The 222,378-nt window shown below is 43.6% G+C and overlaps 1 protein-coding gene, 1 long non-coding RNA gene and 1 pseudogene across 3 annotated transcripts; 1 reads left to right on the top strand and 2 right to left on the bottom strand.

The window, feature by feature from the left end:
• Positions 1-9,884: 9,884 nt before the first annotated feature.
• On the bottom strand, positions 9,885-199,709 carry SV2C (synaptic vesicle glycoprotein 2C). Of its 2 annotated transcripts, XR_005064491.1 has the most exons (14): positions 199,416-199,709; positions 150,197-150,874; positions 111,865-112,045; positions 96,624-96,775; positions 37,916-38,049; positions 37,336-37,425; positions 33,904-34,014; positions 33,395-33,483; positions 30,757-30,921; positions 27,649-27,782; positions 26,094-26,297; positions 25,460-25,619; positions 11,068-14,603; positions 9,885-11,033 (listed from the first exon to the last, which is right to left on the bottom strand). XR_005064491.1 is itself a non-coding variant. In XM_037032193.1 (13 exons), exons 2-13 carry the CDS (start codon positions 150,771-150,773, stop codon positions 14,420-14,422), a joined length of 2,181 nt encoding a protein of 726 aa, XP_036888088.1. In that variant the 5' UTR covers positions 150,774-150,874; positions 199,416-199,709; the 3' UTR covers positions 9,885-14,419. The 2 variants fall into 2 exon arrangements, 1 of the variants encoding a protein (XP_036888088.1); XM_037032193.1 differs by having other exon boundaries at positions 9,885-14,603.
• On the top strand, positions 173,989-174,620 carry LOC118977285 (60S ribosomal protein L32-like; annotated as a pseudogene).
• Positions 199,710-205,760: 6,051 nt separating the features above from the next.
• On the bottom strand, positions 205,761-211,111 carry LOC118977403 (uncharacterized). Its single transcript, XR_005064520.1, has 3 exons — positions 207,983-211,111; positions 207,803-207,883; positions 205,761-206,285 (listed from the first exon to the last, which is right to left on the bottom strand). It is a non-coding gene; the product is annotated as an uncharacterized LOC118977403 (long non-coding RNA).
• Between the last annotated feature and the right edge of the window lie 11,267 nt (positions 211,112-222,378).

Genomic DNA, 222,378 nt, shown 5'->3' with positions numbered 1-222,378 from the left:
GTTTGATTCCCAGTCAGGGCACATGCCTGGGGTACAGGCTAGGTCCCTAGTCGGGGGCGGGTAAAAGGCAACCAATTAATGTTTCTCTCACTCATTGATGTTTCTCTCCCTCTCTTTCTCCCTTCCTTCCCCTTTCTCTAAATAAATAAAATATTTTTTAAAGAAAGAAACCAATTTCTTTGTAACCAATTCAGGGCAAGTTGCTTTTTTTTTTTCTGAATTGTCTTTAGTAACCTTGGTATTAACATCATAGTTATTTAGAAAACTTGAGTGAAATTTACCATAGAAGGAATCATAAAAATGCTGGTAAATAGGGGGAGGTCCGGATGTACGTAGGGAGTTCAGAAGGATGCGAGAATGCCAGAAAGCAGTCTGCGAGAGAGCATGATCTGGGCGTGATGACCAATGGGTGGGTATAGGGGGATCTGGGGAACGCAGCATTTCCCTAGCATGTGCCATATTGGGCACTGGCTGCTACAAAACACTCCCACACATGTCATTGGTGCACATATGCAAACATTTCCATCGGGCATTTACCAAGGAGAGGAACTCTGTACCGTAACATAAGTTCACCTTCAGCTTTAGCAGATATTTCCAGTCACTTTCCTAAAGTGTCATACCAATGCAGCTTCCGCCAGCGGTGGGGTTCCTTGATCAGAGCTCCTTGCCAATACTTGGTGATACCAGAACATGGTTTTATTTGCCTTTCCCTGATGACTCACAAAGGTTGTTTTCCTACATTTACTGGCCATGTTCTTCTGGGCATCTTTTGTGAACGTTGCCATGTAAAGTTTTGCTCTTTTTCTACTGGGTTATCTGCCTTTTTTGTATTGATTTGTGGGAGTCCTCTATCTGCTCTGGACAAAAGCCCTTTGTTGGTTCCCCAAACTGCCGATGCCCTCTCCAGCGCTGGCTTGCCCTTGCACTCCTCCAGTGGTGTTTCCTGATAGATACGGAAGACACACAAAAGAGAACTCCAGCTGAGTGTGGATCTAAATGTGAAATGAAAAACAGCAGCGCAGCTAGGTGAGGAGAATGTCATCATGACCTTGAGGTAGACAAAGATTTCTTTTATACAATCCTCAAAATTTAACCTAAAATGGAAGGGTTGATAATTAGACTATAATTAGACTACTTTAAAATTGGGAACTTCTGTGCATCAAAAGACACCATCAAGAGAGTGCGCTGAGCACTTGTATCTCATTCGGTCCTTCAAAGTGGGCCACAGGGATCCTTGCACCACAGATGGGGGCTTGGGGCTCAGAGAAGTTAATCGACTTGCCTTGGACCACACAGCTTACTCGAGCAGAGCTCGGGTTTGAAATAAGGTCTGACTGAATCTAGAGACCACGCTCCTAAGTCCTGATGGTTCTGCCTGTCCTTCGTTATCTCCCAAGTGTCCCCCATGGGACCCAGCACCACGCTGGGCTCCAGACGTGTGTTGCTATTGGCTTCCCACAGTGCCTTCCTGTGTCCAGGGATCACTGAACATGGCCCTTGTTTCTCCCTATAAGTTATTCATTTCCTCCACCATGCTTTTGAAAGCTTGGCCTCCTGAGAAGAGTTCCCCTTTAGTCTTTTTTCTTGGTCCCACAGAAGCAAGACTCCTCTGGGTGTATGTGCTACAGCTGCATGTGGCAAAGACTTGGACTGCCAGTCTGTGGGTTAGCTCTGATCCAGCAGGATGAGTGGCACAGCCCCAAGTAACAGAGGAAGAGGCACTCTTGATGGGCAGCTCCAGGTCTGCAAGCCCTGCATCCATGGACGTGTACTCACGGGTGGCTGGAGTCAGCAAGGCCCCGGTATCCTGAGTGTGTGCCACCCCTTCTCGCTACTCTTCCTGGCTGCCAGAGGCCCTCCTGTGGAGCTGGGCATCTGGGCACTCAGACAGGGCACTGTGAGGCTGCCCTGTGAAAAGTGAAACTGCATCTGGGTTTGGGGGTTGTGGGTGAGTCATTCGGCGTTGCTGCTAGGGTCACCACAGGCCAAGATCCCTGCTAGGCATGTGATGACAATAGAAGCTAAAGTTGCACGGTACTGTCAGAAGTCTTGTGAGAGTTAGAGAGCGCCAGGGTTCCAGCCCATGTGAGGCCTCCGAGGGGATCTGGCTGGGTCTCAACATCCTCATGGGAAGGAGCAGCTTCGAGCCAGGCACGCCAATCACAGTGGCTGCTGTTTGCTTAGAACTTACGGCACTTGCCTAAGACTTTCCTTTACATTGTCTCCCAAACCTCAGAGAAATGCAAACTGTCATCACTTCTCATGTATAGTAGTGAAAATGGACACTCAGGAAGACCAGTTTTAGCTTCCTCTGTGCCCTCACAGCTGCTGAGTGGCAGAGTCAAGATTCAAACTCACATGTCAGTGACTCCAAACTCAGGGGAGTGTTTATCACAAAATCAATGAAGCTTAAGAATCAGGGCCCCCCATTTGCATGGGTTCCTCCCAAGGCATGGGGAGGGCCCTAGCAATGTGTTCCCTTGATCTTATGTTCTTTAAAAACTTGCACCCCCCAAAAGAATTTGCAAAATGAATAGATTATTTCCCTAGTCAGGTAAAACTTTCCATTCTTTCTACTCCACCTTTTTTTTTCTTCCACGTTACCCTGGTGTTGGTTGGAGTTCTCCTAAGAGGAATGTGAGCCATGGATATGTGCAGTTTGGGGTTGGTGGGATACAGTGATGTGGTTTACAACAACTGCTGTGATGGTGAACTTACTGGCTGCCCCGCTGAAGGCTTGGCTTCCGGGAGCACTGTGCTGCCCATGGGCCCACTCACCTGGCCTGGTGTCTCCCATGTACAGAGTCAGAGACCAGATGCAGATATGAATGTGGTCTGTGACTTCAGCACAGGAAGTCTGTGGGAAGTAGAGAAGAAACGGGAGACTTAAAAAAACTACTGGTAATCGAAACGAACTTTAAATTTATATTCTCTCTGTGGCAATGACATCACCAAATTGCTGTCACAGGAAGAGGCAATCAAAGGCTACGAAGCCAAAAAATATATATAGGAAAAAAATATAGAGGCGTGTCAGATAGTTCATTAATAGAAAATAATGTATTATTTTCTGGATTTTATTATGGTCTGTGACATTTGTCAGTTTTTTTAAATTTATAAATTGTGGTGGTTCCTTTTCTCATTCCAAATAGACACATTTGTATCATTTTTCTTAAAAAGTGCTCTTCCCCCTGCCCAGACATGGAACTCACTCTGCCCAAAGTCACGTTTAGCAACAGCGGCATTCTGCCCCCTGCACTGGAAGGTTGGCCAGCCCTCAGTGCGGGCAGAGTTCTGGAAAAGCCCGTGCCTCCTCTGCTTCATAAAGCACTTCAGGTGTCTGCTAATGCCAAGGGGAGGCCACAGGCGTCCTCTAAAGGAGTCAGGGGGCTGAATAAGGTGCCGCATCACAGCAAAGCTCTGGGCCTGTGGTGGGGTATGTCTGATGTTTTCAAAGCTCAAAGAGGGAGGGGGACAACTTACAAGTTGCTTAGCCTTTCGTGATGTGCAGTGGCTTTCCTTATAAAGTCCCATCCAAAACGGAATTTGCTGAGATTTCCTTGGACACCTCAGTCCAAAGGGCATTTGGTGCATTCATGGTCTGTTCTGTCTCCTGTTGGCTTTTGGCCAGCGGACCCAGAAACAGGATCGAGGGCAGGCAGCCATGGTGCACTTAAGTCTGGGTTGGAGCTTTCTGTCTCCTCCATGGTCCCAGACCACACCGCCTGGTTCATTCCGCCCTGGGCAGTTAAGGCAGCTGCCAGACTGGAACCTGCTTGAGCTTCAGGAACTCATCTCCTTCGTGGCTTTCACTTCTCCCCCTGGTGTCTGGACTGCAAATTGCAAGAGATGACGACACTTCTGTTCTCCCCACTCAACAAAGGGACAGCAGCAGTAACAGGCTGACTGTCTACTCCAGCTCCCTGAACGGGCCTCCTCTTGGCTCTGCTTGCAGCCAACCAGGGAACAAGCTGGCCACGGTCCTGAAGGAAGCTTCACCAGGGACAGGTCCACAGAAGGGCTATTTTGCTCAGAAGCTCTGGGGTAGGAAACAATGTAGCCTCAACTCCAGGATTAAAATGGTTGTATAGAGGGAGCAAAGTCTCACTTGGAATTCTAATAAGCAGGGAGACCGAAGGACGCATAGAGTCACTGGTCTAAGAAAAGCCCTGTGGAGACCGCATAGCCCGGCTGGGCTGCCCTGGCGTGTCCTCCAGTTTTCTGTTTCTGGCTTATGAATGCAAGGCCCTGGAGTTATTCCTCAACTCCTTTCTTTATGTCCCTCTCTAACTGAACAGCATGCACAAGAAGGAACAAATATTGTGGACAAAAAGGGGCTCGCCATACCTCTTTAGAGGTATGTAACTGCACGGGATGACCTGCCCACAGACTTCTGCCTGGTGGTCATGCTTCAGGCCTGTGACTTCCCTAGCAGAAGGTCACCTCTGCCTCAGCAGGTCTGTCCATTGCTTTTGTGCACCCATGTTAATACACCTTTGAAATGCCCTTTTTTCAGATCCTCTGGAAGTGTGACCACCCCAAGAGAGCATGTAATGTTGTTAACTATCCTGTAGTTCAGTCATAGAGGTTTCCCTGCCTTGCTTTCTCCTGCCTTCCTGTAATCCTTCTTACATTCCCTCCTTGATTCCAAATGTAAAAGAAGACGATGAACTGTCCTTTCCAGAAGCATTCTTCTCAGTCAGGTGGCATCTTGCTCCCAGGTGTGTCCTCCGTTTGGCTCCAGTAAACCCTGATGAGCCCTTATAAAAAAGCACCATCTGTCAGGGTGGATGTCCCCGCACTGACAACACGCGCAGCTGTGCTGCCCGTCCACGTGGCCGCAGGCGTGTGCGATCACACTCTGTGCACAGTATCTACACACATGACACACTTGGCACAGTACACACACACGAGTAAGCAGGGACAATATTATGGGCTGCATGGTGCCCCTTCCCAACTTCGTATGTTGGACTCCTCAGTCCCAGTACCTCAGAATGTAGCTGTTTTGGTGATATGGTCTTTAAAAAGACAATTAATTTAAAGGAGATTTTTAGAGTGGGTCTTAATCCAGTGTAACCGGTGCCCTCATAAGAAGAGAGGATTAGGATGCAGGGAGGCACTGAGACTGTACCGTGTGACCACACACAGAGAAGATGGCCATGTAAAGCCAAGGGGAGAAGGTGCCAGCCCTGCCGGTACCTTGATCTTGGACTTCTAGCCTCCGGAATCATGAGAAAATTAATTTCTGCTGGGTAAGCCTGTAGCAGTCTGTGTGCAGTGCTTTGTTGGAGCAGCCCTAGCAAAGTAATAGAGATAATGTTAGTGACTTCATGGCAACAGACCTCAACAAGGAGAAAAAGATATTCCTCCAGGACCTGTGTTGCTTTGTGTTACATACTGATCCCTAGGAATTTCACATTTGGGATTTTGCAGCCACTTGTCCGGGCCAGGCCTGTGGACGCCGCCTTCAGACCTGACAGTGATCCCCGCCGAGCACACGCAGCATCTGGTGAGTTCCCGTCCTTGCCCTCCTCTCTGACGCTGCTGGGATGTTCTGCCTGCGGACACATCTTTTCTTTTCCCTTCATGTCGGAGCCTTCTCATACAACAGGAAAGGCAGAGAAGGGAGGCAGATGGTGATTGCTCTGGAATACTAAACAGGTCTTAGACCTGGTGGGCTGGGCCTGGGAAAGCAGGGAGGCCTGTGTAGGGTGACGAGCGGGGCATTTCCAGTCTGCTGCAGGAAGAAGAGGGGAACGATGTTGCTGTAGCAAAAGGAAGGGCTCTGGCCCGGGGGAGAGAACCCGGAAGGAGGGAGAGCAGCCCTGGAGAAGCAGCAGCCTGCAGAGCGCTGTGTGAACGCGCAAATCCCAGGGCTGTGTTTTCCGACTGCCTTTGGTGATGATAAAGTGTTCTATGGTAGCCCCAAATCACGTGGAAATTGAGCAAATGAAATGTGGCAAAGTGTGACTGAGGAACTGAATTTCATTTTAGTTATTTTGAGTTTAAGCATAAATAGCTACATGTGGCTGCAGCGTGAGATAGCTCAGTTCTGGAGCTCAGGGCCTACTCAGTGGCTACCACCCTTCTTCCTCGCTCACTTGCTACCCCGTTCAACCCAGTTTTGTTCGGGCCGTCAGGGGAGAGTGAGCTCCTTCCAAGGTGTCTGGGGGGAGGGAAGTCTTGATCAGCTTGTGCTCTAGGACTAGGCAAGATCCAGCCAGTGAGACAATGTAATGGGCTGGGTGGTGGGGAGAGGCGGCATCCACCGGAGGATTCTGAGAATGTCCCCCTTGGTCTTAAAAACGGCTCGTGAAGAGGCTATGGTCCCTCTCTGGCCCTTAAGATGTTGTGCGACAGTACGATGCCTACAGCTGCTGGAACCATCTCCTGCCCATGAGGGGACAAAACCATGGTGCAGAGGACAGCCGCCCTAGGACAGAAAGCACCTGGGTCCTTGATGATGTTGCTAAGCGACATCACAGCCAACCCTGGAATTGTCCTACCTTCTTTATTATGTGAAATAACAGTTCCTTTCGTTAGTAAAGATATTTGAAGCTGGGTATGTATGTATGTATTTATTTATTTAATCAAACCTCATCAGAGGACATTTTTTATGGCATTTAGAGAGACAGGAAGGGAGCGAGATACAGAGAGAGATATTGCTGTGAGAGAGAAACATCAACTGGTTGCCTCTGATAGGCTCCCGGACCAGGGACCAAACCTGCAACCTAGGCCTGTACTCTGACCGGGAATTGAACCCATGACCTTTAGGTATACTGGATGATGCTCAGACCAACTGAATTATACCAGCTGGCTCTTCTGTCAAATGCAGTGAAAGGTATTCATTTAGGAGTGCAAATCCACGGCAGGCAGTCCGTGTTTCTGCCTCCAATGCCAATGCTATAAAACGTAGCACTTTTCCTCACCAATCTTCTCAAACTCCTGTTCCAAGCAGCCACCACCAAGCCATGGGAGTCCATATGCTAGTTACAAATCTGCCTGCTCTTCCCGCTCTCGGCAAGAGAACACAAGCATCTGCTTTGCCACAGATGCCCCCGCAACATTTTCTTCCCAGTGATCCTGGCTAACAATCAGAGAGTGTTCCTATAAAATCAGCAATGGATCCATACCCATGACACCAGCCCACAGAAACAATTCAAATACGCCCAAATCAAGGGAAACAGGTTTTCATGATGTCCAAGGGCATTTTAAAAAGCACTTACTTTTTAAGGGTCAATTCATGTTTGGAAGGGAAGTCAGCCACACAGCAATCTTTATTTGAATATAATGGAGCAAAAAAATGCTCTTTTATTAATCTGATGTACATTAAATATCTTTGCAGCTGCTACATGACTATTGACTATCTGACATATACATGTATACACGCTTCCACACTCGGTAGATTTATGCTGTACACGAGTCACCCCCCATGGAGCACGCCCTTTCACAAGGATATGCATGGCTGTCTCGGGACATTTGTCAAAACACACTTAGTCCAGCATTTTGGCAATCAGGAATCAGACACGGAGGAGTACACCAGAGAGATGAGTTCACAACAGGACCAGCTGTACTTAAGATGAAGATTCCAGAAACCTGGACCAGAATTTATTGGGGTTCACACATGCAGCACATATATACAATACAATTGGGGTCATTGGAACATTCGCAGCAGGAGGTCTTACAGAGCCGTAAAAACTGGAAAGAAACAAGACGAGACGAAACAAGATGCCCAGACGCCAAAACCAAGGACAGGGCCACTGCCGAGCTCTCACTGCAAAGAGAGTGGTCTGCGGGTCAGCCTGCGGGAGTGGAGGCCGCCCCAGAGGCAGAGTGCTCCCAGGAATTTATCGGCAGTATCTGGACATTAGCGAGGGGCGTGTGATCCACCCAATGTGTTCCTGGGTCAGGGTGGGGATACACAGCCACATTTTTGGATGCCGTGAAAGCACATATCAAGGAAGAGCAATTTCCCCCACGGTTTGATTTAGGGCACAGATTTGGAGCAATAAACATGTGGCAACAGAGGCGGAAGTGAGATGAAGCCACTCGTCTGCCCTGCTCTGTCACAGGCAGGCCTGGAGGACGTCACAGGCAGGGAAGGAGTGTCCTTCTTGGACGCCTGCTTGGGTGTGAGACGGGAGATACTCTGCACTTCAAACGAGTTTATTTTTGTTTGCACATAACAAAACAGCCAATTTTCTGTATGTTCTTCCTGAAGGAACAATGTCCATGGAAAGCAGTGATTCCCTGCACTGGGGGTCCTATTCTGAGTCAATACAAATGCGGGAAGAAATCCTTTGTGTCCTGATAGGAGGCTGAGCTTGCTGAGCCTTTCCTTCCCTCTGGCTTATGGGCAGTGCTGACCTGCACACCCATGGGGCTCCATTGGGTGTGGACTGGGTCTGCGCAGTGGGAGGCCCCCCACAACTCAGGCCTTTGTGGGCAGGCTCAGCCAGTCACTCTCCAGGCACCCCTGCTCTCAGGGTAAGCTGCCAGCTGGTGTTAGACTCTATCTAAGTCTGAACAGAGGGCTGAGGGCTGCTTTCTCCTCTTCCTAGTTCTGGGCACCGTTGGCTATGAGGGAAGCACGGATGTGGCAGGGTAGGCAGAGCAGAGGCAACCTCTGTACTTCCAGCATTTAAATCTGAATGAAACTCACCTAGCCTTTGGCACCAAGTAAGATCTGCTTTAGGCATGGAGAGGTGAGTCCACCTTCCACGGGTCAGTGGATTCTGAGAGGTGGGTCTCTCTGAGAGATCGTGCCAGTGGTGCTCATCCATCTATCACCCACAGGAGCTGAGAAATGATTGGAACTCTAGCCCAGTACAGGGAGCTGGGCCAAGCTCCACAATCTAGAGCTCCGGCCCACCCCGCACCCATGTTCTTCATGTGCCCTATCCTTTGGCCTCCACCTCACACATGACTTGATTGGCACCTTCTTTAGTCCCAACGCCCCCGTAGCCTGGCCTTGCTTTGTATCAGCTAGAGTCAAGAGGTGGCAAGAGGAGAAAAGGAGAAAGAAGACTAGAAGGGAAAGAAAGGAAGTGAGTATATACTGCCTGGGGCAGATAGAGAAGAGATCTACTGGGTAAAAAGGAAATTGGAGCTCTCAGAGGGGCGGGGGGAGGGGCACTGACCACCACCCTCTGTCTGTTCTGCCCCTGGGAACCCCACCAGACCTTCGAAGCTTCAAGACACTTCGCCACAACCATGCACTGGTTTTTAAACTGAAATCTAAAAACCTCCTGCCACTGACTGTCAGAACTCATTTGCTGGGTGGGTTATCTGCTGAGGCTGCTCTAGGATATCTGCAAAGACACTTGACTCAGTCACAAGTCTTCAAAATCAGAAAGGAAACACCCTGGGAAGCTGAGGGCAGCAGCTGAGGGACTTGCTGACTCCACTCCACTCAGGAGGGAAAACTCCGGCACCGCCCACCCTGGGAACAGCTTCCCCACCCCCACCTCTAGTTTCAGGCCATGAAAAGACTATCTTGGAGGACATGGCAACTTTAAAAATGAACATCGTTCTACCCATGGGGCTATCTTTGCTGCTGATTCTTTTCCTTGGAAAATACCTTAGTGAGACTTCCTGCCGAGACATTTTAAGAAACAGCGTAGCACGTGTGGCTCCATTTTTGGAAGTACTAGTTAGTAGTCCCTTCAACAAAGTCTAGGCAATTGAAGGGCTTTCTCCTTTCAGAGATATCCCCAAATTTCAAAGGGTTCCTGCATTGTCAACCATAGGCAATTATTTCTTCTAAAGTTGGGGGAAATGCCCAACACTTTGTGTTTGATTGGGAGGGGCTTTGGGGAGGGTGTGTCAGTACGAGACCCTCCCCCATTACAGATGTTTTCTCTCTACTTCCCCTTTTTCCTCTGGCCTCATTGAAGTCCTACACACAGCACAGTGCCTCAGCCTAGCTCACGGGAGGAACACACTAAATATTCTTATTGAACAACCACATAAGGAGACAGGTCGGTGAATGTTCTACGCAGCTCTTTTCCCACCTAGCCTGGCTAGCCTTAGACAAGGGCCTGAACAGGCCCATGAACTGTATGAACGAGATGTAGATATTGTTTGAGAAAGACCAAAGGCAGCCCTGGCAATGGCTCGTCTGGCGGGTGAGACACTGTCAACACTTAGAGCACAAGGACATCACGTGGAGAACCGTCGCTCCACACCTGAAACAACGAAGGCACACACAAAATACCCGGGAGATACCGGCAGTTTTGTTTTGCCTGCACAGCACAGATTACGAGAGAAGCTTTACTCAAAACGTACTCTCCTCGGCAGAAACAGACACTGTAAGAAACACACAGTCCATTCCAGAGGGCCCTACTGCGCAGATGGCTTCCTGCTGTTCCACCGTGACCGGCGCTTCTGTGGGTTTGGTAACTGGACTAAGTTCAGCATGATATGGGGGTTAAAGGAAACCCACGCATGTAGCCAACATGCACCTAAACAACCAACCAGTTGTCTTTCTGCGCTACCAGGTAAAGGCCGAATGCAGACATTCCTGGCTTCAGAGCCTTTAATGCATGAACAGGTGAGGTGTTTCACTGAAGAACTAGATAAAGGCCATTTTGATATTGAACAGAAAAAAAGGAAGTATATCACATTCCACTTTGGTTGGCAGAGCGAACCAGAAGGCATTCCCACAGAATGCTTTTTAAATGACCCCAAGGTCTAGAAAGTCTGGGCTGTGCCCCAGCCCCTTCCCTGGAACCTTCACGCTGCTCTCTGGTCTCTCTCCATCGTCAGTACATGTCTGTTCCTTCCTCTCCCTTGATCTCTCAAGACACCCAGAAAAGCAGCTCAGTCATTTTTGGGGGTGAACCTGCACTCTGATTTGGTAAGATTTGTAAATGAAGGTTTGTTTGCCAACTTTGGTGAAATCACTTAAAACCTGTTTCTGAAGGCTTAGATCTACGTAAGACCACGTCTGAAGAATAAAGTGGAGTACAGTGTCAAGAGAGCCGGCTATACGACGCAGCCCTGGTGATTAGTACAGCGATCGGAGAGCCTTGCGTCTGACCCCCCCACCAAGCTCTGGGGTTAAGACACCTGACCAGGTGGGTCCCTGTTCTGGGCAGGCGATGGACACTGTCCAACCAGCACTGAATCTAGACAATGCTGCACGTCCTACAAAGCTGGGAGCACAAACAGCACGAGAACTTTGCTCTCTGGTGTACCCCTTTGGGACTTCCCAGACATCTTCCTGAGCTCTTGCATGGGTGCCTGGAGCCTAATTTTTCAGTTTCAAAATTATTTGGAGCTTGTGAAGATGAGTTCAGTCTCAAAAGGTAATCAGAGAAAGCTACTTTCATGAAGATCCTCTAGAATCCTGACCTCTTCCCAATTCTTTACTCTATAGACAGGGAAACTGAGGACTAGGGATGTTCCATGACTCTCATTCTCACCAGCAACATCTGGGTCTCACTGTTGGTTAGTGGTGGAGCCAGGGCCCATCTGTCTTACCTCCCAGGCCCAGCCTCTGGGTCTGAGATGACCCTGGCTGCTGGGTTTGGCTTCCGAGGTGCAGGATGGCACCGAGCTGGGGCTGTGAGACCCATGATTTGGGGTGTAACGTGGCACAGGGTTTACAGTTTGGAGTGGCTGGGTTGTCTTTCCCACTGAGAGGACCCAGCGATAATAATAGGATTCAGTCGCATGCTGGATTGATTCCAAACAGCTATGAGGAAATTTTAGATAGAAAAGGAGTTAGAAATAGAGGAGCAAGTGGGGCTGTTTCTTAGGCTTTTGCACACACTCTCCCTTTCCTTCAACGGCAGCTGAAATGAGATGCCGGGTGCAGGTGCCTGTGCCAGCAGCCTCCTACGTTGGTAGAACTGAGAGTTTCTGTTCAATGGCACAGAGATGTCTTAATCCAGCTAACCCTGGAACAAGCCAGACAGGCCATACCACATACTTGGGGAAGAACCTGAGCTCTTGTAGAAAATCCAGGTGACAGGAACAACAGGAGGGTGGCAGAGAACGCTGCATGGAAGGTAGGAAGGTGGTGACCAAGGAGGTTTGTGACCATAGACTGTCCAGGAGATTAGGATAGATCCTCCTTGGGCCACCTGGGAGGCTTGGATTAGGTGACAAGAAGGCCAAGAAAGGCCCTTTGGAAGGGAAGGCATGGTGGCCAGTCTCATGACCTGGGGCTCTGCTGGTTTATCCTATTCTGACTCAGGCCAGTATCCAAAGCAGTCTGCCTACACCAAGCTCGGCAGCTTGGGAGATGGTGAATGCATGCAGAGCCATGGCAGACATCGCAGACCTTTCTGAAGTAGAGATAGTCCACTTAGCCCAGCTGGCTCTCACGGATGATGAGAGCAACACCCGTGTACACTTCTGTTTTTCTTTTGAACGTGTCCACAGGGATAAACACTTTACATTTGCAGTCATCACTGTACATGACACATTCAGTTAAACAAATGCCTGCTTAGGTCCCCCAATGTGTTTTTTTTAAGAAGAAAAATCAAGGAGTAGAGAGGTGGAGAAATAAGTCTGTAGGAAGAAGAATAACAACATGCAGGTCCCTTCTTGCTTTTGAGGCTGTCTTTCTTCTCCAACAGCATTACAGTAGGCAGAAGCGGGAGTGCGTTCTGTTGCTTTCCTTGCTGTGTTGATATCGGTCTAATAGCTCTTGTCTAGTCTCTATTGATTTTCCTTCTGCCTGCCCCCTTAGTTTTGGGTTGGATTTTCCCGATGCTCTGGCCCTGAGCCGGCTCCCCAGGGAACCACTTTCTTCCTGCCAGCCCCCAACCCCAGGCTGCCCCCGCTCTACAGACCTGAATTACTTCGAGGGGGAGTCGATTAATGGCTTATGTTAATGAAAGAAGCTTTTCAGAGTCTGAACTCTGCAGTCTGGAGCTCCAGGAGGATCATTAGGAAGGGGAGAGGGAGGCAGAGGGGCCTCTGGGGTTAAGACATCTTTGCATGTAATGACTGCGGGGAACAAAGGCTGTCCTTAGTGAGGCCCCAGGCTGGGGGCTGCTGGAAATGCCTATAATAAGTACGGGGTAAGCCCCTCACAAGACATGGAGAGTTAAAAAAGGAATATTGTTTTAATATGGGATTTATTCCCGGCTACTGGTCAATGCTGCAAGTCTTCAAGAAGGCTTCAGATTTCAAACATGAGTAAAAGGGTTGAGCTTGGAGGAGGGGCAGCCCCGAGGGGTGAGAAGGTCACGTCCCTGACAGCCCGTGGGAACGCCCTGCTGACCCTCTCTTCCAGGCGCAGGCAGATTCCACAGATCAAATGAGCAGCCAAAAACCACCAGGAGAGGCCGCCGTGCCTGCCAGACGGCCCCTGGAGGATGGCAGGCTGTGGTTTCACACAGAACACCCCAGTCCAGGGGACCTGCCTCAGGGATGCTAGTGACAAAGTCCAACGTCAACACTGGGGTCACTGCCCCTCAAGGTGTTCTTTTGCATTTCCAAATGGCTTTAGGTGTGAACGGCTGCCTAATTTGCGATTTGCAACGACTTGGATGACTGATCATGCCCACATTAGAGACAGTTTGGATGAATGGCAGTCAAGTAGGAAGACCCCATTTTGAGAGAGGGGCTTTCTTTCCCTGAATCTGCTTTCTGGCAAAAAAAAAAAAGTGGCAGCTGGGGGTAGGGAGCAGGGGTGGTGAAAGATCTCCCTCTGATCTGATTTTCTAACGTTCTGAGCCACACGTCATAGTCATGGACCTTATTTCCTCATATTTTTCAGACGTTTCATGGAGCTTTCTGGCAGACATATTGCTTGTTCAGCTCACGCAGACCTCCGCTGCTAACGTAGAGCCTTTATTTTTCTTGTCAGTGGAGTCACCTTAATTGTCATTCCTGAAAGAGCTCCACCCAGCTCTGTTTGGTACCACATGGTTTTCTTTGCAAGGCCCTGCTGTTACGGCTAGAATTGCGGGGTGTCCTTTTCTAAGTAAACAGGAAATGTCACTCTGTTTGAAAAAAAGAGAGAGAGAGAAAGAATCCCTCTCCTCAGCACAAATGCAATACTATGCCAACTTACATTTCATGTGAACGTGGAACTAGGAGCAAGATCTATTTCTTACAGCAGCACAGTCCTCTCAGCCTCCCACCCTCCAGCCAGCTGAATCTCAGGGAGGCCCCATGACTGGGCCATTTTAAAAAATGCTTCCATGGATTCGGGGGAGGCAGTAGCAACACAGGAAAGATAACAATGCATAACAAAGATAACAATGAGAGAGGAGGGGTGGAACCTCTGCAAAATCACATTTAAGGGGCAAGATGTTATGCATCCAAATTTTAGTCACAGCGAGAGTTAGTGTTCTGATATTTGACCACCTTTCTAAATCTGAAAAATCCAAAGTCCTGACTCAGTCAGGAGAGTTGACACAGGGCAGGAGAAAGAAACACAGGGCGGTCGGCTCGTCTCCCATTACATCAGGACCTGGGTCTGTGTGTCGGGCAGGCGCAACCCCACCAGTCCCCCACACACGAGCACAGTGGAGGCCAGCAGGATGGGGATGGCTTTGGTGATGCTGACCAGGGAGCCGAATATTAAGTTCCCAAGGACGGCGGCAGCTTTGCAGAGTGCGTTCAAGAAGCCAAAACCCGTTGCCCTGCGAAGGAAGGAGACATGGAGAAGGTTGAGATAGTGACTTCCAAGAATCCGATTTTAGGCACGAATATCCCATATGGTACTTCCCAATGACCTCCAAGTTTTTTGTATCATTACAGCAAGTAACCAAATGCTTGTCAGCACACCTGGAGATGGAAACTCCAGCTGCTGGTACTGTTCCTTCAACCCTCTGTTGAGTTTCTCCTCACCCTCAGAGATTCTTGCCCTGCCCATGAGTTCCAATTTACCAAGAGAGCAAATTTCACAGCCTAAGATTCGTTTCTCTTCCAGAATTAAATGAAAATATGACAATGTAGTTTTTAGGGTTTTTTTACTTCCTATTTTTTCTAGCTTAATTAATATGTGAAGTTTTAAGTAATTAAATCTTATTTTCAAATATAATCAGGGATGAGTGAATTACATTCCTCATCTCCCCGGTACCCTGGAGGTGAACTACATGCTCTCTTCCCAAATGTTTTTGGCCGCAGGCAGAAACTGAATACTGAGCTGGGCTAGTGAGTGACCCAGTTCTTACATCCTCTTCAGAGCTCCAGGTGGGCAATCAAGGCCAAGAAGATATTACGGAGGAGAATTATGGTAGGCCTGGCGATCCTGCTGACTCTGCTGGCATTTGAGATGTACAGGTGGCCCGTCAATATGACACATCCCATTCCTTAGGGCATTCTTTGGGAAAGAAAACCTTTACTACTTTATGTGTGTTGAGTGTGATTTTACTGTAATCTTCTAGGGAGGAAATGAAATTTTGTTCATGAGATAACAGGAATTTCTGCTGCCGTTACACCAGCCCAGCTTTTGTCTCTCACTGGGCACCCGTGTATTAAAGGCTATTGAATGTAGGTAACTGTCAGATACATCGCTTTCCCTTCCAGAGGGAAATGCATTTTATGTGCTGCAAAATGAAGAATTCAGTACACAGCTTTTTAAAAATTGATTTGTTAATCTGTAAGGACGAGTTTTCCTTCGGCCGGCCATAACAACTACGCATCACTACTTGAGCTGTTCCCGATGATATTTTCTCCAACGTGTAGGTATTTACTGAGGTCATTAGCCAACCATTCCCCTTCCCACACTGTGGGAGAAGAATCAGCCCCCCTCTTGTGCCTGCAGTTAGTGCAGGGCCAGCAGCTTCACTGATTAGAACAGATTTAGAACAGACAGACCCGAGATGGGGCAGCGAGCACAGCTTTCTACTTGGCCATGACACCTAGAACGTAGAAGAAGGAAGGGGTGTGGCAGAGAGGCACTTCCTGAGAAGAGGGTAAGCTAATTTCGTCTTCTTCTTTTGGGCTTGTTTTTAAAGAAAGAGACTAGTCATAGCCACAACCACCAGAAAGAAAAGGAGATCTAATATGCTGATAACTTTTTTCAAATGCAATTGCTTGAGGCTGGCTACACATCGGGCACCGAAGAAGAACGCCATCACTCCCTGCCCCCTCCATTTCCAAGGAGGTGATGCCATGAGGCTGAAGTTTGAAAAAATTACTAGACTTCTCTGCTCCCTTCTCTGCTCTTCTCTGAGGTCTGGGACTTCAGACTGCCCATCAGGAAAACTGTGTGCACGTGTTTAACAAATAGTCAGTCGTGCTCTGTGCCAGGCACTATCCTAAAAAAATAATTAATAGACATTTTTAGCCATTTTAAGTTTACCAAAAAAGGAACAAATCCCCCCCAAAAAACTGAGTGAAAAGAAAAGAGGGTTCCCATATACCACTTTCCCAGTTTCCCAAATGTGGTACATTTGTTACGATTGATGAGCCAATATTAATGCTTTATCATTAACTAAAGTCCACAGTGTATACCTTAAGGTCACTCTTGATGTATGTATGCAGGGGCTTTGCCCAGTGTGTCACGGCATGTACCCCTCACATAGCATCACACAGAATGACAGCTTCACTGCCCTAAGCCCCCCTGGACTCCCCCTAGTCTTCCCTCCGACTCCCTTGCCCCCACCATTTCTGGCAACCACTGATCTTTTTACAGCCTACACGGTTTTGCCTTTTATAAAATGTCTTATAATTGGAATCATACAGTATATAAACTTTTCAGATAGGCTTCTTACACTTATTTTTAACTACATTTTTATTTCACAAATGACCAAATACATCTTACGGTCATAAGTCGTATTGTTCTAGAAAGAAAATGGGTAGTAAGCACGTTGCTGATAAGAAACAAATACATTCTTCTGTAGGAAGATGTCTCTCAACACTGAGACTGCGGATTGACCCATGAAACATTTACATCTGTGTTAAAATAACCCTAACCCCCCCCAACCCCCCCACCCCCCCCCGCTGTAAGCCTCACATATAACTCGGAACAGGGTGTAACACACAGGCGGCTATCTCTGTGTATCACTGCAGCTGTGACAGGGGAAAGGATGACTTCCTGAGGTTTCTGTGTGGGCCTGAGAGAGGGGCCCGTGGAGCATCTGCTCTCTAGAGTTTCTAAACAAAGGTGATCAAGTCCTCACTTCCTAAGAATCTCCTTTTTCCTTTACCAAGCAGAGGCGGCCCTTCAGACAAAAATCTGGTGTGGGTGCAAAGCCTCCTTAAATTAATGTTGGTGTTCAAGAACACGTGACTGTCCTTCCCTTGGATGAGTAAATTATTTCTTCAAACACTGGCAACCAAAAGGGTTTGATTTTTCTATGCATTGAAGGCACAGCTGTCTTAGAAAAGTCGTTCTCAAAATGGCTCTCCCTTGGGAGTTATGTGTTTATATTAAAGTAAAGAAGCTTTTGGTTGATTTATTCCCTGTACTCATGTAAAGAAAGAGCACCAACTTCTGCTGACACGCATAGCACAAATCACCTTGTGCTCCTGAAGACCTTTGAGGGTGGGGAGCGCAGAGATCGCAGGGCCCCCACTTGCCACCTTAGCAGCCAGGCAAGCTACTGCATCCCTGACCACCCTGAGGATGTCTCGTGATCTCTCTTAGCCAACAAGCACTGAAGAACGCCATGATCTAATACCTTTCCGTAAGCTCAATCCCTCATTCCCCCATCTCTCCAGCCAGAGTTTTGTTTTCCATTATTGCTCAACCTATTTATTTAAATCTCGTAAATGGAAATTTCCCCCACTGTGATGGCAGCAGCTCTGTTTGTTCCTCGTTCCACAAAGATGGCCCTTCTCCCTGTACCATTAGTTCCCTCCTCTGCCTGAGACCCTGGTGCTGATGCAAGCAGCTGGCAGGAGATGTGGCCACCAGAGCATCCTCTCGCTTTGGCTGGACTGTGGCTCCTTCTTTGGGGCCTTCACAATTCAGCAAGTTCTAGTTCAGTTATATCCTTTTATGCCCTAACTGGTGACTGAGAAAAGGAAACTGCTGGCTCAGTTCTGCACAGAATGGGGGTAGTTTTGCCTTCCCGCTCAGCCTCTTTCTTTTTGGGTTTTCTGACTCCAGGGCAGGGTTCGCTGAGGGTTTTGGAGGCTCCTGGGAGGAAGAAAGGGACCCTGACTCCTGGAGGCTCTGAGGTCACGCCCCGTGCGAGCATTAGCCATCGTTTTCAGACTGGTGAAATATCTGCCCCATCAACTGGTGAAATTGTCAGGGAAAAAAAAACCATTTTAATGCTACGTTTGGAAAAGGACTGAAATGGCGAAGACCCAGACTGAGCTCATGGACTACCTGTTAAATGCTACAAGGTGAACATTCTCTTTTCTAGTCTAAACTTTTGGGAGGGAACTTCCCCTGGACGACTCTCCAATCACTGGAAGAAGTTTCTCAACATGGGGCATTTGGGAGAGTGTGAGTGATCCTCAAATCGGAAATGCATTGTGATCTGAAGACTCATATGGAAGTTGGCCATTTGAAACATGGAATAAATTTCATTTCTCTCACAGTAACAATACTACAAATGATGACTAGGCCCCTGGGTTAACCTAAAAAAGGTATTTTAACACTGACTCCATCTAGGCTGTTGAAATACAATACTGAGAACACCAGAAGCCTCTTGAATATTTATCTAAAAAGCAAATTTGCCCTTAATAGACTCCTAATTTACATAGTCTTCTCTGCACTTACTCCTTCACCCATCACTCATGAAGCATCTATTATGTGCTGAGAACTATACTAGGCACCAGGAACCCCCAAAAGAACAAGATGAAGTGCCCTGTGCACCAGACAGGTGCAACGAGGTCATGATAACAACCTACGAAGTACAGTGACACAGGTACCCGGGGGTATTACAGGAGACAGAGAGTGGGGAGTGATCTCAGGCTGGGGGGTGTGCAGGTGAGGGGGGTTCTTCTCAGAGGGGATGGGTGAGAAGAGAACTGGTTTGGGGGGGTAGGTGGAGCTCACCAGGTGCAGGATGGACTGTGGGTAGAGGTGGTATTTTCTGCCTCTCAAAATATCCTCACATCATTCTAACTTATCTCTGTGGTACCCCACTCAGGTTGGCCTTAGACAACCCCTCCGGGGGCTTCTCAAGTGGGGCAGATGGCCTGCACCCCTTCAGTCCCCAAACAAGTCTCCCACTTCCTCATGAAGCTATTCTCAACTTAGGGGGACGGCAGCAATCTGGTGGAAGTAGGCGGCATGGACATGTATAAGCATGGCCTCACCTGGGGTGCTAACCTGGGTGCACAGTGTCACCCGTGGAACTTCTGAAACACGGTGATATGGCAATACCAATGCTCAAGGCCATGTCCACAGAGATTCTCATGGTACTGCTCCAGCGGGGCCCCAAGCACTGTAAGTTTGGAGGCCACTGTGATTTTAAGGTGTATCCAGAGCTGAGAACCCTGCAGTCTCTCAGAGACACCTGTGTTTTGATTTGGATTTACTGCTACATACCACAGGAAATTATGTAAGCAAAACATCCACTCCACTGCTTCAACAAATGGTTTGTATTCCTGAATCCCCTTATGTCTGCTTCCAATCATATCCATATTTTTATATATCACAGAATTCATAGAAATGTGCTTTCTGCCTTTCCCCACCAGTAACATAACTGTTTGTCCCATGTCGTTGATGTTTTCTGTGATTTGCATATAATCATATTTCTGTAACCACGCTGTTGGATAGTTAGCTCTCCAGATCTGGGGGAACACAAACGAAGGCCCAGTGAACGCCTTCACACCTAAGACCTCCTTTGTTTGGCTGTGCTTGTTTGGGCGGCTCCCGCGCCGGGGCGCAGCTGGGGAGAATGTCTGTGAGGCGGCCACAGCAGAGGAACCCCGTGCACAGGCCTTACCAGCCTCTCTCCAGCTCCCTCTCTGCTCCTGCGCTTGAACCTCCTCTCTTGGGTACTCAGCTTTCACAGCTCTTCGGCATCAGAGGCAATGTTGCCTGGCATCAGAGGCAATGTTGCCTACCGGAATCTTCCCTTGCCTTCCAATTCTGACTCAGCCGCTGTAGGTTGGACGGGCAGCCATGGAGGCGGGCCCTGCTGGGCGAGGCCCCGCCCCTGCTCCCCTTAGGTGCCAGTGGCAGGCCTGCTGGTCTGGAGCCAGTCTTAGTGAGGTCCCGGCCACATCTCTGGGATGGGACTGTGTAGTCTTCACATCCACTCAGCACCCCCCTTTCGGGACTGGCACAGGGGTGTGAAATGAATGAAGGGACTTCTTGATAACTTTAAAATAGGTTGGAAGTAGACTTTTGTAATGGACATTTCACTGGGCATTAGTTGGGCCATATTTGTTCATTGTTGCCAGACTAACATCTTGCTTTTTCAGAGGGGAAAAAAGTATCTAATTTTACATTCTTAAGTCAGGAAAGGCTGCATTGCTTTCTGGTCTTCAAAGAAAGGGAAAGTTTGTCTCATCCAAGTAAGCAGTGGCTGTGTGGCATGTGTGAGGTCTGTGTGCATCTCCTTAGCCTGGGAAGATGGCACCCCACACCCCTGCAAGCGGCGCTCTCCTCACTCACCCCACAGCCGGGAGGAGCCCCTGGGCCCAAAGCTGCCCTCCATCTCCTCCCATGCCCACTGCCATCCCTGGGCCTTCCTGGTGCTTATTCCTGTTGAAATGCAAATATCCATGGACAGGTGATAAGGAAAGCCTTTGTGCCTTATCATTTATCTGGTAAACTTAGCTAGGAAGTGAGGGCCTGGGCCAAGGTAAGTAATGATGGAATGAAAGGGAGCTTTGGGAGACAACTTGAAGTTCACCTAAGGCCAAGAGGTTCACCAACGTGGCTGCATGTCCCAAATGCCAGGTATGCTTCCTAGAAACAGGTTCCTGGGCTTTTACCCCAGACCCCCTGGGAGGGGTTAGACTTGTCTGTTTTGGAAGTGGCACCACAGAGTCCCACATCTGTGCTCCAGGCGACACGATCCAGGCAAGTTCCTGGCTTCGTTTCCCTCACCTGAAAATGGAGTAAAACGACCTACTCTTGTAGGGTCAGAGCAAGGATTACATGAGGTTAAATGAGGTCATCTAAACAGGCAGCTCAGTGCCTGACTTGCCCTCAGTTTCTCAGGTGAGAAGACCAAGCCCCAGAGAGGTGCCATGTGACTGCAGAGTCTGAGATGAGTGGGGGGATGGTGGCGGCGTTCACAGGGAAAGGTCCTGCCGCTCGGAACAATGTGTGTTTGGTCTCATCCCCAGTTCTTGTCCCAGAGCTCCTAAAAACCATCAGAAGTGACAGAGTCTTTTGTTATTCATCAGGAGCCCCCTCTGACCACACCCATGTTCAGTTTGCCCTAATGAGGTGACTTAGGGTGTCGCCCCAGAGGTTCATGATGGGGCAGATCACCAGAGAGACAGAGACTGGAACTTTCAGTGGCCTCTGTGGCTTTCGCCCACTGATCTCTGGGGGCTGGGAGCGGGGGCAGGGCGCAGGGTGGAAGCTATACAAAACTCTTGAACAGCGAGAGCTGATGAACTTCCAGGGCGATGGCTCCAAGAAGGTGCTAGGGGAGCGGCACAGCGGGGACAGGGTGGGGGGGGGTGGTCCGTGCCCCTCCTTTCATACCTTCTCCATGCATCTCCCCCCATCTGTCTGGCCCTGAGCAACAGACTTTTAAAATAAACCAGTAAACATAAAGAAATATTTTCCTGTGTTCTGTGAGCCATTCTAGCAAAGTATTGAACCTGAGGAGGGGGTCATGGGAACTCTGATTTATAGCCAGTCAGTCAGAAGTACAGGCGATAGTCTGACATTTATTGGGGTCTCAAGGTGGGGGGCAGTTTTGCAGGACTGGGTCCTTAACCTGTGGGGTCTGACACTGTCTCTAGGTAGCAGGGTCAGAACTGAGTTAAATTTGTAAGACACCCAGTGGGTCTAGAAGTGAAGTATGGAGGGTAAAGGAGGAAAAGGAGAGCTGACTGGGTTTGCAGTCCTTGTTTTAGTTCATTGTTTTAGGCACAGAAAAGTAATGCTCAATAAGTACATACAACTTTAATTTCAAATTTACTGCCTTTTTTGAAGTGATTTAGGGCAGTTTACAAAAGACACAAAATTAATAACTGGAATCAGAAGGGGAAAGCAGGGATGAGGAGGAGCAAAGCGAGTATCTGGACCGCGCAGACTCAGTGGAGACATGGGCTCTCCACCCGCTGACTGCACAACAGGGAAGGAAACACGAAGAACTGCCCGGTCTTTATCACAGTGCAGAATAAGCAGACATACGGAGCCACTTTAGAATGGAGTGGATGCCGCCATCCAGACGACCTGCCATACAGCTCTTACTCCTCCACCCCTGAATTGCCAACACAGGGAAGAGTCACCTTTGGACCGGGCCTAGAGCAACACCGTCCCAAAGACACGTTGGCAAAGGCAAGGAGGACGAGGACCTCCTGACGACCAGAGTAAGGGCCATCGGATTGAATTAGAAAACATTGCTTAGAATTAGCTGCACTCCATTAGCTTATCAGTATCGATAGAGATACTTTTTCCTGTTGAGATGCCTAACAGCTGCCTTCCCGCTGTCCCCTGATGGAGCACTACTTGGGTTCCTGCCTGAATCAGTGCTCACAGGTAGCTGTTCCTTTTGACCTCAAATAAACGCTGTTTCCTCTCACTTTGGCCATTTATGTTTAGGTTAACAATACAAAGCGAAGAGGCAGAGCAGCTTCTCTGAGGGGGTTCTAGAAGCCCCTGTATAACAGGGAGTGGGGAGGGGTGGACTCTGCGAAAAGGACAAGTGGGTTGTCATGGGCAATGTCCTGTCCTCATTGGTGTTTTCACAGAAAATGCAAATGTGACCCCTAGTGAAATTCAAAGGTGTAACATTAAAGGCAAAATCTGTAGCATGGTTGACAAATGTGGCTTTCAAATGTTACAACTGTTGTAGCACCTAGACTGGACCTTAAAACTGTGTTTCCCAAATGTAATCGTTCAGACCTGGCCCTTGTGAGGAGTTGGCTGTTAAATGGCTCAGGGGGCTGCTTTTTAGCTTGGGCCCCAGATTCAGAGTGTCCTCTTCTGGTCACTAGGGGCCAACTCTAGAAACTGGGCAAGGAGCTAGCAGTTCTGTTAGGAAAAACTACAGCCTCTACCAGAATTTTTGTCAAGACATCTATCTCCACACAGAGACTAGAAGGGATTCACACACAAAGGCACTGGGGTTTTTCTCAACGGCAGAGCCAGAGGTCAGCACAGGGCTCCTGATGTGACCCGGAGCAACATGGCAGGGACAGAAGAGAAGGTTTTAGCCTGAAACAGAGTAGGTGGTACTAGCCAATTCACCAGGGCCTTTTAGCAAGGCTGCTCTGGGCCACAAGTTATCTCTAAATCATTGAGGGAAGTGAGGGCCAGCATGCTGTCTGGTGACAACCACTGAAGTACTGGAGAGTGACAGCCTGCAGCAGTGCAGCTGGTGAGAATGCTCCCCGCAGACCCCCCAGTCACTGCCGAGTCTCATGACAGGAATACCGTGACAGGCAGGTTTCCGGAACAAGCAGGCTCCTCTGAAGCTGACATTGTCACGCGTCTTCCCCTGCAGCAGCCTTGTCAGACCTTCCTCAGATGGCTGGTCTGGGGCATCTCCACCCAACCACCCAGCCTCGCTCCTCGCTGGGGCTCGGCAGACTCTCATTGCGGCCGGCCCAGGCTTCACCTCCCCCCCACTTTCTCTCGCACAGGCACTTCCCCTAATCAAATCTGCGCACGTTTAATCCCATCCTGACCTCTGTTTCTTGGAAGAACTGAACTCACAGAAATAGCAATTTCTGTTTTTATCTTAGTTGATGGTTAACCTTTCCGACAACAGCTGAAAATTGATATCCCAAGTGTGTCTGCACAGCCCGAGAAAACCCTCCCCCGCTTTCAAAGGCTGGACAATACTGACTCTATTCTCCATCGGTCAGGGGTTCCATGGAGACAAAGCACACAGAAAAATAGAAAAAGGCAAGGCCCTTTGTCTTCACTCATGTCAAATGGCAAAACAGGACTTCTCTTAACCATCCAGCTGCTGAAGCTCTATCCCCAAATCCCTTCTGGCCCTTTCTTTGATACGAGGTGCAAAGTCTTTGTGTCTCCATTTTGGGGCAAGATGCACTATTTTCTTCTACTAGCAACCTCTTTTAATAACTGGAAACATGATGGGCTTGTCATCCAATAGATCAGGAAGGTCAGGAAGATAGATCTCTGTGCTTGCTTAATGCAGAGTGGATGCAGACACTTGCAAACGTAAGGAAGGAGCCTCTCAGGACTGGTTAGTGGCTCAGAGTGTGGGCCAGGACAGGCTGTTAGATTCTACTCCTCACTGCCTTGTACGGCTTCTCACACCATTAGTCAGCAAACTAAGGCATGGACACAATTACATTCCTTCGCTGGTTTCATTGTGAGACAGGATAGTAAGAAGCCAGGAGAATTCCTTGGCAAATAGAATGGGGAACTGAGACAGACGGCTGATTCAAACTGGCCTCATCCAGCACCCTGACTCACCCGCCTGCTTCTCCCTTGCGCGTCCGCTCCCCTACAGCATTAAGCCCTCAGGACAATGAGGTTCTGACCTGCATCAGATCACCTTAGAAACAAAGCCTGGGGTCTGCTGACCACAGAGACAGAGGTTTGGTCAAACTAGAGATAACATGTAGGCCTCGGTTGTGTTGCAGCTCCTGGCCCAGAAAACAGCAAGACCAGATGAAGCAATGCCAGGGCTGACGTTAGGGCCCGCTGCACTGACTAACGACCCCCTGTCCCCGTGCCAGACCGTCAGTGGAGGCCAGGACCCTGATGGAAGCACCTGGGAAGCATATGAATATTGTCCTAAGATCCTTCCCCGAGGCCTCCTCTACGATTCCTGCCTTTAGAAAACAGATGAAAAACCTGAAGACAAGGACTCAGCGTGACACAGGCTCTCTCCCTCCCTCTGGAGCACACCTGTGTCTCCCCTCTTCTTTCCCGAGGCAGGTATCTTCGCCTCCTTCCTCCTATGGTCCTTCTTTTGCCTCAGTAACCTGCTTCCTGAGTCCACACAGCCCGGCTGGCTCACTTTTTCTGCCTCCGTGACTTTCTTTCCGAAGGACCAATGTACTTAGGTCCAGGCTCAACCCTCCCCCACATTTCCAAGGTAGTTCCACCTGGGCCCACTCCCGTTGCTAGGGTCTTGCCTCTTCTATGTTGAGCTCTTCCTTTGTTTCACCGTGTCCAGCATTAATAAATGTACTCTCAAAATCGCTTGGACTTGTGTTGTAGAATCCTTCCTGCACGAAGTCAAGCACGGAGAGCCCACATCCCCGGTAATAACTGTCCTATTAAACCCTGCCAACAGCTACATTCCCCGACAATTCCCCTTTCAACTGTACAAGTGCAGCCTACAACTTCACATGCCAGATATTTTTGGATTTTTACTTTCTTGGAAACACGGCGATTTGGTTTATTTTCCGCGACTTTTCTGTGGTCCTGTGGGGCTCAGAGCGCCTCTTCCTAGAGGCCCATTTGACATACCTGCGGTCCGTGGGGTACAGCTCCACAGTGACCACGTCGAGAGAGTTCCAGGCCGAGATGGTCAAGCCATTGTACAGACACAGCATTCCAATCATCATGGACTCGCTGGTGCCGAACCAAAGGAAGAAACAGCTGATCCCCGAAAGCACCATAGAGCCACCTGCCGACAAAGCAGACGAAGGGCTGGATTATTTCCTGTCATCTTGGCTGAGCAAAGACCCCGGGGTCTGCAGGGTGTCCCAGCAACACAGACCCCAAGGGGAGGCTGCAGTCTGGGCTTGACAAAGCTCAGGTACGGGTATGCGCACCTGTATCAAGGGTTTGCCTCCCTAACTGCCTTCAGAACACAGCAAGCATGAAGTGTACATCATTAATTACTCAGCCACTTAAGTGGGAAAATATACATTAGTTGCACATAATTAGTTTTCCAGTCTGTAAACTCATGGAGGCTGCTCAAATGAAATGTAATTAGACGTAATTTTCACTAAAATATGTAGTCTTAATGAAAGGTCTTAAGGGATCTCTCTCATCTTGGTGGGATGCAAATCCCTAAGGAGGCAGGAGCTACAGTGGGAGATGGGCCCCCCTGAGTGGAGGGGTAGTGCTTTCATTTCACAGGGAACCCAGCACGTACCCAGCATCGTTAAGCGCCCAATTCTGTCCATCAGGAGAGCGGACACGATGTTCCCTGGTAACACCGCCAGTGTTCCCAGGAAGTTGACAAAATAAATCCAGTAGGCACTATAGTCATCATCAAAGGTGATCTGGCATCCCGTTTTATTGTGAAAAAATGAGCAGTTCTGAAATTCACTGTCAATGAATTTGTATTGCTCAAAATCTGTGAACATAAAGAAAGATAATTCATCAAGCTCTTAATGGTTGTACACCAGTATTAGAAAGCCTATGAACTTCAGAAAAGAATCATGATACTGGGAATTTCTGGAGGGCCAAGGCCTGGATGGTTTGACTTTTGGTGTCTTTGCTGCACCCAAGCACAAGGTTTAGGATGTTACATTACGAAGTATGGTTGGCCCTCTGTCTGCATGGAGCCCACATCTGTGGATTGAAAAACTAGATATATTACGTCGTTGCGGACGTGTACTACATAGTCAGGCCCAGGATGGATGAATCTGCACTAGACATGTACAGATATTTTTTCTTATTTTCCTTAACAATTTAGTATGACAACTATTTACATAGTACTTACATCATGTTAGATATTATAAGTGATCTAGAGATGATTAAAGTGTATGGGAGGATGTGTGTAGGTTATGCAAATACTACACTATTTTGCATAAGGGGCTTGAGCATTCATGGAGATTGGTATCTGTGGGCATCCGGAAACCAGTGCCCCTGACACTGAGGCATGACCACCGCTGAATGAACAACTATGTTGAAAAGAGGAATAAATCAAGCTAAAGAATCCAGTTATCTTTGGATTTCTTTTGATTGACCATTGCTAATTTTAGTGTTTGTTTGCTGGTTTGTCCTAATTATGTTACATAAGGACTATCATTACAGTACTAATGGCTTCCATACAACAATTACAGAAACAATTTGTTTCAAAATATGCATACATCAGCCATATGTTCACCATCTCTGCTGACTGTAGTTCAGGCATGCTGACTTAAGCAAACACCAGGTTTAGAAATAAAGATCATCAAAACAAATAAACTACAGGTTAATTCTTTGCTTTAAAAATTACTTACCAGAGGTGAGGGGATTAAGAAGTACAAAGAGGTAGTTACAGAATAGCCATGGGGATGTAAAGTACAGAATAGGAAATGGAGTAGCTAAAGAACTTACACACATGACCCATGGACATGAACAATGGTGTGGGGATTGCCTGAGGGAGAGGGGGGTGCTGGGTAGAGGGGGGCAAAGGGGGAAAAACTCAAGACAACTATAATAGCATAATCAATAAAATATCATTAAAAAAATTATTCACCAAACCATTTATTTTTCAACTTTGAACTTCAGCAAGCCCCATTTGCATTGAACCTGACAAAAACAAACAATATGCATCCAACTTTGCATATTGATCCAACCTGATTTAGGGAATTCATTAATTTATACTTCAATCTTCATTTCCCCATAAGCCCCTGCTCACACTGTCACATGGGTGTCACATCTGTGCAAAGCACCAGGCCCTCTGAAAAGGCCTCCACAGGGCTAAGCAGCACACATACCTGTGTGGTCGAAAACAGTATCAATAAATGTGCAGTTCTTGAAGTAGGTGTTGACTGAAGTCACATCCTCAAAGGTGCAGGCCTTAAAAACCGAATCCTTAAAAGTTACAGATTTGAACTTGACCCCCAGGAATCTGCTCAACACACAAAAGATTCACATCAATGATTGTCCATCAGGGTTCGGAGCAAAATCAAACAGGCTTAGACATGGGGTGCTCCTCTATGGCCTCTGGATTATAAAGGACGTTAGTTTCTGGGTTTTCTAAGCTCTTGGCTTTCCCTCCTTTTCTTCAGGTAGACTGTCCTTTGGCTATCCATTGCTCGCCAAGCTTATTTTCCATCAAAAAATGAGGTGGCATTCAAATAAACTTCACTTAGCTTTTTGCACTGTTGGGAAAAGGTTTTGGGGGTTTGCGACTGCAGGTAGAAAATTTGGAGATTACTTGTGGCTATTAATTCTTGATTTTTTATTTTTAAAGATTTTATTTATTTAGTTTTAGAGAGGGGAAGAGAGAGCGAAAGAGAGGGAGAGAAACATCAATGTGTGGTTGCCTCCTACACACTCCCCACTGCAGACCTGGCCTGCAACCCAGGCATGTGCCCCGACAGGGAATCAAGCCGGTGACCCTTTGGTTTGCAGGCCGGCATTCAGTCCACTGAGCAGTACTAGCCAGGGCTATTAATTCTTTATTTTTTAATCTTATCTTCTTGCTCCTTCCCATAAGTCTGCATTTGAAAATTCTCTGTGTGGAGTTAATGGCTCCAACTCTAGGATGTGCTCCCATACACACTTTCAATGGAAATCTGTTCCCTAAACTGAAAACCCGAGGTTTCTTCACTCTAGTGTAGGATTGCCCAGAAGGGAAAACATGAGGATTCTTCATTTACATAAGGAATGATTGTCTCAGGGGTCAGGAAACTCATAGGTCATACTCATTCCAAGAATACTCCCCAGAGCCCACAGGCGCTCCTTGCACCAAGTGGGATGACGAGAGCTCTGCTCACTTTTGGAAACATGAGGAATGATGAAACCTGCTCACCCACAGTTTTGGGTGCTGCAAGAGGGAACTCGAGGTAGTAAAAATGGTAAGTCATAATGATCCTAACAGCTTAGAAGAGTCTATGAGTCAGATCTGTCTGTGTTGATGAGGACCCCAGGAGACCTGGATAACTGCTCAACAACAGGTCTCGGTAATTTATTAGGAGACTCTGAGTGTACACTTAGTCACTGGGAGGAAAACACTGGTTCAGTGGAGAAAGAAGTTTTGATACCAAGTGTCATTCTTATCAGGGGCAGAAAGGGACTAACCCTCCTTGGCAAGTGAGATGGCTGACTTAAAAGCAGTTCACTAATTTCTGAGTAGTACTTTCGAAATCGTTCTCATGTTACGGATTGACTGTGCACTGTGGCCTAACAGACCAGCCCGCTTAAAAAGCGATCCTGTGTCAACCCTTTGCTCTAGTGGTCCAAAGAAAAACCATCTAAACTGTAAATTTATCTTATGAAGGAGGGCCTGCTTCTAAAGATTACTTATTTTTCTGAAATGGAACTGAATTTAGAAAAGGAAAACTGTTTTTTGAATGGATAATACATGCACAGAGTACACAAGGTACAAAATCAGAATATTGAAAAAGGAAAGAGTAAGTGTTTTTCCGACTTATCCTCAAGCCACCTGATTCTGTGCCCGCAGAGAACCACTGTTGTCGGCTTTCCGTGCACTCTTCCACGAGCCTTCTGCACAGAGAGAGCTGGCAGACGAGACACATGACTCTATGAATCGCTTTGTCTCTGGCAGTCTACCTGGGGCCTTAGTCCATATCAGAATATGCAGAGTTGCCATTATATGTCTTGAAACAGAAAGCTACTTTTAAAAAAAAGTTCTACCACCTTCTAAAATAAATGTATGTTTTATAAGGATATAAATGTATGTTTTAATACTATGAAAATTATTAATCACTATACTGCTAATATAAAATATTTCTTAGTCATAATTGAATATCCATCTTAAAATTTTAACAAGTATTAATAAAATGTTACTGTCAGACATGCAAACATATGTTACAAATTTCTAATGAAGTAACAGTATTTTAAAAAAATAAATGAAGTAAGTTTTCAACCTAGAATTACAGAGCACTTGACTCTAAGGACCTCGTGGAAACCAAGTGCTGATCTGAGGGAGGATTTTTGGTGGGAGGTGCAGGCGATTCTTCGATTCTTCACGCTGGGATGAGGATCAGGCCCCTCCCTGAACTGTCCATTCAAACAATTATGTCCTAGCTGATAATTCTCCTTTTCACTGTAAACCATAAACATCCCACAGAATTCTTTTTCATCTTTCCAAACTGGTTTTTGCTCCAGGGAACTGATTATTTTAGATTTTTACTTTTATCGCTTTTGAAATCGGGACAATTTCCTAAGAATGATGTAAATCTTCAGGAACTCACACCAGAGGTTATTTGCGCAGACAACAAATAAGGGACGTACACAGTGACCTTGTCACCCCTTGGCTGTGTTAAAGAATGAATCGGAATCCCCTTCCTGAGCCACTCTGTCTGTCTTCACCAAGAGGCATTCCAGATTCCATACTCAGAAATATCCTTTGCAAACTTATTCCTTAGTTTCAAAGCCCTTAACTGTGGAAATCATTTCTGTTCTCTAACTGAATCTCTTCCTGATAAAATTTAACCTCAATTTTTGAATCAGCACCACAGAGAAAAAGGAATTCTGAAAAGTAGTCCCCCCCTTTTTAGGAATAGAAGACAGGCAAAAAATTACACTTCAGTTTCTTCACTGAACCAAATAACCTTACACCCCATGTCACTTTCTCATATCTTTCATTCTTTTGTTCTGTAACTTATTTTCATTTCTCACCGGGGTTTCTCTAAATTTTTGTTTCATATCAGTTTCAGAAGTAGTTTTAAGTGAAATAACTGATCTCTTGTCTTAATGCCCATTTGGAAATATTCACATTCTGCCAGAAAATGACTAAACGTACAAAGTAAAAAAACAAAACCCCAAACTATGCACGTTTCAGTGCAGTGAAGGCTGGTTAAGAAGTAAGTTTCTGTGAGCAGGTAGCATGTTAAATTATTTCAAAATTTCTCGACCTGCCATTGTAGTATTCCATTCCAGCATGAATTTGATTTTCCATTGTAAAGTTGATACTGAAATTTGCATATTTCTCTCTTGGCACGTTTCTAATTAGTAATGCATATTCATCCGACTGCAGATGTTTGATGACATCGGGGAACCATACAGATAATCCATAGTACCTGCGGAGACAGAGGAACGTGAGTTGGTAAAGACGCCTGCACACCAGAGGCAGTGAACGCCGCCCTGACGCGCTCAGAGACCTGATGGTTCCCGAGAAGTGTTCCCTCTGATGACTGGCCCGCTAAAGCACTACAATTCATCACGCAGTGATCTGCATGGCTCTCTCCCCATGATTAAGACCGCAAAAAAAAACAAGCTAGACATATGGCCTGGGGTTTCCTGGAGAACCCCAGGAATATCATTCCTGAAGCCTTACTTTGGGGGGGGGGCATGCATAGAATCCCACTCTGTACCCATATGTGGCACTCGGGTCCTGATGTTTCCTCATTGCCCCGGGCTGCACCAAAGAGCCCCATTTCCCAGTCTGGTAATACAGACTCTTGGTATCCAACAACCATGAGGGCCCTTAAGTGATGATCCCTTTTATGAATGGAGAATCTTTCTTTGTTTCTACCCTACTCTTCTACTTCTGGCCAAGGGGTAGGGCCCCATTTCTCAAAGCAGTTCAAGGCTCACAAAAGGGCCATTTGGGCGATCATCTGAAAATCCAGGTTATTTCTGCTTTCTGTCTCTTGGACTCTAACATGTCATTCTAGCAGGGAACAGCTGAGTCACGCTGCTGTGCTGGTCAGCACGGCAGCCACTCCCCACACGTGGCTACTGAGCAGCTGATATGCGGCTAGTCCAAACTGAAGGGTGCTGTAAAAATAAAATATCACCAAGGCTAACAAAAAAGAATGTAAAATAAGTCATCAATCATTGTTATATGGACTATATGTTGAAATGGTAATATTTTAGATAAAATAAGTCAAGTAAAATATATTATTAAAATCAATTTCACCTGTTTCCTTTGACTTTTCTTCATGTGGCTGACAGAAAATTTAAAATGATGCATATGCCTCACATTATGTTTCTACCAGACAACAATGCTCTAAAATAGTGGTTCCCAGATTGGGGTTTCTGGACCAGCAGCATCAGCATTACCTGGGAACTTGTTAGAAACACAAACTCTCAGGCTCCATCCAGACCTGCTGAATCAGCAACGATGAGGGTGGAGTCCTCCAGGTGCTTATGCACTCCAGGTGATGTGCACTCAGTTTGAGAACAATTGTTCTAGTTTATCCTGTTGCAAGTCTACTGCTAGGTTAGAATCCTGGCCTCGCCTCCTACCAGCTGTGTGATCTCCAGCCAGTTATCTCAGCCTCACATACCACATCTCCAATACCAGACTGATGATAGCATCCACCCTCCGGGTGGTTGCTCAGATTAAATGGGATGCAAAGTAGCTAGCAGATAGAGAGTGCTCAAAAGACAGCATGTGTCATTTTATCATCACTGTCATCAAGATTCTAGAAATACCTCGGGCTCAGCAGTCCACATACTCCAACCCCTTCTCTTCACAGATCACAAATTAAAGTACTGTGAAGGCGTGGGTGGTGGCCACTGAATAAGAAATGACTCAGATATGCAACATCTATAGCATTAGTCTCTAGCCATATACATAGGACAAAAAACTTTAGCAACAGAAGCCACGAGGAAGCCCTGTAGTGTTCCATCCATGCTATTCCAGAATGTCCAAAATCAATGACGTGGAAGAGTTTCAGCCTAGTTTTCATTTACTCAGCAAACATTTACTGAATATCCACTAAATGCTACACACTGTCTGAGGTTTCAGGGATATCAGTAAGAAAATCATAAGTTGAAATGTGGGCAATAATATGATTAAGTAAAATAAACAAAAAATTTTTATCATATAACTTTTCACATCTTGAGAGTAGAGTGTTCATCTTACCACTCAGCCTAGTGTTTAGCACATAGTAGGCACTTCATTTCATCCTTCTCTTCCTTCATAGATTAATAGGTTTTCTAAAACTTGGGTGGGAGTTTATATATTCTAAATCAACCCTCTCCACTTAGAAATGAGGAACTAACACTCAGCAATGCCCCCAAGTCCCATGCAGAACAAGAGGCTAGGTCTCCTGACTACCACTTTCCTTGTTTGTCCCTTTATCTCGACTTGCAGCACTAGGAAAGATGGGTCCTATCTGATGACTTGCCTCTTGTCATTTGGGGATGTTAAGACATGGAACTTGCAGTATAGATGTGGGGCTTCACCAGCCACAAAGATCCTATTGACCTGAAAGTTGAATATATTATTCTTGCCTGTGGAAGAGCAAAGACCCGTGTGGCTGAGGCCAACCACAAGAGGAGAGGAGGGCAGAGAAGTCATAGGGGACAAATCATTCAGGGTTTTATCAGACTTTCCAAATACTATTGGTTTTGCTACTTCAGCTTTATGACAAGATAAGTAAAATTATTTGGTGATAACACCATAATTGTTAGCAAATCTAAGCTGAAAAAATTCTTTTCTAAAAGTTAGCTACGTCAAATAGTGTACAAAAGCAGCATGACTGGGAGTTACAGTGTGGAAATTTAAAGATTTCACTCACCAAAAATTCAAATATCACTTACCCAAAGGACAGGGTGAACCAAACAATTGTAAGCTTTATTGTATTTTCCTTGACAGGGTAGTTGAAACATCTCATAAAAGTCAACCAAATCTGTGAAATATTAGAGAGTTAGTTTACTTATGCAGTTATCCAGTCAACCTCACTCCCTCCAACAAATTATTTGAAAGTTGAGTTTTCTTTGCACTGGATTCATTTGAACCTAAAATGTCAAAGCTAAAGGCTACAGAAAACCAAATACTGGAATGTTCATTTATCAGCTTCCTGGAAGCCAAAGGGCAAAGTAACTCAAGGCTTCAGTGCATGCGTCACTGCCAAGAATCCTTGCCAAATACTTTCCCTTCCCAAAGACAAAAGTCTTAGTGACCCCGATGATCCCAAAGGATCCAATTACCTGGTCCTACTCTAGGAGTCAGGTGTCCTGGGCAGAAGGAATTGGTCCAGCCAACCCTGCTCTGGCCAACCTCAAATACAGCAAGTTGGCCAACAATTCAGGGCAGGCTTGTTACTTACTCCATAGAGTTCTGTGTGGATCCGAACGAAACACCTCCTGTACCACGTTCCTGTGTCACTCTCAATTTCGATCAGCTCATCTATTTGTTTTGGGATTTTGATCCTGTTTACCTGTAAAGAGCAATACAGCACAAAGTGCTGAGTTCTCTCCTCTGAGGCTGCTCAGTGTCGGCTTACTAACTGTTTTTAGGGGAGTGAACGCCAACTGCAACAAAAAAGCAGGTATTTGATAATCACTCTATACATACACGAGACTGCTGGAGCAAGTGTACAGACTCAAATGGCACCTAAAGAATGGAATGAAGAAGGAATGGGAGGGAGGACCATGGAGAAATGGGGGAAGAGCAAGTGGTAATGGGACAGCGTGAAACCAAAATTCCCCTCTGTGAATCATTACAACAAAGGCACACATCAGCAGATAGAACATCAGATAGGTTCGCTTCTAAATAAAGAATTATTTTGCTTAGACTAAAGTGATTATACATACTTTTCTTTGGGACCTACTTATTTGATCAATTTGGCCCCTAACCATAATTCTTCGTTTACCTATCAAACTTTTATTTTTGGAGCGTTACTATGATCCTCTCTTCCTTTTCCCACAGCCTAACTAACCCACGATGACTGGTCAGCAAATACCTACAGGTGGCTATGGTGCAAGGTCAAGTGGATGAGCTTTGACAGCAAGCATCAACACTGATTCTTCAGCCATACAAGCAGAATGAATGATGGAGTTTGGCATGAAAAGCTGTATCCATTACTTAAGTTAGCTGCCTTTTGCTAAGGAAAAGAACCAAGAGGCAGGAGAAGCAATGCTTTCAAAGTCGAGAATGAATCTTGGGTGGAGGGAGAGAAGGAGAGAGGGCGAGAGAGAGAAGAAAGAATGGTTCCTTTGTTGGGTCTGTCCCTTTTTATCCTGTTAGTCCACGGTTACCTGCTTTTGATAAATCCGAGAGAGGCACAGAAATGTGCACACGTCACCCCTGCCAGGGATAACCTTGGAACAATTTTTTTCAGGAGATTTTGCCAGCATCCAAAGCAGCACTTCTATTGTGAGAATCTAGGTACCGAGTTTGGCTCTTAATGGGGGTGATCTGGGGACCCTGCCTACCTCTCAAATTATACCAGGTAGGCAATAACCTTTTCCTGACTGTGTAAAAAGGATGTCTGTATTTAATGAAAATAGTGTCCAAGTTAAACACAAGATTCTAAATACTGTCAGCTCAAAATAATCCATGTGTTTATAGATATTATTTTGTGACACTCTAGATTTGTTAAAAATTTAGTTGCTTTTTTTTTTTTACGGGGGGGAAGGGAGTGAGAAAGAGAGGGAGAGAAACATGCAAGAGATATATCAATTGGTTGCCTCTCACATGCTCTCATCTGGGGAACTGGACCATAACCTAGGCTTGTGACCTGACTGGGAATCAGACTGGTAACCTTTTGATTCATAGGCCAGCACTGAGCTGAGCCACACCAGCCAAGGCTAGATTTATTTTTAATTATGGGGTTCTTATCACTCAATATATTACTTTTGGGAGACTTCTCCCCTCATCAGTGTTTGCTTATTCATTAATTTATTGGCACCCATGGGGGTGCCAGGCCTGACAGTGGCCCTGGGAGATGCAAACATCAAACAAACATCATACCCTGTGAGCGATTACTGTACAAGTAAAAAGTACTCTGATGGAAGTCCATATCAGACGGGAGAGACATATTGTACAGAACACCCAAGTCGATCTGGGAGTGAAAGAGAAGACAGAAACCTTCATGAGCCGCAGAGTTTGAGCTGGAGTTCATGGAGAAAACATCATTTACCATTTGTGCACACTATTTGGAGGCTATTCCAAGTGGGAGGAATATCACATGCAGAGGTATGAGAAAAATAGTGTATGAAGCAACCACAAAGAGAGTGGCATTCCTGAGAAACAGTCCAAGAGCAAAGGGCAGTGAGTAATGAGGGATGAACCAGATCAGTGACAGTAATGGTGGAAAGTAAGAAACAACAATCTTTAGGATGGAGAATAATAGGACAGAGGGATAATTTTTATGTAATGAAGATAAAGGAAAGAAGGCAATAGGATAGTTTTCAGGGCTCTAGTTTGGGTGGTATGAGTGGTACTTGCTGGTAAATTTAGGACAAGGAAGAAGCTCAGAAACTCTTCAGGTGGTAAGTTTAGATTTCAAAATTCAGAATTTAAAGGGCCTGTAACACATAGAATAATGGCCCCAGAGCTCGTCAACATGCATGTCTGGTGCCCAGGGGCTCATTAGCCTATAGAGATGCAGGAGATGAGATCAGCTAAGGAGAGTGAGTAGAGTTAAAAAAGAAACTAACTGAAAATAAAGCCCTGGAGAACAGTAGGGGCACAGGGAAAAGGGCTTAGAAAGGAGACCTTGAAGGAATTAATGCAAATGCTCTGTATTGTAGATATAATGAGTAAAAAGGCAAATTTGTCATGGTAGAATCACATGATGACTCTGGAAGTCACATATAAATGATTTTGAGATTATCCATTTCTTTGGATTGTTCCTACCTTATTCCCACCTTATAAAAAATATGAACAGGGATGAGCACGAGGGGTCTGGGTAACTGTGACCTGCTGAAAGAAAAGCAGGTAAACAGGGCCATGAGGCCCAACAGAGACACCTTCTCAGAAGTCGTTGGTGGAGGATTCACCCTCAGCTGGCTGACAAGGAGTAAGTGGTATTCAGCCTCTAGATGATGTCTCAAGACTCCTCCAGCCCCATGATCCTTTAATTTAAAGACAGTCTTTCCCTAATATGCATCTATTCAAAAGAATGGCCTAGTCAGAGGCTTCCAGGTCCTCCACTACTGATCTTGATTTTTCTCCATTGCACAAATGTTTTTGCTGGTGAAGACCAGTGATAATTTGGATAGAGGCCAGACTGAAGTCTATCTTCACCTTATGAAAAATGTATTTCCTAGATAAAAATAAAATAAATAAATCAGATACCAGGGGGCTGTTTAACTAGGAACTATTTCATATTTTAAGAACTGTCATTGGTGTTATTTATAAGACACCGAAGATCTTACTCCTGTCACACTTGTGTGTTACTGTACATCCCCCGAAACCTGTTTTAGACAAAACATTTTTCATCTAACTATACACTGTATATATCAAGAGATTTTAAAAACACATTCCTTCTAAAAATTCCATGCACCCAATTTTCATGAATTTAGACTGGTTTTCCCATTGAAAGTAAACTCTGTAACAAGAGAATTGAAGAACATCCGTGCAGAGGGAATGGCACATCCAACAGCAGTGTGGCCAGCTCAGGTCTAACAAAATGGCAAGTCTGAGGAATGGAAGGACAAGCGGAGCTGGTACAGGGACAGGAGTTTACAATCTGGCCTCTTCAGAAGAAGTTTCCGCCACTGGCATAGACGATGCGCTGAGGGGCAGAACTCACCGTGAAGACCTTCTCCGGCTGACCCCGGGCTCTCATGTTGGTGTCATGAATTAACTTCAGAATCATCCAGGCTTCATCATGTTTTCCAGCCTAACAAAGGTAAGTAGACAGTGAAGTGCAAGGAGGTGAAACACTCATCCTCCCTGGTTTTCCAATAGCCATCTTGAACTGCCAGACCCAATTAGGTATAACTGGGCAAATGCATTTAGGTATGTCCCAGTGGGACATACAGACCACTTGGGTATCCTTGAGTACCTTAGCAGTTCAATGGACATGCCTATGACTAGAAATAGCACCTACAGATGGTAAAATTTCACCTATGAACAATGAGCCACGTTTTTTTCATCGAGCAAAAGGTTGCTTGCTTGAGGAGAAACGTGAGTGCTTTCTGGCCTCAAGGCAGCTCGTCGTCCACATGCTGGTGGTTGAAAGTGTGTCTCCACGACACCAAACCCTCCATAGTGCCACAGCTGGAAGGAGAATGTTCCTCCCAAAGAGGCCAATAGACGTCCCTAGAATTAACAAGCAACTCCTTCCAACGAGCATGGCTTCCTTGAGTATAGGTAATAGTAAGTGTTACCTCCAATAAGAACCGGGGGCTTTCCGGCATGAATGTGAGGGCCACCACCGAGCAGACACAGGGGAGGGCGCAGACAATCACGAACACACGCCAACTGTGAAACTGGTAGGCCGACCCCATGCTGAAGCTCCACCCTGGAAAAGGAGGACAGGAGGACTGAGGAAGAGTGCCTCTCAAGACTGCTTACTGGGAACGTGGCGACTCTGCAGTCACTGGAGTGTCTACACATCGAACCTATTAGTCAACTCTTCCCACCCACAGAAGGATGTGCTGATCTGGGCTGACCAGCTCAGTATCACCAACGGCACCACCAGCGACAAACAAGACCACCAACGGCAGTGCTGAGAAGAAAGATGCTTGGAACGTAAGGGGTCAGGGCCTAAGTATGGGGGTGCATGTATATTTACATACAACCAAATTTTGAAGGCTAAGATAAATTAATCTGGGATACTAATTTTCCCAATAGACCACCCTGCTGGGTATATTCTGTTTGCTCCTGCAGATCACCCTCCAGTCTCCACCATGCTGTGTGCCAGGCGGGAGACCTTTGTGGACCGCATCCACTGGCTCCTGTGCCCACCGACTTCCACGTGGGTGTGAACAAAGGAAGCACTGGCAGGAGCCAGGGAGTGGGAGTGGGGTTTAGCATGTCTATTTCTCTCGCTTTCCTTCTCTCTTCCCCCTGCCTGGGTGGGGGTTTGACCCTGGGTGTGCTCATCCACTAGAATCTTCTATAGCTGAGCCTCTTGCTAGGTTCTGGCAGCCCTTTCTTCCCCTTTGAGGTGCAGGTGGATACAGGATGCCCTTCTGCTACCAGCTCTCAGGTGCTTTATTATTCTTTTTTGGTTTCTCCCAACCCTTCCCACATAATCTTTTTAAGGCTCTTTATGAGAGTATCGTCACTTTGCCTGTTAGCACCTTGGCCAGTACAACTAGTAAGAATTGGCAGTGTGTTATCTCTCCAATAGAGCAAGAAAATTTTAAATGTCTAAATAGTATTTTTTTATGATAATCAGAATGAGCATGGGATACAAACAGAAATCTCTTCATGAACTAAAAGTAAAACAGTCTTATATTTAAATGAATATAAAATGATTGGAAACAAAATTCAAACATGATTCTAAATGAGAAATAATGCGGCACATCAAATCTAATTAAAAGAGAGGAAATTTATAGAGGCATAGATGAATTATGTGAGGCAAAATATTGATTTTTGGCATTGCTTGGTATTTATTATAAGGCTTTTGTGAATAAAAGTCAGGTAGTTCACACCCAGCCAGCAGAGAGGCAGTGTAATTGCTCGCTGTTTACACAGGAGCCGAGTCAGATTCGGGAGGTGATGTAACTTCTGCAAGGCCACACACTGAAGTTACACACCAGAATCTTCCGCCTGGGATTTGAGGCAGAATCTTATGGCACACACAGCCTCATGGCTGTGCACACTCACTCTTTTTTTAAAAAAGATTTTATTTACTTGTTTTTAAAGATAAGAAAGATAGGAAGAAAGAGAGGAGAGGAACTTCAATGTGTGGTGGCCTCTTACACACCCCCTACTGGGGACCTGGACTGCAACCCAGGCATGTGCCCTGACTGGGAATCAAACCAGTGACCCTTTGGTTCACAGGCTGACACTCAATCCACTGAGCCACACCAGCCAGTGGCACACTTACTCTTAAACACAGAATTTGTTGACAAGGGATGTAAACATACTCTACCAGTCATGGATGAATCAACATTTTCTGGGAATGTAATAATACACAAGGACGACGTGAACTGCTAAATGAACTGCGTTGTGAACGTCAGGAAGGGGTGTGTACCCTCAGTGTTTTGTGCAGCAGAAGGTCAAGTCTCAAGTGTCTAAAACACAGAAGAAAGCCTGTGATGAAACAGAGAAAACATACCTTGTTCACATTTGACCTGAGAGCTTCGTATAAAGAATTTCTTTCTAAAAAGCTCTAGATCTTATTATTGTATGTGTTAGGTGAAAAATAAAAGCCATAGATGGCTGATTTAGGCAGATGCATGGTTTTAATTTCAGGCTACCACCTAGTACATGGGGAAAGAGCAAAGATGAGAAGGAGAGGTCTCTGGTCCCTCTGTGAAAGCAAATTAGTTCTGAAGATGCAGTTTTATAAACGGAAACAGGAGGGGTTGGCTTTTAAAAATGAAGTTATTTAACTAAGGAGAAAGTCCCACCAGTGGACAGAGCAGGAGACTCCTTGTGGTGACAGAATAACGCTCCCTCCCCGGCCAAAAGGGTCCTCATCCAGATGCTCTAGACCTGTGACTATGTCCCCTTCCATGGCAAAGGGACTTTGGAGGTGTGATTAAGTTTAGGATCTTGAGAGAAAGTGACTGTGCCATGTTTTATGCCTGAGTCCTACATAAGTACAAGGGTCCGCAGCAGAGAAAGAGAAAAGCAGGAAGGAAGCCAAGGCAGACTGGGGAGAAATCCAAGGATGCTGCAGCACTGGCTTTGAAGATGGGGGAGGGGCCCCAAGCCAAGTGATGCATGTGCCTTGTAGATGCTAGAAAAGCCAGGGACACATCGTCTCCCCTTGAAGTCTCCAGAAGCCCTGTCAACACATTTAGACTTCTGAGCTCCAGAACTGTAAGGCAGTAAAATCATGCTGTTCAAAACCAGTCAGTTTGTGGTCATTTGACACAGCAGCAATAAGAAAGCAGCACACTTCCCTTTGTAGATAAAGATCTATTGCTAGCCTGGCTGGTGTATTGGGTTGACCGAAAAGTTCATTTGTTTTTTTCTGTAAGAAGGCTGTAGTATCTCTCAGTTGTCTTTAACTTTATTTGAAACAATTTTGTTAAATTGTATTGTGACACCTGTCATATCAGCGTGCATTTAAAAAAAATCACAATTGGTAAATTTTTGTGTAGCAACTTTATTATAAGAAAATATCCAACATTCTTAGCTTATTATGCTTTATTATTTCAGGGAAGATAAAAATGCAACTGAAACGCAATATATATATAATATAATATATATATATAATATAAATATAATATAAATATATATATATTGCGTTTCAGTTGCATTTTTATATATATATATTTGTGCAGTTTATGGAGAAAGGGCTGTGATTGACCAAATGTGTCAAAAAGTGGTTTGAGCAGTTTTGTGCTGGAGATTTCTCACTGGATGGTGCTCCAAGATTGGATAGACCAGTGGAAATTGATAGGGATCAAAACGGGACATTAACTGAAAATGATCTATGTTATACTATGCAGAAGACAGCCGACACACTCAAAATATTTGAGTCAATAAAGTTATTGATGAAAACAAGAAACATATCTTTTATTTTATGAAAAAAAAAACCCTAAACAGACTTTTGGCTGACCCAATAAATTAAGCTGGAGAATTTTATTTTCTCTGTAAAACTTCAGGCCCTTTGCTTTTGATTTGATTTCTCCAGATGCCTCACCAAGGACTTCAGGCTCTTTGTTGACAGTCTTAGAAACATTGTCCTTTGCTCTTACGTCTCCCAAATATCACATCCGTGGGTGAAGAGACAGGTGGCAGTATCACACCAGTTTTCAGTCTACAGAGGAAACTGACTACAAATAGAATCTAAACCTGGAAGAGAACTAGGAGAGTCCAACTCTCCTCAGGTTAGAATGGAGTTTGTACAGGCGGAGAGTTTTCTGTCCACCAGCTGAAGTTTAGCCTGTTTTCTGCTGTTCAGGTCCTTCTCTACTTCATTACCTGTGAAGTCTGTCTTCTGGTTCCCTGCTTGGGGGCTGTGAGTGGGCATGAGCATGTGTGCACACAGACATGCAGTGTGGTGCCCCACTCTGTATCAAGGGTGTATCATCGACCCACTTTCCTTGCCATTTATTTGCAACATGCTTTCCCCTGAGTCTCTAAAACTATTGTACCCTTTTTTAGCCTCTCTTCAAATCTCTAGCAGCCCACTCCACTCCTTGTACTTAACCTCACCAGTAGCTTTGGGGAGATAAACACAGAGGGTACATACGTCTCAGCTTCACACTCCTGAATCTCCCTACCTAACTGGACCTGTCCATCTCGCTCTGCCTTCCCTTTGGTTACAATGGATAAACTGTCCATGCTCCTATCTACAGCCAACCTGTCCACATGGCGCCTGGTGCCCAGCCAATTCATTCTCTCAAAGACAGAAGGTTATCCCTCCTGTCCAGCTCCCATCATCATGGTCTCTCATCTTATAGGAGTGGCCACTCCATCAGCGCAGCTCCTCGAGAGAATGGTCTACAGCAACTGTCTCCACTTTCTCTCCCAAAGTTCTCACCCCAAACAGGCTTCTGCCCCGTAATTCCACAGGAACTGTGCTCATCAAGGTCGCCTGGCCAAATTTCATGGTCATTGGTCCTCATCTTACTTGAACTCTCTAAACCATTCTATAGAGTTTGACCATCCCCTTGTGCTCGAACAGCTTTTCCCCCTTGACATCTCATCACTGCATGTGCTAGTTTGTTTCCCACCTCACCGACTTTCTTCAGTTTTCTTGTTGGCTCTTCTTCTGACTGGCCCCAGAAAGTTGGTACACCCCAAATCTTGGTTATCAGTCCTCTTCTCTACCTGCAGGTCCTCTCTAGGTGGGTTCACGTATTTCCAAGACTTTAGGTGGCATCTGCATGCCACTGTCTCTGAAATACAGTGTGTTTTCTTCCCAGAGCACCAGCATCCTACTTACGTCTTCACAAAAGTGCCTAACAGGCATCTCAGTTACTGGGTCCAAAATGGAGTTTCTGATTTCCTGCCCTGCTACCAAAGCAAATTCTTGTTTCTCCCTCAATTTTTGCTATTTCAGCAAATGATATGCTGCCAGCCACCCAGACATTCATGCCCCAAACCAAGACTCCATTCTTGATTCCTCTTATCCACCGGCCTCAATATCCATTCCGTCAGCAGGTTCCATATCGAGATAGATCTTAAAGTCACCCGCTTCTCCTGGTTCTCACAGCACAGCAGAGCTTTGGGCTGGCAGCTCTCTCTCTGACCTTCTGCAGGAGCCTAACTCTCCTTTTCCTGCCTCTCCCGGTCCCCTACAGTCCACTCTCCTGACAGCAGCTGACTCAAATCCTTTTAAAATGTCAATAAGAACACTTTACTCTGCTCTCTGGGAGCCTCCAACAGCTCCTAATAGCTTTGGAATCAATCCAAGTGTCTTACTGCGGCCTCTAGGGCTGATAGAAACTGACCCCTACCTATGCATCTGGGCTTGCCTCCTCCTGGTCCCCTCAGTTTGGGCCAGTTCCATTGACCCACTATCAGCTCTTCCAACATACGAAGCTTATGTCCAGCTTAAGGGCTTTTCCATAGCTCCTTGGAAGCCTAGCCATGCATTTGAAAGGACGTTTGCTGCATTTTATCCTGCTTTTCTGATTTTTGGAGTGGGCGGGTTTTTCAGTGTATCTCCTTTATGCAGTCCCCTCAGGGTGTCTGTGGTTGGTATTTTCCATGCCTGGACTGCTCTGCCTGAATATTCACATACATGGATGTCTTCTTCACACCTCCTGGGTCTCAGTTTATCTCCTCAGAGAGGCCCCTACACTCAACGCCACTCTCTATCCCTAAGGCCTGCTTTGTGGTCTCCTAAGCACTTACCACTCTCTAAAGGTATCATAGTCATTGAGTTATTCACATGTTTACTATCTTCCCCCCCACCACAAGAGCAGGAATTCAGACTTCTTTACTCACCAACATATGCCCACCATGTGTGTGTGTGTACACGAACGTGCAAACTCACTGCAGACTCCTAAAACAATAGGTACTCAAGTTTCCTTTTGACTTTTTTTTTTACTGAATTCACACAAAATAGAAAAACACCCTTGGTCTACTTCCACATTACATTAGTAACTTATATACAGTAAAATTTATTACTTTCTTATTACACAGTACGTTAGGAGTTTGACAAATGCACAGATTATGTAACCACCGTCCTAATCGGGGCACAGACCAGTTCTGTCACCACAAAACAGTCCTTCCAGCTGCCCTTTTGGAGTCAACCATCTTCCATTCCTAAGCCCTGGCACCCAGTGCCCCGTTCTCTGTCCCTGTAGCTTTGCCTCTTCCAGAATGTCATAGAAATGGAATTGTAATGTCTGGCTTACTAGCATAATGTATTCATGAAGACTGTGGCACCTGTCAATAACTTTCCCCTTTTCACTGCTGAGTCGTGTTCCATTGTGTGGATATACCACAGTTTGCTCACCTAGTCACCAATTGAAGGACATTTGGGTTGTTTTCAGTTTTAGGTGAGTATAAATAAAGCTGTTAAACACATTTCAGGCATGTGTTTGTAGGTCCCAAATCTTTCCCGTTCCCTTGGGTAAACACCTATGAATGGGTCAGGTGAGTCATTTGATGAGTGTATGTAAAGCCTTATAAGAAACTGCCAAACACCATCCCCACCAGTAGTGTATGAGCGTTCTAACTGCCTCACTTCCTTCCCACCACTTTTTGGGTCATTTTTATTTTAAAAAATTTTGGCCATTCTAGTAGATGTTTTTTTTTCTTTTTCTTAATATATTTTATTGATTATACCATTACAGTTGTTCTATTCCCCCCCTTCAATCCCCTCCACCCATACCCTCCCTCCCCCATCATTCTCCCCCCCTTAGTTTATAACCACGTGTCTCAAGTTCTTTGGATTCTATATTTCCCCCACTATTCTCGCCCTCCCCCCATCTATTTTCTACCTACCATCTATGCTATTTTCTGTGCCTTCTCCCCCCTTCTCCTCCTCCCACTCCCCTGTTGCTAACCCTCCATGTGTTCTTCATTTCTATGGTTCCACTCCTGATCTAGCTGTCCTCTTGGTTTCCTTTTGTTTTAGGTGTGGTTGTTAATAACTGTGTGTTTGCTGTCCTTTCACTGTTCATATTTTTCATCTTCTTTTTCTTAGATAAGTCCCTTTAGCATTTCATATAATAAGGGCTTGGTGATGATGAACTCCTTGAACTTGACCTTATCTGAGAAGCACTTTATCTGCCCTTCCATTCTAAATGAAAGTTTTGCTGGATAAAGCAATCTTGGCTGTAGGTCTTTGGATTTCATGACTTGGAATACTTCTTTCCAGCCCCTTCTTGCCTGTAAGGTCTCTTTTGAGAAATCCGCTGACAGTCTGATGGGTACTCCTTTGTAGGTGACTGTCCCCTTATCCCTTGCTGCTTCTAGGATTCTCTCCTTCATTTTGGTCTTGGCTAATGTAATTATGATGTGCCTTGGTGTGTTCCTTCTTGGGTCCAACTTCTTTGGCACTCTCTGAGCTTCCTGGATTTCCTGGAAGTCTATTTCCTTTGCCAGACTGGGGAAGTTCTCCTTTATTATTTGTTCAAATACGTTTTCCACTCGTGGCTGTTTCTTTCCCCCTTCTGGTACCCCTATAATTCGGATGTTGGAACGTTTAAAGATGTCCTGGAGGTTCCTAAGCCTCTCCTCATTTTTTTGAATTCTCATTTCTTCATTCCTTTCTGGTGGGATGTTTCTTTCTTCCTTCTGGTCCATTCCATTGATTTGAGTCCCAGTTTCCTTTCCATCACTATTGGTTTCCTGTGCATCTCCCTTCATTTCAATCAGTCCAGCCCTCACACGTTCCTCTAATTTGTAACTTTGTTCCTCTAATTTGTGACTATAATCAACCAGTTCTGTGAGCATCCTGATAGTGTCCTGAATTGTGCTTCTGAGAGGCTGGCAATTTCTCGGTCGCTTAAAGTTATTGGCTCTGAGACTTTGAGTTCTTCTTGTGCCATCTTTCGGGTTGTTCGTGCCTGTTCCATAGCAGGATCAGAGCCCTAAAGTGTTCACTAGTACAGGGCAACTCAGTCGCTGGGTTGTGACGCTGTATGTGGGGGCGGGGTCAAAGAGGGACTATGGCGTCCTGTCCGCCGCCTGCCGCCACGGCCCTCACCGGTGCCACAGTTGCCGCCGTCAGTCACTGGGCCCACGCGTTTCGTCCCACTGCACGCGAGTGTGCCACCGCCGTCAGCCCTCGCCCCCTGGGGCCTGCGTGGTCTGTCTCACTGCGCGCGAATAGGCGCCCGCGGTCTGCCCCGCACCCCAACTGGTTCCCGTCTGCCTGCGCGCCTGGGTCGGGGGCCCTGTCCTGCCCGACCCTGCTCGCTGCTGGCTCCGCCCCTCTTACCGTCCCGATGAACGGTTAGATGTAGTCGGACTTCCGTATAATTCAATTTTCTGTCGTTTGGTTGTGTCTTTGTTTCTCCAAACCTTTGTTGTATTGGTTGTGGGAGAAGGCACAGTGTTTCCACCTATGCCTCCATCTTGGCGGAAGTCTGGGTAGTAGATGTTTAGTGGTATTACATCACAGTTTTAATTTGCACTTCCCTATTTGCACTTGCCTCGTAATATCCTGATTTGCTTTTTGTTCATTCATTCAAACGTTTATTGAGTGCCTGCATGTGCCAGTCATAATGCTGTGATGTGGAGGCTAATAAGACTTACCTCTGCCCTCTCGGAGTTAGAGTCCAACAGAAGAGACATATTTGTTTACAAGCCGTAATAAATAGTACTACCCTGCTGGAACAGGTTATGAAGAAAGTGTGCCGGGACTGCAGACGCAGTGGAGGTACCTCTCTCAAGAGCCCTAGCCCAATTTCTTTTCTGATTCGGGTCTATGAATAAAGAGAGTAATTCCTAAATTTCCTTTTAACATTTTTTATTGAATTTTTTGGGGTGACATTGGTTCATAAAACTATATAGGCTTCAAGTGCAAAATTCTAAAATACACCATCTGCATGTTGTAGTGTGCATTCTCCACCCAAAGTCAAGTCTCCATCATCATTTACCCCCGATCCCTTCTCTCCCTCTCCGCCCTCTTTCCCTCTGGTAATCACCATACTGTTGTCTGTGTCTATGAGTTGTTTCTTTTTTTGTTTGTTTGTTTTTGCTTTTGCTTAATCCCTTTTAAATGTCTAGCATCCAAATTAGAGATACAATTCAAATCAGTGCTTAAGAAGTAGATGAGTCCATCCAGGGACTGTGCCACGCCAGACCCCCAGCTCTTTCCAATTGTTCTATAACCAGTTAATTTGGGGAGAGGGAAGGGGGCCCCAGGGAGGTCAGATGGAGTCCAACTCCCCTCCACATTGAGGACACGCCCCAGGGTGTGTGTCTGTGTGTCAGAAACTGATGGCTATCCTGTGGCCTGAACGAAGGATAGACAGAGGGAGGGTCTTGAGAAATGACCTAGCATACGCTTTGTAAGATGAAAATGCCATTATCTGAATTAAAAATGAATAAAAGAATGAAGGGGTGAAACACTGACTACTGCAGCTGTGAATTCTTGGGACCCCTTCCCAGCTCCATTTCAAGATGGCTTAAGTCTGGATTGGCGAGTGACACAAAATCTAAACCACAAACATGGAGCGAAGAACTGGGACGTGAAACCAAGCCGCTTGCAACTGGGAAAGCGGGCTGTGGCTTTAGGACACTCATCTGCACTTAGTAACATGGATTCTCTTAAATGAGCCTTTTATGTTAGCACCATGCCTGTTTGTCTCTAAAAAAAAGATTCTTATGTGAATGGTGGTCCTTGGACTTTTTCACAAATACCCATTAAAATGTCATATGAGGGATTTATCTAAACATAATGTAAACTCCATGCAAAGAAGGACTTCAATTAGGGTGTTCTGGAAGGCAGTCACTGCAGAGCGCTAATCAGTGTGGTGCTAATAAGTGTTACGTGTCTTGCATAATGATTAAGGCCATTTGCAACCTCAAGCTGACACGTGCGGTGGCTGCAGAAGCCAGCTGCCTCCCCATCGCCTGTCTGCACTCTTTCAGGGTGACAGGGCAGAAGTGCGTGACGCACGGAGGAGAGTGCTGGCTTTCAGGGCTCCGTCCCTGATGCGCTGGTGAATTTGCCCACTTTATGGATCTGTGTATGTTTGGTTGCCAGTGATGTGATAGCATCCGTGAGAGTCTCTGACAAGACACACTTTCGATGCAGGACACAGATCCAATGTTCTAAAGCATGAATATAATGTTAGGTAATATTAATAAAAATTGATATAAGTGAGATTAGTTTTCTATAGTTAGGAAATAAACAACCTATTTATTTGTTGGTGGTCTTTACTCACCAGGCATATAGCTAATTAAAATTCTCTTTGGAAAAGTAGCTCAAAATCTATTTTCCCAAGTGACCAACAAGCTTAGGAAGGGAATCATCATCAGATACATTTCTGATTTTATTCTCGCAGAAGTAAAATTGTATCACCTTAACATGTCACTGATTGAAAATGTGAATCCTTCCCTTAGTCCTTGACAGGCAACTCAGGTTGCCACGCATCGAGCATCACCTGTGCCTCTGGAAGGCTTAACCAGAAGCCCCTGGACAGTCCCCACAGCTGATACCAGGAGAAATTTTTACCCTCTTCCCATTTGTTTAAAAAAGAGAAAAAAGTGTGGATGAATGAAATATTACAGTTACATAAACTATGGTCCAGCCATGCACTAGAACACCATATAACTACTGGCAGTGAATGAGGTAGATATTTCTGAACTGATATGGAAACTCTCCAAGTTATGGTGCTCAGTCAAAAAAGTTCCTTTCAAAACAGTGTAAATAGTAGTGATTGCATTTCACATACACACCAAACATATCATTATACCTAGAAAACAAGTGGGAGGAAAACAGGCCCAACTATCTGAAATGGTTACTCAAAGTAGGGAGTGGGAACCAACAGGGCTTTCACTTCTGCATTATTTCTTTAATTTCTGAGTTTTATATCACCTTGTATTACTTTTTGCCCAAAAATGGGAAAAGGTTTTTGAAGTTTTTGATTTTTCTGAAATACAAGGTCCGATGGGAAAAGGGAGACGATAAGGAACCTGGAATGATAATCGCGACACTTCACATCCATGCAATTCTCAGAACTAAACCAAAGTCGGTAGCTCCGACTGTGCCGAATCTAACCATGGCCACTGCAGCACACACTTAGGGTTGGCGGTGAGAACACAGCGGAGCCTACCCTGGTGCCTTTCTGGGTGGGAAAGACGACTTTCACAGACCTTTCATTTTTAAACCTGTCACTCTAGTCACATTCTAATTGTGGATTCTGGGGGCAGAGGCCAGTTGTATCTCAAGCCTAAATTGTGTAAGCACTATTGCCAACATCGATACACAAAGCAATCACGATAAAAAAAATTGGCAGAGGCCTGCCTGCAGCACATAATCAGGCCTTCAATAAGTGAGAGCCAATTCAACTGGAATTATACATCCTGGGGAGAAGGCCCAAGGGTCAAATTCCAACCAACTGCAGTAGTCATCCGTCTCTGAGAGCAGGCCCCAGAAACAAGCTGATCTTTCCTGCTAGTTTCTCTACTTCTTTTTCCAGGCTCAGACCCTGCCATTTGGAAAGCACAGAAACAGTGGCCAACAGCAGAAGGAAGTCACGGTTTATGTCTGGTTCCTGAATTTGGCTTGTGACCTTCACCATGCTTTCAAAGAAACAAATTTCCTAGTGGCTCCTGAAACTCATAAATGCATAGGCTTCTTTTTTCAGGGTTATATTTTTCTGGAACCTGGTCTGTGAGTGCTGTAAAAATAGAAAGAACAAATGAGAGGACCTTTCCAGAAAGAATTCCTTGTGCGAGAATGCAAAACTCCTTCAAGGGTGGCATTTCCCAAACTCTGCTGAGAAAAATGATGGGTCTGAACATTTAAAAAAAAACGGTGGCATCAAATGTATGTGTGTGTGTGTGTGTGTGCGTATGTGCTTTAAACAAAGGCCTTTTGGGATATTCTTTGTACATAGACCATAATATAGTATTAACATTATGATAATGTAGGTCAATCAAAATTTTATCAAAGTTTTTTACACAAATATATCCTATAATAGTGTACAGGATAGTCAAATTTTGACCATATATACACAAAGCTTATTTCATAAATACAAAAGCAGTTCTTACTCTATAAAGACACATTGTGTATATTCATATTTATTATCTTATAGCATATAGGGGTATGCATAACTTTGCTATTTTACTAACATAAATAATTTAAGATGAACTATACATGTTTGCAGATTTATATTAATATTTACACTCATATAAGCTGATGTCCACAGATGAAAACAATAAACTAGTTGAGTTCATTTTGTGACAGGTATTGTCTTAGGAAACCAAAAAACAAACAAAAGGGAATATTAAGACTTCTTACATTAGGTAGAAAGTCCCCAGACCTCACTCCAGGGTTAAGGCCCTCTCTGATTCTAAGTCTGTCTGCCTGGAGCAGATGAGGCCGCATGGAACTCTCTCTTGAGTACAGAACCACGGTAAGAAATGAAACACTTTGAAAATTTAACAAGCAAACTTGTAAACTGCAGTTGGTTCTGACACAAGTGCGTAAAGGTTGGTAGAGGATGTGCAGCAAAACAATGATACCTACTCTTTTCATTAACATCTCAGCCAATCTGCTGTCAAAGAAGCTGTCCTGAAGACACTTTCTCCCTTTAAACAGTGCCCCACACCACTCCGTGCCTTCTTCTACTCCAGACCGAGACTTCATTTTGTTCTTTGCACATGGCCTCAGCAAGATTTTGCTCATGACCAACAAAAGCTCTGTCCATTCCCAAAAGATTTTTAAAGCTAGGACACAAAAATGCCAATGGAATTCATTCTTAGGTGAGAGAGTTTTTCCCGGGGTGAGCGGGCCATAGTGTCTCCAGTGTTATCACAACAGAGGTCAGCCCAAGCGCTCTTTGTTGAGGACACCAAAGGTCACACTCATGTGTCTCTGCTAACTGTTGACCTCTTTACCTGCTCCTTTTTTCTAGCTTTTTTTTTGCCCTGTAGCCTCTGATTTAGAACAAATCATTTAACACATGACAAGTGAAGCAGCTGCTTACTCAGGCCCCAAATGACCCTTAGAGTTTTGTCATTTATGTCAAAGAAATGCCATTCTAATGGGCTGGGAAATGCAGGCAACCACAATGCCTTGAGAGCTCTGATTTCCAGGCCTTGTGCCTCAAGGAAGGGACATCACACCCCCATTCCAAGCTCAGTGGATGGAAATACAGCCCTGGAGAGGTCCACTATACTAGCTCCATAGCTAGATATTGCTCCCTTGTACGCAACTCAACTCACCAAGAGAACGGCCTTCAGATCATCTCAAGTTCCTGAGGTTTACTGTCATCAGCTGCTCCCCCAAAGACCCCCAACCTCCCTCACAGCCTTCCAGACCAGAAAGGTGGGAGTCAGCTTCTACTCTCCTTCCCTATGGCCAGTGGATCACTGAGAAAGCACTGAGATACGGAGGTGCGCACGTCGTGGTTACTCCCCTGAGCCCTCAAGCCTTGGATCTCTCCGCCATCCAACAACGAAAGGGGTGGCACCTGGCCCAGCACTGGCTTTCCTCCCTTCTTACTGGCCACTCCCTGTTGTTAAATAATTTTAATACCACCTCTCCTTTATAGAGCACCCAGCTTCCAATCTGCCTATCTATGTTCCACCTACCTTCAAGAAGTCTTTCTGTGATGAAGATCCCATCCCATCACTCACTAGCTTAAATCCTTTCAGTGGTTCTCTGTGGGCCCTTGAGGATAGAGTCTAGAGTCTAGAGTCTAGTGTGGCCACAAGGCTCTTCAAGACCTGGCTCCTTCCTCTCTCTCCAGCCTAATTTCTCCCAAATCCTTCCTTCTACCCTTTGCTACCTGGTGTGTAACAGCTTTGCATTTTCACCACTCCCCACCCTCATCAACTCCTAAATTCAGTTTTCTATCAACCAGGTACAAAGGAACAGCCTCTGTAACTTCTTTGTATCCTGTCGATTCCCACAGCCCTTGGCACAGGGCCTGGCATAGAGAAAGCCACATCAGAGAGTGATGGGCTGCAAGTCTGTTCTTTCAGGGCAGGGGTCATGCCTTGCTCATTTTTAGGAGAAGACAGGGGTAAAGAGTAGCCACTCCGCACATGCTGGTTTAGTTAATCAGTGAATAATCCACTCTTGGATTCCTTTAAAATCAGAGAGTTGGCCTAACACACTATCAAGTTTTATATTTTTGAAAACATACCTATTATGTTTGCTAATTTCCAAATACATGGACTTTTTTTTCTTTCTGTGATCAATATTTAGCTTAATAGCCTTGTCAAAAGAGCACATGCTTAGTTGTTTTTTGAAATACACTGGAACTTGCTTTACAGCACAGTGTGTGGCCCATTTTTGTTTTATCTGCTTTTACTGATATATGATTGACAAATAAAAATAGTGGAACTTACAGGGGAAAGTTTGGATTTTTTGACTGAAATCTCCCCACTTCCCCCAGCTCCTAATGTTATACCCCACAGACAGCCAGATAGGAAAGCCGGCTTCCCCGAGAGCAATGACTGTATTTTCTCACGGACAAACTTAATACTTCACCCACACAAAGGACTTCCACCACTGGACTGACCTTCGGAAAAAAAAAACACTCAAGATTTAATAAGCTCATATGTAGTCCATAGGGGCACTGTTAACATCTTTAAAGCATGTTTCATTTCACATTGTCTGAGGATAAAATATAAGAGCTCAAATCAGTTCAATTGTTGGCAAAAGCCTATTCACTCTTGCTCACGCCTGATTTATGACCCCGCGGGAGACATACAAATGCTATTTCCCCTCCCCCCTCCCCCCTTTGTTTCAAAATGTCAGGCATATACCCAGAGTTAAATTTCACCTTTGCTCCCTGGGAAGCCTGACTGCATGGGTCATTAATCTTGGCCCAGAAAGAGGTTCCTCCCTGCTACCGACTGTGGAGATGACTGGTCCTGGTGCATCCCGGGGAACAGTTTTCCAGGGCGATGGCGCCAGAAAAATCAACCCGAGAGTGAGCGAGTCTGGACGGATGCAGCCGTTTTTCATTCCGCATCACCTTCTCCAGCTGCTACATGGGAGAAACGATCTAGTAACTCAGAAAGGCCAGTGACCAAGTACTGGGGCGCCAGCAGACTGCAGTCCAGGGCAGCTGCAAAACCGGCTTTGACCAGAGTGCTGGTTCCCAGTACCTACAGATTCGCACGTGGGCCCCCTTTCTCCTCCTGACAGCGTGCCAACTCTGAATACAGTTTTGGAAAGACTGGGAAGCTCTGAGTACTAACTGAAGCCTCCAGGGAGGACAAAGATGGAGCAGACTCAAGGTCTGCAGCCCAGCAGATTACCAGAATAGGTACAGCATACCCACTGTGGGCCAGGAACCTCATACTCATTACTTTGTTCAGTACATCAACCATCCTGTGGCCCAGCACCCATCCCCCTGCCCAGGGTGCCCAGAAAAATACAGGCCACCAGTTCAATTCGATTTTATAAAAATTAGTATGTCTCATGCAATATTTGGGACATACTTATGAGTTCCATCCAGAGGGTATCCAGCCATGTAATATGAAACATAGAAATAATTATTGAAGCAGAGACAAAATTCAAGAAACATTGTACATAGGACAATGAGGCCTCAGTCCCCTTCAAAGTCGGTACCTCACACAGTTCTAATCACCATCAGCTGCCCCATCATATTTTTCTGAATTTCATAAATGGGCTGAAATCTCTTCCCTTTCAAAGGTGATTTTAGTTTGGGGAAAAGCCAGAAGTCACAGGGCACCAAACCTGGGCTGTAGGGGGCTGAGTCACCTGGGTGATTTGACATTTTGCCAAAAAACTCTGCACCAGAGGTGATGCATGAGCAGTATGTTGTCATGATGAAGCTCTCAGTCACCAGATGCCCATAGCTGTGGCCTTCTGAATCACCCAAATGGTTTCCATAGAGGAATGTACAAGCTTAATGCAAAATTTGATGCAGATTTGTTGCTCTACTTGTTCAGTCATTTTGAATGTGATGGCCACACAGTACACATGCTCACTTAATGGCATCTACCGCCTCCACTGACTAATACAGTGAAGTTGTCCTTGTTCACCCACATGCATTCTAGTCTACTCTCCTTGGCTGCCAGGTTACATTATGTTGCATAAACCATTCTCATTATATTTACAATGGCTGTACTTTTTCCAGACAGACCTCAAATGCTAAAACATTATTTGTTGTTTATCTGAGATTCACATTTAACTTGGCATCCTGTATTCTTATTTGCTAAACCTGGTCACTATACCCCAGGAGACATTTGGCAATGTCTGGAGGCAGTCTGACTCTCATGAGCTTAGGGGAAGAGGGTCACCACTGGCATCTAGTGACCAGAGGCCTGGGATGCGGCTAAACATCTTACAATGTGCAGGGCAGCTCCTCCTCCCCCAGAGAGTGGTCCAGCCCAGGTTCTCAGCAGGGCCCAGGGTGAGAGATCCAGCTATAAATTACTCACTATGCCTGTGTCACAAGTGCTCAACATTTATGGAACTAAAGAATTAGAGTACTTTGAAGCTTGTTTTCAAATAGAGGTTTGGAAACAGACTTTCAGAAGACTTTAGATTTCATTCCTGCATGAATACATGCTGTTTTTATGTTAGTTTTTATTAAGTTATAAGCTGATTTTGATTTTTTGATTTTTTTGAGATTTTGATTTTTTGCTGTAAAATCGATCTTTCAGGGTTGTCGTTTTTATCATTATATACTTTTAAATGAACTCTGAAAAACAAGCAAAGGTGGCACAGCATAAGAAAAGAAATATTGCTTCCCCTGGGGCTTTGGTGGAATTAGCATTCTCCATCAAATGCTTTCTGACAACACCCCCGGCTTATAAATGGTTATTAGCACCAAAAAGTAATAACCATGTATTTCCTAAAGCATTTACATTCTTATTTTATAAAGGTGGGGACGGTTTACTCTTAAAATTTCCCACTAACCTTCAGGAACGGGAATCAGTATCCTTAGTATTAAGTACCTGGCTTCAAGCACATGTTCTTGCAAGGTCACTCCAATAAAGCTGTGGCCAGTCAGCTGGAGGGGCCCCCACTGGGTTCCACGAGACCTGCATTCAGAACTCCGGGAAGTGTGCATTCCCTTCGGGGCCACCTCAGCTCTTGCCTCTTGGTGTCCATCTCTCTGTTCCCATCTGTCATTGTTGATTGTGATCAGCCAAGTCCATTGCCTTCTCTCAGCATCCCACCCACCATTCAGAACCACTCACCTCTGCTTCCCTCCTGCACGGCCACTTCTCAGAGCCCCCAGCCAATTATCCAGTCTCCTGCCTGTTTTACTGCAGTCTCCTCGTCCTCCCTCCTTCCGCTCTGCCCAGAATTTGCCCATTTGGTTATTCCTTGTCTGTCTACCTGCTGAAAACACTGCTGTCTGGAGCACAAGGCCCTTTGTCACTTGGCCCAGCCTGCTTCTCTGCCTCATCTCCACCCATGCGCTCCCCACTCCAGTTCAGCAATGCTCTCCACTGCACTTTTGTGGGCAATGTAATCACAGGGGACAGTATTGAAAACGCACGTTCTCAGCCTCTGTGACTAGAAACGTCCCATTTAGGAGGCCTGGGGTGGGGCCTGGGAATCCGCGCCTCAAACAAGACCCAGGTGGTTCTCATGCAGGTATAAATAAGAAACACAGCTTCTATCCTCGCCCTATTACCTCCTCTGGCTTGCACAGCCCTCTGTGCCTCACCTCAGGCTCTTTTCTCTTTACCCCGATTATCTGCTGAGAAAATTCCTATCAACACTTCAAACATGACCTCTCTAGAGCTTCCCCTGCCCGCGAAAGACCTGCCCCAAATCAATGGCTCTGACTCTGGCATCCCTGCAGTGATTCATGTGTCGCCCCTCCCACTCCCAGCATCTGTCACACATTCTGCATATTTGTTTATAATGTGTCCTCTGCTGAACTGCAGAGGCTGAAAATTTAGTCTCTGGAATAACCTTAAGTAGAATGGAATAAATAAAAAGGGACTTTAAATTTTGGCATGATCTCCACAGACAAAAAGGTATGAATGGCATGGACCACCAAGTAAGTTAAAAAAGTAAGTCACATTGCACTTGGACTTCATATACATATACAAAATTACACATTTATGAAGTTTTGCTTCCATATCTATTATTTCTCAGGCTGCACCAGATATTTATTTAAAACTGGGTCACGGTGACCACATCACTCATCCCCACCTGCTACTGTGAGCTATTTCCGGGCACACCCGGGAACATCTCCTGTGCACAAGTGAATGTTGCCTTTCCAATCACCCTGTAGTGGTGGTGGTTGGTGGCTGATTTTTAAAAATCGGGCTTAAAATTGAATCACCATCGTTCACTATCATTAGTCTGCAGAGACATGCAAACTAAACCCACAGTAAGATGACTCTCCACGCCCACCCAGTGTTGGCAGGGACGGCGGGGGAGGCGGGCAGCAACCAGAACTCTTACGAATTACTGGTAGGAGTGTAACATGGTACAGCTCAAGAGAACTGGCAGTTTCTTATAGAGTTAAATATATATCTGTCCTATGGTCTAGAAATGCTACATCCCACTCCTCGGTATTGATCCAAAAGAAATAAAAAATGGAAGCAGAGCTGAGGATGCTCAAAAGACTTAAGACTGATTAAAATGCAGCCTTTAGAAAATGAATCCCTCTGTCCCCCAAACCTCCCCCCACCAAAAAAAAAAAAAAAAAAACCCACCCGGAAGCAACTCAAATGTCCATCAACAGGAGCCAGAGGAACACATCATGGTGCATCAATAAACCGGCTAGTATTTTACAATAAAAAGGAATGAACAACTCATACATGCAACAACATGGATGGATTTATAAGACGTTATGCTGACTGAAAGAAGTCAGAAGGGCACATACTTTCCGTGAAGTTCAAGAATGGACAGAACTAATATTTGGTGATAGAAATCAAAGCAGTGGTTCCCTCTGGGGTGTGGAGTAGAGAGTTTAAAATGGGGGTGAAGAACCTTTTGGGGGAGAAATAAATGTTCCATTATCTTGATTTGGGTGGTGGTTACGTGCATGTGCACGATTGTTAAAATCCACTGAACTCTCTGTTTATGATCCTTGCATCTTTTTCTATGTAAATTATAGTTGCAACTTTAAAAAGAGTGGTCAGATAGCAACAGCAGCAGGGTTACATTACCAGTAACAGACCAAAGCCCCAGGCATGGTATTAAGATACTCTATAAACTACTGGATTCTGCCATGTATGATGCAGACTTTTTGCTCCAATTTTTGATGGAAAAATAAGGATGCCCATTATAAATGGGTAGAACTAATTTCATATCTATATAAATGTCTTTAATTCTTTTATTTATGCTTACGCATTAAATGTGTAACTCTAGAAAGCAATAATGACATCCATATGTTAAAGAACAAGTACTAAAATTCCTTTATAATATAAAAAAACAAGTATCTAAATATACATAAATAAAAATTGAATTAAAAAATTAAAACAAAAGATTTTTTCCTGAAAGTTTGGGCCAAAAACGTGGGTGTACATTTTACACGGGAGTGCATCACAGCAAAATATGGAAGTCTTTGATTTGGAAGTATTCAAACTGTATTGTTTTGGGTTTCGCACTGTTTCAACTGATTGCATCTGAACAGACAACGTTCTTTCTGCTCTTCACAGCACAGACGAGAGGCCAGGTTGCAGACTGAAGCTCCTTCCACCCTCCTGACTGAGCTCTCCGGGACTCAGGGAATTCCTAAAGAGGGAATTCCCAACCCCAGGGAACTAAGGAAGCCGTTGACCTTCTTTCTGACCATGACCATGCTGCCTAGAGTGGTCTTCTTCGTCTATATGGGTCAAATACAAACTACATCCTGCTTACCCACCACACAGCCCACAAAGGGTTGGCTGGTCACAGCTACTGCTGAAGGGTGCGAGCCACAAATCAGGGCATTTTGACTTTTGCGATCTCAACAAGTGCTCTCCCTCCCACCACAGCTGTCAAAACCAGACTCCTCACACACACGTGTGGGCTACAGAGAATATTTAACTCCAGAGGCGAGGTTAATCAATAGAATTGCATGTTAATTAATAAGATTGATAAATAAGTAATAGAAATGAGAAATTTCTCTAACCCGGCAGTTCTCAAAGTGTGGTGCATGCAGAATTCTTGGGCCGTGAAGGCTGACAACCAGATAAACACAATGAAGGGTGCTTCCACACAAAGCTAGACTAAGGAAAATCACAAAAGAGGTTTTCAGAAGTCTAGACATCACTCTCATTTCTCAGGAGGCAGGTAGAAGTTGAGGTGTTATTTCAGAAACTTCCAAGTCCAAGGGCAGGAGGAACTCCTTGGTCATGTCTGTTTTCTAAGTGTCTGCACCTTTTGAGAGCAAGTGAAGACAGAAACTGGACCTCTTGAAAAGAAAAATATAGCCCTGGCTGGTGTGGCTCAGTGGATTGAGCATTGGCCTGTGAACTGAAAGGTCATTGGTTCAGTTCCCAGTCAGGGCACGTGCCTGGGTTGCCCCATTGGGTCCCCAGTAGGGGGTGTGTGAGAGGCAACAAATCTGTTTCTCTCTCCCATCTTCTCTCTCTCTTTCTTCCTCCCTTCCCCTCTCTCTAAAAAAATAAATATAAATAAATAAAATTAAACTGATGCTGCTAAAAAAAAGAAAGAGAAGATAAATATAATGACATTTTAAAGGGGAGGTAGATTTAAAAAAAAATATGGGAATGGTCAGGATTCTGGCCAGGAAATGAATTTCCATGGAAACTGCTCTCCTTCAGAACCCAATCGTGCAAAGGCAAACGGAAGTGAGTTTTAAAAAATACCTTGTCAGCCCCCCCATAGACTCAATTTCCAGAGGTGACAAAGACAGGGGAAGCTTCTGACAGAAAATCAGATTTGACAAGAATCACAAAGTTAGAATGCATCTTCATTTTAGTGTTCCAATAAACGTTGAACTGTGATTAACTCTCACCAACACTGGGGGGCACCCTGGGTCCATAAGACACACAAAGATGAGGCACTTTAAAAAGCCTCTTCCCTGGTGACTTCCATTTGCAAGTCTGAGGGGAAGTTTGGAGCAGTTCAGCCGGGTGCCTGTCCTCCAGGGTTCTCATTCACCCGCATTCTGAGTTGGCTGTTGTATTCTTCAATTCGACCTGCCAAGGTGCCCACCTTGGTGGGTAAATACAGGATGTGACCAGGAGAGGAGGTGAACTTGATTCACTATACCTGCTTAGGATTCTATTTTTTAGATTTTATTTATTTTTAGAGAGAAGGGAAAGGAGAAAGACAGGGAGAGAAACACCCATGTGAGAGAGATACAACTATAGGTTGCCTCTCACACACCCACAACTGGGCATCTGGCCTGCAGACCAGGCATGAGCCCTGGCTGGGAACTGAACCAGTGACCTTTCCGGTTTGCAGGCCAGCATTCAGTCCATGGAGCCACACCAGCCAGGGCCTGGCTAGAATTCTTTTGATCCTTTTCTCTTACCCTCAAATAGCAGGGTATTTGTTGTTGTTTTCCAGTTATAAAAACAATACATGCTTGTGTAGCAAATTCAATCAACATAGAATATAATTTAAAAGGAAGCACATCACCCAAGTTTTAACACCCAGAGAGAAACATAATTAACATTTTGGATTTAGTACAATTATTAGTATTTAATTAAGCCATGGGAAAATCAGTGAGAGTCATGGGCAAAGGAGGAGCTTTGTTCACTAATATTTACTATGTGACTGTTGGGCCACTATACTTGGGGGGCAGTCTCCGTATTTCACACTGACTATTAGGGCATATCTGCATCTGACATTGTGTTGTGTACCTGGAAATGGTCGTGAACTGCTGTGGATAACAGGCAGTTCGCAGGGGCTGAAAGAGTGAGATCGAGAGAGAGAGAGAGACTCCTCGTGAAGCTAAACATGTAGCCTGGAGTAACGCTTGTGAGAAGTCCAAGCTGGACTTCTGAGCCTGCTTCCACCGACACTCCCGGGGCATGAAATTCGGGGGAGCGAGTGCTGCTGCTGCTGCTGTTCTGCCGCTGGGCCGGCTGCCCTTGTTCATGCATTGTATTTGTTCTCTTGCCAAATATGATGAGGAAAGAAGTTCAGATTTTAAAAAAATCAATGGGAATATTCTGCAGTAGTTTTTCATCTTAAGAGTGGAAGAAAGTTCTTTTTTCTTATAATACATGGAAATACCTGTTTCTAAATTAAACTATACTTGTTAGTCAAGCTGAAAGATTCTAACTTGGTGATTAAGGATTCTGATACCTGTCATGATGCGGGGAGGGGTGTTTCTCCACACATCTAAGCCGTTCTGGACACCAGCTGGGTGTCCTACCGTTCAACTCTATTCTGACAGTAACTATGCAGAGACACCATCAGATTCCACAGGTTAAGGGCTCAGTCACACAAGGCATCCCCCGCCACCACCACCATACACTTCAGACACCAATTGCAAGCCAGGTTGTCACCTGTGCTTCTGACCGAGCAGCTACAGATCAGAGGCTCCAGTGACTTCCACCCTGGGTTTGAACAATTTGCCAGAATGGTGGCCAGAACACAGAGAAGCATTCTCCTTTCTAGGGTACCCATTTATTACAAAGGATATGACTCAGGAACAGCCAGATAAAAGAGATGCACAGGGCAAGGTATGGGGAAAGGACTTGGAGCTTCCACACTCTCTCCCAGAGCACCTCTCCTCAAATCTCCCTGTGTTCACCAACCTAGAAGCTTTCCAAACCCTATGCTTTGGGCTTTTCTAATGGCTTCATTACATAGGCATGATTGGTTAAATAACTGGCCACTGGTGATTAAACTCAATTTCTAGACCCCTTCCCCTTTCCCAGAGGTTGGGGGAGTGGGACTCAAAGTTCCAGCCACAAAGTTGGCTCCACTAGTGACCAGCCCCCATCCTTAGGGGGGTCACTAGTTTCCAACTCATTTTATTAATATAATAAAGACATTTTTTATCATGCATCACTTAGGAAACAGCAAGGGTTTGAGGAACCCTGTCAGGAATGAGACTAAAGACCAAATATATACAAGGTCTGTCCAGAAGATATATAGCCATATAATATAAAAAATAGAGACATTTCTTGAAGAAGACACAAGACACAAGAAACCTTGTATGTAGGGCAATGACACCTCAGTCCTCTTCAAAGTAGGCACCTTAGGACCTCACACAGTTCTCCTAATTGCCATCAGCTGCCCAGTCATATTTTCCTGAATTTTATTGATAGTCTGAAATCTCTTCCCTTTCAAAGGTGATTTTAGTTTGGGGAAAAGCCAAAAGTCTCAGGGCACCAAATCTGGGCTGTAGGGGGTCTGAATCACCTGGGTGATTTGATATGTCTCCAAAATCTCCACCCAAGACTTGATGCATGAGCAGGCGTGCTGTTGTGATGAAGCTGCCAATCACCAGTTGCCCATAGCTGTGGCCTTCTGAATCACCCACATGATTTCCACGGAGAAATTTTCAAGCTTAATGCAAAATTTGATGCAGATTTGTTGCTCTACTCACTCAGTCATTGTGGATGCGACAGCCACACAGCACACACGCTCACTCAGTGGCATCTTCCACCCCCACTGACTAGTACAGTGAAGTCATCATCGTTTGTGCATGTGCATTCCAGTCCATGCTCCTTGGTTGCCAGGTCACATTGATGTCATGCAAACCATTCTCATTATATAAATAGTGGCTGGACTTCTTCCAGACAGACCTCAAATGCTAAAACATTATTTGTTGTTTATCTGAGATTCACATTTAACCCTGTATTCTTCCTTGCTAAACCTGGTCACTATACCCCAGGAGACATTTGGCAATGTCTGGAGGCAGTCTGACTCTCATGAGCTTAGGGGAAGAGGGTCACCACTGGCATCTAGTGGGCAGAGGCCTGGGATGCGGCTAAACATCTTACAATGTGCAGGGCAGCTCTTCCTCCCCCAGAGAGTGGTCCAGCCCAGGTTCTCAGCAGGGCCCAGGGTGAGAGATCCGGCTATAAATTACTCACTACGCCTGTGTCACAAATGCTCAACGTTTATGGAACTAAAGAATTAGAGTACTTTGAAGCTTGTTTTCAAATAGAGGTTTGGAAACAGACTTTCAGAAGACTTTAGATTTCATTCCTGCATGAATACATGTTGTTTTTCTGTTAGTTTTTATTAAGTTATGAGCTCACTCAATGGTATCTATTTTTATTATAAATTGCAATATCACAGTGATAATAAAAAATCAAGCAACATTCATTTCACAAAGATGAAATTATAATGGTAAGAACAGTAAGATTGGGGCGGGGGAGATGGAAGGAAATATAGTGGGAAGAGGAAGAGAACAGAGACCTTGCCCTGCCTGAGCGTGCCTGCAGTTCGTGCCGCGCCGAGGAATCAGAGGTGAATGTGGAATCCAACTTTAGCTCATCTAATCCCAAAGAATACTGAAAAGTCGCTTCCCTCTCAGATTTCTAAATTGACATTGACATTTTAATCTTAGTGCTGGATGTATAGGTTGCTCAGGGTAAACTCTTTGGCATATTGTAAATAAAGGCAACCTTAAATAAAACCGTGATGTCACTGTTGAAAATGGAGCCAAGGTGATGTAAACACCACAGCAACTGGGAACGGCATCAGCTGCATAATAACCACAGGGACAAGCTCTTGATTAAAGGAAAATTTACGTGACCCCTTTGCTCTTGAAGTTGAAAGTCTATTCCACCCTCCCCAAAGAAGTCTAATCTACTGTAAGCATATTTTCATACGTAAATCACGTTTGTGATTTTATCGATCAATCTGTTATACTTCTCTGTAACACACACATTCCAAATTTAAAATGGAAAACAGTATCCTGTGACCTTACATGTCCTAAGTGGAAAAAACATTGTATTTATTAAGCTATTATAATTATTACATAATTGATCAATATAAAATGTAATATATAGTTTGTAAGTTTGTGACAATCTTTAAACTAAAAAAATAAAATGTCATTGGAAGTATATCTTTTAATAACATGACATGGAGGGTGTTTTTTCCCCAATTGCTTCTTTTATTCATGAGCAAATATTACTTATTGCTAAAGTAAGACAGAGTTTATCATTAATTCCTATTCACATAAGTAAATATGAATAGAGGGAGTTTTACTTACAGTGCCATCATTCAGTTCTATGAACTCTAAGTTACTTATCAAACATTGGTAATCATGTATCAGCTTACTCGATTAGGTTCTTCTTCAATTTTGCTAAAAGCAAATAATTCAAAACCAAGTGAAGGCAAAAGGATTTATTACTCACTCATCAGAGTCATTTTCTGTCTCCCCACCTACACCAACATTTTGACTCGCCCCCTATTCGGAATCCAGGGGTCACCAGTGAGGACCCTCATGAGCACTCCCTTCTCGTGCAGAGTAGGAGAAGGGTGTGTTCTCGGGCCAATTTAAGAAAAGACTGTGAATGGAAGCGGAGCTTCTTGAAATTGGCTTTCTTAACACTGCCTTCGCTTGTGTCCTCGTTGGGCAATGAGTTTGCATGTCTGAGTTTGGAGAACAGAAGGCTCTGGAGTTAGCCTGGCGACAGTCCTAATGCTGCCACCTCACTGACCTTGAGCAAGGCACCTACTGCTTCTGAACCTCCGTTTTCTCTCATAATATTCTGTGGTAATAATAACAGTTATTGTTATTATTAATAAGCCACAGGGTATGAAGGCTTGAAGGATGTAATGACAGTAAAAATGCTTTGTAAACTGCAAAATTCTATGACACCACTAGGTACTGTTATTTTCATGGCTACTTTTGATACCAATAATCTAAGTGTAACTGTAAGACCAAGGGTCATTTGCCCAGTGATGTCAATCCCTGCAACAGGAAAGCTTGTTAATAAGTTCAGAACACTGGTCTGAACCTCTAACAATAAAATACTGACTAGGTGTGTGGCTAGTTCTAACACTGGATAGCACTGGTTCTCTAAGTGTGGTCGCTGAGTCACAGCATGAGTGGCACTTGGGAACCTGTTAGAGATGCACAGTCTCTGGCTCTCCCCAGACCTGAGGAATCAGAAATTCTCAGGGTGGGACCCAGCGACCTGTATTTTAACAGGCCCTCGAGGTGACTCAGTTACACGCCAAAGTCTTGGAACAGTGCTGTTTCAGGATGCTAAACTCAAGTGTTGGGACCCTACTGGATTTTCCAGAAGAGTGGGTAGCATGAGAAGACAGGAGGAAGCATTTAAAGTGCATTAGTTCTGTATCAACGCGCCACTCATTCCCCAGAAGTCGGAAGTGCCCTTTCATTTTACAGGTGATGTATTACTGTGTGCTGCAACTGATCTGCAGGTGGTCAGAATAAACAACGGGACCTCAGGAGAGGCAGCTCGGGTCTACCCAGCAGTTTTCAGAGTGTGACTTATGAGCTTTTATACACAAGCTAATGGCTGCTTCTTTTGTGGGCAGAACAAGAAGTGCTTTTGCTCTTCTTTTTATAAAGAGAGAAACAGGATCAGAAAGAAAAACATCCATTGAGATTTCAAGGGACATTAGCTGTGCCCATCTGGCTACCAAGAGCTGGGCTTTTCTCTGGACAGTAGAGTTTTCTGTTTTGGTGCTGTGCAAAGGTGGCCTGGCCCTCCTTCATCAGTCTCCAGGCTCCTAACACTGACCTAGCAAGTCTGCTCTCAGGCAACCAGGAGCGCATGCAGAACAGGCTGCCTCTTATCCAACAGGCTGCTGTACTAATCCATTATGGCTCGAATAGGAAGAATGTAGCTATCTAAGGGGACATACAGCTCCTTTATTCCAATACAACCTATTCAATGCATTTAGAAAATAAGGGCAAAGGGATGGCTCAGAGATACTGGATGTTAATGGGGTTTGGATGCTGTACAAAGGAAGTGAAGTACAACAGAACAGAGCTAAAACACTAATCCACAGCGTGCTCGAGAAGAGAAGCACACCTTCAGTCAGAGCATCACTGATAGGTTGACTTTGATACAGTCTTTTTAAAACATAAAGAGGTTTTTGTTAACAACACGTATAAGAAACCAAATTCAAGTTAAATAAAAGCATGGAAGGCATTTTATTTTTAAACTAGTTAGGTTTGGAGTTTTCTTAATCATATTTCAAGAAAAGCAGGAGCTGAAGCAAACAAACAGCTGAAATAACAGAGTGGAGAGTGAGGCAAAGACGGGGCATCTGCTGACATTTCTTCACCAAGGAGGTAACTCTGGAACATGGGTGCACAGAGAAGGATGGAAGTCACCAATCACTTTATTGTCACACCTAATTTCTAGTTTTCGGAAGAAGAGAATTTGAAAAAGAAAAGAAAGATCTCTCTACAAACCGGGTGCTCAGAATAAAATATTCCAATTGCGTAGCAAATGCCGCAGTAACCCAGTGAGGGTTAACACAAGCCAGTACCCTCAGAAAAATCTCATTACGAGGATGGTGGCACAAGGCTGAGCTGCTGTGGGGTCGACTGGTTGGAGACCCCGGAGGTTTACACACCCCATGGCTCTGCAGAGTCTTCAGTTGGGTCTGGCTCAGTGCTGCTGCTGACACCACACAACACCAGCCCTGTGCGTCGTCATTGCATAATGATAAAGGTATCATCTCACTAATCAAATCAAAGCAGCTGATGGTATTGACATGACTATTTAAAAGCCTCAGATCCTGTTAAAATGCTACCCACACTGGCTTGAAATGACAACGTCACAGTGTTTTTCATTGCCAATGTTGAACACTTAATAAATAGTGGGACTGCATCCTGCACCTTTTCAATTTACTTTCCATGGTATTTTTTGAACTTCTTGACTATGAGGAGAATGAAAAATTGGTAAATGTTTTCCATCTGGCATAAGACATTTCCTGTTTGTGTGAGTACATTAAAAATAACAATGAACCCCAGAGTAAACAAAGTCTACTACAGGAGCCTCCAACCCAACATTTCTAATTGCTCTGTCAGCTCTGAGTCATCACATATGACGCAAGCAATCTATCATCTGTGTCCCTCAAAGAGAGACTATCCAAGTCCTTTGTCCTTGTCTCCTTAGGGCTGATCCAAAATTTTCTTTCTCTTCAGGTTTAATAGTGATATCATTGTTTCTGAAAATCAGATTGTTGCTTTCTCTGAGTGGCTCAAGTTGCAGCCACAGCATCATCATACTTTTGCTCCTGATACCAGCTCTTTCCTCTCAGCATAGAACTAATGGTTAATTCACTCAGCCATTGAACAATTATTTACCAAACACCCACTATGTGCAGGGCACTGGGTTGGAAAATTGGTTGATGTTATAGGTGGAATTGTGTTCCCCGAAATTCAAAGTCTGAAGCACTAACTTGTAGTACCCCAGAATGTGACTGTGTTTGGAGATGCAGCACGTAAAGAGGGAATTAGGTTAAAATGGGGCCATTAGGGTGGGCCCTAGTCCAATATAACAGGTGTCCTTGGAAAAAAAGCACATTCAGACACAGACAACACAGATGACCATCCTAGGACACGTGGAAGGCAGCCACCTACAAGCCAAGGAGAGAGGCCTCAGAAGAAATTAGCCTGACAAAACCTTGCCCTCAGACTTGAACCCTCCAGAACTGTTGTGGCAGCCGTGGACACAAGTCCAACTGCCTTACACACATGTATGCTATGCATTTGAATGACTGCAGATGATCATTTGATAATATATGAGTAAGGAACCCAAAGTCCACAGTAATGTGCTCTTCCCTTGAGAATATTACTGGTTCTGCAGCATTTTGAAAGCAAACGGGTCATGAATATAACTTTTTTTTTTTTTTTTGCCACCAGTAGCTCTACATCAGGAACTCTCCAGGCTCTGGGCAATTAATTTCCTCCCTTCAGTACTCAGCCTTGCTTCTCTTCTCCTGGCCCCTTAACAGTCCATGCCATCAACTGCCTCACTAGGAGGGCAGGGACTGGCTGAGACCTTGAAATTCTGGCTTTCTTATCTACCTCTTTATAAAGTACCAACATGCAAGTAGTCTTTGATTTTCAAACTTAATCTTAGAAGCAAATCATAATGGCATTGAGGGGACTTCGGGTAATTTAACTGTTTTCAGTTTAATAGAAAAAGAAAATCTACTTTTGTTCCATAATTTAAAAAAATTTGAATTAAATTCAGAATTCAAATGTATAGATCAACTACTGAAGAGAGTTTTAGGACTGACCTAGTTCCCAGATGCTGTTACAGCCCTCCCCTTGGTATGCTGCGGTATTTTGTGTCAGCTTCTGCGTACCCGTGTGCAGCAACTGGAGGAAGGAGCAGGTGTTTACAGCAGTAATAACTCATACTCTGAAATGAGCACACAGATAATAAATAATCACCTCAAAGGAGGAAATGAGCTACGCTCAGTGAAAGTAATTTTTTCTGTTTCCCTTGTGCAATGCACAGTATTTACTTGCATCCCTAGCTGTGGAAAGGACAATTGGCTCTAAGTGAGTGACAATTACAGGTTGATGAGAAGTAAACACGGTGAGTGGATAAGGAGAGTACGCATAATTGCAGCATGTGCTGCAGGAAAACATTACTCCATTACAATGTTACCTGCAAAATCGAAGGGTCACCTCTGTCATACAGAGCAGGCCCCACACACAGTCATCATCCCTGCCTGGTCATTTCCCCTCGTCTTAGCTTTTCTGCGGCTCACTCTACATCGACTTCTGGTGGGTCCTTATCCTCGGTATGTTGTCGGCGTCTCTGGCCCTGTCTTACTAATGAGGAAATCAGGAGGCTGGTTCTGAGAAGATTCCGAGTCTCTGATTCTTTAGATCTAGTTCTCCCATTTCCATTCCGAAAAGGTTATCAGTGTACCTCTCAGCATGTAAATCACTTCTAATCATTTCTAGCTAGATAGTTGCAAAGGAACAATGAGGATGCCACCTGAGTCTTTCTCTAGCCTCTGCCTTCACTATCCACTCATGGGTCCTAGTCCCGTGGGTGTTTCCCTAACTCAGGATCCAATTTTTTAAAACCATTTGTCAGCACAGGTAGGTGATGTCAGGGTAGAAAATACAAGTGTGTGTGTAGGTTCATGCATATTTGGGGGGTGAAGTGTGACAGTGGTGAAGACCCTGAATCTCAGTGTCTATAGGGACAGCAGAGCAGCACCACTACGTCCTGTGTCACTGGTAGTTGGGCATACTTTGGACCCATGCAAAGTACCTCAAAGCACTCGCATGCCCCTCCTATTCTATCCTGACTATCGAGTCCTCCTGCAGTCTGGAACTGCTTCCGCCCCACCCCAGTCATCGTGTGCAAGGCACAGAGGGAGGGGTGTGTGTACGTCTGTTGCTGCTTAGCATTTATGAGCATGCACCCAGAAGGGACATTTTACAGTCTCAAACAACAACTCTGACAGATTTTTTCAAGTTCAGAAAATACTGAACTTGACCAGTTGTTATGCCAATTTGTGGCAACTGAAAAAAAAAATATGTCTAGGTGACTGTCAGAGTACAGAATTTGACAATCAGTAGGACAGTCTACTGGTAGGAGAGACGAGAGACGCAAGACTCGCTTAACTCTGATGGCACACATCAGCGATTGTTCGAGACAATTACTTACTGTTATTCTCACTTTCCTGTTTGGAGAAATACTAGAAATTTTTGACTTGCACCCTGTTTTCTTTGTGCCAGTAATTTTGGCGAAGGAAACCACAGGTCTTACACTGCGATGAAAGTAAAGGAATACTCAGGTAAAAAGGTAAACAGAAAGGCTTAGACCCACACTGCGGCCTTAAATACAAATAAAAGGAAGTGACTTTTATTTTCAAGCCATTTCCCCTCCCCCCCCGAGATTTTGTGATACAGACATGGAGTTAGAAACTTGGTTTTTGCTGATCCTGATGGTCAACGTGTAAACAAAATTTGAAGATAAATATATGCCCTTGAAATCCCCAACCACAATCTCTGTATTCTGGAAAAACATCTCGTTATAGCCTGTGTGTGCATTTCATTTTACACACACACACACCCTTGTCTCATGGATGCAACCAGAGTCCTTTTTTTTTTTTAGTTTTTACTGCAGTGTTTTAGTGGGCCATTTAGTACCTTGTCTTCTTTGATTAATCACATCTCTCTTCCTGGCTCCAATAATTCTGTACTTTAAGTATCTTTTGATCAGAAGCCCATAAATCACACAGCGCCCCAAGCCAGCTATGAATCCCTCACAATTTCAATTAGCATACAGATTTAACAGCTGCCATTGGTGGGGACTGCAGTAACTGGAAGGATCACAGCTGACCAAACACTTAAGACTTGGATATGGCCCTAGAACCCAGTCTACTCACAACATTTAACATGTCAACCACTCTTAAATCAGGGATGACAGTGAACTTATGCAGAGTGTTGAGCTTAGGTTTGTCTGACTGTCTCTGTGGACTCCCATAAAAATGGTCTCCTGGCTTCCAAATCTAACAGCTTTTCTTTAATTCTCATCTTCTCTGACTCCCCAGAAGCATCTGACACAGTGGCTCAGCATCCTGCCCAAACCGAGCTTCTGTCTCTGTCCCTATCACCTCACTACCCTGGCTCCCCTTTCATGCCCTGGCTTCTCTTTTCTAACAGGGTTAGTCCTTTTCGTCTTCCAAGGTTTGGCCATTCAATGAAGTCAATCATAACTTACTTGTTTATTCCACAAACACATATTGAGGGCTAGGTACTGAGGAATCAACAATGAGGGCTTACTGGCCACAGGGAACCTACAAATTAGTTGGAAATACAAATATATTTATATTGATGACAATTAGAACATAGCACAACAAACTGAAGATAGAAGATGTACAGGCTGTTCTGAGAGCTCACAGTTGAGGGGGTCTAATCCAATCTGAGGGGACTGGGGAAGGCTTCCTGGCAAAGCTGACATTAGGTTGAGTCCTAAAGAGAGAGACAAACTCTCGTCAGAAAAAGAATGTGTGCAAAGGCAGTGTTCAGACCTTGGGTCTCTTCTTTATGTGAATTCTTCACGAGTGTGTTCACTTCCTACATTTACACGCCTTACCTATCCCGCGAGACCGCCTGCGCTGGCAGCCGCATGTGGCCACCGAGCCCTTGCAATGTTGCTCGTGTGACTGCGGAACTGCATTTGGTTTATGTTTAACAAATTTAAGTTTCAACTGATGCTTGATTCAGTAACTGACAAGACATTAAGTATGTTTGGAACAACTTGGATATGACTCTACTTTTTCAACTCTAAACTTTATAACATATAAATGGAAAAGCAAGCATGACCAATGAAAACTTAGATCCAATTCAGATGTTCGGTAAATGTAAACTACACACCAGAGTTGAAGACTCTGTACCAAACAAGAATGTAAAATATCTCATTTTTAGTTATCACTTCCATGTTGAAATAATATTTTGGGGTGTTTATTAAGCTAAATAATAAGTTATGAAAATTAATTGGGCTTTTTTAACTCTTCAGTGTAGCTCCAGGTAAAATTAAGACTAAGAACATGGCTCCCACTCTATTCCCATTGGATGGTGCTGTGCTAATTCTTGATTCTCTGAGAGCAGGGACTCAGTCTCACTGTCTTTCACCTTGGCACTACGTTTGTGCACGAGTATTTGTCAAACATGGAAGATATTCTACACGTGGGCAGGTCCCCCGTCTACAAACACTTCATGCAACATTCATTCCACAAATATTTTAGGAGAGCCTACCATACCAGTCCGTACTAGGCCCAGAGGGACACAGCAGCACGTACATAGCTCTGTTGCTCATGGAGTTTCATTTAACTGGCGATGGCGTGATTATTGCAAACTATAAATTAGTGCAAATCATGAGCTAGGATGGATTCGCTACTTTAGGTCAAGTGGTGAGGGAGATCTGAATGTGGTGAACAGTTAGTGCCTATCTGAGGAAAGAACACCCCAGAAGAGGGGGACTGATGTGCAAACACACTGAGAAGGAAACACGCTTGGTGTGCACACAGCAGAGCAAGGCCAGTGCGGCTAGAGCACTGTAAGTGAGAGAGAACAACACAGCGTGAGGAAGGCAGGCAGGCAGGGCCAGGGAGACCAGGCAAGGACTCAGACTGTACTTCCTGGTGTGATGGGAGGACTGCAGACCCAGAGGGGGAACTGGCAGGATGCACAGTTACTTTTGGGGTCACTCCAATTACCTCACGGAGAAGCAACTCATTGAACATGGTAGAATACGTGCAGCAGGCAACAAGGACAAATAAATCTGGAACCCTGCTGTGCCTCTTACTACAAATTTAAAACAGTTTTAATCAAGAACCATATGATTTCACACATATAACACAGAAAGCAACAAACAAGGCAAACGAGCAAACAGCTCATACACACTGGCAACAGTATGGTGGTTTCCAGAGGGGAAGAGGGAAGTGGGGTGGGGGAGGTAGAAGGGGGTAAAGGGGTCAAATATATGGTAAGGAAAGGAGACTTGACTCTGGGTGGTGAGCACACAACACAATATATAGATGATGTATTATAGAATTGTGCACTTGAAACTCGTATAATTTCATTAACATGCTATTCCAATAAATATAATGAAAAATTTTTAAAGTCGTCTTTTCAAAACTCACTCTTCACAGTCAAAAGCATTACAGGAGCCCACAATGTGTTCATGCAGGACCGGGTCTTTGTGCCTAGTCCCTGTCTTGGACTCAGCAGAGGAAGCCTTAGAGGGAAGTCTCAGCTACCTCAGGTAACACAATCCCTTCAGTATTTGCGTCAGTAAGTATCTGTTGACTGCAGAACTGACTGGGGAGAGCCCTTGTGGAAACATTCACTGGAGGTTTGCAGGTGGTGGACAGAATAATTATGGTCCTAGAAAATGTGCATTTTCTCAATCCAGGGCATTTCTAAAGTGCAAACATATTACACTTAAACAATGACATTGCTGCCATTTATGGAGCACTCACTTCACACCAAGCACTTTACATGGGTCATCTTATTTAATTCTACTACCAACCCGTTGAGTAGATGATGTTATCTTCATTTTCCTAATGAAGAAACAAAATGTTCCAAGATAACGCAGATGGTCTGTGCAGAGTATGGCTTCTAGGCAATGATGCCTGGGTTTAAATTCCAGCTCTGCACCTACCATCTGCATGACCTCAATGCATTTTCTTTCTCCATCAACAAAACTAGGTCTGTCCAGCTTAAAGCCACAAGGCCAGTGTTTCTTTTTTTTCCTTTTCTTTTCTTTTATTTATTTATATTCAGAGGGGAAGGGAAGGAGAGAGGGAGAGAAACATTAATGTACGGTTGCCTCTGGTGTGTCCCCTGCTGGGAACTGGCCTGCAACCCAGGCATGTGTCCTGACTGGGAATCGAACTGTGATCGTGTGGTTCGCAGGCCCGCACTCAATCCACTGAGCTACACCAGCCAGGGCAAGGCCAGTGTTCTTAAAGGCAGTCACATGTGTTGTGACCACAGCACCATGGATAAAGAGAGGATACAAACTCACAGAAAACATAGGTTGTATGTAGAGCAAAGGGAGTTGGAAAGGCATCAGATTCATTAGCAACACTGACTGCTAGGTGACTGCGGAGCAGTATCTTCCAACGTTCTGAAGCAAAATGATTTTCAACCTGAATTCTATACCCAGCTTTACTATCAAACTAATATATGGTCTACTAAGTGGGGGGAAAGGGCACCATAAGTCAAAAGGTCTATGGGTCCCAGAACTAGGGAATCAACTCAGGAGAACTGTGAAAGAAAGTCCAAGTGTACAGCAGACCCAAATGTGAGATATACGATGCCCAAAGACTCTAGTGGGAATATCGTCAGTGAAAAGTAGTTGAAATGATAGGCTATCTAATACATTTCATTATGTTGAAAACTGTATTAAAAGGCTATAGATGTGGAAAGAATTTGTAAACACATATAGAAAGCCAGGCAAGTGAAAATACCATATAATTATTAGCTCTAGGAAAGGCAAAAGTTATTTATGAAAGAAATCATGCTCACAAACACTACTTCGCACAGCAGGAATCAGAAAGATGTCAATTCTGGTTGACGTTTTAACCAAACCTTATGAGTTGACCATATTGAGAGCACGGGGGAAGGAGAATTTGGGGATGGGGTGGAAGTATAATACTAGTTCTCTCCCAGTCAGGGCACATGCCTGGGTTGCAAGCCGGTTCCTGGTTCCCGGCAGGGGACGCACGATAGGCAACCATACAATAATATTTCTCTCCCTCTCTCCTTCACTTCCCCTCTAAAGATAAATAAATAAAATCTTAAAAAAAGAATACTAGTCCTCAATTTCTATGTTACTCAACAAATAATGTGTAACATAGACACATCAAGGAGAAAATAGTTTATCGACATAATTCAGGAGAAAAGGCAAATACAGAGGAAACAACTCTAAGAGTTGAAAGTAGTGTCCCTGAGAAGAAATGGAGGATGGGCAAAGGCAGGACAGAGAACTGCTAGTTCTTGTTGTAATCTCTTAGAGTATCTGATTTTTAAAACTATAGATAATTGTGACTGATTTTTAAAGATTAATGGAAAAAGATAAAATGCATTCTGAAGCTCAGAAATCACTTTAGCGTGCTACCCATTGTGCCGCAGTGCCCATTTCGTTTGATGATGAGGGAGCAATGACAGTCTTCTGCTCGCTGCTGATCTGGTGCGTGGAGCATCTGCTGTAAAAATCAAAATGAAGTGATATAGTTGCATCCCAGAAAAAGAATGCTTCAGATGTGCGATTTGTTTGTAAGAAAACATAGGTCTCACCAAGAAGCTATTTAGCACGCAGTTTCCACCTTAAAATCATTTCCTCTTCTAAAATATACAAATCCTTTCATTTCACATAGAATGTGGTGGGAAGATAGCTCATATTACCAACTATTTTTTCTCCACTTTGATAAATTGAGATGTAAGAGGAGCCACCCTCATCAGCAGGAAACTAATGAAATACACTAAATGTATCTGTGAACCAAACAGAAAAGAAACCAATGTGGATTTGTACCATCATAATATTTTTCCTGGATCTGCAAATGGGCCGAAGGACATTTTGTTGTGTTTGTATGTGTTTTGACCGAGCTCGTCTTCTGCCCTCGGTGAGCACCGTGTAAAGTCGGTGGCGGGGGTGTGGGACAGGAGCGCTCGCAGGACGAGCACCAGGAGACTTTGTGCCCTGGTTTCCTGCCACGGCGCAGTCATGAGATTTGTCCTGAGATTTTTATATTGAATGTATTTGTATTATTTTTTCTTACGATTTTAATCTTCCCATCTATAAGTATATTAGCATTATATTATAGTTGTCCCAAATTAGAAATGTTTTTTTCTCAGTGCTGTGGTACAGAAAGCTTGGCTGCATTTCCCTTTATCAAAATGTTTATCATGTCTTAGAAAAATCCATAACATACCAGAAAAAAATCTAACGAAATCTGGTTTACCTTTATCAAACACATATCATGGCATCTCTGCATTGCACTGAAGCATTTATTCCTAGACTTTGTGTCTTCTAAGACATCAAAAAACCCTCATCACCATTTTATTTACTTTTTCTCCTTTTGCTCTCTTCTCTGTGGATGAATCTCTTTGTTTAGTCTTTTTTCCTGAACCTTTAAATGGGAAAATACCACTTAAATCAAATCATACTTAGGTGCTTTGATCCTGAAAGGCCAAGTTAATAGCCACAGGAAAATGGAACATTATCCAGCTTTAAAAACAAAACAAAACATGAATGCATTGTCATTTACCTACATTAGTTCTTTTATCTACCCTGCTGAAACATCCCAGTCTTAAGAAATGTGCTACATAATGCTGATGAGTCTAGCCGGCATGTGGAGTTGCTCTAGTTTTTACCTCCTGGTGACGGTCACTGCAAGACAGCAGTGTGAAACCACTCACCCCTGTCACCTGTCGTGACATGTCAGGTAAGCACAGGCCGCCCTTGTCATTGGCTATAATGAGCTGCAGCAGGGAAGCTTCCATCTCCCACTGAAGTCTGCATCAGAGGGAGAGGAGAAAAAGTCGGCAAATCAATAACCTTTCCCTAAAATGAAACTATGATTTATAATGCTCTTCCAGCATGCCGGGACGTGCGTTTTCTAGGATGCAGGCAGTGATGCTGCTGGCGACCAATGAAAATGGGAGGCTGGATCAGGTTATTTGCTGCTCAGGTCGCTGCTTTACTGAGGAAGCAGGACAATATATCAGAACACAGCTTCATTTCTTTGGATGCCTCCAACTTGGAAATCATAGCACCACACGCACACAAAGCATTGGATTCTTTCTGATTAACCAGCCTCTTCCCCCACCCCCAGAACTTTTTCTTAAAAAATTTGCTGTATCTTTCAGATAAGGCCATTGAAGGCAAACCTTGAACATGCTGTACTGAGTGTGATAAAATGGGTATGTTATTTGGAATTGTGCTTTAGAATTTAAATCACAATTTTCTTCGAAAACATGCATAGACTGATATAATATGAACTGTATTACTCAGTGTGAATTTTTCATACATACGCTTAATTCTGGGGGAGGCCAAAGGGCAGATATTAAGTTACTCTGCTAGGCCAGCCTAGAAACATATACTAGGTGCTTCTAAATTACTGGCTCTGTTAAATTTAAGTATTTATTGAATAACACGTCACCTTCATACAAATCAAACTAATATGCCTATTCACATCCTGCCTTACAACAATGAACATTTTAAAGAAATAAAACAGCATCCTTTAAAATAATTATATATACATGATTTAAATTATATGTATAATTTAAAATAAGTAACTATATATATATGCCTTCCTAATAAAGCTTGTCTCTCCATGTTGGAGATAAATGCAGTTTCATTGTTTTGTTTTGTTTTTTAAGAGAATTTTTTTTTAAAGATTTTATTTATTTATCTTAGAGGGGAAGGGAAGGAGAGAGAGAAATATCAATGTATGGTTGCCTCTTGTGCGTCCCCTGCCAGGAACCAGGAACTGGCCTGCAACCCAGGCATGTGCCCTGACTGGGAATCGAACCGCGATCGTGTGGTTCGCAGGCCCGCACTCAACCACTGAGCTACACCAGCCAGGGATTTTCATTGTTTTGACGTAAAAATTATTCCAATAAAAACTTCAAAAAACAAACAAACCAAAAACAAAACAAAACAAAACAAAAATCAGCTCTGAGCTGCTCCAGCGCCAATACACGAACACCTGTGTGTTTGAGGACCAGAAGAAACACACCTGAACTGAAGGCAGATGTTTGGGAACCTTGGCAATGACTGACTGTGTACTATGTCCACAGGTGCTAGCTAACCCTGCAGATTCCTGCACTGGACGGAAATTTCATTCAGAGAGCTCCTCGTGCATTCCTCAGCCTCTACAAGGTACTTGCCATAGGACAGTCGAATGCTAAGTTGGAATCAGGGGCGCTGTCATCTTCTAGTGCACGTGTGTCAGGGACTGAGAGACCTGGGCAGCCCAGGGGTGCTGGGGGTGTGAGTGGGATGGCCTCTGAGTCTTGGCCAAGACTGTGATACTTTCCTCTGCTCCTCGCATACCTCATACTCAGAAAATATTTAGTAAATGGATAATTAAAATGAACTACAATGAAACTCTTGACATTTCTTTTCTTCTTCAACAGTACACACAGAGGGCTGAATTAATTTTTCTACCCACCACCACACTATGAACAGCATCATGCAAATGAACATTATTTCCCCCCTTTTATCAACATTTCCTTCCACTCCCACTGACCATGTGTTTGAACTGTAGATTTGAATTTGAATAAAATCCTTATAAAATTAGCATGTCATTTTTACTTTCATAATGACAACATATGAGAGTCCTCGCTTTTCTTATTCTTTTCACTCAGCACTGTCATTATCGTCTATTGTGTCACCATTGTTGTTTGTAATAAATGCAAAATAGTCCACTGCCCTTTGTGTACCTATTCCCCTAGTGAGGGACAAATGGCTCCAACTGTCTCTTTTCACAAACAACAGTGCTGAGAACATCCTCTGATATGGCCCCTGTGAGTCGACAGGAATTTCTCTGTGTATATACCGGGGTGGAGTATGCTAGGGCCAAGTGCACGGACTCGCGCGTTTTGACAAGCATCATGTGCTTTTCTCCAGAATGACTCCCCTACACATTTTAGAAGAATGCCAATTCCACCCACCCTCCCCTCACTCCAAACCTTGTCCTCTCTCTCACTTTAAGTTTTCCGTCAAGGCCCTAGCCTTCGCATGGCTTTGGAGGGGAGTGAGGGCCTTGTGTCCTGCCAGCTGACTCCCACGGATGTGGATGCTGTCCACATGCACAGCTACTCGATACGATCCTCCTTCCTCGTCTGGGTACCATCTTGTCCTCTCTAAACAGGATGAGGTGAGGGCTAACTATGCATTGGCCTGGAACTTGGACACTCAGAACTGAAAAAGAAGGGACTTGTATGCAGGTGAGTTGAAGGTGGGAGAAGGTGTTAAAGGAGTGAGTGTCAGCTGTCATGGCTCCTAGTAACTAACCCTCTTGGAGGACTTGCATTCCAAGTCCAAATGGAAATAGGAGGTCGAGAGCCTGGGCTGACTGCTTGGAAGGAGCAGTTGGTCTTTGCTCATTTCACTACCTTTCTACCCATTTCTACTTGTCCAGCTGAAAGAACGAAAGGAAGGAAGGAAGGGAGGAAGGGAGGAAGGAAAGGAGGAAGGAATGGAGAGAGGGAGGGAGGAGGGAAGGAACGTGAGAGTTGGGAGCAAACCTTGTCTGTGTAGAGGAGATGCTCAGACTCTAAGCAACACAGGGCACTGCCAAGTTGGATGGGGAGGGGAGAGCTCTGAACAGATGAACTGCCTTCTCTTACAGGATGGGGGTCCTCAGCCTGGCAGATGTAGGGGATGGGGCTGGGAAGAGCAGGCATCAGTAGAGTTTCCATTGTCAGCCACAGTTTATACAGATGTTGGTTCTAGAAATTTCCCTGCTTTCCTGGCTAGGCTATTTGGACAATCCACCCTGGAAAAGGAGGAAGAGAAGAAGGGGCAGAACGAGGAAGAAGAGGAAAGTCATCGCTCTTAAATTTAGAGTCTGGGCATGAGCCAGTGTGGGTTCAAGTGGCTTCTGGGGGGTCACACCAGTAGTATGGGAAACACTATGGTGAAGCCTCTAAGTGTGGTTTCTGGGGGCAGGCTGCATGGTTCTGAGTCCCAGCTCCTCCACTTTACTGGCCGGCTGGCCTTGGGCAAGTCGCTTGACTTCTCTGGGTCTCAGGGTCCTCACCTGTGAAATGTAGATCACAGCACCTTTTCATGGGACAGGTTTCTCCTACTCAGACCCACTAGTACCACCTCTGGCTCAGAAAGGGGAAAACACCCCTCCCGCAGCCTTTCTTTCACTTCTCTCTTCAGGGTGCTCCATCCTCTGTCCACTACAAGATTAAAGAATTAACATATGTTTACTTCTCAGGACACTGTATGGTATGTAATACATACTCATTAAATGTTAGTAAAGAGAATGACAGCAAATCTTTTTCCAGGAGGTGAGGTGGGGGCTTTGTCTCCCCTGCTCCCACCTCTCAGTGCCCTCTATTACCTTTGGGAGAGTGACCGCCACCTCAAACATGGAATCACACAAATCTGGAGGGTGAACTGATGATATTCATGCCTTAGTTCTCTAGCTGCTCACTTCTGGAGTTTTCTATCCTCCCCACTATGTTGTGAAATTCTCCTCTGCATGGCCGTCAACTCCCTGATCTTCTGAAACCTCTCCACTGTGCGGTTCCATTGCTGTGGGTCACAAACTCCCAGGTGACTCTGGTCCAGCTTCCACCCTGTCGCTCTTCAATTGGGCATCAGTGCTCTTCAGACCATTACCACAATGACAGGCTTGTCTGTAAGCAACGCCCAGGTGCATCTGATTTGGCTGGAACTGATTCTTAATAGCAGGGAACGTCTCTCTGATGGCACAGTGCCTGATGAACATCTGACTCTTTACAAATAAATGCAACAGCCTGGCTCCCTCCAACAGCTGGCAAAGGCCACTGATAACCATGCTTGAGAATTGAAATGTGTGCTCTGGGCCAGGGGGAATCAAAGGAGAGAGAAAAAGAAAAACAACCCAGAAGCTTGAGAACTGCTTTTATGTATAATAACCTAGCAGTAGTTTAGCGATGGCAAAACCTCGGGCAATGGAAGAGCTACTTATAACTCTGCTATCGTAAGCAGTATCTCCTCCAGAGGTTGGAGCCAAGTGAAACATGACAGGACAGAAATTCCTCCCCTCCGATCTCCATCAGCCACATCATCATCAGGGTAGGAAATCACTCCTAAATATGTTGATTCACAAAGGAAAAAGTAGCTTCACAGCACAAGCTTATTAATAAAACTAATTAGAACTCGGATCAGACATTTGGAAGAGTCTCGCATCCCCAGACAGGTCATTTATCACCTGGCTGTCTGATGGAAATCCACAGAACAGTCATCGTGGGCTAGTCTGGGTCAGGCATTGCGTCTGGTACCATGGAGGTCATAAAGATGACTAAGACTTGCTCTCTGGCTTCAGAGAGTTCAGAAATTGCTTAGAGCTTATTTTCCATCGAAGCTATAAAGAACATTCTAAAAATTTGGGTCCCAAAATAAGGCAGAGGTGTGCATTGGATGCAAGAAGGGCGTGAAAGGACATCTCAGCAAAGCCCTGGGCTAACGGTTCCTGCTACTGGGTCCCACTAGTGCCACTGTTGGCTGGGAAAGGAGAAAAGGCCCCTTCCACAGCCTTTCTTTCCCTGCTCTCTCTCACAGCACGCCCCCTTCTGTCCACTGCAAGAATGAAATGTCATCGCTGGCCCTGGGCATCCTCGAGTGCCAACTGCACACAGCAGGGGGAAGGCGGTCACCAGAGGAGCTGGCCCCGCTGCCCGTTCACTCTGTATAACCCCTGTACCTGGCCAGCCCTTGTGCATAACAGGTTGTCCCATAATGCGACTTTCATCTCTGTTATGAGATGATGCTTCTGAAAGCTTTCATAAGCCACCAAGGGTGATCCTCATGTGAAATGATGGCAACTGCCAATAACACATTTTGTGGCCCACCATCCCTTCAACAGGTCCCTGGAGGGGTCCTTTCTTCCCTTACTAGGCATACTCAGTCCCTGCCCTTCTGGGCTCACTAGCTCACTTACAACCGGTGACCAAAATTGAGCTCTTATTCTCTCTGGTGGCTGGGACTCTTCCCCTGGGGGCCCAGCTCCACTCCCTTTGGCTTAAGGGCACAGTCGTCCCACAGGTGCCTGATGACCAGGAGGCCTGCCTCCCTTTCTCCTAATTGTGAAAGCAGGAGAGGTACCACTAGAGAGACAGTGAGGCACCACCTCTCCATCAACACAGGCCCATGACCCCCTCTCCCCTACAGGTCAGCTCAGCTCTCTGTCTTAGACCCAGCAGCTCTTGGGCCAAGTTTGGCACCTGGCCTACACGTGTCTTCTATTTGGTCCATGTAGTGTTTTGAAAACTTTTGGGAAAAATCAGAATTGTGATAGAGCCACTTAGGAAAACAGTTTGGTAATTCTCATCAACATAAACAAACATACGCTGTTACCAAACAACATGGCCACCCCCCTCCTAAGTATTCACCCAAGAGAAATGAAAACTTCCTTCACCCACTGACTTGTACCCAAATGTACATAGCAGCATTACTCATAATAGCCCAGACTCTAAACAACCCAAAAGGTCAATCAACTGCTAAATGGATTCACAAACTGGTCCATCCACTCAGAGTAAAACTGCTCAGCAAACGAAAGGAATGAACCACTAAGTGCCCAACAACATGAATGAATCTCACAGGCATCATGTCAAATCAGGGTCCAGGCACAAAAATTCCACACCATATGACATATATGAAACTGTAGAAAAGACAAAAAGCATATCGCTACTTACCATGGGCCAGGATGGCGTTCGGAATTGACTGCAAAGGGGTTCTAGGGAACTTTCTAGGGAGAGAACTGTTCTGGATCTTGACTGAGGTGGTAATTCCACAATTGCATACCTTGGTCAAATCTCACTGCTTAAAATGGACAAACTTTGTTGCATGCTGTCCTCATCTCCTCTTGCTCTGTGACAAATTAGTGTACACTAAGTGGCTTAGAAACCACACAAATTTATTATTTTATAACCTTGGAAGTCAGCAGTCCAAAAGGGATCTCATTGCACTATGAGCAAGGTGTCAGCAGGGCTGTGTTCCTCATAGAGATGCTAGAGGACACTCGGCTCCCTGACCTTTCCCAGCTTCTCGGAGCTGCCCACATCCCCTGGCTCAGAGCCTCTTCCTCCCTGTTTACAGCCAGCAGCATGAAGCCAGATCTTGTCCAGGCTGACAGTTCTCTGGTGCTCTCTTCCTGCTCCATCTCCAGCCTCTTAAGACCCTTGTGATTATATAGATCCCATTGGATGACCCAGGATAATCTTCCTATTTTAAGGAATATCAGCAACCTTAATTCCATCTGCCACCTTAATTTCCCATTGCATGTAACCTGATATACTTAAAGGTTTTGGGGGTTAGAATGTGGATATATTTGGGGGCCAGTCATTATTCTTCCTACCACATATGTAAATGATCTCTATAAGAATTAACTTTAAAATTGCTGGATTAAAAATTAGAGAGACTTTGTATAAATATCCAGAATTCCACCTTCTCTTGGGAAATCAGATCTGGCAACACTGGCTTCAATAGCTGCATGGCTAAATCTGCAGCTTATTAGTAAGGTGCAGTAAATCTGCACCTACCAGAGAGGGCACCAACTCTCTCATTTGCTTCCGTTTTCTTTTTTGCAATTTCACTAATGTTTGTCACCTGCTTGGTCACTAAGATATTTAAGTTGACCATTTCAGTCTTAAACTATTAAGTCAAATGAAAATAAGGCTCTTTTGACTTTTTACAACTCCTCTTCCCTTTTGCCCCACTCCTCCCAACCCTCTGCCAAACCTGTGTTAGGGTTGATGCGTTCTAATGTGTAACACTATTTGTATATTAAAGAACACAGTGGAGCTCAAAGTAGCCCAGAAAGGCTGACCTCCCAAATCCATCACAGTATTTCAGAAGGGGCACTTTGAACCCACAGGCTCGAACAGGGAAGATGAGAAGCAAGGCCTAGATTCAGGGCTCTTCATAGTTCCCCAAGGCAGGGTGTTTCCACCCTTCCCACCTTAGCCTAGGAGCACCTCTGGTTTCCAACATGGGGCCAGAAAGAGGAGATGCCCTCAAAATGCTCACCACACAAAGTGCTGTGTTACACTTTATCAAGTAATTGAAATGAAGACTCTGTCTTAGTTGGTTTAGCATTAATGGGAGCAAAGTGTAGAATAATTTGGATCTACATAGAAAAATATATTGGTTTCATGACCCTCAACCTATTTCCTAACCCTTGCCTGTCATCTCATCATGACACACTTTGAATTGTTGACAAGACTGGGCAAAGAAATATACAAATGGCTGAAACAGCCTATTGCTCTCTACTACCTCTGGATTAAACAGTCAGCAAGAGCATTTTTTTTTGTATAAGGAGGGTTCACTGGATTAATATCTATAGTAACCACCCCTCCCTGCTCCAGCCCACACTGTTTTCTTTTCCACATTTCACCTCCTTTAATTATGCCAGATTTAGAGCCTGACCATTTGCCATAACCCCGCCATGGAGTTCTCAGGTTCACTGTTTCCCCGTCTCTTTGCAGTGTCCTGTCCAAACCTCATGAATGCCTTTGTCTTGTACATCCCACAGTGTGATGGGCAGCCAGGCTGAAGAGATCACTGGGGGTTAGTTATGAGGCTGAGGAATAAGTGGACAGTGCAATTCAACATGTCCTCGAGTGGAAACATACTCCTTCTTTACAAAAAAGAACAGGAACTTCCTAAAAAAAGCACATTTCAAACTTGAGAAGGATCTCTTTAAGAATTACTCAGTTGCATATTTAGATTCTCCTCATAATGCTTTTTACCACAAACTCTGTCCCTTTAGCAATCTGTTCTTCTAAGGCCTGTTCTAGGCTCTAATTGTGTATCTTATGGAAGTGGTTACACAGACATCCTCATTGTGGTCCAGTGGTGCTGAATGACACCCTGGGTCTTTAACTTGGATTGCCTTGAGAAACTGTAGAACAGTGTCCCAAATGTAATTTGTCCCAAATGTCCCAAATGTAATTTTAGGACTGTATAAATGTAACTACTCCTTAACTGGGGGCAAGGAACCCTACATTTGGCCTTTTGAAGGCAACCTCGAGGCTGATGTGGCCACTGGTGAAAATGAGTTGGACACCCCTGCTCTAGAAGCAACAGAGTAAATCTGAGTTCAATTTTCGAAGAGACAACTGCAAAAAATATATAATCACGAAACCAGACTATAAAGAGTAGGAACTTCCAGGTCATTCAGCATCAGTGCCTCTGCTGGTAGTTTATGTAGAAATGAAAATTTGGCTTACTCCTTACAAACACAGGGATATTGCACTTACCAAAAAACAGATGGGAAGATCTACAACCTTTTACCTTAACAGTTGGGATTAGGGAAGAAAGCATTGTTTGGGGGATCCTGCTATGCATACGGAAGAGACATTGTGTCTAGGCACTGCAGTATGTACACAGATATCAGGAGAGCCTTCTCTACTCACCCTTTCGTACGACTGTAAATGTTTCTTGCCCTCTAAGCCAGTTCAGCATTATTGATGGAAATCTGGTGAATGATCATCTGCTCAAACAAGGAACATTTTAGAGGATAACAATTTCTATGTTCCTTCAAGTGAAAGTTAATTTAGAAGCACAGCAGTTAGTTATCAAGACTTGGTAATGGTGCTAATTGTAAGTCTTGGATAAAAGATCTAATTAGGTTAATGATGAGTTCAGCCAAGCAAGGGTATTTTCTGAATAGTTCTTTTTCAAATAAACCCACAAAGACATGCATTTTGTCTAGTTCAGAATACAGAAGTGTTCAGAGAAATGAGATGGCCAGCTCTTATGGAGCCCCGAGGACATCATAAGACCTTATTTAAGAGAAAAGAAAAAGATCAGTGTTTCAGAGTTAGCTCTGCAGTAAATATCTGACAAGAAAAACAGAAAAAAAAACAACAACTTCCAATGCCTTCAAAGGGTGGGCCAGGTAGGTGAGTGAGCTTCTGATGACTGAAGAGCCCTCTGTTTGCTAAGACCACAGTGGGTGTGCTGTGTGGACTGAATCTTCCCAAATCCATATATTGAAGCCATAACCTCCAATGTAAATGTATCTGACAACAGGCTCTTTTGGAATTATGGTTAAATGAGGTCATAAGGGTGGGCCTGAATCAGATACAAGAACAGGAAGCAGTCCCTCCTTTACCCACTCAGCATCTCTCTCTTCCTCACTCTGCCACTTGAGGACATAGCAAGAAGGTGCCCAGGAAGAGAGCCCTTAACTGGAAACCAAATCAACTGGCACGGCGAACTTGGACTTCCCAGCCTGGAGAACTGAGGAAATAAATTCTGTTGTTTAAGCCATCCAGTGGATGGTATCCTGGTATGGCATGCCAAGCAGATGAATATAGGTGGCTGTGTGACTTTGGAGTTAGAACCTAGGCAGAATTGAATGCCTCTGCATGCTTATGCAGGAGAGTGGGTGGGGTGGGCAAAGCAGCTGGATTCCTGGAGGAAGGAGCGGCTAGTGAAGTCACATGCTGTGTGGGGTGGGGAGAGAGAAAACCTACCTAATGGAGCCTTGGAAACTCCAATGTCAAATGAAAGTTTATAAAGTTATGGGGTATAAGGCATGTGATGCAAAAAGGTCTTGTCTCACATCATTTTCAGTAAGATAATTTTTAAAATGACTGAGTGCAACTGGTTTTTCTTATCACAATGATGGAGGCTTAGGTCTTAAACTATTTGGCAAGGGGCTGTGACAGTACCCTTGGGGGTGGGGAAAGGGGAGGGGAGGAGTGGCTGCCTCAGGGCCACATGCACACACACCTTCTGTGTTGCTCTTTGAGATTGCCTCTTGGCTTTGTCGTGTCTGGAGAACATCTTGAATAAATGAGGATGAGAAGACTGGCTCTAATTTCTAATCTTCCATTTTCTGGGTCACTTTGGGATATACGACCAACTTTCCGTATAATAGGTTCTCCTTTTGAAAAATGGGAATACTACTTACTGCTGCTTTTGCTGCCAGATTATTAGAATAAATAAGATAATATATGTAAAAATGCCCTTCTAAAAAGGCATTAGTCATTTAATTTTGAAATCATTTTAGATTCACAGAAAGTTGCAGATAGTACAGAAAGAGCCCATGCACCCTTCACCCAGTTTTCCTTAATGGTTAGAAAAGGTTAGATCTTATGTTACTGCATTTCCACATCCAAAACAGGAAACTGATGTTGGTACCACATGTGCCTAGAGTTCTATGCCGTTTTATCACATTTGTGGATTGATGTAACCTCCTCTGCAACCAAGAGAACATTCTTCCTCCCAGGGCTAACGCACTGTAGTCATACCTGCTCCTCTTCTCGTTACCATGCCCCAACCTCTGCCAACCGTTACCTTGTCCATCATTCCAGTATCTGTCATTTCCAGAATGTTAATATATCTTCTGAGATTGGCTTGTTTACTCAGCAAAATGCCCTTGAGGTCTATACAAGCTGTTGTATCAATTGTTCACTGCCTTTTATTTCTGAGTAGCACTCTATGGTATTGTAGGATATTTTGGTTGTTTCCAGTTTGGGGATATTGTAAATAAAGGTGTTATGAACAATCACAAACACATTTTTGTGTGGACACAAAATTTCATTTCTCTGGGATAAATGCCCAAAAGTGCAATAGTGGGTCATATGTCAGCTATGTCTAGCATTTTAAAGAAAACTGCCAAGCTCTTTTCCAGAGTGGCTGTACTATTTTGAGTTTCCACCAGCAATGCATGAGACACTTAATTTCTCTGAATCCTCAACAGCATTCAGTATTGCCATTAATTTTTTAACCAATTTTTATACTATAAAGTGTATTCACTGTCTTCAAGGCAAGCCCTAATGTCAACAGCTCTTGGAGTAGGCACCTATATTCACAGTAAACAAAACCAACTTTTCTGGTTTTATTTATTGTAGATATGAGGGCCTACTCTCTCTACTAGAGATCAAGTTCTCCAGGTTTGTGGAGGACCTAGTGTGCTAGTCAGGATGAGATTCACATTGCTTTGGGGAGGACCCAGGGGTCTAGTTAACTGTGATCTGAGAACTGGGAGGTCTGGTCAACTGAAATGCTGCAGAAAATTCATAGCAGCTAGGGTTTTCTAGAGCCTTATACCTACATTCCCTGAAACCAACATGGAAAGGCCATGCTGGCCAAACTTCACCCACCTTCATATGGGCCCAGATTTTCCTCTCTGACACACATTAGTGTGCCTAGGGACCTTTTCTGAATGACAACACTGAAGCTGATGCCTTTGTCAAAATCATGCACTGGTAATTATTATTTACTAACAGCAGGTGGTGTCCTACGGATTGCAGCTTGCAGGAAAAACAATTTGTCTCTGAAACATTTGAAGAATAATCAAGCCAACATCAAAGCTCCTTGGTGGACTGGAAACTGAAGCTATGCAGTCTGAGCCAGTCTCCCTCAGGCTGTGTTTTCTTTGAATCTGGGTGCTGAAATTCTGAGTTTGCTGATGGGTCAAGGCAACCATCTAAGGAAAAATCCTTTTGGCTCCTGCCATTGTCTGAGCCTGGTTCTCCAGCCTTCCTGGCCATTCTGTGAGCTACTCAATGGCCTTCCAAAATTTTTCTGTTTTGACCCAGTCAGCTAGAGTTGCTTTCTGTTATTTGTATCCAAAAGCTGACTAATACAGAAGGGCCATATTTAAACTATAGTTAGATTATACACTATACAAATATTCCTAAAAGATTTTTCAGAGGACAAATGGAACAGTGCAGCAGTTGAGGTCAGTTGTCTCCAAACATCCACTTGATCCTGACTTGATTCTCTTTCCTGCTTGGAACAGAAGACTACTGCATCTTTTCAAGATTCCCTTGCAGCTAGGTATGGTCATGTTTGAAGTTCTGGCCAATGAAACATGTGGATTTGTGTGGGATTTTCAGGAACATTCTTCATGGGGGCATAGACATACCCTCAAACTTCTTTCCTGATTTGTGCTGCCTAGGATGTGAGCCTACTGACTAGAATGTGCTAAAAAATGGTGGAACTATGAGATAAAAGGAATTGGGGACTTTGATGATGATTGTGGAGCTACCATTCCAGCCCTGGGCTTCCTCCATCCAAGCTTCCTTTATGTGATATAAATCAAACTGCTTTTTTACCTATGCTTGTTAACTTGTTTTCTAATTTTATACCAACTTATATAGATGGTGAAGAAATGGAATGTGGGATTCTGGGAAGGACCTAGAGTTTAGTACTTTCCTAGTATTAAAAAGAAGTATCAGTTAACTTCTCACTTCTACACTCATATCTTCTTCAAAATTATGGTAGCTGCTAGACTATCATAGATGATGTTGTTACTAGATGTTGTAAGTTAATATGCTAATACATTTTGATAGCTATATTTTGGAACAATTGGTTTAATTTACAATCCTATTTGTTACATTTTATGCATTAAAAAACATTACTCTGAGAGGAGGTCTGCAGGCTTCACCTGATTACCAGAGGGTGTTGGATCACAAACTCGGCTCTGCAGTGTTGCCTAGCAGTGTTAGCAGCATAGGAGCCCATAGTTCCTTCACATCAGCACATGAACAGGAAAACTGCCATATTTTTAAAGCCTATTTCACCACTTTACAATCATGTGCCTAAGGTAATGTGCCTGCCACATTGTCTTGGGCATAGAAGGCTCTCAATGAAGACCAACACCCCTTCCTTTTCTGGGAAGCTTAACTAGAGGAGTTAAGACCTAAGCCCTGTGGTAACTGGCTTAATGTCAAATAGAGGAGGCAGGTCCTCTGAGTTCACTATTCCAACTTCAGAGTGAGAATGCTGAGAAGCACTTCCCAGAGCTGTGAAGAAGGGGAAGCTATCTGTACCCTAGCTGTTACACATGTGTCCCGCAGGTGATGCACTTAGGATGAGGAGAGAGACAGGAAAGCTGAGTGGGAGAGCTGGATTGTGACTATGTTTAAGAATGAGAGACTTCCCAAAACATTTGCTTTTGGGCACCATAAACAATGCAACATAATCACTGAAAGAAATGGCCATATACTTGTACCATAGTAATGCCTTTGTGACCCCATATCCATTTCTTAAGTCCTTAAAGACCTTAGCATTATTGTTTGTGGCTGATGTATCTTATTACTGCATGGGAAAACTGAAGCACAGAGTAAAAGAAACCTGAGCCCAAGAGTCATTGTGTTGAAATAAAAGATCAGGTTGATCCTAAAATGGACAAATTAAGAAATCACACCGGTGTACACTCGTGTACTAGTCGACTCCCCTTGAAATGTCTTACTGAGACACTTGAGCACAAATATCTTCAGGGCTGTGACATTCAGTAGAAGATGGCAAAGCTGGGTAGTAGGGCTCAGGGCCACATGGCACCGGCCTGTGCCAGCCGGGCTGCTGAGTAGGACCCCCGCTCTCATTTTAGGCTTCCTGTGTCACCCTGCAGTGGGCGTGGACTACGGTGGCATGCCTTACAAGGTCTGTTCTTGTAGCTTTCCCTTCTTATCCGTCTCTACAACCTTCAAATGATAAGTGAACAGTTGAGAGGAGAGGTTTAGGAAAAGGTGAATAAAGTCTTTTTAAGATTCCAGTTCCTTCTTCCTCTCCTCACCTCAATTTTACCTCCTTTTGTAGAAAGAATAGACTACATGGACTGAACATTCATGTCAGGTATTGTGCTACATTACTACTTTTGTATGTAGTCCTTTAATACAGTAACCCTGTGTTACATACATTGTATATAGATGAGAAAACTAAGAACCAGAGAGCCCATGGAACTGTCCTAAAGGTGACAAAGCTGGAGAATGGCAGAGCTGGCTTGGAAGCCTGTCTTCCATCTAAGCCCACGCTGTAAACTACGTACTCCGCAGATGGCCTGTGTCCAGAGTTTATAATGTCTTGCTGCTAAGACAGAGCGTGGCTCTGTCTGTTCTGTTCCTGTAACCTGCAGTGTTGGCTGGTGATATAGCCAGCAAGTGAGGGGTGTCAGGCTCTTGTTCTCTCTACCTGGGGAGAATGGCACTATGGTATTCAACATGGGTCTTTATATAGTATGTGCCTTTTGAATATCAATTCAGCCAGCAAATGAATGAAAGACTCTGATTCATTGGGTTCCAGGTAATCAAAGTCTTACAGTATTATATTTTCCTTGATTCCCTCTCCTTATCTTAACCTTTAGCCTAGTTTGTATTTCCTCTGACTCCTCTGAGCTTCTCACCCTCTAGTGAGGTTTACACATCTTACACACTTCAGCTCATTCGCCCTCTTTCCTGGAGCTCTAAGCCCACACTGGACAGTGCCGACAGAGCCTGGGCATCTGATGTAGCACATGGGCCTGATGGCCATCATAGCCACCATTTCTGAGCACTAATTGTGCACTGGGTACTCTAACGTGATCATTAGTCCCCGCCATGGTGCTGACTAGGAAATAGGGCCGAAGGAGACCAAAAAGCTCGACAAAGCTCACATACCTGGAAGGGGGGCAACTGAGACGCAAAACCAGCCCTTACTGCCCAATCTGTTGGCCACAGTGCCTTCCTTCCCTGCTTCCTTCTTTACAGGGAACCGATCAGCATGGCAATGGCAAATGAAGCCCAGTATTGATCAGGAAAACCTATCAAATGCTAGGCGGCACACAGGAGCCAGGTGTGCAGATTGGCGTTCCCGTGGAGAATCAGGCCTGCATTGTACCTAGGCTGCTATGAGACTTGCTTTTGCTAAAACTCCCTCACCCTGAGTCAAGACTGCAGATATTTAATGTATATCTCTGAAGCAACTCCCTAAAGTCTGTGCTAAGATGTCCCAAGGACAAAATGTAACCAAATCAATCATTTTTATTGTTCCCTTGCATTTGCAACTTTTTTCTCTTTTTGCTATCTGTAAGAAGTAATCATTTAACTAAATCTAGAAATAATAAGAAACTTCTTTGATGTAATGCGACTGGAAAGCAATAAAAGCCTGTCCAGGCAAGGGTCAGCGTGCTCTCCTCTTGAGAGAGCGGCTGAGATGCTCTGGGGTGCTCTTCCCTAGAGAGTGGCCGTGCCGTCCTTTTTTCTCCACAGGACTCGGTAGTCCATGTGAATTTGTTTACCTCGTCCACAACACACAGACTCCGGAGGGCCAGAGTCTGAATCACTTCTTTAGCCAGACAGCTATCTGACTGTCTCCTCCTCCCAACCCAGTTTCACCATTAGGGAGAAGAAATGTATTAGCCTCACACATCTTGTAACGAAAGGAAGCAAAGACATTTTGGTCCTCAGGCAACCTTGGGAATATGTGTATTTTTAAGCCCAGACATCTCATTGTGGCTGGAAGGAGGGCTGTGTTAGGCTCTGGCTCTGTGGGTACCCTGTGACGTTTGCAGTGAAGGGCAGAACAGATGGAGGCTGGGGGCTGCTCTAGGGCTGAGTGCCACCCCTGGGCACTGTGGGCTTTAAGAGCTTAGGCATTTCCTGCCCAACTGAGAACCTTCCCACTTAGCTAATGGAATGTCCTTGTTGCACACTGCCATGCATCCCAGCAGGGGACAGCGCCTCATCTGATTCGCTAATTTAAAAGAGAAAATGACGACAAAGGGCTTAATGGAGCGGTCAGAGCTGCCATCAGCAGCAACGCCCACACCTGGGCCTGAATGCAAGCAAGCTCCCAGCCCCGGAGGGAAAGTGCCTATGACTCAGTGCTCTGTCCTATTTTCCTGTTAAGTCACTGGGGCTTCCAGTAAATGCTGAGATGTCCTGATTACTAGGGACATGGGGGAGGAGGCAAGGCTAAAGGAAAATCTTTACACCCAGCTCTCTGTTCTCACACATAGTGCTTGCTCTTCGGTGAACCACTGATGATCCCACTGTGGGTCAGATGTCATGAGCTTGAGAATATGGGTGGGGTCAAGAAGAGCCACATTCTAAACACTGGGCCTCCACTGTCGCATGCAACGCATTTCTGAGGCAAGGGCACCTCCTTCTGGGTTGGCTGTTCTCCCACCCTCGCATGCTTTATAGGGACTAGTCTGCCACAGGGATGGGAAACAGCCCAGGAGCTCCTGAATGGATGGAGCTGGTCACAAGGAATGTGATATGATGACATCCAAGCACTCTACCTCCTTATATCTTGTCACAGCAGGTAAGGTGGTTTTATGTTGGGAACATAAATATTGGCAGCTGTCGGTCTCCAGGGAAATTTCAGCCCTAAGATCAGTGATGTGAAGGTGAAGCACTGTCATTATCAGAGGCTAGTCCAGAAACTCGGCCTCTGCAGGCCAGATAGATCCCACCATCCATCAGGAACTCCGGTGCAACCCACGTCAGCTCACCAGCCCTAGCTGCTGTTGTCTCGGACATCAGAATTTTTCCTTCCAGCATCTTAGTGGTCAGCTAAAGAACCACTTTGTACCACAAGCTTGTAGGGAGCCAGAATTCCAGTCTCGTGGCATCAGGCTCAAGGTGTGCCCTGACCACTCCGCCACAAATGCAGAAAGGTGACACCCAGAGTCAGGGAAGAGCACATCTTCTCTCATGACCACATGCGTCATTTGAAATACTTGCCATGTGGAAGCCAGTTATTCGCTTCTTCCCTCAAGAGCAAATTACCCTATTATCCATGTGAGAGGACCCAGGACCTGACTCTCAGTCACTTTATTCTGCACCCAACTCCTTCCCTGCTGGGTGAAAGCTCAGTGCATGTTCGGGTGAAGGCGCCTGGCGGAGGTTTCCTGAGTGGGAGAGGATGGAGGGCAGGACCTGCTGTGCTTGTTTCTGTGGTGTGGCATCATTTACACACCTCAGAATTTCAGAGGGAAATAAAAAGCTTTTAATTTTTTTACAGACTGCAGGGCAAATGGATGGACTTTTAACCCCTTGTCTCTTTTACACAAAGTAAAAAGATGTGTCATGAAAAAGAAGAGATACGTATTTTTTGAACTATAAGATGCATGTCCCCCCAAATTTGGGAGGAATAATGGTTGTTAATGCTGCTGTTGAGTTCTGTTTACATTTACATTGGTGAAATATTGTTATTTATGTTATTAAATATTTTACCACATTTTTTGCTTCAAAAAATTTCCCCCTATTTTTCTCCTCTAAAACCTGGCTGCATCTTATCATCTGAAAAATCCAGGAATCTGAATGTCCAGATTACTTCTGAAGTGTGATTCTAAGCCTGATGCGCGGGAAAGCCCTTTAGCCTGGATGAAACTGACAGCACCGACACTCCCAAATGGAGCGAGCAGGCCAACCCTGCAAGTCAGACCGCTCTCTCCTTGTGCCCGAGGAAGACCTAGGGGCTTCTGAGGTCACCCACCGGGAGAGGCAGGGAGTGGAAAGGATCTCAAACCAGGTTTCAGGGGAGAAGCCCCTGGGGGCCTCACAAACGATCCCTGCCCAGAGAATCTCATTCAATTGACCTGGCCAAGTAGCATGGGTATTCTCAGGAGGTGGCAGAAGTGGTAAACATTTATGAAAAAGTGCTTCTGAAAAAACAAACAAACTCACAGACAGAACAAACTGATGGTTGCACGATGGGGGCAGGGGAGGAGAGGGCTGTGTGAAAAAGTAAAGGGATTGGCCTGGCTGGTGTAGCTCAGTGGATTGAGCGCAGGCCTGCAAACCACACGATCGAGGTTCGATTCCCAGTCAGGCCACGTGCCTGGGTTGCAGGCCAGTTCCTAGCAGGGGACTCACAAGAAGCAACCATACATTGATATTTGTCTCCCTCTCTCTTTCCCTTCCTCTATAAAAGACAAATAAATAAAATCTTAAAAAAAAAAAGTAAAGGGATTAAGAAGTACAAATCGGCAGCTGCAGAGTAGTCACGGGATGTGCAGACAGCACAGGGAATACAGTCAGTAATAGTGCAATAACTACGTACGGTGCCAGGGGGCACCGGACTCACAGGGGTCACTCTGTAAGTTATAGGGATGTCTAACCACTCTGCTGTAAATCTGACACTAACATCATATTGAATGTCAATTGCAATTAAAATTTTTATTAAAAAGTAAAAAAGCACATTTACAAAAAAAAAATCTTAGCTCCACCACTAAAAAAGAAAAAACATTATATATTAATCTATATGGTGACATGCACAAGTCTTAAGCACCCACCTTACTGAGTTCTATGAATGAATACCTCTGCCTGTCCCCTCCCCCCCCATCAAGTTACAGACTATCATAATCCCCCAGAAGCCTCAGCACAGGATTTTTAAACTTAAACCCTATTATTTAAAAAAAATTAAAACTCTTCACATTGAAATCATCATGGGTATTTTTATAATCCCCTCTGCTGATTCTAATACACATGCAGGGTTGATTGCAATGATTTGCTGTTTTTGCCAAATTTCTGCCATAGACAACTGTCAATGCATGGGCATTAGGGTTCAATATTCTGTTACTGGTTTCTTAACCAGGTCATTAATCCTCAAGGCCCTTCAATATAGAACTTAATGGCAGCCTCAGCCACATTGAATTTTGTCATGTTGTGATTGTCTTTGTGACTTTTCATGCATTGTTTATGATTCACAAGCCTCCTCTTTCCAGTGATATACAAGGGGGGGGGGCTAAAATGGTATTTATAAAAAATTATGTATTTATTCTTACATGTTTAAACTTCAGTACCTTCAAAGTACTCCCCATTTGATGAAATACACCTATCAAGACATTTTTTCCACTGCTCAAAACACTTTTTGAACTTGTCAATTTTGATGCCATTTAGTGCTTCTGTAGGTTATTATTTCACCTCTTCCACATTAGGAAAATGTTTCCCTTTGAGGGCTTTTCTCATCCAAGGAAACAAAGAAAAGTTGCTTGGAGGGTGAGATCAGCTGACTAGGAGTAGGACACGGGGATCATGGACTGCCAAACACTGAGTGAGGTATGGGCAGGTGTGCTTGTAAATCATCCGTCATGAAATGGGTAAACACCTTGAAAGCTTTCCAAAAAAACCCACTAAAAATGAACATGGCCTCTCACAACAATGCCAGCTGGTACACTGATACAGATGGGTTCCTAGAACACTCACCTAGTGGGGAAGCCTGAAAGGGGTCCACCCTCCAGAAGATAATTCCGGGGTTTGGGGGGGTCCCCACTCATATCGCTTGGGCAGACCTTTTTGCTCTATACAAGACTATCTTATATGTGCTTGAGAAAAGTAAAGGTAGACATCATGCTAAATTTTTGATGGTCAGCCATTGACTGAGAGTTGGCAAGGCCAGAGACAAACTCTAGACACCCCACAGTTCACGGGCAGGGATACATAAAAGGCAGGAGCCTGAGGAACAAGCCCTAATGAGGGAAAACAGAAACTGAAACAAAAACAAGAGCAACCTTGCCCACACCTGGTGGAAATACATTGACTGCAGAAACCAATCTGAGTTACGAGTTCAGGGAAGCCGGCAGCAGAAACTCTGAGATATGATGGGGAGGGAGGACAAGGGAGGCAACAGCCATAAACCCAGGAGCCAAGTTGCTCCGGGGAATAAGTGTGGCCAGAGTCCCAGAGGTGCGCTGTCATCAGGTGGAGACCCAGAACGAGGCTGGCATCAGGAGGAGTCCCACTCCCAGGTTGTGCCCTGTGCAATTATCTGGTGGAAACAGCCAATGGGGCTGCACCTGTGTCCACCTGAATGACACGCCTTACTTAAATATGCACAGAGGCTACATGTGGACTGGCAATGGCTCTGGGAGCAATGCTAGGTGCAGCTGGACTCTGCCCAGGCCCTGCATCTCCTTTCCGGCTCCCTGTATGTAATTCCTAAGAAGCAATTCCTCACAAGACAGTTAAATGGCTTTTCTATTCGAAACAGACAGCTAAGAGGGGTGGGAGTTAGATGCAGCCCCTCAGAAGACGGTTCTGCAGGTGGCTGATGCCCTCAGTTCCCAGGTGAAGGTGGAGAAACTCCTTGAATTCCTCAGGTGGTGGCAGGAGACGAGCCTTATGACAAATGGGATTAACTGCCTGGATGAGGGCATCTCTGGCCCAGAAATGAACAGTCTAACAGAGGTAAGCTCATCACTTGAGCTTGCTACCCCATGCTCAAATATTTGGCAGAGAAAAGTTCCATTCAGGCCAAGTAACAAAGTCCTTATGAATTGTTTTTGTTGTTGATAAATGCAATTTTGGTTTGCATGTAACATTCTAGACATATTAAAAGAAAGAGTGCAACATGAATTTTGTAACTCAGTATGGTAAACAAATGACACTGTATCTGAATACTAAACTCTGTCTTGTCTTTGATTTTAGCAAGGAGTTGAATTCACTTAAGGTTGTTCCCCAACAGGACTATGCTTTATAATAAAAAATTCCTCTGTTCAAAAAAATGGCACAAAAATAGAAAATGAGCAAAAAATGGATTTTTGAAATCTAAGTTCAGATTGATTCGATATTAGACGGAACAATGAGTGAGTTTTTGAGTCACATGTAGTTTCAGTTTATATGGTACACAAATAACCTATGCATCCCAATATTCACAGCAGCACAATTTACAATAGCTGAGTTCTGGAAGCAACCTAAGTGCCATCAGTAAATGAGTAAATAAAAAAACTATGGTACACTTACACAATGGAATACTACACAGTAGAAAGAAAGAAGGAGCTCCTACCCTTTGCAACGACATAGATGGAACTGGAGAGCATTATGCTGAGTGAAATAATCCAGGTGGTGAAAGACAAATACCATGTGATCTTACCTACAAGTGGAATCTAATCAACAAAATAAACAAGCAAGCAAACTATAACCAGAGACATTGGAATAAAGAACAAATCAGAGGGGAGGGGGGAGGAGGATAATGGAGGAAAGAAGGAAAAGTGTCATTAAGGAACATGTATAAGGGACCCATGGAGAAAACCAAAGGGCTGAAGGATTGAGGGTGGGGTGTGGGGGGTGGGAGGTGGGGGTGGGAGTGGGTGGGGTAGGGAAAGTGATGGCAGGAAAATGGAGACAACTGTACTTGAACAACAATAAAAAAAAGATCAGATGCCATAAAGCACCAAAGGGGTGAAGAAAATAGGGCCCGTTGTCCATCACCTACTTTTGTAAATAAAATTTTATTAAAACACACACACAATTTATACATATTTGGCAAATTTCAGCCTGTCTGCATACACACACACCAATATGACCAGAACACCTCCCCTCCCCTTTCCTCATATATTAAACTTGACTCCTGGAGTCAGTTAACTTCCCCCTAAATTTCATTGTTTGTGGGTGAAGCAACAGGGAGCCTGTGGCATCCCCATGGGAGAGTACTGCTTGAAACGCGAAACCTCCAAGTATTCTGAGGTGGCAGGGGCAGTAAGCATGGTACTTAGGAGGAACTGAGGAGGGCATCTGCGGAGTGAGGACAGTAGAGTCGCCTCTTAAGTTCTGCAAATTGATAGCCCATGACAAGACAGGGTTCTTCCTGCTGCCACCCCACTTCTGAGCTGTCAGAGAGGTGGGCTGGCACAGGCTAAGCTTTGGACTGGGCCAAGGTGGAGCAACAAAGGCTCTCGTGTGTCTGCTGTGTATGTATGACAGTCTCCCAATAACTGTAAGTCATGTTGCCTTAATGCTAAATTACAATCTGTATCCTCTCCCATCCACTTGGGCAGGGACCCCGGAGTTGATAGCACATAAGAATCAAATGAAAGTGATGTCTCTAAAAATAGCAAAATGCGACAGTGTTCCTAAACAACCTGACCAACCACAGACACCATCTTACCTTATACAGATCTCTGTGTCAGGGGAAATCCTAGACATTACAAAAGGGCAAAACATGATGACAGTGTTGCTCTCAGACCAGCACCTATGAGAGGGAGAGGGGGTGGGAATGGAGGCCAATGTAAAATGTGGGGATCGCTCCTACCGTAATGCGGGATGATGGCCCAGGCCATGGCAGAGGCGTAGATGCCGCCGATCATCCAGAACATGCAGAGCCAGCTCAGGTGCTCACCCCGCTTCTCTCGGGCCAGCACCTCAGCAAAGTAGGAGAACACGATGGGAATGGCACCTCCAATCCTGCCGAGAGGTACAGAGAAGACGTGAAATCAGGGCCTGCAAGTCATGTGAGATACAAAGGGCAGAAGCAAAGCTAGCTCTAAACACATGCTCTATCTCTATCCCAGCGTATCGAAGAGAGTATATTTTCTATTATTTTATAACTTTAATATTATACTCTCCATGTGTAATACAGGTTTATCATCCCTTTAATACCTTGAACTTGCAATGAAGCTAGGTCACTGAAGGGTGGTGGAGGTATCCTACTCGTGGCTTACAGACCTTTGCTTAGGACTCTGATGGGTTTCTGGCTCAGTGGTGAATGGTCTACGTATTTGTCAAAAATTACAATATTTGGTATGATATGTCCCACCCACAATGTGGTGACTTTGGAAATAGCTTCAAGCGCTTGTGGGAGGGAGGCCATCTCCAGGTGTGCTCACTCACTGCTGTGCTATTACTGATGTGTTGACAAACAGGGTTGTTTCCTAGGGTGACTCTGGTCCCAATCCAGTAGATTCACTGTGGAGTGAGTCCGTGTACAAGGGGCCCTCACAGAACCATATAAGGAGCTACTGGTTGAGACACCAACAGAATGAGGCCCAGTGCTTCTTTCCAGTCAGGGTAATTACAGGAACGCTGACTGAGTTCTGGAGGGATGATATGATCAGTCACTGCTACTCAGGTTAAGAGCTTTCCAATGTGGATCTAGTGAATAAAAATTTTGGTGCATTCCAGGAGGATGAGCCATGGATCTCATCAGAAGTTCCAATAGGTCTTGATTCCCCAATTTTAATAACCATTGCCCCACAAACTAAAACAGTATGAAAACACATTACTTTCTATCATTCCAAACAACGTATGAAATCTTAAACTCTTTTTGAAGATGTGACCAATGTAAGCAAGTTGGAGAGACAACACCCTAGTGATATAGTTTTAAAAATAAGTGCTGATTCCTTTATTTTCAAATTTTTGCAAGGTGAATTAATATTGACATTTCATGTAAATTTGATATCAAGGAGTAAAATACATGTTTCTCCATTTAGCAATAAACAAATGGATTTCTTTAGAGATCTTGCTATGATAAAGAAGTGTGGGCAATGACCTTAGTGAATGCAATCTGGAGGAAGGCCGTATCTGCGGGAAACCGTGTACCCAACGAGCTGCAGGACCCGCAACGCCACCTGCCTCAGCTGTAGGTCAAACTACCACCGCTCTTCACGGGTGTGTCCTGCTCAAACTCCTGCACGGCGGGACAGGGGCGGACCACTTAGGCCAGTAATTTTTAATTAATTTGAAAAATACTAATGGAATTTAATTTAGTAGCTATAAGCAGCATTTTAAAAATTAAATAGAAATAAAGATATTTGAGTACCACTCAAGTAATAAGGATATGTATCATTTCATAAAACTTTTGTCTCCATTATAAACATACTTATGTTATAAGCATATCTGTACATGTGTATGCATATATAATGAAAATATATAATGAATCCCAATGTGTTCCCAAATAAGAGCTGCTGTTCAAGAGTAAAAATCAGTAACTAAGACTTCCAGTCAACATGGAGGCATAGGTAGACACACCTCACCTTCTTGCACAACCATAAGAAGGGTCACAACTAACCTCAAAACAAAAAACACCCAGAACTGCCAGAAAATCAAACTGTGTGGAAGTCTGACGACCAAGGATTTAAAAAGCCACATTTATCCAGACAGGTAGGAGGGGCGGAGAAGGGGGGTTAGGGTGGAGAGGACGAGGAGTGGCAGCAGTGAGGCAGAGGTGGTGGGGCAGCGGCAGCAGCTGCCAGCGGACGGTTGGTCCCACATTTATGTGTGGCGGATAAAAATCAGGAGGGACACCTAGGGAGTGAGCCATCCCAGTCCCAGGCTAGACCGCGCAGCCCAGGGTTCCAGCAACAGGGAAATAAAGCCTCATTACTTCTGGCTGTAAAAGCCAGTGGGGTTTGGGGTGACAGAAGAAATCGTGGGTCTCTCGGGAGAGTCCAAATGAAGGGCCCTCAGGGTCCTAGAACATAGGCAAACCCACAGACTCTGGGAACCACAACCAGGGCAACAGCCAGAGGGGCACCAGCTGCATAAATGTCTGGAAGCAGGGCTAGTGTCAAACAAGCCTCCAGCAGTTAGGAACACACTGTTTCCTCTCTGACCCCTCCCCCACATACAAAGCCACAAAGTGCTGAAGTGAGTCACCCTACCCTGGTGATTACCTAAGACTCCGCCCCATGGAACCCTAACAGGTGCACCAAAACAGGGAGTCAAAGCAGCTGTACCCAATACACAGAAATAAACACAGGGAGGCTGTCAAATTAAGGAGACAAAGAAATATGGCCCAAATGAAAGAACAGAGCAAAATCTCAGTAAAAGAACTAAGTGAAATGTAGATAGCCAACCTATCAGGCGCAGAGTTTAAAATACTGGTGATAAGGATGCTTAGAGATCTCACTGAGTATAGCAAAGGCACGAGGGAAGAAATAGAGGCTACATTAAGCGAAATAAAGAAAGGTCCACAGGGAACCAACAGTGAAGGGAAGGAAACCAGGGTTCATATCAATGAATTGAAACATAGGGAAGAAATAAACAGTCAACCAGAACAGAATAAAGAAACAAGAATTTTAAAAAATGAGGGGAGAATAAGAAGACTCTGGGACATCTGCAAAAGGGCCAATGTCCAAATCACAGGGATGTCAGCAGGAGAAGAGGAAGAGCAAGAAACTGAAAACTTATTTGAAAAAATAAAGAAAAAACGTCCCTAATTTGATGAAGGAAATAGACATGTAAGTCGAGGAATCACAAAGAGTCCCAAACAAGCTGGACCCAAAAGACACATCATAATTAAAACGCCAAAGATTAAAGAGAAAGAAAGGATCTTAAAAGCAGCAAGAGAAAAGGAGTTACATACACAGGACTTCCCATAAGACTCTCAGCTGATTTCTCAAAAGGAACTTTACAGGCAAGAAGTATCCAAAGTGATGAAAAGCAAGGACCTACAAACAAGATTACTTTATCCAGCAAAGCTATCACTTAGAATTGAAGGGCAGATAAAGTGCTTCCCAGAAAAGGTAAAACCAAAGGAATTCATCATCACCAAGCCCTTATTATATGAAATATTAAATGTACTTATTTAAGAAAAGATCAAAACTATAAACACGAAAATGACAATAAACTTACAACTATCAAGTACTGAATCTAAACATCAAAAACAAACTAAGCAAACAACTAGAACAGGGACAGAATCACAGACATGGAGATCATTTAGAGGGTGACCAGCAGGGAGGGGGAAGGGGGAGAATGGGGGAAAGGTACATGGAATAAGAAGCATAATTGATAGGAACAAAATAGGGTGATGTTAAGAATGGTATATGTAATGGAAAAGCTGAAGAACTTATATGCACAACTCATGGACATGAACTAAGAGGGAGGGTTGCTGGAAGGGAGGGGTTACTGGGTAGAGGGGGGAAAGGGGAAAATTTGGACAACTGTAATAGCATGATCAATAAAATATAATTTAAAAAATAAAAAAGTAAAATTGCTAATTTAAAGCACCTATATCTGTTCCCTTGGGTGATGAATGTGGCAGCTGTACCCAAAATTTCTAAATGTATGACTCCACATGACTTCAGATGCAGCACAATTTAATGCTATCACACCAGGGGTAGCCAGCCAGGTCCCAGTCTATCAGCCAGATGCCCCCACAAGAAACAAAGGCATGTGNCAGGAGTTCCCATAAGACTCTCAGCTGATTTCTCAAAAGGAACTTTACAGGCAAGAAGTATCCAAAGTGATGAAAAGCAAGGACCTACAAACAAGATTACTTTATCCAGCAAAGCTATCACTTAGAATTGAAGGGCAGATAAAGTGCTTCCCAGAAAAGGTAAAACCAAAGGAATTCATCATCACCAAGCCCTTATTATATGAAATATTAAATGTACTTATTTAAGAAAAGATCAAAACTATAAACATGAAAATGACAATAAACTTACAACTATCAAGTACTGAATCTAAACATCAAAAACAAACTAAGCAAACAACTAGAACAGGGACAGAATCATAGACATGGAGATCATTTAGAGGGTGACCAGCAGGGAGTGGGAAGGGGGGGAATAGGGGAAAGGTACATGGAATAAGAAGCATAATTGATAGGATCAAAATAGGGTGATGTTAAGAATGGTATACGTAATGGAAAAGCCAAAGAACTTATATGCACAACTCATGGACATGAACTAAGAAGGAGTGTTGCTGGAAGGGAGGGGTTACTGGGCAGAGTGGGGAAAAGGGAAAATTTGGACAACTGTAATAGCATGATCAATAAAATATAATTTAAAAAATAAAAAAGTAAAATTGCTAATTTAAAGCACCTGTATCTGTCCCCTTGGGTGATGAATGTGGCAGCTGTACCCAAAATTTCTAAATGTATGACTCCACATGACTTCAGATGCAGCACAATTTAATGCTATCACACCAGGGGTAGCCAGCCAGGTCCCAGTCTATCAGCCAGATGCCCCCACAAGAATCAAAGGCATGTGGCACTGTCAGAGCTGGCTCCATAGCACAGCCTCAGGTACACACAGTCCTCTGGCTGGCTTCTTGAGGACCTCAAACTATGAACAGCCAGTTAAATTTAAAAATGCAACAGAAATTTTGAACAGATTTCAAAAGATTTCATGATGATACACAGTTTAATGGGAATTAACATCTCTGTGTCATAAATCATTTAATGCTTCCCCCCCCCCACCCACTTGTGAAGCATCCATTTCTCTGCATCATGAAGTTTGAGGTCCCTAATCTGTGGCCTCACTTCTTGGTGCAAAAAAAGACCTTGTTGTGGACTTTTTACACCCTAATTAATATTTCACCAGGATTCTGGACACTTCACACGAAAGAGCAATGTCTCACACTTCATGAAGGCACAGTTGCACGTAAGACAGGGCAGGCTGCCCTGCACCGAGATAAATGTACTCCAGGGCAACTGAAATGGCAAGTGGAAGACTGTACACTCGCCTGTTGGTTCTAAACAAGTCATTGTTGCATAAAAGAGAATACCAGCTTTTAAGGTCATACAAGCAAAACAGCTGGTTTTGATCCAATGCTTTTAAGGTGATTATTTTTGCATGAATGTCTCTCAATGTTTGTAAGACAGATAGCAAAAAACTCTAACGTCAGTGGATAAATGACTCTGAAGAATGAGGGAGGGAGTCTATTTAAATCCATTGCAAAGTTCTTCAGATTCAGAGACCTACAAAACAATCCAAGCATTCACATTTCTCATTATGGGCTGACCATCTATTTTGGGGAAAACATTTCTCTCCACCTTACTATGATGTCCTTTAAACAAACATAAACAAAAAAAATTACAGTGTGCTACAATGTTAACTATCACTAGTATTTCATATCCCATCAGAATGTGTCTACATTACTGACATCATTTACATTTACAAAAATGAAGCAATCTGATCAGGGTGGCTAATAAGGAATTTTTCTCAGGATTGGATGTTAAGTGTATTTTATTAGCTGTCAAAGGAGTCAAATCTTAATTATCTTTGGTAATAGCAGGCTCAGAGGAAATAACAATTAAAATCCACACTCTATATAAGTGGATTCAAAGTAAATACTTTGACACAAATGAAATAGAACATTGATATTTGAAATCTCAGAGTTGGAACTATTTCCTAAAAACATTTATTTTTATGTTTGGACAACTTTAATTATAGGAATATAAAGAAACTTAAAAAATGTATTCAAGCACATTCCTAGGATGAGGTGGGAGCCTTCTCCCACCCCAGTCTGCGCGTGCGCGTGCACACCCAGCACCGCAAAAGGCCTGTATTTGACTCAATACTAGGCATCTGGTGAACATCATGAAACACTGTGTTCCTCAGCGTTTAAGACAAAGTCCCAAGTGGGATTCTGTGTAAGGCAAAGGATGCATCAGCTTTACAGACAGAATTTCTCCCGTTGGGAGAGTGAGACCCATACGTTAAATCAGTGTTACAGCGGGATGAGGCAAAATGCCGAATGTTACTGCATGCCCAAACCTCCGTAAGAACCTGGGAAGCCTGCCTGTCCTAAGCCCGCAAACTTCACAGCCACACCTCGTGTTGTGCCAGCTCAGAAGGCAACTCGCGGGTGGGTTATGTTGGCCCTGCACCCCGTCACACTGAATCATGCTGGCTACCGAGATGAGGAGGGCCTCAGGGTTCTGCAGTGGAAGAGGGGAATTGTAGATAAAAAGAGTAATTGCACTTAAAATGGCTTGACGTGTGATGAGAATTTAGGGGAGAAATTATGGAATGTCTGATGACTTCTTGTCCTGAGGAGGGATTCTCCTGAGTAACTCTGCTCTCCTGTCATTCTCCAGTGAGCGTGTCACAGAGAATAATTTCCTTCTAACTTATTCCACCACGTGATTGTCATGTCCTTTACCTGGACCTTCCACTTCACATTTCCGCTGGAAGAGGGGTGCTATGCGACAACGTGACTAAGGAGGAAGTCGAATAACTGCTGTGAAGTCACGTGTTCATACAGATTGTGCACAGAGGGCAAAGTCCATCAAGGGCTGACCCTGGCAGCTTTTATTAAGACAAGTATTATGGGTCCATAAGAAGAATAGTGAGTGGTATAGCTTATGCAAGGGATCTCAGTTACAAATAGTTTTTAAGAATATATTTTTAATCCTTACTCAGAATCAACAGAAAAGAAAGGAAGCAATTAAGCACCAATTGATTATGTTTTCAACTGGACACAGAAATAAACAGCTAAAAGCAGCAGCCGCAGAGATGGCCTTTTCAGCAACTTTCTCTTTGTGTAAGTAAGTAGACTGCCACAGAGGAGGCTGTGCAGAGGCTTAGATGAATGAACACAGATCTAACAGTCTCTGAATGAGCTGGGTTTGCACAGAAAATGAGATGGCTACATTGATTTGGAGGCACATCTGTATTGCAAGTAATCAAGAGAGAAATAGAAGAACACTTCCTAGTAACTGAACCACTCATCAGATGAAGAATGGGAATCTCCCACACCCAGTGGCAGTGGGAAAGTGATCAGTGGTTTGGGTAGCTTCTGTCCTCCAGTCTCTGAAGCCACAGAATATTATTTAAAGAATAATATTCTTTGATATAGGCAATTTTGCTATTTTCAATAATATATAAACTATCAATAGAATAATTGGTAGCAAACAACTACTTTGAAAATATTGATATGTAAACAAATGAGATGGATAAAAATTGTGTTTCTAAGAAAACGTAGGTGCAATCCAACCCCTAGCCCTTGTTTGCCATCCAGCTGGTGCCCCGAGCCCCCATACTTAGAGAAGTCTGTGTGTCCACAGCAATAGACCTGGAGCCACTGGGGGGAAAAGGCACGGTGATAGACTGGGAGTCTAATGCTTCCTGGAAAATAATTAATCCGGCTGTTGAAAGAGCTGGAAAAATACATTTATTCCCATAGCACCTAAATGGTGTCACAAATCAAGGTGATCATTATGATGAACTATAAGAAATGATAAGAATATGCAGATTTTTCCAGGCTGTACATATCTACTCATTAATTCCTCTCTTCGCCCTCCAACCCACCTGCCACTTACCCATCGTCTGTCATCTCCCCAACAACCCCCTAACCCAGCCCAACTCTGGGGCCAGGCACATCACCAGTTGCTGGAGGTACCGGCATGAAGACCACAATTTCCTGCCCTCAAGGAGCTCACAGAATTGAATCTAAAGAGTGCATACGGCTATTTTTTCACAACTACACGCTGTGAGTTCATCTAGAAGATCTTTTGCTCTGATACTTCTCTCGAGAAATCAGCAGCACCTTTGCTAAAGGGTGTAGTGGGAAATGAAGTGTGTCCAGAGGTCAACCTTAGGTTGGAAATTCTCATAAGAAGCACTATCTAAAGCAGTGCTTTCCAATAGCAATACTATGCGAACCATATATAATTTTTAATTTTCTAGAAAATATATTAAAACAGCAAAACAATCAAGGAAAGTTAATTTCAACATATATTCATTTAACCCAATATCCAAATATTATCAGTTTGACTTGTGATCAATACAAAAATTATTAATTAATGAAATATTTTGCATTCTTTTACATGTGCTATAAATTTTGAAATTTAGTGCTATGTAATTTTTCATTGACAGCACATCTTAATTTGGCCACATTTCAAATGCTCGGCAGTTACATGTGGTCTATTGGACAATACAAGCCTAAGAAAGCACTGACCCCCTGTTCACAATCTGGGTTTATAATTATTTTTGGATTAAAGCTAACTTAGCCTGTTGCCTCATCTTCCATACTGAGAGAGGCTTTTTATTTTCGTTCTCTAAATCAGAAATATTTTGAACAGGTCTTTCAACATGTGTACTTAGTGCCTTAGTGCCTATCATGTTTTGAGTCTTGTGTCATATGAAATCAGACATTTCTTTAATTTTTAAAAATATTTCTTTCTTTATTTTTAGACAGAGGGGGAGAAAGAGAAAGAGAGAAACAGTGTGTGGTTGCCTCTCATGTGCCCCCATTGGGGACCTGGCCCACAACCCAGGCATGTGCCCTGACTGGGAATCGAACCAGAGACCCTTTGGTTCACTGGCTGGCATTCAATCCACTGAGCCGCACCAGCCAGGGCTGAAACCAGACACATCTTATTGAATCTGAGACAGCACTGCCTGCTGGTTATGAGCATGGGCTCTGGAGCCAGACTGCCTGGGTATGATTATACCACTTACTGTGTGACCTTGGACCAGAACTAACCTCTCTGTGCCTCACTCTTCTCATCTCTTAAGTGGGTAGAACAAATATTGTCTTCCTCATAGAGGCAACATAAGATGTAAATGAGGCGATATTTATAAATTGCTTAATGTAGTTTCTCTCACAGGATAAAGTCTTTGATAAAACAGACTTTAAAAGTTTTGAAAATTTTAAAAATGGCCTGCATTTTCCCAATATGATAAGAAAATCAACATATCAAGAGGAAGTCTACTTTGAAAGCAAAGCTTATCATTTAGAAACAGGCAAAAAAAGCAGAAGACCTGGGAAGGCAAGTGTCTACTGGGCGTTTGGAAGTCAATCTATCTGTGCCTCAATCTTCTGACTTAAAAAGGCACCACATTTTTGCATTCCTAATTATTTAAGGCTGTTGTGGAAATAAAGGAGATGCTGTGATAGAACACCTTGAAGAATTCCAGTTAATGGCGATCATTTCTACAAAGCAAAAGCATTCTGGTTAATATAACTTAATATAGTGAGTTAATGGATGGATGTTGCAAAGAGCTACGAAGCACACGTTTGTGAGGCTCCGTATGCCGAGGGAGAAGTGACTGCCCATTTACTAGGGGTAGACACTTGGAAATTTCATCTTAATTTCCGTTGCTGTTGTACTTTTCTCCTGACCTTCACGCTCAGCAGTGCCAGGCCCGCAGTGGGCAGCTCCCACCCCAGACGTTACCCGGCTTCTGAAGCATTCCCATTCCCATAATTAACAGTGACTAGAAGCAAATAATTTAATCCTGGGCAAATGAAAATGAATCAGGGGTGTCAATTCCACTTCCCATCTTTCCAGTTCTCTGTAACAAAAGAGGAGAGGAAAGTGTCTGTTCCCTGGAGTGAGATTCACTCGGAAAGTGAGAGACAGCAGAATAATTAGAGATGCCCTTTGCCTCATTCCTGCAAAACACTGTTGTCCCTGGCAGGAAAATCATTCTTGGAGCTGAATAAATATTTCAAGTCTCACAAAATATGGCAGCTGGGCATATTTATGTTACTAAGAAAATAGACTCATGACTTGGTGTGGTGAATTAAGTGGAAAGGACATATGGAGGCAATGAAATCATAAGCCCAGAGAGTCCTCAGGCCAAACAAAGTGCTCCTCCCTGTCTCCTTTATGTTTAGAAACAGGAATATAACCCAGTGCTGCTAATGATGCTTCAACAATGAAGTAAGACAGAGCAACCTATGGCATTTTCAATAAAATCAACATGAAGGCATTTTAACCCTGGATTTAGAATGCACAGTTTACTTTTTCACACAGATGCTAGTTCAAAAGACTTAACTGTAGCTTAAGTCCCAGCTGTGTCACTTCTGGTTCCATTAGTGGATGTGTTGGTCTGTGACCCAGAAATTCTCATCCTCCCCTGAGATTCCCAGTGTGTGGAACAGGTGGACACCTGCTGTGCCGATGCAAAGATTCTGTCAGTTGCAATACAATGGGACCCAGAAACAACCACGGGACAGATTCAGGAGCCCACTGAACCTACTGTGAGATGAACCTGAGCTAAAACTCCACGGATCATCTGATCTCCATCAGTCCCTTCCCTGATGGTGGGCCACGGTGACATTTTAGGTCTCCTGGAATCAGTGGCAGTTTAGAACTAGTGCCTAGTAAATAAGTCCTGAAAAATCTGATTATTTCCTTTTCCTTCATGCACAGTTACCCTGGTAAATGGCTGAAGGTTCCTTGAGGAAGGCTGGGAAAAAGATTAACAGTATAAATTTTCAGTAGTGTACAAGGATCCTTCCTCAGGAGACCCAGTCTCCCCCTCTCTGTAGCTGGGAATTGATTGTGGTGCCATGACACTGTTTTTATGATTCAAGATAAACTTTTGTTCACTTGACCTAGAACTCTTCTGTGTATACAGATCAAGTAAGATCCATCTCTTTCACTTCTAGGAGCACCATCCACACAGGTCTGAGCAGTCAGAGGACTGCAGCTGCTGCTTTGACTCCGCCCTTCACAGTAACCACGCCCACCTTGGGCTATTAAGCAGTGAAGATAGGATACTTGTCTTATCAATCCCTACCCTTCTGGAATTCACATGCTGGTAGAGGAGGGAAATAAGCTCATAAAAAGTAAACATAATACTTTTATTATCAATAAGTGCTACCAAGAAGACTAAACAGAACTCCCAGTGTCTTTCTGTGGTGAAGGACACTGGGAGGCTGGTTTCAGGGTGGCCTGAGGCCATGTGTGCTGAGGTTCTGGGAGAAAAGCCTTTAAAGCAGAAAGGATGGCAAGAGGGATGCTCCTGGGCAACATGCAGAGCGTGGCAGGATCTGAGCACCAAAGGCCCAGGACAGAAAAATTCCCAGCATTCTAAAACCTTGCTTCCTTGGTCACCTGGTTTTCCTCAATTTACAAACCAGATCTGATGTGAATGAAGGGAGCTGCTTAATTAAGTAGATATAACAAGATCTCTTATTTAAGGACTCCAGGATAAAAGCCTTAACTGTTTGGCTTAACTTTTAGTAAAGTAAGCTTAAATAAAAAGGGAACACATCAACGCTCCAGCTGCTCATGCACTGAGTTCATATGTGATGGAAATGAAAAGGGTTTACATATCATATGCTTTTAAAAATAAGAGCAGCCTTTATGTGGAAGTTTTATCATTGTTTTCTCTTTCTTCCCACACCCCGTGCTATGTCTGTTCAGGCACAGACTGGTTCTTAGCAGGCAGAGAATAAGAGCTCTGTTAGTGTGTCTTCCTTCTGTGACCAGACTGAAAGCATCTTGGGCATCTTGGGGCTAGGGCTCATGCACACCTGTGAAAGCTCCACCATTGCGCCAAAGCTGGAACTGCAAAGCTACAGCAGGTGCCAGAGTGCTTTCCTGAGGTGAGGGAAGAGGAATTGGAGAAAAGATTTGGCTGAGACCACCCAGCAATTCAGAGACAGGTGTCTGGATGAACTCTAGAGCTGCTGAGAAAAACCTATATATGTGCGTACACACACACACACACACACACACACACACACACACAATGGAATATCATGCAGCAATATTAAAAAAGAATGAAAGCTCATCATTTGTAACAACATGGAAGGATCTAGCTCATGTGTCCAACCTGCAGGCCACCATGGCTATGAATGTGGCCCAACACAAAATCGTAAATTCACTTCAAACACGAGATTTTTTTGTAATTACATGTCACAATGTATTTAATATGTGGCCCAAGACAACTCTTCTTCTTCCAGTGTGGCCCAGAGACACCAAACAGTTGGATACCCCTGGTCTAGAGGGTATTGTGCTAAGTGAAATAAGTAAGGCAGAGAAAGACAAGTACTGTGTGGTTTCACTTATATGCAGAATCTAAAGAAAAATGAGAAACAGACCAAAAAAACCCACCCCAGATTCATAGAAATAGAGACCAAAGGGACGATTACCAGAAGGGAGAAGTTGTGAGACCGGTGAAAAGAGGAAGGAGACTATAGTCAATAATATTATGATAGATTTGCACAATGACAGATGATTACTTAGAATTAGTGGGGTGATCGCATTGTAAGCTATAGAAATGTCAAATTCACTATATTGTACACCTGAAACTAATACACATTATAACCAACAGACTATTGTATATCAACTATATTTTAATAAAAAAACGTATAAAAATTCTGTCATAGATGTGGCACTTCATATGTCACATGTAGGTAACATGACCCATAAACTCAGCTGAAGAAGACTTTCTCCATTTTCTTTGACATCATTTCTCAGGTCCCCTCAGCTGCTGGATCTCACAGACTCTGGGTGTTTCGCCACCTGGGCCCAGGTAAGTCGCTCACGTGGCTCCTCTTAGCCCTGCCCGCAGCCCCGGGAATCTCCACCTCTTCTGGGGGCCAGGGAGGCCCATGTCACTCACCCCAGCCTCTCCCAAGTCTTTTGCCTGTGCTTCATCCTTTCAGCTTCCCCCACAGGTAAGCCTTAAAATTTCAGAGCCAGAAAGAGGCTTCTTTCCCCTGTCCCTCTGTGGTCACCCTGAGGCAATGCACAGGCAGCTTAGCTGAAGGGATGCGACAAAGAGCAAAGAGAACAGGAAGTGCCACGCCATGGGGAGCCCTCCTAACCTTACCCTCCCCCCCCCTCCTCCGCCAGGACTTCTAATACATTATATCACTTGATCCTCACACTCCCAGGTAGGAATGTCAAATATGATTATCTCCCTTTTCAAAACATGTACCAGGCTGGAAAAGCTGAGAGACTTTCCCAAGGTCCCACAGTGAAGGGCAGGGGTAGATGGACTTGGATTTCTGGACTTTCAGTCTTGCGAATTTCCCAAAGGCACAGTGCGTTTGCCTCCAGTATTATAATTTAGGGAGCCCAGCTGAGTTAGCAATACACAGTCTGTGCTTTGCTAGATAAATTATGTTATTAAGAGGTCAGCAGCCCTGAGCTGCTAGCTGAGGAATGATTTGTCTGCAACAGGGAATAAGATGACGTCGTGAATATACCCAAGCAGGCTCTGTTTCTGTGCTGCCCTTGAATTGGTGTCTGGACAGTCCATTAGGTTTGAGTGTTTTGCAGCCACCATAATAGTCCTTTTCTCTGCAGTCAACTGGGTTGGCCGTATCACAACGCAGACTGGCACTTAAAATCGCCATAATAATTTCACCACAGTCAGGTACTTTTGAGTCTGTGGATATGGGTGAAATTTCCTGGGAAAGATTGCAAATGGAAAGGTCTGGAAACTTCAAAATTTAGGCTATTAGCCTTCTCCCGACAGTCTAATGGTATTACATAGGTAATAGGAAGTGGAAGGAAACCTTGGTTTTTCCTGGTGAAAAAGAAAGTCTCATCCTATGGACCTGGGGAAGGGCCATTAACAAAGAGCCCCAAATAATACCTGTTCTTCCTCAGGTGTCCGAATTCTCTCAGAATTAGGGATGCTGCAGCCCTTGAACCCACCGGGCAAATTACCTCCCCGAGTCAGCAGTGTATGTAAGCCAATCTCACACAGAGCTCTGAGCATCAAAGGGCCCCTCTACGGAAGAAAAGCCCTCCTCCTCCATCATCATAAAGCAAGTTATTGATTCTGATCCTCTTTTTCTTAAGGAAATAATATTTTTACACTTTCCCAAACTTTCCAGCTCTCTAGGTTTACTGGAGTGTATGTATTCTGAGAAAATTTCCTGAAATCTGTGCAAGTTAGTCTATTTGCCCATTGTATGCAGAACGTAGCATATGAGGGGGTATAAGAAGATTAAGAAAGACCCTGTCTGGTGTGGCTCAGTGGATTTAGTGCCAGCTTGCAAACTGAAGGGTTGCCTGTTCGATTCCCAGTCAGGGCACATGCCTGGTGTGTGGGCCAGGTCCCCAGCCGATGGTGCATGAGTGGCAACTACACACTGATGTTTCTCTCCCTTTCCTTTTACCTCCCTTCTCCTCTGTCTAAAAAATTAGAAATAAACAAAAAACATGTTGTAGTTCTCTGACCTTCTCTTTTGGCAAAGCTGTGTTTTGCTGTGTGGGTACCTCCATCATCAACAACCACAACTGACAGGCTTTTCAAGGTCATAACCCAGCACTGTATCCTTCCCTATCTTCATTTGTTTATTTTTATATGATTCCTATAGATTTATCTTATGTCAGACACCCCAGAGAAAGAATGTCTCTAATGAAAGAAAATAAAGTTCTCAAGAACAAATCAGAAAGCTTTCTTCCATTTTTTTCCTTATCAAAGCAGTTTCTTGGACTCCTCTAATCGAGTACTAGGTTCTCCTAAGGTGTGAGTTGACTCAGTAGTAATGAGTGCTTCGAGCTCCTTAAAGAAAATGGCTACCCCACTGGCTCTGCTGTGCCGTTGCACTCGGCTAACAGTACAACTTCTGTTAATTCAACAAAAGTCAAAAACAGGCTTCCTTCCTAGTTAAATATGCTGTTAATGTAGATCAATAAAATAACCTTTACTGGAGATACTCTCATCCTGGATTTAAGAGAATGCCGAAGTGGTCCAAACCTTTAATTTGTTCATAATGTAGGACCAGAGCTATTTCTTGCTTAAATTAAATTTTCAGAAGAAAAACACACTTATGAATGTGCTCTGCCTTAGAAACAGCTTTCCAGTTAAAACAATACCCATTTCCTAGAAGAAAAACACGAAATGAATCAGCCGTGAGAACACAGACATATGTTCCCTTCTCCTCTGGACTGAAAGGCTGATGACTGTATTTCTAAGAAGTGACATTATGGCCCCTTCTTAGGGACACAAGGCAGTGAAGGGGATATGTTAAGGGATAATTTCTCGGTAGTGAGGTCCTCTAGAGTGGATAGCATGTACAATTATTAATAATAAATGCATTACTATAAAATACAAAGGAGAAAACCTTACCCGAATCCAGAAAGTAAGCGACAGAAGAGGAAGAAGCCATAACCTTGGACGAATGAAGAAAGGAAGGCAAAGAATCCGTTGACAGACATGCAGATCAGCAGAGACTGCTTCCTCCCCACTTTGTCCGCCAGTCCTCCCCAGAAGAACGCCCCCACCATCATCCCGAGGTAGACTATGCTGCCTGTAACACACAGAAAACAAAGAAGCATGTCAGAGATCGGGAGCACACGACACATGCAACAGCAAGGAACACGGGGCAAGACCCATTCCAGCATTACACATGGAAAAAGTTTCCTCTAAAAATATAACCTGTAGAACACACAATTCAGCTTTCAAGTTGGAAAGTAAGCTTTGTGGGCTACCTTTGGCTGCTGTGACCAACGGCAAGCACAAAAGACAAAATAGTCACATTCTCACTGGCCACGTGGAGATGGGTACCGAGTGGGCAGACATAAGGAGTCTCCACACAGAACAATCCTGGAGTTTGAGTCATGGTCATATGCCCTTTGATCTGAACACCTGACTTATCACCACAACAAGGCCAAGATGGGGGACTACAAGGTCAAGTGTTCCAAGGTCAAATTGTATTCCCCAGTCTGCTTCGAGTCTCTGCCTGTAGCATACGACTGCATATGACCTGGGCCAAGGTCAGGCCCTTAGGAAACCTTTAGAGCATTTTAAGGATTTTCTCTCTAGTCCCTTCAGTCCTGGCCCTTCCTTCCGAAAGCAAGCAAGCCAGGGAAGGTGAGTTTAGAGGTTATAAAACTTAATCTGAAAATACTCTCAAATTCCATTCATAAAAGAAAACTTTTTCTTGGAGTCAGGATTTCAAGGAGCTTAAGGAGAAAAGAGAAAGCTATTAGTAGTTTGGGAATTATGAAACTCATCATTGTTGGCTCTGCTTCCATAAGGGAACAAATGGAAAATGAAAAGCTAGAGATGTCCTTCTGTGTCACTACGAGCATACACTTGAATTTCTAATTCACTTGCTGCTTCTAAAGAACCAGGCCCCGCATGGGCCCTGTCCACATTCTTTTGTAGGATCAAATAACATTAGGTGTGACAAATATTACTTCAGAGAGGTTTCCAAAAGGGTGTGCGATGTCTAGGGGAAATGACATAATTAAAATGGAAGTACATTATATTTGAATGTGGTGTTAGAAAAGCTGCTACTATACCTTTCATTTATTTCTGCTTTTTCCCTTACTTCACCAAAGCACCATTTGAACATTCCCTTTTCTAAAGCACATTTAAAATACTCAGGAGCATCTAAGTAATGGGATAAAAAAATAAAAAAAGCAAAAAACCAAAAAAAAACACCACTGGCTGATTTATTGCTTTAGATTTCTTTGGGAAATGGCCTATTCAAACATTCACCCTGAATTTGTTTGCTTAGCACACAGTTAATGGATCAATATGAGATCCAGAAAGACAACAGTTGGCAAAGTATAATGACCCTCACATCACTGATATGCAGATGCTGCTTTGTAGATGCTCAACTGCAGACAGCTACAGTGAAGGCCAGTGTCCGAGCAATCGCAGAATAAAACAAGACAAAAGCTGTTTTTGTTTAGCCTGGGGTAGACTGCCAAGATGGGACTGGTCAGCCATGCCTGGGTGGAAAGGGCATATTTTTCTCTGTACTACAGGGCTGACAATACACAGATCATCCTTCTTTTTTAAAAAAAATTATATTTTATTGGTTGTGCTATTACAGTTGTCCTGATTTTTTTCTCTTTGCCCCTTCCACCCAGCACTCCCCATCTCCTCAGGCAATTCATGTTCATGTCCATGGGTCACTCATATAAGTTATCTGGCTACTCCATTTTCTATACTGTAGTTTACATTCCCATGGCTATTCTGTAACTATCGATTTGTACTTCTTAAGCCCCTCACCTGTTATCCATTCCTCCATACTTTTTTCCTATCTGGCAACCATCAAAACACTCTCCATATCCGTGATTCTGTCTCTGTCCTTCTTGTTTGTGTAGCTTGTTTTTTAGTTTCAATTATTGGTGGATATGTTTTTTTTTTGCCATTTTACTATTCACAGTTTGATATATTTTTTTAAATGAGTCCCTTTAACATTTCATATAATAATGGTTTGGTGACAAAGAACTTATTTATTTTTTTCTTTTTGGGAAGCTCTTTATCTGCTCTTATATTCTAAGTGATAGCTTTGCTGAGTAGAGGAATCTTAGCTATAGGTCCCTGCTTTTCATCACTTCGAATATTTCTTATCAGTCCCTTCTATCCTGCAAAGTTTCTTTTGAGAAATCAGCTGACAGTCTTAGGGGAAACCCCCTAAGACTAACTAACTAACTTATTTCCTCTTGTTGCTTTTAAGATTTTCTCTTTACCTTTAACCTTTCTCATTTTAATTATGATGTGCCTTGGAGTGGGCCTCTTTGCATCCATTATAAATGGGACTCTATGATTCCTGGACTTGCATGTGTATTTCCTTCATCATATTAGGGAAAATTTCTTTCATTACTTTTTCAAATAGATTTCCAATTTCTTGCTCTTTCTCTCCTTGTTTTGGTACCCCTATGATGTGAATGTTGGACCTCTTGAAGTAGTCCCAGAGGCTGGTTATACTATCCTCATTTTTTAAATTCTTTTTTATCTTGTTCTGATTGGTTGTTTTTTCTCCTTTATATTCCAAATTATTGATATGATTCTCGGCTTCATCCACTCTACTGTTCTCTGTAAATTGTTCATTTCAATTAGTGTATCCTTTGTTTCTGTCTAGATCTTTTTTATGTTTTTAAGGTCCTCACTAAGTTCCTTGAGCATTCTTATAACCAGTGTTCTGAACTCTGCATTTGATTGCTTATCTCCATTTTGTTTAGCTCTTTTTCTGGAGTTTTGATGTGTTCTTTCATTTGGGCCATGTTTCTTTGTCTCCTCCTTTTGGCAGCCTCCCTGTGTTTGTTTCTATGTAGTAGGTAGAGCTTCTTTGACCCCATGCCTTGGTAGTGCGGCCTAATGTAGTAAGGGCCCAGTGGCACAGCCTCCCCCATCACCCAAGGTGGGTACTCAAGGTTTGCCCTTTGTGTGGACTGAGTACCCCCTCCTCTTGTAGTTGAGCCTTGGTTGCTGTTGGCAGATCCATGGGAGGGATTCACCCAGGCCAATCAGCTGCAAGGATTGACTGTGGCCACTTACCACCAGCCTCTGCTCTCTATGTAGAATCAGTTGTGCAGGTTCAGGGGGGTTGTGCACCAGCATGGTCTATAGCGGTCCACTGGGTGCATAGGCCCTGGGGTTTCCTGAGTGGTGCAGGCCAAGATCAGCCCCCACCTGTGTTTTCCCCAGGGCCACCCTGCCTGAACTATAAAGCAATCCGAGATGGCTGCTATCTGTGCTGGGGTTGGAGATTCCCAGGCAAAGCCAACCTGTGAATCTAGGCTGGCTGCTGCTAGTACTGGGCCTGGGGCTCACTGAGGTCAGCTGCTACTTGTTTGAGAGGATTTAGGAAGTTGTGAAGCATGAGCCAAGATCAGCCATTCATATGGAAAAGCAGCTTGGGTAGGTCCATAGGTTGGGTAGGGTGGAGTCTCTGGGGATCTCCAAGGCAGGTCAAACAGTGTTAGCCTTGTTGATGGAGTCTCAGATATGGCACCAGCTCGCAGGCTCTGTGGCTCTGTCGAGGGGAGGGTTTAGAAAAGGGACAATGGCTTCCGCTTGCCTTGATGCCAGACAATTCAATTCCTCCCTGTATGCCAGTGGTGCCTTTGAAGCTGCTGCCTTGGTAATGGAGCTCAGAGGGAGTGAGTCTGAGTAGGTGAGTCCATGTATGGGTTCTTTAAGAGGAACTGCTCAGAGCTTCAGAAGTTTCTTTCACCAACTCAATCTCCCTGGTTTTTGCAGCCAAAAGCTGTAGTGACTTATCTTCCTGGCACTGGAACCCTGGGCTGGGGGTCTGGTGTGGGGTTGGAACTCCTTGCTCCTGAGATATCCCTCCTGAATTTTGTCCACCACATATGAGTGTGGGGCCAGCCTGATCCACTTCTCCAGCTCAGATGTTTGTGTATTCTTTAATTCCATAGTTGTCAGGCTTCCTGACACAATGGAATGTGTCAGGAATTAAATTCGACTCAATTTCTGATGATTCCTTAAATTCGACTCAATTTCTGATGATCTGAGTGATGACTGTTCTACATTTTAGTTTTAATTTTGATGTGGTTGTGTGAAAAGGCAAGCCATGTCTGTCTACACTACCATCTTCACTGGAAGAGTCAGATCATCCTTCTCAATAAAGAGATTACATGTCTCCTGAGGCCCAATGCACATCCAAAAGACAATGTAAAAAATGTATCAGCACAAGGCAAAAAGAATTCCAAAAGCAGATTCACCCAGGGAAATGCATATGCAGCATATCTTTTATTTATAGCATAAGAGGCTCAAGTTTGCGTCATGTCTCTTACAAGAATTACCAGTAGCTAAGCTTGTTTATAATAATATCTGTGTCTTTAAAAATGCCTATGAATCAGAAAGTGAGCTCTCATAGACCAGGAGTGGCCTGTGGCTGCTGCAACCTGAACATTGGGGAGACTTTCTTTGAGCTCCAGCCCCAGAAACAAAATATCATGAGCACTTGCTGAACCCTTACCAGTTCTAAGTGCTTGTGTGAATTAACTCATTTAATCTTCATGACATTTGGAGGTTAATACTCCAGAAGTCCAGCTCACTGGCGAGGAAACTGAAGCACAGAGAAGTTAATGATTTGACCAAAGAAAAGTGAGTGGTGACTACATTCCTGACCGTCAGCAGTTGGTTGTGTAGTGTGGTTTCAATTCTCTATCAACCCTGGCTGGCCTCCCGTGCAAACATCCCAGTTTGTCCAGGCCCCTGTGTGGTGGGTGGTAGCACCTAGAATGGAAAGCAGTACCTCAAACATCTCTGCAGTGTGTTCTCCCTGGGCACCACTTCCACTTTCATAAAATTAGCTAAGTCGGGAGTAATAGAAAATGATAGACAGCAGCTAAAAGAAAATAATGCTTCATTCTACCCTACCATGGAACAAGGGGTAACTCCTCCTCCAATAAGACATTCCAAAGGGGCACATTTCCAACCCAGGAGGGGAGTAAAGGGGTTAATGCTGAAAACAACTCAGTGTGCCAGAGAAAAAAAGGAAAATCCAATGTCTTGCTTAAAAGAACAGGCTCCTACACTATGGTCCGAGGAGGGCAATGCCCTTGCTTTTCTGGTAGGAGGGGCATGCCCCTGCTGCACTGGTCTCCATATCCTGCCATTCCCCTTCTTCAGGGCAGTCACCAGCAGCCTCATCTTCTCTAAGCCAGAGCATGGCTTTACGAAGTGGTCATTCTGATACTCAATGGGCTTAAACTGGGTGCTAGGTCTCCCCCAGCCAGCAGTAGCGTGAGGGCACAGCCCCACCCCAGGGGCTCCAGAAAGCTCAGCAGTAGCCATGGTGGAGCAGGCTGAGCTTGCCCTGGACTTCCGTGACGGAGACGGCTGAGGGACTTGGCAAGGGGCAGAACACCCTCATTCCTCATTAGTGCCTTGTACTTAAGCCATTTGAAAACAAAACTTAAAAATAATATGTACTAGGGACTAATCTATAGAGGAATAAAATAAAAATGGCCCATCCTTCAATCCCCTCGGCCATCCTTTTTAATATATATTTAAACATGCGTACATGGCCAAAAAATCGCACCATACAGAAATGCATGAAATGCAAATAAATTTTCCCTTCTCCTCCACCCTTGACCCTCTTCCCCAGCATGACTATTATCATTTTTTTCTAATTCTTCCAGGAATTTTATACATATAAATATATAAAAAGGGATATCCTATAGGTATTGCCTGTTAAATACAGGGTTTTTTTTCCTGTGTAGTGTTTACCTTTACTCTACTTATGTTTAGGATTTCTAAACTAAGCAAACCAGAAATAAGTCTCTGCCAGAATTCCAATGACCACTTCAAAATACATTTTGTGTCCTTCAGAAATGCATTCAGTATCAGCTGTTTGGGGAAAACCAAACCAGTTCTTTCTCCATTTTGTTTTATTACTATGCCTAAAAAAATGTACATCCAACCTCCTTAAAAGACAGGATATTAAATTCAATTTTAAAGAATTTGTTAAGCACCAGCTTTGCACCACTTTTCCTGAAGTGCTAGAATGTAAGGATTTGTAAGTCGTGTTCCCTGACCTTAGTAGAGAAGTCAAAACACACAAAAATGTTCATGCAATGCCTACTCTAAGTCAGGAGAGGAGGGAGACAGTGCCACACCCAGTATTCATGAAACTTTCTCCACAGCCCCATCTGCTCATGGCCACTACAGAAAGGGGCAGCCAGGCCAGAACTTCCCATGGCCACCTGGGGACAGATGACCAGGGCAGAACAGCGCTGAAGTGTCCACTCAGGTACCTAGGCTCCAAGTCCCTAAACTGTCTTTCTACTCCACCAAGATGGCTTCAAGAGCTTGTAATTCAGTGAGGGAGGCAACAGGCACAAAACTGGATGAGCCCAATGGTGAGGTGTGCAGCCTGATGGAGGCTACTAATCCTCACTGTGGCCTCTGGGAAAGTTTCACCAAGGAGGGAACATCTGAGAGGATTCTGAAGGATAAGGAAGATTTCAAGATGGTGTTGAATCCCTCCTAAACTAACAGGTTCAGTTTTTTAAAAAGTGGTATTAAGCTGTATCTTTGCTTCTACTCTGGTTAAAAATATGTTTCAGATCTTAAGGCCATAATCTTGTGTGTCTTTGTTGAATTATTACTAGTAATTAGACTATTCCATTGGGCATGCAATGGAGAGAATTAAGCCTACCTAGTAGCTTATTTAGAGCAAACAATTAGAAGGTTTTTTTGTTGATCCTGTGATCTAAGTAAAGCCAGACTTTTTTTTTATTTTTAATTTTTTTAAGCCAGACTTTTCAATGTTAGCAAAGGCATGATGTGAATAAAATGGGAAACTCTAGGATGGCAAGAAGAGAAACTATTTCCTGCCTTGTTTGTTTTCCTGTTCTCACTTTGCTTTCACGCTGTGGTAATGGCGAGTCCTCAAAAACTCAGGGTGGAAATGTGCTCTTGACATAGACCAGCCATCTCAGTTCCCTATTCTTGGTGCAGCTGTGGCTGGTCAGAATGAAAAGGTATTTCAATTCAATGTGCCTTATTTCACCAGTAGGGAACTGTAGCTGTGATAAGTCAGTACTTGAAATGAGGTCTTCAAATCCTGCTCCTCAGAGTATAAGACTGGACCGGCCCCCTGGGGAACCTGCTAGAAATGTAGAGTGTAAGCCTCCACTTTGGACCCACAGACTCAGACTTTGCATTAGAACGAGACCTGACATGACCTTGGTGCACTCTAGAATCTAAAAGCACTTTTAGGCTGTTGTGCTTTCCAGTAAAACACGTAACCTCTCCAATACTTTTTTTTTTTTACTTAAAGTATATATTTGTCTAATACATATTTGAGAGGAGAAGATGCAGGCTATGGAATATTGGAAATCCAAAGATGCAGAACAACAAGATCTCCTGACACAAGCTGAAAATTTCTAGAGGACAAGCAAAAACTTTGGGCACCTCCTAGGACCTGTCTTCCTTGGGACTAGAGGCAGACCTCCCATGGAAAGAGAGACCAGGCAGAGATTCCCAGATCCTTTCAGGAATCTAAAGATCTTAATTCAGCTGGGTTTTCAGGAGGTTGAACCTGGCCTGAGAAACCTGACCTGAGAAACCTGACCCGAGGCTCATTCTCCTCCTCCCGCCTCAGCTGGGCAACAGGCCATTCTGGGCCAGCCCAGCCATTTGGTCTTTCAAGAGACAAAAGAAGCCTGAGGCATTATTTCCCATTAAGAAATTTTCTAACGTGGGGGCCCATTCCATTTTTCTTAATCGTAGCCTCATTTCCCCTGACAAATATCACATTTCCATATCTGTCTCTTTGCTGAGGCTGCTTTTGATTCTTTCTGACAATCCCTCAGGGGCTACATCTTTTTTCCCAGCATCATTTTAAACCACCTTTAAACTAAATAGAACAATTTTAAGAAATGATCTACAGTGTTTTTCTCATAGCAATTCTTAGCCAGTAAGTTTTTAAAGTTTGTCTTAAGTACTTCAGTTATCCATGGCTAATCTATTACTCTGTAATTTATATCATCATTTATTTATAAATTGATTTTCAACAAAAAACATTCTGTGGCCGTGTTCTGAGTTCAGTGGTAAATAATCTCCATGAGGTGATGATCTCACCTGCCTTTTTAAAGGAAATTTTTCTCAGGTTAAAACAAAATGTTAGGTCAAAGTTAAAAAATAAATATTTAAGCATAAATGACAACAGCCCTGGAAATGGTTGTTGGAAACAATAATAGAATATGATCTGTCATATTTAGGCTTTATTGCCTAGGTTGTGTTCGTTAGTTTTTAGACATTATTCCTTTCATTAGTGGCAGGTGCATTTATCTTCCCAAAGCTAGGGCTTTCTCCCACCGAGTCAGTTCTTATTTAACCAACTAAATGAATTAATCAACCCAGCCACAAACACACTGAACTTTGAACTTCTTCCTTGAACTCACCCATCTTCCTCCTGCTTTGCCAGCAGCACTTTAGGCTTTACCATAGTTACACCCAACCTGTTTGACTCATGTCTGCTCGTCATTAAGTATTTATTTAATTAAACATCAATCACGTGAAAAATGAAATGGGACTGTGTAAGGAATTGGAGCCACTTCTATAAAAACTAACAAGATTTGGGAAAAACTCCTTGTGAAAGAAAATGACTGCTATTAAACACATGTGACCACTAGAACTCTAAAAGGCTGAGGAAAGTCATAGATGAGACATTCTGGGCTCCGACTGGGCCCTCATTCCCCTGAGAGAGATTAAAACTGAAAGTCAAAATCACACAGTGGCTGGCGATGCCGGAAAGACGATAGGGTGCTCTAGTTCGAAGATCACTTCTCTGTGGAAAGCCTTTGCTCCTGCACCCAACGATGGTCAGGTGAATGTATGCTTGTATGTTTAAGCACATTTTCTTTCTTTTACTATTTTTTCCATTAACTGACCAATCACCAGTCCAGATTTAACTAGATGGGGTTTCTAAATAACAGTGTTGATCAGCCCTGCAAAACTGGCCCAGGCTTTCTCTTCCGTCAGGCGGGACAAGGTGTAGGGCGAGGCGGGCAACCTCTCTCCCTTGCTGCTCTCTTGTGGGTCCTTCCCCACCCTCCTACCCACTGAGGTAGAAGCTTTCACAGCTGCTGCCCTGTGGTCACTGCTCTTGGACACCCAGAATGGTTTGCCCTGAGCATGGCCAACCCTTGGCAAGTCCCCGCTGCAGTCTGTAAAGGGCTGATTCCGGGGACCACTGTCCCTTTCCAGCTACCCCTGCACCCACCCAGTGCGAAGAAGGATGCAGCGTCTCCCTCTTTACCTACAACTTGCTATTTCCCATCATTAGGAGCATCAAATTCTGTGCTTGAATTTTTCTTTTCTATTGGATTCTTTCACTGAATGTGTTGAGCAGGGGACCCACTACTAAAGCAATGGGGGTAGAGTTAGGGGGAGAAGGAAGCCAAGTTGTTGTTGCTTTTGTTTTTTAACCAAATGCAATATCCTTCATTTTCATCCCACTACAGTTGACCACTCTGAACTTTGGGGTCAGGCAGCAAATAGTTAAGCACCCAGGCTCTTGAAATACACGGCCTAGATCTGAATCCTTGCTCTAGCTACCATTTACTAGCTGTTTGATGCCGGTTAAATTACTTGATTTCTTTGTGCCTCAATTTTCTTCTCTGTATGATGGGGTTAACAATAGCACGTACCTCACAGGATTTTAGAGGGATTAAATGAGATAAAGCATTAAGAACTGTCAAACATAGGTAGTCAATAATTTTAAAAAATACTAATATAACTATTGATGTGAAGGAAAGAGAGAAAACAAATGCTGGTAAAAAGAGACAATGGGAAGAAAGGGCCCCAGAATGGTATAGAAAGTGAAATTACAGCTTCTGGCCTCCCACAGTTCCACTGAAAAGATAGCACCTGAAACAGCACTGAAACAGTGATCTAATCGAAAATCTCAAAGACTTGGTTTTCTTTGCAATTAGAAATTATTTAAATAAGTAATTAATAGACTTCTCCTAAAACCAAGCCCTCGCTTTTTCCAATTATTATTTTTAGTGGCCACAGGCAAGGGCCATTATGTGTTCAAATGCGTCTGTGGACCTTCACAAAAATCAAATAAAAATAAAGGAAGTGATAATATCAAAGGCATATATACAAATGGAAAAAAAGCCCTTTCTAATTTTCAGTGGAGAACATTTGCAGCGAACGTCAGCTCACCTTTGCTGGAAAGAACTGCAAATATCAGATGCAGTCCACAGCACGCTCTAACTGCTGCATCTGGAAAGTCTGACATTTAAGTTCATCAATCTAGGCCGAGACTGACGTAGCTGCTCATATAGGCGGGTAATGCCATAAGGAGCAATATTACTGCTCGTTACCTAAGTCCACCTGGGCACCTAAAGATACTTTCACTGAATCCAGTGAGTCAATTGCAGAAGGGAAGTCCTAATACGGAAGTCTAATGTATTTCATAATCTTTCCTGAAATGGCTAGCATACAGCTTGTCCCTTAGATAGGAGAAGAGATATTAAAATGCTTTTTGTATGTATGGCTCTGCAGAACAACAAAAAAGGGCAATTACAGCTCACTTGATGTTCAAAGCAATGCAGAAGCAAGTCTTTGAATCAAGAGCATTACAGAAAGTCACTTTGGGGTGTGCCATGGATATTACATATCAGTTCCACACCAGTGGGACCCCTGTCTGCAAACTTCCCCCTCTCCAAGGTCTGTGCTGAGGAAGAGGGGTGGTACCTGACTGAACCCCTCTTTCAGTAACCCCAGCCACTGATCCAATGAATAAGCAGGTCATCATTAATTCTGCAGCTCTTAGTGGACTTCTTGCTATGAGCCAGGCATCTTGTAAGGCACGAGGAAAGGGGAGCAGGAGAGAGAGCACAGGGCAATGAAGAGAAGTCCACCAACATGACAGGGACCTGGCCCTCCCTCTCAAGCAGCTCGCAGCCTAGTGCTGGTTTCAGTCGGGGGCTTCACTTTGGAATCACCAGAAAGCTTGAAGGAAAAGAACAAAGATGCACAGGGCACACCCTCATCTTTAGTTGTGGGGTAGGACTTAGGGACAGTATGTTTAAAAAACTTTCAAATGATTTTAATATAAACCTGGGGCTTTAAACTTTTGGTTTCCTGGGAGATCAAACATACACACACAAAAATCATCACTAAATGAAACACAGGCTATAATTAAGGTGAGTACATTATGCTTAAAGGGGAAAAAGGAAGGAGTGACTTAAATAGTTCTAGAGAATTCTGAAAAGCCTCCCATAGAAGGTAACAGGGGGTCATACTGAGTTTTGAGTAATGAATAAGAGTTCTCCTTGAAAAAGGGGAAAGTTCCAAGGAAGGGAAGAAGATCAAGTTTAAAGGTTTGGAGGTATGTCAGGTGCACAGCACACCAAAGGGACTCCAGGTCATTCAAGGTGAGTAGAATGTAGACTCTTTGGTGGGGACAGTGAGAGTGACAAGAGATGAGGCTGAAAGATGAGGGGAAGTTGATCAAGGCCAACTCCTTGGCCTTGATCCTTTGGAAAACCAATGATCAGACTGGACAGCTTTCATACCTGAAAAGATCCAAGTTGAGTATAAACAGCAGGGGGCAGTCAAAGGGGAGGGAAGGCAGGGTTTGGACCAAAGCTAACCAAGGCCTGAGATGCTAGGAACACAAAATTTAAGGAAGCACTTGCTGTCGGGTGCTGACTCTGCACTTTCAAGACTGTGAGTGAGTTGCTTCCTAAATTTTGTGCTTCAGGTACCTCACTCTCCTCACCCTAGTCCTGGCTGGGGGAAGACCAGTTGAAGGAATAGCACTGAGAAGGTAGCTCCAGTAGCCCAGGGAAGGACTGCTGACAGCCTGAGCCAAGGTGGCGGCAGGAGGCTTGGAAGAGGGACGAGGCTAGAGGTGTGTTTTTACAGTCAGAGCCCACAGTTCTTACAAACTGAGAGACGAGGCGAGGAAGTGTGGAAGTTGACACTGAGGATACTGGCTTCGGGCAGGCTGTAATGAAACAGAGAGTGTAATAATAGAGGGCAGGCCTGACAGGGCCCACGGCTTAAACAAGGGAGGAGGATGTTCACATGAGTGACCCTCATTACACTACATGTAAAGAGGGCAGTACAGGTGACACAGGCAAATCAATAAGGCAACGATCAATATAATGACCATCAGGAAATGCTTCAGGAGGGAAGCAGGGCTTGAGTTGAGCCTCAAAATAAAACAAGGAGGATATGAAGAAGAGGATGGCAGAGGAGTGCGGTTAGCTCCCTCGCGGATACACACGGTGGTGCAGGGACTGGGAAAGAACGCAAGGCTGGGAGGGTTAGCAGAGTGGGAGCCTGGGGTGGGCGTGTGGAGAAGTATAACTAAGCTGGATAAGAGAAAATCCTTAAATAACAAGCTAAAAAATTAAAATTCACTAGTTAATAAGACAATGGGGAGCCACTGATGGATTCCTGGGTGGGGGGTTAAGGTAATCAGAGCCCTTGTGTGAAAAGACTTGGGCACATTGATTAGGATGGATAAAGCTTTTTTCTTTTTTTAAAAATATATTTTATTGATTATGCCATTACAGTTGTCCCATTCCCCCCTTCATTCCCCTCCACCCTACACACCCCCTCCCACCCACATTCCCCCCTTTAGTTCATGTCCATGTGTCACAAGTTCTTTAGCTTTTACATTTCCCATACTACCCTTGCCCTTCCCCCTGTCTATTTTCTCCCCACCATCTATGCTACTTATTCTCTGTAGCTTCTCCTCACCCCTCCTCCTCCTCCCACTCCCCGGTTGCTAACCTTCCATGTGATCTCCATTTCTGTGGCTCCACTCCTGTTTTAGGCGTCTGCTTAGGTTGGACAAACCTTTTCTATAAAGGACCTGATTGTAAATATTTTAGACTTTGCAGGCTACCTGTGCTCTGTTGTCACTACCACCCCCACCCCCACCCCTCACCCCCACCCCCGCCGTTCCCTCACAAGACAGCAGCTGCAGGCCACAGGAAAGCTAAGAGTGTGGATGTGCTCCAATAAAACTACTTTCAGGACAGGCAGAGGGCGGGATTTGGCCCAGAGGCTGGAGTCTGCAGACCCTGCTCAGGAAGGGTTTGCCTGTAGCGGTGCTGAGGCCAGGTGTGGGAGAATCTGGGAGGCAGTACTGAGTCAACACGGAGGCTGGGGTGCCAAAGAGAAGGAACGTGCTCGTGAGGGCCTGCAAAGCAGGGCAGTTCAGAGCCCTGTGAAATATGGGATTTCCCTGCAAGGATGAATGAAAAAGAGAATAGAGACCCAGGGTATAAACCCTTGAGGAAGCCGCCTTTAGAGAGGGAAAAGAAGTCAGGCACACGAAAGTGTGGGGAGGACATAAGAAAAAGTCGAGATAGAGCACAGACCATTTCAGAAGGAACAGAGAACAAGGCCCAGAGCATTGGAACTCAGAAGAGACCTTGGGGCTTGCCTTGGAAGAGGTCACCAGTGGTCACTGAAGGAGCAAGCTCAGCCTAGCAGTCATGATGAGCAGAGAGGGGCAGACTAGAGCAGGGTGGCTGTGAGGAAATGGAGGCGGGGCACGTAGCTGTGGACAACTGCGACTCGTGGACGCAAGGGGGCACGATGCTGCTGGGCGGGAAGAAACGCTGGGACAAACCACAAAGCAGAGGAAATGGCAGAAGACCATCAAGCCTATTAACACGGACATGACTGCCCTGAAATCACAGCCAGGGACACAACAGAGCACAGCCAGAGCGGCTGCGACCGAAAGAGCGAGCTGTTCAGAAGACCAGGGCTATCGTGTCTTGTTTCCAGAACATGATGAAAAACAGGCTTATGAGAAATGCATTCATTGCCGTAAGTTTAAGCACACCTGCAGGTGAGACAAGGATTTTTTTTATATTAGAACAGTGAACAAGTAAAGCATAAACTGGTATCTGAGAGAAACAGAATAAGAAAATAATCTCTGGACAACATCCATATTACATCTTTTGATATGTTAAGCAGCAGACCAGTCTGGAGCAGAAGGACCCCTAGAGCTTACCTCAGGCCATGCCCAGACACTGGGAGTGTGGCTGGGCCTCTCGGGAAAGCAGGTCTGCCCAGGGACTCAGAGGTCACACCGTGCTTGACAGACATTCATTACGCGTAATGATCCATTCATTACATCCAAGTAATGAATGATTACACAAGTCCTCCAAGACCCCTGTTTTAGAGAATTATGTGTAAGTTTTCTTTGTTGTCGCTGTTTTGTATGTATGTGTGTGTGTTTTAAGTCTAGGTGGTAAATACCACAATAAAAACTGTATTAAATTATAACAGGTTCTGGTCTGTGTTTAAAGGGAAAATCCAGTAGCCCATTTCCAGTGCTCCACTATGACCTTTTATCTCCCTAAATAGGCAGATTCCTAAGCTGCCAGCCCAGAGCCATGAGTAAGTAAATACAGAGATCGGCCTTGAACTAATAATGGACGTTGCTCCTAATCCATTACTGCCGGCCAAGCGGAGGTGAATTCAGAGCGGCACTCCTTGACACTTGAGATTTATTTTGTCATTAGTGAGGAAACACCACATAAGGGCTCCTCAGTTCTGAACTGTCAGGGTAGACCTAGGTATTTAAGAGGTCACCCAGTGTTCAGGTGTCGGCCCTTGGTACTGAAGCTGTTATTTAGTGGCTGATTATTTTTATTGTGATTATATGTGATTTGTGCCTAGCAGGAGCAGTTTGCCATCTGCTTCTCAAGTTAAGAAGGAAAAATGATCACCTTGAGAATTAAGAAAAAAGTAGGAATTTCGATCAATTATTATATTATGGCTCAAAAACAAAACAAAACAAAAAAGAATGTCGAATCCATTTTGTTTTCTCCTCCAAAACCCACCAAAAAATCTTTTGATATTCCTTAAACACACTACAGTCATTCTTATCTTTGAACCCTTATCCAATTAACCTTTCTAGAAGCATTTTTCTCTAGCCTTTCCTCCAAAACCTAAACCTTGGATTACCTTCACATTCTTTGTGACAACACCCTAAACTACTCCAGTTTTCATGGATAACTTCTACCTGTTCTCACCGACAACCTGACTTACATTATTTGTCAGTCATATCTCTACAACCAATTTGCAATTTGACCCCTGGTAGGCACTATGTGTTACGGCATCTTATTCTGAATCTTCATGAGACTACATTATCCTATATAATAGAATAATAATAATAACTTTAAAATAATTGGTAAAACCTAGCTAATTTAATTTAAATTTAACATAATAGGTTCAACTCAAACCCTAGTCCTTCTCACTCATAGCTATGCAGTTGATGTAACTAATGTAAATCTGAAATTCTGACCATAAAATCTTCAGTGTCCCAAGAAAGTCTGATAAGTGGCATACTTGAGAACTTTGTCTAGAAGACATATCTGTAGGATAGACTTCATAACAAAATTTTCACCAGCCTATAGTGAAATGAAGAAAATAAGAAAAATAATCCTTTTTCATAAAAATAAACTTATTCAGTTTGAACAAAGGTCCTTTATTCTAAGGGTATGTCCTTCCTATTTCTTGATGTGAACATGCCTTTTGTTTTATATAGTGATATAAAGAGTAGTGTGTATGGTGGGACTCATTGTTATTTTTATTCTTTTATTGCATTCATTTATTTGTAGAGAGAGGGGAATGGAGGGAGAAAGAAAGGAAGAGAAAGATCAATGTGTGAGAAATACACCAATCAGTTACCTCTTACACGCACCCAACTGGAGTCCTGGACTGCAACCCAGACATGTGCCCTGACCGGGAATCAAACCAGTGACCTTTCGGTTCACAGGCTGACACTAAGCCACACCAGTCAGGGCCATTGTTACTTTTAAATAAAGTTGCTCAGTAAAATTAAAAGCGGGCTTCCCTATGTTAATCCTTCTCATTAAAAGAAAATAGGTTTTAAAATATAGAAGACTGGGAGCCACTAGTACAAAATGCCAAATAGTGGGAACAATCTTTTGGAAACACTGCATTCTGGAAAAGGGCTGAGGAAAGAAATTTCCTAAACCGTGGTTCATAAAATGAGTTAGAGAGTAGAGATGTCCCCTTCGTGCGTGAATGATGGTTATACAACATGACACTCCTCCCACCAAGAGGTGGAGTCTGTGTTTCCTTTCCCTGTTTCTGGGTAACTGCTTGACCAACAGGGTATGACAGGAGTGATGCTGTGTGACTTCCGAGACTGGTCCTAAAAGGCCCTGCGTCTTCATCTCGCTCCCTAGAACACCTGCCTTGGATCCTCAGCCACCAGCTGAGAAGTGTGACTACCCCGAGATCGACATGCTGGAGGGGTCACAGGTGGGCTCTCTCCTCCACACTCCCAGCTGAGCCCAGCCTTTCAGCAGTCCCACCAAAGTGACAGTCATCTCCAACCCTCCAGCACAGTCCATCTCCCAGCCAGACACTGCTGAGCGACCTCCACTGGCACCAGAAAGGATCACCTAGCCAAGCCCTGTCCAAGTTTCTAGCCCGCAAAACGTGAGATATTATAAAGTGGGTATTGTTTAAAGCCACTAAATTCTTAAGATGTGTTACACAATAACACATCTGGAAAAGCATATTCCTTAAAACACTTTAAAAAATTCTTCATTCATTGGAATACCGAGACTATAAGGAATATGGTATTAAGAATCATACATATGTCCTTACTTTCAGTTTTAAGGAAGATCAACATGGTTTAATTGTTAATATTTCTCTTAGGACTGGATATCATGTCAAAAGAAGGACATAATAAGCAAATATACTAAGTCACCTCCACTTCCAGTTATAAACTCATCAGTGAGTAGGGGACCAGAAATGAAGCTAGAAAGCTGTCCCTTCGGCCCCTGACAAGTTTTTTTCCAGAAAAATTGCAGAAAAGGTTTCCTGGGTTTTGTTTTGCTTTGCTTATTAAAAGGTTTTGCTTATTAAGGGTTTGCTTATTATAAAAAATACCAAATGATCACACCTTCAACAGGAACCCAAACAACAAAACAAACAAGCAAGCAAAATATGACCAAAGACAATGAAATAGAGAACAGGCTGACAGGGACCAGAGGGGAGAGGGGAGTGAATTTCAAGAGAAAAGGGGAAGGGTTTACAGAAACAAGTATAAAGGACACATGGACAAAACTAAGGGGGGTGGGGAGCACTGGGGGATGGGCTGGGATGGGAGTAAAAGACAGAAAACTGTACTTGAACAACAATTAAAATAAATAAATTTTAACAATTATTAAAAAAACAAAATAAAAAAATACAAAACCATTAGGGTGGGTTTTAGGCATGGGGGGAGGGAGGAATTCAGTGAATGGCACCAGGACTGAAGCAGGGGTTGTTTCATGAGTGGAGACAGTACTGGGTGATCAGTTTTACACTGGGAGGCTTGGTCATGACCGCAAGGAGGAGAAATATGGAGAGGACACTTTATCCCCAACAAGATGTATCCATTAGCTCCCGCAGGGGAGAGTATGAGGACACAAATTCCGAGTGCCCGGGAGCATGCCAGCCACCATGTGGCTGAAGGACAAAGCTTGGAGGCAGAAGAAACAGACCACAACTCTTCTTGATGATGGGCCAGCAGACTCACAGCCGTGGTTTCCTCTGCACCACTGCCCTGCCCCCGGCTGAGATCCTCCAGGTCCCTCCCATTTCCCCATCTTGGTCTCAGCAGTGGGTTAAATCAGTGAACATTTAAATCTTACAGCACAGATTAGACTGAGTGCATTACACTCTGACTCACTGTTGCCTGCAGCAGGGGTAGGGGAAGGGAGCACGACGCACACAGGGCTGTCACAAGTAACAAACGCTTCTTGGAGTCGGGCTGGAGCCTGACAGCTGGGCGTGCAGATGAGCAGAACGTTGTCACATGTAGACATCAGAGGGCTTTGGGTGACAACACGCCATCACCCAGCCAACACCCACCGCCCACCTGCGACTTGCTCATCCCAGTGGAGAGGTGCTGACAGGTGCAGGGGTGTGGTAGGACGAAGCCAATGGGGCTGACGTTGCCTTTATCACTGATTTCTACCCTGTCTCTCTCAGGGGCCCCCTGCTGACTTCCCCAGAGAATCTGACTCATTAAACTTCCAGGTTGTGAGGTTAGTGTTCACTTCAAAACTTCTAATTTTGGCTTTTCAAAATAATAAAGTATAGGTTTCTAGAGCTTATGTCTTAATTGCTTAGCAATTTAAAATACAATTATAGATAATTTTTCTGAAGATAAGTGCACTCAGGATTAGGGTTAAGAGGGCCCCATGAGCCAAACATGTCTCCCGTACAAAGTTGTCTGACTATGGGAAAAACTTGGCACTGTTTAACCCTTCTTAGATTTAATTGCTTTCTGTACTTCAACAACTGTAATTGTTACCAATGTGTAAACACTCCCAATTATAACGCGTCAATTCTTCTTGTAAACTAAAACCCTCTCTCTCTATTCTTTGACTTTAAAGGGGAATTTCTGTTTTTAATTTAATTATACCTCATCCCTGAGCCATGTGAGTAAAATCTAGTCATGGGCAGATTTCCTTTTGCTTTATAATAGAGTGATAACAAATGACAGTCTGTTTTAGGTACGTTAACTGTTGTTGGCAAGCTCTGGCCTCTAGGGGGAGCCAAAGACTACCCCCCATTTCACCCAGCGAAGAAGAGCTCCGAATCTGGGAAGAACAAAATGGACACTTTAGACTTAAAATGAGGTCAATGTAGTTGGGGTGGAAAATGATCTCTATTTGGATCATTTCTCTTCCATGTAATGTGTTCTTCTGTATCATCTCCTGCCCTCACATCCCTTTCATTCCCCTCTCTCCCTCCCTCCCTCCCTCCTCCTTCCTTCCCTCCCTCCAGTCTCTCTCCAGAACCCTGACATTCCCCACAGCTGCCGCCCAGCCCTCCAGAAGACATCTCTGACCTTTTGGGAAACCACTTCTTTCCAACCAACCACACTATTTCTCCGCAAGTCAACACCACTCTTCCACCAGCACAGTTTTTGTAGCCAGCCCAATTATCTCACTGCCCAGCAAGCTGACCCACCCAGGGTCACCTGTCTCAAGCCTCTCGAATTCCAGGTGCTGTTGCTGCTTGGGACGGGTTTCCAAGCAGCACCAGCAGTGTCTGGTAGCTTCGTTAATTGGATCCACGGAAAGGAACCAGATTAGAACATTAGTTATTATCACCAATCTGCAGTCAACACAGGATTTACCCAAACCTTTGCTAATCGGGTCATGGTTTGATGCATTTGATGGATTTCCCTGGTGTTACTGAGGGACTTGCCAATTTTGTTCCATATTTTCTGATCCAGTAGTTCAGGCAGCTTCAGAAAGAAAATTCTAAATGACAAGCCTGAGATACAATATGCCTACTTAAGCCTTTGTAATACCCCTAATCCCAGTTTTTCACCACCCTGCCACCGTTTTCAGCAACAACTAAGAAGGTTCCTCTGAATATTATGTCAAGTTTAGGTGCCAAGTGCAGTGCACTAGTCACAGAGATCTGAGCTAATCTTGTCCCACCGGAAACTGGAAGGACACTCAGCATAATGCTACAGTGATTCTGGGACTGGCCTGCTTCTAAATGGAATCACTAGCTGAATCTCACCAAATACTAACCATCCAATGTTCCTAGATTAATTCATTTTTAGCATACATTCTGAATTCTCCCCCAAAGGGTTTGATGGGACAATTGTATTTAATGCTCTTGTTTTGCTATGTTTTTCTTTTCATGCCCAGTTAGGAGAACTGCCTGACATGGGAACCCGGTTAAGTCAGCAATACTTTAAATAACAGTTCATTAACTCATGGTAAAAAATAGAGGGAGGTTGTGGGAGTCTTTACACAGCTACGTTGGCAGCGAATTAGCTCCTTGAGATTAGTGTCACACTAGAAGAATTAATTAAGCACTGGTGTCTATAGGGCAGTCTTGGCATCAAAGGAACAGGGCATGGGGTTTCTCTTCTGGGTTAAATTCGCTACCGGAGTGTCCCTGGACATCACTGCAAAGCAACTATAGCTCCTGCAGCTGCATATTTTCAGAGAAGGGAGCTTGTTTTGTAACTGGTGAGAAAATCTGGCAAGAACCTTTATTCTCTGAACTTTACAGTGTGCACTTATTAGAATGTAACTGAGGTGACAGAGATGAGGGCTGACGAGAAAGGGAAGTTACATTCACCCGAAGGCATAGTGCAAGCAGAGTGGTGGAGAGAGCAGGCTGGCTTCAGGAGTGCAGTGCCGAGAGAGCCACCACCCCTGGGCCAGACCTGTCATGGGCACTGGGACAGACAGCACCGTTACCCTACCTGGCACCATCTCCACAAGGAGATTAGGAAGCTAGAGAATACTTTTTCGCTTAATGACTTGTTATGAGTCTGCCATACATGAACATTTCTAAAATTTTATAGAATGTCCTTACACTTCCTGCTTTTTTGCTTTTCTGTTTTTGGCCAATGCAATTAAAGGTGGTAAAGGAGTCTTACTCATTATTGTCTGACCCACATCCAAGGTAAGGAGCGGATCCAGGGTGGGCAGTTTGGGCGGGCAGGAGGGGTCTGCCAGCCACCATTGTTTGGCAGGCAAGGGAGTGAGTCCGCTGAAGCAGGAGCAGCAGATAGGGCCACGGGATGCAGAGTTCTGGAGGCCGGGCGGTGAGGGATGCGCTGGCAGGGACCCTCCAGTAAAGGCCAATCAGGGCTGGGGGTGGGTGACTCTGGGCCCACAGACCTTTTTTTTTATTTTTTATTTTTTTAAAGATTTTATTGATTTATCTTTAGAGGGGAAGGGAAGGAGAGAAGAGAAGGAGAGAAATATCAATGTATGGTTGCCTACCGCAGGTCCCCTGCCGGGAACTGGCCTGCAACCCAGGCATGTGCCCTGATTGGGAATCGAACCGTGATCGTGTGGTTTGCAGGCCCGCGCTCAATCCACTGAGCTACACCATCCAGGGCCCACGGATCTTTATCCTACCTAGAAGAGGTCCACAATTTATGTGCAGGATCCAGAGGCCCAGGAGTGTTTGGATACTTGCACATCCATGCAGAAAACTCAGGGACCCTTTCACCAGTGTGCCCTAGCCAGGACTTACAGATGGTTGCCGTCCACTGAAGAGAGAACGCAACGAGAGGTTCTATTAGGCGTACCCCTATGGTGGGTCTGGAGACTGTGAATTCTGCCTCCAAAGTAGAAGCAGTTTTCTCTTTCTCACACACTGAGCTGTCTTTTCTATAACATTTGAGGACCAAAAAGTGGTATAAAATGCATCCTTGAGATTGGGCTTTTTAAAAAAGAGCCTAGAAATAACTCAGTTGATAGAGATTCTGATTCCACCTCCTGGACCTGAAGCCTTCGCCACTCGCCACTCCGTGGAGCAGGGCTAGGTAGCTTCTATCCAGACTCTGACACTTGTTAGCCATGTGACCTTGTGCAAACTCATTAACCTCTCTGGGAATCAGTTTCACCATTTGTAAGACAGGGATAATAATTATACCTTCCTCACAGGGCCATTATGAAGGTAAAAAAAGTTTCATCTCACAAAGTGCTCAGGCTGTTTCTGGCGATAGTAAAACCTGTATAATATTTGCCACTACTATTATCTTGGGTCTCCCCATTTGTAAAGACAAGCTAATGATATCTTCCTCTAGCTCACAGAAATAATGGGAATACACACACTCTACTCTGAGAGTCATGGCCACATGAGCCCTTTCCCCCCGCACACTAAGTAGTGACATTCAAGGCCACCAAGACACAAAGCCTGAGAGGACATAGAGCTGGAAGGGACACGAGATACAGAGTCAAATTACTCATTTCACAGATGGGAAACTTTTCTGTGACCTTGAGCACTGGATTCTACTGAAATGGGAAATGAGCTCTGCTGTAGAAAGCTTGGGCCTGTGATATCAGAGAGGCTGAAGTTTGTAGATGCCTAAACGAGAGCTCTGTTGTCAGTCAACGTCGTCCAGATAATTCCTGTCATTTTGTGGAGGGAGCATACACAAGGGCCCACACACTGCTACGGTCCCAGACTTGAAGGTGTGGGGAAATACGCAATGAAACATTTGCTGAGGCAGCTGTCTATTGGCTTGACCCCACCTCAGCTATTTGCTGGACTTGTTTAGCATCATATCAAATGATGACTTCCACAAAGGTGCCTTTTATTTGAATTTGTGGCGAGTCCCATTCCTTCTACCATTTTACAGTTGAATCTGGGCTAAGCAAAGATATTTAATTGCTCAAGTAGGGGTTTGTGGATTCTAAATATAAACTTGGACATAAGAAGTCCATTTTCTACTTCTTCCCTCTTCCCTGCCTTCAAATGCTTTGGAATTTGCGCCAAGTCACCTCAGATTCCACGCTGCAAGGGTGTGGAATGCTGCTGTGTCATTCTGTGCTGGGTCCACTGATAGGAATTTCCTTCACTTTGAAAAAAAGCCTAAAACCGAACCCTTACACCTTATCTTCATCTCTGTTCTGGGCACGATATTAACACATGACACCGCAGGGCAGAAATAATACGAGAGACTCAGGGGAAACAGAGGGCTGGGGCCCTGGGATTAGTCAGGGACAGCTGGAGGAGACATTAGGTATTTATGGCCCCCACTTCCCCCCCGACATGTACACACACCCTAATTTTTCTTCCTGGCCACACCCACTTCTGGATGGGAGTTCCGCCCTGACACACCATCGGGGCAGCCAGCACTTTCCTGGGCACGGCCCTTTGTCTCTCCCCCGGGATCTGGATTCTGTCCCTGCTTTCTACCCAGCCTGTCCTGCCGCCTCTCTCCCTCCCTCTCCCTGGCCTCCCCTTACTTGCTCCCAGTTCCTAAATCAACTCAGCTCCAGGCTTGATCTTTTTCACTTTGATCTTAATCTAACAAAAAAACAAACCAAAAACCCAAGCTCAATAGAGACTACTCATAGGACTCAACAATAAATACAAGCGAATGATTAATACACACAATCACTGATGGATGTCAAGGGAATTAGACTGAACAGAGAAAAGAAGCCAATGGTAAAAGGCTGTGATTCCATTTCTGTACATTCTCAAAATGGGAAAAGTGCAGACATGGAGAACAGATCAGCGGCTGCCAGGGATTAGGGTTAGAGGGTGTTTCTCTGTGGTGGTGAACAGGGATTCTGGCCATGACTGTGGGGCAAGATGGTGTAAGTCTGCATGCGATACAATTTTTTAGAACTACACCCACCCTCTGAAAGAGTGAATGTAAAAAAACCTGATGAAATTTAAATAAAGTCCATATTTAAATTAACAGTATGATGCCAATGTCAATTTTCTGGTTTGACAATATACAAAGGTTTTGAAAGATATTATCATTGGGGAAAGCTGTGAGAAGAGTAAGCAGAAGTCTCTGCACTAATTTTGCAAATTCTTGCAAATATTAAATTACATATACCCTCAATAATAAGGCTGTGAGTTCCACCCACAGAAGCAGTGTATACTAAGGAAGAATAAAACATCTTGAGCAAAATGCCAAAACAATAATTCATTTGCATGGCATTCTTAATGAAAATATATAGAATTTAGTCTTAAGTTGAAAGTGAGTTGGTGTTAAAAGGAAAACAAAACTGGATAAGTCACACAATTTAACCTGTGATTGTCTTCAGCCAGCAGAACTCAGACAGTGGGCACATAAAACAGAGATGACACTCAAGTCCGGCTGGTGTTCCCTCCGGCAAGTGTTTCCTGCCAATAGTTCTTACTCTGCTGTGTGGATTACACATTCCTTCCTGGTAGGAACAGGTTCCTAATGTGCGTGGCTATTGTACGGAAAATGGCCTTGAGAGTATCTACAAAGGGAAAAGGGTAACTGTCTAACAATTCATGAGTTACTGCAGAGTATTAAGCACCAGTAAAATAACTCCATACTTCTAAGTCAGATTGTTTAAAGAAAAAACATGGCACCTTAAAAAATTAACTGTTCTCACTTTAAGAAAGAAGGTGGCTGGGAGGGAATGTAGGGGAGAGGGGGTGTGCATGGTGGAGGGGAGTGAAGTGGAGAAATGGGACAACTGTAATAGCATAATCAATAAAATATATCGAATAAAAGGAAGAAGGTGGCTGGATTTCTATTTTGATTTGGCGATTGAGTTAAGGTGTGGACAATCCATTTCTGTCGGCTGAGGGAAAGGTGGGTATGGGCGAACACATCTTCCCGGCCCCCAGAAGACGGGACAGTAACCGTGCTGGTGGCATACGTACGGAATGTGCAGACTATGGGGGGGCATGTGCCAGTCGGGAAGCTTTCCGACTTCAGTGGCTGCCCCACTGCACCTCACTCAAGGCTTCGGAGACATAGAAAATCAAAGTGAACACAGAACACTTCATTCCTCCTTCTCCAACAGGAGGGCAAGCCTGAGGTTCAAGAGTCCAAAGAAGGTGCTGGCCTTGAAGTGAACCATTTATAATGATGGTTATCACAGGTCTAAATAGATTCTTATTAGGAAGACTCTTAGTGTTTGTTTTGTGTGAGAGAAAGAGCTCAAAGAGAAGGAGGAGATCCACTTTGAGGCCAGACTTCATGGCTAATGAAAAGCCAAGACGGACTTGGGGCAGAGGCAGGCCGACAACATTAATAAAGTGCACGGTGCCACTACAGAGGGTCATACACTAGCTGGGGTGACAGAACCCTTTAGACCGCAAACCTGGAACACAGGAGGAAATCACTAATAAGCAGAGCTCATTTATATTATGCAAGCTTAATGCATAAGTATTGATTCGAAGAGAGGATAGCTGGCTATAGCCCACCATGCACGCATTCATTGGTTCATTCAATCATTAATTCCACAAACATTTCTTGAGTAATAACTTTGCCCCAGGCACTGGTGACCCAAGGATGAAGAAACACAGAGCAACGACAGAACATTTCCAAGAGTCACAGATTTTGACACCAGTTCAGCAGTGTCCGAGGCCTCTGAACTGGATTCCTAGCTCAGTAAAGTATTAATACTTGCTTAGTGAAGCATTAATACATGCTCTGGGAGACAAAGGATTTCCCAGTCAAATCCCTTTGGCAAACTTGTATCAGTTGCCTTAGTTTTGCATGTTACAGGCCCTGAGAGGTCCTAGCGTAAAGATGTTAACACCCTGCAGGACCAGTCTGAGCAGCGCTGCTCTTGGGACTGCAGCCTGGCAAAGGGGTGCGGGAAACACAGGCATCCAGAGTGAAGCCATAGCAAAAAGACAGGATCGAACAAGTCATATTTCACGTCTCATGAAACACCACAGGGCTCAATCCACATAAGCCAGCCGCCTCTCCAGAAATGTCATGTAATCTAATTATCTGACGGGATGCCATGTGATAGGCATACAGTACTCTGCTTTTCTGGTTTGTTTTTTGTTTTTAACTAACTTTATTCTGCTGAAAACACATAGAGATAATTCATCCTCCGTAGAATCAGCACCGTGGAGGGCTGGAGCCAGTAAGATCGTTGGGAAACTTCTGGTACTATCTCCTTATTGTACAGATAAGTCTGGACAAAGCTAACCAGTGATGCCAAAGAAACCCCTGGCCCCAAGGCCCTACAGAGCAAGTACCTGTGTGTTGTGCAGCACTGAGTGCACCATGGGTGCTGAATGACAAGGACTAAATTGTTCAAGTCAAAGACAATGTTTCTAATGTCACACTATAAAAACAAGAACAACGTTAAAATACACAGCCATTCCCTGGGAAGCATTCATGGAATATTCAGGGGGAAAATAAAGGTACACGGGGTAAGCACTAGCATGGCTGTGAGGATATCACCATCTGACAGCACTGCCTCCCATCGCCATGTCAATGAGCGATGCTCATATATTTTAAAAATATTTTCAGTGTTGCTATCATCTTATTAACACAATGGCTCATGGAGCTTATTACTTTGAAAACAGCGTTTTTTTCTCCTAAACCATGTGTATTCAAGAGCATCATTCTAAAGGCTATAAATAGCCCAAATAAAATGATCAGTGACATGAAGATGTGGGCTGCAGCTAACGGAACGAAATAACAGCTTTAATTTAATATTGAAGAACCAGGCAATAAGATCCCACCACTTTCCTGTTTCCATCCTGGATTTTACAGTCATTCAAGCGGCACTGCACACGAGGAACAATACAAACACCCTTGGCCTAGCTTTACAAGGAGAGACGGTCAATTTCCTAAGCAACCTCACCCGCCTATTTGTTTCTAAAACAGCTCCATTGAGACCTAACTCACACGTCATCCAATTCTCCCATTTAAAGTATAAAATTCAACAAGTTTAGTCATTGATTAAATGCTTTTTGGGTATCACCTCAAAAAGAAACCCCATACCCTTCACTGATCACCCCCTCATCAGCCCTAAACAACAAATAATCTACTTTGTCTCTATAGATTTGCCTTTTCTGGACATTTCACATATATATACATATATAGATGGATGCTATACTATGTGATCTTTTGGGACTGGCTTATTTCATTTAACATAATATTTTCATACTTCATCCAGGTTGTAACATGGGCTTCATCACCCCTCCCCCCACTTTTTTTTGGACACACAGCGCTTACTGCATATTTAAAACGCTGCAGACAAGTCCGAGGGCCCATCCGGCACCTGCTGCTCCCATCCTGACTTAAACCTTGTCAGCCTGCTGCACTGTTCCTTCTTCAGGAACACAGACGCCATCCAAAATTTTTTGATGTCCTTGTTTTTCACTGCTGTGGCTTGCTGAATCAAAGCAGCTAAATTTGACACAAGTTCAATGTCATTTCCTTCAAGAATTAACTCATCTTTCTGGACTTTCATTCCTTTCTGTGGTCAAGTAACATTCCATTATATGCATACACCAAATTTTCTTTATTCATTCATCAGCTTATAGACATTTAGGTTCTTGACACCTTTGGCTATTATCAATAATACCACTATAACATCCAGGCATAAGTCTTTGTGTACTTATATGTATAGGAACTTTGGTTTTCACTTCTCTTGGGCATATACCTAGGAGAAGAATTGCTGGGTTATATGGTAAGTGTATAATTAACCATGTGAGGAACTGCCAGACTTTTCCCCCAAGTGGTTGCCCCATTTTATATTCCCACTAGCAAGGCATCAGGGTTCCTACTTCTCTCCCAATGCTTGCCAACACTTACTATCATCTCACTTTTTGATTCTAGCTATCCAGTGGGTGCAACAATGTCTCATGTGGTTTTGATTTGCAGTTCCTTATGACTGATAATGTTGAAAATCTTTTCATGGACTTATTGGCCGTTTGGAGATTTTCTTGGGAGAAATGTCTACTTAGGTCCTTTGCCCACTTTTTAACTGGTTTCTTTGTCTCTATAGAGTTCTTTATACATGTGGATATAAGTCCCTTATCAGAGATATGATTTGAAAATATTTTCTCCAATTCTATGGGCTCTGTTTTCACTTTTGTGATGGTGTGCTTTGAAGTATGAATATTTTAAATTATGATAAAGTCTAATATATTTTTCTTTTGTTTCTTGTGTTTTGGTATTGTATCTAAGAATACTTGGTCAACCCAAAGGTCATAAAGGTTTTGTTTTCCACAAAGAGTTCTACAGTTTTATCTCTTTGATCTGTTTTGAGTTAATCTCTACATGTAGTGTGAGGCAAGGGTCAACTTCCTTCTTTGCCTGTAGCTATCCAGTTGTCCCTGCACCGATGGTTGAGATGACCATTCTTTCCACTTTGGATGCTCTTGGCACCCTTGTTGAAATCAGTTAACCTCAGATGTATGATTATTTGTGGACTTATAATTTATATCTCATCCTGTGATGAATCTCCTTAAAAAATTAAAAACAGAACTACCGTATGATATTGCAACCCCACTTCTGGGTGTATACCCTCAGAAACTGAAATCAGACCTGTAAGAGACAGCTGCACGTCCATGGTCACTGCGCTATTATTTACAGTGTCAGAGCCATGGAAACAACCTAAATCTCCATGGACACATGAACAGATTTTTTAAATGTGGTATATACACACAATGCATTGCATTGTTACCCTGAGAAAAAGGATCTGGGATCCCATGTACCCTGTGAGGTACAGCAGGGGTCTGTGGGAGCCACCATCATACGCCCGGGTCCCTACATTACAAATTTAATGTGTCCACTGTGCAGAGTGGGGTGGGGTAGAGAAGCCTTCTCTACTGATCCAGCAGAAACCTAGGGGACAAAGTTGTCATGTGTGGTCACAGAGGACCCTCAGATTGAGTCCTCACCTCATCCCAGGGGAGAGCCTAACTAGGAGCCACCTTTCCCCCTCCATGTACCTGCCCTGGGCAGTTCTGTACTGTTTATCACTGCCAGGTGAATGCTGAAATATGCACATTTCAATGTTTACTTTATTATTACATCCAGAGGTACCAGTAAATGACACTGCTTTCAATTTGGAAAAATAAATAAAATGAGATAGCAGCAGCTCACCGTGTCTTCTCCAGGTTTGCCAACTTACCTCCCATATCTACTCCGGATGTGATTATTGGCACACGATGATGCAGAAGTACTAGGTAATGGCTATAAATCTGCAATTCTCCTCTTGCAGAAGATGATTATTAGTATTTTTTCAGCTGCTCCAGTCTCTTGTATAATTATGTTATTAGATGCATTATCCCCAATGAACACAGCACACTACCTTATAACCAATTTTAAACACTGATTTGTTTCCTTCCCTTTAAAAATATGCCTTAAAACTCAATTTGGCAGTTAACCCAACACCTGTCCTTCCATTCTCTGAAATGGCTTTCTCATGGCCATGGCTAATGTCCACTTCCGATGTCCTGAAACCCTCTCCACCCTTGGCCTCCAGGCAGCTGAGACTTCTACTTTTCCAATAATTTATTTCCCAACTTTTCTCCTCTCGCCCCTTACAGCAGTCGCTAACGATCTACACTGGCCGTCTGGGCTTCCTATGTTTTCCCTCTCACCAGCCGTCCTCTCCGGTGGGCTCTGCATTTCTCCTGAAAGATCCCTCCGATGCCTACCTCCAGGGCAAGTTTCCTCATCAAGCATCAGAACCCACTTCCAAACGCTCTCCTGGATCATTTCTCCCAAGCATCCTGCTTGGCACCTCAAACTCAACAAAAATTCATTGTGCACCATTTACCACCCAGGCTCTGTGCTACGTGTGTAAGGGTGGCCTGTGAATTAGACGCAGTTTTTGTGCTTGCAGGTGTAACTAAACTCATCTCCCTCCCTATGCACTGGCTCTCCCCACCTCCTGACCAATCCCAGAACTGTGATTTCTACTTAAGGCACTGCTGCCCAATATGACACCTGGGCATGAAGCCTCAGTGCCATACACCTTCCTCCTCCCTGCTCCCATAGCTAACTGGTGGTGAGGGACCAAATTCTCGCCTCTCCTTGCCAGGCCCTCTGCCATCAGCCTCAGTCAGGCTCTCGCCATAGGCTGGACCATTCAAATGCAAATGAATCTTAACTGCTGGCGGGCTTCCTCCTCTCCATCCATTCCAAACACAGCAGGCTCCCAAAGGAGTGTTTTCACCACATCACTTCTCTGCTCACACATTAACTACTCCCCACATGCTCCAGAATAAGCTCATTTAAAGCTCTGCATGAACAGGTTGGTCCACATCCACCTTTCCAATTGCTCCCTACCATGTATGTTTCACTTGAGCAGAACTGAACCACAATCTACTCACAATGCTCAATCCAGGATTTTCATGTCTTTGTGCCTTGGCTCTCTGGTCTCTCTCCCAGAAACACCCTTTCTCCACCTCCTTTTTGGCAAGTCCATATTCTACCTACAATTCAAAGCCTGGCTCAAATACCACAGTCTGCTGAAGGGTTTTTAACATTTTTAAATGGATTTTAGAGAGGAAGGGGAGAGGGAGGGGGGGAGAGAGAGAGAGAGAGAGAGACTGACCAACTGGCCACCTCCCACATGCACCCTGACCAGGGATCGAACCCACAACCCAGGCATGTGCTCTGACCTGGAATCTCACCCGCAGCCTTCCGGGGGGGTGGGGTGGGGGAGGGGGCAGCGGGGACAACACTACAACCAACTGACCCACCTGGCCAGGGTGTCTGAAGTTTTTTTAAATCCACATCTTCTTCAAGAAGACTTAATCTAAGTCCCCTGGTTCAGATGACAAGCATCTTATTGCACAGGTTTTTGTCTGGTAGATCTTTTTATTTGTCACAAAACAGAGGGCAATGTTCTGCTCCAACTCAGTAAGAATGTGGTGGGTGCATGGAGGGATGAGTCTCTGCTGGCGTTCCTTCTGTGTGGGAGCTGCTAAATTTGAAAGGTGGCATTCCACGAAGACATTTACGATATGTTAATTAGGGGAAAATGGATAATTAAATAAACAGAGGGCACCAAGCAGCCAGCCATCTCTTGTACACACTCTGCCTCCATTTGGGTGACACGCTGACAGCTGAGTGGACCCTGTGCACACAGCAGCATTTGAATATTTCTGATTTAACTAGATTCTGCTGAGAAAACTAAGCTGCTCTCAGAAAAGCCATTTAATTTCACATAGATAGGAAGAAAAAACCCAACAGGGTCAAATTATAGTTTTATCATCATGACAATGGCACTGAGAACCCAGTCCCAGCAAAGCGGAGTCCCACTGTGCCCTGCACACCTGGGGTCCATTCAGGGATGTGCAGCTGCAAATGTGGTCAGGGACTGTGGTTCCCGCCCCCCAACCACCGTGTAGGGGAAAGACCAGCGTAAATAAGTCAATACCCATTTCTTTGGGGGAAAAAAACAAATGTGCATTGATAAGAGATCTACGGTTTTGGAAAGAAAACCTGTCCTCAAAAAATGGCACAAAAATTCTCCCTTGTAATGTATGTTACTGTATATTGGTGATAAGGAAAACACTCCCACTTATGTTATAATCCCCCATGGTTTAAAATCAGAATATCACTTATAACCTTCACTGTCACAACTGTTGGGGATGCTGCTGATTCTTGGCTGATGGGGCCTAAGACTCAGTGGGGTTCATAACCACCAGCATCAGATCCCCGGGAGCTTGTTAGATGGAGGTTCTCAGGCCACTGCAGGTGACTGCATCTTCAGGTGACTTATTGGCACTTCTGTGTCTGAGAAACACTGACCTAGATCCCCATGTTTCTGAAATTTCCCTTTGAATAAGAATCACTTGGGCCCTGGTAAGTGTGGCTTGGTTGGTTGGAGCAATGTCCAGTGTTCCAGAAGGTCATAGGTCCAATTCCTGTTCAGGGCATGTACCTAGATTGTGGGTTTGGTTCATAAAATTTCCACTCTTAGTGGATAATGTAGCTCACTGTCCTGTGTTGACAATCAGCCTGGTTTACTTGTTCATTAGAAAACAAAAACAATATCAACATAAGAATGTCCAAACACTTCTTCTGGGCTCTGGAACTGCAAGAGGTTGGGAGGAGATGGTTCTCAGCCTCTCATACTTCGTAGGGGCCTTCACCTCTGCCCAGGTCAGCTCTCCACCAACCTTGTCTTGAAACCTCACACCCCTCCCAGTTATTACATTTTTAACTGTACTCACTGCCAGTTCCAGCACCTCCTCAAACACAGGAGACAGGTGAACTCCATCCACCATCCATCCCTGAAGGCAGCTAGGTTCACCCATTCACCTCCAAAAGGACTTCCTTCCAACTGTTTCATTCTTTTTTTTTCTGTATTGTGTTAACATTTGTATAACAAATTTGATACATGCTACAACATGAATGGACCTTGCTGGGTGAAATAAGCCAGACACAAAAGGACAAAAGATTATCTGATTCCACTTACATGATTTATCTAGAATAGGCAAATTCACAGAGACAGAAAGTAGATTAGAACTACCAGGGGCTGTGGGGAGCGGAAATAGGGAGTTACTGCTTAATAGTTACGGAGTTTCTGCTTGCAGTGACAGAAAATTTGGAACGAGATGGTGGAGATGGTTACACAACATTGCAAATGTAATCAAAGCCAATTAATCGTACCCTTGAAATTAGTTCAAATTAAATTGAAGGTAAGAACTATACCTAAGGACCTCTTTTACTTTCCTCTCACAATCTTAAAGTCCAATAAGACATTGCTAAGTTTAAGGTAAGGCTATTAGCTTGCAAATACGTGGCTGAGGAATACTTACTTTAGTAATTTGTCAGACTAATTCCTCAAACTGAATGTAATCAGCTCCCTACGCTCTGAAGCAGACTGCAGGAAGCTTAGGTCCTACACCAGCTCCTTCCTGTTAGGAGAGAACATCGAGAGGTTCGATTTCCCACAAAGGGTGCAAGTGCACCTGGATGTGTGAAATTCACATCTACGAGTCTGTATTATTGGTATTTGGCTTGTTCTAGTTATCAGACAATTAACGATTCAAATTGCCTTATTTAAGTCAAAGTCCACAGTTAACTGATTCTCCAAACTGACAACACATCACCCAATTCTTAGTGACTTCAGGGAGAGTCCCAGGCTGATAGGACACAGAAGGCCGGTACGGCCAGAATCCTCACCTGGGATCTGCTGCTTATAGGGGTACAGGGACTCAGCCTGCAAGAATCAGCCATCAGGTTCAAAGCTGTATTGTGGGAAATCTCCCCGTGTCCCTCCGTGTGGCAGAAAGGCATTTACTATCACATTCTTTTACCCAGAACACTACTTACAACACGTTTCAGGAATGAGGCTGGGAGTTCCATTCACTCCTGTCCTGTGAAAACTGATCACAGACCCTTTGGATGGAGAAGGCTTTTCAGGTCACTTGGCTCAACTCCATTCTGATGTCAGACTGGTCTGTTCTCTCAGGAGAATGTGGAAGACGGGAGGAAGCAAGACCCAGGAATACGAGTATAACAGTGGTGAGTTACTGAGTTGTCTTCTCCAATTTGGCAATAATGAATCCAAATTAGATTTTGCTAGTGTTGGTGGACAGGATGTTCTCCAGAAGCCAATAACTTTCTAATTCCAATTAGGCTCACTGGGACAGCCGAGAGGCTTAACGAGGCCCGAGGCACCCCCACCATGGAGAGCAAAGCTCCCCTGAGATAATGAGGTGGGCCATGCAGGATTAAGGGACTGGGCAGCCTACAGAGACGCTGACCGCCCCCCACACTCACCTGCAGTGCACACTTTAGGGTCTTCAGATGGTGAGAACACTCAGATGCCAAATGATCAAAATCTTGGATGGAAGCTCAAAAATGAAAAAGTTTGCCTCATTCTTTGCTATTAGCTAGAACACTGGTCTAGCTGGTAGCCCTGGGCAGGGTGACACACACCCTGAAAAGACTGGCTCTGAGTACAGTGGACATGTCACTGTGCTCAGCCTCCAATCTCATGGCAAAGGGTAATCAGTGAGACTAAAAAAAGGGGGATCTCAGAAACATGAAGCTATTTTTTACAAAAATACAGACAGCTAGAGATAAAGCACCTACAAATTCCACAGAATACTTCTTCTCTTGTTAATGCCTAAAGGAATATAGGAGCATATGGAAGGACGGAGAAAGAGAAATTAGATATAATGGTTTAGGTAATATCCATCCAGCTTAGTCTTCAAGGAAACGGGGCCTCTCTATAAGTATCTAATGGAGAATAGGTAGGTGGCGGGGTGGGGGGTGGGGGGTGGGTTGAAGAGTGAGCAAATTCCCATGTTCAAAAAAATCCCACCGCCTGGATAAAAACTATAGAAAGAGAGGTTGAAAGAGTCATGCTTAAGGCCTACCGCAGGTTTTTTTCCTGTTTCATTTGCTGTTATATCTTTAGAGTCTAAAACAGTGCTTGTCACATTGCAGGTGTTCAGTAAAGTTGTTGATGGAAAACACAAGAATGCCAGAGTCTGACTTGATAGGATGGACAGAGGAGAACTGAGCGGAGATCACGGCCCCACTTCTCGCCCGAACCACCTCCAGCCACGGGACCTTCCCGTAGTTCCATACAAAGTTTGGGCCTCAACATCTTCCTGAGACGGCATTCTCTCTCTTATCTGCCTGGGGAATTCTTATTAATTCCCCCAAACTCTGTTTAAATGTCACTTCCTAGATCAACTTTTACGATCCCCAAAGGCAAGTCTAGCGGTCCCTTTTCTGTGAACACAGCATTGAGATGAATATCTCTGTCACAGGAAATAACACACATCCTTGTCCCACTGGCAAAGAAGTTCCCAGGTGACAAAGGTCATGACATGCTCGTCGGAATATCTCCTAATGCAACTATTTCGCTCACAGTTGGGGCTCAGTGAATGCTTATGGAATGCTATTTTTCTTATCATTCACTTTTTATCCTATGGTGATCTAGCTTTGCCCCAGCCATGCTACTAAAACATCTATGCTGAAAATTACCACGGCATGTGGAAATTAGGTGTTGCAGCTGATATTTGCCTTAAAAAGGGATAACAAAAACACATAGAAGGTATTTAGTTATTATTTAGCTTGAGTTTAGTTATGAAGTATATTTTGGTTTATAATATATTGTTTTCCATCTCTTTGGTACCAGCCAACACTTGGCCATGATAATGCTTTTGGTTCTAAGTATCACTAAAGCTTTGTAAGAAAGCGAGAAAGCCTTTGAACCAATACTGATGAGGTTTCTACTTCCCTAGGTGGGTCTTTGAAGGAAACAGGCCATGGAGCGAGAAGCCAGCCCCTCTGAAGGAAGAACACTGGGGAAGAACGGCCAGTGAGGAGCTTACTCTGCTCTGATGGGCAAGAGCTGGAGTGGGACTGAGCCCGGTCAGGGCTTGAGGCTGAAAATATCACGACATCATCCTGCCTTAGAACTCAATGCTCCACCCTCCCCCCCCGCCCCCCCCCAGCTCCAGGAGCTAAGACGTTGTCTGAGAGGGCAGTGCACGCAGCATCCACTGTGAGGCTCAGCACAGTGAGGTCACAGCAATCAGGAGCATGCCCAGTGCCTGAGAAAATCCTGCATGTGATGGGGGCCGGGAATCAGAGGGCACACTGTCACTTCACTCAATGCACAGACTCCTCCCTTTAACAACTTCCTGGCCTTGATCCTTGTGTTCCTCTTAAAAGCCATTTACAGCAGCCAATAGCTTCTTCAGTGCCACACCTGAGAGACCCATTACAGCCTTTACTAGGAGACTCTGCAGCAACTAAGAATTACACATCCCTTCCTTCTTCCAGCAACTTCCAGACCTCCCCTCTCTCCCAGATGCTCCCCCTTCTCTGGCTTCACGTTCTCAGTCTCCTCAATGAGATCTCCTTCACCACCAGCCCCTACATAGTGTTCAATAGGAAACCACCCTTTCCCTGGTTAAGGTCACTGGCAGGTTCATCTTAAATGAGATGACTCATCCATTGGGTGCTTCAGTCCAAACGGGAAGTGGCCCAATGGGAAATGGCCCTTCAGATATGCCCCAAAATCTGTGAGAAGATTTTGAGACTTCTCACTTCAGTGAGAAGTCTGAAATGAAACCTTCCGTCTTTCTCCCTCATACTAAAACCTGCACTCTGTATGACTAAACTGATGAATTGCCTTCTTTCACTAACTGCCCCTTTCCTCCCCTCTCTGAACTCCTCAGTGACCTAATCCTGGCTGGCTGTACCCCTGGAACTGCCCTCCCACCCATGCCCTTTCCATCGCCTCAGTCAGGGCCTTCCCTTTCTGTGGTCTCCCTGCCTGAACTTTCCTTATTAATGCTTTTTTTTACTGGCTATCAGTACTTGCTTCCTTGTACAATAAGCCACATATTTGTGATTTCTTCATACTTGACCATGACATCCTTGAATATAAAAACCTAGTCTTTTTTTGACCTATTGTCCTCTGTGGTAACACTGTACTTTGCATATAATAAATGCTCAATAAACAGACTTCAGCAATAGACAATAGATTATCTTAAAGTGACTGCACTTATTTCCCCAAAGAACCATTCACTACATAATTAAATATTTGCCGTTTTCCCAGGCCAATTAACAGTGTTAAAGATGCAGACAGACCATGTATACACACATGCACACACCACATGCCCTTAGCTGTATTTAAGACAATTTTGTAGCAAAGAGATCTGTCTCCCAAATAATGAAAGCATAGATTGGTTCTAATTTTTTTCCTGGCTTGCCTTCAGGAAAGTGGCACAATGTGTAGTAACAAATGAGAAATTATTTTGCAAATCCATATCCTCAAAATGCCACCAAACACAGGTCACGCATCTTTCTTTCCTGCATTTTGGTCCCACTGCTATGACTTACTGTGGTAATTACATTACGAGGCTATTATTTGATGAAATGAAAATGACAAAACAATTTAAATGCTTGTCTAAAAAGGACTCGATTAGTATGCAATTATAAATGAAATTACAATGGCAAAATAATTGAAATGCGAGTCTGGAAGGCACACTGATGAAACCAGTGAGGTGCTTCTGTTGTGGATTCACAACACTGAGTGAAACCGTACACTCCCGGGGACACGTTTTTAATTCACTAAAGCTGGCAACATTTATGGAGGAAGAAAATATCTGTGCTTCAATAGTTTCACAGCAGCATCTGCACTCCTGAATGCCACCTGGGGGTGTGTAGCCTCGTCAGAGCTGATAGATTTATAGGCAAGTCAAATAAGAACCATGTGCCTTCTTGTGCTTCCTTTCAGCACAGAGAAGATAAAGGCACAAAGGCAAGCTCCACTTAGATTTTCTGAAATGCGTCCAAAATAAAAGGTAGGATCATAACATTAAAAGATTACGTATTCTATATTTAAGCCTGCAATTATTAAAATATTTGTGTAGATGTAGCTTTAAGGACCTATCTTCTTAAAACTTTCTGCTGATATATTCCTTTAACAAAAGCTCAGTAATTATTTTGATGGCCAGGCTTACAGTGGGTATATTTGCTCACCAAAGGAAAAAAAAATACAGTGATAGACACAAAACAGGCATGCTGAAATGTCAATCAGAGTAGTGACTAAAGACCCCCCTGTGAACCATGTTCTGCATTTTGATGGCCGAACACCCAAATGTGTCTACCAGCAAAAAGCACACAAAATATGCCCCCTTCAACCAGTACCCCACACCACCTGCTTTCACAGACCCAGTTCTTTCAAAGAAATGGGCCACATAAAAGGAACGAGTGTTAAAGGAATAGTACATAAACCCTTTTCTCATCCATGATTATCTCTCTTGCATTGTCAAGAGCAGATTAGGAAATGATCTTTAATTGTTTTTCACAGAGAAAATCTTTCCGCATTCATGATTATCACATTACTTAATGAAGTGACAGAGTTTCCACAAAAACAGTTATATATTTTTGTTTTTCAAGCTTTCGCTTAAAAGAGTCCCTTGGAAACAGAGATAATGGGTATTCTTACTCTCTTTCACAGACTCGGAAACACATCCAGATTTAATATGCACATAAACATGTTCTCTGAGGTGTGCTTAGCAAGATGTGCTGAGCGTCTGAAACAGACTCCTAAGCTGTTGGGGGCATTCTCTGTGTGCACGTTTCTCTGCCTTCTTACACTCACACTCACTGCACAAGGCAAATAAGTGGGGGTGTTAACTACAGCTGTGTAACAATACGCTACTTGAGTGCATGACAACTTTATAACACATTCCAAATCTGCTATCTCGATATTTTATAGGGAGGTCATATTATTTCTAATAGATATCATGGAACTATTAATATGAAATAGACTCTTAAGTCCTATGTGAAAGTAAAGTTTTTCCAGTTTAGGGACAAATGTATGAAGACAAAGATAGAAAAAGTCATGTAGAGAATAACCTATAACTAAGGCTAATTGAAAAAATTAACAAGAAAACATACACATAGATTACTGGAACAGTAAAAATGCAAGGTCCCAGAGTATTTAAACTATAGTATTAAACATAAAACTTAAAATTTGGAATTTAAAATCACATTTGTCAGAATTTCATAGAATTAACCTCTGTATTTAGAAACATGTCAAATAAGTTTCATATAACAGCTTTATTTACTTCCAAGGGCATATCTTTGGAAGTCAATAAAAGACAAATCAATACAACAGTTATAATACTATAAGGAAAATATATGGCTCTAACTTACTTTGAGAGGCATGAAAATGTAAGTCAGATTGATGGGTGGGTAGACAGACAGGTGATAAAGAAAATACAGTGAATATTAACTATAGAATCTAAGTGGTGGGTACATATGGATATCATTGACAATATTTTTTATTCTTTTGTATGTTTAAACATTTCATAATAAAGTGTTGGAGAAAATACAGTGCTCTAGATGAAATGTATTTACTCTGCTTGTTAACTGTGCTCAACAAATAAACCAGCTTCAGAACTTGCCTCCCGGACCCAATACACTCACCTAGCCACCCAGAGCCTGAGTTCGGAATGCACAAGTCTGTCTCAGCGCTGGGCAGCACGAAGCCAACCATGAACACCTCCACGCCGTCCGCCATCAGGGCCATGCCCAGGACAAAGAACAGGGTCCACTGAAAACGGCCATGACCACACTCCTGGATTATCAGCTCATACTGCTGAGCCAGCTCTTCCTCATCAGCTTTCCTCTCCGACTCCAGCTCCTGTCGATCCTTGTACTCATCGCCCTTGGGCTGCCCTATCGACACGATGCTGTCTTTCCCCTGGTTCGTACTGGGGATGCCCTGGTACTCCCCTTCGTAGATTTCATCATCCTCGTCGTGACCCTCAGTAGCTTCGCTGGAGCCTTCGTCATCATTGGCCTCCCCATTATAGGTTTCTCCAGGTGGGTAATAGTCATCGTCTTCTTCATCCTGGAACCGACTATAGGACCTCTGGGTGTACTCATCCTGGGCCCGGTCCACTGCTTGATTCACCTTCTTTACTGTTTGTTTCTTCACCTCTTTGGCAATGTCCTTGGCACCCTTCACCAGTGAAGTCCTATCCTTGTAAGAGTCTTCCATCTTATCTCAGCTGATGGCCAGTGAGGGGATGGGGCTTTTTCACTGACTTTGGTCACGAGTGCAGCCCTGACAGCATCATCCACTTTGGGTTCAAAGCAGAACTGCAAAAAAAAAAGAGAGAAAAGGCACAGAGATATTTATTATTCCTTTCTACATCTTTTTCACCATTGACTTCTTGGTGTCTTTTCACTGTCCCCTCAGATTAAGACGTATTTAGCATTTCCTTTCTTTGATATCACTGTGAACATGTACAACCGGTGCTGGTTCCCTGCTCAAGTGTGATCAGCATTTCAAGTATTTAGGGTCTTTCCTGTTATTAATGTTTTATTTTTAAGGAATTCTGACCCTGTGTACCTTTGCCTAAAGCGCACAGGCACTCCCCTGAAAATAAAATAGGACACCTGGCCCCTTGAAAAGTATATCCAACACGCTTTGAAAGTGCTACACAGATGTACCCTGACTGAGAAAAATAACACACGGCACTCGCACACATGCACACGGACTGCAAAGGCAGAACCGAGGAGGGGAGCGACTCGGTCTGGCCTTATTTCCTCACGGAAAAAACAAAGGAGCAGGCAAGCAGCCCTGTTTACAGTGCTATGTACGTACATTTGTAGTGTGTTTCCCTCTATGTTCATTGTATTTCCTCCCTATAAATAAGAGACTCGCATGGCACCCAAAGCTGACACCGAGTACTTCCCCTGAGTACAGCAGGTATGTCTGTAGGAAACTGGCAGAGCTCAGCAAATGGTTTCGCAGATGCCTTTGATAGTCACTGAATTAGCACATTTGGCTTGTTCAGTGGAGTCGGGGGTCTGCCTCTTCAGATGCCACCCCCAAGACAGCAGGGGCAGGTAAGCTACATAAGATGTCCCGTTACAACCCCAACACCCCTGTAAGTACTCAAGGCTCTGTCCCTACCTGTTCATCTCTGGACCCCACACCCCACTACACACACTCCCTCCCCATCTCCCAACTTTGTCCTGCTGCTGGAGGACTCTCCTCCCCCAGGAGACCGGAGTCAGCATCTGCCCTGGCCATCATTCGGTTTTCTCGCTTACTGGCAGCCCTCTGGGTCTTGGCTCATTACATGTGGGCTGACATTGAGGCACTGATCTTTCACTTGTCCACGGAGCTATCTCCTTTGGTGGCCTAAGGGAGCCAATGCCAGACTCACCCTTGTACATAGAAGATAGGAAGGTGAAAAAGTCATTCTCCCCCATTATAAATCCCCAAGCCCAAGGTTTGGAAGGGCAGCATTCCCAGCAGCGACTTATGTAATGGTCCGTTCTACTTCCCCCTTTTTTACTGAGTACAAAATACTTGGTGTGGCTACTACAAACAGACACTTGGGCCGCTCTCTCAGACTCTGCAAACAAACCCAACAGACACAAGGATGTGTGTTATAAATGGGGTGTACGCTGTTACCGCTGAATGCCCGCAGGAGCCCTGAAGGCAGGACAGAAGCATGGCTCTGTTTTGGAAGATGACAAAGTGAAATAAAAATAAACCTACGATTACACGGCTTTTTGCCCAATGTCTTAATAAAGAACTTTTCTTTCTTTTCGGAGAGGTAAGAGGCAGGGGAAGAGAGAGATGACAGGGTCTGTGAGGAGAGTCAGAAAAAATGGGAAGGCAGTAAGAAGAGAGGGTGAGGAAGGAGTGTGCAGAAACTCAAAGAGGAGGCAAGAAAAGAAAGACAGAGAAGGGAGAACAATGATAAATAATGTTCAAGAAGGAGAGATGTTTCCTCCTTTAGAAACTGAAAGCAAAATTAAAACATTTCCCACAATCCATGAAGCCAACTGCTCTACTCCTCACACATGGAGCTGCACAGGCAGACACTGCACACCAGCTGCTTCCTGTGCAGAAACAGCACCGCAAACACCACGGAGTGAGACCTGAAGACTGGCCAGTGTGAGAGTGAGTGGGGCAATGGCAGGCGCCACGCCAGGAGCGGCGGTGCCTGCTCGTAATGGAAAACTTCTGTAATAGCTTTCCCTTATAAATAGTAAATAAACCCACTGCATTTGGCTCAGCCACAAATATTATTGTCACATGCTTTAAGGGGCTCTCACCCCGCGAAAGGTCCTTGTGGGACAGAAAACAGGCACGGTGTCTGAAAAGCAATGGTTATGACAGAAAAGTGAATAATTTTAACTCCCTAACTAATCTAATCATTTAACTAATGGAAAATATATAAAAGATTTTTACAATTGATCATTTCAGTTTTGTGGTATTTTTAAATATATTTTATTGATTATACCATTACAGTTGTTCTATTCCCCCCTCATTCCCCTCCACCCTGCACACCCCTCCCCCACCCTTCCCCCCCCTTTAGTTTATGACCACATGTCTCAAGTTCTTTAGATTCTATATTTCCCATACTATTCTTGCCCTCCCCCAACCATATTTTACCTACCATCTATGCTACTTATTTTCTGTATTTTCTCCCCCTTTCTCCTCCTCCCACTCCCCTGTTGCAAACCCTCCATGTGTTCTTCATTTCTATGGTTCCACTCCTGATCTAGCTGTCCTCTTGGTTTGCTTTTGTTTTAGGTGTGGTTGTTAGTAACTGTGAGTTTGCTGTCCTTTCACTGTTCATATTTTTAATCTTCTTTTTCTTAGAAAAGTCCCTTTAACATTTCATATAATAAGGGTTTGGTGATGATGAACTCCTTGAATTTGATCTTAACTGAGAAGCACTTTATCTGCCCTTCTATTCTAAATGAAAGCTTTGCTGGATAGAGCAATCTTGGCTGTAGGTCTTTGGATTTCATGACTTGGAATACTTCTTTCCAGCTCCTTCTTGTCTGGAAAGTCTCTTTTGAGAAATCCGCTGACAGTCTGATGGGAACTCCTTTGTAGGTGACTGTCCCCCTATCTCTTGCTGCTTCTAGGATTCTCTCCTTTATTGTAATCTTGGCTAATGTAATTATGATGTGCTTTGGTGTGTTCCTTCTTGGGTCCAAATTCTTTGGGACTCTCTGAGCTTCCTGGATTTCCTGGAAGTCTATTTCCTTTGCCAGACTGGGGAAGTTCTCCTTTATTATTTACTCAAATAAGTTTTCCACTCGTGGCTGTTTCTTTTCTCCTTCTGGTACCCCTATAATTTGGATGTTGGAACGTTTAAAGATGTCCTGGAGGTTCCTAAGTCTCTCCTCATTTTTTAAAAATTCTTGTAACTTCACTTTTTTCTGTGTGGTCGTTTCTTCCTTCCTTCTGTTCCACCCCTTGATTTGAGTCCCAGTTTCCTTTCCATCACTGTTGGTTTCCTGTGCATTTCCCTTCATTTCAATTAGTTTAGCCTTCATATATTCCTCTAATTTGTGACTAAAATCAACCAGTTCTGTGAGCATCCTGATCACCAGTATTTTGAACTGTGCATCTGAGAGGTTCGCTATTTCTTTTTAGCTTAGAGTTATCGTCTCTGGGGTTTTGAGTTCTTGAGCCAAATTTTGGACTGTTGGTGCCTGTTATGTATGAGGAGTGGAGCCCTAGGTGTTCACCAGGGCGGGGCAACTCAGTTGCTGGGTTGTGATGCTGTATGTGCGGGCAGGGTCCAAGAGGGGCAATGGCGGTCCCCTCTGCTGCTTCCCGCCACTGGGGTCCACGTGGTCCATCCCACTGCTCGCAAGTGTGTGACTGTGGTCAACCCGCTGCCTTGCACCCTCACTGGGTTCGCCGCTGGGGCCTGCACAGGCTGTCTCACTGCTCACTCCTCTGCTGGTTTATCTGCATGCCAATGTGTGACTGCAGTCAGACTGCCACCCTGTGTCCTCACTGGGTCCGCCCATTGCTACCCCACACCTGGGATCCGTCCTCAGCTGCCTGGGTGCCTGGGGTCGGGGGATCCTTCCTGCCCGACCCTGCTCCGCTGCTGGCTCCGCCCCTCTTGCCGGTCTGGTTGAACAGTTCGTTGTTGTTGTCGGACTTCCGTATAGTTAAATTTTCTGTTCTTTGGCTGCGTCTTTGTTTATTAAACCTTTGTTGTATTCAAACTTGGTTGTGGGAGAAGGCACAGTGTTTCCATCTATGCCTCCATCTTGGCGGAAGTCCCTCATTTCAGTTTTGAAAATGTGTCTTGTATGTCTTAATGTGGCATAAAACAAGGAATGGGTATATGCATTCTCTTTTTGACTCAAGGTTCCTCCTGCCCCAAATCCACGCTCTGGCTGATTTTAAGATCCTTAGCAGAATGGACTGGGTCTTGTAGTTTGTAGTCTGACTAAAGCAAAGAAGAGTCTTCTATATGTTTGTATACATAAGGGCATGTATGAAAACATTTTAAAATTCTGTTTAAAATCAAATATTTGTAGATGTTGCCCTTGGAGAACACTGGGAGAAAGGGAAGGGGATCTAAATGTATTAGGTCTTACAACTGCATGTGAATCTACAGCGATGCCCAAATGGCACGTCAGAATAGAAAACAACTTAGTACCAGTTTCACTAAGCAACCTTAGTGAATGTGCAAGCTGCTTTGCTAGTGGGGAGACAGTTCATGGGCGGGGTTGTATTCCATGGCTGTACCTCTCTCTGGTAAATGGAAAAATGAAGAAAGCTTGGCTGACTCCGGAGACCACCAGGAACACAGCAGACTGGTGTCTGAGTTGGAAGGTCATGGCTGCCTTACAGCAGCGGCTCAAGGTGCAGCCTGCACGGCAGGTGTGGCCTCCAAGGATGTCCAGGAGTAGCTGCTGGAATGGAGTATCATCAGCATCTGTAACCATGTACCTGTTTTGGGTGAGCTACTGAGTTACAGCATGTAACAAGCCCCAGGCACCCTTTTAATGAAAAATGGTTTGACTTTGTGTTTGCTCTATGTTACACATTGTGTGAAGAACTTTATATACATTCTTTTTTTGTTTTATTGAATCCTTACCTCAATACTACAGAATGGATATTATATTCTCTATTTTATAGGTAAGAAAATCAAGGCTTAACAAGATTAAATGACCAGCCCAAGGTTACAGAGCTTGTTGGAGAGATGCTGGGACTCACACTCAAATGCATCTGATCCCAAATGCCCACCCCTTATTGCCATTTGCCCCACAGAGGGTTCTGGCTGAGGCCTTACAAGTGAAGTAGCATCCTTCCTAGTCATTCTGGTATCTTGTTTTTCCCATATAGAAATAGTCTTATAGCCTCATTGCTAAATTGTTTTGAAGGTTCTGAAACAAAAAGCACTTTTATGATGTTTCATCAGTGATGGGCTTTCTATGACTATTAATTCCAAAATATGGCCCTGTGTGTTCTGATAAACTAACCCAAGATAATAGCTATAATTAATAGCTGTTCAGATAATTACTTCAAAAAATAATTGGCCACATTACTCATGGCGAAGTGACGAACCTCCAGGAAGTACAAACTGCCCCTTCTCCCTTATTCAAGGCAGTGCACCTCTCCACAAAATAAAGATAACGAAAACTACCCTACAGCACTGTGAGGATTAAAAGAGTTGGTGTTTACACCATGTTCAGCACAGAATTTGGCATAAATGAAATGCATATAATTCAAGTTCCCCAGAAGCAGATTCTGTGATGAGGAATCGGGCAGGAATCATTTATTAAAGGAAGCCTGGGAGGGAGTGGAGGAAGCCGGCAAGGGAGGGGGCAGTTGAAGCAGGGCTGTGGTTTTAGGCAGAGTCCCACGGGTGTGAGCTTCAGTCTGATCACCCTCTATTGTCCTGAATAACTCAGGAGTGTGGTTATGCCTCAGAGCTCTTCCTACTCAAGGCCAACGTGCTGGGCTTTCATTCTCCCACACTGTCCACTGTTGACTAAGGACCACCCAGGGGTGAGGATGGACCAGAGGCACTTCCAGCTCTCCCTACACACTGAAAGCAGTCCCAGGGGTCTAAGGGCCCTCCTCTGAAGACGGCCAGGTGCTGTCTGGTAGATGCAAAGGTACACTGAAGCCAGGGGAGGGGAGTTCGAGAAACAACACAGGAAAGGGATCCAAGAGTGTCTGGGCAGAATGTGAAGAGTATCTCCTACAGTTAGCATTCACTACAACTTGTTTAGATACCCTGCGAGTCATACTAAATGGCAGGACCCACAGCTGACTAAAAACGATTTATAAAAGTGACTGTCAAAACCCAATAATACTCACAGCAAAGCTTATCTGATATATTTAATCACCTGCACAGCCATGGTATGAGTCAATCCCCTTGCACAAATAGTAAGTTGTACACATAAATGAGAGCTATTCTGACAAAACAGACTTTTAGTTCTTTTTTTTTTGACGGCCCATGCCAATCAGCACGTATCCATAACACTAATGCTATTCCAAAGCTGTCCTACACACGTTCTCATCACCTACAACCCACACAGGCACACATGGATGTTTCCCTGTTTCCCCACACTGTGCCCAGACCCCCAGTGCTTCCTTCAGCTTGGCCCCTCACAACCGCCATCACCAAAAAAGTTTGAATAAATCCTCCTCCCCAAAACATTCTAGAATCTTCTAGATGCTAGGAGAGTCCATCCTTTTAGTAATTGCATTCATGCAGCTTTAAAAGCACTGTGCCCTCATAAAGTAATTACAGCAACAATAACAGATCACCTATTATTATGTCGGCCACGTGTTAAGCCATTCAGAGGTATTACTGCACAACAGCAATCCTCACAAAAGTCGTGGGTGGTGGGTACTTTTAAAATCCCCATTTTACAGATGGGAGAAAGCAAACCTGCCCAGTGAGAATTGAAACCCAGACAATCCTACTCCTGAGTCCAGCTACTTACCCACTACATCTACTCCCAGTGGAAATGGGAGCACGTGATGGAAAAGGAAATTGGAAGCTGCAAAGCTGTGCTAACAGAGAGCAGCCCTCCATGCCTGGCCTCCAAAGTGCTTGCAGAGTCTAGTGTGTTGGGGTTAGGGAGAGGGGTCATGTATAACAACCCTCTTCCCCTGCTAAATTCTGATCTAATGGAGACATATGACCCAGAAGATGCCATACCAGCTTCCCAGTGCAGGCAGCTGGACCATGCCGGACTCCTTCCTGGGAGCAGGAAGAGGGGCATCCAGGGAAGTGTCCACGCTGCAAGTAGCAGACCTGAGTAACTTCCTCCCCAGAGGCTGAGGCCAGCAGGCCAAGGTCTTTCCCCAGATTCACCAGAGAAATCACTCCTTTCCTGAGCAGATGTGTATGGGTGGCCAGGGGGAAGCTGCAAGTGTGTTTCCCTAAGCTGTCTCTCCTGGGCAGCAGGAGAGATTCCTGTACGTAAGAGGAAACCCAAGGAGTGGGAATAACATTCCAAATCAACTTGGTGCTGTGGAACTTTGGCCAAGACCTTAGGGCAGAGTGTATCGGCCACCCCAATAAGCTTTACCGCTTTCCATCTCTTATGACATATAACATAAGACTAGTTGTATATGATGACATTATAGTAATGTTATAAAATAGGGTTTTACTGAAATAAAAAGACAAGGAAGTAAAGATCTAAAGTTGGCAGTAAGTCCAGAAATACTTTGAGAGACACTATAATGCATCACTCCAAATTAATACACATTTTTATTTATGATTAATACCAGAAAGAAAGGCAACATATAATATTCACCACCCACAATGCAAATAAGGTTTATTGTAAACAACTAGATACTTCAAGGCCGTTTCACGTAAGACTGAAAAAAATGGTGATTTTTTTTAAAAAAAGCCTAAAATCAATTTCAGGTTCAATAGATGCTCTAGTAATTATTAAAACAACATACTTCAAGAGATTTGTTGCAATATACCATCTAGATTATGAATATGCTTATTCTCGCTGGCAATACTCATTGAAATGCTTATTTAGCATAGGTTGAAACCTCTGGACCTTATATCGACTGTCAACAAAAAAGATCAGCACATGGACGTTGGTGGTCTGGAGACAGCAGGAGGATGCGAGGGTGGGCATGGCCTTGTGGGAGCTGTAAATACCTTGTAAAGACAACCACATCGCTACTGCATGTAGTCTAACTCTCATACTGAGGCTATTGGAAGGGGACCAGAGGAAAAATTCAGAACTCCGTGTCTTTGGTCAGACAGTATTCTGAAGAGAAGCCTTTGGATGGGAGAAGAGCACATTTTGAGATGAAGAAACAGTTACTGACCCATCATTCCAGCCATGCCCAAATCTTTGACATCACACTTTTATCACTGAAGGATGCCTCTTGACCTCCAAACCTTTAAACTTAGTGCAAATATGTGTAAATTCTCATTTTTCTAGATGCAGTTCAAGGCCACTGTCTTCAAGAAGCAACTTCCTTTCATTGCTGCTTAACCTAAGCACACCTTCCAGTTGGCATGGTTGCTTTCTTCTGGCATTCAGTCATGTCTCTTTTTTTATTTACCCATGAATGTGATGGGTAAGTGTGATAGGTAATGTCCCTATTAGAACACAAACTCCCTGAAAACAGGGACCTAGCAAAATAAAACATTATAAAGCACCATAGGCACCCTAAGGGGCCAACTCTCAGATCCCCTTTCCTCCAGAGGAAGTCGTCCAAGTCAGCAGTTCCTCGGAGTACAGTCTGCAACTTGCGGCCCCGCGAGGTGCTCTGATAGAAAAAAATTCATGCTCAAAACAAATGAGGACGTTTCTGTCTTATATGTCATATATATCCTCAATGCAAAGCTTGTTCCTTGTAAAGAATCTGTTTTACCCCAGGGCTCTCCAACTCCCAGGACCAAGGTACCCCTCAAGGCCTGTTAGGAACTGGGCCACATGCAAAGCTTGCCTGAGCTCTGCTGTCCCCCCGCCCCTGCCACAGTCTTCCACAGAATTGGTGTGGTCCCTGGTGCCAAGAAGGCTGGGGATGGCTGTGTTACCCAACCATTTCCCAAGCTTCCCTAAAATGGAACACGCCCACCCTCAACATGACAGCGCTGAGCACTCCTCACTTTACACTATGGGAAAAACTGTGTTGAGATAAACACCAAGATCCTTTAAAATTCTAATGTCTCTATTATAAAATACCACAAAACTCACTAATTAGAATTAATTGAGGGAAGCAGGATGAAAGGCAGAAAGTCTACATTAAAATAGTATTTCTAAAATGAAATACAGTCTTTCTTTCAAGTCTAGCAAAAACTGATATATTTTCAAAATTTAATCTCTTCTGATTTCAAAACAGTCTTGCTACAAAAATAGAGTATTGAGCATATCTGCTAAATCTCTTTTCAAGTAATAAGTCATTACAAGAACCTGAAAATTTTCATTTTAATTACATGAATATACTGTTTCTCCAATTTTGACACAATTAATTTGCTCTAGGAAGAACAGCTCTCCAAAGCCAGTGTAAACTGGCCTCAGCAGTTGTCTAAATCTCCACAAATTCCACGTTAGTGAAATCTAAAGGCCTCATCCAAATAACAAACCTGTTCACACCCATGAACGTCTCTGAAGGTCTCAGACCTCCTAATGGAAGGAATGTTCTCAAGGGAGCCAAAGTGATCAATATTTTCTTGAAGAAGTATCGGAATTCAGTTTAGTAAAGCAATCTTTTTTCTGGTTACAAAAGTAAACCATGCTTAAGAAATAATCGGCCCTGGCTGGTGAGGCTCAGTGGATTGAGCACCAGCATACAAACCAAAGGGTCGCCAGTTCAATCCCTAGTCAGGGTGCATGCCTGGGTTGCAGGCCAGGTCCCCAGTAGGGGGCCCTTGAGAGGCAACCACACACTGACGTTTCTCTCACTCTTTCTCCCACCCTTCTCCCCTATAAAAATAAATAAATAAAATCTTTAGTTTTTTCTAAATAATTGGAATCATCAGAAAGTCACAAAGAATTTTTTTTAAAGTATGTTTTTCTGCTACCCAGAGATCCCCACTCTTAACAATTAGCAATTATATTTTCAGTCTTCAGGCTATGTAGGGACTTGAGCATGTGATTAAGTTAGATCACACTGTACATTTGGACTCAACGCACTTCTCAGATTACTCTACTATCTCTCTTTGCTGTGAATTTCCCCAGTCATTGGCTTAGTAGACTACCTCAAATAGTTCAGCACTTAACTTCACTACATGTTTAGCAGTTCTTGGCCATGAGCATATTTTCCACAGCAGCAGTCTTCAAGGTATGGTGTGGGGATTCTCAGAAATCCTCAAGACTGTCAAGGAAACTGGAATGTCAAAATAATTTTCATAGCAATAGAAATGTTATTTGACTTTTTCACCCCATTTAGGCAGGTACAGTGGCATTTTCCAGAGGTTACACACAGAGTGCGACATCGTGGCTGTGATGGTTGATGGAATGTGCACTTGCAGTTTCTCGTGTTTTAAAAGTTTCTCAGTTTTAGTTTCTGATATGATAAATATCAATAGATTTAACCTACTAAGATGAAAGCTCTTTTGTCTTTAATAATTTTTAAGAGTGAAAAATGGGTCCTGGGGCCACCCATTTTTTACCCATCAGTTTTTATTTGTGTTTGTGTATTTAATGTATGGCCAGCCCTGGCTGGTGTAGCTCAGTGGATTGAGTGTGGGCCTGCGAACCACATGATCACGGTTCGATTCCCAGTCAGGGCACATGCCTCGGTTGCAGGCCAGTTCCCAGCAGGGGACTCATGAGAGGCAACCATACATTGATATTTCTCTCCTTCTCTCCTTCCCTTCCTCTCTAAAGATAAATAAATAAAATCTTAAAAAAAATGTATGGCCAAAGACAACTTTTCTTCCAGTGCAGCCAAGAGGCACCAAAAGGTTGGACACTCCTGGTTAGATATTTTCTTATTATGGCTGTTACTTAATAGACAAGATACATATATACACATAAAAATATGTGTATATATATATATATATATATATATGTATATAAATATATATACACATTTTTTAAAAATTTTATTGATTTGTATATTTGCTTATTGGTTTCTCGGAACCATGCTATATATTTTGGCCACAAACTTTAGTTTCAGATCAATTCAGTGGGTCGGGAAGTACGCTGTCTCTCAACAGAACATCTTCCTCAAAGGGGAACGAAGGTGGAACCAAGGTGCCAAGTTTCCATGGTGGATTAGATCAGAGAAGCTGCACATGTGGCATTAACAAGGCAAATCCAGGAAGGGAGGCTCTGAACCATGCTGACAGTCCTAGCTTAGCTTTCCCTCACTGCCCTTCTGCAGATGGGCCCCTGGTCTGGTAAAGTGCTAGAGGGGGCGCCTTTGCAGGAGAACTGGCAGGAGCCCCGGGTGTCCTCAGGGGTGTCATCAGCAGAGCCCAGTCCCTAAGTAGCTGCTAGAATCTTGCCACCTTCTGGGGAAAACAGATGCCTGTGGAGTATCAAAGCAATCTGCATTGCTAAGCACAATCAGTAACAAAGCTGCCATCCACAGTTCCCCCTCTTAAGTAACAGCAAGACATCCTCTTCCATGAAATGACCAAAGACCTTCTGGCAGATGATTTCCCTGGCATCACAGAGAGGCTGGCCACCCACAAATGCAGTAATAACCACTTGGAGTAAATGAGGTCAGTTCTTCTTTCACTGGGACTTAATGAATCACAAAGGAAAAACAAGTTAGGAACTGCACTCCTTCCTGGAAGCACTTGGGTAACACAAAGGCTCTGCAAAGCCAGGAAGGGTAGAAGAGTGACTTCCCTCAATACCTCTCCTCATCTCCCCTGCAATGACAAAACGACCCTCAAAAGGTCCAACCATTCACTCACTTTATTAAGCACCTATTATGTGCCAGGTATTCTTCAAGGAGCTAAAAATGAGAGATTGAACAAAACACACAAAATCCCTGACTGCAGGAGTTTTCTTTCTAGTGACAAGACAGATATCAAAACAAATAAATACATAGTTTCAGGTAGTGGTGAGTGCTGCAAACAGAAATAAAGTAGGGTAAGAGGTTAGAGCAGTGCCGTCCCATGGGACTTTTGGAGATGCTCTATATCTGTTCTGTCCAATAAACGTGCAGCAAAGACTCGCGTTTCAATAACCATACCTGGCCAGTAGCTGCCACATTGGATGGCAGAGGGGTAGAGAGTGCGGGAGGTGCTGTTACTCCAAGGGAAGTGGTCAAAGTGGGAGCCTTTGAGCAGAAGACCAACAAAGGCCAGGGCGTAGGCCGTGCTGTTTCCCAGGGACTCAGAGCTTTGCAGACACACAGAACAGGAGGAGCAAAGGCCTTGGGTGAAGAATGGCAAGGAGATCAGGCAGCCGAGCAGTGTCAGGGAGGAATGACAAGGGAGGTGGCTGGGGACAGATCATAAAGGGCTTTGGGGGCCACAGTGAAGGTTGTGGGTTTTAGCCTAAGTGGTAGGGTGTTACAGTAAAGGATCTAGAAGAATGTAACTCAGTAAAACCCTATTTACCTAAACATTGGAAAGACCTCTTCTTTAACTGAATCTCATTAGCCCTGTTCCTTCACATCTGCTATAATCTTTATTCTGACTACAATCATCTGATAATATGACAATACAGGCAGCATTTATGAAATCTTTAAAGACAGGTTTAAGGATGAAGGAGCTGGAAAAAAAGCTTCTCAATACAGACCAAGCAATCAAGAGAAAAATGCAAGCACCTCTTAGTTGTACCCAGTAGGTGCTTCATAAGATCTGCGATCATTTACCCATCTCCATGTTCATTCTTTCATTGGAGCTACTTCAAAATGAGACTAGTTCAGTTTCTCTGCTTGCTCCTCACTGGGAATAGAGGAAAAAGAAATGGACCCAGGCAATTTATAAATAAGATAGTTACATCTCATGTGTTTAAAAGTTGGCTATGAAGCCAGTGAAATACTGGTGTCAATTGATTACTGAGACCCAAAGACGGAGGAACATGAAGAGAGTCATGTACTACATACCCCATCTCAGGGGGATAAACACACAATTGTTCTTAAATTTATACAGAAATGCCACAACATCCTCTGAGCAAACAGGCATGCTCAACATATTAAAATGACCTAAGTGATTAGACATAATCAGCGATCTTATTAGTGAGACAAACATGCAGCTCGGTTTCAGTCGGCTTTTGCCACTAACAAGCTTTGTGATATCAGGCAAGTTACTTATGGTCCTCAGTACTCAGTTGTTTTGTCTGTAAAATGGAAAATAAAAGTGCTCTTGGGAGGATTAAATGAAATGACATCCAAAGGCAAAGCTTGATCCCTGGTACCTAACTCAGGAAGTGCTAGTTGACTTGAAATTAAAGAAGACTAGAATATAGGAGATCACTCTGCATGGCATGGGCCCAGCTCCCACTCAGAGATGCACAGTACCCACGCCCACAGATAGTTTCTCCTGTGAGGAATCAAGCCTGCATTGTACCTAGACTGCCATGAGACTTGATTTTACTAAAACTTCCTCACCCTGAATTGAGGCATCAAGTGCTTACTGTAACTTCCTAAAATCTATGCTAAACTTTCCAGGATGAGTACAACCAGTTCAACCACTTTTACCTTTGCATTTGCAAATATCCTTCTTCTGTGATGTGATTAGTGGCATCCTCTCCTTTGTTTTCTGTAAAAGGTAACTACCTAAAGTGAACTTGTGCATAGTAAATGAGGACCATCATTTAATATGCCCAGAAAAAGCAATAAAAGTTTGTCAAGGCAAGGGTTAGGGTGCTATCCCCTTTAGAGAGTAATTGAGGTGCTCTGAGGCTTTTTCTCCTTTTCAGAGAGAGGCCCTGCCATCCTTTTTGCTTCACAGGACTTGGTAGTCCATGTGAATTTCTCATATCTCATACACAATGTGGCGCACCCCATGAGCCCAGGTCCGCATCACTAGAAGCATGCCCTTTGTAAATATAATTCATGGTCCAGCAGGGCTAATGCTCGCCATTTTCCTTTATGAAAGGAACAATGACAGTTAAACATAGGTTGTTGTGCTCCTGCCTAGCCAGGAAGTCAGGAAGCAGGAGCCTCTCTCAGAAAGAACTCATTCTGGGCATTCCTGGCTGTTGCTGAGATACACACTCTAAGGTTTAGCTGTAAGGAAAGTACCAAGAAGCGTGCCTATTTGTCTGCTTGCCTTTTCTGAACAGGTCAGGCAATGTGACTAGCATACTTGCAGAGTGCTAATGCCATTTACAGGCAGAGCTAGATTTATCATCTGCCTCACCCATATTACACAGATAACAGCAAAACACTTTCTCCTGAACCTCAGTTAACTAATTCCCTGGGATGTCAACAGAATGAAGGAACAGACTCCACCCCCTGGGCTTGTACAGGCAGGCATTCTCTTTAATGTCTGAAAGTGACATTTTTTTCTTTCTGCTTTGTCCATGTTTTTCTTGGTAAATATTTCGCTTTGCAAAGTTCCTAGGGCGATGGCAACTTCAGTAACTCCAAGCTTGGGATCAGATCCCCACCGGACGCTCTGGCTCACTTTCCCCACTGTTCATGGGCTCTGGGAGGGAGGTACCAGAAACTCCCTTAAGGCCTCCACCAGCATTCTGTGGCTAAGTGAGAGTGCAGCTTGGAGACCAAGGAGTTTCAGTGGTGCAAGTGGTGCGCAAGTCCCAACAGCGTGACCCACAAAGCGAGAGAACTGGGTTGTTCGTGTACTTCATGTCCCCTGGTCTGCCCAGGGTTCTCTGGGAACCAGACACTTCTGCAGGATCAAGGTAGCTGGCTGCCAGAGAACAGGAGCTCTCATCTGTCTGTCTCTTTTCCAACAAAATCTTCTTTACTGTCATTGGAAGAATAGCTGCTCAACTAATTTACACACAACATATAAATAAATGGAGCTCTGAAAGTAGTCTGCTTTCCCCTGAGATTTTTCTCATTTTAATTCTTTTTTAGTCTGAGGAAATACATAAATTGAGGGATTTCAAGCTCAGTATGTGGGTTGTTAAGTTAGATATTGGGGCATAAGAAAGACTTCTTGATTTAAAGCCTCCCAAGTGGGCTACTGAATATCCCACCAATGCATGAGAACAGATCTAGGTCCAAAGCTGTGATCACGAGGGGAATCAGAAGTCATCCATCCACCCACCAGACTACTAGTTCTTTAAAGAAAGAGACCTTGTTGTGGCTCATCTCATATTCTTCGTGCCCAAGGCAAATCTGAACACTCACGCAACCCACAGCAATTTTTCACCTACTCAACAGCAGGGTCCAGACTCTCCCCAGACTCTATGCCTACAAAAATTAAAGGCACAGTCCTTCCCAGCACCCTAAACCACACTGTCTAAGACAGTACCCCCATGTCATTATGCTCTCATCTTTTAGGCTGCTTTACTTTTTAAAGTTTTGTATTGCATATTTTCCATCACAATTTAACAACCCCCCCCCACAAACACACTGTTGTCCGTGTGCATGAATCCTTTTTCTTTTTTGCTCAATCCCTCCACTCTCTCCACCCACAGCTGTCATCCTTCTATGACTTTGTCTCTATTTTGCTTGTTAGTTCAGTTTGTTCATATGATGCCACATATATAGTATTTGTCTTTCTCTGACTGGCCCATTTCCCTAAGCATAATCTTCTCCAGGTCCATCTGTACTGTCGCAAAGGATAAGATTTTCTTCTTTTTTATGGCCAAGTAGTATTCCATTGTGTAAATGTCCCATAGTAGTTTTACCCACTCATCTACAGATGGACACTTGGGCTACTTCCATACCCTGGTGATTGTAAATAATATTGCAATGAACATAGGGGTGCTAATATTCTCTCATGGTAGTGTTTTGGCTTTCTTCAGATATATTCCCAGGAGTGGGATCACTGGGTCTAAAGGCAGATGCATTTTTAATTGTGTGAGGACTCTCCACACTGCTTTCCCCAGTGGCTGCACCAGTCCGCATCCCCACCACATCCTCACGAGCACTTACTTGTTTGTTGATGTGTTGATGGTGGCCATTCTGACAGGTGTGACGTGATACTTCATTATGGTTTTAATTGGCATTTCTCTGATGATTAGTCTTTTTTTAAAAAGATTCTATTTGTTTATTTTGGGGGAAAGAGAGGAAGAGAAACATCACTGTGCAAGAAAAACATCAATCAGTTGCCTCTTGCAGGCCATGAACCAGGGAGCTGGCCTGCAACCCAGCCATGTGCCCTGACCAGGAAACAAACCACTGACCTTTTGGTTTGCAAAACAACACCCAACCCACTGAGTCACACCAGTCAGGGCTATGCCGTTTTTCTTATGTATCACCATATGACAACATATTATATATTTGTTTATTGTCTGTCCCCACAAACTATAAATTCCATGAGAAAAGAAACTTCTGTTTTGTTCTTGGCTAAATTCCCAGCACCTAGAGGAAGGCCTGACGTGATCTAAAATTATTTGTTAAATCAATGAACAGAACTCTAAGTTAAGCAAAATTGAACTTTTGTTGTTGTTGTTGTTGTTGTTGTTTTCATAAGGCTTGTTGGAGCCTTTGATAGACTAGCATGCATTGTGTGCCTCTTTCCTACTGGAAGGGGGAAAACTTATCTGAGCCTGCAGCCCAAAATAATCTTCCAGAACAAGCATTCCCAGGACTAGTGTTGGGGAGCCCTCACAGGGTGAGACATGTCAGGGTGACAACGTGTGTCCCAAGGCTGCCAACGAGGAGAAGTCGGCTCCCTCCAGGAAGACTGAGGCCTTCACCTGCCACCATGCACTTCCTACAACACAGGGGCAAGGTAAACATCACTGCCTCTTAGTCCAATCCAAGGAAAGAAAATTAATTTTGATGTTCCTTGGTCTAATTTTGAGGAGGCAAATTAGTTTGATGCTGTCCCTGGGCGGCAGACAGTGTGCGTCACGGCAGGCACTGTCTGGAGAAAGATGCCTGCCCTCGTCCATTCGTCTCCACGGGCAGCACGGAATCTAATTATAACCATCCCAGAGGCCCCTCTCCAAAGGGAAATATACTGCCGGACATATTGGGGCTGGGGGAGAAGGATGAAATTCATTTCCTTTCTGGAAAAGGGCCTTCCTTTAACCTCTCCATCTCACATAATTCACAAGTAGTCACCGTACAGATTCATCATGAATCATCACTTTTGCTTTCGCCATAAGGAATTCCCGTGTGATTCTTTAAGAAAGACAGGGCTAGGTTCTGTAAGGCAGGTCTGGATTTAAAAAAAGTCAGTGATGGTGTTTAGCATTCAAAGGTCCGTTAAAGAAAAAACAGCTCCTGGGCTATGGTAACATTTAATCAGTACACACTCACAGGAGCCCATGCCACGCAGAAGCTGAACAGTGGTGGGACGCGTGATATGAAACATATCAGAAACCAGGTGCAATGTTGTCTGCTTGCCATAAAGATGCTGAGAACTGGAATTGGAGGGGTAGGATGGGAGACCAGTGAGAAGGAAATGCAGTCTTCTCCCTCTGAAGTCGCTCTCCACTCCGATCCCATTAGCAGTAGCTGAAATGCACACCAGCCTCGGACATGCTGTGCCCACAAAGGGCTGGGGCAGGAGCAGCGGGCAAGGGGTCATTCCGCTTGCCTGCCAGAAGAGAGAAAGGTCTACGGGCTCAGGGTGGACGCTGCCTTACAGTTGATTCCACTGTGTTTGAAAGCATGGCCAGCAGGTGTGTGAACAAGGTTTTGAAAGGCTTGTCATGAAAATGACCAGTGAGTTGGGCTTTAACAGAGTATTTGGGGCATCTGGGCTTTGAGGACTGAACCAACATGTCTGGAAGGACAAAACAAACAAGTACACTCATGGAAAATAAGTGGATTATTTTCTTCCTGGCTGGAAATAGTTTCATTTGTTCTAAATTGATTTTTTTACTTTACTGAGAGCTTTTGGTCTTCATGATGCAAAAGATTTTTTAAGGTTCTCTTAATGTAAGCAAAATACATCAGGCCTATCTGGTCCCTTCTCCCCACTTTCGAATGTTTCCTCAGTTGGTCCATAACACCAAAACCACAGTACAGGCCATATTCCACTCCCAGAGCTCAGTGTTCAGGGATATGCATTTATGGCATGTGGCCTATATAGCACATTAACATTTATAAAGTATTTCACATACATTATCCCATTTGATCCTCATTCCCTCATTTGTAGTTAGAGGGAATTTTATAGATAAAGAAATTGAGGTTGAGCCCTAGCCAAGTGAGTCAACTGTTTGTAGCATCATCCCTTATGCTAAAAGTCCGCAGGTTCTAGTCCCAGTCAGGGAGCATACATAGGTTGTGGATTCGATTCCCAGAGCTTGTATGAGAGACAACCGATCCATGTTTCTCTCTCACACTGATGTCTCCCTCTCCCTGCTCCCACTTCCTCTCTCTCTAAAAATCAATAAACACATCTACAGGTGAGGATTAAAAAAAGAGAGAGAAACTGAGGTGGAAAAGTTGAGAGATGTAATGGTACTGGCCCAGAATCACGAAGGATCAGTTCTAAGAAATGTGAAACCAATTCTGAGACTCCCAGCTGAATGCTTTTTTGCAGCTGCTAAGCCATGCTGAACTCAAACATTTTGGTTCTCAGCATCTTTATGGCAAGTTGGCAACACCGTGCCTTCATCCCATCCTGGCTTCCAAAATCCAGTTTCTAATTTCCCTGTGAAATGCACATAAGGAAGCAAACTGAGAACAGCAGAGCTCCATGGTGAGGTCAGTGCTGGTGGGCTGCCAGACCGGTTCACGTCCCCATCGCTCACTTCTGCATACCAGCCTCCCAGCTCTTGGCACTACAAGTACAGCACAGGTATTACAAGTCAGAGAAGCTAATGGGACTGCTCTTGAGTGTTCATTCCTGAACGTTAACTCCACAATTCCTGAGGGTCTGCTGAATTAGATTAATAGCTCCTTCTGAGACATGCCTTTGCTTGAGACAGTGTCCTGCCTACTAACTTTACATGCAAATACAGCAATTCTACCCAAGTGTATTTCTATTGATGCTGCATTGTCAAGTAGATTCATGCCTCCCCTTCTTGCAAGCCAAAGAGGAGGCCCACCAGAGATTCTCTGCACCCTTGATTTCAAGCAGAGGCCTCGTCTGCTGTCCCATGGCCTCTGCCTGAGGCTCGCTGGCCCTGCCAGCTGCTCTGACAGACTCCCGTAGCTTCTCTTCTATTCAGTAGCATTCTCTTCCTAAAGATCTCAAAAAAAGAAAAAAGAAAAAAGAAAGGAAAACCCATAAAAGTAAGTCTTTTGTGACATCCATGTAAGAAAAATGCCTCACTATTTGGTACAGAGACACCACTTACAGTTGTTAGGTGATTAAAAACACCACGGGCAGTCAGTCCCCCAAAGAGCACTTGGTAACAAGATGTAACCCCTCATTGTTATTCTGTTTCTGTGGAAAATCAGAGTTGACTTAAGTCACTGTGTCTTGAAATATCTATTTCCCGGTTCATTAGTTAGTCAGCCTCGTCTTTGTCTGCACAATGCCAGACAACCAAACGAACTTCTCTCCACTGCAACTCACCAAATCAACAAACTGCCCCTGTTGGTTTTAGGGTGGGAATACGGACCTCCTATTTTATTTCCATTTGATCCCTGCATCAAGTAGCAACAGAGAATTTAACACTTCATCTTGGAACCAAAATAGTCTTTTATGTCCTAAAAGGTTCAATGATTTTTAAGGTTATCCCATGGAAAGACATTTTTTTCCTCTATAAAATACAGATGTTCATTTTTCCAGAACAGGGAGGTATTTCCCTCTCTAACACAGTGAATCGTAGAATTTCAAGAACACTCGTGCTTAAAAGCTCTTAATAAATATATAGCAATTAAAACATTTCTTTAGAGAGAGTTCTGCAGATGCTGTCCATGCCTCTAACACCTGATCATCCCAGCATCTGAACCGAAGGCTCTCTGCTGCTCTTAGGTCCCTGTCTGGGCGGCTCTTCCAGATTCCTTGGTCTCAGTCCCGTCCTTTATTTAGCCCTGCATCAGGGACATGGCACCCTTGTTGTCTCTTTTAATGCACCACATCCTTGAACAAAAATTACTTCATTATTTTCGTGTTAGTGTTTAATTGCAAGTATTTGTTGTCATTTTTTAAGAATCAAGAATTAAAAAAAATGCTTTCTAAATACTTTAAAAAATGTTTAATTTGCTTTCATGTCACATGATCTTCTGTTGATTCCTCACCCTCCATGAATCATAGGTCAGTGGCCCTAAAATAAGGTTCCCTGTGATCAGTGTAAACAAAGACATCCAAAAGAGTGCCTTAGAAAACAGGCATCTTCAACATTTGCCTACTGTGTGGTCCAGACTAAATGTGAATGACCTTTTCGTAAAGTGTGGTTTTTGCATACTTAGGTGTAATGTAAAGTTTAAACAGATTTGTAGATATTTTACCGAGTTCAGAATTAAACTTTAGTTTAAAAAGACAGATCTTAACAAAATGCTGTAAAAACTAATTCTTTTGTGAAAATTCCTTCTTTTATGGGTCTTCAAATACTCCTATGTCCTAAGAAATCAATTTTATATATACAGCTATTGTTTTTGTGTGTTTTGTTTTGTGATTCCTTCCCTCTTAAGAAATCAATTCTTAATACTGCCAAACACAGTATCAAAGAAAGATGTAACTGAAAATAATCTGAGCCCTGGCTGGTGTGGCTCAGGGCATTGAGCATTGGCCTGTGAGCTGAAAAGTCACCAGCTTCATTCCTGGCCAGGGAGAGCGCCTGGGTTGTGGGCCAGGTCCCCAGGTTAGGGTGTGCGAGAGACAACTGATCAATGTATCTCTCACACATGGATGTTTCCCTTTATTTCTTTCTTTTCCCCTTCTCCTCTCTCTGAAATACAAATAAATAAAATCTTTAAAAAATAAAATAATCTGAAAAGGATAGGTGGTATTGGTTGTTTTATCTAAATTATGTATGTACAGAATCTGACTTTTGTGCCAGTTCATTATTTTATGGCAGCATTTCTTAAACTAGCTTCAGTGGGATACAGATTAATTCAATATTAATAGGTATTAATATATTAAATATTTAGAATTCACAAAAGAAACAAGGTCTCATTGCTCTCAAAGTTGTTGAAATTGAGCAAAAAGGTTCATGATTCTCACATTTGGCAACACTCTGTTGCTCTTGATTTAGACCACTTATAAACTTGTTAATTATTTCATTTTTTGTTCACTTACTGATTTTCTTAAGAAGCCTCATGTTGGAAGTGTTTATTTTCCCATTAAGTCCATTGGTCATTTATGGCAGCACTCAATTCCTTTGTGCACTCACTTTTGTGGTCTACTTTACCCCTACAGTGTAGCATTTACTGAGCTTCTGCAGGTGATCTGTGAATGTATTCACTCTTTTGACATTCAAAGGATCTGCACTGTTTCCTGCTATGTGCCAGCCATGCAGGATACAACTGTAACAAGCAAGACTCCTGCCTTATGAAGTTTTCATGCAAGCAGGAGGAGAAACACAATAATCATAATAAAATAAACCACATCATTTATTAGGAGATAATTTGTGCCACAAAAAATGAAAAGCAAAGCAAGAGGAATGGAGAATGGGGAGGGGTTACATTGCAGTAATAATTAGGAAATGTGGGGTGGGCTTCACGAAGATAAGTTTGGGCAATGACTTAAAGAACAGTCATCCAAGAGGATATACGGAGAAAAAACTTCAGAGCAAAGAAGGCGGAATAAAACCCCTAAGTCAGGAGCATCAGAGAAGCAGCAAGGAGGCCAGTGTGGTGGGAACAGTCATAAAAAGGAAGAGTAGGAGGCAAGCTCAGAAAGGTAGCAGGGGGTCAGGCAATGTAAAGCCATGTGGGCATTTGTAAGGACTTTGGCTTTGACCCTGAGTGTGATGAGGAGCCACGGCAGGATTGTGAGCAGAGAAGGCACATGATCTGACTTCCTTTCAAGAGATCTCTCTGGCTGCTTTTGCTGAGGATGGACTCTAGAGTTTGAGAGTGGGAGCAGAGACCAGGTAGGAAGCAATTTCAGTAACTCAGGTGGTTCAGACAGGGGTAAGGGGCAGCAGTGGAGGTGGTAAGAAGCAATCAGATTCTGGACATAATTTGAAGGTAGAGGTGCAAGGACTTCTTGATGTAGAGTGTGAGAGGAAATGTGGATTTCCCGTCAAATAAAACGGAATTGGGTATAGAAGCAACAGCTTTGGGTGGGGGTGGGGAGAAAAGATCAGGAGTCCAATTTTTAAACATACATATTAAATTTAAAGTATTGATTAGACATGCAAGGGAGAGACTGAGTATGCAGTTGAAGTTCAGGGGACAGAGGTCTGGGTCAAAGTTATATACATTTGGAAGTCAACTGCATAGAGATGGGTTTTAAACCCATGAGCATGGATAAGCTTGCCACGAGAGTCAGTGTAGGTGGAGAGGAGGGGAGGAGATGGGAGGAAAGGTTTGCACTCTGGATCACAGGAAGGTTAGGGGTTTACAAAGAAGAGAATAAACCAGCAGAGTAGATTTAGGTGTGACCTACTGGCAGGAGGAAGCCCCAGAGAATATCATCTCACTGGGAATTAACAATAAAACTATATCAGGGAGATGTGTATCAGCCAGGATCCATTCAGGATGCTGAATCAAGAGAATTTAATATAAATAATTATTAAACACGAACTTGTTAACTAGGTAACAAAAACAGGAAAACGTGAACTCTAAAGTATCACAAAGGATGCAACTGCAAGGGGAACAAACGAGCACTTCCAGGAAGGGTTGGGGGAATTATTAAGGAAGCTGAGAGGAAGGGCCCCACAGAGATGAGCTCAGACCCCAAAGAAGCAGGTGCTGCCCAGCTGGTGCTGGTGTTCCTGAGCTCACAGGAGGGACTGCATGGGTCTGGCAGCCTTTTCTAAAAAGAGGCTGTCGGCACCTAGTGCTTCTGTCTCTGACAGGGCTATGATGAGACAGTGCATTCGTGTCCCAGAGCTGCTGCAGAAAATGACCATAAATTTGGTAGCTTAAGAAAACAGATATATCTGTCCTCAGTATGTAGAACAAAAGCATGTACACAAGGTGTTAGCAAGGCCATGTTCCCTCTGAAGGCTGTGAGGGGATATCTGCTACGTGCCTCTCTCCTCACTTCTGGTGGTTGCCAAGCACCCTTGGTGTCCTTTGGCTGGGAGGCAAATCACTCCAAGCTCTGCCTCCATCTTCATGTCATCTTCTAATAAAGACACCAGTCACTGGGTTTAGGACCCATTCTAACGCAGAATAACCTCATCTTAACTAATTACACCTGCAAAAACTCCATCTCCAAATAAGGTCACATTCTGGGGTTCTGGAAAGACATGACTTCAGAAGGAACACTATTCAACCCAGTAGAGATAGGCCACACGAGTGCTGGAAAAACTTCAAATCGTCTCTCCTCAGCACTGCCTTTGGAGGTGGTAGCCATCCCCTACTCAGCACCATGGCTGCCTTTAGACCTCTCATGAAACCCAAGGTTGTCAAAAAGAGGACCAAGTCCTGGCTGGTGTGGCTCAGTGGACTGAGTGCTGGTTTGCAGACAAAGGGTCACTGGTTTGATTCCCAATCAAGGCACCTGCCTGGTTTTTGAACCAGGTCCCCAGTAGGGGGCACACAATAGGCAACCACACATTGATGTTTCTCTCCCTCACTTAATCCCTCCCTTTCCCTCTAAAAATAAATTTAGATTTATTCAGCATGAGCATTCAGCATGAGTCCATTCAGCATGAGTCTGACCGTTATGTCAAAATTAAGTGGAACTGACAGAAACCCAGAGGCACTGACAATAGGTGAGCAGAAGATTCAAGGGCCTGACCTTGATGCCCAGCATTGGTTACGGGGGCAACAAGAAAACAAAGCACATGCTGCCTGGTGGCTTTGGGAAGTTCCTGGTCCACAGTGTAAAGGAGCTTGAAGTGCTGCAGATGCGCAACAAATCCTACTGTGCTGGGATTGCTCACAATGTCTCCGCGAAGAACCACAAAGAAGAATCCAGCCATTGTGGACGGAGCAGCCCAGCTGGCCATTGGAGCCACCAATCCCAATGCCAGGCTGGGCAGCCAGGAAAATGAATAGACAGATCGTGTGCACATTGTATCTGTGTTAATAAAACCATAAAATTCTGCCAAAAACTCCTCTTCAAACTGGAATCATATGTGGCAATAGGAAGAAACTGTCACTTCTAGGGTAGAGAAGTTTTTCTAAGCCATAACACCAGAACCACATGGAGACAGGAAGCCCCTGGGAAGCACATGAGAAGAAGCCAGCACCCTCTTACTCCTCTGGGCTCTCAGTATGTCCTGTTGACAGAGAACAACATGGCACCACCTCAAAGCTCTGTTGGAGCGGAATGTAGGGTGCAGAGTCCATTGCCAGCACCAGAAACAGAATATAAGTAGGTTTAGAGCTGATAGACAATTTCTTAACAATTAGCACAGGGAGAGACTGATCAACTGTGTCAAAAATTGCTGATAGTTAACTAAGGTGAGAACTGATAATTGACCCCTGGATTTAGCTTCAATTGTTCCATGGTCAAATAAGTTCAGGAAGTGCTGCTCTGTTTTTTTGTTGGACCTGCCAGGCATTTCAGCACTCTGGCCAGCTCCTTTCCTTCCCATTCAGGCAATACTGACTGCCATTAGTGGGCTGGGATGGGAGTAAGACAGAAAACTGTACTTGGACAATAACTGAACAAATTAAAAAAAAAGAATACTTAATAGTCATTCTGTACAAGCTGCCACATACAAATCTCACAGTGCTGACCACGGCCTCCACACTGCCTGTCACTTCCCTCTGCTGGACTTTATTTTGATATTTGGTGCTTCTTAATTTCAGCAAAAAGTCCATGGATAATTGAAAGCAGGTACTTATGTTTGTCTATTTCTTTGGAGGATACTAGAAGCAAGTAAAAGTAGCAGAAAGAAATTGTTTTGGTAAGTCTGGAGCAAACTCAAAGCAAATTTCGGAGACCTAGATGCACCCTTGATTCCTTGTTGGTTCTTTCTCTGGATATTTTCTGCTGTTCTCTAAAATGAAATTTATAAAATATGTGGATGCCCTGGACATTTAAAATTACATAACACAAAAGGAAAACAAAGAGGAAACAATATAAAACAGCATTGAACTATGAATGATGAGGGTTGGATTTCAAGACAACCTTTGTCACTAACTCGTTCCATAGTTAGGCAAGTGTTTTAACAGCTTTTGGTCTGTTTTTCTTCATCAAGTAATTAGAAAGCTGGCATAAAGCATCTAAAATAACTGTCAGCTTTTGATTTATGTTACCAATCTCTAAAACCCAGCATGCATGGTAATCAGTGTTGTTATGCAATTACTATGAATTTTGAGAGTAGAAGTTAGGAGAGGATGTAACTTCAGTATATAAATTACTACTTTTGTGCTCTGTAAAAGGGTTTGCATTTTTCACAGAAAGATGACAGTACTCAACAAATTTATAAACTAATACAAACTAAAACACTGAAAGTGAAATTAGAAAAAAAAGAACCTTACTTGTCTATCACTGTTACTATTTATTTGGCGTCTGTGACTTCCTCAAAAATTAACCAGTTAATGTGTCTAAACTAGGTAGTAAAACAGAACCAGGGAGCACTCAGTGTGTATTTGCATGTGTTTAAAACTGATAGAAGGGGACAATGTGAAGAATGCATACACTAAATCAATGTGGGACAGGTCATTAATCTGATTTAGCTCTACAAGAAAATAGAGTCCTGACTTCTTTGTGTTGAGTCTCTGTATGTCCCAAAATTTCATTTTTCACACTTGCGATTCCTTTCTTTGGGTCTGAAACTACCCAAGAACCCCTCTACACTGTGCTAAATATGGAAAGGTTGGGGAAATATATCAAACTAGAATTCTACCAGAACATGTATTTGGTCAAACAAAACTGATAAACATTAACTGTGGGTATTACTAAAATATCTTAATTTGGAATAGTATGTTGCTTGCTGATAACTATCACAGAAAAAATCACTAAATTTGGATATACTTGAAAATAATCTCATAAAGGAAAAAGAGGGTTTGTGACAGATTCTGCTTGGCACACGTGTGTGTTACTGTGACTGTTTCCATTTGGTGATAATTATCAAATTTCAATGTAAGGTAATAATGGAAGCTATATCTCATTTAATATCTGAAAACACTGTAATTTAATTAAATATAAGAAAGCCATTTTAAAATTACTTGAAAAGAAATTGCTTGCAATAGTCCATTCATTTCTTTTGTGTGTGTGCAGAATATAGCTATTTCCCTCAAACTTTCTTATACTAAAGAGAATCAATAAATGGTCTTAACTGCCTTTGGCTGCATAGACCTCATCAAGAAATTTAGGGTGAATTTTTTCCACTATTTTTATTGAACCAAAACATTTAATTACTATGAATCAACAGATCTTTGTTTTAGTGTCTCAATACTTGAGTGTCTAGCAATCAGATGAGAAATCAGGTGTTTTGTGTTACCAACAATCCAAGTTTCTAAACTGGCCAGTGATTTTGAAAGGTTCCCCTGAAGCCTTGCTTCTCAAAAACTGATCTATGGGCTAGCAGTGTTGGCACTACCTGGGAGCTCATTTAGAAATGCAGAATGCCAGGTCTCACCCCAGACCTAATGAATCAGAATCCGCATTTTAACAAGAACCTCGAGTGATGTATACCCACAGTAAAATTTGAGAACCACTACCCTAAAGTATCAACTCTCACTCATTTCCATTCTGATAGAGCTCCTTGAGTAGGAAAAAAGGAAGAATTATGTTGTAGCTGAATATGCCATAGCAACGTACTATGCGACTCATGCAGAAAAATGAAGAACTGCTTATATAGCCACTTTTAACTTAATCGGCTTAAAAGTGAACATGAATAATTGTTGAATACCTATATGGAATATCTGTGCCATGGAATTAGTGTGGCCATGTATCTGGGACAATTTTAGTTCATACCTGATATCCTGGAATAATTATTAATAGTGCCCCATCGCCTTTTTTATTAACACAAAGTATATTTATTTTTAAGTATACTTTATTGATTATGCTATTAGGGTTATTCCATTTTTCCCCTTTATTCCCCTCCACCCTGCACTGCTCCCCCCCACCAGCATTCCGCCCCTTTAATTCATGTCCACGTGTCATACATATAAGTTCTTTGCCTTCTCCATTTCCCATACTATTCTTAATCTCCCCCTGTACGTTTTGTACCTACCAATTATGCTTCTTATTCCCTGTACCTTTCCCACCCACTCTTTCCCCTCCCCCTACTCACTGATAACCCTCCATGTGATCTCCACTTCTAGGAATCTGTTCCTGTTCTAGTGGCTTGTTTAGTTTGTTTTTTGTTTTGTTTTGTTTTGTTTTGTTTTAGGTTCATTTGTTAATAACTGGGGGGTTGTTGTCATTTAACTGTTCATAGTTTTTTATCTTCTTCTATTTCCTAGATAAGTCCCTTTAACATTTCATATAATAAGGGCTTGGTGATGATGAAGTCCTTTACTTTGACTTTAACTAGGAAGCACTTTATCTGCCCTTCCATTCTATATGATAGCTTTGCTGGATAGAGTAATCTTGGATGTAGGTCCTTGCCTTTCATGACTTGGAATACTTCTTTCCAACCCCTTCTTGCCTGCAAGGTTTCTTTTGAGAAATCAGCTGATAGTCTCATGGGAACTCCTTTATAGGTAACTGTCCAGTTTTCTCTTGCTGCTTCTAGGATTCTCTCCTTCATTTTAATCTTGGGTAATGTAATTATGATGTACCTTGGTGTGTTCCTCTTTGGGTCCACCTTCTTTGGGACTCTCTGTCCTAGACTGGAAGTCTGTTTCCTTTGCCAGATTGGGGAAGTCCTCTTTTATTATTTGTTCAAATAGGTCTTCAATTTCTTGTTCTTCATCTTCTCCTTCTGGCACCTCTGTGATTTAGATGTTGAAGGGTTTAAAGTTGTCTGCCCTCATTTTTTTAAATTCTTGTTTCTTCATTCTATTCTGGTTGAATGTTTATTTTTTCCTTCTAGTCCAAATTGTTGATTTGAGTCTTGGTTTCCTTCCCTTTACTCTTAGTTCCTGGTATATTTGCCTTTATTTCATTTTGCATAGGCTTCACTTCTTCCTCTCTTTTGTGTCTATAGTTAACCATTTCTATGAGCATCCTGATTACCAGTGTTTTGATCTCTTTATCTAGTAGGTTAGCTAACTTCTCATCACTTGTTCTTTTTCTGGAGTTCTGACCTGTTCTTTCATTTGGCCTGTATTTCTTTATCTCGATGCACTTGTTACATTGTAAGGGGCAGAGCCTCAGGTATTTGCCAGGGTGGGGCAACCCACGTTGCTGCGTTAAGTTGTGGTGCTGTATGTGGAGGAGGGTCAGAGAGGGAACAATGTCACTTGCTCAGCTCTTGCCCTGCTTTCAGCCACTTCCTCCACTAGCCATAAGCAAATTGGGCCTTTCTGGTGCTGATTCTTAGGTGGATGGGTTTGTGTATGTTCTAGGACCCTGTGAGCCTGTCCAACAAACTCTCCTGTGAGACTAGGAATTTCTCCCACTGCTGCAACCCCTACAGATTTTTACAGCCTGAGGTTTTTGAGGCTTTAGTTTCCTGCACTGGAACCCTGGGTTGTGTGATCTGTCTCACTCCCCTGTTTATCCATATACAAATGTGAGAATTTATGATCCGCCAGCTGCTGCCTCACCCACTCAGTCCATCACCTTGCTGCAAGTCCTCTCTGCCCCAGCTGCCCATCCTTGCCCCTCCTATCAGTCTGGAGGAATGTTTCTTCTTTAACTCCTTGGTTGTTGGACTTCCATACAGTTCAATTTTCTGGCAGTTAGGGTTTTTTTTGTTTGTTTGTTTTTAAATTTGTTGTGTGTTTTTGGTTGTGCAAGGAAGTGAAGAGTATCTATCTACACCTCCATCTTGGCCGGAAGTCCCTACCACCTTTCAAACTAAAATGTTCTTATTTGAACAAGAAAGCATTAAGTATCCTAAATCATAATCTGCTATAAAACTCATCCATATGTCCACTGAAAATCTAGATAAAGAGAACTGGACAGCATCATTCAGAACCCTGGGTGAGCCTGTGGGAGCAAACATGCTAAGGAGATTGTGGAAAGAATCTATCCTCCTCTAGGTAATCAGGTAAAAAGTAAAAACCTGCCAAACTCTGGCTTCAGAGGAGACTATCATGAGATCAAAACATGGGGCTTGCAAGGGATTAGCTCTGGGGAAGGCAATTTTGTACAACTGATCAGAGGGGGACAGTGCTTGGTGGAGCTAGACGGTCAATTAGTAGGAGCTAGAGTCCATCCAGACAATAATGGGGGAGCTGGGAGAAGAGCCAGTTACTGAAGACAAGGATAGGAGGCACCAAGGACAGGGAAACCAAACCAGAAACACATCTAGGTGATATGAAAAAGTTACTTGGAAAGGCAACACATTAAATTGTTTTAGAATTTTGTCAAGGTATAATTTACATGCAGTGAAATTCACCCTAGTATACCTGCAAGTTTGACAAACACACAACATATCATAATCAAGACATAGAACAGTTCTCTCACCCCCCAAAATTACCCAAGTCCACCCACAGTTAACATCTCCTCCGACCCCAGCCCTGGGGAACCATCTTTTTTTTGCTATTTTCAATACATCATAAAACTGCTATAATCACATACTGTAATCATATACTGTGTATCTGCTGCTGCTTTCACTTAGCATAATGCATTTGAGATTCATCCTTATTGTTGCATTCATCAGTAGGTTGTTTCTTCTTCTATTATTTAGCATTCCACTGGGTAAATAAACCATAATTTATTTGGTTTATTTATTTATTGTTATTTATTTATTTATTTATTGTTAACCATTCACCAGCTAAAATACATTGGGTTGTTTCCAAGTTTTAGAGAGATGAGTAATGCCTAAATAAACATTCACATACAGGTTCTTTTGTAAACATAGTTTTCATTTCATGTGTGATAAGGATCAATATCAAGAATGAGGATGAATGGACCATATGGTAAATAAATGTTAAACTTTATAAGAAACTGCCAAAGTGTTTCTCAACGTACCATTTTGCATTTCCATCAGCAGTGTATAAGAGTTCCAAATGTTCCACATCTTTGTCAGCACTTGGGATTGTCAGTTTGTTTGTTTTAAGTCACTCTAGTCAATACGGATTGACTTTTGATGTAAAAGTCAATCCATATGTATTTAAATCTCCCGCAAATGAAAACACCACACAGTAAGTTCCCATCTGTATGTGCAAAACATATAACAAACACATGTGGCTTTCATTTGCATTTCAATCATGAGACATGATATCAAACATCTTTCTGTGCTCATTTGCCATTCTTATATCTTTTTTGGTGAAGAGTCTCTTCAAATATTTTGCCCATTTTTTTTTACTGTGTTGTCTTCTAATTTGTGAGTTTGAGTTTTTTTATATATTACCCATACAAGTTCCTTATTGGTTAAAGATTTTGCCAATATTTTCTCCCAGTCTGTGGCTTGATTTTCATTCTCTTAATAGTTTCCAAAGAGAAGTTCTTAGTTTTGATAAAGTCAAATTTTTCAAGATTTTCTTTTATAGATCATGCTTTTGATTTCATGTCTAAAAATCTTTTTCTGAACTTAAATCACAAAGCTTTTCTGTAATATTTTCTTCCAGAAGATTTATATTTGTATGTTTTACAAATACTTCTATGCTCCACTTGAAATTAAGTTTTGCATATAGTATAAAGTATGAATTGAAAATTGTAGGAGTCTTTTTGCATTTGGATTTCTAAAGATTTGAGTATCATTATTAAAAAGACTGTTCTTTCTCTATTGAACTCCCTCTGTACTTTTTTCAAAAATCAATTGATCATATATATGTATGGATCTATTTCTAGAATCTTTATTCTTTTCCATTGTTCTGTATGTCTATCCTTTTGCCAGTTAAGACTGTCTTGAGACCTGAAGCTTAAGAGTTGATCTCAAAGTCAAGTAATGTTACTCCTCCAACTGTTCATTTCAAAGCTGTTCTGCTATTTTTCTTGTTTCCTTGCTTTTCCATATACATTTTAGAGTCAGCTAGTTGATCAGTCCAGCTGGGATTTTGATTTGGATGTCCTGAATCAATATAGTTTGAGGGAAACCAACATATCTACTACGCTCAGTGTTCCAGTCTATGAACACAGTATAATTCTCCATTAAAGAGTGTTGATTTCCTTCACCAGTGCTTCATAGTTTTCAGAATGAAGATATTGCACATATTTTGTTATATTTATAACTAAATATATCTTTTTGTGTACTATTTTAAATATATACAAAATTTACTTAAGTTTGAATTTCCAACTATTTATCACTAAAACATAAGGGTAAGACTGGCTATGATATATTTGTTTCAGAAGTTTTTGTGATTCCTTGGAACTATATCATCTGTTAATCTAGACAGTTCTCTATTTCTTCCTTTCCAACCTACATACCGTTCATTTTTTTTCTTGTTTTGGCTATAGCTTCTAATACATTTCTGAATAAGAATGGTTAAAATAAACATCCTTACCTAATTGCCAGTATCAAGGGAAAAGCATTATGGTTTTCATAATTAGTTATTATCTTTGCTGTAAGGTTTTTATAGATGCCTTTTATATGGAAGCTCCTTTTTATTCTGAATCTGCTGAGAGATTTTTAGAAAATAATAAATAGTTGCAAAGTTTTATCAAATACTTTTTCTGAATCTATCAGACTGTTGATATTATACTCGAATGTTAAAACAGTTTTGTATTCCTAGGATGAAAACTTCATCATAATGTATTATCCTATCATACATTTCTGAATTCAATTTCCTTGTATATTGTTGAAAGTATATTTGTCTATGTTCATAAGGGATATTGGTCTGAAATTTTCTTTTCTTGCAATATCTTTGTCTAGTTTTAGTAGTAATGTTGGCCTCATAAAATGAGTTGGAAAGTGTATGCAACTTTGCTATACTCTGGAACAGTTTATGTAGAATTAATATTATTTCTTCCTTAAATGTTTAGAATTTACCAGAAAACACATAAAATTTAATTGTACCAATCTCAAAGAATTGTGCAGATTAAATGAGACAGTGTACAAAATTAATATATTAATATTAATTTTAGCCTAGGTACTATAACAAACACCCCAACAATGACAAACATTTCCTATTACTATTAGTCTATTAATTCAACTTACCATAGGTAGTTAGCATATTGCTAAAAGATCACACACCTGCCCAGGGAAGAAGCCTACAGACCACAGCTGACATGCAAACCCATCTAGGTTGGCCAGAAGTGGTGATGGTAAAAACCCAAGATTTGAAGGGAAAAAATCTTTATTTGCTATAATTATTACATACCCATTTAACATATGTACTGAAGGGGCATTAATATTTGAAAAGAATTTAAGCATATTACTCAGAATGCTTTGTTTCACAGTTGTTCTTAAATTTCTATATGCTCAAGGAAACATGTTGCTATTTACCAGTCATAAACTTAGGGGCCAGCTTAGATGTAGCTGAATGATATAACAAAATTCCCCTCTACTTTATCCACTGCATTTTAGTGTCTAGAAAAAAGCATGAGGACTAAAGAATAGTAAGTCATGAATCAAAGGTGCTGCAATTTTAGAAATCCGTTAAACAGCACATGGATATTTTAGCAGTTTCAATTGTGCACTATTACATACTGCATAATTTTTCCACACATCCAAATATAGTTTTGCAGACTAACATTATAAAAGAATGGGTGTGGGGAGGCAGTGAATCATACTAGGTACCATAATTAAAAGCACTTGTGTAAATGTCTAATAGAATATTAATGAATCAAACAATGAGAAACAAAAATCTAGATTTTCCTGATGCTAATGCTTCACTGGCTGAGAAGAGAGAAGACTCAGGCATTGGCAATCCTAGACTGGTGATAATCACAGAAGCATCTCAAAGAAACTGCTCAAGTCAAGGTCTTGTCCGCTGTTTGATTAGTAATGAATATTACTGAATACTACTCAGCAAGGTTACCAGTAAACCATCTTGGCCAAACAATTCTCTGTAATGCGCCTACGCAGCTCCACAGAATACACAGATTCCCTTGGAATATAGAGAGAACCTGAGTTTTTAAGCCCCCCAGGTAGAGATCCTCTATTTACAGCTCTGTAACTTTGAGCAAGTAACATAGGCTTTCTGAGCATCAGCCTTTTCATTTCTAAAGTGCACTACCCCACAAGTATTGTTGATTGTGCTGGGCCCTTGTGTAAACCTGCTGGGTGCACCAGGATGAACCTTCAAGAACCCAGACAAGGAAACGAGCATCCACATAACAGGGGCCACTGCATAAGAAGTGCACCTGCTGCACCTTGGAAGGGCATCTAAATTAGACCCGGGACAATCGGGTAAGACTTTTGTAAGGAAGCTACCTCTAAGTGAGTCCTGAAGGATGACAGAGAGTTAGCGAGGTGGGCTGTGGGGGGAGTGGAGCGCTTCCAGCAGGCAGAGAGGCAACGAGGAGGCAGAGGTAGAGCACGAGGCTTTCAAGGGCCCTAGGAAATTCACGGGGCCCTGGTCAGAAATTGCTAATTGACCTTAAGGCAATGGAAAGCCACTTTTTACCATCACCACTTCGGGGCAACCTAGATGGGTTTGCATGTCAGCTGTGGTCTATAGGCTTCTTCCCTGGGCAGGTGTGTGATCTTTTAGCAATATGCTAACTACCTATGGTAAGTTGAATTAATAGACTAATAGTAAGATGATTTTTAACATGAAAATGGGTATGACCTTTTTGTGCTTTACAAACATATAATGTATTAAAGAAGGACAGAACTAAAGGACAGATGTCCTGCTGGGAAGCTGTATTCCACCGGAGAGATTCTGGGGCCCTGGTCTCCCGCTGTGATTGAAACTGAGTAACAGATGTCCAGAAGCACCACTGGCTGGCATGTGCTGCATCCCAGCAAACATTAGCTGCCTTCTTTCTTCTTGCCTCGTAATTGCCCCCCCCCCCATTGGTTTACAAGGAACTGTCCAAGTGCCCTGATAGCCGTACAAGTAAAATCCCTTTCTGTTGAATAAACTTACAAAGTAATGTTCTTCGTAAAGATACTTTTGTATGTCAACGGGGAAGAAATACATTCTATTTTACCTCTGTTTTGGGCCATCTAGAGATGAGATTTCTAGTGAAGGTTGATGTACATGTAACTTCATTGTAACAAAGTTGTCAGGATATCTTCATTATAAGTTTGATTGTTAAAAGCAGCAGCCTCTCTAGTCAACTAATGGTCACATCAACTGCTTTACTATCTTCATGACTGCAAGTACTATTTTTAAAGTATTTGAGCTACATTTTTATGGGTCGTGTTTGTCTCCTCCCCTTCTCGAATGTAAGCTGCACGAGAACAGGGACTTTGTCTTGTTTGCTGTCCTACCTCCAGGTGCTGGGACAGCCAGTGTCCGCACTTGAGAGAGGCACAGTAAGTGTGCGGGCTGCTTCACAGAACCAGTGAAGAGCGAGGGTCCATGTTCATGAAGTAACCGAAATTGGCCTGTCCTAGCAGGCGCCCCTCCCTCACGGCTCTTCCTGCTCCAGGCTATCGTACACCTAACTTCAGATTCATCTTTCTAAATGCCCAGTTCTGACGAAGACAACTCCCCCTCCGCAAAATGACCCGAATTGGCTGTACCTGCCCTTCCATGTTCATCTCAAATGACTGCTTTCGAAGTTTTTCTTCATTCCTTAAGTCAGTGGTTCTCAGGGGGTGGGGGCAGATTTTGCACATTCTGTACCCTGGGGACACGTGGCAGTGTTCAGAGCCATTTCAGGTTGTGGAATCTGCAGGGGGAAATACCGGTGGCACGGAGCCGGCAGGAGCCGGCAGCCACTGAAAAACACACAGCGCAGCCCGCACAACAAAGGATGAGCTGGCCCCCGGGGCAGTAGTGCTGAGACTGAGAAACCCTTCCTAAGCAAACGTGCTAACCACCATGGCGTGCTGGACCGCTTTCCCCGAGCTCCCACCCTTCCTTTTCCAGTACCTAGATACAACCCATCTGAGCCCCCCAGGTCTGCGAGCTGGAGATCCCAGGCTGTGTCCCACCCACCTCATCTTCCCCATGGACACGGGGGCGTGGCCCTTGTATAAGGGAGATGATTGATTTGTTTCCTGAAATTTCTCTTTCATTTGAAAGAATATTCCCATTTTCCACTCAAGCCTACTTCCTCCTGCTTCCTTTTAAGAAGAAAAGGTAGGCACCATCTTTTGTGCTTTTAATTTTTAAATACTTAAGACTGCTGTTATTAAATAACTGACTTGTCTTCTTCTCTCCAGATAAATTCATGTACCTTTTACAGTCCCATAGGAAAGCATGCCTTTAAGGGCAATAACTGTGTTAAATTGGATTAAAGTAGTTTTGATGTGAGTTTTCATGACATCCTGTGATGCTGCATTTATTCCATTTAGCACATCTGGAGCTTTGCAGCTAATCAACAAACAAATAAGAAGCCAACCTTAAACTCCAAAGGCAGCTTTACATGAATCAGGACTAAATAATAAATGCCATGATTTATCTAAATCTCCTCCTTTTCTAATTATCCTACTATTTAACAAAGGTAATAAATTTTAATTTCATAGTTAATATTTATAGTTAAATATTTGCTGAGCATTTTACAAATAAAATGTTATGATCAATTTGCTGACAAGGCTGTACATTTAGAGGCTTTTGGCACATGTAAGAAATTCAGCTAAGAGCCAGAATCCACATCTGACCGCCAACTCCGCATTTCATCTCTTCTGAGACATGAGACACTTATTAGCCTAAAGAATGTGCAAGCAGAGATACGTGCTAGTTCTTAAAGTTTGGAATTTTGAATGAAAAATTTAGCTTGGATAAAAAGAAGGAAAATTTGATGCGATCAGAAAAGATCGTCATACACCACTCTTGCCGTTATTAGAACATAAGCTGGATTCCCTGGGACGTAAACCTGAATGGCCTCCTGGGTGAGGACAAGCACAGAGGCCGCCCAGTATGGGGAGAAGCCAGACATCCTAATTCCCAAGGCTGTCAGCCAGAGACAGTGAAAACCAGGAAATGAGTTTTGTGTTGTCGTGTGTCAGCCAGACCAAACACCAGCGGTCAGCTTCCCTCTGGGGAAGGAGCAAGGCCCTCCAAGCAGAAAGGCACCTGGGGTCCGACGACCCTGCGAAGGCACTTAACACTGTTATCATGGTTTCCCGAGTAAAGGTGTCACAGTCCATCTACATCAGCAAGAGGAAATGAACACACACACACACACATACTTTCCCCCACAGACACATACACACCAGCAGAACATGGCAGTAACGTTATGAGCAGGAGGTTGGCAGAAGTCACTTCAGAAACATGGCTGGAAGCCCCAAGAACTCAGGCACACACTGCGCCACACTGTGACCTTAGACAAAGATAGTTTGTCCTCTGGTTTTAAAATTTTTATAGTACCCAATGTCAAGATCTACTAAGTGAAAAAAATTTCTAAGCTTGCAATTGCATACAGCGTGACCTGTCAGGTTCCAGGAGCTTTATTAAATGACTATGATGTTACACACCGAGTGTCTGGTGTGGTAATCAGCACAGCAACTGTGTAATAGGGTAATAATTAGAGAGTGCTTAATGCCAAAAAATTGGGACTAACTGAATTAGACCTCCACTGCAAAACACTCCTTTAATCTTGGCTCTGGTCCCATCTGTGTACAATGTAGGCGGAGCTCAAACGTCTACAAATCTCCAAAGGCCAGCGGCTTGTGTTGCTTGCTGTCTGCCCTTAAGAAGAATCGTGCCATTCTTCTGATGTTAGATAAAGCTGCAGGTATGGGCTCCACTCCCGTCTCACAATCAACTATATTAACCACTGGCTTTTCTCCTTGGGCTTTCTGGGAAGGGAATGTTAACCTCTATAGGTTTAAATTTTATTTTATTTTTTTGTATCCACTGCCTTTGAATGTAATCAAGCCTTCTTTTTCATACACATCTGCATCCCAAAAGACTGGCACAATCATTACATATTCAGGTTCACAGTAATGAATGTTGGGCAAACAATTAGCTGTAATGTATTTGTCAATAAATGAAGCGAGCCCTGAACCAACAACGTCCTTTGCTGGCCAGTAAAGATTGTGAGCCCTTGTCAATACTCCAACTTTAGACTAAAGGGCACACAGAGCCCCGTGTATTATTTAGTCCTGGTCACTCTCTCACTCTCTTCTGACTTACTTCTTCCGAGTTACCCTCACAGCGTTTCCAGCTGATAGCAAAACATTCATATCCTTGAACTATGGATCGAGATAGGTTGCCAAGTTTTCACTCCCTCTTTTTCCAGAATCTCTTCTGGAAACAATTCCGAGAGCTCCCACCCTCACACAGGGGAAAACTCTGGCAGTGGGACCCCACAGGAAGCACTGTCTGGCAGTGACCTCAGCGGATAACGGGATTTTAACAACAGAGTTAGGAAGAAACCACCCAGGGGTGTCTCCTGCGGGTGTTGGAGAGCCACCTTCAAGCACATCAGATGGTCTCTTCTCGCTGGTGGGTTTTCTCCAAGTTGTGGGTTATGTTCAGATTTCCAACCCTACTCAGAGTGACTGACTACCCTCTTTTACCCAACACTAATCAAGACTGGAGCAGTACAGTAAAAACTCAGTGCCTTCACAGCACCAGTCCCCAGACTGCTTGCATTTGGGGTGAGCTTCCCAGGCAGAAGCGTGATAAAGGCTTGCACACTCTCTACAGACACACGGTCTCTGTTGGCAGGTCCAGCTCCCACTCTGCCTCCCTTCACAGCCACTGCTGGAGAGAGTATGCGGCGGCCTCCACAGAAAAAGCACCAACCCCGCAGACGCAGGGCAAAGGTGGAAGAACCCTCCCTGCGTTACTACGCGCCCCTTACCACCTAAGGCAGAAATCAGCTCACTGCACTTGCTGCTAAAATACGGAGAATTTAGAGGGCCCAACAACATCTACTAAAACATATATTTTGCAATGTTATTAAATAATTTTCATATACAAAATAACCTTACCTGCACACATAAATTTAAAATATCTATATAATACCATAACCGTAGTAAGGAGAAATAAAAAAATAAGTTATGTTTTTAAATACATGAATGTTACAGTGTAATAACTCAGAATACAAAATGAAAAAACATGAGCTGCTTGCTTCTCAATGTAGAATCACCGTGAATGCAGTGGACACCAGTGTAGGCAACCAGGGCTGAGCTTATTAGCAACTCAAATATCACAAGTGTTTTGGGACCACTGGTGATGTGAGTTTGGGACATGGTGAACAGTTCTTGGTAAGACTTTAAAGAAAACAAAATACAATCTTTCCTTGATATATAAGTAGTTTCACTGCTGAAAAAATATAAATATGTTCCACTGTATCAAAAGTTATGAATAAAGTCCTTGTGTTTATATACAAAACAAACAGAAAAAGTTCTAGGCTTAAATTATCAGGAAAAAATTTTCCCCTAAGTGGATGTTTGAAGGGGCATCAGAGATTCATTGCATATGTGAGGCGGTGCTTTGTTGGGCAGAACTGCCCCATGTTCTGCATGTCTTTGGTCAATGGGATGTGGACTTAAGTGACAGGGCACCAGTTTCCACTGACCTTTCTTGTACTGCTGCCCCCTCCATGCAAAAAAAAAAAAAGAACTGGGCAGCCAATTATTCCAAGTAGGATTAAAAGCCTGAACCTTGCCCTGGCTGGTGTGGCTCAATGGTTGGAGCATCGTAGTTGGGTTCCCGGTCAGGGCGCACACCTCTGTTGCAGGTTTGGTCCCCAGTTGGGGTGTGGGCTAGAGGCAGCCAACTGGTGTCTCACCCTCACATCAATGTTTTTCTCATCCTCCCTTCCCCTCTCTCTAAAATCAATAAGCATGTCCTTAGGCTAGCATAAAAAAGTAAGAAAAAAAAGAAGCCTGAATCTAACCTTCAACTTGGAAAAAACTCAGTAAGCTCAACCTAGCTCACCTAGCCCCCAGGCAATTCACAGATGCATGGATGAAAAGAAATTATCATTGCTTTAAGTTACTATCTTTTGTAGGGACTAGTTAGGCAGTATGATGTAGTAATAAATGTGTGACAAATACCTGCCCACCCAGCATAGTGAAGGCAAGTGTGATTAAAGGAGACATAGAATAGTCAATGAGAAATTCATGATACAGAGAATTGCTGGATATTAAGAAAAAGAAGGAATAGGTGGGATTCGGGAAAAAGGTAGCAGGTAACCAGTTTTTGTAAACACAAGTAGTGCTGAGTCACTAGTTGAATGAGTCTCTGGGACGTAGAGAGCCCTCCAACAAACCACACCAATTTGCATTCCGTGAGCTCACTTCCCCCACACTCGCCCTGAAGGACACAATATGCAGTCTGCCATAGCCTGAAAAGGCAGGCAGAGATGTAATAAGGACCAAGTAAGGCCCAGGGTTGTCACAAAATCAAACCCTTGGCATAAAAATTCAATCATGATTCATTTATCCTTGCAGATTATAAGCACATATAGCATTAAATAACTGGTAGACCCACAGAAAGCCCATGGGTGTTTCATTTTTACCAACATTTTTCTTTTCAAAGACATTGGTATCATCTACAAACATGGGTTCTTTCATTTAAATATTTTTAATTAATTAAGTTCATGTCACTTTATCTGGTTATTAATGTTCTGGTACTTTTAGGGCTGCCATTCAATAATAAATAATAAGTTATATTTGCATGTAACCAAAGGAAATTCTTCCATGTTCAAATGAAATAGAAATATATTTTTTAACACACCAGTGATTTATCAAGCAACAAAGATATGCCATCTGATATATGTTCTCCTTTTTACATAAGAGGACACTGACAGAAACCATTCCATGAAACACTGAAAATATCCAACATGATAATTTGCTCTCTGGCTTCCTAGAGAAAATATCTTGCATGATAATATATTTGGCTTCCAGGAGAAGTAAATCTTCTGCCAAAACTGGGAGACCACTCTAGCCCCTACAAAGTAGGAAGTATACACCTTAAGTAATGCCATGGGACTCTACAGTTCTAGAATCTATACCAAAAACACTGATATGCAATAAATTTGACAACTTGGATAAAAATTAATAAATTTCTTTTTTTTAAATGTAGCTTACCAAAACTGACATAAGATGAAACAGAAACTCTGGAGCCTTTAGCTATTAAAAAGAAATGATTTGTAATTAGAGACTTAAAAGCATTAGATGAAGGTCTATACACATTTATAAGAAATTTTAGCAAATTGGAAAGAGAAGGAAATATCCAATCTGATAAAAGTGAAGGTCAAGTGACAGAATTGCTCACGAGGGACTTAGACTAAGGTCACAAGCAGAGCTGCTCTGCAGCCCAGAGAAGGGCAGGATGAACGAGGGACCTTTTCTCTGCCTCTGGCACCTCGTGGACTGGCAGTTGGGTGTCTAGAGACAGCATCACGGGCACAGTCATGACACGCTCATGTCCATTAGCAGCACTAGGGCTCTGCCAACCAGTTTCCCAGACAGGAGTAAAAAAGCTCATGGGAGGAGAGCTTTGTTAGGCACCAGGAAGGACTGAGGTCAGGACAGTGGAAGGGGTTTATGCCTGGAAAGGACGTGCAGGGGGCTCTGGGAATGATCTCTTTCATGACCTGAGTGTTGGTTGAAGAGATGTGTTCAGTCCGTGAAAACCAATGGAGTTATATACCCTTTTAATCCATGTGCTTTCATCTCTGTATTTTATATTCCAGTTAAAAAGTTTTAAAAAATTATTTAAAATATTTTCAGCCCCTACACGTCCAGCACCAAGAGTTAGAAAGCTCTCAGTGACTTGGTCTCTTCCCTTGAGGCTCAGGGGACTCAGAATCTAGCAGGAAGACACCTGTGGAAAGGACAGGATCCCAAAGCATGAGAAGCACTCCTACAGGGCTGGCTGCAAGGGGACTGGGAGAGATAGAGCACCCTGAATTCTGCCCTTGAGGGTCACGAAATTTTACGCTGAGGCTTGAAGGACAGACAGGAGCCTTTCCATAGACAAATGTTGGAAACAGGGAGGATGAAGGGTGGGAGGGAGGGCCTTCCAGGCCCACGGGAAGAAAGAGAAAATAAAATATTGCCCATCTCCAATCCCATCAAATACACAGACATAGCAAAATGAAAAATGTACCTAAAAGCAAAACATTCCAAGTAATAGCACAGGCTTTTGACAGCTATTGAACACAGAAGATTTATTGGGAACACGGTGGGGGAAGTGGGCAGGTCCTCAGCTTTATAACCTAAGGTGCAATGTCCTTCTCAAGGGCCCTTGTGTTCCATGGCTATAAGTGGGTACTTTTTTTCATTCTAAATGAAAACAGCTTTATTGAATACCAACATAATGTATGTTCTCACAACTTCAATTACCACACCTATCAATACTAGGCACCAGAAAAGTACCTGTGGGAAGACCGGCACAGCTTGCTAGCCACTTAAACCCTGGTGTTTGGGCATATTTGAAAAACAGCATCATAGGAGCACTGTGAAATTAGTTTTTACCACGTCTACTGGTGACTTAATTACACAAGTCATATGTGCTTATTGTCCAAAATTCAAATAATCCTGAATTCTAGCACTTTCTGAATGTATAAAGTAGAAAGTGTACGGTTCTATCTTTCTCCCAAAAGATAACTGTTTAGTCTTTATCCTTCGGACTTTTAGATATACCTTAATCTTTAAAAATATAGACATACCACATATTCTCTGATCAATAAATTGCTATATTTTAAACTAATAACATATCTTCAAAATATTGCCATCTTAATCACATACTTCATTCATTTCAAGGGTTATGTAGTTTTTCACGATAGAGATGAACTATAACTGACCAGATCACCCTCTGGTGGACATTTAGGACATTTCCAGCCTTTCACTGTTGCAGTAATTACCCACCGAACATCCAAGACAAACTTCCGATGATTTAGCTGAACACTGTGACACCTCTGAGTGTCTGAGGGCAGGGCCTGAGAGGTCTCCAGGAAAGGGCCCATCCCAGTGAGCAGCAACCTGAGATCCACTATTTATGGTCCTAGGACAACGACCAGAGGGGACAACTGATTAAAAATACAGGATGCCGTGTCACTTGAGGTGTCCTCTCACCAGCCTCCATGCAGCCACATATCCTCTAAGCTCCCCAGGGACAGGAGGAGCACACAGGAGCGTCAGCACTTTTGACTGTACTGGAGCCAGGGCTCTCCGGGCAGCAGCGCTGCGGGACCCAGGACGAGGACTGCAGGATGATCCCTGAGGACTCAAGGAACTCGTGAGGAAATCTTTGCAGCAGCCTGGAAATCCGCAACTCATGTAAAAATAGGACCAGAGAAATGACTGTGGATGCCACTGTGGGTCTATATTCCTATCTCCACACGGATGTGGCCAGCCAGAAACCCAGGCTGCAGATTCAACCAGATACTTAAAAAAGAATATTTATACTTAAGTTACTTTTGTGGTGTTCCATGCAGCTCATAATGTGTCTAATGATAGTACGAAGGCAAGCAGGAGAGATGGTCCCATGGAATTATTAGAATGTTACTTCTTAAATGAAAACACACATAAGTGCAAAATAGAATAAAGAAGAAATGGCTCACTTAGAACTACTAAAAAGTAATATTAAAATGAGTATACTTAAAACAAGCTAGTTAAAACTTGAAATGATAAAGTGGGTCACCCTCTCTACCCACTGCCAAACCCAGGGCTGTTCCTGCTGCAGAGGCTCCCGTGCTACATGACTCAGCTGGGCAATTAAAGCAAAGAACAAACACCTCGTATTTCTCTTAGAAAAATTCAACTCCTCCAGATCACTGTTTACCTTGTGTAAATCTGCCTAGTTTAAAACCTGAACACTGAGGCGACTGCGTCTAAAGCCCACTGCTGGTGCTCTGGCATTCCTGCAAAGGCAGACCTAGGACTTCCAGCTCCAGTCCTTCAGCAACGTCAGGAGCAGTGATGCGGAGGGAGGAAAGGTCCATGGGGGTGACCTAAAAATAGGAGACCTAAGGCAAGTTCTTTAAAAGCCCCCGATGCTCAGTCAAAGGTCTGGGTACACTGGGTGGTTGTAATCATTGAGGACAGTCATGGTGTATCACAAAGGACATTGAATTTGATTCAGTCGATTCTAAGCCTTGCCTGGGAAAAATCGCAGGTTCCCCAAGTCACGAGAGGCCCGGGGTCATTAGAAAGACTAAATATAACACTCCCAATGCATGTGCTATATAGAAATGCAGCCTGGATACCAGGACCAGCGACATAACTGGCAGGACCCAATGCAAAAGGAAAAGGTGGAGCCCCTGTTCCAAGAATTTCAAGCGGCGATGGTAGAGTACCGATTGAACACAGGGCCCTTCTAAATGTGAGGTTCTGCGTGACCGCACAGCGATGAAAGTCCATGAAGCCGGCCCCCAGTGCTACTGCCCTGCAGACAGGCACTCCTTGAGGACTGCCCAGCTGAGTCTCCAGAGGACCCGGCACTCGGTAGATGTTCAGGAAGCCTCTGACTGCTTACAAGACTGCATTACAATACAAAGGAAGTAGGATGATTTCATACACTAAAAAGGAATTATTTCGTTTTATAAGACAAACATTGAAAGAACAGAAAAGACACCTTTGAAAGTACAGTGTCTACATAGAAACATGCTAGGAGATTTGTGCTTATTTTCCCGTTTAATTTTTATACATAATCCTAAAAAGTAGATATAAAAATCCATCTCTTCACAGCTGAAAAACTAAGGCTCAGAGAGGTTGAGAAACTTGTCCATTTTTCCCAAACAGCTCATTGATTCATTTCCTAATATTTATTGAGTTCCTGTTATGTTCCCGATATTTTTTAGACACTAGGAACAAATCAGCAAGACAAAACCACACCTACCCTTAATCTTGTCCTTGGCCTCCTGGAGTTTAATCAGGACAGATAGGCACTAATGAAAGAATCTCTTATAAAAAAAAAAGGAAATGGTTAAATTAATGAGCTTTATAAACAGTTGCCAGATTTAGCAAATAAAAATACAGGTGCCCAGATAAACTTGCATTTCATATGAACAACAAATAATGTTTTAATGTAAGTATGTCCAATGCAATATTTGAGACATATTTATATTTTAAAATGTTTACTGTTAATCTGAATTTAAATTTAACTATTATCCTAACTTTATCCTATTTGTCTCTGATGACTTTATAAAATAAAGTACCCAATGAAGAGAAAAGGAATTTTAACCTCACAGTGAGGTTTGGGAGGCTTCTCCAGAAGGGAAGGGAAGGGCGAAATCTGAAGAATACACAGAGTTAATACAATAAAGGTAGGCTGGGGCACGTGATAAGGTTATTACAGCAGGAAGAGGCTGATGTTTGAAGGTCGCTAAGAAGGAAAAGGTTTGGGGGTTATGCAAAAAGAGGCCATGGAAGTGAGCAGGGGCCAGACTATCCACAGCCTTGTAGGCCTTGAAGGTTAACGTTTTCAGTCTTTACTCCACTGACCAGACATTCATGACGTTCCATCTGCCTATGCCCTCCCTTCTTTGATATCATCTACACAACTGTCTCACAGAGTCCTTCCCAATCACCTGCCTCATTGTGACTCTTACCAAAGAATTTAGTCATCTTTAAGTCTGCCTCGCCAGCTAGAACGTGACTTTTCTAAGGGCTTCTATATAAATCACTAGTAAAGAGAACAACATACCTCAGAAAATCCATGCATTCTGGGTCTCTGCCATATGGCCTAGTTGAGGGGCCCCCTCAACTCACTTGGCAGAGCTTGATAAACAGCATATTCTGAGCTCACCCACAAAACCCTCATATAGAACGCCTTGGACAGGGCTCAGAAATCTCCATCTGATCAGGCTCCCCGGGTAGGTGTGATACACACAACTATTTGAGAAGTCCTGGTCTATTTGGCTACTCTGGGATTCTAGTTCACAGCATTTTCAAATCGTGGCAAAGAACAAGAGAAGCACTTGTTCTAACTTGTTATACATCTCGCCGTGCTCTGGAATCGTCAGAGAGTCCAAGTGCTATGAAAGACAAAAGCCCATCGACATAGTCCCTGGGTCCAGCCTGAGTCATTTGTGTTATGTACCACCCACGGGAACATACATAGCAGGCATGGTGTGCCTTAGGTGAGCAAAAGAAAACATTTCAAATGTTGCCGTGTTAAATAATTTAAATATCTGCTTTACATTAAGCTGAGACTATTATTTTTCAAATATAGTCTTTTAAAAATGTTTTAATTAATGCCTCCCTTCCATGGCATAATACGAACTCTGAGGCTATTTCCTCCACGGAGACAGAGCCCATAGCTCCAAGTAAAAGTTCAATGTGAGTCAATCAAAAGCACTTCCTATATTCTACTTATAAGCAAATTTCAAATTTAAAATATAACTTATCATATATGTTGATATTTCATGGTAAGAAAGAATATTAGGACCAAACCATCCAAATTCACCACTCTGTTTATTTTGTTCAATTCTTCGCAATAGGGGAGTCACAGTGACATATTACTACAGACAGTCCCTAAGAGTGGCATCCAGGATAAAATTAAATGGTGTCTTTGTATCTCATTAAGACAGATTTCCAGAAAGAATTAAAAGAGTATCTTTTTCCGCCATGGGTACTCCAAGCCTTCTCATTATATAAAGAATAAAGCTCCAAATTCTACCCACTGAAACATTTCACACTGGTTGCTCAGTTGGGCTGGAATTGAAAAGCAAAGCAAAACAAAAACCAACTCATTGATGTTGTCCCACACTGCACACAGCTGGGGAGCTGCCTCTCCTTGGTTTACAAACAGATGTTATAGAATTGGTACCTTTGTGTGAAATTAATTGGCCATGATATTCATGTTCTAAGCCATGGGTCAGATAGAAATTTCAGGAATACAGAACCAAGAAGCATAGTGGTGAATCCTAGAATTTCCCCTGCGGCAGCCTCATAGAATAAAAAGGGGCATTTTACTTTCACTAGTCACAGAAATTGATCATTATGTATGAACAACATGAATAACAACACAGTGAGCTGGTTAGGAAGGCTTTCTGACAAAGCAGATGTTTTTATTTATGAAATATGTCAACAAGCTCATCTCAGAGTAGGAGCCACTGTAATATCCCTAATTACAGGAAATGCATTTCCTGGTACTTGCAGTCACGTGACATACCACACATTATGATGCCCTTTGTGGTAACCTCCTTGAGGACAGAAATTGCATCCTGTTCTCTGAGGCACCTTCCACTTTAAGGAATGTGGAAGTTAATAGAGTTAACTAGAGTTAATAATGAGTGGGATTTTCCCCTGAAAGCTCTTAGGCTATTCTGCTGTTCAGAGCAAAGAAGCTACTTTTACTGTTAAGTCATAAAAGATAAATCTGATTTCTCTACTACATCACCAAAACATTCAGATGCAATCCAGAGCTTTCTTTCTTTCCTTCCCTCATCCAGATAGCAGCTAATGGCATTTGGTTTTACATTACACTGTTAGGAAAAGTCTATTGTCTACATTTGCTGACTCTGAGGCCTAATTCCATTAAAGGAACAGCGCTTAGGAAAGTCTCCAGAATTTTTTAAAAGACAAAATTGTTCTTTACTCCCTTAAAGGGACTTTATTGTTTCATAATATTTTCCATTCATAAAGAGTGTACATGTCCAAATCTCTCTGAGATCATCTCTTTTGTCCTCAAAACAACTTTGTAATAAGAGCTAGTCTGGGCTGTTTTCCACATTTCTCAAATGGGCATCATGAACCCAAGAGGGTAAGTCACTCGCCCAAGGGGACAGAACGTGATGCCTGGACCAGTGGGAACTAGGGCCTTCGTCTCTGGGCTCCATGACAAGTGCAGTTCCTCCTCCCCCCCCCCGCCCCGCCCCCCTTCATTCCTTTTTGCCACGGGTACTGCATATCTGGACGCAGTCAAGCCGGCAGAAAAACCTTTGCCATTAGGGCTCCAGAAAGTGGGGTCTTTAAAACAAATAATCATAATAACAATAATAACACACACAATGAAACGTGGGTTGAGCTTTTTGTTTTCTACTAGGGAATGCATTTGTCGTGCTGGTTTTAACACGGTTTTTTTTTTTTTTCCCGTTATAAAGGAAGAATGCGACGCATTGTCTTGTAAGCCATTCTCGAGCTCCCCTTAGAGGCGGCGGCGCCGCCTGACAAAGCTGAAGATCGGCGGAGGCCCCGGTCAGCTCCGCTGCCCTCGTGAACTTCCACATCGAAGCTTTCACATGAAAACTTGCCGCGAGCACGAGGCCCTTCGGAACTTGCCCCCAAAACGACTGAACGCCGGAAAAGATTAACGCCAAATTATCCTCCAGGATTAAGGACAAGAATTAAAGTCAACTTTCTCGCACTGTCAGCTAAGAAGCAGGGAGGAGGTCCCACGAAGGAGGAGACCATCGGGTCCCTGTCCCGGCGCCTTAGAAGACGCCCCATCTTTTCGGTTCCCGGGTGAGCGCCCGGCCGCCGAGGCAACTTCCCGGCACTGCGGCGCACTGCGGAGCAGTCTGTCGGCCCGCAGCCCGGTCCTGCGGGGCTGTCCAAGCCGCTGCGGTCCCCGCTGCAGCCCGTCCGCCCCGCCTGCCCGCCGGGGATCCATCACCCAAGAGCCTCTGACGCACACGCACGCGCGCTCCCAGACGGAGACTCCGCCGCCTCCCCACCCCCACGCCGCTCTGCCCACCCCTCCTGCCCCTGGTGGGTCTGCATTTGCATCACTCGCGCACGTAGCGGGTGACGCGAGCGTTCCCCGCTCGGGCCATCCAGGCGGCACCTCCAGCCCCTTTGACTCAGCCGCTCCCCCTCCGCCCCCGCGTGCCCTGCGCCTGAGGTCCCCGGGCGCCCGCAGAAACGCTCTGGGTCGTGCATCAGCGGAGGGGTTTCCACCGCCCCCAGCCAAGTCCTTCACCGTATTCCGCAGTCTTCGCGGGCCCAGCCGGGGGCGCTCCCCGCGACACGCTCGAGAAGTCTTCCCAGTTCTAGAACCCAGGAGGGAGCCCTCTAATAAGAGGTATCAGTGATGGATTTGGTGATCGCTTCCACAGCCCTCACCACCATCCGAAATCATCTCGCCGTATTGTTTACAGGTGATGGGGCTTTCTCCCCACTGCGCCGCACTCCGATTTGTCTGTCTAGCCGCACCTGGATGGAGCACACTGGGCGCCCGGTAGGGTTTGTTGGATGCGGGCGCAGTGTAGTGAGGTGTAGGCACTTCCAGCCACAGCCCCGCGGGTTTCCCTCCTTCCATCCCCGCCTCGTTCTCGCCTAGACAATAGACAGGAGCGTCGGGGACTTCCGTGGAACAGTTTTTAACCCCCCTGTGCTTCTTTTAGGCTCCCGCAGCGCCCAATGCGGCTGCCTCTGTCTCCCACCACCCTCACGTCTGCAGGGGGATCCCCGCCGGAAAGTTGAGCCCAAAGCTAGGATGGAGGTCCTGGTCAGCAGCTCAGAGCTGCTTGTTTGGAATCCGCCTCCCCAGCCCATCGAACCAAACCAGACGAGCAAGGGATCGTGTAGGTCCGGGCAGAAGGAGGGCGCGGCCCCGCATCCCCGCTGCCGCCCACCTACCTCTTCCGGGAATCCAGCATCAGTGGTGAGCACACATCCCTGACCTACCCCGGGCAACTGGGGGGGGGGGGGGTAATCACTCTGTCCGCTACACCCGACTTCAACGGTCCAGCCCCAGCAAAGGCGCCCAGCCGAGCAGCCCGGGTGCCAGCAACCGCTTCCCCGTGGGCAGGCGGGGCAAAGTTGCGCTTCCATAAGGATGCGAAAAGTTCCCCACAGGCTGCAGGGTCTGTCCTCTGGGTCTGAAAGGAAAATTAAGCAGCGGCGGGAAATCCCGGGGTCCCTCACTCACCGCTCCAGGCGCCGGGGACCCCCTTGCCTTGGGTGCTGTCTGTGCCGCAGCCGCTGCCGCCCGGGCGTCGCTCTGGCTCGTTCCCCAGGGCCACCCCCGTCTGCCACTGTCTCCTGCAGCGCAGGAGTGGTGACTCCTCCGAGCGTGTCAGCGGCAAGAGGAGGGGCGGGAAAGTGGCTCCTGGCTGGCACGCAGCGGCCCTCCTCCCCCAGCTCCGCCCGCGCCGCCTCCCTGGGCGCTGCAGTGGCGGGCGGCGGCGTGGCTGGAGTACGAGCGGAGCGCGGGGCTGGAGTCACCGCGCGCCGGGAGGCGGGGGCGCCGCGCGCCTCTCGGGTCCCGGCCAGCTGTAGCGCTCCGGAAAGTCGGGGTGCAGAGGGGCTCTGCGCCGCGGGGTTGGGGTGAGAGTAAACCCACACCTAGGTGGCAGATACTTAGGGGGAAGTCAGGACTCTGGAGTTTGTGGTAGAGTGAAGGAAAGGGGCGCTAGTCCCTAATTAGTCACGGAGTGTGACTGTGCGTTGCGCACCTGCGGTCCGTGGCCCGGGTCTGTCCTGAGGAGACCAAGAATTTTGACTACTGAGCCTGGCTGGGGCCAGGGTAACGAGAGCTTGCCCCCAATTTCTGGGCCTGGGACTGACCTGTTAGCTTTGACTCGGCTTCCCGGAAGCCACAGGCAGGGCTAGATTGGCCATTCCGCCCACACCCTACCTCCACGCAGGCGGCACACGGGTGGAGGAGGAGAGCTTGGGGAGCTGTAGGAGAAAACTGGAGGAAACTTTGCAGGGTGTCTAGAGGTTTCCTCAATGCCAGGTAGGGCCAGTCACAGGCAGTCATTGGAAGCGGCTCTTTGGGAGAGGGGAGGGAGGGGGCGCTACCGAATATTTAAAAACAAAAACGGGAATTTCCCTTGTATTCTCAAAAACGTTACACCCTAGGCGTGCCAAAGCGACGGGGCCTGGCTGCCTTGGAGAACCCTGCCCCTTTGAGGCCACACCCAAGACTGCTCCGCCACCCCGCCGCTGTTGCTCAGAGGGTGTCACCCTCCTCGGACCTTGGGCCCCGTCCCTTCCTCTCCTCCACCCCTCCACCCCTCCACCCCCACCTCCCGAGCTACCACCTAGACACTGGGGGTAGCTGAGCTTTCCCAAGTCTCTGAAGGTGCCAGCTGCGCGCTCACACGGAACCCCTACGGGGTGGGAAGCAGCTGCACAGGCAGGTGCCTTCCTCATGGTGGGTGACCCCAAGCGAGACAAAGCACAGCACCCTTTGGGGGCTGCAGTAGATTTAACTTACACACCGTCTGTGCGCCAGTGTGTTCTTTTTTGTGTAAATATGCCTGGAAGATTGTAATGGCTGGGTGCGTGTATATAAATATAAATATTACTTGTACGTGTGGGGAAGGGGGTGAATCGGACACCTTCCACTATGGGTGATACTAGCCGGTGGAGAGAAGAAAATACAGATAATGCATGGCATGGATTCTTGTGTCCCATCGAGCCCGCACCTGCTTGGTCTTTAAAAGCCTGTCTGGGTCCTGTTTGGGTTAAAGGCTGTGAAGTGTTGCAACCAGGAATGGTGCTGTAAGGTACTCAGGTGAAATGGTAAGTAGGGAACACACTCATTTACATTTCATGGATCCATCTTCATAAATGAATTACTTAAATAATTACCTAGGCTGAAATTGTGTTGTTACCATGAGAAGGAAAGTATACCCCATGGGAGTGTCTATAAATCCAACACTGGAAATAAAACTATAAAATTAAAAAAATCATAAATCTTATCCAGATTGCCTGCATATTATATATTTAAAAATTTACCTCTCATCTGCAAAGTGTGCTGGTAATTCATTGAGCTCTCAAGTGGATACCCTCTGAGAATTCAATGTCCCCCAAATGTCACAGGATAACATTGTTTCTCCAAGTGATGGAACAAACCTTAAAAATGATCTTTCCCTGTGTGGCCCATGGAAGGTATTAAAGTGGCCAAATTTTCATGTCATCAGTTTTGATGCACTTGAAGATAACAGTTCCTATCGGGAAATTCCTGATCCTGTGTTTGCAAGAAATGTCTGATTGAAGGCCAGGTTGTGTCAGAGGAGGGTATTTCAATGTTGTGCCTTTGGAACACAGCAAACATTTTTTTCATGATAATGTATGTAGAAGTTCCTTGGCCTTCCCTCCAGAGCTTCTCTCATTCTAGGGTTCCTCCTGAAATACCCCTTGACCCCAGGCCTGTTGGGTTTAGCACTCAAAAGTTAAAAATTTTTAGCTTTAGTTATAGTTAATAGGCTTAGTGACTAACGGGTCTAGAAAGCTGTTGTTGCAGGAACCGGAATGTGTGACCAGACCTATCCTCACTCCAGGAGAACCATAAGCAATTCAACCTTTGTGCCCCAGGAGGACTGCAAATGATCAAGATGGCATCTGAGCCATTGAGCTCCAGGGAAAGAACATTTTCTGCCCATGGATGCAGATAAAGAATGGCTGGTCAGAAGATGAAGGGATGCTAGGAAAATTGCTGGACTGCAACCTTTGTCTGATTGACCTTTCCCCTGAATCTTAAACTCCTTACCTACCCTTTTCTTTTCCTTATAAAAAACATTGGCTTGAGATGAGATGTTAAGACAGTTTTCAGGATACATAATGCTCCATCTTCTCAGATGGCTGGCATCTGAATCAAGTGCCTGTAAAGATTCAATGTTTGTCTCTACTTATTGGTTCTGGTAGTGACAAGCAGCCTGAATGCTGACTTTTCCAGTTTCAATAATAGTCTTCTTGCCCTGTCTGGTGTGGCTCAGTTGGTTGGAGCATCAACCAGTAACTGAAAGGTTGCAAGTTCGATTTCCAGTCAGGTACATGTCTAGGTTGCAGGTTCGATCCCCAGTCCAGGCGTGTATAATACCTCGTATGGGTGCATGCAGGAGGCAACCCATCAATCCTTCTCTCTCACATCGATGTTTCTCACCCTCCCTTCCTCTCTCCCTAAGAAAAAGTAATTTAAAAAAGTGTCCTTGGGTGACTATAAAAAGAGAAGGAAAAAAAAAAGAATAGTCTTCTTTACACCTTCATTGTAAGGCTGCCTTCTCTCCTAAAATCGTTTGTCTTATAGGAACCGATGGAGGGTAGGGAAGACCCCTGCCCTGTTCCCACAAAATCTCAGTGATCTAAAGTCACCACCCTCCAGCAAATCAAGAATTTTATTTTTCTGTGGGATGTCTGCTCACAATGCTAGATAGCAAGCCATCAAACACCTAAGAGTATCAAAGGTCTGTCTTCACATCTGCAAAGTGGTTTCAATAAAAATAATTGCACTAGGTACAGATGCCATGGTCATTAAATTTGATAACATGCACAAGAAGCACACAGCGGGCATAGAAAAAATGTTAGTTTTCCACCCCCTTTCAGTAGCTACAGTGAGGTGTCATGGACAGCTAGTCCTCCAAGTTCAGAGCAACACATAGCTTCCAGAACAGGGGTCTAGAGAGAGCCTCATATGTTTGGACCCAGGCCATACCTCTCCCATTGTCCTCACCTCCAACACCAAGGGCCTGTAGCAAGGTGTAGATAGCCACTCTCTTACCCCCAAACACTCACAGCCTTCCTAGCCCTTTGTGTCTTGAGTCTATCAATGTTAATCTCATCAAACCCTTCATGCCTGTTTAGAACAGTTGCCAAAACAGCCACAGAACATCAAGTGCATGTCTCATTCCGTTGCTCTAATGCTCATAAGGTTTAGCACATCCTAAATTCTGCCCTTCTCTCCATATATAACCCCTGAGAACCTCTGACTAAGCCTTCTAGAATGCACAGTTCATGACTGGTAAAATGGCCTATATGCTCAGCCTCTTCATTCAATGTTCCCTTCCCTCTCCAACCGAAGCCGCCTCCACCCGAAGAGGCCGCTCCCCATAACCCTCTCGGGTGATAGCTGTCTGTTTCTTCTACAGCTCTTTAAGTGTTAAACTACTTTTAAATGTTGCTGTCATGATCAGAGTTCTAAGTCACTCTGTACCTTTCCTGACTCAAGGTCACTCCCTAAATATGAATCTGGTCCTACCTAATCCTTGCAGATTTAGTAAGTACAAAGATGTTCATTTCAACCAGTACTACTCTTAGTCCAGAGCAAGCGAGGGCACTGTGCTCCACCCGCCTCCCTCGTACCTGAGTGGGCTAGTGCTTGAGAATGCCTTACTTAAAAACATTTTAAGTCCCCCTCTGGTGTCTGGGTTTGCAGCCCCAAATTTTTATTCAATTATGAATTCAATTTAATATTGGGCTGGTAATTTCCCAGGGCTTTGGCAGAAGAAAATGCATATCTTTTCTGGAGGAGTTCTCCTTTATCCTAGACTTCAAAAAAGAATGTTTTTAATGAAAGTTAGACAATAACAAAACAAAGAAAGCAACCGAGCTCACAGGAGGGACAGCACCATGAGGAAGAGCCTGCAGATAAGACAGAAGAAACATCAATCCTCCCTTGAGGAGAGACTTCAGATGTTGGAATTATGGTCACAGTTCTTATTATACTTGAAGACAAATAAAAAACAAGCTTAAAAATACTTGCAGGCAATAGGAATCTATAAGGAATAACCAATCGTATTTGAAAAGGTGACAAATCAAACTCGTATCCAACTCTGCTGGTTGCCTGACCAACACCAGCCCAGCATCCACACACACACACCTTATCCCCTCCTTAAAGAATCCTGATTATATTTAGGTGTCTACCATTTTTAAAGATTGCACATGTGTGTTTAACAGTACAGTTTCAGGCAGAATGCTAAGAGCACTTTATATTTTACATTAAGGGCTTGTAGTAATGTGGACCTATTAATATTCACAGCACAACCAAGTCTAACTCCTAAATACATGGATTACAATTTGTTTAGATTTCAAAGCCTTAATGGCAATAATCAGAGGAGAAAACTAATAATTTTATTTTACACAACTGAAAAAATAAATATTGTGTGTGCCAAAAAGTCTATAAAAGACACATTTTTCATTTTCACCAAGAACTTTATGCATTTGGATATTTTGAGTATGTCAGCTATATCCTGCATGGTAAAACATTGACTGTTCTCAATTAATGTCTCAATTTGATCACTATCACCTTCACCTGATCTACCCAACTATGGAGCATCATCCATCGAGAAATGTCCAGCACGAAACTTCACAAACCCGTTATGACATCATTTGCACATACACTGTACAAATCTTTGCTTTGCATTTCAGTTGCTTTTTTGCCTTTCTTAAAATAATAAAGCATAATATGCTGAAAATGTATTTTCTTCCATCTTCAACATTAAAATGGCTACACAGAAATTCACCAATTTGGGTAAGTTTTTTTAATGCACATGGATATGACAGCTGTCAGAATGCAATCTAACAAAATCATTGTGAATGAAGAAGTTAAAGACAGCTAGCTGCCACTGGAGCCCTCTTACAGGGAAAAAGCCAAATGAACGTTTAGAAGACACACAATCGAAGAAACAGGAAAATCCAATGCGCTCTCACGTGTCCTGGGGGAGGTGGTGCCTGATTTGGAGGAGCTTTGGCTACGTCCAAATGATGCCTATTTGAAACTTCTGTGACTGCAGGTCATGAATCATCAAGTCCTCTTTCTGTCAGACATCATTCAGCCTATCTCCTTGTCTTTCAAGATCTGTGAAAAACAATTACAAAATTGAAATGTATGCCCTTCTTTCTAGCTCCTAGGTAGACTTCTTTTACTGTTTTTAACTGGTCACCTCTCTCAAGCCTGCATTCATTCAAGCATAAATCTGCAGCTGCCTGACATCGGGAGAGCTCGTCCAGTCCTGTTGGTGGTGGTGGCCATTACTGGCGGTGAAGACCCACAGTAGCAGCTGCCAGCAGTCCTCTCCTGGGCACCTCCACAGCCTGCCAGACGCTTGCTCTGACTTCCAACCCACCCCCTGCTCCCTGCCACCCGTCACCCTCCAGCCAGAAACTGCCATTTTCACATGGCCACATGCTTTAGGGACTGGCCTCATTATATTTTGACTTGTCCAAACCAGTCACGTAATCCCATTACCCTTTCCAGTGATTGTTTTGGATGTGGACATACGACATAATTCTGGCCAATGTCATGTGAAGGGGAGGGCTTCTAGAGAGCTTTTGGGAAGGCGTCCTCATTTCTAAAAACATGAATGATGGCCCTGGCTGGTGTGGCTCAGTGGACTGAGCTCTGGCCTGTGAACCAAAAGTTTCGATTCCCAGTCAGGGCACATGCCTGAGTTGCGGGCCAGGTCCCTGGTTGGGGGCCTGCAAGAGGCAACTAACTGATGTTTCTCTCACACATCAATGTTTTTCTCCCTCTTCATCTCTGAAAATAAGTAAAATTAAAAAAAAATAAAAACATGAATGACAAAGAAAAAAGTCCCCTCTCTTACTGTAGACCTTCTCATGCCTAAATGTGACGTATAGAACCTCTGCAAACAGCCTGTGATCATGTAGCCTAATGACAAAACATGCCTAGGATGTAAGGGCCAAGTCAACTCCAGGGAAGTGGAGCCACAGCCCCCACCACACCTGGAACAGCCCTACCTCTGTTGTGTGGTTATGAACTTTGTTTTTAAAATCCACCTTAAGTTAGATTTCTTAACTCACAGCTAAAAGCAGTTTTAGAACTACACTCCCCCCAACTCTAAGAGAGTATCTGGCACATAGTAGATTCTCTGCACATGTCTACGAATTTAAACCGAGCTGTGCGTTGAGTATGTTTCTGTTGAGAAAACAGGAAGAATATCTCCATCTGTTGGTCCCCATATCATAGAAGGTGTTTGGCAAATATTTGCTTAAAGCCAAAATGGCTTCAGGATTTCAGCTAAAGGGAAACTGTAGGAGTCCAGATGGAAGGCTGCAATGAAAAAATAATAGCTCAGTGAAAACTCAGATTCTGGAAGAATCTTTCTGCTCAAATTGTCAGGGAAGAAGCCGCCTCGGGCAGGGTCAGGGAATGAGAACCTGAAGAGGGCTCTAGCCTCCTCTGGTGGTTCAGAGGGAAGGCAGGGCAGCACTCAGAAGTCTGCTAGGGTGGAGATGGGGGAGGGAAGTAAGTGGAAGAACAGCCACGAGACACATTCCTTAGGTAAAACAGGCATAACTTGATATCTGGAAAACTTCCTGTTAAGAAAGAAAGAGATAAATTATGAGAACCTCTAAGCTGTTCAGGGATGTACCCTAGGTATATTCCATGGGCCCATAATTGCCCCCTTCTATGTATATTGTTCCCATATGTATTTGCATTTGCAATACGTATCTAGAGTAAAGCAAGGTTTGTCACTCAGAAAATGTCTAGCCTCAGTGCATGATGCTACTCATAAGACCCAAGTGGGGGACGTTGTGTTCCTGAGGCCTCAGTCCCAGGAAGAGGAGCAGCTCATGGCTGATTGGTAGCAGAGAAAGCTGGAGCTACCTCACATAACATCATCAGGTCCCAGCTCCCATCATTAGTTAGGAGATGCCAGGAGGTACTGCTGGGAGTTGACAACCACCCTTCTCCACATCTCCCGATGACTGCACAGGACCACCCAGTGAAGTGTAAACCCCCAGCCTGTTGGACTGTTTCAGGTCAACGCCCACCAGGGAGCCTTTGGCTCAGAGGAAGCATCTAACGAAGAGGGGGCCAGGATCACTTGCCTAGGTTCTGACCTCAGCCACCCTGAGGCTTGCACAATGGCCCATGAACCCTCAGCTCAACCAGTGAGGGGTAGAAGTTCTTACCCCATGGAGGGGCAATTCTGAGTAATGTTCTACAGTCTCTGAGAGGGTTTCTGGTGGCCCAGTGGCCCATAGTGGTGACCAGCTCATTTAATCAACAGTTCAGTGACTTCTCCCCACCCCCACTTCCTAGTCTCACTTCCCCAGTAAACTACATGCTCAAACCCTAAACCCAAACTGAGACCCTGCTGGGCAGAGCCACCTGAAATCTCACACCTGCCTTTGTTTCCAGCCCTTCAACCCCACCCCACTTCATTGCAGATTTGAATCTTAGGCCTCACATATTCAGTACTGACTGCCATCCCCTAAAGAGTCCCCAAGTTTCTCTACCTCTGTGCAAAGCTGCTATACCCACTTACCACCTCGAATACCAAGTGCTACCTTTGCCAACCTTATCCTAGGCAACTGTTCTTCCCAGTCCACTTTCCCGTGGCTCTTAGGTTCAACTGCATATACAGCCCTCATCACTTACTGGCTTGGTTATAAGTAATGCCGCCTCATTTCCTGTAGTGCAACACCATTCTGAAGGCTCACAAACTCCCCAACACAGTGCCTTCTAGATGAGAGGCCCTAAATCAGTTTCAATGATCTCTCAGACACTTAATTGGTCTTCAACATCCATTCTTGAACTTCTCTGGCCAAACTGAGACTTACCAAGAGTCTTTCCGCATGAGGGACCTAACAGCTCCAAGTCACACATGGCCTTCTTTGGAGGGGCAATAGTACATCAGCACCCTGAGAAAGTGCCAGTGTTTTTAGAATGTTAATTTGATTTAAATTTTTTTAAATATAGGAAAAAAATAAAATAAATTAAAGAAAAACACAGATGCCCACCTTGTTGATGAACAGATGAAGAGGGATGAAGAGTCATCTCTCTGAATTTTTTCCTTCTTTTTCTTTTCAGCAACTTCTGCTGCTGCTCTAGGCTTTATAACGAGTGTAACAATCCTCCATATCCGGATGATTTATAGGTCAGGTCTGAATATTCCCATTGGGTCTTCTATACTACTACTGTCTGCATTTTCCTTTTTAACATTCTACCACAGGTTTCCTAATACATTGAAATCTATCAAGTTATTTTCCTGCTCAAGGGAAAATTATTGTTTCCATGTTCAGAATTTGTTTTGCATAAACTTCCTGCTCCAAATTAGTGTTCTAACATTCAGCTTTTCTATTATAATAATAAACATCCTGGTTTCCCCCATTTGATCTACCTATTAAAAATACATGTAGTCAGCTCTCAGGAAGTTAGGTTCTTTTCTATTTTCAGCATGATCCATCAGTATTGGTGCTGACCAACTTTTTGGATCACAAACAGCTTTTTATTTTAAAAGGTAGCATTGCCATGAATGTTAATAATGGAAACAATTGATATTTATAGTTTGTCTGATTCATGTTTTGCTCTTTCTCTACACTTAGACTAATGCCATTTCCTGCTGATAAAAATATTTATAAAAAACTACCCATCCCTTGGCTCCACTCCCAGTCTTACTAAGCGTTCTCTGGATGCCACGCTAACCATTTCCTGCGTAATGATGCATCATATATAGACATTAAATTTCCCATGATGCAACTTGAGCTCATTTCTGTGTTCACTGGCAGCCTAGAACTGGAGGTTCTTTAATAATGGGGCCTGAGAGAGCAAGTAAAGCTTAGTGTCTTTTCCCCACACACTTGCCAGGGGTTCTCTGCAAATCCCAAGAAGGTAGCTTCTCACCTTTATGACTGAAGTAAAGTCAAATCAAGCTCATCCTAAGATATGGTCAATTTTAAGGAGGGGGAGTAGAAAGTCTCATTTTGTCATTAGGTCTAAGCTATAGTTTACCAAAAGTTCCGTGCTTGGGACTGTGGAGAACTTGCCTGCTCTCTGAAGGTCTGGGAAAGAAACTTCTTCCCTTCTTTATACCCCCTTCTCCTTCATCCCACAAGAGGTTGGGGGGTCAGGTTACTAGTGGATGCCTTACACGTGCGGCAGGCTTCATTTTGTCTTTCTGACTTACTATCTCAAATGTCACCTTAAAGCTGTGTAATTTCTATTTCTAAAAGAGGTAGCTCATCTTTGAAGGTTTTCTGGGAATGTAAGGGACTCCCTAAAAGAACAGAAGTTGGTCCAGGATTTATATCAAAGAGATCTCAAAAACAGCCTTCTTAAGGTTGTCCCAGAGGCAATGCAGAAACTGTACAGAAGGCAGGGAAAATTCAAGGTCATTGGTTCTCAGAATGCTCAGTGAAGGAATTTCCTTGGATTTCATCCACCTAGGTCAAGACCAAGAGGTCAGAGAGAGCACAGTTTTTATGAAGTACTGAAAGATGGTTGCAGTTTAACACAAACACAAATGTCACCTTGGTAAAACACAATTTCCAAGGCTGACTTCCATGCATCACTCTTTCAGGAGAAGACAAGATCCAGATATCCTGGGGCAAAGGGCTCAGAAATCAGTGGCAATGGGCAGTGGTCTTAGAGGTGCTTGTCTGAGACCTCAGAGTCCTGGAGAAGGCCTTCGAATCCTTATCTACAAAGAACATCAGGACTCCCACCAGGGAGAAGACACTGAAGCATCACCATCACAGGTTGGTATCTGTATCATTACAGAGAGATGGTAGACACTTGCCTGGTAGAAGAAGACCTGGGCATAAGATCAAAGGCACAGTTGTCACTGTGGTAGGTGGTGAGGACACCTTCTCTTCTTCTTACCTAGAAATACCTGTGCATAAACAGGGCACTCATTGAGGATCCTGAGAGCAAGGACAATAAGTTGGCAGAATTCTGCTCAGAACACGGACAGCTGGGCAGCAGAGATCTTATGAGAATTCAGATCAGTGACATCCCCCAGGAACTCAGGGTATTACGCCTGGTCTTCTCTGTAAAGATGAGGGAAGCCTAGGACCCTGGATGTTGGCTGGGGTCCTGAGGACCTGGGCTGGTGTTGGATGTAGGGCAGGACTGGATTCCAAGCTGCAGAGCAAGGAGGGTGATCCAAGAGACAGCTTGCAAGGATACAGCTAAAGTGACAAGCCAGCAGACAGTACAACTGAGGCCACAACCTAAAGGGGCTACGGAGAGCTAGAATCGAGATATGAGGCCTGTGTCAGTGTATGGTCTGCAAACAGCATACTGCAGGCTAACTAAATGAAACCGAGGCTAACTTAGCCCCCCACCCTAAAAGTGATATATTGTAAGAAAAGTGAGTCAGTCACAGAATTACAGGAAGAACTGAAGAGCCAGGAAATCTTTGAACTCTGGGAAGCCTCTTCCAGGGCTGTTTTTATCATGATCCAGCTGCCTCTGCCATTAGTCCTTGTGTGACTAGCCAGGGATTCTCAGGAAGTCTGAATGGCCCTAACCAGGGCACATGACTAGTGGAGGGGTGAGCCAAGGGCACCCTAGTGGACACCTCCCCCACCAGAACCACTGAGAAGGTGGGAAGGGGCATTCAGCAAAGGGAAAGTAGGATATGGCTCCCAGGAGAACAGAGAGGAAGAGGTTCTATACAAGACAACCCAAGTTATCCACTTCAGGGCAGCTGAATGACAATCAGGGTATCAGCGGCCTGAATGGAAGGTGGATAGTTCGATGGGGAGCAGTGCCTGAGACGAGGGTCATTCTACAGCCCCAGCTCAGCCTGAGGATGGAGCCATGAGGGGAGCTGCCCAGACACAAGGAGTGGCCATCAAGTTAGACAAATGACCTGTAAGAGGACAGCAGCCCTTTCCCCTTTAGTTGAGCCTCATTGCATATGGTGTTCATATAGGACATCTGTACTCCAAGCTCTTGGCAGAGTGTGATTATAACTTCAACCCTTCCACTGCTGATTTATTATCCAAAGCTCGGTTGGGACTAAAAAGAATATTTATGAAGAGCCCAAAGACCATGCAATGCATCCATTTGCTACTTTGAATGTTATACCTGTATCACATCAGATTATCTGGGAGAGCCACATAGCTGAGGTGATTTGACTGTATTTTTTTTGCACTTTGCCAATTTTATTCATTGTACTTTGATATTGTGTCCTCAGCCTGCAGGATATTATAAGAAACAGCCACATTCATGCAGAGGTGATGAGGACTTTGGTCAATAGGTCAGACAGATGAGATTTCAAGTAAACCCAAGGACACTTTTCTCTAACTCTTAGTGTCAGTAAAAGTTATAATGCTTCTATGCAAAAGTTTTATTTTGATCCAGTTATACTTTTCCTTTTTATAGGTTTTGGTAAAAACTTCCCAGTTCTTCCTGCCAAGATGGAGGCACAGATGACTGTGCCTTCTCCCACAACCAAGTTTGAATACAACAAAGGTTTAGTAAACAAAGAAGCAACCAAAGAACAGAAAACTGAACTATACGGAAGTCCAACAACAACAAGCTGTTCAACGGAGATGGGTAAGAGGGGCGGAACCAGCAGCGGAACAGGGTCAGGAGGAAGGATCCCCTGACCTAGGCAACCCAGGCGAGCAGGCATCTGGGGTAGCATCTTGGACCCAGTGAGGGTGCAGGGCAGGCTGAGCGTGGTTGCACATTCAGGTGCGCAGATAAACCCAGCAAAGGAATGAGCAGTGAGATGGACCATGCGCCCCGGCAGCGGGAGGAGGTAGAGGGGACCGCCATTGATTTCCTTTGACCCCGCCCCCACATACAGTGTCACAACCCAGTGACTGAGTTGCCCCACCCTGGTGAACACCTAGGGCTCCACTCCTCATACATAAAAGGCACCAACAGTCCAAAATATGACTCAAGAAGAACTCAAAGCCCCAGAGCCAATAACTCTAAGCGAAAAAGAAATAGCAAACCTCTCAGATGCACAGTTCAAAACACTGGTGATCAGGATGCTCACAGAACTGGTTGATTATAGTCACAAATTAGAGGAACATATGAAGGCTAAACTAATTGAAATGAAGGGAGATGCACAGGAAACCAATAGTGATGGAAAGGAAACTGGGACTTAAATCAAGGGAGTGAACCAGAAGGAAGAAAGAAACATCCAACCAGAAAAGAATAAAGAAACAAGAATTCAAAAAAATGAGGAGAGGCTTAGGAACCTCCAGGACATCTTTAAATGTTTCAACATCCAAATTATAGGGGTACCAGAAGGGGAAAAGAAACAGCCACGAGTGGAAAACTTATTTGAACAAATAATAAAGGAGAACTTCCCCAGTCTGGCAAAGGAAATAGACTTCAAGGAAATTCAGGAAGCTCAGAGAGTCCCAAAGAAGGTGGACCCACAGAGGAACACACCAAGGCACATCATCATTACATTAGCCAAGATTACAATAAAGGAGAGAATCCTAGAAGCAGCAAGAGATAAGGGGACAGTCACCTACAAAGGAGTTCCCATCAAACTGTCAGCGGATTTCTCAAAAGAGACCTTACAGGCAAAAGGGGGCTGGAAAGAAATATTCCAAGTCATGAAATCCAAAGACCTACAGCCAAGATTGCTCTATCCAGCAAAGCTTTCATTTAGAATGGAAGGACAGATAAAGTGCTTCTCAGATAAGATCAAATTCAAGGAGTTCATCATCACCAAGCCCTTATTATATGAAATGTAAAAGGGACTTATATAAGAAAAAGAAGATGAAAAATATGAACAGTGAGAGGACAGCAAACTCACAGTTATCAACAACCACACCTAAAACAAAAGCAAACCAAGAGGACAGCTAGATCAGGAGTGGAACCATAGAAATGAAGAACACATGGAGGGTTAGCAACAGGGGAGTGGGAGGAGGAGAAGGGGGGAGAAGGTACAGAAAATAGCATAGACAGTAGGGAGAAAATAGATAGGGGGAGGGCAAGAATAGTGGGGGAAATATAGAATCTAAGGAACTTGAGACATGTGGTCATAAACTAAAGGGGGGGAAAATGGTAGGGGAGGGGGTATGCAGGGTGGAGGAGAATGAAGGGGGGGAATAGAACAACAACTGTAATGGTATAATCAATAAAATATATTTAAAAAAACTTCCCAGTTCTTTTAGAGCATTTTGAGATAGAAATAAATAAGAATGTAGACAAAATTATTTTTCAGTCTTTTTATATAATTGTTACTGTTAACTATTTTCAATGGTAGACAAAACATCAGAAGCTATCTAATTAATTATGAAACTAGAAAACCATGATATAAAAAATATCTCAGCAATAATACAGAGAACTAAACTACAGACCAATCTCAATCACGAATATAGACATACTCTGCTTTCTCTTCAGATCGTATAAATCTTTTGCCTTTTCAATCATGAGTATAGACACAAAAATCCTGAATAAAATACGAGCAAATTGAATTTGGCACATTGGAAAAGAACAAAAAGCATGACCACACACAAATCAGGATAAAAGCATAGTCTAGTATTAAGAAATGTATTAATAATCACGGTCACACAAAACCTATGATTATATCTCAATATACATTGAAATGTTAATCCTTATACTTTTTATTTAAAGATTTTATTTATTTATCTTTAGAGGGGAAGGGAAGGAGAGAAGGAGAGAAATATCAATGTATGGTTGCCTTTCGTGAGTCCCCTGCTGGGAACTGGCCTGCAACCCAGGCATGTGCCCTGACTGGGAATCAAACCGCGATCATGTGGTTCACAGGCCCACGCTCAATCCACTGAGCTACACCAGCCAGGGCTTAATCCTTATAATTTTATACCCACTCTTGACTTACTAGTGTAAAGAAATACATTCCCAAGATGTCTTTGTATCAAACTGACAGCCACGTTATTATTGGGAATCAGCAGCAGCATTCCCATTAAAATCAGGAATGAAATAAACAGGCCCTATTACAGTCAGTATCATTAATCCTGCTCTTTATAAGCTCTGGCCAATGGAATACAAATATGGACCAGAGATTTGGGATATAACTATTTAAAAAGTTAGAAGAAACTATTATATATGTACTTGCTAAGACTGTACATGTATAAACATCAATAAAAAACTATTAAGAAAAATAGATGAATATAGATAAATGTCAAAAGAATCCTTAACTACTCTATATACTGACAATAACTGTAATAAAGTCTAATGGAAAAAGATTCTATTCACAAAAATAACAGAAAATGTAAAATACCTAAGGATCAATTTACCAAGCAAAAAATTGTAGAAACTACATACATAGAACCACAAAGTGTTACTAAAACCTTTAAAAGTTGAATATATAGAGACACATATCATATTCTTGAATGGAAAATCTGAGTAATGTTAACATTTCTGTTCTCCCAAACTTAATACATATATTTACTAAAATATAAAATCCTTAAGGAGTTTTGGGGAATATTATAAAAATGATTGTAAATGTTCCCAAACAAATAAATAGACAAGGATTTCTTAAGCATTTTAGATAAATCAATGACAGAGTACCCATTCTCCCAAAAGATTTAGGTATTATAATTAATTCAGTTTGGCACTGGCACAGAATAGCTTGTAAAGTTAATGGAGGATTACAGATGGCCAAACAGACTCCATCATATAAGAATTTTAAAATGATAAAACAGTCAATTAAGGAAAAACTCATTGGTTAATTTTGGGGAATAAAGTGGGTTTGGATCATTACTTTGTGAACAAATTAAATTTCAGATGAAGAGTTTACAATAAAATTATTAAGGCAGTAAAATACTAGATAAAAATTGGACTCAGTATTTTTCAAACCTCTGGATCAGTAAGAAATTGCCAAGTTCAAAAGCAATGAAAGGAATAACTACTACTACTACTAATTCATTGACTACATGCTTCTAAAGTGGAGAATTTGATTAAATGACTAGGAAACTTTTATTAAAGTTAAAAATAACACAAATAAAATCAGAAAGAAAGCTGTTGTATACTTGCAGTAAATGTAAAAAAGTTCAATAGCTTTAATATACAGTACTTGCACAAATTATTGAGGAAAAAATAAGGACTCAATAAATAAACAGGCAAAGGAAATAAACTAGAAGCTGCCAAGGAGGAACTACGGATGGTTAAAATATTCAGTTTCACTTGTACCTGATAAAGTACGATTTAAGGCAACAATAAATTGTTTATCATCAGAAATTGTAAGTGAAAATTCTTGATCAATTAACTTAGACCACATCTATTTTCATTAAAAGTTAAAAGCAATTTAAAAATACAATTAATGCCATAAAACTATTTTGGCAGTAAGAAAGTCAAATCAAAGCCAAAAGACGGTGGAACAATAAGCGTTTCACAATGCTGAAAAATGAGCCACAGTCCGGCTTCCCTGCTGGCCAAACGGAAAAACAAACACTCGCAATTGTACGAGTCCTTTGACTACAGTTGTGAGGTGCTTACTGGGGGCACGGATCTTTTTTTTTTTCTGGCAGTGTAATCCGAGCAGGGGTCAGTAAGTGAAGACTGTGTCTTCAACAACGCCTGTACAAAGATAGCTGTGTATGTTTTTTTTTTCACTGCATATGTTGATACGAACTTCAATTTACGTATTTTTCAAAAGTGGGGGAGGGGAGCATATGAAATGAGATGACACAGAATACTGCTAATAGAACAAACTTTTTTTAAGAATGAAGACTTTACTTATTTATTTACAGAGAGCGGGGAAGGGAGGCAGAAAGAAAGGAAGAGAAGCATCGATGGGTTTCGTCTCACACACCAGCCCCGCAGAACAGCGTTCAATCGGCCAGGCCTCACTGGCCGGGGCAGAACCGTGCTTTCTGACAGACCCCTGATGGCCGTTTAAATTGGTGCAGCTACTTGAGGGGTTAAGGAAACAACTTTTAAAACATGCCAAGAGCTCTAAAGCCACTTCTGCTATAAAATGCAGTGGAAATGGTTCAGGGTCTGCGGTAAGGTGGAACCCTAAAAACTGAAACCTTAACCACAAAGCTGTTAGGAGCAGTATGATTGAAAACAGCACGAAATTGGACAAAACCTAAATATCTGACACTAGAAGACTGTCTTAGCATATTATGGTACACCTGTGCCAATATACAATTAGTTACAAAATATCATGTAGCCACTCAAATGAAATTAATGAACAGTTTATAACAACATAGGGAATCACTAAATATTAAGATAAAAACAGGGTATAAAATTGTTTACGCAGAATGGTCTCAACTGCATATACTATGTTTAAGAGAGCCACATGAAGGAAATATTCAAAATGTCAACATTATTTTATATTTGCCTATATTTTTCATAAAAATAAAAGGCATTTGTTTTAAATCATAAATATAAATTTTAAAATTCATGGAAGACAGATGGTTTACTAAATAGATGTAACCATTGTGCTCAGTGTACCCACCTGAATGCCTTTTGGCCCCCACATGTGCGGGCTGCAACACGGGGTTTGTATGTCTCTGATTATTAGGATTTCCAGTTTGCTATCTTCTGGAAGCTGTTTGGTCCGCTGGCCTCAAGGTTCTAATACAGGGCATTTCAAAATAAACCTTTTAAAAAGTATACTTTATTTCATATTTTTAGTCACAGGTTTCTTCTGTTGGGTAATATATTTGAAGAAAATTTTATTAGGCTAAGGATAATATTATATTTTAAAAATAAATGTTTTCATTTGCTGAAAGTATATACACTAAAGATTGAGGTTAGTCTTTTGTTCTTCCTTGAAATCTTGATTTTTTATTATAATTCTAGGGGACCAAAACAGAGCAACTTTTCCCGGTGAAGTTTAGAGTTTGACATGAAGACCTGTCAGCGACATCAAAACCAAACTTTCACGTGTCAAAGACAGTAGTCAATCATGAAGCTGCTTGTCCTTTTTAAGCTTCTTTTAGAGCTAATAATTATGAAGAAAAGGAACGGATGAAAATAGTGTTCCAGGTTGTTCCTTTTGTTATTCGTAAGTCTATTATTCTTAGCATTTTGGTGTGTTTGATCTTAATATCAGATTGAACACAGGAAAATATTAACTGTTAATAAAGCACTTTGATGTTCTCAGAACGCCAATATTTAAAAGAAGAAAGGTTAGGGGAAAATGCATCTCAACCTTCTGACCATCGCAATCCAGTTCCTGCCAAGGCAGAAACCAGGTTTCAACCACAGGGATCAGGGGAGGAAGGGAAAGGAAGGAGGTCTGCCTTGAGATCTGCAGTACACACCTGGTAGGTGGGAACCACTCCTTCCGGATTTGCTATGGGCAGGACCTGGCACAACACTCAGGAAAAGCAGCATTTCATAAGTGATTTGGGGGAGGAGGATGGAGCAAGTGATGTGTAATATGCAGAACTAACACAGAGATCTTTGAGGACTCCTTTGAAGTAGAAGAAGCTACTTACACAATAGGTGTAAGGGACATATTGTTGATTGTGTGTGTGTGTGTTGTTTTATTTATTGTTGCCAAGGTGACATGCCAAGGAAGGGTCCTGCACCCTGGGAGGGGCCCTGTGAAGGCACTGCCACCCCTCCTCCTCCTTAGTCCAAGGCTTAAGCTCCATGGTTTCTCTAAAGAAGGCTTTATACCTTGAGATTTGCAATCTGCTTGCTCCTCCTGGTCTTTGTCAAGTTTCTATTCCTTTCATCCTCAAGTCTAGTACTAGCGCTCATCTCCCCTCCATGTTCCACACCAGTTAGGGCTTACTGCACGGTACGCAAAACACTAGTGCAGAGTGCGAGCGNGGGAGGGGCCCTGTGAAGGCACTGCCACCCCTCCTCCTCCTTAGTCCAAGGCTTAAGCTCCATGGTTTCTCTAAAGAAGGCTTTATACCTTGAGATTTGCAATCTGCTTGCTCCTCCTGGTCTTTGTCAAGTTTCTATTCCTTTCATCCTCAAGTCTAGTACTAGCGCTCATCTCCCCTCCATGTTCCACACCAGTTAGGGCTTACTGCACAGTACACAAAACACTAGTGCAGAGTGCGAGCGTGGTCTTGTGTGTGTGCTGCCATGCGCTTCATGCTGTTCTGTTTTTCTCTCCCTCATCGTCCCACTCCTTTATTGTCGCTATTTCCTTTGTTCTTTTTCAACCCATGTTTGATTAGCAATGCTCATAGGCATCCAAGGCATATCTGCCTTTCTGAATCACTCTAAGAATATCATGTAAAACTGCTTAAATTTGTTTATATCTCTTTAAATATGGTTTACAAAGAGAGTAAAATATGAGTAAGTTCTTGAAGAATTAAATGCAAATCTCTTGTAGAGGCAAGGTAATAAAATGTAGTTTTGAATAAAAAGGTTTGTTACAAAAATTTCTCTATCCATATATCCCTGAGTTCTTTGTTGTAAACAAAAAGAGTCTGAGACAATTCAATCAGAAAAGGACTCTTTTAGAGGCTATTAAGCAGCTTGCAGTATCTCTGAGAGGATCAGAGGATCAGACTTAGAGCCTACACTGTGGGAGTTAGTGTCCAGACCACCCTGTAGATGCTCCAGCAGAGTCTAAGGTCCTCAGTGCTGGCCACAGACACGGAAACTCCACTACGAGTGGAAGGCCAGTGTCTTCACCACCACTTCCTTCAAAGCTAGAGACCTCACCCCCCCAACCCCCTGCTGCCTCTGCTAGAAAAGGGCTGTGACTAGTCTCTCCCACACTCTTTTCTTCTTTTCTTCAGGATTAGAGTCTTTCACGAAGATGCTCTAGGACTGGCGGGCACTAGGACACGTATCTGTGTGTTTGCTGCAAGGGAGGCTGGGGAGGAGATTCTAGCTTCTCCCTTGGGGAGGTGAGACACAAAATGCAGGACATCTCACAAACATAGGGGGCACCAGAGCAAGACAATTCAATGAGGGTAAACAACTCATGCACTCCCAGAAGGAGAGGAGTCCTGTGGAGGGGCAATCACCTTCTGATTAGATAAAAGCAATCACACTTGATGAAGCATGGACTAATTTTATCTTCCAGTGTCAGGCAGGTCATTTGAATGGTCTGGGGAGGGTGTGCATAGAGTTAAGTACCTACCTAGGTACGAAGGAAGTGTTTACCACATCAGAAGACATGGCAACAAGGTGAATAAGTGGGTAGCTCCCCATGTGTCTCCAGAGCCTATAGATCTGAATGCTGGCTTCATGGTCAGAACAAGCCCATGCAATTCGAAAGACACACTGCTTTGTTCTCTGCGCCTCCCAAGAACTTATTTGGGTTTAATTAAAAGCACTCCAATGACTTGGCTAACCGCCATGGTAAAAAATGTAATATTACTTTTGGTACTTTCATCTTCAAATTAACCCAAGCATATGACATGGGCCTGAATAAAGAGCCTTTCCTGCCTCCCGGAATTTTTTTGCTAAGTTGCCAGAGCAGAGAACTATGAAAAAATAATAGAAAGTGAACATAGGGAAATTACATAGTTTTTTCTAGGTACAATAAAACCCTGATAACCCAAATTTGTATAACCATCCATCAGACCCCTCCCTGTTTCTCCTCTTCCCCTAGTCTAAAAATTGCATCAAACAAAAAAACTACCTGGATTTTATTAGCCAAAGATGACAACAGGTTATATAACTATTTTGAAGGCCACTAAGCTACTAGCCTCAGGGATAAAGGAAATTCAGGAACATTTGAACTATTTCAGTTCAACATTCCTTCCTGCTTTTGTATACTAAGAAGATAAACAATGAACCAAACTATATACAACTACTTATAAATAAAATAGTGTTTTTGTTTTGCACTTGACACAAATATCATTTTGCAGATCACTTGGCCCCTTTTTGCAATTCTCTCGCTGTACGTTTATCTCAAAATGACCATTTTAGAAAGTTTTAAGTAAATGAACACAATGGCATAAAATTTAGGGGGCAGGTTTCCATGCCTCTGTGGATCCCATATAACCCTCCCTACAGCAGGAACACAATACATGTTAGCTGATAAAAATGACGTGTGATTCTCTATCCTAAGAAGAGCATAGAGAGGAGAAGGTATGCTCTATAATTCTGCACATTTAGCTGTAACTCTTGCTCAGAACACAGTCTGAATTGGAAGGAGGGCAGAGTTTCACTTCTTTTTTTCTGACACAGCTATCTCTTGAACCAAACAAAGTCCCTTAATACAATAAAGATGACAAATCTAATTTTTAAAATAATTTGAGAAAGTGATTATAGCTATTTGTTTTGATAATTTAAAAAATAACCCAATGCTCCATTCTGGATTATTGAGTCAGGATATTTGCAACCACTTACAGAATGTGTGAAGCTTGAAAAGCATAACAAATTTGAATAGACATCAAAAATCATGAAAGAATATTTACAAAGAGTATTATAATAGAGCTTTATAAAAAATCTCCATGTATTTATCTTAATATTTTGAGATGGTCTTGAAATATTCTTATGTATACTTTAAGCCATCATTAGAGATGCTTTGTAATACTAATTTCAAATTTCAACTTCTAGTCACACTCACACTATAAGGCAAATCATCTCCCAATTTATTCTGTTCCAAATTTAATTTGGTAATAAGGAAAAAGTAGATGTTCAGTAATGGTTGAAACATTTTTCAGCTTTTACGAAGTTCCCAGTCTGTGTCTATATTCTAATAAGCACTTACTAGAATGTCTTTGCCAACATTTATTTTTATTTATTCTTAGCTGTTGCTCCACAGAAATGAGAATTTAATCAGCCACGACAGTTGGAGATTGTCTTGGCTGATTAAATAATCCTGACTTGGTCCGAACTGGCTTTGGGTGGGCAAGTCAGGACCAGACAGGAGGTGACTAGGTTGGAATAGTTCTGGCAATAGACCGCCCGAGCATTGCAACAAGCGAGGGGATGGTGGCGGGGCTTGGCCCCCTCCAGGACAGATCAAAGAGCTAGAGATAGCTCTCCTCAGAAGACGGTATGGTTCTCGCATCAGACCCCACCATGGCTGGGTTTTTTGTGGTCATGTCAATTGAGCTCAGGCATAGAGATAGTTTTAGGACTTCTTCCCTTGTTACCTTCCTTCTTACTATAGCCAATTTCCTCCCTGTATCTGCACCCCTGAAATTAATCTGGACAGGGTGCCTGGCTCATAGATTTATGAAAAAATACAAATAAGAGGAGATATCAAACACATCATAATGGTACCTCTGTGTGGAACAAAATTTAACCATCCCTAAAAGAAACATTCTCTCTAAAATAAAGACATGGACAGTAAATAATCCCTATAAAGTACTTCTCAAGACAAATATTCCTGAATAATTCAAATTACTCAAACATTGACCTGTTTCAAAAAAAATTTTTGTTTGCTATAATTTTTCAGAATGGCCATACAACTTGATCAAAATTATTAGACCAACTAGTGAGAACTTAACTCAGAATAATAATAATAATAGTAATTGAAACTAGTCTTATTGATCTGTACTTGTACATAAATTATAGTCCTTAATACTCACAAACCCCTAAGTAATAGGTGCTGGTATTCTTTACAGGTGAGGAAGCTAAGAGTGAGAGGTCAGCTTGTCCAAGGTCACATATCTAGTTAGCAACAGATATAAAACTGGAACCTATTACATTTAGCATATGAGTGAAAAACTAGCTCTGGGTATACTGTAAAGCCAATTTTATGTAAAAATTCCTTTAACACTTTTTCCTCTCATTAGTTGCTACTAATAGTTTTCATCTCTGCTTCATCTACGGCACAGTATTTCAGCTACAGTACCTTAGTGTGAACCATTACATCTGATCCTCACCACACCCTGTAAGATTGCAGGGCAGGTAGTGAGGTCCTCTTTTTAGGGACAAGAGAAATTGAAGCTCTGACTTACCAGAGTCACACAGCTGGACCCACAGTTCGGTGATTTTTCTCATAACATGTGCTGCCTCCTTGGAATGTACCTCAAGATAAGTGGAGAATGTGTATTAAAGAACCACAAACCAACTGCCTAAAAACCAAACCAATCAAACAAAAAACGCGGTGGATATTTGACAAAAACATAGTTTCAGACCAGAAGTAGTGATAGAAAACATTTCTTTTAGATTGTAAATGGCAAAGCTATTGTAAAATCATTTCCTGCAAAATGATATTGAACAATGACAATGTCTCACTTGGTCTATGACTAGTTTCATTTAGATACGAACAGATTGACCTCATGGTGCCACACCAATCAATTCACATCCTTCCAGGTCATGACTAAAGGCTGAACGACAGGTCACCCCCAAACCACAGGATTGAAATATCTTCTCTCTGATCTGATGGCTGGAAGATTCGGCACTGAAAATACATTTCTCTTGTCTCAAATTCCAGGGACTAGCAATGGCTCACAGAGCTCACACCAGCTGGGGAGTTTTGTTGAGCAACGTGACAGAGTCATGACCTGAAGCATCAAGCTGAAAAGACAGATGACATCTGAAACAAAAGGGCAGCTTTCTTCAG

Source organism: Sturnira hondurensis, unplaced genomic scaffold, assembly GCF_014824575.4.
Source record: "Sturnira hondurensis isolate 20B ecotype Veracruz unplaced genomic scaffold, ASM1482457v3 Scaffold0021354, whole genome shotgun sequence".
In the NCBI taxonomy this organism is placed as follows: domain Eukaryota; kingdom Metazoa; phylum Chordata; class Mammalia; order Chiroptera; family Phyllostomidae; genus Sturnira; species Sturnira hondurensis.
Note: the sequence above shows the minus strand (reverse complement) of the source record. Positions and strands in the feature narration are given on the sequence as shown.

Bases quoted from the DNA above. Each gene is read 5' to 3' on its own strand.
- SV2C (XM_037032193.1), bottom strand. From the start codon at position 150,773: ATGGAAGACTCTTACAAGGATAGGACTTCACTGGTGAAGGGTGCCAAG. The intron at 96,776-111,864 runs GTAAGGTTTTCT...ACCTCTCGGCAG, and splicing joins CGCTTACTTTCTGGATTCGG to GATTGGAGGTGCCATTCCCA. The intron at 33,484-33,903 runs GTAAGTAACAAG...AATATTTCACAG, and splicing joins TCCACACAGAACTCTATGGA to ATTTGGTTGACTTTTATGAG.